The sequence below is a fragment of the Larus michahellis genome, chromosome 3, assembly GCF_964199755.1.
Source record: "Larus michahellis chromosome 3, bLarMic1.1, whole genome shotgun sequence".
NCBI lineage: Eukaryota > Metazoa > Chordata > Aves > Charadriiformes > Laridae > Larus > Larus michahellis.
Window position 1 is genome coordinate 132066412 of NC_133898.1, and position 278360 is coordinate 132344771.

Consider the following 278360-nt stretch of genomic DNA (forward strand, 5'->3'; position numbering starts at 1 on the left):
CTGTGTCTGCGTGTTGGCATCCCTGGCTGCCCGGGCAGTGTGCGGAGGGGCCCCGGGGCGGTTCCCAGGCCAGCCATGGGTGCTGCAGGGTGGAGACCCGCCTGGATCCTTGTGATGGGCACCCGCGCCAAAGCAGGAAAGAAAACTCTGCCAGGGAGAGGGTCTCGTGGCTTCTCCCAGTTGGAGCAGGCACAGCGGTGAGGCTGCCGGCAGCACCCCGGCCCCAAAGCTGCTGCCCTCCCTGGTGGCACTGGGATTATTGGCCCCCACGCAGCCCTGCGCTCCTGCCCAGTGTAGCACCTGGCTGGGGGCCAGGTTAGCCACCGGCCACCACCACAGCTGCAGTGCTCCATGCCCTGCATCGTCTTCCCTCCGCATCCCACAGGATACTGGCACAAGCTGCAGGGCGTCCATTTCTATGTGTGGATGAGGACAAGGTGGCGGTGACCAACCTGGCGCCTCCATGCACAGGGTCTTTGTGGCCTCCCACCGTGCCTGCAGGCAACCAGGCTGCCCCCGAGGAATGCCTGGGACAGGCTGCGGCACTGGGGTGGGGGCAACTCCTGCCCTCAAGCTTCGGGGTGCCACACAGGTGGAGGTTGTGGGTCCTGATCCCCACCAGGGATCCATCCGGCAGCTAGGCCAGTGTGGAGGGACCATGTGGAATGCCATTGGCTGTGGGTGGGCACCCTGGGCCAGGCGGGATCCTGCCTACAACCGGTCTGATGCCACTGCAGCATCCTTGGGAGAAGCAGCTGCTTCTGAACATTTCCCCAGCCGTGCATGGTCACACGACGCTCCTCGCGGTTGTAATTCACTGGCCCCAGCATATGATGGGGCGCCTGTCTCCCACCCAGCAGCCATCAGGTCCCCTCCCTGGTCCCAAAGCTGACACCTCCCGTCCCATCCAGCGCTGCCCTTAGAGACCCCTCATTCCCCCGCTCCCAGACCCCATCACCTGCTGCCCAGCTGGTGCGGCTGCTCTTTGCCAGTGCTCACACACGTGTGGCCATTGCTGGCACCGCAGACGCTCCCCTGGCCCCACACTCACATGGAGGAAAGTAGCTGAAGGTGGAGTTCAATCAGGTGTCAGGAGAGACTGTGGTGACCAGGCACAGGGCATGGCAACACTGGTGTAGTCCCTGCTTACATGCAATAGACCCTTTCGTTCCCTTAGCCCTCGATTTCCCACAGTCTTCCTCCCCAGATCTCCTAAATCCCTCCCTTTTCCCACCTTTGGTTCCTCCCCTAAACATCCCATAATAATTCCTGTGCTGTCCCCAGATGCTCTTTCCCTGCATCCTGCCCCCAGGCAGCCACCCTTGAGTGCTCGAAAGGTGATCTGGAGAGCTTCCGATGAGGCAGGTGATGGGTTTCACACCTGGACCTTGGCGATGACTGTTGCCCTGGGACAGCCCTGGGAGGAGCCGGGGGGAGGTCTGTGATTTGACACACACACACCCACACCCACACACACCCTTCCGGCTCTTGTACCTCTTTGTCTGTCTGGATTTTCGGGCATCGTCCTTTAAGGGGCTGGCGCTTCTCTTCTGATGGGCCTGCGAGCAGCTGGGTCAGGTTAATAATCAAATTACTGCTCCTGCTGTTGTTTCTTTGCGCCTCCTTTGTGTCTCCAGCTGAATGTCTCACCTCACCGACGGCCTGGGCTTCCTGGTGCCTTCAGAAACCATCTCTCAGATGTGTGGTGTCTCCAGGATCTGCCCCAGGCCCCACCACAACCTGGCTCCCAAACCTCTTCCCTGCTCACCAGCAAATCCAGCCCGACCTTCGCCTGCGAGTGCGCACCGAGGTACGTGTCCCTCCCCAGCCCACGCACGCGGGTCCCTCCCTTTGGTGGCACCCGCACCCCCCCCCGCCCAGAACTCCCCCCGTGCACGACAGAAAGAGCCCCCACACCCAGGAAAACAGCTAGAAAAAAAGATCACTTTGTGGTGATCCATTATTATTTCTGTTCACACGCAGCTGGCCCCTTTTATGCCCATTTCCCATGCTCATTCCTCCCCCCCGCAGTCCCTTCCGTCCCCACACAGCCCAGGGTCTCTCCTGCCCCATGTTTTCACCCCCTGGCACCCACAGCAAGTCCAAGCCCCGGAGGTGCCTCCCACTGACCCCCTGGACCTCGGCAGCCCTGGGTCTGACCATCCTCCTGGTGGCCAGGACCCCTCCCCGGCTCCTCTTCACGGCCAGGAGCTGCCCTGGCAGAACTGTCGGGGCAGCCTTGGCAAACCTCCCGATTCCGCCCCCTGCACAGCTTCACTCGCTTAACAGAAATAACTGTAGGTAGGAGGGCCTTTGATACGGCACGTGACACACCACAGAGCATTTTGATTAAAAATCGGCATGATAAAACATCAATAGTGTACATGGTAAATGGTCCAAACCCAGTCACCTCAACACAAATCACTAACGTGAGCCCACCGCTAACCAGAGTCATTTTAGGGGGCTCCACAGAGACTGGTTCTAAGTCCTATATCAAAAACTTTCTTTAATGACCAGGAAGAAAGTTTAAAACCAAACCCTCTTGAGATCGATGCCTCGCCGCAGGAACAAGACAGCACGCACTCGACAATTCAGTTTTTAACTCCACCGAGCAGAACTGCCTCCGCATTCAGCCTCCCAGGGCCCTGCAGCTCCGGGCGCTCCATCCAGGACTGGGTTTACCCTTCCACAGCATCACTACTGGCCCCGTTCCAAAAAGGACGTGTGAAAACTAGAGAGACTTCAGAAGTAACAAATGCTTTTAGGACTGTAGAAAATAATTCTGCTCATTCCTGTGACAGTTCAGTCTGTTTATTCACAGTTTGGAGGCAACTTGGGCAGGACATTCACTGCAGGGAGGAAGCAACAGGTGCCGAGTTGCCCCTTAGCCAGCGCAGGCCTGAGACAAACCCATCCAGCAGCAAATGAAAGATGCTGAGAAGCAGCCCACTTTTGCAAAGGAAAAATTCCTCTCCTTTCATGCTTTACTCGGGCAGCACCAATCCAGGGAATGCACCAGCTCATCCAGAAGGTCCCTGAGCGCAGAAATGGCCCAAGCAGCAATTCCAGCTGCAGCACTGGCCTGTTCGTGGTTCTGAACCCCCAGCCCGGAGCAGGGCCACGGGACCCCAGCCCAGCTGATCCGGGGACCAAACCTGTTCAGGTCTGGACGCGTCACTGCAGAGATGCTGGACGGAGGGGCTCAAGCTCAGGGCCACCGGGACAGGGGCTCAAAGATGACACGAGACGCACCATCCGGGCTGGTGGGGCCAACTGAACTGCAGGGGCTCAGACAAAGAGCCCAGGACCAGGAGGGTGGCGTTCATCCTGGAAGAGGGAAGACTTGCAGTGCCAAGGGCTCTCCCCTGAGACACAGGAACCCCAGGGCAGTTGGAGGAGGTTCATCAGGTGAGTGGCCGGCAAACCTCATCCCTGCTTCACCGTGCTCCCCACCGCGCCCAGCAGAAGGCAAAGGCAGGGACGTCCGACCTTTCCATAGCCCAGGGAGTTCCCTCCTGAGGGGGAGCTGCAGCGCTGACAGGTCGAACGAGCTTTACACCATCCAGCACAGCAGGCAGCAGCCGCCTCTTCTCACACCTTGAAGAGAGCACGCAGACAGATGGGGTGCAGCAGGCAAGTCATCTCAGGGGGGTGACCGGCACCCCTGGCCCTTCACAGACAAACTGTCCCCAGAGACGCGTCTCCTGCTCTGGGTGCAACAGCCCGTCCTCAGCCGAGCCACCCCGGGGGAACGGGGAGGCGGCAGGCGCCGGTGCCCTGCGACCACACGGCAGAATTCAGCTGCTTCTCGTGAGCGGCAGACGCATCCCCTGCAGCGCCCCAAGACACCAGGGACTGACATTCTCCTCCCCACCCCACCTTCCTCACCTCCCACCTCCGGCAAAGAACCAAGGACCAAAAGTACAGCTATGTTTTCTGGCCTTTTAGTTTGAAAAAAGTATTGATTGAAAGTGTACAACAGAACGAGGTGTGGCAGCAGCACCACAGCCAGATTGTTTCACAAATAAAAACAGAAAGGGCCTTAAATAATCGGGTGCAGATTAAAAAAACCTCAACAGTGAAAAAAGTTCTTCCCTCTGAACAGAAATTCACAGGCACAGAAATGGCAACAACCACATGGAGACGATGGGGGGACATCCTCCTTCTAACCAGGGGGCTCTGTGCTCGCAGGCTGCCGGCTGCGGTGGCTCTGCCCTCGGCTCCCTCTTTGGAATGGTTACAGATGAAGAGTGCGACATGCCCTCGCTAACCAGACCCGCCCCCCACCCCCCGACCAGGACACGGACAAACAAGGCCTCTGCTAAGGCTAAAAAAAGGACAAGACTTTGGAGTCTTGAGTTCAGCATGTTTAAGAAACGAGAGTCTGGTGAGCGCACAGCAAAGTCCCCGTGCGAGGCCCGCTATTCCAGCTTGGCCTTCTTGTTGTTGTCGCTGCCATTCTCTTCCGCTGGTGCTGCCGGCGCTGCCACGTCCTCCAGTTTCCGCTTCCCACTTTCGGCAGGTGGGTGTGTGTTACGGGGTTTGAAACTGATAATGATGCAGGTCATGTTGTCGCAGCCGGTGCCATCCCCTGAGGTGTCTGGAGCCAAGCACTGATCCAGCAGCTGAGGAGGGAGAGGAGAGGACCGTAGGGGTTAGCAGAGATCAGACAGCGCTTTGAACACCCTGGCACACGGGGCTCGCTCTAGCAGGGGATGGCGGCTGAGGGGCTGCCAGGCCAGGACAGCACGGGCTGGGCCCTAACGTTGTTCACAACCAGACAAGGGACACAGCCTCAGTCACCCTGGCCTTCTGAAAGCAGAAACTCCTTCGACTTGACAGCAACCTAGAGGTCAGAAACGCCGGTGAGGGTGCCAAAGGAACCGCGTCCCAACTCAGAGGTGTCTCTGCTCCTGTTGCAGCCAGCGTCTGCAGCTCAAGTGCTGCCAGATAACGCCAAGAGCTGAACAAACCGGTCTGATGGTGAGGGAGGGCAGTCAGGCACCGAGCTGGGATGCAGGAACTCTGCACACTGAAGGGATGAGGCAGCTCTGGACCTTACCTCTTCTACGATGGAGGAGAGCGGCCTCAGGACTCCATTCTCATCCTTCTGGGTGATCTTGGACTGGATGAAATCCACCACTTCCTGGCTGCTCATCACATTCCTGCGGAGAATGGAGCAGTCAGAAAGGCAAGCGAAGGGAGCAGTCATGCCACAGTGTCCCAAGAGAGCCACCCCGTGGCAGGGAGCTGATGGGAACAAAGTTGTGGGCAGCGAGGAACGGGAGGGTTCAGAGCTCAGCACACCTTCATGTCCCTCCCACCGAGAACAACTCCTCAGGGGCCCAACTTAAATCTCTGAGGACGTGGGGAAAGAAGGGCTGATTATCACACAGGGCTTTTGGGCTTCCTGAGGCCCATCTCCAGAGAAAGACCAGAGTAGTGAGGCCCAAGAGGCACAATGCTCCCTCACTACTCACCAGATTCCATCGCAGGCAATGACCATGAAGTCATGGTCATCATTTATTGTCAGCACTTTGATGTCAGGCAAGGCGGAGATCATCTGCTCTTCTGGAGGCAGATTCTTGTTCCGCTTGTAGAAGTGATCACCTGCCGCAGAGAGGAGGATCGGTTGTTGCTGTGGCAGGGCGATGCTGCCTACCCCCAAACAGTGAGAAACACTGCCCTGCCGAAGGGCAACGCCAGCAGAATCAGAGCCAGTGCTCCCACAACCGGAGCAGATCAGGCTGTGGGCACATCAGACAGGGAGATCTGCCACGTGTCCAAGGCATCAGCTTTGGCGAGCCCAACACGCTGTTACCAAACAATGAGAAAGAGGTGCCTTTGCCAGTTCAGCCTCTTTTCACCCCAAGCCCAGTGCCACTTTTGCCAGTCCTGGGGCCACACCAGGCCAACAGCACATGGCATCTGAGATCCTACAGGACTGTTCCTGAGATGAGCTATCCCATGTCTTGGAGCAGGATCTGCAGCTCACCCCAGCACCAGCTTGGCTTTGCTATGATAACACTAGATGCTCATTTTGCAGAAGCTCAGGCTGTCCAGGACCAGATATTTCAGTGCAATGTTCACATCACACCGCTGGGTTCAGGTCTTCCCAAACCCTCAGTAGCCAAAGCTCACTGGAGAAAACTGATCCTCTGCTCTGACTAGCCGGCTTATCCGGAATTACATCCTAGGAAGGGACTTCTAGGGCCACCGCAAAATAGGAGGTGGAAACGTCAGTGTCTCCCTAGATAAGCAGACTCCTAGATTCTGTCCTAAATGTGTTTCTCTCTTTACCCTAGGATAATAATTTGAATGGTTTTGGTCTTTCTGCACAAGTACTCTCTCTCCACTCACGTCCTTCACTGCTGACACTTCCTTCCCTTCTCTGTGTACTTCACAGTATGTTTGCAGTGTTATTCACTACCCTTTCCTTAATGCCTCCCAGCATCTCATCTGCTCAGACTGTGGCCATTGACTGGGCCAAGACCTCGTTTGGCTGCTAACAGACATGGCCACTCTCCTGAGCCATTAATTACTCCAATTAAGGGACCAAAAGAGGAGTACTATCAGCAGTCAGGTGCTGCCAAAAGCACTGCAGCAAGGGGGATGGAGTTCGTGCAATTAAAAGGCAAGGCTGGCTCAGGAACAAATGAGCTCAAACTGGTATAAAGTTAGGTCCCCAGGAAGCAACACGCCAAGGTCCTTCAACAGCCTCCTAACAGGAAAAAATCCTGTTCAAAAGTCATCCGTCTGGTTTTGAGACAGTTTATACGAGGTGGTTTCTGACAACCCAGCTGTTAGCACAACAGCCGCGGAGGCTTCACACACCGTCCTGCGCTGGAGCCTGATGGGTGCTAGGTGTTGCTTTCCACTGACGTCTGACAGTTTCATGGCTGTTTTCTCTAACTAGACCGTAATCTCACCACATGAAATATTGAATAGGTTCTACTCATCATGCAGTTAAAAACCATTCTTTAGGGTTAGAGGCTGGCAAGTGCTGGAAGCATGGGTGTCCTGAGCACAGCACCCTGCCGCCAGGCATGGCAGCATTCATCTGCGTCTTGCTCACCGATCGCCCTGGAGAGGTTGAGACCGCCGTTCACTCTCCCATCCATGGTGACCTTGCCACCAGCATTCTTTATCCTGGCCAGCTCCACCTCATCCTCTGGCTTGTGGTCATACGACATGTCAACAGCTTTGCCACCTTCCGACACCACGCAGCGAGAGTCTCCAGCATTAGCCACGATCAGCTGCTTGCCCCGGATCAGCGCCACGACAGCAGTTGTCCCACTGTCAGAGCCAGGCTGCAAGAGAGAAATGGTTTTGCTGAGACTCCTTTCTCTTGCTCCATATCAGGTCAATAAGGGAACGAGCACTAGCCACCAGCCGTGTCCCCAACCCCGAGGTGTGGCATCTCACCCCTTCTTCCCATAAGCACGCACAGAACAATGGAGAACAGCCCGACGGAAGCATGAAACAGCGGGAGTCTGTTCATTGGGAGGCAGGGTCAAGCAATACCTCCATTTCAGCTTCACAAAGCATCAGTGGTTCAGGGCTCTCCAGCATTCAACATGTCCTGCTACACCCTCAGCTCTAACGTGTTGCTTCCAGCTGCAGCCCAGCTCAAGCAGAAGCCCCACTGCAAGCCAGGACATCTCTCCAAAGCGAGAAGGTTGGCTCCTTGGAAGCTGTAATCCCCTTTTCCTGACATCCTGGGTCCTTGGCCCATCTGCCAGCACTGCCACGGGCTGAGGAGCCACAGCCTTGGCCTGGCAAAGAGCAATGCTCTGCCCAGGAGCAGCAGCGCCCACAGAGCAGTCCTGCTGCTGTCCCATACTCTCATTCCACACCAACCCCCACCGCTGTTTCTACGCCCAGCAAACCCAGCAGGTGGGTCAGCCTCTTCCGATCTCAAGCTGCTGCCCAGGCTCACGCCCTATCCCTCAGCCTTTTGCATAAAGTCAGACTGTCAGCAGCTGTGTTCAGCTTCAGGAGGAAAAAAAAAAAAGGATGTTTTACCCCAATCTAAATGGAAATAACTCCTTGCTGAGTCCCCCCCCGGGTGCCCTTGGCTCCACACTATGCTGCAGAACACAAGAACAGGGTGTGCACCTCCTCTTTCCCCTCCATGCCTGGTAACAACATTTCCTCCTCTTCATCCTCATCCTCCTCTGCTTCTTCAGTGTCATCTTCATCATCTTCATTCTCTGCCTCTTCACTACTGTAACCATCCTCATCTTCACTGCATTCCTACAAGAAATGAGAGATACCACCAGGAGTCAACACAGGCCACTCGCACTGCCCTCCCCAGACAGCTGGTCCCTCCGTTCTGGGGACAGATGATAAGTTGGCCCCAGCAGAGTGAGATGACCTGGTACATTTCCCCCACACCTGATGCCTACAATCAGAGCAGCTAGTTTCAGCTACCACAGTGAATGGAGGGATGGCGCATGCAGCAAGACTGAGGGCTATCCATTATGGCCGCTGCACAGATGAGGGTATGTTTCCTTCAGGGTTATCTAAACAATCCCCGACACTCCCATGAGATGGTCTCAAAGTATCAGCCTGAAAACCCTACTCCTAGGACACACCTAGGATGAGCCAGAGGCTCGTAGCTCAAGTACCACAGTAAGCAATGCATTCTGCCCAGCCAGAAGGCCACTCTGTCCCAGTGCTGTTTCCTACCTCACTGTCTTCCTCCTCTTCCTCAACCTCATCTGACTCATCCTCACTGTCCTCAAAAAATTTGGATTTGGTTGTGCGCTGGGGCTTTCCCGTAGAGGAGCAGGAGGGCCCGGCCTCCCCAGTAGAAGAGGTGACGGCCTCGTCACCTTTGCCTAGTTCAGGCTTCTGCAGAGCAGGACTGTTGCCTCCAGCGCTGGCTTTGTCTGAGGTGGAGGAAATACCCGTGATTTCTTCATCTGGCTTCCCATTCTTCCTCTCCTTGTGGTCGGTAAGCTCCCCTGGGTCAGCCTCTCCATTCATATTTGACTCCCCATCATGCTGCTTGCCTGTCCCCTCCGCAGCGTTCTCCCCAGCTGGAGCTAAAGACTTGTTTTTGAGGTTCTTGGTGCAGTTTTGTCCATAACGTGTGAGAAGCTCCTCGATGGTCATTGTAGCTTCTTCATGCAGAAGAGCAGCTTCCTCATTATCCACTGAAAACGGAAAGGGGAGGGGGGGATGAGGACAAAGAGGGTCAGAAAGCAGGACACATCACCGTAGCAGCAACTGGAGGTTGCTGTTGCAGACAGGTTTCAGCAGTGCTCAACAGGCTGGTCACCATCAGGCACAAACGCAACCAGACCTGCACCGTCCCGCAGCTCCCAGGCACTGCAGATGAACAATACACAAACGGCAGGAGAAAGGCTCCTAACCACAGCCGTTGCCTGCAGCCCGCCAGCTACCATGGTGCCTGTGGGCTCTGGTAGGCAGCACAGAGCGTGTACATTAGCTGTAAGGTTGGAGTGTAAAAAGCCTCATATTTCGTCACTGCAGGCTCATCTGAAGCCGTGTGGGAAGCAGATAGACCACTTCCATGTGCAGGTTTGTTCCTTAATACTGCAACCGGGAAGAAGAAGTTTTTGTTACAGCGGTTGCTCCGCGGGCCTTAAGCACTACGGGGATCCCAACCGGCTGTAGTCTGGACACTCACAAACAGAACAGCTTGAGGCAGTCAATGCAGTGTCTCCCAAGTGGGACAGAGGACAGAAAACAGGATGACTTTCCCTAAACTATGAGCCAATGACCACCGTTTCCCTACTGACATCCCCTTGGTTGCCATTTTCTTTGTTAATTAAACCCAAAAGGAAAAGAAACATCCATATCCCAAATACTCTTGAAAGTACAGGACAGAAAGAAGAAAAACCCACCCACCCACACACTTTGTCAGCTGGAGAATGAGGACCAACAAATTCATCATTTTCAGACCAACACACAGGGTTCATGGTGACAGTATTGCTTTACATTTGCTTCAAGGCTCGTCACAAGATATTCAGCCGAAAGCAGCACAGGATTCTACCCCGGGATTCACCTCCTAGCTGGCTTCATGGCCTGGCAACTACTTGCTGGTGGAAAAGCACACTTGCTTCTTTTGTGAGAAAAAGAATTGCTGAAGAGACCAGAATCTTCTTCAGTCTTATCTGCAGCTGGCATCTGCCACCAGCCTGGGAGAGCAAAGCAAGGGACATCACACTGTTTCACTTCACAACTTGTCCCACTTCCCAGCTCAGAGGTTTCTGACACATCCTATAACTCTGCACCCCATGGAGGAGGTCCTACGGAAAACTGTGACAGACTGGTTTGTTATTCATAGAATTAAGCTACCAAAAGAATTCTCCTAGCACCAGTCCAAAGCAATAAACAGTGCTGAGGGGTGGCAGTTTGACTCCAGCTGAAATTTAACGGAGAAATTTGGACAGAAAGCCTTCTGCTAAAGGAGACCTGGCCCAGCTGCTCTCAGTCCCTGTCCTGGAGTGTCAGTCTTGCCTATCCAGTGGTATCTGACTTACCATCATCTTCATCAGCAACTTTCTCCTTCTCATCTTCATCATCTTGGGGTCGCCCAGCCATCTGAGAGAGCTCTTTAATCACCTCTTCGGTGGTGAGCTTGGCATCTATGGCTAAGAAAGCATCTTCCAGGGCCTACGTATGAACACAGACATGAGAGTGTGCACAGTTTCATTTTCCTTACAGGATACTGCGTGTCATCCTGTGCAATCAAGTCTCTTCCAGAACCCACACCACGCAGAATTGCAGAATGGCTGAGGCTGGCAGGAACCTCTGGGGTGCATCTGATCCAACCCCATGCTCCAGCAGGGACACCCACAGCCAGTTGCCCAGGACCGTGTCCACACAACTTACGAATAGCTCCAAGGATGGAGACTCCATCACCTCCCTGGGCAACCTGTGCCAGTGCTCAGTCACCCTCACACTGGAAAAGTGTCTCCTGATGTTCAGAGGAAACCTCCTGTGGTCCATTTTATGCCTGTTGCCTCTGGTCCTGGCACTGGGCACCACTGGAAGTGCCTGGCTCCGTCCTCTTGGCATGGCCTCTCCAGGTATTTATACACATGGATTTAGTCCCTCTGAGCCTTCTCGGCTCCAGGCTGAGCAGCCCCAGCCCCCTCAGCCTTTCCTCATAGGAGGGATGCTCCAATAGCTTCAGCATCTTGGTGGCCCCTCGCTGGAGCACTGGACCCAGGACTCCAGGGTGGCCTCAGCAGTGCTGAGCAGAGGGGAAGGACTGTCACCTCCCTCGACTGGCAATGCTTTGCCTGAAGCAGCCCAGGATGCCCTTTGCCTCCTGTGCACAAGGGCCCATTGCTGGGTCATGGTCAGCCTGATGTCCACCAGGACCCCCGGGGCCTCTTCTGCTGAGCCGCTTTCCAACCGGGTGCCCCCCAGCAAGTACTGGTGCTGCAGGGCTGTTCCTCCCCAGGGCAGCGCTTTGCACTTTCCCTCACTGAACTTCACGGGGTCCCCATCACCCCATTTCTCCAGCCCATCCAGACCCCTCTGCAGGACAGAACAGCTCGACCCTCTGCGGTACGGCTGCTCCCCCCGGCCCGGTGTCACCCACAGACTCACTGAGGGTAGGCCCTGCCCTGTCCTCCAGATCGTTAATGAAGATGTTAAATGAGACTGGACCCAGTATTGAACCCTGGGGTACACTGGTTGTTACTGGATTCCAACTGGACGTTGTGGCACTGATCACCCCGCTCTGGGCCTGGCCACGCAGCCAGTTTTCCATGCACCTCACTGTGCTCACCCGGCCCACGCTTCCACAGCTTCTCCAGGAGGATCTATGGGACACCGAGTCACAAGCCTTGCTGGACCCCACAGGGGGCTGGGGACAGGAGAGCATTCAAAGCCACTGTGAGGAATGGCTCAGCACGCAGGCTCCTCTACTCAGCAGACAGGCTGATTGCAGCCAGCAAACACAGCCAGCATGGGATCAGCAAAGCACGATACTTGGGTGTTTCAGCCTAGAGCAAGAGCTAAAACCTGACTGAAGTTTGCTTTGCAGGCTCTCCTCAGCCTAGATGTAAATGGAAGCTCTGGAGGGGCTGCCTCCCCGCCGCCCACATGCTACAGACCCCAGCACGAACCCACGGGACACCCGGTGTCAGACCAGGCACTAGTACCGTGAGGGAGGATTACAGCAGAGGGATCACTTGGTGGAAGCAAGACACAAACTAACCTCCCACCTCCGACAAAAGCCACCCTCACCCCTCAAAAAACAACCCATCAAAATCACTCAAAGAACCAGCCCACAGCTTTGACTGGAATGAGTCTGAAAATTAAAAAAAAAAACAGGCAAAAAAAGAAAGCTGGAAAATATAATATTTATCTTTGAAAATACAATCAACACCTGGTGTACGCTCCTAGAAACAAGGAAGGGAAATTAAAATGGAAGACATGGCAGATAGACCTTGGAGGGATGGGGCCTGGCACGTAAGTGTTGGGTACCCAAAGCCCTAAACAAGGGCTTTCCTCTGCATCGGTGCTCACTTGTTCGAGGGCAGAGCTCGATTCTTACCTTTTGCAATTTGCCTTCCTTGTAGGCCTTCTGGTCTTTGATTATCTCAGGGAGATACTTGGCACAGTACAGGGCAACTTCTTCTCCTGAAAGTGAGCAGAAACCATTTAGAGACGCTGGTCCTCCAAGAAGCAAAACGCACTCCTGAGCAACTGAATTCCTGAGGCACAAACCAGAAGCACCCCAGACACGGAAAAGTCACACAGGAACAGACTGCCGGGGATCTCTCAAACCTCCTGGCAGGCTGCGTCTCCAGAACAGCAGGACTTGCTGGTGACCCCTGGCAAACCTCAGTGAGCTCTTACCCATCAGGTTTGGGCAACGCTATAAGCTTCCTGAAAGGGAGCTTAGGCCCATTTTGGCACTTAGGTCAACTGCTTAGGCCCATCCTACCTAGGAAGCTCTATTTTCATGTGTAAAGGCAGGTATAAACAACAAGCAGGGAAAAAGGGAAGCTTTTGGTCAATGTAAGCTCTTTCTCAGAGCGTTACCAACACATGATGAGCAGCACAAAAACCGTTATGTATTCTAGAGCGTGTTCTAGACCAACGAAAATACGATGCCACAGCCTTGAGCTAAGCCTTTCAGAAAGATGGGGGTCCTGATTGTCAGAGCAGTCATCTTGGTAAGGAAGGGGTGCGTGTGTGCACAGCACAAGCAAAGGGTGGCCAGAACACCTGGCTGCTGAGAGCAGAGAGGATGACTGGGACCGACAGTCAACAACACGCACGAAGCACCCACTCCCAGAGCAGCTGAACACTCCAGCAGCTCAGTAATTAATACAAGTATGCAACAGAGCACCAGAGACATTCTTTGTGATCATGAAGGTGCTATGAAGAGAGGAAGATTAAACAGTGAAGGACTGTGAACTTCTGTAGTTCATCCTGGCAAGGGGGACCAGAAAGAATAGCGTGACTTGCAAGAGATCAATCTAGTAATTTAGGGTTTTATGAGAGAGGCAAAGAACCTCATAGCAACCTGGCTCACAGGTCACGAGAAAGAAAAATTAGAGCTAGAAACTAAGAAACAAACTTGATTTCCCTGCTAGCACATCCCAGCTTCCCTCCCGTTCCTCAGCCGAGCAGAGGCCCTGCAGGACGAGCAGTAATGCACACGGGAGCAAAGCTCCATCAGGGAACGGGGAGCAGGGCAATCGAGGGGGAAGCGTGAGAAGGGTGGGAAGCAGGTAGCCGTCAGTTGAGCAAAGGGAGAGGCAGAGGAACACACTGGGAAGCGAAAAGGTGGTGAGATTTGAGAGAAAGAAAGAAACAGCAGACAAGGGATTTTTCAAATGTGCCTGCAGAGAAGGGATCAAGTGGCCATTGACAAAGAACAGAAACCTTGCAAAACATTTCTGTTAAAATAGCACTGCAAAAAGTTCAATACTGCGGCTCTAGACAACAAAGAGACTGAGCTCTGTTCTGACCGTGCTCTTAAAAATGCGGAGTGGGAGGAAGAGGGGAGAAAAAAAAAAAAAAAAAAAGGAAGATCACAGAAAAATAAGTGATCTAAGAGAGAAATAGGAGTGACCCTAGCATTTTAATAAGAACTTGAAAGGGAACATGGCATGGTCTCCCACAGCATCCTCATAGGGAAGCTTAGGAAAAGTGGGCTTGATGAATGGACAGTAAGGTGGCTAGACTGGTTGAAAGACAGAGCTCAGAGGGTGGTGATTAAGGGCACAGAGTCTCACTGGAGGTCAGTGACGAGTGGTGCTCCCCAGGGGTCAGTACTGGGTCCAGTCCTCTTCAATATATTCATCAATGACCTGGATGAGGGGACAGAGTGCACCCTCAGCGAGTTTGCCGATGACACAAAGCTGGGGGGGGTGGCTGACACACCAGGAGGCTGTGCCGCCATCCAGAGAGACTTGGACAGGTTGGAGAGTTGGGCAGAGAGGAACCTTATGAAATTCAACAAGGGTGAGTGTAGGGTGCTGCACCTGGGGAGGAATAACCCCCTGCACCAGGACAGGTTGGGGGCTGACCTGCTGGAGAGCAGCTCGGTGGAAAGAGACCTAGGAGTCCTGGGGGACAAGGGGATGCCCATAAGCCAGCAATGTGCCCTTGTGGCCAAGAAGGCCAATGGCATCCTAGGGGGCATCAAGAAGAGTGTGGCCAGCAGGTGGAGGGAGGTCATCCTCCCCCTCTACTCTGCCTTGGTGAGGCCACATCTGGAGCACTGTGTCCAGTTCTGGGCTCCCCGGTTCAAGAGGGACAGGGAACTGCTGGAGAGGGGACAGCAAAGGGCTACCAAGATGATGAGGGGACTGGAACATCTCTCTGATGAAGAAAGGCTGACAGATTTGGGTCTCTTCAGTCTGGAAAAAAGACAGCTGAGGGGGGACCTTATCAACACTTATAAATACTGAAAGGGTGGGTGTCAGGAGGATGGGGCCAGGCTCTTTTCAGTGGTGCCCGGAGACAGGACAAGAGGTAATGGGCACAAACTTGAGCATAGGACAAGGAGGAACTTCTTTCCTGTGAGGGTGGCAGAACCCTGGCACAGGCTGCCCAGAGAGGTGGGGGAGTCTCCGTCTCTGGAGACATTTCAACCCCGCCTGGACGCGTTCCTGTGCCACCTGCTCTGGGTGACCGTGCTCTGGCAGGGGGTTGGACGGGATGGTCTCCAGAGGTCCCTTCCAACCCTATGGTTCTATGATTCTATGAATACCAAGGTGAACTGACAATCACAGAAAACAGGCAGAAAAACAAAAGACTGGTTGGCCCTTGGAGAATCTCAAATGAAGAGGTCTGACAATTAATGTCTGTTGACATGGGCTTACGGAAGCAGATCTCGCCAATCCAACTCAACATCTGCTCCTAAAGATACTATGATTTTGCCTGATTAAATATGGTGATGTAACAGATTTAGGTAAGGTATATAAGTTGCATATTATATATAATTTACATATACATGTATGTATATGTCATCACTTTGCTTAAAAAGTTAAACTTTCAAGATGGCACTTGCTAAATAGATTAAAGAACTGCCAACTACCAGTCACGAGATGAAACTGAACAAAGAATCACAGGGGAAGATGTGTTTATATGCAGTCTTGAAGGACTGTCTCCAGATGGTATGGTAACGTTTTTATCGAAGAGCCAAAATAAAAAAAAATTTCTATGAGAAAATTATAGACAGAGTGAATAATGACAGTCTCCAGATCACTGGATGAGCTGGGGGGAGTGAGCAGGGGCTGCTCGGAGAAGTATGGTCATCAAGGAACATGTGTGCGGAGTCCTGGGCCATGTCAGAAAATGACCCAGGGGATCCAAACACTCTGTAAAGATGGTCCTGCAACAGAGTCCAGGAGCACACTATGTGCATCCTTTTATTTAGGCTGCTTTTACTTAGAGCGTTAACTTAGGAGGCCATAAAACAGCGGCCCTGAACTTGCAGAGAACACCAGCAGCTGTGATGTCCTCGCGTGTACGACACGGATGAAGTGGACCAGCCTGGCCCAAAGACACCGGGGCGGTTTGGTGCAGGGACACGGGGCTCCGCCATGGGCAGGGCTGTTCCCGGTGTCCAGACACAGGGCTCCACCACAGGCAGGGCTGTTCCCAGTGTTTGGATGCAGGGCTCCACCGCGGGCAGGGCTGTTCCCAGGATTCCAGGACTTGGCTGGCACCCTGGTCGAGACCCAGATGCCATGGCGACACACTCCCATGTAAAGGCTCGACCAGCAAGCAAGGTGGTGCACTGAGCATGCCTCAGCAGTCCAAGAAAAAGAAAGACTAGGAAAACTGCAGGAATATCTCATCCCAAATCAGGAACAGGCCCAGGAGGCTGCTGATATGACTGCTGGTCACCACAGGGGGCAGCTGCCATCTCCTCCAGCTTCTTTTCCAACCTGCAGTCATTCCTGCCAGCCCGATCTGGAGCAGCACAACGGCGCTGACACCTCTCCCTCCTCTCATTTTGAGTCTCCGTGGGGCACTGAGCTGCACCATCCGGAGCATACGGCAGGGACACGGGTGGGTGACCTGCACGCCAGCCATGCTGCACCTTGCAGCTCTTCAGAGGCTTCCCTGACGGTCTGGCACAAGCACGAAGCAGGAACGGGGCAGGTAGAAGCCCCCATCGCTCGTACCAGGCAGCTGTTGTGGCAGGAGAGACCCGGCCACAGCGGCCTGCTGGGACCAGGAGGGGAGAAGGGAGCAGCGGCAGGGCCCATCCCTGCCCGGTGGGGTCTGCAGAGGCGGCAGCCGCTCCGCGCTGCCTAGAAGCAGCTGACAGATCTAATAATACCAGCGTGGACACCCGATCACCCACCAGATGGAAAGGATGACCCAACGTTGGAATCTTTCTGCCACAGCTAGGGAACGAGGGATTTTCTTCACAGCAACAAGTAGCTTGATCACCTGGTCTAGCGGGAGGCGTCCCTGCCCGTGGCAGGGGGTTGGAACTAGATGGTCTTTAAGGTCCCTTCCCACCCAAACCATTCTGCGATTCTATGATCATATAAAGCCACTAACAGCTCTGCGGCACTCGTGCCTCCCTGGCGAGAGGCTGGACGTGGCGTTGGGGCACGGCCTGCAGGGAGATGTTGTCCACGGGTCTGGCAGCGCCGTGCGAAGCAGCGCCATAGGGAAGGATCTCGTTCTGTCACCGCAGGAGCGGGAAGCCAGCCCCAGTATGAAAAGCCTTGGCAGTTAAACAAGCCATTTCTTTGAAACAGGGACGCTGAGATTAAATAGTGACCCATGAATCTCCAACGTGCCTGACTGTTGCTACCCAAAGAGAAATTACTGTGAGAGAATTTGTAGGTGCCACAGAAGACAAGAGACCTTTGCTGCTTCGCACGTAGCTCCAGCACAGACCTCTCAACAGACGTTTGTGCCGCAGAGTGATGGAGTTTCACAGAGGACCCGTTGCAGACTCCCTGACTTCCCTCTTCCTCGGCTGCCGCTCAACCTCAAAGCAGGGCAGTGAGCGCAGCTGGCAGTGCCCGTGCCCTGTCTCCCTTGCTCAGAGGACACAAAGGTGCTCACTTAGGGTTATAACCAAAACATCTAGAAGAACAAGATTCTCCTTTGGAGCCCTCTGTCTGCGGAAGACAATCCATCAAAATGAGTCCTCGGATGTAACAGGCATGTGTCCCTCTGGTGCACAGGAGGCAGCTGTTGGCCCAGCTCAGGGACCTCAGGTCCAGCGGCTGGCACTGCAGTCCCAGTGACATCTAACAGGTTTTACAAGCTGAGGCAGTAACTACCTCAGAGCACATCGCTGCCACAACAGCCAGAGAAACTGAACTGGCTCAAGGAACTCATCTTTGACATGCAGACAGATGGGGGGCATTCATTATTACCATTCGTTATCACCAACAGAGCTGGTGAGGGGTCTGGAGCACAAGTCCTGTGAGGAGCGGCTGAGGGAGCTGGGGGGGTTCAGCCTGGAGAAGAGGAGGCTGAGGGGAGACCTTCTGGCTCTCTACAGCTCCCTGAAAGGAGGGGGTAGCCAGGGGGGGTCGGGCTCTTCTCCCAAGGAACAGGCCATGGGACAAGAGGAAATGGCCTCAAGTTGCGCCAGGGGAGGTTTAGGATGGATATTGGGAACAATTTCCTCCTGGAAAGGGTTGTGAAGCATTGGAAGAGGTTGCCCAGGGCAGTGGTGGAGTCGCCATCCCTGGAGGGATTGAAAAGACAGGCAGACGCGGTGCTGAGGGACACGGGGTAGTGGTAACTTGGCAGTGCTGGGTTAACAACTGGACTTGCTGAAGCAAGAGAAGGATGAGTGCATGAGCACAACACAGCACAGCACGGTAAGAGTGAAGAACTGCCCTGCAGGCTCTTCCCCTCACCAAGGTGGGCAAGACCACAGGACAATCTCCCAAAGGGGAGGAATGAAGTCTGTTGCTTTTACCTTCCAGACAAGGCTCTACACACTCCAAAATGCATTTTAAAGTGCAATGGGAGGTCTGGCACCAACAGTTTTAGGAGAGCAAGGGAAAAAGAAAACCTCACCAAATGCAACTGCCACTTCTTCACACTTCCCCGAGAAGCGGGACAGAGGAGAAGCAGAGGTATAAAAGCAGGCGCTGGTACCCATGGGTGGGAGTGCCTTCAGCTGCTGGGGACTCCAAAACCTTCAGGCAGTGAACACTCAGAGAATACAATTACTCAGCTACAACCACAACACACAAACAACAATGCATCCGGGATCACACCTTCCGTGTCTCCGGTGTGAAACCCACCATAAAACTCTCAGAGTCTCCATGAATCATTTTATTAATGTTTTCTAGAGGAGCGGCATCCAGCTAAGTAATGCCAGAGCCTCAGCTGCGTTTCCTGCATAACGCAACATAGATGCAGTAGCATGAAGGTCTTCAGGAGGCTAAAGTAAGATATTTAACACATAACACTGAATTCAGTGAAAAAGTAAATATCTGGAGGATTCTCTTTTTATAAAAAGAGACCGTTTTTGTTTGCAAAAGAGCATGTGGAGTTTTCCGATGTCTGAAAGACCCATGCAGAAAGGTGAAAGCGTACATGGGAAAGGTCAAGTCTCAGAGCATATTTCTAGATGCCACTGCCAAAAGCTACACCTGATTCAGTTTTAAAAGCAGGAGTCACATTCAGATGATCAATTTATTTCAATATTTCAGGCAAGGCTGGCTCCAGAGTACATGCAGTCTCACTGCCGTATGATCTCTCTATCTCCAGGAGCACAGGCTTGAATCCAACATGTGAAGACAAGAACGCGCAGCAGCCTCAGGGCAGAATCCGAGCCAAGGAAAAGGCCTCCAGAGACACAGGTTCCTAGATCAAATCTTTTCCAGTGCATGCACATACAGAACCCCATCCTATCTCACCTTCACAAGGCCGAAAGTAGATCCCACTCAAAGGTTTGATCTGTATTTAGACACATACACACCATTTTAATATAAAATAGAGAAAGCTTAGCATCAAATAACAAATAAACTAGATAACAACAGATACTACAGAATCCCTATGGACTGAGACACTGTGCCAAAACAGAAAAAGAAAAATTTTAAAAACAGAGTATTAACTCCCACGACAGGGAGGCAGAATGCTAAGGCAGAACAGAAGGCAAGGTGACCAAGAACAGGACAAGAGAGATCCATTACTCTGCGTACAAACTGGAAAAAAAATACAACAGGACTTGTTGTATGCAAATTAAACACCCTGGTAGGAGCAAAAAGAAAACCTCACTATGATAACATTGACCTCCGAGAAGGTGGAGTGTCAATGAGGACACATTAAACAGCTAAAAGGATAAAGCACAGGTAGACAGCAACAGAGGTTGATCAGAAACGCCATACTGGAGGCGCAGGGTACCCATATATCATTCTCCAAGATCTGGGGGCAAGGAGGCCAGGGCAAGTAAACAGGCAACTGGGGAAGGCTATTAGAATGTAAAAACCAGCAGCATCTTTCAAAAACTGGAAGTCTTGTCCACAGGGAGAAAAGGTAAAAGAAAAACTGGTAAGTGAAATAGAAAGCTAAATATGAAGAAAAAAAAAAAACCAAAACAAAACCACAACAACCACCACCCCCCTGTTTCAAGGAATACAATAATAAAAACTTCCCAACCTGCCTGGAGCAGGAAGCTTACTGGAGAGTTTAAACTTGATAGATGAGCAAGCTATAAAAGAAAAGCTAAATTAATTCTTTGCACTGGCAGCTAATAAAGCTTAGAGAGATTCCCCAGCCTAAAAACTTCTTTTACATGGGACAGGCCTGAGGAACTGTTTCAAAGTAAAGAACTAATGCATCAATACAATTATATAAAAGTAGGGATAGGCAGAAGTTGACCTTCAGAGCCAGGTTCAACTATATCCCTACCCTTCCTGAAAAGGTTTGTCTAGGAAGAGCTGTAGAGATTGAACCACTGGAAATCTAAGACACAAGTTAGAAAATCACACCAGTGCTTTGCCATTCTGATTAGTGCCTTTCCTTGATGTCTATTTTGCATCTTTCCTATTGTATTTTAAAGAAAACAAGACGCATTACTTCATGTCTTACACTAACGGGAATGTCGTAAAAGTGCCCAAAGTCTTTCTAAAACCCAATACATGAAATACACCTTCCTGTTAGCTGAGAAACTAACACGCTGATCTGAAAGAAGAATAGATTGGTTTGATATTCTTCATTCTTGGCCAGTTTTTGCTTGGTGCTACTTATCTTCTTATCTGCTAGATGCTTACAAACGGTTTCTGAATTTCTGCAAGAAATAATATTAAGTTGAATAGTTGCTAAACCCCTATATCCTTTTTCCTTTGTCCTTCTCTGCCTTTCAAAACCAACCCATCACCCCGATGTTCTCAAAGATAATCTTCAGGATATCAGCAATTGCTCCACTCAGGTCTCTGCACACTCCAAGATGAAGTTCATCAAAAGATTTAATCTAAATGCTTCAAATGAAGACTATATCTTTTTAAGAGCAGCTACTAATGAGCTACCTACCCAGGCTGACCTTTTTAATAAGGACTATTGCAAAAAAAGGTCTTAAACTCACATTTACTAATTGGTAGAATTCGATAACTCAGTTCTAAAGGAAAGCAAGAAATTATGAACTATAGTATGTAACCTTCCACTTGAATCTGCTCCACTATCAGAGAAACGAAAGGCATGCAGACGGTACCAAAAAATAAACTAAAAAGCCTCAGAGTGGTGGAAACTGGATTCACAACACTAGAGACCAGCATATCTGGTATGTGAACACAGCAAACTGTAGAGATTGTAATAAAGAGAATTAGCAGATACATGGATACATATGGTAGAATGGGCAGGGGTTAAATATACAGCAGAGAATGTCACAAACTGGTCAACGTTTTTTCAAAGAGTCAATGAGCAGGAGGAAATAGGCAGTGTAGTTGATATACTCCATATAGATTTTCAAAAAGCTTTCAAATAAATCATCAAATGCTTTATATATTAAGCTGCCGTGGGAAAAGAAGTAAGGTTTGATAGAAGCAGACAGTTTTAAAAATGGAGGATGGCCACTGGGAGAGCTCCTTGAAGACTTATGTTGTCCAATATTTACATAAATAATCTGAAAAATAGGTCAGTAAAGAAGTGATGGATCATTTGGGATGATCAAAACTAAAATAATCTGCAAAATTTAACACCAGGATCTTGCACTTTTACGTTACATTGGCAGACAAAATTCCTCACTGACAAAGACAAGAACATGAAAAACAGAAAAGACAACCAGCCTCCATATGCACATTGGATGGACTCAAACCCACCTAATACCACTTAGGAAAGATCTGGAAGAAATCGGGGACAGAGTTCTAAAAATGTCAGATAACAGTTTATTTGTACCAAAACAGTTAACATGTTAGGAATTGTTATGAAAGAAACTGAGAACAAAGCAGGAAACACATCACAATAAATTCATGTTATATCTGTAACTTGAAAGCTATAGGCAGCTCTAGTCAGTTTAACTAAAAGCATGCTGCAGAACTGGACCATGTCCAAAAAAAAGGACATATTTCAGAGTTGTGGTACAATATAATGTCTGGAATCCATGGATGCGTCCAACAGCAGTAGCTTAATGAGTTCCACAGCCCAGGCATTTCATCACCTACACTAAAAATTACTAGAATGATCCTCGGTGTGATTTTGGCATAAGCTAGTTAGCCTCCCATACATTCTGGACACAGTTCAGGATCTAGTAGGAAGCAGGGACCAACAGCCAGTTTGGATGCAAGCACACTGTGCTAAACGCTAAGAGCTTAACGGCATCAGTGTGGCCGGACTGCACCAACTGACCTCAGGGACAGAAAATGGGTCCTGCCCTAATTTAACAGTACACATTCGGCTGCATGACCAGAGACAAGTCTAGGACTCTTCTGACTGCAAGAAAGGACATAGAATCCAAAATTATGGAAGTGAAAAGTGCTAACGGAGTGATTATTCACTGATTTCTCATAAGTGTTGGGATACTGAGTGAAATTATCAGGCAGCACATTTAGATCGAAGTATTTTTTTCAAATAATAAATTAAGTTCTATATAAAACATCCTAAGCAAATAATCACCAAACATATAAACATGGTTTTAAAATGCAATTAAACAAATCCATGAAGGCGTCAAGAAGACTCGAGTGTGTCTATAAGATCGAATGGCCACAACCTGTAGCTCAAGGAGCCCTTAAGCGGGGAATGGCAACTGGGAAGGTGTCAGGGAATGGATCTGCCTGGTCTGTTTCCTCCACTCTTTCCTGGGGCAACCAGTACTGGCAACCACCAGAACATACTGACTAAAGTCAGACCTTCAGTCCAATCTCATGCAGTTTTTCTTACTGCCACTCTTCTGTGGCTATTTGTCCAGCTTGCCCACCAAAAAAAAAAAAAAAAGTCATTCTTAAAAGTTTTAGAAGATGGGATGCAAATCCCATTTCAATTTTGTATCAACCCAAGACCTTCCTTCTAGAAACCCTAAGAAAATTTCAATGATAGCTATCAAAGAAATTGCTTCCCAAGAAGTACGATTTCTAACGACAGATAGATGCTTGCCCCAGCAGCCCCTGAGCAGCCTGGAGGAGCCACACCGAAGGACTCGGGAGAGAACGGGATGCAGTTACCTCCGTGTCCATCGTAGACTGAGAACATGGCTGTTTCACTGTCCAGCTCGGGTATGCAGTTGTGCGCATCCTGAAAGAGAGAGAGCAGAAGTCTGCAATGATGTGGATAGCACTAGACCTTGCAGAGAAGTGGGAGAAAGGAGCAGGGAGGCCATGAGCACTGACACGGGGATTCTCCAATCTGGAGAGAGAGCAAGAACAGTAAGAAAGCCTCCTCTCATGCTTGAAAGCTTACCTGGTGCGCACCCTTCTTCAAAAACAGGGCACGGATCGTTAATGTTATGGTGCTCTGTGCTAGAGCAGTAACACATCCTTGTCACCATGAGGTCGTACTGGAAACCCCTTCAGATCCTCAGAACATATCCTCTAGATATGCCCAAGCTCAAGCCACAATCAAATCCCTCTGCTCACTTGTAATGCCTGCGTTACCGTAGCAGCTCACGGTCCTTAGCGAACACGAGGCAGCAAGCTGTGCTGCAGTGTACAAACTGCTGTAATGCTGCGGGCCGTCTAGCCGAGTGTAACTACAGAAATACAAGTTATACTGGTACACTGGCAACTTCCCCCACACAGACAAGCGCAACTAGCTGAGGGTCACCTATGGAGTCTGGCCATTCCCACAGATGCTCTCTTCCCCAGTTCTTGCCAAACAAGAGTCACGCAAACTGAAAAGCCACTGTGATGCTCTGATGATGAAGCCAAAAGGTCAAATATGGAGCCTCCTGACCTCATGCCTTCAACCATAAGGGTTTGCCTTTGCTTGTCCTGGTGAATATGGTTGCAGGCAACAGCAATTGTCTATCCCAACAGCCCGATGAAAGGCAGCCCTGCAGGACACAGGACTACCATATCCAGTGAGAACAACCAACCTTCTCTTGGGACAAAGGCTCCTTCCTGCTCTTCTTGCCACGTAGGATGCTCCATGAAGGCACTGCTTGCCTCAGGCATGGCTACCTGACAAGCAAGTCACAAAGGCTGGCCTCTCGAGGGTCTCTTAAGCAGTGAAGCAAAGGACAAGCAAGCAACTAGTCACCTAACAGTGCAAAAACCAAAGTACAAGCCCAGGTATCACTTCCTAAGGTAAGACATATGTCTTGGTTCTGTCAACTGTCCAGAAACTCTGAGAATCTCCAGGGACAAACTGGAGGGATGGTGTGTCCTGGGGCATTTTGGGCGGAAATATCAAACTGCCTCCAGCCTTTCCCTGTGCATGCTCCCAAACTACAAAGATCAACAACGTATAAGCTATATACACTGAGCAACCCTTCTCTCTGCAAGGTCTCACAGGAACAGCAGACTTTGAAGAAGGCACCACTGGATTTTACACCCAAACGCCTGGCCTCTATCAGCCTATGGGTAACCAAACCCAACTCAGCTATTCCAGTGCAAAGCCTAGAACCGATGGATGGACTGAATCTGCTCTTAAACCCTTCCCCTGCCCAACTAATGTAACTTTCCTTAAAGTTCAAGCCCTAACCTACCAAATTACAGCCTGACTACACCCCATGTGCTTTTGTTCAAGAGCAATCATGGGATATTCTAAAAAATGTGATCTAGTCTCTTTGCTGTGGTTCAAGTTCATCCCCTCAAAGTTAAATGTGCTACAGTTGCCCCAAAACCCTGTGCTTACTCCAAGATAGCTAGGTCCAAGATTTACATGTGTCCATATTGCCAGCCATAACCCAAAATTTCTATATACACACAGAGCTACATTTGCTGCTCAGCCAAGCAACTGTTGAGCTCCTTTACTTTTTTATTGTAGGACTCCTTGGATAAGAGCTTTTCACCCTCGGAAGTCCTACAATCTTATAAGAAGAGAACTACATTGCTGTGCAATTTCTATCAAAAACAGAAAAAGAGAGGTTCTGGGTTTATGCAGCACTTAGTCCAACAAAACTCCTGACACCGTGATGAAAACAATATCTGAACATACCAATTACAAACTTAGTTCAAAATGAAAAAAATGATTCTGAATTATAATGTTGGCAATTTAACCAAAGAGTTCACTGCAGATAGTAAATGAAAATAAGAATAAGCAAAAAGTCAACATTTTTATGCTCACTTTTCAGAGCATTTACAGAATTTAGCGAGACGGCAAAACCACAACAAAGTAACTGGGATAAGTCCCAGGTGACTAAAGAGCAGTTTAATTAGAGCAAGTAATGCAAATGCTGCTGGGGAGGAAACCCAATATTGGCAGCCAAAAGAGTCTCTTTTCTCCATTTGTAGACACCGACCGCAGCTCGTCCTCGCTGCAGTCAGGGAGGGCAGACGAACACAGCCAGCACACGTTGGCAGGAGAGGGCTCAGCTCCGTGCCACACACAGGGCTTGTCCTATGCTGCTCTGAGCTCGAGTGCTGGTGGTTCCACCAGCCGGGCTGCACACCAGTCCCTGGCATTTTCAACACTGAGAGCAGCCCAGAGAGCACCCAACTGACCACCAAGACCACCCTGTGCTGCCAGCAGAAGGGGCTGTCAGCTACAAGTAGAGCTGGTAAGCTGTCTGCAGCCATTGTCCTCCAAGTAACCAGGATCTCATCCTCTTCAGATCGAGCAAGAGCTCACGAAGCCTGGATGCCAGCAACCCCCTCCATACCAGCTTTCTGCTATCAAGGCTTCCCCTCAAGGGCGGCACGATTCTAGGACTCCCCCAGCTACCTCAGTGGTTGCTACAGCAGTACTGAAAATGAGTATGCTTGAAACATCAAACACCAAATTCAGTTGAAATTAGCAAACAAGTTAAAACTGAGAATTAATTTGACAAATATCCATACTTTGAACCCACCCAAACAAGGACTTTTTTCTGAGCCCAGGATGAAATGAAGCTGCACAGGGGTTGTTGGTGTCTCATCTTGGAGACGGAGTCAGAAGAGCACTAGAGCTCAGAGATACCAACCATCCACCTCCAAAATGCCTCCTGCACCTTTCACTGTATCCCAGAGCACTCCTCTCTGTACCATAAAGCCGTCTTCAGCTTTTTCTCTTTTCTTATTTGCTCGTAGTACCTAACACTATTTTTTGGTATCCGTATCCTTTGAGTCACTCATCTGCCCAAAACACTGCCATATACACAAAGCAACTCCTCTGGACTAAGAATGGATTTTTATTGTAGTATTTCTTAAGGCCCCTGCACACCTACCTCACTTGGGGGCTCCTAAAACGTAAGTTAAAGACAACAGACCGCTCTTTTACACAAATTTCTGCTACCCAAAAAAGCCTGTGTCCTACCACTTGCACACACTCTGACTGGCTTCACTAACATAATCCATAACTAAAGCCTAAACATTTGCTCAGAACTTTCTCCAAGCCTTGCAGAGGAGCAAAAGTATAACTAAACATGAAGAAAAGGTAAAAACACAAGACAAGACACAGAGAGGAACACGTAGCACTGGAATGCAAGAAAACAGATTCACAGAATTGTTTTGGTTGGAAAAGACTTTTAAGATCATCGAGCCCAACCACTAACCCAGCACTGTCAAGTTACCACTACCCCATGGCCCTCGGCACCACGTCTGCCCGGCTTTTCAATCCCTCCAGGGATGGCGACTCCAGCACTGCCCTGGGCAGCCTCTTCCAATGCTTCACAACCCTTTCCAGGAAGAAATTGTTCCCAATATCCATCCTAAACTCCCCTGGCGCAACTTGAGGCCATTTCCTCTTGTGCCATGGCCTGTTCCTTGGGAGAAGAGACTGACCCCCCCTCTCTCTACACCCTCCAGCAGATCAACACTCCTGCACCAACTTACTGAGGGTGCACTCAATCCCCTCGATTCCCTGACTTGATCCAGGCCGTTGATAAAGATATTAAACAGAACCGGCCCCAACACCGAGCCCTGGAGAACACCACTTCCCCATGCAAGTGGGGAATGCAGAAGAACTTCTGCTCAGCTGTATGTCAAACAATACATGTGTCGTGGTGATCTCTCTCCCATCACAGACTTAGAAAGAATTTCCAGCAGGTTCAACCTGTAACAGAAGCGCTCCTGCTGTCTTCTCATTTCTTGTGATAACACAGCTAAAACATGTCCACACCAACGGCCTCAGCATTGTTTCTGCCAACAGGGAGATAAGCTAGTGCAGAAAACACAGCTGCAAGCTCTGGGCCTCACCCAATGTCCATAAAGGTCAACAACAGCAAGAACAGACCTCAAATAAGTGAAATTATGAGCCAATGTCCCACCTGTGGGAGGAGTACTTTAGCCCATCAGCATTATAAATAGCGGCAGCTCTCTGCTTTCCCTCACCCAAGCCCACCTCTTTAAAATGCTTTCAGCCTCTGTGCACCAAGGATGCCAGAACACTACCTGCATTCAGCCTCTTACACACGAGCTAATCGCCTTGCAGAGATTATACTGCGCATCACCTCAACGTTCCAGCAATGTCTCTGTGCCACCATTTCACCCCTCCAGAGGTCACCAGGAGGGACAAGCTGAGACACCCTCAGTCACAGCCAGCTAAACACACAGATACTCTGAGTCTGTCTCAAGAGCACAAGCATCAGTTCTCCTGCCCCTTCTACCCTGCAGACCAGAGCCCATGGTTTCACAAAGTTCTGATGCACACAGAAAGGAGGAAACACCTGGTTGCAGTTTTATCACCATTGAGACTGCTGTAACCTTTCAGTAGCTGTAAAGTATCTGAGAGCGTGGCTTATGAAACTATATTTGCAAAAAATCAATCCCTGTCAGCCTGAATGGGACCCTCTCTCCAAACTACAAACAAGAAGGCTGTTTTACCGCGTTCAGAGAAGATGTACCCAGGGGGGGAACTGCAGGGACCAATATTAATATTTATCTAATTTAGCCTCTTTGCTGGCTGCCTGGAAGGGAAAATAAACCTGCACATTAATGGTGCTCACAGAGGGTGATAAATTCAAAGAAGGAGTGACTGCTGGCCAGGCAGAGCAGTCCCAGCAGCTCAACATCACCCTTACATAAGCAGCTTTACAAAGAAGTTCCAGCAAAGTTCCCCACCGGGAGAAGCGTGGGCAAACACCCGTGTCCTGCACCCAGATATTCATCTTGTGATAATTCATTTGCCACATAACAAGCCCAGCTAACAGGATGGTAAAGCCACGCCTGGCTACAGGAGACTGCAGGTATCACTGAGAATTCCTCCAATAAATTTGCCTAGAAAAAAAACAAGGACAGGGAGAGAGAGAATAGAAAGAGACTGATGCTTCGTTTCTGCCTGGAAAGAAAAGCAGGGATTTCAGCCGAGGATTTTCCATTTGCTTTCATGCACCCCAAGCACTACGCTGTCCTTACCGCCACTTTTTAACCTTAGTATCTCGTTCCCAGCCGCGGTTTCCCGGGCTGTGCATGCCCGGAGAGGCCCCGACGAGGCACCGCTGCCCCCTCGCCTCGGGGGGCGACTCACCGGCGGGTGAGCGGGCCAGCTGGGGCAAGCGGCGGCCCAGGGGACACCGGCCAGGCCACGGCAGCACCGGGGCAGGCAGCCCCTCCCGCTCCGGCGGCGGGGGCACCGCGGCCTCAGCGAGGACCGCCCGCACGCCCCGTCCCTCCGCTGGGCGCCGGCAGGGACAGCGGGAAAGGGCGGGGGGAGAAGGGAGCCGCCCCACCGTGCCCCGCTCACCTCCATGGAGACGCGCCAGCCCTGCATGGCGCTGAAGCCGAAGTGGAGCGGGCGCGGCCCGAGCCCGGCCCCGTCCCCCGAGCTCTTCACCGTGTTGGGCTGCGACAGGTAGGCGCCCATGGCGCCGCGGCGGCCTCCGCCGGCGGACCCGGCTCGCGGCGCGGCGGCGCTGGGCGGAGGGGCGGCGGCGGGAAGGGAGCGGAGCGGGCGGCGGCGCGAACGGCCCGGCGAGGCGGCAGAACCTCCCACCGAGGAGCCGCCGAGCGGAAGTCGCGCGGCCGGAAGCGCGGGCTAGAGCGTCGCCGCGGGGGGACGGCGCTCTGCCCGCGCGGCTGCCGCACATGGGCCGGAAGTGCCTACCATAGAGACGGGCGGCGGCTAGCGCGGCGCCAGGGGCCGGGAGCGCATTCCGACAGGCGGACCCGGGCCGGTGGGGATCGGCCGCTGCTCCCCCCATCCCCGTGTCAGCAGTGCTCGGACCCGGCCCGGCGCTGCCCACCTCTGGCTGCGAGCTGCCCTAGGTGGGCCAGCTGGCCCTGCCGGCCGGGGAAACGGAGGCGGCCCCAGGCAGCCACGCTTGGAGCGCGCCCATCGTGTGTTGGGGAAGAGGAACAGGGGACTCAGGACTGGCGGTACCCCCGCCTACCCGTGGCGGGGGGGCGGCCCCGCCACGCCGGGCCCCAGGGCTGGCGCCCGGAGCCGCGGGGCCAGAAAGCACGTACTAACCCCCACGCCTCAGACACTGCCGGGCTCTACGCGCGCCCCCCCACCCCCGCTTATATAAACGAAGCCCCGCCCACCGGCCAATCAGCAGAGGCTGATGGCAGCTTTCCGGGTTCTCATTGGCTGGCGCACACGGCCAAGTGTCCCCGCCCCCCGCCCCGCCGCACGGCCCCTCACACAGCGCGCGCGCGGGCGCCCTCTACGGTGCTGTGTACGGCGAAGCCCCGCCCACCGGCCACCACGGAGGCTGACGGCACGCTTCCGGGCTCTGATTGGCCGAGGCGCGGCAGGCCCCGCCCCGGACGGCGCGTTACGCAGCGCGGCGGTTGGCGGCGGCCCCTCGGTAGAGCAGCGTCGCGCTCGGGGACCGGGAGGCGCCGGGTGAGCCCGGTGAGTGCGCGACCCCCCCCACATTCCCCCCCTCCCTGTCCTGCCTGCTGCCTCGGACCGGAACCGGCGCGGCTGGGTGCTGCCAGCGGGCGCGGGCCGCAGCCCCCGCTGACAGGCCCGGGGCGCGGCCCGGTCCGGCCCGCCGGGCCTGGCCTGGCCTTACAGCCGCCGCACCGCGCCTCACGGCCCACGCCTCTGGCCCGCAGGTTGTGCGACCGCAGTATGTCGGAGGGCGAGTCCAAGCAGGTGCCGAGCGGCGGCTCCGACTCGAAGCCGGAGTCGGCATCGTCCGGGCCGGGGATGACCTCGGTGTCTGCGCCGGTGACTTCCGCGGCGCCCCCGGAGGAGGAGGAGGAGGAGGAGAGTGAGGACGAGTCCGAGATCCTGGAGGAGTCGCCGTGCGGGCGCTGGCAGAAGCGGCGGGAGGAGGTGAGCACCGGCTGCGCAGGGGAGCCTGGGTCGGGGGGGCCACGGCCGGGCCCTCGTCCTCCCCGCCGGCTGCCCGCCCCCCACCTGTCCCCGGGTCAGCTCGGGCCCGGTGCCGAGCGCCCGTCATGCTCCCGGGGCCGCAGGGAGATGGATGGCCCTTCGCCAGCTGCCGGGCAGTCCCTCCTCGGGCTGCGGAGTGCCGAGGCCGGAGCAGCGCCTGTCGCTCTCCCTGCGTGTCCATCGTGCTGCCGGCCCCTCTGTGCGGTGGTGTCAGGGCCAGGTGGTGTTGCTGTGCGGAGCAGGGAGTGCCTCTGGCACTCCTGTGTGCCTTGTGTTTCATGGGTCTTTTTCTCTGATAATAATGAAGAGCAATGACTAGATAGTCCTTGGTGTTTGTTAGAGAGTGTGAAGGGAATGGTACCCACTGCAGAGGCAGCTAGTTACCGAGTCTCATCTGCTTTTTGATTATGCCCTGGTTTTGGTTTGCTTTGAAGCCTTCAGTTGGGTAAAGAGTAGCCAGTTCATGCAGACTTGTTTCTTGGCTTGCCCAATTTGCATCCATTGCTCCGTGCATGTATCAGAATTTTGCTGTATGATGACAGAAGTAGATTAGATCTTGTTGTTTTGGACTTCTCCCTTTTTCTATCCTTTGCTGTGCTCTGTTTATCTTATTGGGGGCTGTCTCTGCAAACTGGTTTCTGCTTCGTGTTGGCTCAGTAAGACCTGCGCTGTCTGGGCAAGCTGCGTAAGCTGTGGTAGTTGCTGAAAGACAGCAAACGTCAACTCCAATGCTGCGGCACAAGTGCTGATGTAGCTTTTCTCAGCCAAGTCAGGGCTGAGCATAGAGGTTTGTCTGCTTTATCCATTATTGTAGACATGGGTAGTTCAGACTCTGGTGGTGGTGAGAGAATCACTTATTCTGATGTAAATTTGGAGGTCAAAGTAAGGTCAAGGATTCCCTGCAGTTCCTTACCTTTGCTTGCTTGAAAGCTCTCTTGGTTTTGTTAACATAAGCAAAATCCTAGCATGGTGTAGTAGGAATGTGCCTTTTCTGGTGAAGCTGTATGGTTTGGGTTGGAATGGGGAGGGTATCTGTATGAAGTGTTAATTCTAGCTTCCAGAATATGATCCTGACAATAACCTGAAGTGATTTTTCCTGTGACTTGTGCTGAATTGGCAAACGTTGGGGAACAAAGCCGATGTTCATTCGTGTAGTCTTTTCAATATGTTTTATTTAGTACCAATCATTTTGACATAGAAAGATAAATTTCCTTCCAGGCTTTTCTGTACTCTTCTACATAAATGTAGGGTTTGATAGGCTCTAGTGTTTTCTTTAGATTTCCTTTTCTCCATCTGCAGACAAATTAAGACCCAAACACAAGAAGTTCCTTAAAATTTCAGCATGGCTAAGTTACTGTCTTCTGGCTTGAGAACGAGAGTGGCTGGTTGGTGTGAAGGCAAAAGCTGCCTCTGTATGTTAAATGTAGGAGCTTTGTTCCACCTTGCAGATAGAGGAATGGCTGTTGAAGGCCACAAAATGAATCGTTGACTGTCCTGTGGTAAACTCGGGGCCTCTGGTTCTCAAGCCTTCGCCTGTCAAGGCTGCACCACTGCCCCACAGGGTGATACCCCATGTGTGGGCCCTGGGTCTTGTGTCTGTATGGAGAACACGGGCTTCTAGGGATCATGCAGTTAAATTCAGTTTTGCCTCTTAATCTTGTATCTAATTTTGTGGCTTGATGAGACCCTGGCGTGTGGAGTTGCATTCACACACTTTAACTGTATGACATCATACTCTTTTTGCTGCCTTCAGCTTTTGGGCAGATCTGTTCCTGGGAGTAAACTCTCCCACTGCAGATGTTCCAGCATGAAGTTTACTTAGAAATAACAGCTTTACTTTCTGAGCATCCTGGCACACCGGAGTGAAGTGTCTTGGCGCCAGCGCTGTCCCTGTGTGGGGCTGTCCCTGTGGTGCCCGGTCAGTGGTCCTGGGGCCGTGTGGCAGGTGGACGGGTCAGTGGTCCTGGGGTCCTGTGACGGGTGGATGGGCTCTTCCCGATGGCCCCTGGGCAGGGAGGAGGTGCTGCGGCGTGGGGAAGGGGCGTGGAGCAATCCGGGACCATTACCTCAGCAACACCTCGCTGGGCGCTGAATTGGGCGGCCACCTTGGACTTAATGCAGTATTCTGGGGAGAAAACAGCACGTGTGATCACAGTGAGATTGCGTGTCCGGCATTCCTGGGTGTTAACGCTCTTTACTACTTGCTTTGAGTTTGGATGTACGTTTGGAAATGTAATAACGTCACTTTTTTTTTTTTTCTGAATTACTTTTAATAGCTGTAGACTCTTTGTTATCACCTTCCACCGAGCAGTGGTGATGTCGCACGGGGGCTGTGCGGAGGGCGGGCTGTCCGCGTGAACGGGTGTAAACGCTCGGGATTTGCCGTAAATGAGCGCATTTCGGCAGAATGCACTGCCGGAGCACGCCCGCCCCGCGCAGCACCCGGGCGGCGGGTTTCGGGCACGGAGTGGCCGTGGGGCGGCAGAGGGTCCTGCGGTGGCCGCGCGGGTCCCGCTGCCTCCCCGAGGCGCCGAGACGCCCTTCCTCGCGGTGGGAGCGCTCCGGGGCCGGGGCGGGCGGGGGCCGCAGGGCGGCACCCCGAAGGACGGCTAAGACAGCCAATGGCAGGGTGCGATAAGCGTTACATCACCAGCGCCCGCTCCCATAGGCTGCTGGCCGCCCTGGCCACGCCCAGCGGCGCCCTCGCGTCGTCGGCGGCTCCGCCGCCGTCGGGGCCTGGCCCGGGGCTGGGAGCGGGACCGGGACCGGGACCGGGAGCGGGGGCGGGGGGGGGGGGACACGACTCCGGGGGCTGCCGGAGACCCGGCCCTTTGTCCCGCTGCAGCCACACGGCAGCTCGCAGCCCCGCCCGGTGCCCGCAGCGCCCCGGGTGGGGTGTGCCCGGAGTTACCGAGTCAGCAGGGGCTGTCGTGGAGGCGGGGGGGAGTCTCAGCGCAGCCGCGTGAGTGGGGTTGTGAGTTACTTGGTGGTATTTCAGCTGCAGCAGCCCAGCCTGAGCTATACTGACCGAGATACATATATATATATGTGGAGTACTGCGTGCAGCTCTGGGGTCCTCATCACAAGAACGACACGGAGCTGTTGGAGCGGGGCCAGAGGAGGCCCCGGAGATGCTGGGAGGGCTGGAGCCCCTCTGCTGGGAGGGCAGGCTGAGAGAGCTGGGGGGGTTCTTCGAACCTCGTCCAGTCCCTAAAGGGCTCCAGGAAAGCTGGGGAGGGACTCTGGAGCAGGGAGGGGAGCCATGGGACGAGGGGGTAATGGGCTTATGCTGAAAGAGAGGAGAATTAGATGAGATATTGTGAAGAAATTCTTTGGTGTGAGGGGGGTGAGCCCCTGGCCCAGGTTGCCCAGAGAAGCTGTGGCTGCCCCATCTCTGGAGGGGTTCAAGGCCAGGTTGGCCTGGGCTTGGAGCAACCTGGGCTGGTGGGAGGTGTCCCTGCCCAGGGCAGGGGGGTTAGAACTAGATGATCTTTAAGGTCCCTTCTAACCCAAACCCAACCATTCTATGATATAACTGAAAATGTGCTCGTTCACATGGGACAATAATGGCGGGCACTGGTACAGGCTGGAGAGAGTGGCTGGAGAGCAGGCGGACAGAGAGGGCCCGGGGTGCTGGTGGGCACATCTTAGCTGGAGCCAGCAGCTGCCCTGGCACTGAGCACAGACCGTGTCACACATGGCAGGACCAGCCAGTCCAGAGAGGGGTCCCCCCGATGTGTCCGGTGCTGGGGCGGCCCCACCGGGAGCTCTGTGCTGGTGCTGGGCCCCACCGATTGAGAGGGGTGTGAAGGGCCAGGATGTCCCCAGAGGGGGGCAGCCAAGATTGGCGAGGGGCTGGGAGGCCCGTCCTCTGGGGGCGGCCGAGGGCTCAGGGCTGGTCTCCTCTGGAGAGAAGGCGGCCGAGGGGCCACCTCATGGCTCCCTGCAGCCCACTGAGGAGGGACGTGGAGAGGGAGGTGCCGAGCTCTTCTCCTGGCACCCGGGGACAGGGCGCCTGGGAACGGCTCAAAGCTGCGCCCAGGGAGGCTCAGGCTGGCCACGACGAGGCATCTCTGTACCAAGAGGGTGGTCAGACCCTGGCACGGGCTTCTGGAGAGGTGGTCGATGCCCCGAGCGGGGCAGAGCTGGAGAGGCATTTGGGCGATGCCCTTAATGACGTGCGTTAGCATGGGGTCAGCCGTGAAGGGGTCGGGCGGTGGGACCAGATGGTTCCTGGAGGTCCCTTACAGCTCAACTATTCTGTATTCTATTCTAGTCCTACGTAAACTTCAAATGTAAAAGAGTTGTGTTGAGTTCACTGATTGCAATTTTTTCCTATACACAAGGAAGTTCTGTAGTGGTAATTGTGTAATTGCTGTGGAAGTTCAGAGTAGTCTTTTAAAATTAAACGCTGCTGTGAAGTTTTTAACTGAGCACCTATTTTAACTAGACAGAGAACGCTTACCTTCCCAACGTTTACCTTCCCCAAAGTTCACTTCTTTGTGGAATGTTTAATGAATCGTGCGTGTGGTCACCTGAAGGGTGAAGTTGCTGCAGGGGGGGATGGACGGGGGGGAGGGTGGAGGGTCACTGTGGCTTGTCCCATAAGATACTTATTTCCTGTTGGTTGAATGACTTACACAAGAGAAGACTTGGCATCGCTCTGCTCTTTCCTGCAGTGTATGACCAATGTGGGCATTTTCAGGCGTGTCTCTCCTGTCCTGAAGTGCTGCAGGGGCCATGACAATCTCCTTTCTCCTGCTGCTGCTGAGTGTACATCGAAGTGTGGGTCTCCTGGTGTGTTGCAGAGTGTGTTGCTGAATACCTGAGCTGAATCCCTCTCTGCAATGGGAACCACACCCCTGGTTGCTCTTGGAATGTATACAAAGGTGAGGCTTTAGCCTCTGCAAGGAACTGAAAATAAACTTTTAACAGGGGAATCTTGTCTCATAGCAGAGAGGCACAGAGAAAGGACCCGCAGCATGAGGTTAGGGGGGTCATAGGAGGGACAGCCCCAGGCTAACAGGCTCTCCAGGCTTGTGCATGCCTCGGTCCCTTTTGGCTTTTCTCCCTGACAAAAACCTCTTTTTCTGCTGTCCCCATGTGACACACTATTTTCTTCTTTCACTCAGCATGCATAATTTATTTTTCTTAGGTTGTCCAAGTATCTTCAGAATTATCTGCTATGCCTCCTAGGAATAGAAACTTCTTAAGAGATGGATTGCAGCGACACACTTGCAGTTCATTTTTAGACTCCTGCCACTGGCTGGTATTAGACCTGAAACTGAGACATTGGACTGAGAGCCTGCTGTCCCTGAGAGCTGCACAGATCAAACAGAAAAGTCACCCAAACAGAATTGTAGGAAAACTTGTGCTCTGCTGCAGCAGAATCTTTTTAGTTTTCATCCCGGTATTGCTGTGTCGGGCTTGTGAAGCTCATGTTAGTGGGAGAGACTTAACCACGCCCAGACTTAGGTGGTCCTGTAGTTTCTCATGTGTTGATAGCTATCTATTGACTGGATTTCTCTATACCTTTTTTGGGTAGGAAAACACTGTGTGATTGCATAAGCCAAGAGTTTATAATAAACACTTTGTTGACATCTTTGTAACATGCTTAGCAAATAACCCATTTAGAGCTATTGAGTGAATCTGTATCATTGTGGGTGTGGGAGCAAGCAGGTTCCCATTTCGGTATCTGTACGAGCACGTCTGTCATGGCTAAGGGAGAGAAAAGGACCAAGCAGACGCGGGTATGCTGGGCTTCCTCTCCTGCAGGCTCCTTGGGAGGTATCGCCAGTGGTGGTACAGCTCTTGCCAGTTGCTGCTTCGTTCCCTCATACAGAAGACTGCAAGGATGTGAAGCCTGGCACTTACAGGGGAAAAGAGAGATAATGGGAGAAAGGGTACGGGTCTCTGATTAAACACCTTTACCCTTTCCCTGAGGATATGTCAGGCCATTCAAGATTAGCAGGAGAACCTTGTACTGTTCTTGCAGTCCTGCTTTTTTTCAGTCCCTTGACTGGAAACTTGCCCGAGTGCTGACTAGCTCTGTCCTGTGTGGGTGGCAGACAGAGGGGTTGTACTTTTCTACAGATTCTGAAATTTTGGGGGTGATTTCTGAGGTGGCTGAAAGGTGCTGTCTGAGTTCTTGCTAGCCATCAGCAACTTCCCTTGAGAAAGAAATGACCTTGTTGTGTGATCGTTGTTCTGTGCTTGACATATTACTAACTTTTTTGCAAGCTCAGCTGCTACAGTGCTTTCCGCATTGTGCCCCCACTTAGTGGCTGCTGAGATCGAGAGGTTCGTTTTGGAGACAAATCTCTTGTATATAGTGTGTCTGTGCGTACAGTGGTTGATGTGTTGATTAATCCTTGTCTTCGTGTCTCTGGTATCTTCTGCTGTCAGGTAAACTAGATGAAAGGTGCAGTCCTTCATAGCTCCCTTTACACTGGTGTGCAGGCTAAGGTAGGATGATGGAGTTCCATTTGGACCTGGGTGTCAGGTCAGGTGCAGGACTTGAGAGAAGGGTTTGAAGCAGTATGTACTGTGCCTGTGGGTATATCTCAGTACGGCGTTCAGTCTTGCTGTTCTTCATCATATACTGTTGCTGGAAGTTCAGAAAATTAATACAGGCAACACCGCTGCCGTTAGTTCGCTTCTCTTTTTCTGTGAAAGACCTTGCTATCGTTTGGGCAGGTGGTTCCCAGCCACGCAGGGGGTCCTTGATGGCTAGCTGGCTGGACAACAGATGCTCTTGATCCACGCTACTGCTATCAAATGTTAAGGAAGGAGCTGTGGTTTATGAGGACCTGAACCCAGAAATAAATTAAATGAAATGCTGTGTCTACTGCATCTTTATTTTACCTAGTTGTTGTCTTTTTCACTCCTAGTGGGACTCTTAGTTTCTCGAATCATTTTTCATAGAATCATAGAATTGTTGAGGTTGGAAGGGACCTTTAAGATCATCGAGTCCAACCTTTAGCCTACCCTGACAAGAGTCACTTCTAAACCATGTCCCTAAGTGCCCCATCTACCCTTTTTTTAAACACCTCCAGGGATGGTGAATCCACCACCTCCCTGGGCAGCCTATTCCAATGTTTAATAACCCTTTCAGTGAAAAAATGTTTCCTAATATCTAATCTAAACCTCCCCTGACGTAACTTGAACCCGTTTCCTCTCGTCCTATCACTTGTCACCAGGGAGAAGAGGTCAGCCCCCATCTCTCTACAACCTCCTTTCAGGTAGTTGTAGAGGGTGATAAGGTCTCCCCTCAGCCTCCTCTTCTCCAAGCTAAACAACCCCAGCTCCCTCAGTCGTTCTTCATAAGGTTTGTCCTCCAGACCCCTCACCAGCTTTGTAGCCCTTCTCTGGACACGCTCCAACACCTCAATGTCCCTCTTGTAGCGAGGGGCCCAAAACTGAACGCAGTACTCGAGGTGGGGCCTCACCAGTGCCGAGTACAGGGGGATGATCACTTCCCTAGTCCGGCTCACCACACTATTCCTGATACAGGCTAGGATGCTGTTGGCCTTCTTGGCCACCTGGGCACACTGCTGGCTCATATTCAGCCGGCTGTCAACCAACACCCCCAGGTCCTTTTCTGTCGGGCTGCTTTCAAGCCATTCTGCCCCAATCCTGTAGCGCTGCATGGGGTTGTTGTGTCCCAAGTGCAGGACCCGGCACTTGGCCTTGTTGAACCTCATACCATTGGTCTCAGCCCATCGGTCCAGCCTGTCCAGATCCCTCTGCAGAGCCAACCTACCCTCAAGCAGATCAACACGCCCGCCCAGCTTAGTGTCATCTGCGAACTTACTGAGGGTGCATTCGATCCCTTCATCCAGATCATTGATAAAGATATTAAAGAGAACCGGCCCCAGCACCGAGCCCTGGGGGACACCAATTGTGACTGGACACCAACTGGATTTAACTCCATTTACCACCACTCTGTGGGCACGGCCATCCAGCCAGTTGGAGCCAGTTGGTGACTTCATCTGGAGCCAGTTGGTGACTTTCACACCTCTGGATTTACATTTCTTCAAGGAGACAGGGTGCAGGGTTCTTGGAGAGAAAATGCCAATAGACTAGGTTTTTGGATTCTCTGATGCTTAAGCCTGATTTCTTAGATGCTGTTGTAACTGAAAAGAAACTTGCTGGGGTAGTAAAAGATAAGCACCAGTCTGTCTTTTCTTATCACACATCTGAGTTTCTGTCTGTGGTGAAAGTGAGGCCTTGTTCCTTGGAAAGGTGGCATTTGAGATGCTCCGAGCTTTGGATTCTGCTGCTGGATGACGACAGACTGTGGAGATTCTCAAAGCAAACTAGTGCTAGGAGGCCTGCCAGCTTTTTGACAGGCTTTGGCAACAGATGTGTTTTTTTCCAGCTGGTGGAGAAAACCAATGACATGCTGTAGTTGATATGATTTTACTTGACCATTGGGAAGATGCTCAAAAGAGGGAGTATGTGAAGCCTTTTAACGTTTTCATTGGCTCATCTGGGAGCTTCCTGGAAGGAAAGAACTGTTGAGATGTGCTTGAATGAGACGAGGGGCACTGCAGGACGTAGAGGGAATTGAGCCTTTGTCTTGGGCTGGTTGTCAGAAGACCCATTACATTCCTGCTCGTGGACTGTAGCAGACGGCTGGCAGCTCGCTCGGTGCCAGCGTTGCTGCTCAGCCCTTCTGCAGCTGGAGCAGCTCCCTGCCACTCTCCTGGGTGGCTGGAGGTGCTGGTTACTCCAGACGCCTGCAATCGAGGGATAGTGTTTGCTCTGCGTTCTTCATAGAGCTGTTCTATAAATCATAGAACCATAGAATTGCCCAGGTTGGAAGGGACCTTTCAGACCATCGAGTCCAACCATTGACCTAGCACTGACGAAAACTGTCACTAAACCATATTGCTAAGTACTACATCTACCTGTCTTTTAAATACCTCCAGGGATGGTGCCTCAACCAATTCCCTGGGCACCCCCAGGTCCTTTTCCACCGGGCAGCTCTCCAGCCACTCTGTCCCCTAGCCTGTAGCATTCATGTGGTGCGCGTAGCTTACCAGCAGCACCAAAGCCTTCCCCTCGTCACAGCTCTGTCTCGTTAGACCTGCATTGGGAGGCCCAGGGAGAGTGATCATAGTGTGGTGGCTGCTGCTGCCCATTCGGTGGTGGTCAGCACTGGGGAAGGAGCTCACTGCCGGGCCAGCGGAAGGGAGAGGCTGACTGACATCTCCGGCTCCGGGTCCTGCCCATGGAGAGGCCACACGGCAAATCCTGATGGACAGGAACACTGTTAAAGTGTGGCCAGCCAGACACAGGTTAGCACAAACGGGAGCACAGTGCTTTTTCAAGCATCCCGTGTTAACACTGGTAACATGAATAGCCGTACCCTTGGTTCTAAGGGTCAGTGCTCAGGGAAAATCCCATTTCACAGCTGTCTCTAGTGCCTGTCTCTCAGTCCCTTTGTCTCTGCAAAATCTGGCCCCAAGACCTTTTGTCCTAGCAGACGTGTGTGCACATACACAGAGAGTAGGAGCATGGTTACACAGAAAATAGTTATAAATATAATTTAACAAAAAGGCAGTACAGGTGATGGTGATCAGGCACAGGACTTGGCTAGTGACTCTCCTTGATCCTTCTTTTTTCACACTTTGGGCCCTTCCCTCAAACATCCTATGAATATTGTACCTGAATTCTCCTGCTCAATCCCAAAATTGCCTATCTCTGACATCCTATTATAAGTCCTGTATTCCTTTACACAGCATCTCCACTTGGCTTGTGTAATATTGCTGAAGGGGTTTCTCCTGTTGAATTGCCTACGTGGGTTTTCCTAATTGGGACGGTGACTTAATTGCACACCTTTCTGGCCTTGGGAGCCCTCGGTACAGTGTCTCACCCATCGCGGATTAGGCTGTCTGGGTTCCCTGCCCTGTTGTGGTTCCTCTGATCACTGATGTGGTTCTTGCTTCTGCTTTCAATAGCCCCTGCCCAGATTCCTTTCCACAGGAGTTTGATGAAACTTTTCTGGCCTGTTAATTCAGGGAGACTTCTGTAGCTCTGCCTGGAGTTGAGTGAACAACTGTTACAACGCAGAAGGTGGAAAAATACAGCTTTTAAAATTGTAATTACAGCAGTAGCAAGAATGAAGAGAAAATGTATAATTATAATACTACCCGTTCTGGATAGAAAATGAGTATCTCGTGAGTATGTGGAATTCTGCTCTAACTTTTTCATGTTTAGGTGGCAGAGCCAGAGCTCCTGCTGTTAAACCACCAAATAAGAAAGGGAATAGGAGAGAATGGAAAAAACACTAAGATGTTTTGCTGTGACATGCTCTCACAGTAATCACGAGTTGAGGCAATTTGAGCCAGGTACTGATTTGGACTGTTGTATTTAGTAGTTACAAATGCACACATTTCCGATAGCTAGCTTAGTCTCAACTTGCAGCCATTTTTACTTCTGACACATATCCCGTGGTAGTCAGCTTTACAGTTTAATTTTTTTTTTATATATGTATATATACATATATATGTATATGTGTCAGGATCACATGCTTCCTCATAATTCGCTTTAAAATACAGTGTTTGATCACTTCATTGCCTGCTTTCTTGCTCTTGTATTATCAGAAACACGAAATAATTACTTTCTATTCGTATTCTGTGTGCCATGAGTGATTTTTGTAAGCCTATTTAAGATTTGTACTTACAGCAGCATACCAATTTTTATGACATTTTCTCTTCCTTTCCCTGTAATTCCTACTGTTGAGCTTTTAATGCCTCCTAAGACGAAGTGATGTTTTTCAGAGTTACCTGCAGTGATTTGAAGATTGCTTTACCAGGTGAAAAGTGTCACAGCATAACAGGATGGGCTAGTGCAGAGTGAAAGTAGCTAATTTGGAGTTTATCCTGCCTGGTGTTTCCCCTTGTTGTGGTGTTTTGCATTACTGGCGCTCATCTGAGCTTACTGCCCTTGGGTTCTGTGCTGAGAACTTCCAGAACCTCACGGTCAGTTTTATTTCCGGCTGTTCTCGGGGATATGAACTGTCTGTGGTATGTCCTTGCTGTTGTGTGTTTGATGAGGGTTTTAATAATGATACAGGGGTGATAATAGTACAGTAAATACAGAGGTACTGGAGAGTTACCGTAACTTTCCTGATGGACTTATATCTGAATGGTTTCTCCTTGTAGGATATTGGGTTTTCTCCCCTACTCCCTTATTTATTTTGCTGTGCTGTTTCTGTTTCTCTCTGGGAATTAGGGATGGGGAGTTCGTTGCCTCTTCCTACTTCCATAGTTCAGCTCAGTAATACTGAACTCTCTTTGGCTCCATTGGGTTGCTTGTTTGTTGTGAAGCACCAAATGAAACCAAGCATTTGTCCCTTTGTGCTCCCAGTAGACAACTTATGTATTCGTTTCCATTATCCATTAAATGGATGGGAATGATGCATGTCTCCCTGTGGGATATCAAGAGCAGTGCTTTTTCTGTTCAGAGCAACTTGACCTTTGTCATACTTTTGTGTGTGTGGTTTTTTTTTTTTTTTTAAAAAGTTGCCAATCCACTGACCGGAGAGTTACCAGACATGAATTTTTAGTGAAGCCTGTCCCTCAGTATGCTGTTTAGCCAGAACTGTCAAAATGCTTCTGGAGAGGCTGCATTGGCCACTGGGCTACAGTCTGGTGATGGTGGTGTGACTCAAATCTCACTGCTTTTGGCAGGATGGAGCTGGGCTCCGAGCCGTGCTCTGCCCTTTGTAGCCCACCCTGTGCGCCAGCACGGAGCAGGAGCCTCTGGGAGGTGGCAGGGACACTTGGTGTGTGTGCTTCAAGCCTGTCTGGTTTTGACGTGTTTCTCCAGATGGCATCTCCTGAGCTATTGTGTGCGAAATTACGAGTGAGGGCAAGTTCCAACTCATGGAAGACTTTTCACTCTCTATTTAAATGGTCAAGGTTTGTTTGGTTACATAGACAAGCTTATTACTAATGTAGAATCATAGAACAGGTTGGGTGGGAAAGGACCTTTAAAAGCCATCCAGTGCCACCCCCTGCCCTGGGCAGGGACACCTCCCACCAGCCCAGGTTGCTCCAAGCCCCGGCCAACCTGGCCTTGAACCCCTCCAGGGATGGGGTAGCCACAGCTTCTCTGGGCAACCTGGGCCAGGGGCTCACCCCCCTCACACCAAAGGATTTCTTCCCAATAGCTCATGCAAATCTCCCCTCTTTCCATGTAAAACCCTTCCCCCTCGTCCCGTGGCTCCCCTCCCTGCTCCAGAGTCCCTCCCCAGCTTTCCTGGAGCCCCTTGAGGGACTGGCAGGGGCTGGAAGGTCTCCGCGGAGCCTTCTCTTCTCCAGGCTGAACCCCCCCAGCTCTCTCAGCCTGTCCTCCCAGCAGAGGGGCTCCAGCCCTCCCAGCATCTCCGGGGCCTCCTCTGGCCCCGCTCCAACAGCTCCGTGTCTCTCCTGTGCCGAGGCCCCAGCGCTGGAGGCAGCACTGCAGGGGGGTCTCCCCCGAGCGCAGCAGAGGGGCAGAATCCCCCCCTCGCCCTGCTGCCCACGCTGCTGGGGATGCAGCCCAGGCTGCGGGGGGCGGGGGTGGGCAGTTCTGTGTTTTATCTTATTACTTGTTCCAGCACATAGCTGTCTGGAAGAATCAGGTGTTGCATTTCTTTTCCTTATACTTTGGTTGCTGTATGAATTGGATTGTATAGCCATGGTGATAATTGGTATCTTCCTTTCCTTGAGATTGTTATATTACACTAGTTATTTTCATTTTCTTTTTGAATTAACACCTAAGCATTTTACTACCACGAATATAATTGCAAAGGCCAGTGCTGTCAGTTTAATTCAGACATGAAGTAGGCTTGCTTCTTTATTTTGTTTGATTTTTTTTCCATTTCCCTTTGTGTTCTTTGACTTTGTTACACTCTAGATCAGCTTCAAATCTCTGAGACAGCTGCTTTTGTTTCCTCTTTCTCCTGGTAAATATGCTACTTTTTGTTTCACCACAGTTCAGCGCCAAGTGAAGGTCCTCTGCTCCGGCTGCTCTCCTCTGTAGGTGTATTGTCTCTGTTCTCAAGCCTTTGCCAAGCTGGTTGAACAGAGCTTTGATCTCTTTCTCTGGCCCGAACAAGTGGCCAGGGTAACTTTTTAACGTATTCATGCTACACTTAATCAGATATATGACTTTTTGTAAGTGCCTGGCCTAATGTGCTGCCATTCCTAACCTCTTTTCTTCAATGTGCAGCTTCATTCTGTACTGATATTCTAATTATTATGGGTTTTTTTCCAATTTTTATACTTTTTTTTTTAATTGTAAATCATCGCTGTCACTTTTGGCTTAGGCTGTATTTTTAAACTGACAGATCATGTGAACTACAGAACATCTCTCCAAAAGTCTGTGTGCTTTCAGTGATAGATATCCAGAAGTTTGAGAGCTTTGCAAAAAACATGCACTGGACAATTGGAATAACCTGCCTAAGGGAAATACATCTTCCAGACTTTTTTCCCTTAGAGCTAAGTTATGCCTTGAAGTAACAGCATTTAAATCTCTTGCCCCCACTCCCCTTTAATTACTTAAATTAACTTGAAATTCTTCTTGAGTTTCCTTACCTCTTGTGTATATGGACAAAGAGCTACATTAGTGTTTCTGCTATAGACTTTTTTGTGGTTGTGAAACTGCTTCCTTTGTCGTACGTCAGAGATTCACGCTAAACTGAGTTTAGTTAGCATCTTCCTTCATAGTTTAGCAGCTACCTTGTCTACGTGGGCTTTCTGGAAAAGAAACACTCCAGAGTAATACTTTATCTGTAGCAACACAGGGTATTTTATTTGAGACAGTCTTGTTTTGTCATTTCATCAGCATAGTTCATGGGCGGCTTGTTGTCTTTGGTCTGGGTCATAAAAGAGCACTGAAAATTAAACCAGTTTAAACAGTCAGTCTTAAATTACATGATAGAGGATGCAGGAAGCTGGGGCAAAGTGAGGAGAGGACCGTCGTCATCTCCATCCTGTGTGATGCCTGGGTCACCAGCGCTCTTTGGGGCAAGAACAGTATTTCTGCTGTCTCTTCAGGGCATGGCTGTACCAGGCTGCAGACCTTGCTGGTTGCTCTCCTTGTCCTTCAGGGGAGGAGGCATGGAGGGCAGCGTTTTCAACGGGCTGTTTCTGTTTCCTCCTGCTCAGTCAGGTTTTGCAGAAGGTGAAATTTATATTGCTGCAGCTACCTCTGATTTTGCTTCTGAACTGGGCTGTTAAGCTTGAAACCATCCATCGTTCACCAATAGCTGTCTGGGGGCAACAGCCAGCCGCAGCCTTCGGGAAGGCACAGGACAAGCGCCAGAGCATGCTGTCATGAGGGTCTGGGATTCCACTTTGCTGAGCGTGGAGAGGGATTTGGAACAGTGATTTGGCAAGCTGAACAAAGGATGAATTTGCTGCTACCCTTTCAGTTGTCTGTCTGCATTTTTCCCCTTTTACTCTTCTGCGCAAGCTGTTGAAACTCCCCTTGAACTGACAATTGCCATTGGTGATGTCAGATGGGTTTGGTGTTTGAGTCATATCTGTTGCGCTGGAATATTGCCTATGAGTCATGGAAATTATTTACGTTTGGTAAACTTCCCCAGAAATGGGAGAAGATATGATGAATCCACATCCACTGGCTGTAAGATTTTGAGTTATTGTCAGTATGTGAGGACTTAATTAATCCAGTAAAGCTAGAAGGTCTTTGAATAGGCAGCAAATACGCGGAAGGAATAGCATATGAGGGATGCATGGGCATTGGGTGTCGGTAGCCATGGCTTTTATCTTGTCCCCGCACTACTGGTGCGTACCTGCCTTTCTGTTGGCTGGGGGCTCGTTTAAACTTCTCTAAAGTCAAAGCCTTTTGGCATTCAGCTTTATTAATTGTACTAGGCGTTCTTATACTACTGTCATCCCTAAGCTATTTCTCATACTAAAATTTGAAGGAATAAATTTTATGTCTCCTTAATTATCTTCATTCTTTCAGCTTTCTTTAATGATGAAGCATGACAGGCCTGGCCTGCTACTTAGCTGTCAGTATCTCTGTGTGTGTGTATGTATATATCAAATCAAGTTCTTAGGATAGATATGATGAATGTCTCCTTAAATCAAATCTCAGGCCATTCACCCCTCAGTTCTGCAGGAGGTGAGAGGTGGGAAGGGAACAGGGTTGTTCATGCTAAGCTGCTTGTCTCTTGTGATTGTTTTCAACAGTTATTTTCTGTAACTCAGGCTGTCTTTGTGTAATTATGGCCTATATGCTTTATTGCTGCCTGTGTCACCCCATTGCATTTGGTTTTGTCACAGTAATTTACTGCTCAGCTTACAGAGCAATCTGTTTCACTAGTTATGCTCTTCTTGTTTATCGCTCCAGTGTGTCGTCTGCAATTTCAGAATATTGAATGTCACCGGGCCTGTTAGGATTCCCTTGAAAGATCATGAAAAAGAATCCCAGCTCTATTGATTGTCTGTCAGTTGAAGTGTCAGCCTGATGATGGAGTAGAGTAGAATAGTTGAGCTGTAAGGGACCTCCAGGAACCATCTGGTCCCACCGCCCGACCCCTTCACGGCTGACCCCATGCTAACGCACGTCATTAAGGGCATCGCCCAAATGCCTCTCCAGCTCTGCCCCGCTCGGGGCATCGACCACCTCTCCAGAAGCCCGTGCCAGGGTCTGACCACCCTCTTGGTACAGAGATGCCTCGTCGTGTCCAGCCTGAGCCTCCCTGGGCGCAGCTTTGAGCCGTTCCCAGGCGCCCTGTCCCCGGGTGCCAGGAGAAGAGCTCGGCACCTCCCTCTCCACGTCCCTCCTCAGTGGGCTGCAGGGAGCCATGAGGTGGCCCCTCGGCCGCCTTCTCTCCAGAGGAGACCAGCCCTGAGCCCTCGGCCGCCCCCAGAGGACGGGCCTCCCAGCCCCTTGCCACTAGTTGTTTCCTATAGTGTAGTGTTTCATTCATTTAAGTTTCATGGATGGCAGAACATTTGGGTCAGTTCTCATTAGCATAACACTGTAGCTGAGATTGAGTAAATTTGATCATGTTAAAAGTGGCTGCCCGGGGGAAGGGATTTTTGAGGAAGCCCTTATATATGGTGAGAAGCTTCCAGCAAACGGATGCTGATTTGGTCCCTGGTGAGGGAAGAGAAGATGAGACAATATGAGCAGGAAAAGCTGTGAAATGGGAATATAAATGGAAGATGAGTCTGGATTTGCTAGCCAAATGTCTGTGTTAACTTCTACTTCAAGAGGGGAATTGGATCAGCTGAAAGTGAAGTGACTCTGGGTATGTGGCCAGTTGATAGTGAATAGTAATGGTTGATGATTGACAATTAAAAGTTAAATTCTACCCTCTGTCTCCTCTAAGTACTTTGAGATAGGAACCCCTTTTTATCACTGTATATTGCCTGGTGCAGTAGGACTTTAACCATGACTGTAACGGTACAGGCCCGTGAAATAGCCTGTAAAAGGCATTACAGAACAGCAAAATGCTCAAGATGTTGGAGGAAGGAATCCAGGTACATCTTCGGATGCCACTACATATCTGAGGAAAAACAGGATTATGGTAAACTTGCTGCTGGGAGTGTTCATCTTGCATCTAAGCGAGTCTTGTAGCATTAGATACTTCCACAGCCCTAGCTATTCTCATGCCGGGCTTTAAACTCCGGCTTTGTCAGGTCCCCTCCCCTTCTAGCTTTCTTAGTGCTCACTGACGTCTTTAACACCTGGTGTGGATGTACTTGTGCTAGGTTAACTTCTGCATTTATTAACTAAAGAAATTATTGTGGCAGTTTCAATTGTGTAATCCATTCCTAAGTCTGTTCCCAAATTTCAGCTTTCACTTTGTTTCTCTCTGCTTGGATCAATTTCCCCTTGAGTTTTGTGTTTCATCACCTTCAGAAAATTCTTCCAGAAAGTTGTGTCTGAGTTCTTGAGACTCTTTGTGTCCCTTTCTTTGGGGTTGGAGTTGGTATTTTTTTGTGGTTAAACTAACTAATGATACCATAAAACATAAAAATCCCATGTATTGTTGCCAAAAGGCAGCTTTTACTACAAAACATCCTTTGTGCAAAAGTTTTCCCTCAAATATGCCCAGGCCTTGCTGCTTACGTGGCCTACAGTGTCTTCGCGTTGGGGTATGTCCCATTCCTGAAACAAATGTGCACAATCCTGTCCTGGAATGCTCATTTAATTAAAAGTTAACGAACAAAGTTCCTAATACTCAAATGAAGGATGCATGGTAGTAATCTGGTCTTGCTGTTCTAGAACTCACTTCTGTCTCCATCCTTCCTGTACAGGTGAATCAGCGCAATGTCCCAGGGATCGATAGTGCCTACCTGGCCATGGATACGGAGGAAGGTGTGGAAGTTGTTTGGAATGAGGTTCAGTTTTCCGAGCGGAAGAACTTCAAGCTTCAGGAAGTAAGTTGATGTGTTTCCCGACAAGATGCAGGAAACATACAATGCGCGAGGGTGGGATTATAGATACTGGTGACCTTTTGTGTGGATTATTGGCTGGATTTGGAGTGCTGCGCTGCTCAAATGTAGCAAATTCAGCTTAAACCTGGTCTGTGCAGAAAATGTGGTGGAGAGCTGCTGTTCTGCTATTTCCATGGTCTCTTGTGTTGATTTAGTCTTGGTGATCAGACCGTGCTCAGCTGAGGTGCAGTGTAGGATGAAATCAGATGCTGTTTGTTCTTCGCGTAGGAGCTTGAAGTGTACAGTGTTAAGGGGACCAAGACCCAAGAAGAAAGGAAGATGTGGGCTGATGTGGCCTTTGATGTAACATGTCTTTGTCTTTCTGATGTTAAGGAAAAAGTTAAAGCGGTGTTTGACAACTTAATTCAGCTGGAACATCTGAACATTGTGAAGTTTCACAAATACTGGGCCGATGTGAAGGAGAATAAGGCCAGGGTAAGTAAAGCTAAGTGTGGGGTTTTCTCACTGTATGTCCTGTAGGTACTTAGTGAAGCAGAGGGTAATGTCTTGTGCCTTGTGCTGCCCCTACAGGTGATCTTCATCACTGAATATATGTCTTCAGGGAGCTTGAAACAGTTCCTGAAGAAGACAAAGAAAAACCACAAAACTATGAATGAAAAGGTAACTCTTCTGTGTATGCCTGTTTCCACTTAGTGCCATCAGCCCCTGCAAGCTCCTTCAGCAGAGGATCCTGATGAGAAGGCAACCTGGTGATAACATGTGGCTGCAATTCCTTTTTATTACTGTAAAGTAGTTTAGTTGCAGGTTCTCTTGGACAGCAGTTTTGTGCTCTTTGCTTTGTTTCCAGCAGTTCTGCAGCTTCATAAGTATGGTGTGACAGGCACATCCCTGTCCATGTGTGCACACAGGAAAGAGGGAAGGCGTCTGTGTATGAGAAGAGTTAGGAGGGGAGGTGTGTTTCTTGACCCATGCAAATACATAGAAACTAAACTGAGTGGGGGAGTACTGATCCTCTAAATTCTTACCCAGTACAGGTGTGTAGGAAGTAAAAGCTAAGGTAACACAGAATGGAGCGTGTATTCCTTCATATGAATGGGCTATGAATTGCAGAACTATGGTTTAGTTCCTCTTCCTTGAATGATTTTTATCCTTTTTTCTCTCGTGTCTGTAGGCCTGGAAGCGATGGTGTACCCAGATCCTCTCTGCTCTCAGGTATGTGAGTTACTGATTTTGTGGTCTAGCCATCTGTTTAAGTGGAGCCTCTCTTGTGCTAGAATGTTAAGAGCTATAAACATACGTGCTGCCAAATGTTAGCAGACTTCATGGAATGGAGCCTAGAGAGCGCTTTCAGTCAACCAGCCTGATTTCTATCCCAGTCATGGTCAGCAGAGAGTCAACTGTGCTTCCTATAACAATCCGAGTCTTCAGTTAGACAGTATGGAAGCTTCTAGAATAGACGCACATGTGCAATGTAGGTTTTAGATCCCAACAGCTCCGACTGATGTGATAGTGAGTGTGGGAGTTGAGCATCAGAGAGCTCTCCAGAGCATCCAGCTTTATAACCTGGATCTAACCACGGCCAAGAGGCTGTTGCAAAGAAGTCTCAAAGAAATCAAATTCCACATGAGAGGAGTGAGGAAAATTGTCTTAGTCTTGGCAGGCTGTGGTCCTGTATCATGCAGTAGCTTCATGATTATTCTGGTGTGATATTGTTAGAAGTGTTTGTGGAGATGATGCAGGTCTTCTGAAGCCATCCGAGTATAACCCAGTTGAATAGAATGTGGGATTTTTTTGTTTTGATTTTAAAGACTCCTCTGCCTGAGCCAGAGTTGGTGTGTAGCTAGTAACAGCCTTGGAAAACAATAACCCAGATGTCAGAACAAGGCTCCTGCTCCATAATGAAAATTCTATTGCTGCTTGGCTAGATATAGCTGTTGATAAATAGTTGGGGTTCTAATAAGCTTTTGGGAGCTGACAGTCCTTATTTGTGCTGGCTGCTAACGTAAAACTAAGCAGAGTGAGGCACAAAACCAGGTAGCCTCAAATGTACCTGGGACCCTAGCACTGCCAAGCTTTATTTGTGCCAGCTGGAAAACTTGACCCGTCGTGTTTGTGCAGCACTGAGCGCCTTTTTGATGCCCTGTGAGCAGGGCCAGAATAAGGCTCTAATCTTTTTGGTATAAAATCAGAACCCTTTTAGCAGCAACCTAGCAGTATCGGGATTGATGAAATGGCTTCTTTACCCATGGTACCCTGGGTTTCCTGGGAACCGATCAGAGAAAGCTTTATTTTTATCTCATGTTCTGGAGGTTGTTTGTTAGAGACAATTGCTTAGTTTTCATGATTCTCTCCTAGCCTAGAGGTTGACGTACAGTCACTTAATTGTACCTCCCTGCTATTGTAAATCCCTGGCATGTGCCCATTGCCCTCCCGTTCTCTTCTGATGTTGGTTGGGACAGGGAAGGGATGAAGGGAGGGATTCCTGGCCTCAGCCTGACCAGTGCTCTATTCTGCATCTCTAGCTACCTCCACTCCTGTGATCCCCCCATCATCCACGGTAACCTGACCTGCGACACCATCTTCATTCAGCACAACGGACTGATCAAAATTGGGTCAGGTAAGACTTGTTGGAGGTGACCCTTGCCTATGAGACGAACTACTCCAACAGAAAAAGGCATCTAATCCTTTCAAAGTTATCTGGCATGATAATCATGTACGTACACATGTTCCTCCACATCAGTTGTGCCAGCAATTGCTAGTAGAATTCAATTCTGGGTGGACCACCTTCATGTGCAGGAAGGACTGATACTGCATACTGTTTCCCTTGTTACCCACTTCTCCAGTTTTTGATCTCAAAGGACTGACCCGAGAAATGGCACTGAAACTTCCTATGCACATTATCCTTGGATTCATCTTCTCTGCAGTCTTTTTCACATTAATACACAGAGTTCTCTTCCCAGTGTTGTGAGGCTTTGGGAGCTCTCCAAAGAGCTGTGTCCGCTGAGGCCACATGAGTGCTTCTTGTAGCAACCAACGCTTATAATCAAGGTTATAGACTCTGGCTGCAGCAAGCTGCTTGTCTTGGCATCCTCATCCAGCATCACTCACTTTGGCCTGGACTTCAGGGTGCTAGCTTGCCTTGGGCTTGTTTGGCAAAGACATGCCCCGTTCAGGCAGTCACCTGTGCTGAAATGTTTCATTTCGGAAGAAGGAAGTGATTTTTCTGGCAGTGCAGTGCATCCTTGCATACTCTGGGTTTTTCACCGTTGCTGTTCTTATGTCTCTAAAAATCTGTCTGCAGTCAGGGTGCATTATATTGTACTTTGACGTACCATTTCACGTGACAGCTTTGCTATCTGTCATCCAACTTCTGCAAGTATCCTCAAACCTGGAGTGTGCGCTTGCCACCCTGTAGGCTTTTGTCTGGGTGAATTCCTGGTTTGATGTTGACAGTGCACAGGAAAGAATGCTCTGCTTTGCCTGTCATCTAAAAATAGCCTCTCTTCAAACTGCAGACCTCTGTGGCTTTTCTTCCCATCAAAGAACTCTTGTGTTGTCTCTTTGTTCCAGAATTGGGGTCTCTGTTCTCTGTAACAAAGCCTGTACCCAGGAAGGTGGGGTCATGGCAGAAGGAACGCTCAGTTCTCTACCTGCGTGAAAACTTGGTGACGTCTTGCTCTTCATACAGGCTGATGGAGTTCACTTCGTCATCTTTCCCTGACTTAGCTCAAGCGGGAGGAATTTCCAAGAGTTGTGTACATCTGATACCTGTATGCTGGCAAGTGGAACTGGCTTCCTGGCATTCAGTTCAGGCCACTTACGGGAAGTCTATTGTAGGCTCGAGTACATAAGAGATCCCTCTCTTTCTAGTTTAGTCTGAAGGTATTATACAGGTGCAGTCTTTCTGATTGGTAGCCAGCACTTTGTTTGTAAAAACAAACCACTTGACATTGGTATCTAGAGACACGGCTTTTTACCAGAGGAGGCTCGGCTGATCAGCAGACGCGATGTTCTCAAGAGCGTTCAGAGGCTGTCCAGAAGAAGGGCGGCTCTTTGAGCGTGGGTCACAAACAGTTGCCTCAAGGATTTACAGCTTTGCCTGCTCCCTCCAGTTCCACAGAGCTTTGTCAGGCATGGCAGGAGGGACGGAGGCGGTGAGACTGAAGGGCTCCTTGGAAGAGTACCAGGTGTCTGCCTGCTGTAACAAATGTATCTTCAGTGAGAAGGGGATGCATGCTGGGAGCATGCTTAATTGCAGCTGCTCCCGAGCAAGCTTTCTTCTCCTCCACAGTTGTTACCCTTCTTTGCTCACCTTGTGTTCAGTAGCAAAATAATTTATCTGGGAGATTCTGGTCCTTTCTTAGATATAAAAGGAAGTGAGCACGAGAGGACTTGTGGTCAGAAGAGGAATCCTCCAGATGTGAACGCTGTGGCTCCAGCGCAGGCTGGAATTAAATTTGCCCATGTTGCAGAATACATTCGTATTCTTGTGTCCACCCCACTGGGAACATCAGAACTACACCATTGGAACTGCTGGCTGCAGCAGAGCTGGAGATTCTCTCGTACTGCTGACACTGCAGTAGCCAGACAGGCTGTTTTCACTTCCAGGCCCTCGAGCAGCAGTCACTTTGGGGTCACCGACAATGTTAGCCCCATGTTTATTGCTTCATGTCCTTGTTTCTTACAGCTGGCTGGTATCTGAAACTTCCCCGTGTTTACTTAAAAGAAGTGGGGCAGTAATTCTCATGTATCTAAGGTGAACAGTGATTCAGTGCACTATGATCTGCACTTTGATACTGTCTCTGTCCCCGGCACCATTCCAGGCTGCGCTCCTGAAAGCTCCTCTTCCCTCTGATTTAAGCAAAACAGAATTCTTGCTGAATGTGGGGCAAAAATGTGGGGAAAGGAAGCTCCTAGTGTATTCTGCAGAACATCCTTCTGTCTGCGAGGTGAGGAAGTGCTAGAAGAGTCGTGCCCGTGACTTGTCGCGCTGGAAATGGCCGGTACTTGTGTGTTCCCATAACACCCGTGTTTAGGTGTGAGAGCAGCCCTTTGCCTGTCGTTCCTCACTGCTGCTTCAGGCAGAAGCACAAGCGCTAGCAGGACTGAACACTGCTTTTCTTGTTCTACATGTAATTCTGGATCAGTCTCTCTTTTATTTTCTTTTTTTTCTAGAGCCACCTGTGCACTGCAGGAAGAAAATAAATTAATTTAGTAGCAGGGTATTGCTGTTACTATTGCACTGAGTTTTGGGAAGAGGGATGAAGTCTTTATATGCTGGGGGCTGTCTGCGGAAGAAAAAGGGTGTGGGAAAGAGGGAGGATTTCTCATGCTGCTTAAGTGCAAAAGCTGTCCATAATCCATTAATTTACTCACTTTATTTTTCAGTGCCATAAAGTGCAGGGCTAATAGATTTAAGGAGGAAGAGTGTCAAATGAGTGGGGAGCTCTGGAGAACTTGTGATCAGAACAGGAAAGACACCGATAGTTCTTAAACTTGCCAGTGGTGATCCCAGAGACTGGAATGTTCCAGCTGTTTTCTGGAGTTGTGGTCAGGTGAAAACGTTCCTTGTGAGAGGCCCAAGCTGTTTTCTGTGTACCCTTCCCCAGGATCCACGTGTGAATTTCTTGTCTAGCAAGTGGACCTGCGAAGGGAGCACGTTGCAGGGTGTTTTGCTGCGAGCGGTCGCAGGTACTCTGAGCACGAAGGAGAGCGGTGTGTTTAGACGGGATGGATGCTGCTGCCTCTTGAGCAGCATTGGGAGTTGTGTCTTGTAATTCTCATCGGGAGTGTAAGAACCAGTCACAGGTGGAAAGAGGTGATGGGTTTTGAATTAAAAATCCTTTTGGGCAGCTCTTGGAGTGCCCTAACAGAACTGAGGCCTCAAACTGTAGTGTCTTGTAATATCTTCTGGTGCCCCTGAGACATGGCCGCGTATCGGCATGTGCTGAGTGAGACTTCAGCAGAGCTAGGGGGAAGCTCAATGTTGTGCTAGCGCATTTCCAAACAGTGCCTCCAGGCACTCAGCTGATGCGTGTGTTTTCCTGTCTTCAATGTACTTGACCTCTAGGACTCGTTATGTATTTAATGGCAGTCTGTCCAGAGTCGTCTTCCAGTTCAAGGCCAAGGTGCCAGGAGACCGAGTCTTACTTGGTATTATCTCTGCTATTAAATTATGTGGCCGGGTGTGTAAGTGTGGGTTCTGCTGCCAAGATCCATGCCCAGGAGAAGCTGCTGGGACGTAGAGAAAGGTAGTTGTCTGCTGAAGGGGTGCTACGGGACTGTAGGGCGCTCGCAGACAGAAGAGAATTTCCAGCTGCGTAGCCTCAGCGTCAGCCGTGATTTTCTATTTGGTCAGAGGTGTCTTGTCTCCCTTGCCCAGCCTGGTTCTCAATTAGAAACGCTAATGTTCCTTATGTACATTTATTTTTAGAAGGTGACTGGAGGCAGGGCCAGATTCTCAGTCTTGTCCGTGTTTTGCCATGATTCTGACCTAGCTGTCTCTATCAGCGTTAAGTGCTTGCTATTTCATCAACTCATTGACTTCTATCTTGTTTTACTTCCCGCTTACGGGCTGCTCTGTTACCAACAGTCTTTCATAGGATATTTGCTAATGGTGAGCAAACTTCTCCGCTCCTGTGATGTGACTACCACTATATATGTAATGTACATTATTTGTGTGTGTATATATATATATTTATATATATATGTGTGTGTATATCTATATTTGTAACACACACAAACATACACACTCTAATTTATTTCTACCGTGTTCCCTTGCTATAAGGCTGGATGTAACACCGTTTGGCTCAGGTGCATCCTCCTGTGAGACCTTGTGTTCTGTGCTGGGATGCCGACTGTTCCCGGTGCTCTCAGCCTAAGCCTTACAGAGAGGGAGCACCGCCATTTGTGAAGTCTCCTGGTTGTTAGTTCTCCTCCTCTCCTTGTTCCTAGAGCGTGCTAGTCTGTGGACCCTTGTGCATGCCGGCTCCTGCATGTCAAGCCAAGCCGATGCGTTGTTCCGAGCTCTTCCCGGCTGAACTTTCCACATACATTAGGCTCTGTCCTGCTGCTGCTCCGCTAGACTTGGCTGGGCACCAAACCTGGACTAGCCCTTGCTTTGTGCTTGGCTATCCAATTGCTTGCTTGTAGTTTTAACTCCTTAGATGTTTTGTTTCTAAGATGAATGTTTCAGTGAATGTGTCTGGCTCCCGATGGCCAGAGAGACGTCCCGCCCAAATGAGTCCCTGATTGTGAAGTAAGGTTTGCTATTTCTGTTCCCCCGGACAAAGCTCTGATTTGGGGGAAACTTGTGCAGATGAGGAGGGAGTTGGGGTGCCGGGGGCTGGAGAAGAATTTGAGTGCTGCAATTTGTAACTCTATTAAATAGAATGCCATGTTTATGTTTAAAATAATTTTTTTTTTTTTTTTTTTTGCCATCAGGGTTGTTCTCGATGGTTAGAGATTGTTTCTGCTGTGTCAGGAACCTACCAACTGTCAGCTGGAGGTGGTGGGAAGGGGCTCCCTCTGTGTGCGGGAGGAGGACGTGGTGTGCTCTCCGCGTCGCCGGCGGAGCAGAGGCTCTCAAAAAGCTCAGTCTGGGATCTTGCGTAGCTGAGGGGGAAGCTAATGTCTTTGGGGCTTGCGGCGCTGGGAGGCCAGGTTTCCTTGGGGATGGCTGGTTTGCCGGAGCGCTGCGAGTCGGGCAGGCTGGGCTGCCTTTCGGGTGGCAGAGGTGAGGGGACATGCAGCAGGGTGGTGGTCCAGAACCAGCCCAGAGTGGGGACACGACTGAGTCTGGGCTCTGGCGGGGGCTCAGTCACGCTGACGGCAACAAGGCGGAAGACCAACAAGCCATTTTTCAGGAATCAAGTTGCCGCTGCGAGCAGAACAAAAGGCCTTTGTTCTGCCAAGGCAAGAAAAGGGCTGCAGACAGTGGTCTTCAGGCTGGAGAAGATGCTGCGGTACCTCTCTTGTGCTGAAACAGCATCAGTGGCCTTGAAATACTGAGCTTCCTTGGCTGGTTTCACAGAATCACAGACTGGCAGGGTTGGCAGGGACCCCTGGAGATCATCTAGTCCAACCCCTGCCAGAGCAGGGTCACCCATAGCAGTTTCCTGAGAACTTGTTTTAACAGTACTGTCATGTCACTATGTACTGTTCATATGAGAGCTGGGAATTGTTTAATCCTTAGATCTTGAACTGTGATTTGGGTTTGAAAACACTAAATGTAGGATATAAAGCTCCTGTTTTGCTTGAGCGTTGAGCTAATAAGGTTGTGAGTGACATGCTTTCGTAACTAATCTTATTTTAGTCATTACTTCACTCTCTTGGATTTTGTTACCTGATGCTTAAAGAGTTGTCATGCTGCTATTAACAGACACCTGAGGCACTTAATAGGTGATGTGGAAATAAAATAGGGGTTACTAGGATATTTTGGATCTGTTTTTTTTTTTTTTTAACTGAGGCAAGTGTGGTTTAGAGAAAAAATAATAGACAGTTGAAATCAGCGAACATGGACAAATCTATTATAAAAATGGAAAACTTTTTCACCCGTGTTGGCATTCGTTTAGGAAGATATAACATGAGTTGATGTAGTTTACCTTCTCGCCATACAGTTTTGTGTGCAGAGCCAAGCATGTCCCCTGCCAAGCCAAACACTTTCAGTTGCTTAGAAACTCGGCGAAACTGAGGCAGACTTTCACAAGCAGAGGAAGAAGCTTGTCTCTGACTACAGGTGCTGCTGGGAATGAGATGTGGCTTGAGAGGAACTTTTTTTGACCAGAATGCTTCAGAAAGTCCAAAGTGGTATGCAGGTTACTTTTTTTTTTTTTTGTCTCGCCTTGGTCTGTGTTCGAGTCCCTGAGACTCCCAGTAGTGTAAAAGCCTGTCATAAAGTGAAGATTCTTCGTATTTGGATTGTTCTTGAGAAACTGTTGAACAAACCGGATGGAATAGCATGAGGTTTATTTCTAGGTGTGATAAATTGACAAACATCTCATGATCTGGCTGCCACTAAAGTGGCAAAAATGGTTACCAGAGACCTGCCTTGATTTCGTATCTAAGCTCACCCCTCAAGGCAGGAGGAGCAGTCATAGGTAAGTGACAATCGGTGGGCTTCTAGTTGCTGGGGTTAGTTTCTGAAATTGCCACTAAGACCAGACTGAATGTGCGTGTGTGTGATGATGTGCTGTGTGCTTTTGTGGGGAGGGTGTTGGTTTGTTTTTAAACTCAGATTTAGTGGTAAGATTTGGTGTCTTTGGCTTTATTGCAAAGTCACTGAGTGGAATGTGTACTTAACAGATCTACCTCCTGCTGTGCCGTGATGGTAATGAACTCTCATTTTTATTTTGCAGAAGGTTTAAAAGCTGGCTCTTGCTTCATGTGCTTGCCTTACTTGCTCAGTATACCTTCTGTGTGCTGCTATGAGTTACCTCATTCGTGAAAACACCAGAAAACAATTATCTTCTAGACTGGTTGTCATTTTCAATTAAATAGGATCTTCTGAAAAGGTTTCAATTTCCCAGTTTAGTGCTGCAGGTTATAAGAACTTGCCTTTTCTGTCGTCAGATTTATTCTTTGTGTTGCATTGAAGGCACCTGCTGCTTCAGCTTTGCTGGATTGTGTTTTTTCTGTGCCTTTCTGTGGATTCCCAGGATAGGTTGGGGAATATCTTATAGTCATCCAGGTCTTCATCTACCCATTTTAGTATTAGTAAGGCAGTTACACGTGTCTGCTCCTTTTGGGGTCCTTTGGTTGAAGGCATGTGGAACATTAGCATTTTAGAAGGCTCCTTTGTGCCAGTTCTTGAAAAATCACTTGAATACAAACTTAGCAAGTATTTTACATCTACAGGATGAAATGCTCAGCATTCTCCCTAATTGCTGAACAGTTTTATTGGAATTTTATGTGAAATTTTTTTGTAGAAGCAGAGGCAGTTGATGCAGGAGGACTGTAGAGATGCTGTCCAGTCATGTGAGGTTAGGAAAGCCAAGCCCACCAGTTGGATCTGGCAAGGGATGTGAAGGGCAGCAAGCAAGGATTCTACAAGTAAACAGCAATAGGAAGGGTAAGGAAAATGGTGGCCCTCTGTTTATTAGGATAGGGGCCTTGGTGACAAAGGACACACAGGCCAAGGTGTTCACTGCCTTTTTTGCCTCAGTCTTTACTGCTAAGGCTGGCCTTCAGAAATCCCAGGCCCTTGAGGCCAGAGGGAAAGTCTAGAGCAATAAAGACTTACCCTCGGTGGAGGAGGATCAGTTCAGGAAACACTTTAAAAAAGACTGCACGTACCTAGTTCCATGGGGCTTGACGGGATGCACACACAAATGCTGAGGGAGCTGGCTCCTGCCATTGTAAGGCCACTGTCCGTTGTCTTTGAAAGGTCATGGAGAATTGGAGATGCTCCTGAAGACTGAAAGAGAGCAAATGTCATTCCTATCTTCAAGAAGGGCAAGAAGGAAGATCTGGGGAACCACAGGCTAGTCAGCCTCGGCTCTGTCCCTGGGAAGATGATGGAGCAACTAATCCTGGAAACTATTTACAAATACAAGACAGACAAAACTGTGGTTGGGAGTAGTCAGTGCGGATTTATGAAGGGGAAATTGTTCTTGACAAACCTGATAGCCTTCTGCAGTGAGGTGACTGGCCCGGTATACAGGGTAGAGGTATGGGTTAAATAAGTGAACAGTGCAGTGGGTTGAAAACCAGCTGAACATCTAGGCCCAGAGGGCTGCGATCAGCAGCACAAAGTCTAGTTGGAGGCATGTCACTAGTGGTGTACGCCAGGGGTAAATGCTGGGGCCAGTACTGATTAACATTTTCATTAATGACCTGGACAGTGGGACAGTGTGCACCCTCAGCAAGTTCACAGATGATACAAAGCTGGGAGGAGTGGTGGTACACCAGGTGGGTGTGCTGCCGTTCACGGGGACTCGGACAGGCTAGAGAATTAAGCAGAGGGGAGTCTCTTGGTTCATCAGTAGGAGGACTGTAAAGTCCTGCAGCTGGGCAGGAATAACCCTGTGTACCAGAACGTGCTCAGGGCTAACCTTCTGGAAGCCAGCTCTGCAGAGAGGGAACTTGGGGTCCTGGAGGGGAGGTCCTCCGGACCATGAGCCGGCAACGCACCCTGACAACAAAGGTGGCCAGCGGCATCTTGGGTTGTGTTGGGAAGAGCATTGCTGGCAGACTGGGGGAGGTGATCCTTCTTCTCTCTGATGCATCTGGAGTGCTGTGCCTACGTCTGAGCTGCACAGTACAAGAAAGAGATGGACTTAATGGAGTAAATCCTGCAGAGGGCCATGAAGGCAATTAAGGGACTGGAGCGTCTGTCCACAGGAGGAGAGGCTGAGAGAGATGAAACTGTTTGACCTGGGAGGAGAAGGCTCGGTGGGATCACTTCAGTGTATATAAATACCTGATGGGACAGAATGAAGAGGAGGGAGACGGTCACTTCTCTATAGTGCCCACGGGCAGGACAAGAGGCGATGGGCACAAATTGGTATACGTGAAGTTCCATCTAACACAAGAATAAACTTTTTTTACTTTGGGGGTATCAAACCCTGGAACAGGTTGCACAGAGAAATTGTGGAATCTTCCTCCCTGGTGATAATTCAAACCAGACACGGTCCTGGGTGACTTGTAGCTGCCCCTGCTTGAGCAGGGGGTGAGCTGTATTCTCAAGAGGTCCCTTCCAACCTAGACAATTTCATGATTTAGGCCTTGAGGCGTGTGGGACAAGTAGTGTTTTCCCTCTGGCTTCTGCTTTCAGGGGATGAGCTCTTCTAGTTATTAAGTCTTTCAAGGTCATTTGTGCAGCTTCACTGGCATGTTGTGAAACAACAGTAATCAGAGTCTGAAATTCAGGGAGGTTAAACTTGAAATACTCAAACTTGTGGACCCTAATTGCATTTTAATCAAATATGTATGTATGCAAGTTCAAAACTTCTGTTAAGCAGAGCCAATCAAAACATAAAATAATTTTCATAGTCTTGTTTCTGAGGACTTTGTTTTCCAGTGTGTGTCTTCTGGGAGTAAAAGATTCCCCAGAGTAGCTCAGTCCGTAGCATTTCAGTGAGTATCTTTTCTTGTTTTTCTGATTGCATGTAATTTTTGCACTGTGATGTGAGGCTACGGCAGTTAATCAGTGCCCTGCCACTTCAGTTATGAAAGAACTGAGCAAGAATGGCAGTCCTGCTGCCCCTTCATCTTTCTGATATAAATACTGCATTGCAGTTGGATGATGCAACCCAAGCAGGGGTTTCCCCGGTCCGTAGGACCTTCGTTCCTCTGGTCTAGAAATTAGAACTTGTTTTTAAGTGCAGATTTCAGATCTCCCTACACACTTTGTTCGGAATGAAGTTGTTCGTACCATGAACTCTTCCAGATAAAGTGCTAATAAGCTCCTGAGTCCCTGCTTAAGAGCCTGCATGCAGCCAGGATCGACAAGTACTTATCTTACAGGTCCTCTTTATCTCTCCTAGGTCTACGGTCTTGCATTTCCTGCTCTGCCTACTTCCGCTTTCTGCTTCCATGTAATGGATGTGGTCACACATGTTTTATTTAAACATGAAAACATCATCCACTGCTTCACAAGAAACCTGACACAGCATGATTGTTTTCCTTCCCATCATTCATTTGTATGCCTTCATATTGACATGAGCCAGCAATGTGCCCTTGCCACAAAGATGGCTAAAGATGTCCTGGACTGTGTTAGGCAAAATACTGCCAGCAGGTCGAGGGAGGGGATCCTTGCCCTCTGCTCAGCGCTGGAGAGGCCACCCCAGGAGCGCTGGGTCCAGTGTTGGGCTCCCCAGCACAAGAGGGACATGGGCAGGCTGGAGAGAGCCCAGCGAGGGGCCACCAGGATGCTGAGGGACTGCAGCATCTCTCTGGTGAGGAGAGGCTGAGGGGGCTGGGGCTGCTCAGCCTGGAGCCGAGAAGGCTCAGAGGGATTAAATCCATGTGTGTAAATACCTGGAGAGGCTGTGCCAAGAGGACGGAGCCAGGCTCTTCCAGTGGTGCCCAGTGCCAGGACCAGAGGCAACAGGCATAAAATGGACCACAGGAGGTTTCCTCTGAACATCAGGAGACACTTTTCCAGTGTGAGAGTGACTGAGCACTGGCACAGGTTGCCCAGGGAGGTGATGGAGTCTCCATCCTTGGAGCTATTCGTAAGTTGTGTGGCAACTGGGCAACTGGCTGTGGGTGTCCCTGCTGGAGCAGGGGGTTGGACAAGGTGACCTCCAGAGGTCCCTTCCAACCTGAACCATCCCATGATTTTATGATTCTATATTTATTTCTGTGGAGAGGGATACCTCTTTCAAGGTACATGAGTTCTTGTATGATGCCAGCTCTCTGTTGCGAGTACCACTGGTTCTGCTTCAGCAGTGTTTTCTCAGAAGTAAGACGTGGACAATGTTTTAAGAAGAGATTAGTTATACAATTCAATGGATGTGGCAAGAATGAACATGGATGTGAGCAGCCGGGGGATTGTTACCTGGCACTGGTAACTATGTAGTGACCGTCTTTGCCTCTTCATCTCATTAGATATTCAACTGTTAAAAAAAATAATAAAATCCTCTTTCTTCTGGTGCTCAATGTTGCAAGTAACTTTGCAGACACTGTTTACAATCCCTGACATAGATCTGCAGGGCTGTAGGATGCTTGTGTTCTGTGATCAACTTAAATCTGCCACTGCTTTTCGTGTTTGACTGGGTGGTTAATGGCTTGCTGCCTCTTTTTGTTTCCAGTAGCTTCCTAGTTGCTTATTTTCTAGGCTTTGCCCTCCCTAATAAAAATGCGTTTGTCATCTTAGTGTGCAAATGAAATGAACTGTGAAATGTCCTGGTTTTGTGCAGCCTTATGCTCTTCTGCAGTGGTGAAAATGCCTTGAGTGTATGAGTGCAGGGATAATAATGTGGCCTCATACCTATCCTGTGGCCATCCCTTTATAGTTGCACTCAGCTGGTTATTTTTGGGTCCCTGTGGTGCTGGTATGGTGCAGCACAGGTAACGTGTTAATTGTCCCTTGTTGCTGCGTTGCATAGCAAGCCTGGGACGAATCTGAAGGGTTAGTTGTCGATCCTGCTCGTTGTCATCTTGTTTTCCTCTGCTTTCTGGAGTGCAGAGTACTTGAGCACTTTGCTAGAAGAGCAGAGTCATATACTCTTGCTTTAGAGAACGCTTAGGCATTTCCAAGAGACAGAGTGGTTCAGTGGCGTCCTCGGGAGGAAAGGGAGGACTTGGGCAGACTCTTTCCTTCTTGCGAGGAGGAAGTGTTGAACGCGGAACAAAGGTGGGTGTGAATTGGACACAGGACAAGAGGACAACTTCTCCTGCAGCGTGTAGTGTTTGAAAGGGCAAGTTGCTATGCGGCTGGGCATCTCTGCTCAAACCTGCTGCTGGTGATAGCTGGGAAGCAAAACCACCCAGTGCGTTCTTGGCTGACACACCTATTGACTGATGGGTGCTCCGACAAGCCATTGACCCTGCTGAGCTCTCTGCTCTAGCTTGTCCTTGGGGGTTTGAGAAGCCTAGCAAGCTCTGCGTGTTCCTGTACTGATTGTTTCTCTTTGTGCTTTTATTGTCAGATTGAGTTCAGCTTGCCAAAGGCAAGTTGCTTGTCCTACCTTCTACTGTACATCACGTCTCTTCCTATCGTCTGCTCTGCATGGACACCATATTTGGCTGAATCCTTTCTAAAGTTCATCTTTGCTTTGCTAATTTCCTACCACGCTGGTCAGTCATGCGGTGCTACGTCTTGTAGTCTGTCTCCCTTGCTGTCATCTTCTCTGTGGCTGAGAAAGGCTTGTTTGTTGTTAATGTTGGTGATCTGGCTTTCCTTTTTGGCCTTCATTTTTTGTCTTGCTGACCGTAACTGTCCTTAGCCTTCATGCACCTGATCATTCACAGAATTAAGAGTCATCACCAGATATAGTAGTGGATGGCAGGTAGCAACCATGTGCAAATCGGTCAGAAGAGTTTGTGTCAGAGGTACCTTAAAGTGTGTATTCTTATCTTTTGCAGTTAACAGTTTGTTTTAAAATGCATGTTCAGGTGAAGCTCCTCTCAAGCTAAGTGGCTTGAACACTGATGTAATGGACTTGCAATGGTGACTAGACCAGACCAAACCCAAAGTTTCTTGCCCCAACATCTAAAATACTGTCACAAGGTGTAAGATCACTTTTGTCTGCCTTGTTTAACATGCCAGCAGTGGGTTTTCCCGAGCTGACTTCAATAGCGTGTTGTTGCTGTTGTGGTGATGAACGGAAGAGATGTGTGTCCGGCCAGGCCGTCTCTGCTCGGTGCGAAGGCACCCAGTGGAAGAACCTGGTACAGTCTTACGCTGTTGCTCTACTGTTGCATCGCTTCAGCTTTGCAATAGCAGAGCAAGGTTATGCATGTGACTTCCAGCCAAGTTGCACATGAGCTGTGATATAAAGTGCTAGGACAGGAAAAAAGCTTGCCATGCATGGCTAATCAAAGCCAGCCGCATAGCCAGTCTCTGCAACAGTGACGGAGAAATGCATTGGGGAGTTCCAGTGGGACTCTGCAAGTTTGGAGGCACAAGGACCAGAGTATCAGAGTGGAGAGGTCCCTGGATGACCTACAACAGCAAATTCCAAACCGCCTTTTGGTGTGTCTGAGTTGGAAGTTCCCACAGACAGTGCAAGCCCCGCTCCTCCCAGAAATGCTGATGCCACTGCAGAACATCCGTAGGACTTGGACACAGAGAAGCTTATTATCAAGTCCTTAGTGAGGCGCAGACAGCCACTACAGACAGAGGTTGGGCAAGGATTCCATCGTACTCGCCTTTCTGGTGTGGGAGTGCCTAAGTTGCATCACTGGCTGAGGTTTCTGTCGATCACACCTTTTTGTGATTGATCGATTGATGACTGCCTCTGCCCTGTTGTGAAACAGGAGCAAATGGCTGGGTAGTGAACTGACCCTTGCCATCCAGCACGCATAGTAACAGTATTTAAACACGTGTTGGAAAATGAAGCTAATCAAAGAAGGTGACTTTATACCTGGCTGATCCTGCTCCGTGTTTGATGGGATAGTGTTGTCCCGGGTGTTGCTGAATTTCCCCAAGGCTGTCGCTGTTGACACGTGCCCCTCTCTCGGGGCAGACCTTGATGTCTCTGCCCTTCTCCAGCGCCCTGGCTGGCAGCAGCTCCCGGTGGTGGTTCACAGACCTCTGGCTGCACAAAGCTGCAAAGCTGAGGTGGGGTTTGGGTTCCTGTTTGCTCTTACAGACCATTGTACCGATAAGAAAGGCAGAGTGAATAGAAGACTTATAAAATAAGTCTTATTTTTATATCCTCAGATGGTCTAGTTAGTTCTCGGCAGTCAGAGGCCATCATGCATGTGATGGGTGTTAGGATTGGCAGGGTTCACAAAAACACCTCTGTGATAGTTCACGTGTGCTGCATGCTGCACAAAGACATATAGTATTCCATTAAAAAAATAAAATTCAGACTTCGGAGCAGAAGGGTTTCTGAAGCCTTGAATGCCCTTTTCTACAAAAACTGTGACAAAGTAATAGTTCTTGTAGACAGAGAGCAAACAGGTTTGGGATCAGCGAGATCCTGTGATTGCGTTACAGCCTAGGCCTCGGGGGAATGCTAAAATCCTAATGGTATTGGTCACTCTGAGGAAAAACTTGTTTCTGATCAAAAACTTCGCAGTATTGATGTGTCTGTGCCTCTGCAGCGATATTGTGTTTCTGGATGCGATCAGCCTCTGGCCCCTCACAGGGGCTGTAGCCATCCGTATCTCCACCTCTCACGCCCTCCGGCCGCCACTACAGATTTAGGTGAAATTATTTTAAGCTCCTGCAAGTCTCCAGCAACAATTCTGAAAGTCATGAGTGGCTTTGTGTGTGGTGTGCATGTGTGTGGCGCTTTTTTTAAGAAGGCAAAACCTCACTTGACAGCATTAAATTTTTGGGGTTTACAGTGGTGGATTGTTCTTTTGAATAGAAAAGAATAACTTACTTAGAGTGGGGAGGGGTCAATACTGTTAAACCTTATCTTGATTCCTGGGCCAAAACATCTACAGAAAGAAACAGTAAAGAGCAGGAATAATGAGGAAATCCAGCTGCTGGAAAAGACCCGACGTAGCCTCTCCTCTCTTAGTAGCCACCTATAGACCAGACACACACGGTGGGCTCCTTAAGGCAGATACCGGCATAGACAAGAGCAGGTCTAACAGAACCTCTTCAGCAGGCCCGGTGGGAGAACGGGTTGTGCTGGGTGGTTTGCCCTTGTGCCGGTCAGGCGCTGGCTGGAGGCGGGGTGATGGGGTGCAAGTGGAAAAAGGGCTGCCCTGCCAGGGGGCTTGGGGTCCCTCAGGCACTGAGCTCATGAACGTTGGGGCCGTTAATAGAAACAGGGGAACGTGTGATGTTGAGGTAGGTCAGGTTATCCTCCAGAAGCACAGGACATCAGAGGACTGGACAAATTCCAGTTGTAACTTGGTAATGCAAAGCTGCACAAAAGTCTAGAGCTCATCATTCGGGAACTGAGGAGGATCTGGTGGCTACGAGCCATTCAAGGGAGGAACTTGACCCACTTGCCTAGTGTGCAGTGTTAAGGTCCGATGGGGCAGAGTCCCCAGTAGAGGGAGTTGGTGTGATTGTGCATGGCCCCAGCCAGAGCTCGTCTAAAGCGGTCAATGTCACTGGGAAAACGCAGAGCAGGTCTTCAGAAGAGGACAAAGAATTCTGCTTAGTGCTGTGAAGTAAACACGTAAGCACTAGGAATGAAGTAATCTCACTGGACTCGCAAGAGAAAAGCTAGCACAAGAACAAAAAGCAGTAAGCCGCTCATGGATGGTTGGTTGGGACAGTAGACACCGGCCATTGGAGCAAGCTCAGTTTCTGGTGCTTGAATAAGATAATATGATTTGGTATGTGCCGCACAGCAAAGTTGAGCTGAGTTACCAAGGAAGATCCTTCATGTCGGACTAGAGCCCAAAGAACATCTCTCCCCTGAGGCTGGTAAATAGTTCAGTCTCGTTCAACTGGGAATCCTCTTTGGTGTGTCCTGCCCTAATCCAGGAACACCTGAAAAAGTACAGGCGGTTTGGCATGTCCCTTGTAAGTCCATGTTGTAGCAGTACGGACACCAGGACCACTTGCGATTGTCCAGGAGGTTGACAAAGCGGGAGGTGGACCTCAGACTGGGACAGGCTGTGCTCAAGCGTGGAAGTGGAGCTTCAAATGGGGTGGTGACTCCGTGCTCCCTCCCTACCTCGGTGTTTCTCCCTGGTGGAGCAGTTGCTTAGCTTTGGAGAGTTGTTTGCGGTCTTTTCAGAGGTGGCTGTCCTGAAAGCTTATCTTTTATGGGGGGCCCATACTTGTGTTCTGCTCGTTGTCCTTGTGGCTGGGATCTGTTCCCTCCCTGTATCTCTGAGTGCGGTTGTTGCTGTGGAGGTGTTGGCTGCTGGGAGGCCTCTGTTGTCAGCGTGGTCATGTCTCCTCATTCAGCAGCTTTGCTCGACTTTTGTCTTGAGGCGCGTTGGCATGGGTGCCCTGCTGACATGTGAAAGAGTTGCCTTGTAGTTCTGTCCCTCTCCTAGAGCCCTGAGGCAGTGACTAATTACAGTGATCTTGGGCATCTCTGGCTGTTCCTGGGGCTCCTGTTGAGTTGCTTGTGACAAACGCTGTAGAGCTGATGTAAGTTAGGTGCTTTCAGGACTTGCACTTCAACAAGGAGTCCTTCCCAGCTTGTCTTCCCATTCGGGAGAAGCTGTGGTCTCCAGGTTTGCTCTTGGAGAGTAATGCTGAGCTGCCTTAATCCATCTGCAGCCAAGGACACAATGGAGAAGTGTATCAGGGCAGGTGACCTGAGATGAGGGGCTGATGAAGGGTCAACTTAACTCCACTGTGCTGCCCCTTTAGGCACCAGAAGGCCCTGGAGCTGCATGTGCTCCCTGGGATCTTGTTGGGGATGGGCTATGGTTTCCTGTACCCTAAGCATTCATTACTTTCTTCTAGTGGCACCGGACACAATTAACAACCACGTGAAGACCTGTCGCGAGGAGCAGAAGAACCTGCACTTCTTTGCCCCAGAATATGGAGGTACGGTGTGGCTACAGCTGCCAGCCTGGTTTTGTTGGCCTTACTAATGCTTCCAAGCTGTTCTGCGTCTTGTTTTCAACTACAGGCTCATGACAAATGTCACATTAATGATTTTGAGTTATTTGCCTGCTTAAATTTTTCAACTCTTCTGTCTTTTGATAGCGGGGCGGGGGAGGATACCTGATACAGAGGCGGTCCTGCTGGTACTGCTGCATGCAGGGATGGGCTGATAACAGCGTTATTTCTGTGTTACAGAAGTTGCCAATGTCACCACTGCTGTGGACATTTACTCCTTTGGGATGTGCGCGCTGGAGGTGAGTATGGAACACTTTGGCTGTGGGACAGAGAGAATGAATTTGAGGGAAGGAGATGGCTCTGTGGGGACGCCGTGGTTGTGGGTGGGTTAGCTTGGCAACAAGTGCGTTTTGTTCCCTGAGCCAACTGCACTTTGCCTTGGGGGGGATCCCTATCGAGGCTCCCCCAAATGCCTTACTGAGGAGTAAATAGCTCAGTAATGTGTAGTTCTTTCTGAAATTCCTAACATGTAATTCATTACTCTGTGGGTCTTGGCCAGTTCTGAAGTATGATGTGCTGGCTGGTGGGAGCAGTCACCGCTACAAACTGCGCTTAATGTACATGGAGAATGGAGCTCCCTGTCTGGGGAGGACCCGTTCTTCCTGTGGGGTCTGGAGGAGAGGACAGATGTAGTCCGTACCTTCTCTGGGACAGCCTGTCCCCACCTGATACAGGTGCTGGTTGCAGTCAGGCGTGAGTCTGAGGTACCTGACCTTAGCAGCTTAGTGGTTCTCTGTCCTTGCAATCTGCAGGCCCAAGTCTAGGAAACGGGAGTTGTTGGTAAGAGTATTTTCTGGGAAGAATTGTCAGAAAGAGCCAACACAAAGAATTCTGAACCGATGCTGCACATCCCCTAAGTGAAGCAGGAAGAGAACTGTGGGAACACAAAACTTGAGTTGCATCCTAAGGTGTTCTCTGGAATCTTCTTGCCAGCCTTTCCTAGCTGGGAATTAGTGCATATGTTGGAATATGTGTTGGCTGGAGCCAGTTCTGGATGGCATTGTTTGCTTGCTTTTCTGCCTGTATTACAGGGCTATTCATCCAGCCGGGGGTGTGCTGTTGGATTCTGGCAGTGATCCAGTTACTGCTTCATTAGAGGGTGGGAATTATCAAGCACAAGTACAGGCCAATGCATCATGAGGTTCAGAATGGAGATACTTACTGTCCGAGGTGATGCTGGCGTAGTTTTCAGGTCTCCTGGCAAGCCGTTGGGGTGCTGCAAACAAGCTATTGTAACGAGGCAGTCACTCTCTCTCTGCCTCCACACACTGTGACCTTAAATAGCACCAACCAACCTGGCTGTTGCCATCTCACGCTTGGCAGTGGTCTCCTCGAGCTCTGTCCAGTGCAGTCAGTAGTTCTCCATGAAGACTGACGCCCTGCTCTGTGTTTGCAGATGGCGGTGCTGGAAATACAGGGTAACGGAGAGTCGTCGTACGTGCCCCAGGAGGCCATTAACAGTGCCATCCAGCTGCTGGAGGACCCCCTGCAGAGGGTGAGCGAGGAGGGATCAGCATCCCTGCAGACATGTTGGCGTTGCATGTGGTCTCATGTGATTTTTGTCTTTCAGGAATTCATTCAGAAGTGTCTAGAACAGGACCCTGGCAAGCGTCCTACTGCCCGGGAGCTCCTTTTTCATCAGGCGTTGTTTGAGGTGCCATCGCTAAAGCTGCTCGCTGCTCACTGCATCGTTGGACATCAGCGTGAGTATGGAGCCCCAGGGTGCCACATCTTGCCTTCTGCAAAGCTTCCCTAAGTTGTCAGTGCTGCTGGCATCCTGGAAAACGGGACCTTCAGGCTGCTCTTAACAGGCAGGGACCAAGCCTGGTGAAACAGAGCTGCCGTCACTGCAGGGCCTGGGGGACGGTGGTGCCCTGCCTGCTCCGAGAGGCACAGGGGATTAACAGCCAGGAGCCTCTGGGGGTTTTATTGCTCTTCTTAGGTTGGAAAGGAATTGCAGTTGTTCGGTTTTGTTTTTTTTTTTTTTTTTTTAAATAGATATGATTCCTGAAAATGCTTTAGAAGAAATGACCAAAAACCTTGACATGAGTGCAGTGTTGGCAGAGATTAATCATGCGGACAGGGAAGGAGTCAAGATGATGTGAGTACCTGTGTTGTTGCCTGGAGGGGGCTGATGGGGTGCGTGTGGAATGGGTGCCAGGGCACCGGGGTGAGCACTGAAGGATCCCTTCAAGTTGGTGTTGGCATTTCACCACCCACTGGGAAACAAAAGGGAGCTGATGGTGCTGCTGGTGAGGAGCAGTCACGCTCTGGGCACAGAACATATTCTGTGGAGGGAATCTCCTGGGTGGAAGACGACTTTGCAGCCATGTTCTGTGAACAGATTCCGTGCAGCAGAGATGTGAATTGTTACCCAGATGGAGAGGTGGGAAGTTAACTTACTGTATTGGAACAGCCCTTAGCAAAGCCTGGCTGAACAGTCAGGGGAGGTGACTCGGACCAGCCACAGGCTTGTCAAATGGAATCCAATACGCTGGAGAAACGGTTCCTCAGCGTCTTCTTAACGGAGCAGCTTACTCTGCGATATGCAAAGGGAAAGGCTGTTTTGGGCAGCTGTCAGTAACACGCTGCAGCTGCCTAAACTATGGAGGTGGCTTCCTAAGTGAGGGAGCATAGTATGTATGGGGCAAGTAGGGTGCTGAGAATTGATGGTAGATTCTGGATAATGAAACCTCAGCTGGTTGAGGGTTTAGCTGAAAAGACTAAGATGTGGATACTGTATTTCCAGAGAAGACCAGGGTGTTTCCAGGGTAGCCCAGCACTCTGGGATGCTCAGGCTACTGAACAAAAGTGATCAAGACAACAAGGAAAATAAAAAAAGCTCTTTGGCCCATATAGACCTTTCTAAGGACTGACATTCCGGTCTTCACAGCGCTAGTAAATAATAGCATTGAATTCCCTTTGGAATGTTTTTTGTTAATTAAAGGTTGAAAATGGAGGATAAAGAGTGAATAGCCAAAGCTGTGCAAGAGAAATTCTTTGCATATATTGGGCGTCAGTCTGCAGAGCATTGGCTAGCTGGCACACACCAGGCTGGCGTGCTGGAAAAAGAAAAAGAAAGTGCAGGAATGACTTGAAATGTCAGAGAGCGTCCTTTCCAGATGGCTATTGGAGTGCCATGCAAACTGAGCTGCTAGAAAAAATTGTAAATTTTTGCTGAAAACTCCTGATATAGTAGAGGATGGGAAAGTGACAGTTGTGTGTGTTGAAGAGGGCTGTGGAGCTGTCTGGGGAACCGAGGCAGACGTGCAGCCCCTGCCAGATCTGATGGAACCGCAAAGCCCCTGGAGGGCACCGTGACAGCATTCGACCCATTTGCAGCCTCTGGCTAATCTCTGAAATTCTTAAAACAAGCGGTACGGGGAATGCTGGCTGTTCAGAAGTTTTGTTTAACGAGTCTAAAAGAAGCTGTGGGCAAGTGGGCACTGAAAAGCTGAATTGACTAAGGTGATGAGGAAAGTGATTTACTGGGGAATTAGTAAAGTAGGAGAACCTGTGTCTCCTTGTTAGTCAAAACCAGAAAGAAGTGAGGTACTCGCTGTGGACAGTGCTGGTGTTGCTAACTCCCTGTGCCGCGCAAGGGACAATAATAGCTGCTTTTCTGTCTGAGAAGGCTTTGAAGTAACAGCACAGGAAAACGCCATTTCCAGCTTGTTGGAAATGCTCTTCTGTGCAGCCGCAAACGAGAGCAAATGTGGTCTCAGGGTGCCCGATCGTGGGAGAGAAGGTTACGGTGGTTGGGTGAAGTGTCTGAAGACGTTATCAGTGCGATGTGCGGGTACAAAATGGCAACCTTTGTGAGCAGTCCTGGAGCAGATCAGAGGCTGGGGAATTAAAAAAGAACTGGTGGGAAGACTTTCCTCCAAGGCACTTCATTAAGCAGCCACCAAGATGAATGAGCAATCTAGGAAAGAAACTGCAGAGGGAACAAAAGTATCCTGGACTCCAGTGAGAAGTATTTGGGCAGGACGTTAAATCCTGAGGTGTAGTTTCTGGTCTGGAGTGATACGGCCAGTCATGCTGTGCCACCAGCTGCTGAGGGGCTCTTGCCTTTACAGTGCCGAGTGTCCTCGCTCTGCTGGAGATGGGATGCCGGCTTTGTGGGTCTGTTGTGACGGATGTCTTTGAAAAACCTCGCTAGAACGTGGTGTTATTGGGCCAGATTCCACGTAATCGTTCACATCAGACAGCTCTCTACAGGGAGGCGGTACCTGTTCTGCCATAATTAAAATGTTGCCTCATCCTTAGCTCCTGTGAATGGTTCCTTCCTGTGCAGGAAGACTGGAGTCCGTCTCACCTTTGGCTGGCTGTACCCATCCTGCCCAGTGACACGGCTGCAGGCTAGGACATGGGGATTTGAAACTGCATCTGAAGAGGCTTGAGTGATGGTTCTGTTAAATGACTTCTCATCTCAGTACACTTTTTTTTTTTCCCACCCCAGCTTCTCACAGTCTCCAGCACTGGAGCTGGACAAGTTCCTGGAGGATGTAAGGTAAGAGGGTTTGTTTGTGTTTTGTTTTTTTTTTTCTTTTTTATAAAGGGTGATTTTAACTGTGTGTGAGACTGGAAAAATTTTGGAGAGGCATAACCTTGGACACGGCTCCTTTCTTGTAGGAATGGGATCTACCCACTCACAGCCTTTGGGATGCCACGACCCCAGCAGCCCCAGCAGGTAGTGGTGAAATCTCCCATTGCTCCTCCATCAGTGAAGACACCAACTCCGGAGCCTGCTGAGGTGGAGACCCGCAAGGTGAGCAATGGGAGCTCCATTCCCCCTCCCCGGCCAAGCTCCGCAGCTGCAGCCGGTCACGGGGCATCTCTGCTTCTGTTTCAGGTGGTGCTGATGCAGTGCAACATCGAGTCCGTGGAGGAGGGAGTGAAGCATCACGTACGTTCCCAGCTCCTGGTTGAGCATGTGTCGGGGTGTACCAGGGCAGCTGAGAGAAATGGCTCCAGCGCACTGCTGGCTGGGTTTGGAGCGGAACTGGCTGTGGTGGTTCTGTTAGACCCCTGTGGGACTCTGGAGGGGAGTGGTTCATACCCCAGTGGGGAGTTCTGGGGATGCTCCTGGCTGTCTGTGGCCACGGTGTCGTCCCTCATGAGAACTTCTCTACCCTGCAGTTAACGCTGCTGCTGAAACTGGAAGACAAGTTGAATCGACACTTGAGCTGTGACCTGCAGCCCAGTAAGTACCTTTCCTCCTGTGCTCTGGGGCCAGCAGCACGCTCAGAGCCAGGACTTACAGCCGTCCCTGTGTTGCAGATGACAACATCCAGGAGCTGGCAGCTGAACTGGTCCAGCTTGGATTCATTAGCGAGGTAAGCAGTCCTGGGGTTCAGGTAGGGATAACAGGTCTGCGTTCCCTTCTCAAATGGTTTATGCCAGATCACTCCTTTTCTAGCTGGGAAGGTGGGAGAAATGAGACGTGTCCCTGCACTGGTGCCCTGCCAGGCTTCGGCCAAGCTCTCTGCTTTGCACGGGCCTGCCCCTCACTGCAGCTTGTTCTTCCCAGGCTGACCAGAGCAGACTTACCTGTTTACTTGAAGAGGCGTTCAGCAAGTTCTACTACACCCGGAACGGAGCCCTGACGGCAGTGACTGTGTCATCTTAGCAGCCCTGGCTCACGGGCGGCCAGTGCGGCTTTGTTGCCTGTGACCCCTTCTGTGTCTGTCCATCACTGTAGGGCATCAGCGAGACCCCAGCTGCAGCGCTTGGAAGCTCATCCTGCATGTGCCGTGGCTGGGCTGCGACAATCCTCCCTCCTGCCCGCCTATTAAAGGGGACTTTGAGCATCAGTATTATTTCCAGCCCTGTTTTTGTTGGGATTTTGCCAGGTGGTGCCGGGGAGCCGGGTCCTGGCTTGGGGTGTTCTGTAGCCCCATTCATGTGCATGGAGTTTGTTCTGTTTGAATTGTACAAAGTGTCTTTTGCACAGCACAGAAATTTTTTTTTCTCTCTTTTTTTTTTTTTTTTTTTTAATTTAAAGGTAAGCGGGGGGGGGGAGCCCCCCAGCCCCGCCCCCTCTCTGCACCCCCCTCTGCCGCTGCCTCTGGCACCGCCCACCCCCTCCCCTTCCCCCCGCTCCGGACGGGGGGTGCCTGGGCGCCCCTTGTTCCCCGCCGACCCCCCGCCCCGGGCCGCACTTTGTTTACTGGTTTTGCACGGCCGCCCGCCCGCCCTGCGGCTGCGGCGGGTGCGGACACGGGGCTGCCCCCTGGGGCCCCCCCCGCCGCCTCCGCCCCGCTCCCGGCGGAGCGCTGGGACACCCCCCCCGTCCCGTCCCGTCCCGGGGTGCGGGGCTGGGCCCAGTGCTGCTCCTGCATCTCATTTCTATCATTTCCTATTTTTAATAAACTGTTTTGTAAATATGCGAGTGCTGCCTCTTTCCGGGGCGGGCGGGGGCGGGACGGGGCTGCCCGGCCCCGGGGCGGTGCCGTGGGGCGGCGGCGGCGGCGGCAGCCATGGCGGGCGGGCGCGGGGGGCGGTGGGCGCCGGGGGCGCTGGCGGAGCCGCGGCGGCTGATGCGGGGCGGGCTGGGGCTGATCGTGCTGGGCCACGGCAGCCTGGTGCTGGGCGCCATCGTCCATGGCTCGGTCCTGCGGCACGTGGCCGGCGCCAGCCGCGCCGTCACCCCCGAGTACGCGGCGGCCAACGTGGTGTCGGTGGGCTCCGGGCTGCTGGTGAGAGCTGGGCCGCGCCGGGGGCCGGGCAGCGGGAGGGGGGCGCCGGCCCGGCCCCGGGCGCGGGCTGAGCGCGGGTCTCTCCCCGCAGAGCATCGCCGCGGGCATCGTGGCCATCCTGGTGTCGCACAACCTGTCCCGGGCAGCGCTGGTGAGTGCGGGGCCGGGGGGACAGCAGCGGAGCGGGACGGGGGCCTCGCCGCTGCCCAGCCCCCGCCCGCCGCCGCTCCCCTGGACCTTGTCCCCGGAGGCTCCTTCCGCCTGGGCCTCGCGCGGGCTGCGGGTGTCGCCTCTCGCCCCGGATAAGCCCCGCTGGGAAGGAGGGAGGGCGGGTGGGCAGCAGCCTGGGCACCGGGCACCGTGCCCGTGGGTGAAGCTGCGTCCGGGGTCAGGCATCTCCCTGTGGTCGCACAGGGTGGGCCTGCTTCAGGCAGAGCTGCTGGTGGGGCCTCGGCTCTCGGCAGAGCTGGGCCCGGGCTGGGGCTTCCCGGGTGCAGGAGCCGGTGGGATGGCGGTCTCCGGTGGCTCTGGGCTCATGGGGGGGGCAAGGGATGCGAAGGGTGCAAAAGCCCCATCCAAGTGCGGGGCTGAGCCGTGCTGGAAGGGGCAGGAGACCGCATGTGCTCACTTGGTGCCAGTGTCTGCGGGGTTACCCTGCGGAGCTGGCGTGCGGCAGTGCGGTGTGCCTGGCCCCCTGCAGTGCCAGCCCCTGGTGTTTCCCCCAGCTCTCACGCGTTCTTGCTGCCCGCAGCATTGGACCCTGCTGAGCATGTCCCTGTTGAACTGCCTCCTGTCCACAGCGTGCACTGTGGGCCTGGCGCTGGCCATCGCCCTCACCGTTCACAGCCGGGGCATGCACCTTGTCAGGGGCTGTGACAGCCCCGCGCTGCCTGATGATGCCCGTGCAGCCATAGCGACGAACGACTGTCCTTTCAACACCACACGCATCTATGTGAGTCTGCAGGGCCCCTCCCGCTCTTCCTCTTTTTGTCTCTGCTTCCTCTCTTTTTCCTTTTTCTCACTCTCTCTCGCCCACCCTCTCTCTGCCCCTCTCCCTCTCCCCCTGTTCCCTTCGTTCTCTCCTTCCCCTGCTGCTTGCGCAGCCCCTGCTCAGCCGCCTGCAGGCAGGCTGGGTGCCATGGACCAGGCTCCCTGAGGGACCTGCAACCCTCTGCCCTGCAGGACACGGCCCTGGCGCTCTGGTTCCCTGCCATGCTGCTGGCAGCCGCAGAAGCTGTGCTGTCTGGCAGGTGCTGTTTGGTGGCCCTGATATTCCGGGGCATTGGGCCCTGCGCACGCGGCTACAGCAAAGAGCAGGTATGTCCCATTGGCCCGGACTGGGCTCCCTGCCTCTGCCCCACCATTGCTGCCTTTTTGCTGCCTTTTGAAGGTGCTGGGTGCTGCAGGGTCCTCCTTCCCGTACAAGCAGGCTGTGCAGCAAGGGGAGGGGGGGAATGTGTGCAAGGGGAAGGTGATGGCGGGGGGGGGGAATGACAAGTTTGAACATCTTCTGTCTAGCCTTGGTGACAGACTGGCACCCCTTCACCTTGGGGAGTTGCAGAGGGATCCTCCTCTTCATCCCACTGATAGCCAAGCTGGTCTGTCCTGGCTGTCCTGAGCGAGTGCCACCCCCACCCCCCCCACCTGGCCCAGCCCTTCATACATCACTGGGACCCTCCACCTCCATTTTTCTCTCTGTAGCTGGCCGGGCCGAGTACAGTGAAGGAGGGTCCACCGCGTGAGATGCAGCAACTCCTGGCTGAGACTCGTGCCTAGAGCTGGAGAGGTGAGTGCTGTGCGTGGGCTGTGCCTGGCGGTGGGCGAGCGGGGGCAGGCTCTGCTGGCAAGAGCGCCCCTGCCCACACCAGCTCCCTGAAACGCCTCTTTCCAAACGCAAGTACTGGACATGGGTGTTGGCGTGTGCCTGGCCCTGCAGCGCGGTCCTGCTCTCACGAGTCCTCTTTCACTCCAGGTGGTGCTGCAGGAGGGCTGCCATCAGCCAGGTGACGTTTCAGCTGCACTGTGCTCCTGCCCCAGAGGCAGGCGTGGGGAGGGTGGGCTGCAGGGGGAAGGGGTGCATCTTCCTCCCCCCCAGACCCACCACCCCTCCTGGGACAAACCCCGCAGATTCCAGACACGAGCTGCCAGGGGTCACCAGGCAGCCTTAGCCCAGCAGGCGCCATGGGCCCCAGACACCCTCCCGTCCTCCCCCAAGGCCCTTGCTGGGACACCGAAGGCTCCATTGGTGTTTTACATGTGGTGATGGGAGCAGGCGGAGGTGCTGGGGCCTGGCAACAGCCAGGGCTGTCCTGGTGCTGGTGGGCCTGCTGCAGGGCCAGCTGGCCAAAGAGGGGAAGGCAAACGACCCCTTTGTTGGGAGCCTGTGTTGTTTCTCTGGGTAAATAAACTTTTAATTTTCACACTGGCTGCTGTAAGTGGCTCCCCCGGGTGGATGCCAGCTGGGAGATGGGCCCAGTGATGGAACGATGGCGCAGCTGGTGTGTAAGCCCATCTCCATGCTCGCCCCACCAGGAACAGGGATGTAGACAAACGCATGGTTGCAGTGTGACAGTCACCCAGCAGGGCCAGCAGACACGTGTGCAGGGTTATCACCCTGTGCACTGGGAGCTACACGTGTTCCTGGACTCGCATCCCTTGACAAAGAGGAGCACAGCAGGGTTGAGAAACATGTTTACTGGGGGTGAAAGTGGAGGGTGTTGCAGGACAGGCCCGAGAGCTGCCATGGTCCAGCTCACTGGAAAGAGAAGCTAGTGCTCGGGAGTCCCCCACACCACTGGCTGAGGAACTTGAGCACATCCTGGCACGCAGGGCTGTGGGACGTCTGCAGAACGAAAGAGGCCTTGGCAGTGGCCAGGGGTAGTGCCATCTCTCCCTGCCAAGGATATCCCTGGGGCAGACAGAGCTGCACAGCCAGGGCTGGGCCTGCCCCGGCTCCACGAGCGAGGGTAACCCCTGCCCAGGTTCCCCTAAAACCGCCCCAGTTCCCCGTCTCTACCCCACAGGACAATGTTTTATTGTCAGCGTGAGGGGTTGCACACCCCTCCCAGCCCATCTCCCTGCCCCACGGGGTGCCTGGCTCACCTTGACAGCCATCAGGAACTTGTTCCATGTGTCCTTGTTGGTTTCTCGGCCTGGCCGCTTGAACTCTATCTTGTTCCTCAGCACAGGGTACCCTGGTCACACAGTGACACCCTCAGAAACAAGCCAAGACCCACAGCAGACCCCTGGCTTCTAGAGACAGATTGAGGAAGGGCGTGTCTGCAGTGGTAGGATCAAAGGAAAATGGAGGCCTGTGTCTCTGGCAAGGGCACCCAGCCACGTGAAATGCGCGCATCCTGCCCCTGATCTTTGGAGACGGAGCCCTGCTGCTGGTGGCCTATGCCAGCTCCCCCTTCTCCAACCCACTCTTTGAGTCCTGCAGCGCAATCCCCTGCTGTCTGAAACCTGGGGGGGGGGGGGGGGGGGCGCGGTTAGCACTTGCCAGAACAGATTTTGTAAAGCGGGGCAAAGCAGGGCCAGGCACTTCAAGTGCACATGTCAGTGCTGCCCAGGCAGTCTGTTAATCATAGTCACAGAATGGTAGAAACAGTATGGTGGAGGTTAGAAGGGACCTCTGGGGTCTATATGGTCCAGTCCACCCCCCAACCCTGCCCCAGCTCAAGCAGGGCCACAGCCAGTTGCCCAGGACTGTGTCCAGACAGCTTTCGGCTGTTTCCAAGTACAGAGATGCCCCAACTTCTGTGCAACTTGTTCCAGTGCTCAGTCACCCTCACAGTAGAAAATGGACCCTTCTATCTCCTCCAGCAGAACTGGTCCCGCAGCCTGCCAGTCTCCCTGCTCCTCTTTCAGCAGAGCCTGAATTCCCTCCCAGATCCCCCTTTGCAATGTATTCCCACTCCCCATCTGGCACCATGTGTGAGCTGCCTGGAGCGTACCTGTGAGCACGCAGGGCAGGGAGCGCACCCCGGTATTTGCTGCCACCAGTGAGGCTTCGTATGTGTCCCGCTCGTCCTGTGGCAACACCTGCTCCAGCCGCTGGTCCATGGACATGGTGAGCACCCAGTCCCTGACCTCCTCCCGCTTCTCCTCCTGCAGGGCAGAGGACAGGGCACCTCCTGACACGGCACCTGTGATCCTGCCCAGCTGCTGCTCCACAGTGCGAGGGCGTACACGGAGGGGGCAGGACATGCGTGTGCACACAGGATGTGCACACACGTGCGTGTGCACGTATCTGGGGGTGGGGGATTGTTTGCACGTGTGCAGAAACACACGTGTATATTGGGAGGAGAACATGAGAAAGAAGGTGTGTATGTGCCTGTGTGTGCTGGGGCTGTGTGCAGGGGGCAATGCTGTGCACATTTCCATCTCCTCTAGCACTGCTGTCCCACCCTTGCCCCAGTCCTTGGTCAGAGAGGGCCCTGAAGCAGCATCACTGGTCATGGGAGCTGGAGACGGCAGATGACACTCACAGGGACGTGCTGTTGGGCTGGAAGTGGCACTTCAAAGGGAATGTCTGTGTTCTGGAAATCAGAGTGGTCCAGAGAATCCAGGTTCCCTTCTTCAATGGCCTGAGGAAGGAAAAGTGGTGGAGCACTAGGCAACCCCTCCTTGGAGTTGAGAGCATAATCTACATTGTGAGGATGCCATTACTGATGCCCTTCTTTAATAGCGCTGGGGTGACTGGGCCCTCCTGGGACGTGGCATTTATGGTCATCCTCTGCAGTGTCAGAGGATGTGTGCCCCTGAAACACTGAATTAAAACTTGTCAGGTGGCCTCAGAGAAGGGAAAAATGAAATGGGGAGCTTTTTTCCCCAGCAGCTGGTGACAGCACTTGGAAGACTAGTGCAGAAATGTCTGTCAGCTTCCTGGGCTTTGGTGTTGTCTGGTGACCAACCTGGTAGTCAAGGAATGCGATGACTGGCAGGGGGGTGTGCCCGAGTCTTGTATCACAGTGGCTAAAGCACTGGGCCATGCCCTCCACCCCTCAGGAAATTTTCCTTCCCTTGGAACAACTCAGATCATCATGAAAACTGTAATGGCACTTGCAGCCATGAAGACCACAGGCCTGACCTGTTAGGCCAACTTGCTCTTTGCTGCAGCCTGCATGCGTGGTGGCATTGGCACACGCATGGTGGCACACGCATGGTGACACAGCCAGAGCTGCTCAGGTGCTCTGTGTGGCAAGTGCCTCCACAGCTAGTGTTACACACAGGTACACCCAGCAGTGTCCTCCATCAGCACGAGCTCAACTGCGTGCTGCCACGTTCAGACCTCAGGAGTCCTGTGGCCAGGCTGAGGCCTGTTTTGGCCCTACAGCCCCTTGTCATTTTCAGTACAATAGCCCTCCCTCCATCAGACTATACGCACATCTGAGAGGTCCAGGAAGCGGTTCAGGAAGATGAATGCCATGTTCTCCCAGCTGACTGCCTAGTAGAGAGAGAAACCCCAGGTAAGACCAGACAGCTTATCTGCACAGACACAACTGTCCTGCCTGAGCGATGGCTAGAAAGCACGTGGTTCTGTTTGTGCCACTACATCTTGCTTGCAGCATGGGTAATGCAGAAGGAGAGTGCACATCCCAGCTCACCATCCCGGAGACTGCTTCACAGGTGACCACTGGGATAACCAGCCCACTGGCCACAGGCTGTCCTACAGGACTGAGTTGGGCATTATTGTACAGGCAGCATCAGACAGTGAGAACATGCTGCTCTGCCTTCCATGTGGCATTGCTATGGGCTGGCAGAGCCTATAGCCTCAGGAGTAAGGTAACACGTAGGTGACCCAGAGCAAGGCAGATCAGTTAGGAGTCCTGAATCTACACTAACAGAGCCATGAAATACAATGTGGCCCCCGGTCTACCCCTGGGTCTGCGGTTCATGTCCCCCTTGCTAGTTCAGGTCTGCCCTCCCACACCTACTGCCATTCCATGACAAAGTACAGAGGCTAGCAAGCTGTTTGAGGAAAGGCCTCCAATGCCAGTGTCTGGCTACTGGTCTACCAGTGCAGCTAGGGGACGATAGGGGAAGATAAAGTTGAGAATCCCTGAGCCCAGGGTCCTCCACTTCCTTAGCTGCTCTGGTGGCAGATAGCTCTTACCTTGGCAGCTATCCCAGCTTCATAGAAAGCCTTGTCTGCAGGCAGGACCTCAGTGTGGCGCAGTAAGGAAATGGACAACTTGGCAGCCACAGTGTCCTGCAGCCACAGGGGACAGTAAAGCCACAACAATCAGTTCAGAAAAATCAGGTCTGAAGGGGTCTCATGAGATCATCCTGCCCCGCACTGATGGCAGGGACACTGCACCCACATATTTCTGACGTGCAACAAAGGTTAAAAACTTCAGTCCTGACTGTAAGTACCCTCATTATGTGAACACACAGGAAGACTGTCACCAGAAGATGAAGTTCTTCTGCTTTATAAACCTTGCGGTTTGTTTTTTTTTTAACTAGAAGCCACACCCAAAATCCCACCATTTGAGTCACCAAACAGTTGAGCTTGGAAGGGAGCTCTGGTGATTGCCTAGTCCATCCTCCCCCACCCCATTCAAAGCAGAGTAAGCTACAGCAGGTTGTTCATGAACGTGTCTGGTCAGGTTTTGAGTATCTCAAGGGACGGAAACTCTCCACCCTCTCCAAGAAACCTGTTCCGGTGCTCAGCCAAAGTCACAGTAAGTTTTTTCTTGTATTCAGTCATGTAAGAATTTTAGAGCAGGGGTGAAGAATTGAAGGGAGATTTCAGTTTTCTGCTTGCCAGATAGGGTCTCTTCACACCAGAACTGGGAAGACCACCCCCCCTTCATGGCCCCAGACAGACTACCCAACACCTCAACATTTCAAAACTGTGTGGGTCTGTACAGGTTTCCAAGACATCAGACTTGGCTCTTTCTGACATGTCTGTGGGCCCCCAGTATCTACACGTGCAGCCATGGGGAAACCCCATAGAAGGCCCAACACACAGGTCCAGTATCTGCCAAAGCCCTGTGTGATGGCAAGCACCAAGGCCCATGAGCTCCCAAAGCCCTGTGCAATGCCAATCTGCTCTCCAGACCATGCGTGAAGCCCAGCAGCTCTCATGGCCCAGGACAGCTTAAGAGGAAGCAATGCCTCTCCTGGGAAGACCAGATTTTTCTGTGATCCCTACATTTCTGCTGGTGCCTCTGCTCTCACAAGTCATGCCAAGCATATGGATCAGCTTCCCACTGCTTTACATCTCAGTCCCAGTGGCTGGGGGCAGGTCCCACTATAAGGAGCCAGAGAAGACTATCTCCAGTTCCACCTGATAGTGGTGGGCTCACAGATCACTATAGTCCCATTCTCATGCATCCATGATGTGCAAGTGATCCATGAAGTGGAATAGTGAACTATGGATAGCCCTGAACCTGCACGTCCCCACAGGGCTCTGCACTCAGGGTGGTGACCTGGCAAAGGAACTTCAAAAACCTTACCAGTTGCTTCACGCCCTGAGCAGCGGAGCGGGTGGCATAGTAGTGAGAGATCAGCAGCATCGTTTCAAACTCTTCATGTGCTGGAGTGTTTGCCTCGCTTGACTTTACTAAGTTTTCACACTGAAGAAAAGGAGAGTAAATGAGAACTTGAGAGCACTGGGCACTCTTCATCCACTTGAGTTCAGGGAAAAGCTGTGGGAGAGAAGGATCTGAAATATCTAGGCACCTCTGGGGACTGAAGACGGGCTGGGCCTTGGGTGCTCTGGTTCTACAGATGTGGAGATGGGGAGGACTCTCATTTCCTAGGGTCCATAGTTCTGTGCTTGCCCACCCAGGCTGCTGAATATAGGTGTAGGATGAAAAGCAGCATGTTGTGCGAGGCTCCCATGTAGCAAGGACACAGTGAGCTCTGCAAGTACCAGTGTCCAGACCCACTTCTATGATTTGGCCTCGAGTGCAGGGTCATCTTCCCTGACTTCTCTTGCCCGTCCACTTCACAGGATCCTGTTGTTCTACTGTCCACATTGTGGACATTTCCTCATTTCCCCTCCGCTTGTGTTCTACAAATACTTCCCATGTCACCTGGCTAGAGTCTGGTTCTTCTTTCTCCCCTGCTAGGAGCCAGCAGGGTGTTGGAGTCTGACAGGCAGTTGGTAGCCATGGTCCACACTCACCAGATGGAAAAGAACCTCGCGCAGGTCAGCCCAGCTGGAGTAGGCCTCGGCACAATTCATGCCGGGCGCATTCACCATCTCCACAAAGAGACGCTTGTAAATGTTGAAATTCTGCAACAAAAAGGAGAGGAATCTGCAGGGAGACAGATAGGGAGCCAGCAGAAGTCTGGAGCTTTCCTGCTGTCAAGCACAGTCCAAGGGAATGGCTGCTCTGCACGAAGGCTCCTGGAGCAGACCTGCTGCTCGTGGCAAGGGCTGCTGCAGGACACGGCAGGGAAATGAGGAAGAACGCCTCCTGCAGCCAGTGCTCTCAGAGAGACAAACATGGTTCTGGTGGTTAAGGTGTTCAAAACAAACACGAATACTCAGCTTCCCCCTGCTCCTTCCCTGTGGAAGGAGGTTGCCTTTAGTCCTCTAGCTGAGGAGCCTCTGGAAGAATGCACAGTAGGGCTGAAGGGCCTTGGACGTGCTGAACCCCTGGCAGTCCCAGTTCTGGACTGGAAGCCTGACTCATGTAGGTCATAGCACACTCTGGCAATTCCCACTGGGATGTCACGCTGTCTTCATTACCTGTGGGTTGGCAGGTGCTCCATGGTGGACATACAGGCTCAGGGCTTTGTCCCAGCTTCCTTCCCGGATGAGGTGGGTTGCATACAGAGCTACGTACTTGTGTAAGACTTTATAGTTCTGGAGAAGGCACACAGAAAGCAGCAGCATGAGATTCATGACCTGAACATTTGTCACTCAGTAGGGACAGTTTCAGATGCATGGACACACACCCATACACCTGAGTCCCAAAGGGCGAGACCAGCTAATCCGAGACAGACTGCATCTGGACCTCACTGGACACCTCTAGTCCTGGCTAGCTGGTACTGTGCTGATCCTTCACACATGCAAATAAAGCTGTTTTTCAAAGGAATTTTGCCAAATTGCAGAACTTGCCAAAGGAATACTGCCAAATACCTAAAGGATGCAGTATCTCCACAATGTGGCACCTCAGGTACCAATTGTAAACTGGCCCTTTGTCTAATGAAAGAATGGATCAAAACACTTTGTGGACTGAAGATATTTGTAATTTGCAAGGCTGCTCTAGTCCGTTACTCAAATGCTGTCAGGTCTCTGGGACTGGAGGCCTCCTTGGAGTGTTGGCTTACACACATGCTGATCCCATAAACACTTTGCTAAGGACTGAGTGTCGTAGGCCTTACAGAAATTCAACTAAGCAAAGACCCACTTCACCCAGGCTTAAATCCACTAATGAGATGAAGAATATGGTGCAAAATGTGCAATCCTGTCAAAACTGAGCAATGGAAACAAGTTTATTAAGCACAAGAGAGACCAGCGCCTCAGTGATATGCCTACAATTTGAACACCCAGATGTGGATGCTGGTGAAACACGAGGGGCAGGACAGTTTGGGATAAAGACTTAGTCTGGTACATGACCTCTTTTGATAAATGTAACTTTTTTCCTGTACAATCAACGTAGAACAGGTGAGTCAAAAGTCATGAAATTCTGCACTGGTCAGTGCAAAGTTGTGCACAACCTGGAGCAAGGTTGTGCTAACGCTCTTTTAGAGGCATAAACAGACTAACATCTTCTTGGACTGAATGCGGTAGCACTGTGTGCTCACAATAAAACTGATTAAGCCCTTACCATTAAATTGAGCATGAAGTTATTCTTTATGGAAGAAGATCAACACTGGTATCCCCTGATAATTAGAACATCAGCAGAGAAGTCTCCAAGATAACAGCTACTACAGCAAAGACCATTTGTATCACCAGAGAAGCCCGAGTCAAAAATAAATCAAGTTTACTGTAGTAGAGCCCAAACTCAGGTTACTGGTTACTGCATTAGAAACCTAGTTATAAAAATACAGCACAACACAAAACCAGTGCTTGTCCGAGTTACCAGTGTTTGCCCAAGTGACTGTCTGTGATGACTCCACTAACTGCAGACTCCATTGCCAGGGGCTGCCCTGTTACTTAATCTGAAGTAACACCTCACTTCAAAGAATCAGCACCCGCTCTTAGTTTAGCTCCTTTATCAATAACTATTGAATCAATAACCAATAACCAATCAATAACCATCGAATACAAACAGATGCTTGAAGTGGATCCTGGTAATCTAGAGTTTTCTCCTCCTGTTACTGCATTGGAATAGCACTGTAAAAGTCTCATTTTGCTTTTCTCCATTTTTATTACTCTGCTGAGGTAGTTTTGTTAGTTTTTGGTCAATAAAAACTAAAATATGTAAAATTTGCTTTCATAGAATCATAGAATCACCTAGGTTGGAAGGGACCTTTCAGATCGTTGAGTCCAATCATCAACCTAACACAGACAAAAACCATCACTAAACCGTATCTCTAAGCACTACATCTACCCATCTTTTAAATACCTCCAGGGATGGTGCCTCAACCACGTCCCTGGGCAGCCTGTTGCAATGCTTAATAACCCTTTTAGCATAAAAATTTTTCCTAATATCCAGTCTAAACCTCCCCTGGTGCAACTTGAGGCCGTCTCCTCTTGTCCAATTGCCTGTTCCTCGGGAGAAGAGACCAAGGATGTCTAATTTCTACCAACACCAGGCCTCTAAAGAACATGTAGAAAGGCAGCTTTCTTTTACAAATCTCTTTGCTTCCAGGGTACCAATTACTTCCAGCCCAAACAACTCACTTAGCTTTTCCCAATGCTCCATTAATCACAAAATTTAAACCCAATATGCTTCTGGGTTCTAATGCTAGGCCTACTAGGCCTGATTGGGCAACATGGGGACAGTGAGGAGGTGTTTTTTGAGCTGCTGCAGTGACCCCCGCACTCCCCCCAGGAACGACTGCTTTGTCCTTCCCACTCGTTCCTGCTGATCCTGCTTCAGCCAGCCAGGACCCATGTCTGTCTCCTGGGGGCTCACACAGGCACTCACCTGCTTAGCCGCAACCTCTAGGCACTTCTCCCATTGCTCCTGCTCTGCGTACATATCCAAAGCGGCCATGACATCTATTCCCACCAGCTGGGGATGGAAACAACCATAAATTCACTGTGCAGGCAAGGTTTCCTACCAGCATCAAGGCAGGCCATCAGCCCACCCAGGTCTTGCATACACACAGTCCCTCCCCCTCGACGGCATGGAAGCACAGAGCCAGTGAGACCCATCTGGTGTGCAGAAACCATGACTCACAGGCACATACAGACTCCTCGCCTGTGGGCATACTCAGGCAAAAGCCCCATGAGAAAGGCCCCAAGGATGGACACAGATCCTGACATCACTCCCTAGCCTGTGAGACACCCCAAATACGTACCGAATCTACCTTTCCTTGGTTCTTTAAATACTCCTTGTAACGCTGGTCCACATGCTCCTCTGACCTGCTGGGCAGAAAGAATCTTAATAGGCAGCAAGACTAATAGTGTCTTGCGTCAGTGCAGAGACTGGATTCAACTTTGTGTACTTTGGGAAAAAGAGGACCTACAGCTGTGCCATGTCCTTCTCGTGCCAGCTGGGAGCATAGGTGGAAGGGGAAAGAAAGGGTCTAGACATCTAGACTTTGCAATGTAATGTGTGAGGAGCGTATGGCATCACAGGACTTTCAGAAGGAAGTGCATGTACAGGATTATGACAAGGGAAGGGGAAATAGGGATGGGGTAAAAGGGGATAACAATTTCCATGGGATGTGTGGCAACAGAAAGGTGTCAGGACGGAAAATGGCTTGGGAAGGGCAGCTGGAGAATGTGCCCTATTGAGCCTGGGAAGGCCACTGTGGGGAGAATCCAGGGAACCTGGGGGCACCAGGACAGGACAAGGAATCACCTGGGGGTGGGAGAGGGAGCAGAAAGAGTAGAATTTGAGACGTTCAGGGCATACCTGGGGTCCAACTCCTTAGCGACGCGCTTGGCTTTGCTCCATTCCTCCCCTTCAATGAAGGCATCGATAGCTTCTTGGATGAGGTCCAAGTTGAGGTAGAGTTCAGCTGCCTGCAGGGCCAGAGACAGTTCCATGGGAGATGAAAACCCAAAGGCACCCTGCAGCCCAGGCTGCAGTTGATGCTGTGGGAAATGACCAGCACATAGCAATGACAGAAAGTCTCTTCCCAAAAGATAACTCCCCTTCTCTGCTTCCTGCCTCCTCCCAAGGCCTGGCTCTCTCACTCTATTCCAGGATCTTATCCCTTCCCCTCCTTCCGCCTCCTTGAGGACTCTGTGCTGCCTAACTCTGGATAGGGCCACCCACCCATCACCTCAGGATGTGACTTGGCCTCCTTCCCTTGGATAGAGCTCTCCCTTCCTATGTCACCGCTTCTTCAGTAGTCTGGGGGCAGAAGCCAGCCCTTACCGCACTGTATTTCTTCATGGCCACCAGCTGAGGAGCCACAGTCCGCGTCACCTCCATGCTCTGTGACTGACCCAAGAATTTAATGGCCAACTCAGCAGCCTGTGAAGAGAAATTATCAGCAGCACAAGTGATGAGTTCTTTGAGAGAGGGATGAAGCTAGGAAGAGCTCAGTCCTAGCTAAAAGACTGAGAGTCATGAGCATTTGAACTATAGGTAAGAGAAGAAATGACAGCACACTTGAGCAATTCAGAGAAGCAAAGCCCAGCTACTTTCACACATGGGAGAAGATCAGACAAGGACATAATTGTTGCTGAAACTGGTACAAGGGCACAGGTACAAGTGAAAAGCATGAACAAGAACACAACCCAAAGGCTGGTGGACATGGACCACAAGAAGAAGAAAGGGTGCTCATCTAGGCAAGGTCTAACTCATACAGTCCAGCTCTTCCATGCACGGAGGTATGGGCACAAAGACACTGTCATGCTCCTGGAAGTGGTGTCACAGCAAGGATGTCAGTGCAATGCAGGATAAGCACACAGCCCATCATGGCTCAAGAGAATGGCCATGAAGGCTTTCAGACCCTGTGGTCACTGGAGTCTGCAGATTCTCTCTTGCCCTGCAGTGATTGAGGTTATCTCTGGGATGCTCTGCAGGTTGTGGGAGAGCTCCTAGACCACAGAACAGATGAAGGGAATCATAGCCTCCTGACTGTACCTTCAGCAAACACTTCTCCATCAGGACGCTGTTGCTGGGATCCCGCACCTTCAGATAGCAGTCCACTGCTCTGGCATATTCCCCAGCCTGCTCCCACTCCCGTGCCTGCTCCAGCAGCCCTTCTGTTCCTCTGCAGGGAGGAATGCAGGCTGTGAGCAAGACTGGGATGCTGCCACAGAGATCCTGTAGACAGTGTGTAGGGCATGGGCAGGGAGGTGCACAGCAGAGGTAAGTTGGGACCTCAAAGGGGGCTGTGCGTGTAACAGGGAATGCACACAGCCAGTGCTGAGGGGAGAGCTGATAAAGGACCCTGGGGAGATGCACTGGTGGTACAGGAGACCTGGGAGATCTGTAAGTGGCGAGAAGACATCTGGGAGACCTTGTATGGCAAGAAGCAGCCTGGAGTCTCCCAGAGCAGGGAGGAAGGATGTTAGGAAATCTATGTAGGAAGAAGTCCAGGGTCAGGCTATCTCTGTAAGGCATCAGTCAGCACAATGCTCTAGGGGAAGAGCTACCCGTCTGTTCCCTGCAGCCTGACCACAGCATTCCTTACCTGGTGCCCTTCTTGGCAGCCTCCCTGCCACACTCCTCCTGTAACTCTTCTAGCCGACTAGGCACGTATTCCTTGCAGATCCGCAGGGCATCACTCCACATCCCAGCCTCCTGCACAAGCCCAAAAGGGAGGAGAAATTTTCACCAGTTGACCAGGATCCCCCACGCTCCTGGCATCACACAACACATCTAGCCTCTCATGGCATCTTGCCTCTCATGTCATCACAGGACCCACTGGAAGACACAACCACAGCAGCACCATCCAATTCTTTCCTCCCCCAAAATAGCACCTATGTCTATCCGTTCATCCAGGCTACCTGGGCGGAAAGTGTTTATCCATTCTAGCTACCTCTGTGGAATGGACACTTACAGTCTCCAAATGCGTCCACTCCTGCTACCCCTGAGGACCGCTCATAGCCTTCTGGCACGATACTTCTCCCAGAGCTGTAAGAGAGCTCAGCTATGCTGTGAAATCTCTACTGGTTCAATCTTCTAATAGCAGTTCTACTAGGAACCACCTGAGTAAATGGTTTCTCTTCAGCTGCTGACAGGGAGGGCTGGGAGATGGATTTCACTCCTCCTCCATCCAAACTGGGTTCTTGTCCAGTGAGGAAGACAATGATATTGTTGCAGACTACACTCACCTTGTAGTACTTTATCGCCAGCTCAGGTCTCTGTGCTCGCAGGAGGAAGGCCTCTGCTTTCTGGAACTCTCTCTGCTCAAAGGCAAAACGTGCCTGTCCCACAAGCACATCAGCCACGCTGTCTGGGTCATGAGCCTCAGCCACCCGCTGTGCAGCATCCCAGTTCTGATTATGCACGAACCTAGGGGAATCAACATACGATGTAATAAGAAGGACAGCAAGGAGCAGACCAGTGCTGGGGAAGCAACCAGGCTGGCATCAGGTAGGGAGAGGAGATGCAGCAGGCCAGGACAGGGAAGGATACATACATCAGCACTGCCTCCTTGGGTTTCCCAGCTTTAATAAATTCTGCTTCAGCCTCTTCAAATTTGCCCTAGGAGAGAGGAAGGAATTTGCTTGCATGCCTTCCTGCCCTGATACCATTGCATGACCTCCTCTACTGACTATGAGGCAGAGAGATTTATGAAACAAAGATTTGTGTGGAAGCTGGAGGCGGTAATCATGGAGCTTTGTGGGTGAACAGTGACCACAGCCATTAAAGGCCCTGCTGCAGCAACCCTTAAGGACAACTGTTCAATGACCTGAGCAACCAGGGAACTCTCACCTATTCCAGGGGGTAAAATTACCTCATCTTCTAGGAACATGGCATACTTTAAGTGGATCTCTGGCATCTTCTGCTTCATGGAGAGGCGAGCCAGTTCAAAAGCAAATTCAAAGACCCTGCAACAAAAGAGAAAACGGGGTGAGAGCAGGACTATGTTCTGTGAGGTCATGCCTTCATCAAGCGCATGACATCAGTTACAGCACGAGACACTGTGAGAGGAGAGAGGGGAACACAGAGGGTGCCAAGTGAATGGGCACTGCCCACTCGTGCTCCTGACCAGAGAACAGGAACTTTCAGAGTCCCCACTAAGGAAATTCAACTCCTTCACACTCGTCGTTAGTGCCAGAGGCCCTTAGTTCAACCCTAAGGGGACATCACAAGACTCCCCCGAGCCTGGCGATGTGGGAGAGCTGGGGGAGAGCAGCAGGGAATGGCAGTGCAGTCGGATGGCTGGCCAGGTGCAGAGTGGGGCCAAAACTCTTCTGGCAGGCAGTTACTTATGGTGACATGAGGAATACCTCCTCCCGTGTTCAGAGGCTCTCACAAGGCCCCCCTGCTGAGGCTAAAGGGCAAACTCCTTTTGCCTGCCCAGCTCTGACTTGACATTAGAGAGGCCAACAGGTGGACATGATGTGTCAAGGAAGAGCAACGCCTGTGTGAAGAAGTACAGGTGGGGTGGGAAGACATGCCATATCCTGCACCTGCAGCTATCATCTGCATACGGTTATCTTGAGTCACCCCTTTTTTCTTAGGTCAGGCAGATGGGAGAGAAGTGCTGGGCTGATGGACCTCCTTACCCGCTGTCTGCTGCATGGTCAATGGCCATCTCCAGAAGTCCAAATTTACTGAGGAGTTTCACAGCTGCCTCTCCACCCAGGCTCTTTGCCCACATATAAGCCACGTGCTTATAGGAGTTTGCTCCTCCGTGTGCCTTGGCCACCTATTCAGAGCAAAGAAAGGGGAAGAGCCCGATTCATCCATTTCGTCTTCCGCAGGCTGAGCCAGGACTCCCTCTCACATGATCCCTGTTGTCATGAGGGAGCAACAAAACCAACTGTTCTCTCCTGAGGAACCCTTCTGTAGCCACCACTGGACCGGGGAGAATGAGACAAAGGTTTATACAGCAAAGCAAAGAAGAGGCTGCTGCTTCCTCAGCTTGGTTCACACTGATGTTAGGTCAGCAGAAGTGACCCCTGGCAGTCTGTGTCCCCACTGGAGGGGAGCAGTGCTGGGGGGGGCTGTGACAGGGTGGCTGTGGGCAGAGCAACACCTCTGCGGTACAATGCGGTACAGTGGTTAGGAGCAGACCAGTGCCTGCAGGAAGGCAGTGCTGCACAGTGGCCAGGGGCCAAGCCCTGCTTTTGGGGTGCGATGCTGCAGAGCAGAAGGCGCAAGGGCCTCCAGTGCTGTGCCACATGCTGAAGCTAGGTAGTGTATGCCAAGTCTTCAAATTTTGCAGTGAAGAGACAGAGCAGTTCCTACCAGGATCCTGCAGTCAAAGCCTGACCCCTGCACAGTGGGATAGCTGTGAAGTGATTAATACCCTGTAAGCTTCCTCCCACATGTCATTCACTCTGTACATGTTTACTGTGGCCTTCCAGTCCTTAGCTTCCAGGTAGTGGTACTCGGCCTCCTGTAATCGCCCCTCTGCCTCCAGCTCCTGCAATTAGAGGCCATGAGTTAGTGACACTCTTGTCTCTGCTTGGCCCAGTTGATCCCCTGCCATGAGATGCACTCACCTTGCCCAGGTGCAGGTGGGTATCGCTGAGTAAGTCCTTGTGATACTTGGCCACTAGGCAAACCATCTCATCATACATCTTACACTTCTTGTACATGGTGATGGCCAAATCAGGTTCATTCACAGTGATATACAGCCTGGGAACACGAGCACATTCAAACGGCTCAGCCAAGGACACGAGCAGTCCCTGCAGCCTCTCTGCATCCTGCCCTCCTGGAGCCAGGTCCTGGGCACACTGTCAAAAGGCATGACTGGTGGTGTGGCATGCAAGGCTGAACACTGCTTAGATAGAGCCCTTCTGTTATGCCACCATCAGCTGCAGTAGGGCAAAGTTATTCCCTCCATCCTCAATTGTCAACCTAAGCTGTGACTTAGAGGGAGCCTCTGGGCTTCTGTGACCTGTTCTCATCTTGGCCTCCAACCTGAGGCTGTCTGTCCTGTTGGGATGGTAACATGACAATGTCAGCTCAACTTACTCATACAGGCCAGCAGAAAGATTAAACCAAATGTGACCTCACCAGCTGTAATGCCCCCTTTCACGTACCGGGCATCCTTGAGATCAAGCACCATGGCATCAGATACACAGCTGTGTTTGTTCATGTACCCACTAACGCTATTGTGTTGTTATTAATCTAGAACTGACATTAGTAACCTGGATGGGAAACACTCCACTTTCCATATCTTATCCTCAGCTGACCATGACAGATCAGATGTAGTGCTCTGCAGTGGGGAAAAGCCTTGACATATTTCCTCTGCTCCATGAGACACTTGCACCCAACCTGGACCTCCTTTCTGTTCTGGTGGACAAAGATACATTAATAGTCAGTGACTTCTCTTCCTATGAACTCTGAAATATCAGCTCTAAGTCTCCACGTGTGGACAGTGTACCTCTGACCTTCCCAAACCCTAGTCTCAAACTCTACTCACCCACCCGGAAAGGGCTCCTCCTCACTACAGCCCTGTTTTCAGAACTCAGTCTTGGACTAGTACCAAGGAAGATGCTCACCTCTCTGCTTCTTTGTACTTGCCCTGCTTCTCCATCTCTTGGGCCTGGGTCACATAGAGCACCGACACATCTTCCTGACTCATACACTTGACTGCCAGCTGCCAAAAGGAACACACGTGGGAGAAACTACAGCACGCTGCACAGCAATTTCTTGATACGTGGTAGTGAAAGAAAAGGGGGAACCCAACCTCCTTCCCATTACGACCAGGTGTATATGCCATATGATCTGCAGAGAATGGGTAGCCATTTGTCACTGTGGTCAAAGCACACAGGACCAACCCCCTTGGAGAGTGCTCTTTGTGTCACAGGCGCACCCACACAGGGCTGTGCACAGACAGCATATGAATACCAGGGACTACTTCTGGATGCCCCCACGTGCATCCTTTGGGAAGAGTGCTTGTTGATCAGGTGTTGCTGCACAAGGCACTGCCACCTTCTGATGAAAGACATTTCACCAAGCAGGGTGAGGTCCCCAGAAGCTTTGGCTCCCGACTGTACCTTGTGAGCCTGTTCCCAGAGCCCAGCCTGTGTGTACATGTCAATGGCATCCTTGGTCCGGTCTCCTTTGATGTACAGCTCCTCTGCAACCTGCAGGGAAATGACCATACTCAGCAGTTACAAGGGACACAAAGAGCAGCAATGATGGTCCTCTGTGGCCTCACCTGATACTCCTGTAAAGCTGCATAGTGCTGGGCAATCTTGAGATAATATTTGGCTGCTGTCTGTTTGTCCTGCAAGTCCAAAATGTAGATGGCCTTCTTCCATTGCCGGGCTCCCAAGGCTGCCTCAATGGCCTTAATTGAGCACCTAGCATCAAAAACATAACTCTTTATAGCCAGCCAGCCAGCAGCCATCTCCTCCAGCTGAGCTAAGGCAGGGAGAGCAAAGTGGTCTGCTGCTTGATACTTCTTCCTGGGTTAGAGCAGAAAAAGGGATCTGAATACCTGGCAAAGCTAAGGGGAAAGAACGAAAAGCTAGGACAGCAGGGAAGAGTAGTCAGGGCTGGAAGACCTTGGGAGAGATGCAGGAAGGCATCCACAGTTGGGGCCAGCAGAGACTGCACATAAGCACCAGTGGCACTGGCAAAGTGGGGTCAAAGGGGCTTACTCAGGCAAACCCCCTGCTGATTTAAGCAAACCATAACAACTTCAGAGCTTGCCCAGTTATACTGCTGCAGGTTATATAGCCATCACCTGCCTCTACCTGGCTTCAATATAGTGGTTAATAGCAGCATCCAGCTGTTTCTGCTGTACCAGATGGTCTCCCCAGGCCTCCTCCAGCTTCACAACTTCTGCAGGAAACGCCAGGCGAGCCAGTTCCACTGCTGTAAGGGGACATGATAGCTGTTACAGAGAATCCAGCAAGGAGCCAGAACTGCGAGGAGAACAAGGGCCTTGGATGGGGCACAGAGGGAGGGGAATGGTGACTGTCTGATCCATTCCAGCTCCCATGGGCTACCCAACAATCTAGACCCCTGGAGAGCTGGACCAAATCCATGCTGGTGCAACCAGCATGATCAAGGCCTTGGGAACAGGATGCTGTTCTAGGACTATGTGTGCAGGTACAACTATGTGAAAATACATACGTTGAATGAGATGATACATGGAAGCTTCAGAGCATCTAGGCATCTCTGGGCTCCAGGGCAATAGCTCGTGTTGCCATTGCCACCAGGCCAGAGCACCCAGGCTCCTTCTGGGCATGGATGGGGGGAGGAACATATTTAGCACAATACCTTTCAGGAAGGCATTGCCCTTGCAATAGCACTCCAGAGCCTTCCGTGGGTTCCCAACTTTCTCAAACAGGTCTCCAGCCTAATGACAAATAAAAGCTGCCAGTTTCCAGAGCCACTACTTCCCCACACCATCATGTACCCTACCAGCCCCATGTACAGAGCTTGTCAGTCCTACCACACAGACTTCTCCATCAGCTATGCCTTCCCCACTAACCAAGAGCATGGGGATAAAGGTAACTTCTACGAAAGACTGCATATGCCGAGACCATTGTCCTCTCTGCCGATCCACATATCCCAAGTGTTTTTCTGGGGCATCATCTTCTAACAGGATGAGTTTTTGAGACAACCTCTCTTCTTCGCACAGTGTCTGGTGCAGCAACAGCCTTTTCTACGACTACAGCCCCTAGGAGCTCTGCTATGCAGATGCTCATACAGGAGCTCTGGGCATGAGTAGCAAAGGGGGAATCTCAGCCTCTTGCATCAGAAAGTTCTTTCCCTGTAGGAAAGGGTGGCAGCCAACAGGGTGGGATGAGGCTCAAAGCTTGTAGAATTTAGAACATAATAGAAGAAAGGCCATCCCAGCAGACCAAAGATTCATTCCCTTCTGTATCTGAATGGTGACGAAAGCACAAGTCTGGAGAAAGACTGCAAGAACAGACCAAGCATACACCGGCCTTTCCTCTGTTATATCTATCCATCTCTGACCATCTGCATTGTAGAAGCTTCCCGAGTTTGTGTCATGATGCCCTTATATCATCATACTTAAAGGCTTCTGACAGACTCTACCTCCATGATTTCTCTAATCACTTTCGTACTTTATACTTTTTGGTAACAAAGCATCTGGCAGCAATAAGTTCCACAGTTACCCTTTCAACTGAAGGCTTAAGAAAAGGTGACAAGTTTGGAAAAATCACAACTCTCTTGGGTCAAAATGAAATGGTCAGGAAATGCTGAAGGTAAAATGAGACCGGAGAAATGTACCTTAAGCAGGGCACATAAAGTAGGCCATCAAAAAGACGTGGAGTTTTTTCACACACATAACTGAATGGGACAACTCATAGCCAATATTGTATATCAAAAAGTACAGATGGTTCAAACAGCAATTTGACAAGCTCACGGAAGTAAAATCTATCAGGAGCTCTTAAACATAAAAATAAAACTGTTCAGGTACGCTATAGTCTGCAAACTGCTGTAAAACACGAATATCCACTAGGGGAAGTATCACCCTGTATTTGCCTGCCCTGTTCTTTATATTCCTTTCTTAAACATCTGCAAGAGGCCACTGTTGGCCAGGATACCAAGTTGTACACTGGTCAGACTCAGCACATGATTATGTGCTATGTAAAAAACATCTTTTTGTTTTAAAACCTAATAATAATTAGTTACCAATTTTTTGTGTTATTAGACACAGAGAATAATCACTTCCTTTCTCTATGATATTAACGGTTCCACAGATTGTCTTCATAACCTCCTTTGTTTTTCTTCCTTAGATTTTCCATTTAGACTATCCTTATATGAAAGCTGTACCATCATTTTTTATTCTACTATGAGGAAGCACTGTACATTTTCACAGCGATATCAAGCTTTCTGTTTGATTCACAACTCCTTTCCTGTTGGTTGCTATCTTTCCAAGGGCCTCCTTGACTGTTACTGAACTCAGCTGATGTTTCAGAGACATGTTGCCAATCTTTTTCCTGACTAATAACAGCAATTCTAGACCCCACTTATGTATAATGGATGCAGTTATGATTTCCTCCCAAACGTTAACTGCAAATTTATCGATACAGAATTACATCTGCTGCTTTCCAGCTCAGTCCCCCTGCATTTCACAGATGCAGAGGACAGGGTAAGAGCTTTGGTGCCACTAAGAAGAAATTCCAGGGGGCTGGTCCACTCACCTGTTCATACAGTTCCCCTCTGATCAGTGCTGTGGAGACCCTATTGATGACATCCCCGTTGGTCAGGAGCTCATCCCTGCCCATGGCCAGCCGTGCTGCTTTGGCTGGCAGCCCTGCCCGCAGGTATAAGCTGATGGCTGCCAGGTAGTCGCCCTGTCCTTCTTGGACCTCCCCAGCCTTCTCTTCCTGCTGGGTATCCAGCAGCCACTGGTAGTAACCCCGACGCAACTTATCTAGCATCGGGTGTCCCTGTTGAGAAATGCAGCATTGGTTGACGTGGCAAGGCAAGATGTTGTCCTACTCATCCTGCAGGCTCTGAACAACTAGCTCATGGCACCATGCTCCTTGCTGCCCAGTTAAACTAAGCAACGGCAGTTAGCAGAAACCACAATGCCAGTCTTGTGTACCACGCATCATCTATTCTTTTCCGAAGCCCTAGACACTCCTAAACCAATTTCAGTAGCTTTTCTCCCCCACTATTCACCCAGGTCCATACTTACATCACTGCAACCTTCCCTTCTCCTTGGAGCCCCTCCAAGCAGAAGTGATGTTCTGATAGAGCAGGTGAAAAGAACCCACACCTTGAATGTACTCCCAACCAGACAACTTACCAAGCAAGCCCAGCCCACCACCCAGTGCAGCTATATTCTGTACCTTGGCCTCAGCAACCACAATGCATTCATCCCACATGTGCAGCTCCTGGTACATGTCCATGGCCTCCTCTGTGGCATTCTGTGTCAGAGAGCAAAGTGTCAACCTGAAGGCTCAGTTTAGCAGACATGCTGCCATTAAGGTCTCACAGTGGACAGGGTTAGATGTGCAGAAAACACTTGAAAAAGTGTACCGTCCCCTTTACACAGATATACATCCTCCCTTACCCTCTTCATGCACCTCAGGGCAATCCTACACCTTGGAACAAGAAATATCTCCTATTTCATGGCAAAAACTCTATTCCCAGGAATAAGCAACCTCTTCCTTTTCTCTTTCACACCAGGACAGAAAACGCCCTGCTCAGAAATAAGTGAGACCTTTTCTGCTCCTGGCTCCTTTACTCACTTGTTCCAGGAAGATCATCTCTGCCAGCTTGTAGTTCTTGTCTAGCATGGCCAAGCGGGCACGCACCAGATAATGGTCTGTACCATCCCCACCCTGCAGACAACATCAGTTAGCTCGATCACTTTGTTGAGTGAAAGAACAGGCTCTGGAGTGGTACAAGGGAGGTGACTGCAGGTGGGCTCTGTGTCATTACAGAAACTGAAGACAGATGAGAAACACAGAAGTGACAAGACAGGAGCAATGTGAAATGGCTAGCCAGAAGAGGGACCTGGCAAGCGTGGATGAAGGATTTTGTCAGCAGTTTCTACATGACCAGGTCCTGGTCTCTAGCAGGATAATGGTGAGCATGGGCACAGAAGACAATGTCTATGCAAGTGTTTACAGAAAAGCAGCTGCCCTGCACAGTAGAAAAAGTTTGACTCACGTGCTCTTGAGCTGCCTGGTCAGCAATGGTATTGGTTTCATGCAGAAATCGAGCCTTGGCCATGTTGCCCAGAGCTGCAAAGCACCTGGAAAGAGCAAAACAGTTAGTCAATAACTGGGTTTTGTTGCCCACTTTTGGTCCATGAAAAGAAAATCAGAACCTGGGCAGCAGACCGAGCTCTGCAAGCTGGAGAGGGGGGCTAGCCCTACTTCAAGAGAAGAATTTTGCCAAGACACGCCCTCTAGCCCTACTCCATGGGAGAAGCCATGGACATGACCAGTGCTCACAGAATCATAGAATCACAGAATGTTTTGGGTTGGAAGGAACCTTAAAGATCCTCCAGTTCCAAACCCCCTCCTACGGGCAGGGACACCTCCCGCTAGACCACGTTGCTCCAAGCCCCATCCAACCTGGCCTTGACATCTCCAGGGATGGGGCATTCACAACTTCTCTGGGCAGCCTGGGCCAGTGCCTCATCACCCTCAGAGTAAAGAATTTCTTCATAATATCTAACCTAAACCTGCCCTCTTTCAGTTTAAAACTATTATCCCTCCTTCTATCGCTGCCGTCCCTGATCAAACATCCCTCCCCAGCTTTCCTGGAGCCCCTTTAGGGACTGGGAAGGGGCCCTAAGGTCTCCCCAGAGCCTTTTCTTCTCCAGGCTCAAAGCCCTGTCCAACCTGGCCTTGAACACTTCAAGGGATGGGGCATCCACAGCTTCTCAGGGCAACCTCATGCTTCATTTCCCCATACTTCAGAGATGCACTGAGCTTGTCCATGTCTGTCAGCTCCCCGAAGCCTTGCTATACACTGCTTTGGGTTGTCATCAGCAAAAATTTGTGCTACAGAGTGATGTCTTCCTGTCCCCAGTTCTAGCATTACTGTCTAGGATGAAAGGGCAAAGTCATTGTCTGGAATAGAGAACACTTAATTCTCCAATGCAGTGAATATTCTAGGCCACACAAAAAATCACATCTTTAGTGAGACCGTAAAAAGGGTTTCTGTGAGGGATTCAGCAGAGGGAGTGTTTAAGACAGAAATATGTTATAGCTTCTTCCTCTACCTCTCTGCAATGTGCAGCTGTCTAGCTTCCAAAGCCAGTCTGCTTAGGGTCTTCCACATGGCTTCCGTCTCTGTGGACATTTCCAGTGTCTCCAAAAATGCAGTAGCCCTTAAGACAGAGAGATTTGCAGACTTTCAATAACAGAACAGAAGAGCTCTCTGAGAAAAGTCCTAGGCTGAGGCAGGAGCTTCCTAACAAGAGTTGCACTGAAAACAAAGCAAGCTGTGTGTGACCAGTTCTGAAGAGGACTGTATATAATGTAAGGCTTAACGCATCAGGGAAAAAAATCAGTGATCAAAGTGATCCCTATCTGGGCTAAGGTACTTAGAGGCGTATGGTCACCAGAAGGCTGTAGCAGCGTGGGAAAAGTCCAAAGCGTGTCTGAAGTAACTCCCTGCTGCAAAGAAGTCTTTCAAGTGGTATCAGTGCTATGAACATGTGAAATTTTCTTCCCTGGTCGATTTTAAAGCCCTATAACCATGTCAGTCATATTCAGGTGGCTACCATGACTGCTTCAGTCAGTCAGTTTTCACCCTGCACAGCTCCTGAATGTTTCCATGACACTGTCACCATCCCTGGAGGGTTAGCAGCAAAAGCGCTTGAGTACCACCACTTCACACCCGGTTACTACAGAAGACACACTTAGTCACTACATTTAAGTGAAAACTGCCTTCAGTGAACTCCTGTCCGTGTCAATGGGACCAGACTGGCCAGTCTTTTGTGCCACAGAGTTGAAACCACAAAGCTGTGAGGATGAAAAAGCTGAATATTCACTCTTGAAGGACTCTGCTGCGCATTATAGCCAGACCTGGCATCAACTTCATGCTCTGAGACTAAACTTCAACTCTGTGTGGAAAGCTGTGCTGCTGTAGTTCATGGATTGATGACTCTCAGATGTCTGCTACGTGAAGTGGGCTACCTGCCATCACCATGTGGGGTACCTGGCACTTACCTGTGATAATCACCATCATCAATGGCAGTTCCAAACTCTATGAGGCCTTCGTCCAGGGTGTAGGACACAGTGTTCACCCCTTCAGACACTATCACTTCAGTCTTTCCATCATTCCGTTCCAAGTCTACAATATCCCCCTGGAAAGAGTACCAGCTGTCAACACTCCCATGTTTTCCAAAAGCATGTGGGGTAGCAGGGATGTGAGGAGAGCACTGCGACGGCTCTGCTGATTTAGTTCTGCTGAATGAGCTGACACCGAGCAGACATCATCCTTATCTTACCAGAGGGAAGGAAAAAGCCACTGAGCAGCTCCTTCCTGTATTAACTGCCTCCATGTTCTGCCAGAAATCCCTGCTACAAAGTTGACAAGATGAGCTCACATTTTGTCCAAGAGAAACTAGCAATTCCCTTCTGTCTTCCTTTTGCAATACTAGCCTGACTAGTTCCAAACATGTGAGCAAGTAACAGAAACCGCTGGAGGTGGTCAAAGTCTCGAGAGGTTTACCTTCAGAGGAAACATGGTGACTCGCTCTGGAGCATCAATGTTATACCAAATGCAGAGGCTGTTTCTGTTCTGAGCCACCACCACATCACTGCCTGGGACCCATTGCACATAGGAGCAATAGTTCAAAATGGTAGTCTTGGTGCTGCTTTCAATGTCATAGAGCTGCAACTAGAGGGGGGAAGAGGAGAAAAAGGCTCAGCTGGGCTCATGGCTGGGCTGTTAGCTCACATGAACATGGTAGGAACATCTGAGCAAGCATCTTGTGAACAGGTATTACCAACCAGGAATCAAACTTTTTCCAAAATACATAGCCCAAACCTCCACACTGTTATTTATATGCCTTACTATCCAAGACTTAAGACCTTTTTAACCCCTGCAGTATTTTAAGCAGCATGCTCAGATCCTGCCTCCTTGATAAGTACATAAACCAGAATACACCCTGAGAGGGTACTTCAATTCCCTCTCAGTTATAGAGCTGGAACAGGAGAATGGTCTCTTAATGCAAACAAACTGGGGGACCAAGAACGGCCTTCCTCTGCAGTTCTGGCTGAATTGTCCATCTTAGGCAACATACTATTGCAAGAACTGTTGCCAATAAGGTGAGAGGGTGCTTGTTTGTAAAATACACTGCCCTGAAACAAACCTGACAATTTGGAAGGTGTAACCTGACACAAAGGTGTATGATGCCTTGTAACTTAAAAGTTCTAGGCTGTCTCTGCGCCTCGTCATAATTGTCCTCACCTAGCAAAGATGAGACAGAGACAAGGGAATTGTGCTAATCTCATGACATACTAATCAAAAGAGAACAAAAAAGTCCCTGTTTCAGTCTGTACCGAACTGTCTGGAGAAATATGTACAGACATAGCTTAGGAGAATTGTGGTACTGCCTGATTGAGGCTGGTGGCAGTGCCTAATGAAGGGGCTGGCTATGTAGCCTCTTGAGTTGTCTGAAAAGGAGCCAGAAGAGGCAGCAGCGATCTTGATGATGCCACTGCCTCTTGCTGAGACAGTGAATTACAGGACCCAAATATAAACTGAACAAGACTGCTGAAATAAATATAAAAAGATATGTTGCTGTGAAAGTTCTCTCTTCTCACATGATGGGACATATACGGCCTTGTGGAAATGGACAAGTCACAAATAGAAGCCTGTTTCACTTGCTGCAGGCTGCAATGACTGTTAGTACCTTTCTGAAGAGTGTCAGTGCAGCAAAACCCAAACAGAAGCCCTCGCTACTGGCAGTGATTCAGTCTCCTTTCTAGCAAAGGTTTTTCTTGATTCTTTTATGATACGTGAAAGTAGTGTCCTAAAGAGCTGTAGACATGGAACAATCCTCCTTCTGAGAGTTAAGAGGGTCTTGATTAGAGAGGCACTCTGATGCAGATGCAGGCATTACATTTTTTGCAAATCCACATTGGGCTGCTCCTTGAGGAGAGACTGAGGGAGCTGGACATGTTTAGCTTGGAGAAGAGGAGGCTGAGGGGAGACCTCATTGCCCTCTACAACTCCCTGAAAGGAGGGTGGAGAGAGGTGGGGGTTGGCCTCTTCTCCCAGGTGAATAATGACGGGACCAGAGGAAATGGTCTGAAGCTGCGGCAGGGGAGGTTTAGATTAGATATGAGGAAGAATTACTTTACTGAAAGAGTGGTCAGGCACTGGAACAGCCTGCCCAGGGAGGGGGTTGAGTCACCATCCCTGGAGGTATTTAGGAAACGTCTAGATGTGGCACTTCAGGGCATGCTCTAGTGGCAGAGATTGTAGGTTGGTTGTTTGTGGTGGTTTGTGGGTTTTTTGGGTTTGGTTTTTTTTTTTTTTTGGTTGGTTGGTTTTTGGGGGTTTTTTTTTGGTGCGTGTATGGTTGGACTTGATGATCTCGAAGGTCCTTTCCAACCATGAAGATTCTATGATTCTGTTTCTCTGGAATCACAAGGTACCTGTAGGATTCCTGGTTCTGTGATGGCCCAGAACCAGAACTACAGTCTTCGTGCAAGAAAGCCCATCTCCAGCACACTCTTGTGAGTGGTCTGTGGTAAAGAGTTTGTGAGGTAGCAGACGTGTGCACTGCAATCTTTGACTGCAAAGTTGAGCACTCTAGTTGCTAGCTGATCAGCGTGGCAGCAATGAATCAGCAGACAGGTAATTAATTGGAGATCTGTGATTCCCAAGCAAGAAGATATCTTTGCAACCCCTACAATCTATGATGCAACCTTAGGGGTCAAGCTGCAAAAATGACGGTGAGGAAGCCTGGGGTTCCTGTGTGAAATGTGAGGGGTGAATTCAGAGCTTCTTCTGAGATGAGGCTGAGAAAGTTCTCAGGGCTTTCAAGACATATGCATGTATTAACTTAACACTTCACCCATCCCTGGACTAAGGAGAGAGGTACAGCCAACATGGAAATATTCTTCCACAGACTGACAACCCCCAACGCGATCTGAACTCTGGAGCAATTAAAACCATCCTGTGATGAGCTGCAGTGCTATAGCTAGGGTCTGCCACTCTGAACTGAGTGGAACTGTAATGCAATTGATAAATACACCTTCTGGCCTGCTGCAGTGAGCTTCTTCAGCTCTATCTGTACGGTTAAACTAAACAAGGCTAGTACATGAGGTGAGTACCTGCACTTCATAATCTGTAGTGTGAAACCATTACCATGATTTTGGGCATAATTCTGTCCTGGGCTTACTAGTGCTCTCCCAGACAATATTCAGTCATGGTCTAGGAATCAGCACAAGCCAAGGTCCATACCGAAAAAGCTATTTGGTTATGACTACCTATGTTTTAAAGAATTAGAGAGTTCACCTTACAGACGTAAGCCAAGCTGTTGCAGAGAACACCTTTTTTCAATTTACATGTTTAGATGCAACATTAGGGTCCTCATCCTGAGATTAACCCACTTGTCTCCATCTCACAGCAGAAGAGTCTATGATCTTGATTTTCAGGGGTGATGAGATGAAGCAAGATGTTTAGTAACTAACTTCAGAATTAGCTGGGACTCAAGACCAAACATGCAATGCTGCCAGCTCATGCAATCTGAACGTGGTCTATCTTCCCCAAAGCAGTAGTCAAAAAATCAGAAGCACTTCAGATGTGCTTCTCACCTCCCTCCCTCCATTTGGGCCTATCTGTCTTTACCTCTCCCCAGGCATGCCATCTTGCCACACTCCCACAGATGTGCCCGCCTCACCCTCATCTTCTTGTCCCTGAAGAGTAGTTTGTGGCCTGTTTCATTCAGCTCCAGCCAATCAATCTTGCTGTCATGGCTGATAGTGCCAGCATTGTAGCTACCAACAAGGTCCACTTGGGAAGGAAACAAAGGAAACAGTGTAAGTACCTAACGTGCCCCAAAATGCTGAACATTCAATTCTTTCCCACGGAGACCAGGTGCCTGGGACATAATTAGGGCAGGACCCCCTGGCAAACACACTGTGACATGAAAAGCAGACTGCAGTGACATTTTATCTTGATGCCTTATCAACAGCAGTGACTCTCCCCACCCTTTTGTGCGCATGCACAGATTACAGGCACTGCAGGCAGCGATATCATCTGCTAAACTGCACAGAATCTCAGGCCCAGGACAGTCACAGCCACCCCACAGCTGTGTCCGCACCAGGCAGCCAACCTGCCAAAAGCAGGGTAGCCTGGTCTCTAGTGGTCTGCTGCCAGGCAGAGTGAATGCGACAGGGGCCTTCCGGGACACGCTGCTGGGCACAGAAAATACAAAGGTATTAGTAAGGTTGGCAAAATACAGGGGACAGAGGTTAACATTTACCTGTTGCTATAGTCTTGATGTCTATCAGATAAGCCAGTCTCTTGTTCTCTTCCACGCCTCTCTGCCTTCTCTCATTGATACGGACACTATTAGTAGAAGGAAATGATGACAGTTACCTTTACTACGTTCTAAATTCACAGGACTGAATCACATAGTCCACCCCAGACTTAACTGCAGTTTCCCCAAGCACATCGATCCTCTTGCAGTTCTCTGACCTGTGACTCTTGCACAGTACCTACAGCTGCCTCAAATGAGAGCAAACCTTTCTGATTCATGGCTTCACTTTGGAAGCTGCCCCTCTGAAACCAGGGTCCCCAACAGCAAATTAGTTACAGTTCAGCTTCCACCTCTGAGCAGCCCACGATCCTTCCTTCTCTTCAATCAGAAAATGGAGTATGGTATTTCAGAGCCACAAAGGAGGACACACTGGCATAGAGTCCATGCTAATGCTGTGGTAGGACCAGCTAGATGCAGAAGAGCCTGAGTACATGCACAGGAGGTCCCTCTTCAGCAATACTCAAGTCAGGATTCAATAACCATGTACCAGAGGAAAATGGGCTCTTGTGCTTCTAAAACTTTACAACCATTAAGTGTAATCGAGCAATTAAATCCCACCATTAAGGCACATGGAAAATAAGGAGGTGACTGATGACAGCCAACATGGCTTCACTAAGGGCAAGTTGTGCCTGACAAATTTGGTGGCCTTCTGTGATGGTGTTACAGCATCGGTGGATAAGGGAAGAGCAACTGGTGTCATCTACCTGGACTCGTGCAAAGCATTTGATGCCATCCCGCACAACATCCTTGTCTCTAAATTGGAAAGACATGGATTTGAGGGATGGACCACTCAGTGGATAAGGAATTGGCTGGATGGCCGCACTCAAAGGGTTGCAGTCAATGGCTTGATGTCCAAGTGGCAACCAGTGATGAGTGGCGTTCCTCAGGGTTCGGTACTGGGACCAGTGCTGTCTAACGTTTTTGTTGGTGGCACGGACAGTGGGACTGAGTGCACCCTCAGCAAGTTTGACAACACCACCAAGTTTGCCGACAACACTAAGCTGTATGGAGCAGTTGACACACTTGAGGGAAGGGAAGCCAGCCAGAGGGACCTGGACAGGCTTGAGAGGTGGGCCCAAACCTCACGAAGTTGAAAAAGGCCAAGTGCAAGGTCCCTTCCCCTGGGTCGGGGCAATCCCAAGCACAAATACAGGCTGGGTGGAGAATGGATGGAGAGCAGCCCTGAGGAGAAGGACTTGGCGGTGCTGGTGGACGAGCAGCTCAACATGAGCCAGCAATGTGCGCTTGCAGCCCAGAAAGCCAACCGCATCCTGGGCTGCATCCCCAGCAGCGTGGCCAGCAGGGCGAGGCGGGGAAATCTCCCCCTCTGCTCTGCACTGGTAAGACCCCACCTGGAGTACTGCATCCAGCTCTGGAGTCCTCACCACAAGAAGGACACGGACCTGTTGGAGCAAGTCCAGAAGAGGCCATAGAGATGCTGAGAGGGCTGGAGCCCCTCTGCTGTGAGGACGTGATGAGAGAGTTGGGGTTGTTCAGCCTGGAGAAGAGAAGGCTCCGGGGAGACCTTCGAGCCCCTTCCAGTCCCTAAAGGGGCTCCAGGAAAGCTGGGGAGGGACTCTGGACCAGGGAGTGTAATGATAGGACGAGGGGTAACAGTTTTAAACTGAAAGAGGGGAGATTTAGATTGGACATTATGAAGAAACTCTTTACAGTGAGGGTGGTGAGACAGTGGAACAGGTTGCCCAGAGAAACTGTGGCTGCCCCATTCCTCGAAGTGTTCAAGGCCAGGTTGGACGGGACTTTGAGCAACCGGGTCTGGTGGGAGGTGTCTCTGCCCGTGGCAGGAGGGTTGGAACTAGATAGTCTTTAAGGTCCCTTCCACTTCTAACCATTCTATGATCCTATGACCATTGTTCACTGTCAAAAGCAGATTACTCAGGTCCTGGTGTCTGGGTGCTGCATTCTACACAGTGGTACACTTCCAAGTGTCTATATCTGAGGTCACTCTCTCAAAATACAGTACTAGCCACACAGGCAGGTTTGACACTCACCTGACAAGATGAGGGTTCATGAACTCTGTGCGGACAGACCCTAGGATGTCATTGCTTCCATATTCCACCAGTGTCAGCTCTCCAGCATTAAAGATCATGCAGACCTGAAGGTGAGAGGGGAATACACTCTTACAGAAAACCCAGGTAAGCACACATACCTACCAGTGAAGTGTGCAGAAGACAACTCTGCTGCACACAAGTCTAAATTCAGACCCTCTGGGATGAGTGGGGAATTGTCCTTGGCTTCCTGTTGTGACTGACAGCTTTTCCTCAGAGTTGGGGATTTTAGTTCTGGGCCTATCAGTAACCTGCAGGAGGAGCCAAACTGTCACCCTGGCAGCTGTATTCTGTACCTCTAACATCCTCTCCGGCAGTTGCTCTTTTATTGCTCCTCCACACACTGAGTGTGTTCTGTACTTGGCATATGGAAAGGGCAAGTATGGGGAGAATGCAGATCAGGATCTGCATGGAAAGGGTAAGTCCAGGAAACTGCTGGGAAACAGGATTTTCCAGAAGTGCAGCTGACACTTTTTCTGCCGGTGCACACACAGCTTTACTCACCATTCATGGGTATCATCCTGTCCCATCCAACTTACGTTCTCATTGTCAAAGAAGAACTTCTCATTCCCTCCAGATCCTTGCCAGGCTACCTACAATACAATGGCATGGAGTGAGCTCCTGCAGGGGACCAGGTTGCAGACATTGTGCTCTATTGTCCAGCTGTCAACTCCCACAACAGACAGCAAGGATTACACCCCACAAGGGATCATGTTCCAACACTTCAGCTGCCAACGGTGTCGTTCAGCCATTCCCAGCTTCCAAGTTCCTCACTTCCCTCTCCTTTTTTTAAAGTCTCCCTCTGCTTCAGACTCCTATTCTCTTTGTGTGGTATCTTACTGCCTTCTGGACAAGAGGCCTTTACGTGACCAATGTACTCCCTCTATCCTGTTCTCTCACAGGCACTTCTCCACCTTCCCCTAGACTAACTTTATTATAAAAAGCATCCCCAGCAGCCCCTTTGCCTCAGTAAATCTTTTCCTCAGAACCTTCACACCATATGTAGCTGAAACAGAGATTCCAAAAAGACTTAAAAAAAAAAAAAAAAAAAAAAAAAAAAGCTTTCCCCCATGAGGACAGTAAAGGATTGGAACAGGGGACCAGAGAAACTGTGGGATCTCCATCCTTGAAGGTTTTCAAGACCAACCGGGATAAAGCCCTGAGCAATGACATCTGAATTTAATGTTGACCTTCCTTTGGGTAGGAAGTTTGATAAAAGACCTCCCAAGGTCCCTTGCAACCAAAATTATTCTATGAATCTTTGAAAATAAATGTATTGTTCCCACGCAGAAAACATATCCTTTGAGTTACAAAGTTTGACACTCAGGAAATGCTACAGACTTTCCAGTACCTCACTGAGCTTGTTGGAGCTGATGTCACCCAGCAGTAACGTGTCTGAGGTATGGGCCACCAGATACCTGTCTTTCCCTAAGATCTTCACCTCATCAATCTCGTAACCATACTGGGATTTCAACACAACTCGAGTTCCTGTTGAGAGGTTCTTCACAATGACCTAGAGAAAGTAGGAAAAACCAATATAAGGCCCTGTTTCCACATACAGAGGAAGAACGCAGACTTCTTGCCCTATGGAATCATACAATGGTTCGGGCTGGAAGAGACCTTAAAGACCATCTAGTTCCAACCCCCCTGCCATGGGCAGGGACACCTCCCACCAGCCCAGGCTGCTCAAAGCCCCATCCAGCCTGGCCTTGAACCCCTCCAGGGATGGGGCAGCCACAGCTTCTCTGGGCAACCTGTTCCACTGTCTCACCACCCTCACCATAAAGAGTTTCTTCATAATGTCCAATCTAAATCTAACCTCCTTCAGTTTGAAACCATTACCCCTCGTCCTATCATTACACTCCGTGATAAAGAGTCCCTCCCTATCTTTCCTGTAAGCCCCCTTTAGGGACTGGAAGGGGCTCGAAGGTCTCCCCGGAGCCTTCTCTTCTCCAGGCTGAACAACCCCAATTCTCTCAGCCTGTCCTCACAGCAGAGGGGCTCCAGGCTTCGCAGCATCTTTGTGGCCCTCCGCTGCACCCATTCCAACAGGTCCATGTCCTTCTTGTGGTGAGGACTCCAGAGCTGGATGCAGTACTCCAGGTGGGGTCTCACCAGAGTGGAGCAGATGGGCAGAATCACCTCCCTCGCCCTGCTGGCCATACTTCTTTTGATGCAGCCCAGGATGCGGTTGGCTTTCTGGGCTGCAAGCACACATTGCTGGCTCATGTTGAGCTTCTCGTCCAGCACCATCCCCAAGTCCTCCTCCTCAGGGCTGCCCTCCATCGATTCTCCACCCAGCCTGTATTTGTGCCTGGGACTGCCATGACCCAGGGGAAGGGACCTTGCACTTGGCCTGGTTGAACTTCGTGAGGTTCTTATGTAACAGACAAAATTCGGATATTTAGATGTCCCCTCACATCATTTCACTCTGCTTTTTAAAGAAACCTTATCATTCCTTTTGTATGGGATGACAACTGTAATAAAGTGTGGAATTCTCACTTCTGCCATTTAGAAGCTTCTAGCCTAACTGGAGGACTACTCAGGCCCTTGAGGATGAGTCACCCTCTGAGAGTCCTACAGTCTCTCCACTGACTACAGCAGGGTGTCTAGACTGTCAGATCACCCTTACTACCTGCTTTTGAAACAGGTAAAGTTGGCTGAATTTAAACCAATTAAGGAGCCTGCATTTGGCATGGAGGTACCCCACACAAATTCACAAGTGAGGGAATAAACTGCATTGTCTTTGCTCCTAGCCAATTTCCACACAACTTTGATGCTGTCCCTGGAATATTCCCTATGCCTTTCCCGACAAGTTGCTATGAACAGTGTAACTGCTTTAAAGGGAGGAGGGAATGAGGTAAATGAACTCAGAGAAATCACCATCACTCCTAATTCTTTCAAGTATAGTTTTAATGGGGCTGAAGCTAACTACAGAATTTACAGAGTTCCCTCAGCTGATTACAAGGAATCTGCTCCTCAGGGGTCCGTATTGGGACCTGTACTGTTTAATGTCTCCATCAATGACACAGACAGTGGGATCAAGTGTCACCTCAGCAAGCTTGCAGATGACACCAAGCTGAGTGGTGCGGTGACACACTTGAGGGATGAGGTGCCATCCAGAGGGACCTGGACAAGCTCAAGAAGTGGGCTTGTGTGAACCTCATGAGGTCCAACAAGGCCGAGTGCAGAGTCCTGCACCTGGGTGGGGGCAGCCCCTGGTCCCAGGCCAGGCTGGGGATGGAAGGATGGAGAGCAGCCCTGAGAGAAGGGCTTGAGGGCTTGGGGGTGCTGGGGCAGGGAAAAGCTGGCCATGAGCCGGCACCGTGTGCTGGCAGCCCAGAAACCCCCCGCAGCCTGGGCTGCATCCCCAGCAGTGTGGGCAGCATCCCCAGCAGTGTGGGCAGCAGGGCGAGGGGGGGATTCTGCCCCTCTGCTGCGCTCAGGGGAGACCCCCCTGCAGCGCTGCCTCCAGCGCTGGGGCCTCGGCACAGGAGAGACACGGAGGTGTTGGAGCGGGGCCAGAGGAGGCCCTGGAGATGCTGGGAGGGCTGGAGCCCCTCTGCTGGGAGGACAGGCTGAGAGAGCTGGGGGGGTTCAGCCTGGAGAAGAGAAGGCTCCGGAGAGACCTTACTGCAGCCTTTTACTACTTAAGGGGGAGTTTATAAGAAAGATGGGGACAAACTTTTTATCAGGGCCTGCTGTGATAGGACAAGGGGTAATAGTTTTAAACTAAAGGAGGGTAGATTCAAATTCGGTATAAGGAAGAAATGTTTTACAACGAGGGTAATGAGACACTGGCTGAGGTTGCCCAGAGAGGCAGTAGATGCCCCATCTCTCTAAGTGTTCAAGGCTAGGTTGGATGGGGATCTGAGCAATCTGATCTAGTTGAAGACATCCCTGCTCATTGCAGTGGGTTTGGACTAGATCACCTTTAAAAGTCCCTTCCAACCCAAACCATCCTGTGATTCTATGAAAGATTGGGCCAAGGACCAGAGGCAGATGATGGACAGGAAAGAAGCTGACGGCACCAAGAACTCCAAACATGTCTAGTTTTAGTAAGTAACCCTTTTCATCAACAGACATTACCTCACTGGATATTCTCTTACCTGGCTTGGTCCCACATATGTAATTTCAAATTTATTTTTATAAATGCTTCTGCGAAGGCAGCAGTCAAATTGTTCAACTCCTCCACAGAGAGTGCCCTGGGGAAACAAACACATTGCACACAGTCAGTGAATTCTGTTATGAAGAGGTATTCCAGACCATATTTCATGAAGAGGATCAAAAGTGAGACAGAAATCCACAGGTCCTGGATGCTCTGAGGAACACGGCTCAAGCCCCAGATGCATGAGGACCAGCCCTATCTTGACTTTTTTGAGAGAACAGAAATATTGAGAAATTCTCAGAGAAACAGAGCTTAGCAAATACTGCCACGTACATGGCAGAGGAAGAGGAGAGGTTAATACACAAAGATTTGCAGAAAGATTAATTTAAAGAGCTTTAAGGAATTAAACTTGATAGAGAAAGGCAGACCAAGGCCCAATGGCTGAAAGTAGAAGAAAGACAACTCTGAAGTGAAAACATAGCACATAAACACAGGGTATAAGATCAGTTTTTATACTGCTTCTCACAGGTGCTCAGAGGAAAGAATGCTCACGAGACTGCTCTAGAGAAGCTATCCTGACCTTATTACGCTTCTATGAAAAAAGGAGGACTGCTGCTGCCAATGAGCCATTACACAATCCTCCATTATATTTTCCAGCTTCATACTCTGCATGCTGCACATCTGACTGCAGCAGAGTCCTTTGCACGAGGTCTCAGCCCAGGCACCTGCATCGCACACCTTGGTGATGGTGTGACCACTCTTATAAGCTCTCCTTGTATCACGTCACTTTGTTCTCAGGAGCATGTGTAAGACTGTTCCTGGCGTGTGACTCATGGGCTCAAGGTTGCTGGCTGATGATACAAACCGCACAGATCCGTGAACCATCCCTCTTCCACGCTAAAGCTGTGATGGTGTAGAGGTGAGCTATTTCTTTGGGTTTGCCTTCCTCCCAGGCGCTGCGGCGTGGGCTCCAGTTCAAAACCCGTAACCTGTGAGAACAGATGAGCCAGCAGAGATATGAAGAACTGCGTATGGTTGAAGAAGAAAGCAGCATAAAGGGGAGACTTTATCAAGCACCATACCTATCATAGCTGCCAATGACCACAGACTGGCCACCAGGACTGGCAGCCGCTGTGGTGAATTCCTTCTCCGAGAGGTCCCGGCTATAGTCAAAGGTTTGAATCACATTGCCCTCCTTCCCATAAGCTACAATCTTCTTATCGCAGCCTGCAGCCACAATGCTGTTGGAAGCCCAGGCGAGGGCATAAGGAGGACAGGGATGCATCACCAACTTACCCTACATTAGACAAGAAAGAACATCCTGAAAACGTGAATGGCTCTAGCCCCCAGCTGGCCTCTGTATTCAGCTATCACAACGAGACCAGTCTGAGGCCCTTCTGTAAAGTCCAGTTCGTGAAGGTTGCTTTGTCTGCCTGCCCGTCTGTAGGAAGGTAGACAGAAACCAGAACTGAGAAATGTTTTGACTATTCCATGCGTTTAACTGGGAGAGAAGATTCCTGGTGCCAGAAAAAGACCAGTACCATTAACTAGACTGGGATACACTCTTAACACATCAGAGGATATAGGGGCATTCAGCGTGTCATTCTAGAGAGCAGACATACTCAAACTGCTTCAGCTGAAGAGAAAAGATCTGAGTGACAATAGCATTCCCTTCACCACAGTTTGAAGCACAGAGACTACTTCTTTTGGGGAGCAGCAGAAGGCTCAGGAGAAATGCTGGGTGCCTAGAGTATCCCATCCACAGGCAGAGTCTGAACCTGGGATTCGGAGTTAACTGAGATAACTATACATTGCTTACTGAGAAGACGACAGTTGCTATTCCCTGGAACCCAACCTATTCAAGCATCATTCTCCTGGACACTCTAACATCAGATCTTTCTAGACACCTGAAAAGTCTTATGTCTCATACACAAAAACGTAATTTCTGCTCTTACCACTGCATTCAGTGTACTTCAAAGCATCTAGTCACTGTTCTGTCTTCATCAATGCTCCATAAAACCTACGCTAGCAAGCACAAACTGCAGCTCTTCTCCAGACTCGCACTCCCTCCATGGCCTGATCCCTTTCCAGAGCTCTTGACCTGGGGAGTAGGCTGTGCAAACAGGAATTTTGCTCACTGAAGAAGAATTGTTGATACCTGTGATTCACCTGAGCCCTCATCATCAAAGAAGAAGCGTACTATGGTTCCATCTGCATGGCCAGACAGGATTCCCTTCCCCGACACACTGCAAAGAAACACAGACAGGATGATGCAATACTGCCGTAAGACTTGCACCTTTATTTTCATATCCCATATCCCTGCCCACAGGAGCCAGTCATAGGGTCATCACTGATGTTCTTCATTAAAGGAACTTTTACCAAAGACAAGCTGGGTGATGAACACAAGAATATCTGGTACCTGTATCGGTGTCTGTAAAAACAAAGCAGATAAAAGTACGGAGAGTGGAAAGGAGAGCAGCCAGTTAAGTAACTTCATCATGTAAAATCACAATAACCAACTTTTGGTATTACTAAAACACAGAGAGACTAAGTTACCTTAAGTGGAATAATAACTATGCACACAATTTCTTATAACAAGATACATGAAACAACTCTTGCATTGGAACTGTTCCAGAAACGAGGCTGGATATTGTGATGCCAGGAATCTCTAAAAGCAACACAATTTAGAGAAAAAAACATCTGGATAAACACTCCAGGCCTAAGTCCATTATTTGTAGCACTAACGTCTTGTGTAATTCTTGACACGAGCAAGGAGAAGAGGGCACGGAAGAGGAGAGAAGCCTAACATAACGTACTAGAAAGATACTTTTTAACGATGATTCAAGTATAGAATACAAATTCTATGAACACTTTAACAATCCAGGAATCATACATCTGTCTTCTGTTGATTGCAATCCCAGATTTGCCATTCATACCATAGCAATAATAGCATAAGCTGTGTTTAGAAATAAAAGAAGAGGGGGAGAGAGCGTGGGGAAAGACTGAGGGAGAGGGGGGCAAACAGGGAAGAGATGTGGGTGAGGGAGTAGGGGTGAAGAGCGAGGAAACAGAAACCCTCTGGACAAAGGCAGACAGACTCTGGAGAGATTTCTCAGCAGTAGGAAGTCAGAGTCTGAGACTAGCTTTAGGTTTTTTAAATTTGTTTAGCACTCAAAACCCAGAATGTCACCATTTAGTGAAAATCTCACTGCTAGGACCACAACATATCTTAATTTTTTTAGGAAAAGGACACTGAAGTAGTTAAAATTAAATCTTAATGAATTTAAAATTGCACCTTATGGTTATATTTCTAATCATAACCTTGTCACAATTTATCTGGCAGAATATTTTCACTTTTTCTAGCCCTTAAACTCGACTAATGTAGTAATTAGCTAGACGGAGTTGACAAATTTAATCTTTATAAAGTCCTGGATTCAAATAAATCAATATATATAAGTAATCTCATGGGGACTGGCATCCTGATATGTGTTTGAGGGACAACCAAAATGCATGGGCCAGAGTGGCATCGCCAGGTGTCAGATTTTAAGAAGGAATTCCTTCTGGAAAGCACAGTCCTTCATTATCTCGACAAGGAACTGACAGCAGAAACACACTCTGGCAACCTCCCATAGTGCCACCAGTTATGCCAGGGCCAATAGTGGGGTAGGAGACTGAGCCAAAGCAGCATAGGCTAAAGCAATGCCATACTCACTTGGAAGTTAGCGAGACCACATAGGAATCTGTCCCATAAATGGTGGAAGACTTGTTGTTCTTTGTATTTGCTAAACGAACCTGAGAAAGAGAATCTGATCAATGTTGCTTCTGTCTGCAGAATGTGGATTTCCCCCAGCGTAACATCCCTAGAGGTTTCCCTGTCCATGAAATAACAGGAAGCTCATTGCTTTCCAGCAGGTTGGAGAAGAAGTGGAAGAGTTGGAGTCGCACTTCCACATTTCTAGAAAGGCTCAGGAAAAGGACCAAATGGTCCAGTAGAACCTCCAAGGACTAGAACTTGGTTCCTTCCAAGGGAACCAGAAAATTAAAGTCAGTGGTGTAATCCCTTTGTTACTATTTGGTGCCCAGAGCCACACAGTAACGGCTCCTACCCTGCAGCCCAGGTGCTGGTAGCCCCTGCATGGAAGAGGAAATCAGGCAAATAACAAGCTTCTCTACCTTTCCTTCAGCAAGACCAAAGACAATGATATTCTCCGCTGGCCACGACAAGCAGGTCACAGAACTCTGCCAAGGAGGAGGTAAAAAGAGAGATAAGAGCTCCACCCTACTTAGAAAGCTTCTTGCCCCATTGCTACATAACACAGCTCACAAACACAAAGACCACTCAGACCAAGAAAGAGAAGAGATGGGGGCATTTGGACAGACCTTAAAGTAGGATTGAGGCCTCCCATGCTGAAGCTTGAACTAGATAATAGTGAGCTGGGGTAAAGTAGCAGGCTCAGAAGGGCTAAAGCAGGGCATCAGAGTTATACTAGCATGGATGCTCTTCTGAGAGGATTACTTATTGATCAGACGTGTGGTTTTCCACATGCTATTTTGAATGTATAAAATCACGGCTATTTTAAGATTCTTTTGCAACAAGTATAAAACATAAAAATAATTTGACTCTGCTAGCTTCTGTAATAAATACAAGAATATTTGTACATTGGATCTTCATTTGATTAATCAGAGGTAGTCTTTATTTATACTTTTTGTTTACAAGCAAGACGGTTATCACATACTACAAAGTAGGTCAAGTAGAAATGGGTTCATTAAACCCAAACCAAAGGTATTCTCAAAAACTGAGGTGGGGGAGCCCAAAACCAAACTACAAGAGAGGGCCAAGAGAGTTAATGAAACTGCTTCACATTTAAACGGAAGAATTTATAACGCCTTTGTCTTTTCCAGATACTGACATCAACCTCGGACAATCCTTGCCAGAGACCTCCTGAGTAGAGTACGCTCTGACCACACAGGCAGAGCTAGGGGAGCAGAACATGAAGGCGGCCAAGGACAAAACCAGACTTACAAACCTGAGATCTTTGAACATGCAGAAACTGTGCAGTTTGACTGCATTCTGCACACTTTACATTTGGGTTAATAAGGAATCTTGGGGCTTAGAGTTGCCAACCTGTGAAAAACAGCTGGGCTCAGAGTCTCTCCTGTTTTTCCCTTTCAATTCCCTTAAAACATTCTGTCCTCTGACGCCTGAAGTAGCCCCAAAGTTTTGTAATTGGCTGCATTGTTCATTCAACAATTAATTACTGTGTTGTACCCAGGCATTATGAGGCCTCTGAAGCTTGATGAGGAATACAAGCCTCAAAATGTAGAGATTACCTTACGATCTTCCTGCACCTTTTGAAGACCAAGTACCACTGGCAGTTTGGCCAAGTACACCTCTGAGTATCAGCAGAGAGACATTTAATTGTCTTTATCCTACATATGCTGGAGAAAATGGAGTTAAACAGGAGTCTGGGTCTCACCGTTTGGATGAACTTGTTGCATATCACCTTCTTGTCACCCCTGCAGAAAAAGGCAGACAAAAACGACTGTCAGCGAAGCTAGTAATACTGCCCATTCTGGTTACCCTGCTGTTTGTATTCAGTCTGTTTTAGTATTGCCAAACACAGGCCCTTTAAGTTTTGCACACTGGCTATCTATCACAAGGCAACTTTAGGCAGAAAATTAACAAAAAAACAACTCCAGAGCTTACAAAACTCTGGTGACCTGCCTTTCTGAGCAGCTTTAGCACAACACACACCAGCAAACGAGGCTGAAGTGAGGCAGGTTACACAGTTCCACATCTATGAAACAGGGGAGAGCAGCACGGGCGTTACAGCTCCAGCTCCACAGAAGCTCAGCTGGTGCGTGGTCACAGGGGTTCAAGGAAATCTTATCTGCTGCTCACCACAGAAACGTCTGAGTGCTTCACTGCAGGTCAGACGATGCACAGCACGTACTGGGTGTAGGAGCAGGCCAGGACACAGATGCAGGCAGCATCAACGCCTGGCGAGCATGCTGTACGGCAGGAAGGAGGGTGCCATCCCCTCCTCACAGCCGCTGGACCCTCCACACCAGACTCACCACTCCTCTCCAATCCTGTAGACGTAGACAATGTTGTCCGTTTGGCCGATGGCGATTTTGGTGGAGTCCGGGGAGAAGGCCATGCCTTTGACCACGTAGCTTTTCCTGCCGTACTGCAGAGAGAGCGGCAGTGTGAGCCGCAGGGGAAGGCTGCTCTGCCCCCGGCACCCGGCCCCTGGCCGCAGCTCTGCTCCGGAGCAGCCCCGGCGCCAGCAGGCCGGGCCCCGGCCCCGGGCCCTCAGGCCCTCACCTTGGCGTCGGCGGGCTTGGTGGAGAACTTGTCGCGCCGCTCGCCCTGCTCATCGTACAGCAGCACCACCCGGTCGGCGGTGCAGACGGCGAACCGTGCGCTGCTGGCGGACCAGGCCATGCAGGTCACCCGCGCCGTCCCGTCCTGCGGGGCACACACAGCCTCAGCACCGCCACCGCCCTCCCCGGGCCGGCCCGGCCCGGCCCGACCCCCCCGGGCCGACCCACCGTACCTGCGGGGCCAGCAGAGTCCGCACGTGCCGCAGCTGCATCGCGCCGGGACGGGACCGGGACCGGGACCGGGACCGGGGGGACCGTGCCGCCGACACCGTCGGGCCCACCTAGCCTGGCCCCGCCCGCCGTTGCCCCGGCAACCCCAGCGCCTCCGCCGCTGCTGACGTCAGCGCGCCGAGCTCGGCGGCGGACGCTCCCCCGCCCCGCCCGCGCCTCGCGCTGCGCCTGTACCGGCGGCGATCGGGCTCGGCTCGGCCATGGAGGCGCTTCGGGCGGCGGGGCGCGCCGTGCTGCGGAGCCCGCGCCTCGCCCGTCACGGCCTGGCGCTCCGCCGGCGGCGCAGTGAGTGCGGGCCGTGGCTGACGAGGGGCGGGCGGGGGGTCGCTCCTGGGCTGCCCTTCCTGGGCTGCCCCGGGGCCGGTGTGGCGAGGATGGGGCGGGGAGCCCGCATCTCGGGCTGGCCGGGCTCGGGAGGCGGCCGCTGCCCGCTGTGGGGAGCGGTGCGGGGCTCGGGGGACGGGCGGTGCCGCGGGTCAGGGGGGACTGGTGATGCTGCGGGGGGCAGCGGGGGCCGTCGGCCGGGGACGGGCCGTGGCCGTGCCGCGGGCCGGGGTGGCCTGGGAGCAGCGGTAGGCAGTGGGGGGCTGTGAGGCGGGCAGTGGGGTGTAGGCTGCGGCGGGCAGCAGCGCTAGGAGCCGCTTGCCCGGGCGCCCCCACCTGCTGCCCTGGCTGCCAGCCTCCTGCCCCACTTTCCAATTGGGGCCACCTGCCCAGCGCGGCTGAAAGGCCTCGGGTGGCTGCGGCGGGCAGCGCCGTGGGCTGGCGCTGGAGCAGGCTGTACCCCATCTGTCCGCAGACATCCTCCCGGCCTTGGCCTCCCCAATGGCTGCGCCCAGTCCTCCGCAGGCATGGACGTGCGTGCAGCCAGTGTGGTGGGCATGGATGTCGCTGGCTGCTCTGCCGTCTGCAGCACAGCCAGGTCTGAGACTGACCCCACAGCCGGGCTGTGCCTGGGCTTTGCCAGTTGTCGCTGCTCAGAGGCTCTATCGGAGCAGCAGAGCTTGCTCTCAAAGCTCGGAGTGAGACGGTGCTCCTCTGCCCTGGGGAGAGATCCCTGATGTCCGCACAGCACCAGGCGGGTTCCCTGGTAGTTGTAGTTTGTGCAGGAGGACGCTGTGCAAATAAGGTCTCCTGATTTCCCTGTGGGTTCAGGTTATTCCAATTATGAGTCAGAGCCTTCTGCAAGTGTGCCAGTAATGCTCAGGGAGCTAATCCCAGGAAAGAGATGAAAAATAACCCTGAAAAGTATTAGCTTAGTGTGAATAGTAGATACCTAGGCAATTCCCAGGGAAGTGTACAAACCTGGTGTTTGCAGCAGAGTGTGTAACTTCTGTGTTCCTGTTCCTTTCCTCCTGTGTGGGATGAATCCCCAAGAAGGAGAGAGAGACTGTGACTCCCTGTGTCTTAGCCCTTCCGCATATCTCCTCTCTCACCATCCTTGTGCTCTTTGGTATTACAGGAAAGTAAATGTGTGCTAACATCTGCTTCAGCTGTCCTTCAAAATTATCACCAGGAAGTACTTGGCACAAGAGAAGTGTTCCTTTGCGTGTGGCACACTAGTCTGATAACTAAAGTGTTTGCCTTCAATGAGAGTGAACTCCCTGTTGAAGCCAACAGCATTGTCTTGTGGGAGCAGAGGTTGAATGGATGCTTCTACGGTGCTTGCTTTGTGTGTTCTCTGCACACGGTAGTGGTGTTGGGACCGACTGTGTGGCAGAACGTGCTGGTGAAGGGGACTGGGTTCTGGAGGAAGCTAGAGATGCTGAGGATTGTCCCTAGGGGAATCTTCCTTGAGTGAACAGACACTCTGCCCACTGTTTTTTTTTTATTATTATTATTTTTCTTGACTGCAGCAATGGGGTTTGAAAAGAGAGGACACAGGAAACAGAAGCCAGTGCCCCTTTAAATCTGTGACCTGCAAAGTAATGCACATGGGAGCCCTCATAGAATCACAGAATCATTTAGGTTGGAAAAGACCTTTAAGGTCATCTAGTCCAACTGATGATCTTCCTCCCTCTATGTGTTGGAGTTCATCCATAAAATGTGTTTTCCTGGAAGCTAGTTTGTGTCCTTGAAATACTAGTCCAAGCTCTTCCTTAACACAGAATCTTGCCAGTCGCTCAGCTTGCACCGTGAGTGCTGGACAAGCTACCCTTTCCCTGGCAGCCTGCTGCTGCAACAGAGGGTCCGGCTTTGGTTACATTGGGACAGCTTGGGGATTTTGATCTGACCGAGTGTGGCAGCAAATGGTGCTATTCCTGAGGTGTGCCAGCAGCTTAGGTGGGTGAGATGAATGCAGTACAGAGCACAACCTGCTTGTAATGAAATAGATGAGACCCAGGAATGGAAGGTTTTTGCAGGTAGCACTGAACACTGCAGCATCTGAGGCTCTGTGCAGATACGGAGGAGCTTACTGTTTGTGCTGACAGTCTGAATCTCCAGGGATGGAGGACTAAAAGCTTTGAGAGTGAGCTGTCCTCTCATTCTGTTCCTCTTTCAAGACTGTCACAGAGCCAGGAGAGTGCCCTGCTGCGTGCAGGTAGCGGCACTGCTGCTGGGAGCGGTGAAGCTGCAGCAAGGTGCCCCAGCTCTGCTAGGGGCAGCCGTGGGGCTGCTGGCACGTGGCTTACGCTGCTGAGGGATTTTGTCTCTGCAGAGCTTCCCGAGAGCTGGGCTGATATGCAGGAGCCGCTGCTTGAGGGGATGTGCTTCACGCTCAAGTATCTCGGCATGACACTGGTAGAAAAACCCAAAGGAGAAGACATGGCTGCTGCTGCCATCCACCGGATCGTGGCCACGGTGAGAGCTGGCCCTGGTGCCCTCCCGTGCTGGGGCGGAGAAGAGCCAATTCGGAGCCCCTGGACTCTGGGAAGTGTCCGTGTCCCAGCCCTGAAGCCCAGCTAGGGACCATGCTGTTCCCAGGGGGAGGGGGGCATGCAAGAGGCTGGCTGGCCTCTGCCTGTGTGCTGTGGGGAAAGCTGCTGCCGCTGCCTGCTCCTGCAGCGGGAGCATGGCTCGGAGCAGAGCTGTGCCTCTCACAGCATGGAGAGGAGGGTGACGTACCGGGGATGGTGGGGTCTGTCCTTTCCCACGTGCACAGCAGTAGTGTGAACGGTTTCCAGGGTTGTTCTATGTAGGGCATACCTGATGTCCAGGCGCTGCTTTCCTATCCCTACTACAGAAGCCTTTGCAGCAAGGGTCCAAGTGGGTGGCACTTCATACAGAGTCTGGGGGACTCCTGCCAGTGAGGCCGGGGTGAAGACCAGATTCTTGTCAGATTTGCAAAGGCGTCTGGTGTCTCCCTTCTGCCAGGCACGGGTGGGAGCTCGCAAGTTCCAGAAGGTGATTCTGACAGTGTCTCCGAGGGGCATCTCGCTGCAGGATGCAGACACAAAGGAGATGGTCGAGAACATCTCTATCTACAGGTGGGCATGGCATGTGGGAGAGCCTGGGTGTTCCCCAGCAGCGAGCTGGAGACTGGTGGGGTCTTGAGCAGCCAGGGAGGGTGGGCCTTCTGTTTGTGGTACCTTCAAGCTTAGGTCTTCCCTTGGCTCCCTGAGGCCCGTGCCCTCTCCCTGCTGTGCCCCACTGCACTGCTTGGAGCTTAACGTGGGCAGGGTCCTGCATGGCCTTGAGTTCTGGGTCAGTCCATCTGTCTTTTCCCTGGGCCCTGCTTGTTCTCTTCTGGCATTCAAGCAGGATGTGGAGGCTGATGGCTGGTCCAAGCCCCCACAGCTAGGGCAGGACTGCATGTCTGGCCCTCTCCACTGACACAGGACCGCCCTTCTGGCTGCAATGGAATGAGGGTGCCGTGGACTGTAGCTTACTCGGGCTGGCTAAAGGCAGTTGCTGGGAGAACTGATGTGGGCTTTTTTACTGCTGCCAGCTGTGCTTTGGCTGGGTTGCGTGTCTGTGGGTGATGGGTGCAAAGGGAGCATGGCTGCAGGGTGGTGGCCAGATGGGAAGCAGAGACAGGACATCTCTGTGGTGCGAAATTTGTGTCTCAGCACCAGAGCTGAGGTACCAAGGCCTCAAATCTACTACTACTGCCTGGCCTCAAATCGTGTCCTTGGAGGTAGTCACTCACCCTTCTGTGCTCCTTCTGTCTCAGTACTTGGGTTGAACTGGGCACCAGAGGACTGAGGAGCGCACTGGGGCAGCATGGAGGGAATGCCTGTGGATGCAGTGACCTCTTACTAGCTGTAGGTGCCAGGCAGCCTCTGTCCTTTGTTGGGGGTTTGGGCTGCCTGATCATTTGGGCAGATGAAAGCAAAGCCTGAGGCTGTCAGCACTGTTTGTTGGTGTACTGAGAGCACAGCAGAAGACCTGTGCTGGGGTCCCCTATTGCCCTGAGCAGCTCCTCTCTGCCTGCAGGATCTCCTACTGCACAACAGACAAGCTGCAGAACAAAGTCTTTGCTTACGTTGCGCAGAGCCAGGAGAGCGGGGCACTGGAGTGCCATGCCTTCCTCTCACCCAAGAAGAAGATTGTAAGCACTGCCCTTATCACTTTTGGCTCTGTAAGGTAAGGGTGGGAGCAAGGCCCTTCCTCTCCCCTGTCAGAGAGAGGGGGCCCTTTCCTCTGTGCATCTCAGCTGGGAATGGAGCGATGGGAGCACATGTGCGCTCACACACTGCAGAGGCAGGTGGTGAGTGGAAGGAGATTCTTCTGTCCCAGCTCCTCTGGGATCTGCTGTTGGGGATGGCTGTCCGACATGGGTGTACAGACACAGCATTGAACTGTAGCCTTCCACGTGCATGCTCTGCAGGCAAAGGCAGTGAGGGAGGCCTGGGGGCTCTCAGATCTCGTGGTACTGGTGTTGTCCTGGCTTGAGGGCCCAGATGGAAGCAGACGTTCCCCCTTTTTCTTGTACACAGGCCCAGGCTGTGACTCTGACTGTGGCCCAGGCCTTCCAGATGGCACTGGATCTCTGGGAAGCAGCACATGCAGGTAGGAGGAATTTCTCAAACATGTCCCTCTGCCTAGCCCTGGGATCGGGGAGTCCAGTGTGGGACCCCGTCTTGGGCTGTATGGAGGAGAGATGGGGTTTACACTCGCTGCCTGGCTGGTGTAAAACGCCAAACATGGAGAATTTTTTCCCTGCTGTTGTGTTCTCTGCCACTGCCCCACCTGGGGAGCCTGCCCTGTCTCTGGCTGGGGTGGGATGGGGGTGTCCACGCTGTCCATGCTGAATTCTTCTGCTTTGCTGAGCTGTAGCACAGCTCAGGGCTCTATGCTACCTGCCCTGAGCAGTGGTTCCCCACCACCACCTTGTTTGTACCCTCCCCGAGCACTGCAGGGGTATCTGTCCCTTGCCCACAGTCCTGCCTGTACATCCCCTGCTGGGCCTTCTCCAGGTTGCAAGCACTAACTCTGCTGCTTTTGCCCTGTCCCAGGCTCTAGGCAGGAACAGCCCCTTCACCCTTCATGTGTCTTGGAGAGCAGTGAGCCCGGCAGACCAAGTGAGACAGCCCCCCCGGGGAGCCCTCCCTTCAGACACCAGTTTGGGGTACAGTATGTGCAAGTCTAGCCCATACCCAGGTCTGTCTCACATGAGAGCAGGAAGAGAGTAACCCTTATGCAGCTCCCTCCTCCTGGCTTCCAGGACCCTGGCGGTATCTGCGCAGCCTCCCTCACACATGGTGGCCTGACATGAAGAGGGGCACTCTGTGCTCTGGCTCACAAGGCAGCGTGGTTCCTCAGGTGGTCTTTGCTCCAGGAGCTCTCCTGTCAGCCCCAGCATTGCAACAGCTCCCAGCTCTGCTCTGCTGGCACTGTCAGACAGGGAGCTGGGACCTGCTCTGCACGCTTGGTGCTGTGCCTAGGGGTGAGACGTTGTCTCTGAAGGAGAGGAGCCTTTGTCTAGTCATCATCTTGCCAGCCTGGGCTAAGGCTCAGCCCTGCCCATCTGCACTACACCTACTGCATGTCCAGGGCCGATGAGAGCATTGCCGGTCTCACTGTGTCCCTGCCCAGGAGCCTCTGGACACTTGGTCCTTGGCCTCATGCTGCCAGTGCTGGCCCAGCCTGGCAGTGCTTGGGGTCATCCTTGCTTACAGCCCGCTCCCAGTCTCCTCCGCCTGGCCATCCAGCTGCAAGGTGTGCTCACCCCACTCCTGTCTCTGGGCAAAGCTGCGCTGAGGGCGGCAGCTTCTCAGCTTGGTGGCTTGTTCTGCGCTCACAGCCCGTGTTTGGTGCTCTGCTGGCTGGAGGAGATGCGAGAAGAGCCGTGGTCTGTCTCTCCACTTGTGTGGCTGTGTGTCTGAGCCCTGAGGTTTTCAGCAGGTGCCATCTTTCTCCCTACTGCCTGTAGGCACCCTTTGTCTGTGCCATGCCTGGGGGGTGATTGTGTCTTGTGAAGGCACTGGGGACTGCCCTGCTGCTCCAGAACAGGGTCTGGGCAGCCCCAGCTCACTCCTGACAGAGAGCTGCACAGGCAGCGAGGTGTCATAGTGGGTTTTTTGTTTGTTTTGGTTTGTTTGTTTGTTTGCCAGGAGGAGGAAGAGGAGGAGGAAGATGATAATGTCGGTGACACCTTACCTGGGTAGGTGGTGAACTGCTGCTTGCATTCAGGGATCTCTCTGGTGAACTCTGTCTTGTTTCCTTCTCTGCACCCCACGCAAGGGGAGCTGCTGGGGCCACAGTCATGGTGGGAGCATGGAGGAGATCTGCATGGGAGCAAGGGGGAGCTGCTTTCTCTGCCTCTGCCAGCTGAGAGGTCGAGTGAACAGGTAGCTGAGCTATGGAGGGGCACGTCTTGCAGCTCAGCTTTTGCAGTGGAGCTGTGGGGGACAGATGGTGACCCTGAGCATATACCCAGAGATGTTACTTGTTCTGTTTCTGCCACTCTGCTGAGGCCAGCCTACCCAGACGTGCTTAGAATCAGAATCATGAGTCCAGCCATTGACCCAGCACTGCCAACTCCACCACTGAACCATGTCCCTCAGCATGTCTACACATCTTTTAAATACCTCCAGGGATGGCAACTCCACCACTGCCCTGGGCAGCCTCTTGCAATGCTTGGGGACTGCCAAGCATTGGGGAGGGGAAGAAATTGTTCCTACTCTCCATCCTAAACCTCCCCTGGTGCAGCTTGAGGCCGTTTCCTCTTGTCCCATGGCCTGTTCCTTGGGAGAACAGCCTGACCCCCCCTGGCTACCCCCTCCTTTCAGGGAGCTGTAGAGAGCGAGAAGGTCTCCCCTCAGCCTCCTCTTCTCCAGGCTGAACACCCCCAGCTCCATCAGCCGCTCCTCACAGGACTTGTGCTCCAGACACCTCACCAGCTCTGTTGCCCTTCTCTGGACACGCTCCAGACCCTCAAGGTCTTTCTTGGCGTGAGGGCTTTCTCAGGTGGGACTCAGAGCTGTCCCTCTCCTCCCACTGATTTCTCTTGGGCTTGGGCCAGGATGGAGGCCTGGTCATAGTGACTTTTGCATGGACTAGGGCCTGGGGCTGAGCTTGCTGGCGTGTGTCCTGTGTTTGGGAGGAGTTGATGGTACCAGACCAGCAATGGAGGATTAACCCGTAGGTCTTTGCAGAGGTGCCTGCGGTGGTGGGTGCGAGAGGCCGGTTCCATTGTGGCTGTTCTCCATGTGCCTGTCAGCCAGCACCTGGCTGGGGTCTGCCAGTGCCGCAGGGCTGAGCCTGGGCTGAGCTGGTGTCAGCTGGGAACAAGTGCGTGCACAGACTGGAGATATGCATGTGGCCCTATGATGTGGCAGCCCTTTGTACGTGGGGCCTTCTGGTGGGAAGGAGATATGGCTTTACAGTCTCAGGACAGGCTGGCCTGGGAAGGGGTTTGGAAGGGGGCCTGGGCCTTCTGCACTGAGTGCCTGGTACTGCTGCACCATGCCTGCATTGTTGGGGTCACGAGCGTGCTGCGTCTCTCGGCAGGCCTTGCTTGGGGTATGATGGGTGCTCTGTTCTCTTCCAAAGCAGCATGGAGGAGCTGGGAAGGGGAGCCCACAGCCCAGCAGGTAAGTTCTCTCCTTCAGTGCTGCTTTGCCACATGCCCCAGCGTGTCCTCTGCAGGGGGAGGGGGCTGGTGGCTCGCCTGGGAAGGTTTGCTTTCCCTCCCAGGCTGTGCTGGGTTCCCAAACACCTGCCTCATGGACCGGGTCTTCCTCCCTCTTGCATTTCAGAGTCAGCACCTCTTGTGCCCAGAGCGAGCTCTCCTACTACGCGGCTACTGTGCTACCGCCTGGGGCAACCCCCAGACAGCTGGAAGGGGCTGGCAGGGGTTGGAGACTTCCCCACGCCCGGCCCCAGGACTGCTGGCCCCAAGCCTCCCCTGGGCTAAGCCAAATCTCCGCAGCAATGGACCAGCCACTCAGGACTCACCCTGTGCCTGCACCCGGGCCAGGCAGTGCCTGCCCTGCCCCGGCACTGCCCACCAGGCGCAGGGTCTGCTGGCACCGCTGCCGTGCAGCGCGCCAACAACGACACCCGCTCCTTGTCCTGCTCTCCGCCTGCATGAACCGCCTCAAGCTGCAGCTGCTCCCAGCTTGGGTGGGTGGACCCGTGCTTCTCACTCTGCCCGCTCCCAGGGCACGCAGAGCCACCTCACCAGCTCCCAGCCTGCAGGGTGCAGCCAGCGTGCCTGGGGCAGCACTGCCTCTGACCTGCCTTGCTTGTTAGTCCTGCCTTGCTCCTCATGGTGGCCGCTGGGGACCAGCTGATGCTGAGCAGCCCCTGGAGATGGTGGGCATGTGTCCCCCTCGGGGAGCTCTTGGCCTGGAGGAGTGAGTGAGGAAGCCCTTGCCCCTGCAGTTCAGCCCCGCACCCTCTCATGAGTGAAATGAGCTGGTTTTTAAGGGAAAGCTCTGCCTTTATAGGGAAATAAACTTACATTTTTTACTGTTGTCATTGGGGTTTGAGTGCTGGATGGGATGCCAAGCACAAGTGTGCAAGGTACTGTGTCTCTGCTGCGTGTGCCCTGAGCTCATGGAGCCCTGGAGCTCCCATATCTTCCTTGTCTGCTGGCCCTGATGGAGCCATTCCCCTGTGCTGAGGGCTGCCTGGGCCCAGGGTGGGCATTGTTATCTGGGGGCAGCTGGTCTGGGCTGTGCTGGGATGGTGCATGTCACCTGCACTGGCGGGAGCTGGCCATGCTGAGGCCATGGAGCACACCAGCCCGCTGTGTGCCAGCAGGTCTCAACCTCTCCCCCCATGTGCCCACTCTGCTCTGGGGTGTCTTTGCCCTACTGCACGCCTGGCTGTGGTCTGCAGACATGGGCAAGCCACACACTTGGTTTCCTTCCCCAGAGAGAGCAGGGGAGGCTGCAGCCAGCAGGATGTCTGGTTTCTCCAGCAAGTGAGTTTGCAGCTGCTTTCTGGCTGAGCACCTTGCTGCCGCGTTCCTGTCACATTGCAGCCCATCTCCCTGTCTAAGGCTGGTGACACTGACAGCCCCAGCCGGGCAGTACTCACTGCATTCAGCATCTCCTAGCCCATGCTGAAGGTGGGTGCTGTGGGGAAGGCTGGCGCTCTGGGGAGGTTTGGGTCCCTAAAGGTCAGTCAAGAGCCGCACACTCTTTTCCTCATTTGAGGTTTTTGTATGTTCAGGCCTGGTCTTGTGCCTTTCCTCCCACAGCTGAGAGCACAGAGCAACCTGTAGAAGTTACTGCGGTTGTGCAAGACGAGGTGTGCAGGATGACGTTAGTGGACCTGCACAGCATGCAAGAGCAGGTCTTCCTTTGAGGGCCAAACACACAAGTTCCAGAAGTGCTGGTACACATCCACATGCGCGCACACACAGAGACCTGCAACTCTGCAGGGCCAACGCTGCCTTTGAGCCAGGATGCTTTTATTGAAAAGACTCTGCCACAGGGAGCTGCTTATCCTGTCCCTTCCCCGCCTAGTCCTGCAGCAGGAGCTAAGCAGCACCTGGAATGAAGAGTCCTGAAAGTGCTTTACTGGAGGTTTATTCCTGGAAGACGCTGGATCCTGTGATGCTGGAGTCCAGGGCTGCACAGCCAGCAGCCCAGCTCAGTGACAGGCTGCAGAGCAGAGCATGGAGGAAGAGCAGGAGCCAGGGCACCAGTGGTGCTGCAGAGAGCCTCTCTGCAGCAGAGAGTCTCCTCCTGTCCCTGTTCCCTCCTACCACTGGCAAGGGGGCATGCCCGGGCCTGGCCTCAGCCACAGGGCAGTGTGGATACCCAGTGACAGACTTCAGCCTGCAGGCTCTGGGGAGCAACAAGCACAGAGCAGACATCACCTCTTCACAGCCCCACGGTGGTCAATGGCTCACATTGTCCTTGCAGGAGCAGGCAGACTGGGCAGGTAACAGCGAGCCAACAGTCCACCAGCTCCAGGCATTCAGGGCCAGCCCTTTCCAATGGGTCTGTGCCACATCAGCAACCCTGGTGCAGGCTGTGGGACCAGCTCCAGGAGCGGGAGCATCATCAGCGACCATACCCCCACAAGACAGAAGGAGCCAGGAGCGGGATGCGATGTTTTTGAAGCTAATTATCCCCAGAGCAGTGATGAGCTCTGCAGCCGCATCCTGCTGAGCCCCTCTGAGCCCCTGCTGGGCCTCACCACATTTTCTCCTCCGGGCAGCACAGGCATCGCTCTGCTCACAGGGTGCCCAGCAGCTCCCCGCAAACAGCGTGACTGTGCCCTACCAGGGAAACAGCAAAGCCACAGCCATGCCCTGGCACTGCCGGCTCCCACGGCTCTGTGAGGCTCATGCCACCCCACAGAACGGCTCCTACCAGCCCTCCCTGCCTGGCTGCACACTCTGCAGGCCATGGCAGCACTAGCTCCTTGTGCTCATTTGTGTTCTTGTCCCCTGCAGCAGGGAGAGGCCTTGAAGCCCCTGCACAGCAACGATGGGGTGCAGCAGAGCCCTGTTCTCCAGCAGGGATCCCCTCTTCAGCTGTGCTCGCTGGGCCCAGCCCTGCAGACAAACCCTCCTGCCACCTGGCCACAACCTCCCTGGCAGCGCTCGGGCGAATGCCCCCACTGCCCATCCTCTCAGTCTTGGGGCCACAAGGGGAGCAGCCCCTGCCCTCCGAGCCCCGACACAGCAGCTGAGAGCAAGGTCTGCTCCTGGCTGCCTGCAGGCAGGCGGCTGGTGCCACATGGTTGCACCCCAGCCTTTGGCCAAGCCATCACGCAGGGACGTTGCCTCCCCCCAGGCCAGCACACCAGCCCCTCTGCCCCCCTGGGCTGGTGGCGTGTCCCCTGGCCTGTTCTCAGCTCCGCGCTCTGCAGCGGCAGGAGAGCAGGGCCAGTCATGCGGGATGAGCAGGGCCGTGCACTGCATGCACGGCTGGGAGCTAGCTCCATGCACACCCCCGCACAGGCGCCCTCGGGAAAGCGTAAGTTCTGATACATGGATCTTCGCATGCAGAGTTCCAGGCTGGGCACCTGGTGCTGCCTCTTCTTCCAAGGCCTGCTTTGGCTCTGGCAGGATGCCCAGGACCCCAGATGCAGAGGTGGTGCTGCACTTACACCTCGATTATATTGACCGAGGGAGACTTCTTCTATGAGAGAAAAATCTGTGTTAAGGCCCTGTTTTGCTAAGCCCCTGGGATGCAGACCCCACAGCAGAGCCCCCAGGCTCCCACGGCAGGCACTGAGGCCAGCAGATCTCCTCTGCAAAAGGGCTGCCGGCTGCAGCTGAGCCCTCTGCCCTGAGCTGAGGTGTGGGTGAGCTGCAGCCGAGCCCAGGCTTCAGCATCTCCCTCAGGGCACCAAGGGAGCCAGCACTGGAACCCCGGCCTTTTGCAGAATGGTTCAGGTGGCTCAGCTGCACCCCTGGTGCCTCCCTTCAGGCAAGTCCCTTCAACCACACACACTTGCCTCCCCAGGAAGCCTTTCTGACCACTGCTGTGCCCCAGTACTCCTGGGTGAACAAAGTCCCCCTGTGCCCTACACTCTTCAACCTCCAGGGCTTGCAATGTCTGGTGACTTCTGCCTGGTCCCTAGTGGTAGCCATGCTACACCTGATGCCCTTGGACAGGAGGTAGCTGCAGGGTAAGAGCAGAAAATGTGCGGGATTAGGAGACCATCTGCCATGGGGCAGAGAATCCACAAAGCATGGGATGACTGGCAGCGGAGGGACAGATGAGGCTGCTGAGTGGCAGGCACGTCTCACTGCCATGTCCCTCATGACAGCGCTGGCATGTACCAAGGGAACTAAAGGCTGCAGGTGGTGAGGCAGATTTTCTCAAAAACTGTTACAAGCACGAGCAGGCACTTTCCTTTATGCTAAAAGGAATGTACTTATTGAAGAGCACAGTGGATACATGAATTCAGAGAAGGTGTTGGGAAGGGAAGGGGTTCTGGTTGCTGCACCTGTGCTTTGTAGCTCAGCCTTTTCACGCTGAAGCAGGGTGCAGGAGGTGTGTCCCCATGCCCACACTTTATAACAGGGCTCAGATCAAGAGCTGCACCATTGCCTGCTACTTTACAGCAGCTTGGCCCCAAAGCCAGGAGGGGAAGTGAATGCAGAGCTTTTTCTTTCCTATACCTTGCTCCCAGCTTTGTAATTAAGGTCTGCAAGAATAAACTTGCAGTGTTGTCACCTGCAAGGATGCCAAGAGTGTGGCATAAAGACAAACTGAGGTGCATCAGCACTGTACAGGTGAACTTTGCAAGCAGTAGGAACAGGCCTTTGCACCTGCCTTTGCAGCCCTATATGAGCAGGGTCAGTTTGGAAAAGGGATCCAAGAGGAGGGACCTTTTTGGCAAGGAGTAATCAGGAAACTAGAAAAATCTGGAGGAGGAGAACTGGGGCCTTGGAGTTCAAACCAGGAAGGGAGAAGTGTCAGGTGCTGAGGGAGCAGCCAGATGAAAGTACTGCTGCCTCCCCATCCATAGCCCACCACAGTACCTCCATTAGGATGGGGAAGAGGCTCTGGGGTCCTTCCTATGAACAACTTGTGTGGTGATGGCCTGGAGCTGGCCTCAGTGAAGGCAGAAAACGAGCAGCGATAGACCAGTGCAGGAACCATAGGAACAGCTGCCCAGCTTGTCTGCCTCAACAGGAGCTAGACCTGCCTATGGGATGCAGAAGAGGTGCAGCCTTGGAGGGGCACAGTGAAGGGGCTGTTACAGTGAGAGGACAGGTACCACTCTGCAATGTGGGAGCTGATATCTCGTCCAACGTCTCTCCTGAAATCACCCCATGGGGCACACACACTGCCCCAGAGAGACCAGGGCTCACTGCACCCCAAAAACCTTCCGTTTTTAGGGTAAGAGCATGAGCCGGGGTGTTTCTGTGTTTGGAGAGAGACAGAACCTGTCTGGGCAGCAAGCCACAGCAGACGTCATACACCATCCCTCCTGGTAGCCCTCCCCACTCACCTTGCTCCGCAGCAGCCCTCCGCTCGGTCGCTCTGGTGTGCTGTGCTCTGAGGAGGGCTTTGTCTTTTCCTTGTTGTTGTTGGAGTCATTGTCCTTGATGATGTCATACTGTCTGCAGAAGAGGGCAATCACCGCTGCCGAAAGACAGAGGATGAAGGACTCCCTCACACCGGCTGCCCGCAGCCTCCCCTCCCCACAGCATCCCAGCTGGACAGCCCAGGGCACCCTGGTGTCTGCTCACCCGCACCCTCCACCTGTGCCAGCCCGGGCCACCGCAGGCACCTCTGCACGTGTGGCCAGGCCAGTCTCCTCAGACAGACAAGGCTAAAGCCATCAGGGCACACGTGAGGTGCTCGGTGCCTATGGCGTAGGGCTCTGAGGCCAAAGGTGGGTGGTGAGGCACTCAGAGAGGGACAGCCCTTGAGGTCAGTGAGCAGCGGAGTGAGTTTCTGAGCGCCTCCAGCAAAGCACTGAAGTTACTGGTCCAGTGCTTGCGACTCACAAAAGCCAGCCCTTGGCTTTGTCCTGTCTTGCAAACTGGCTGTGGGGTCGGTCACTCTGTCATGGTTTTACAGCACCCATCTCACGCAGCACATGTCCCACACCGTGGGAGCCTGGCGGCAGGATTCTGGAGCAATGCTTTGAACTATAATCATTAGATGTGTTGAACCCATTCAAACCACAGGGCGTTATCACAGCCACCCGCAGACTGGACCTAATTTCTCCCTGTTGGCACTCTGACAGACCAACCTGTGCGAGGTGTAAGCTAGCAGCAGCCATCTTGTATTTTCTTCCAGTGCACTAGAAAAGTGTTCAAGACCAGGACAAGGAGAGATTCCTGCAAGATGCCACTAGAAAATCCACATTTACTGGGAAGGGAGTAGGGGACAAATGATTTCCCACTCACAGCAGCTGCACGTGACCAGTCAGGAGCTGACTGTTATCTCCTAGACTTCCCTGCTCCCGTACAACCTGCTGTTTGCTGGAGCACTGGCTTTAATCACATGCTGTAGAGGAGCAAACCACCCATCCTACAGCATCAGCAGATTGAGGCACAGCCACTACCAGCCAGTGAGGCAATGTTATCTGATGTCAGACAAGCTAGCTAAGGCCCAAGTTACATGACAGTTAATGTCAGCTGGGATGCTCCCACCCTGTAATTCTGTTTTACTTGTGTCCCACATTGCCTCCTGCTCTTCCAGCCCAGCAGTCAGGCCAGCCAGCCCACGTGTTCCAGGCCATCGCTGCTGAGCAGTGGCTGTGGTTGCTCCTTTTACCCCACTGGCTCGAGCTCTACAGAGACTCAACGGACTTACTGTAGAGGATGCCAGACCCATACCAACGTGCCTCTGAACTCTCGAGACCCATCCTCTTTGTGGACCCTGGACTGCACCTCTGCCCCATCCTGCTGGAATGCTGCTTGTGGCACTCACCTGCCCACATGAGCAGCACAGCCACGATGATGATAATCTCGCCTGTCTGCAGCTGCCTGTCTTTGTCCAGCCCTTCCATGGTGATGTCACCTGCAGAGAAGAGAGCCCAGGCAGGGCTGGCAGCAGATGCCCTCCCACCAGAACCTACTTCAGGACCAGCAACGCTCAAGGATCTGAGAAGGAGCTCCAGAGCAGAGGGGCCCACCTCCCCCAGACAAGGACAGGTGTGGGATGACATCTTGGCTGGGGAGAGGACATGCAGCCTGTGGCTTTTCTGTCTCACATAAACCATCCTCGCTACCAAAGGTGGTCAGGGATTCTAACAGCTTGTTTGGGTTCTACTAGGGATTGCAAAATACATCTCAGTGATTAGTCCCTACATAGAGACCAGGGCAGGTTAGAAGGCCCTGAGTTGAACACAAAAATTCTGAGGAAAGTAAGCCATCTGCTTGTCCTGTTATACTCTTCTCAAGTCCCTCTCTTATGGCTAGTGCTGGAGACCAATTCCCATGCCCAGTGGATGCCCTCTGGGCATTGTGTCTTTTAGAGTCTTAGATCATATCTCATGGACCAGCATGTAGACAACGTCAAGGCCAGGAGGCACAACATGGATATGAGTAGGAAAGGAGGATGAGGGGCTCTGTCATTTGTGCTTCGGTAGCTTGCAGGCTGGGAGATCTGAGAGCCCGTTCAATATTTGCTTCCTACAGGCAGCAGCTGAGCAGGCCATAGCAGTTGTCCTGGCCACAGCCTGCTTAGGTGAATGGGGTGCAAAGACCTGGGATAGGAGGGCTGTAAACCAGGGCTTGGGGACATGGCCATAGTGGACGCAACATCAGCCTGTACAACCCTGCTACCGGTTATGACCCTGTGTGTCCCAAGCAGCCTGTGGCTCAGGGCAGCACCTTCCTCGCTGGCTGTGGAGACCTACAGGTGTGGCCCCACCAGTGGCACCTGGGCGAGCTGGAAGGAGCTGCCTCACCTTGGTTGGAGCTGTTGGAAGGGAGGCGGTCAGTCTCCTTCAGGGTTCGGAAGTGGACGCGCTTACTGGCCTGGCTTTCCCCGTAGAGGCCGATGCTCTGCACCTGGATGATGTAATCAGCATCCTCTGCCAAGTCCCACAGCACGCAGGCCCGGTTGGTGGTGTTCACCTCCCGGATGAACCGCTGCATCTGTCCATCTTGCCGCTGCCGGAGTGAAGAGCTGTCATCCCCAGGAGGCTGTTCCCAGAGGCACTAGACACAGGCCCCTGTCTGCAGGGCTGTGCTGGGCACACTGCCCTTACTCCTCCCTTCCTGGGCAACCATCCACCCCTGGGGTGTGCCACGCTGGCCAGCACTTGGCTATGCAGCACCCCTGTGTGGCCAGAGCCAGGTGCCTCCCTGGAGAAGCCACCATTGTCTGGGGCTGTGGAGGCAGAGCAAGGCAAGCAAAGAAGAGTTATGTCATGGCTGAAGCACCATACTTATCCAGAGAAATCACAGGGAAGCCACTGGAGGGACAGCTGCCCCCAGCACAGCCCACGGTCTGCTGCCTCCCACCAGGATGGATGGCTCAGACAGGGTGCCCTGGCAGGGGCTGCTCAACAGCAGAAGTGTCCTCAGGCAGATGCCAGAGGAGCTCCAAACTGCGGCAAAAGGGCTGACATAGGAGCATGCTGGTAATCAGTGAGAGGGGTCCCCAACCCCCAGGGACAGAGCATGGATACCTGCTGTAAGATGGCATAGCCGATGACCACGTCTCCTTCTGGGACGTCCCAGGAGACTGTGGCAGAGTTTGCCTTCAGCTGTGTCACAGTCACGTTGACGGGGGATGGTGGCCTGTCTGGGTGAGCCGGGGATGGACAAAGGCAAGGCACAGGAAAGAGGCAAAAGAAGATGTCTCAGAAAAGGCACTTGCCCCTGCACACCACCATGCGTGGCCTCTCCAACACCTGCCCTTGGCAGCACAGTGGCCAGGGCGACAGGGAGCAGCTTCTCTGGTGAACCTGTCCCCAGGAGAGGAGTGGCACAGTTGGTGCACAAGGCTGAGCCCCTCACAGCAGCAGCACACGCACGGCATGGTGCTTACTGGCCTCGTGGTAGCTGCCCACTGTGACAGGAAGGTGCGCAGGCACAGAGCAGCTCCCTGCCTGTGCAGCTGCCCCTCTGTGACGCCTGCTGGCTTTAGCAGCTCTCAGTTGCTGGCCAGGACTCCTCCCTGCCTGGCTGTTGGTGAGAAATGTGCTCACTGCCACCTTACCCTCTGCAATGTCTTACAGCAGCAAAGGAGGACAAGCTCGCATGGCATCTGCCTGGCTCTTCTCTAAAGGGCTTGCTTGTGGTGGCAGACATAGCCCATTGCTCATAATACATGTTCCACCTAAAAGGGATTAGCAGTGCTGACCATGTGCCCAGGCTGCAAGACCCAGCTAAAGACACAAAGGGCCGCCAGTGGTCTCCTTCCACCTTGCAGACACTGAAATAGGAAACGCATGAAGGCCTGTCCTGAACAAAAAAGAATTACAGAGTTTAAGAGACTGTCATGATAATTTAACCAATCCGTGCAGCTCAAAATCACATTAAACATCCCTGCAGCCTGTCTCAGAGCACTGCAGAGACCCTGCTATCAGACAGGAGGATGACATTCACATCAGCTCTTCATGAAGGCATCTGCTTGCAGATCTCAGGTACCCTCACTGCTGCACAGATGTTAATCTGTTGGAAAGTGTACTTCATTCAGCTCCAGCACCAGCAGAAGCAGGGCTGCCTGGCATGACATGCTCCTGCTCAGCCTGGGAACAGAGTATATTCTTGGCAGGGAAGTCCTGTAGGGTCCAGAAAGTCCAAACAAATCCTACATTAATGCAATTCTTCAACCAAGACTGTGATGGTAAAATCAGAATCCTCTAAGCTCTGTGGCTGTCCCACGGATGTGCACATCATGAATGCCTGGCACGCCACCCAGAACTGCGTAGGAAGCAGCCCAGACACAGTATTTATATATCAACTGTGACAGAAAAATGGGGCAGCTTGGAATAAAAACACTATGCAACTCAATCTGGCGATTTCATCTGCCTGGCATTACTCCCTGCTCTAGAGTGGGGAGGAAAGCCCAATGCAGAAGGCAGAGCTGACTTTCCCAGCAGCGCAATGCCATCGGCTGCAAAGCTGGCAGCAACACTCAGCTGCCGCTATCCTTTGGAAAGCTGTCCTGATTGACCCATGGTCTGCACTACCGTCATTTTGAGATTTCACAGCACTAGGAGCATGGCAGGATCCTACACAGGTACACATACAAAGCCAAATTTTGTCTGGAAATTAGACACAGGAGCGCCTGAATAAAGACACTGAGGCTGCTGTTTGAGCATCATTTCTCCCTGTATACAAGGCAGTGTCCTTCTACAAGCTGCTTGTGTAGCACAAGTTCAATGCTGTGATTTATACAGATAGAAAAAGAGTGCCAGAGGATACCTAAGAACAGGAAAAAAGACAACCGTAGACACCAACAACAACCACAGTCATTTCTGCAAGTCAGCTATTTAAATGCATTCATTCACATTTGAATACACCCAGCCCCATGACAGATCTAATAGGAAAAGGCTGCGATTCGCACTCTGAGAAATGCGGGCTTGTGGTTGGCCTCAGGCGACTGAGACAGCCAGGAGGGTTACCCACAGAGTCCAGAAAACACGTTCTCAGAGAGACAGCGGGGCTGAGTGCATCACCAACAGAAGCCTACTGCATCACCAGGAGATAGTCATTGGAGACAACACAAACAAGGACATCACAGGATGCTGCGCCCTCTCTTCCAGAACAGGAGGCTGGAAACTAGAAAGGATTCAAAGACACTTGAATATCCTTTATCCCATGAAGAGTGTGTCTCCTTAGAGTTTTACCAGTGGGACTCTGTTTCATCACTCTAACCTGTGATAGAGAGTCTCTGAGCCACGTCCTTATCTGCACACCCTGGTCTCCCACAAGCCAACAGCAAAACAGGCTGAATAAAGCTGTGCTCCCCAGAACTGGCCACTGACTGGGGCACGTGTGTTCTGTGCGCACAGGAGTTGAGCTCCCCACACATATGCTCTGGTTTTCTACTCCAGCCACGGACAGCGTGCAAGTTCGCTGCACAACTAAGAGCTGAGCTGTAGACAGCACCCTGTCCGCTATCAAATAACCACTCCCTTGCACTGCCCCACGCAGAAGCATTTCAGTGTGTGTGTGTGTCGGGTGCTGCAATGTTTCTGCTAACCTTCAGGCGTAAGAACAGTTGTGCAAGGCTACCACTACGCTAGCAAATGTAATGAGGTCAGGAACAGCCCAGGAATCCAGTGGTGGAGACCGGTCCCGGCAACTACTTCGGTCTGAACCAGCAGCATGTGCCCAAACCACTCCTGGGCACGGGTCAGGAGCTAGCACAAGCCAGGAACTATTCCTAGTAGGTATCATCGATGTGCTCCCCTATTTGGAACTTGTCAGCTTAGTGCTACAGACGTGACCAGATCCTGCCAGCTGGCCTCAGGACAAGAAGAGGACCTGGTGCTTCACAGGATACATCTACAGTAATAAATTGGGCAGCTTTTAACAAAATAAGAAGAGGTCTGAACATGCCCAAACTGGGCAGTTGGACTTCCCAACCTTTAAGTGTATGTGAGGAAATTAAAGGCAGAGTCTGACATTTCTGCAACGTAGAAGTCTGTGGATGAAGTTTGCAGCAGGCTCTCAGCTCTGCACAAGAATTTTCTAGGATTACGCAGGGAGCCCAACCTGGCCCAGCCCAGGTTTTCAAGCTGGGGATGCTGAGACATGGCCCTGGGGCTGAGTCACTCTACAATTTGAGAACAAGCGCACTGCACTGATCCATGAGCCATGCTGCTGGGTCCACACAGGGCTGACAGTATTGCTTGAACCGTACTTAGCCAGAGCTTGCACAGGCCCTGTGTAGGGACCTTCACTCGCTGGCAGCAGAAGGGCATCCCAGGGGGAATACCACCCTGGTATCAAACTGCAGAGACAGCACACTCAAAGACAGCATGATCTGCTATTCCACTCAGAGTCAATCTCCAAATGTCCCAAATAGAAAGAGGGCAAGAGCACATGAGGGGCACTGCGGAGCCACAGCACACATGACTGATCAGTGCTTCAGCCCTCATGCATCATAAACACACAGTGTGCAGGCTCCAGGCAAGCAGACCCGAACCTGTGTGACAGCGACACCTGAGGGTGTCCAGCCCGCAGCTCTTCGTTGGAAAAATGAGTGTCCCATGGTCAGTTTGCAGTTCAGAAAACTGCAGAAAAGATATTTCTGAGCACATGGGATTTGCAGGCCTAGCAGGAAGAGATAGAACGAGAAGTTTCAGAAGTCAAAACTAGAGAAGTTCACCCTAGAAACATGGGGCAATGTTTAATCATGAGGATATGCAAGATGAGACCTCCATAGGACAAAAGGAAACGGCCTCAAGTTGTGCCGGGGGGGTTTAGGATGGATATTAGGAATAATTTATTCACAGAAAGAGTTATCAAGCATTGGAACAGGCTGCCCAGCGAAGTGGTTGAATCACCATCCCTGGAGGTATTTAAAAGATGGGTAGACGTGGTGCTGACAGACATGGTTTAGCGGTGGTTTTGGCAATGTTAGGTTAATGGTTGGACTCAATGATCTTAAAGGTCTCTTCCAACCCAGGCAGTTCTATGGTTCTATGACAGCCCACACCATAGAAAGCTTTGCATATGATCCCCACATCAAGCCTAATGTTCTCCAGCCTGCTCTGCGGCTGAGGTCAGAGCATTTTCATGCTAGAGGTGTTGCCATAAAGATCAGCGAGCGCAAGGGCTCCAAAAAATGTAGTCTCTGAAGCCAACTGTTAAAAACATTCCTGTAATGCCAAGATGCTCCAACACTCTGCTGGGCTCTCTGGCAAAAGCATGCCACAGTTAAGCCCTGCCCAATGCATTAATCGCTAATGATTCTGCATCATTTATAAGTTGCCCAGCTTCACTTTTGATTAAAGCCATATTAAGAAACGGGCACTACCACAAAAAGAGCAATCACTTAAGGCCTGGTGCACCCTTTTGTCCTGGCACTACAGCAGTGCATTCCTCTCAGGCCTGCTGAAGAGGAAGAGTTGGTCCTGCGTGCTGGCACCACAGCACACCAGCCTGAGGCTGGGCAGCATGGAGGGTGCCCTGTGTGCAGCTGAGCACTGGGCTAGATCTGCCACGCAACCTGGCTTCATGGGTCAGAGAAGGGGCCAGACAGATGCCCCTCAAGAACGATGTTGGCAGAGGGATGTGGCACAGCCCCACCGGCGCCTTCCCCATCCCGCTGTGACTCAGGAGAGGGGGCCTCACCTGCCCCTCAGCCCGTGCCCTTGGGACTGCTGCTCAAGGGCACCTAGATGTTTGCCCAACTTACCCCTGCAAAAGGGAGGTAAGCATCAGACTGCACATCTAAAAATAAGTGGCCCCTTTTTAACAACCCTGACTGCATTTCTTCCTGAATCCGTCAGGCTCTGGAGTATGTATTTTGCAAGGAGACTGAAAACATGGCAGAACATACCAGACCATGTCTGATTCCCGCAATTCAGTTTAATACATCAGTAACCTGACAAGGGGCAAACAGACGGCAGAAAGCTGCCGCTGACAGAGAGGCATTCAGATGAGCCAGGGGAAGAAGGTACCCTGGGCGCTTACAAGACCCCGTGCTTCAGCGAACACCAGCCCAGAGAAAGCAATGCTGGAAGGCACGCAGGGACGGCAGTTAGCACCGCATCATCCCTGCCCGGGGGGTCCAACGCCCGCAGGACTCCGCTGAGGGGCAAGGACGGGACACGGGGAGCCCTCTCCGCGGGGGCACCAGGAGAGCCCGCGTTTCCCCACCGCCCGGCCCAGAACCGGGAGGCTCCAGGAGCCAAAGCCGCAGGGGGCGACTCCAGGTGCCCCGGAGGAGCCTGGTGGCCCTCCCCGGAGGGCAGCCCGGCCACACGATCGCACCCGCCCCGCGGGGAAGGGAGGCGACACGGCCGAAGGCACGGCTGGCCTGGAGGCCGCGGCGCCCCGGGGCCGGCCGCAGCCCCAGCAGGGTTCGGGGGGCTGGGGGGGGCCGGGCCAGGCCCCGCAGGGTCGCGGCTGAAGCCGTGCCGGGGGCGGGGGGAGGCCGGCGGGAGGGTCACGCAGCGGGGCCGGGGCACGGCGAGGGACGGGGACCCCCCGCCCGGCGCCCGGCCCAGTCCCCCGCCCGGGGAACGCCGGCTCCACGCCTGGCCTGGCCCGGCCCCGCCGCGGGCGCCCGAGAAGCGGGACGGGCGACCGGGCCCCGCGGCAGAGAGCGAGGCGACGCGCGGCGTCCCGTCCCCGTCCCGGCGTCCCAGCAGCACTTACTGGCTCGCACGAGGCAGAGGTCGCAGCTGAAGAGCACCAGGACGGGGTTGAGGAAGGCGGAGAAGCGGGCCATGGCGGCGGGCCGGCGCAGGGGAGGCCCGGACTGCGGCCCCGGCCCGGGCGACGGCCACGGCCACGGCCACGGCCCGGCTCCCTGCGCCGCGGGACGGTGCGGGGCCGAGCCCCGACCGCAGCGCGGGGGGGGCGGAACGGCCGCCCGGTCCTCCCCCGGCCCGCTCCGCCCAGCACCGCCCCCCGAGCGGCGCCGCAGCGGCTCCGGCACCGCCCCCCGCCCCCGCCGGTGCCTCCCCCGAGACCCCGGGCCGTGGCCCCGGCCACCAGTGCCGCCCCCGGGAGGTACCCGCCAAAGAGCCAGTGCTGCCCCCCGCCCCGGGCCGTGTCCCGGTAACCACCAGTGCTGACGCCTGTGCAGTTCCCCAGTAACCACCAGTCCCTCCGCGTGCTGAACCCCCAGTAACTACCACTCCCCCCGCATGCTAAACCCCCAGTAACCACCAGTGCCAACTCTCCCCAGGAAGTTTTCCCTCCTGCGGCATGTTCATGGTCCCGTGTTGCACAAAGACCCTCCCTGCTCCACTGTCCCACTGTGGCACGTCCATGCACCCACACGCTCCTCCACAGCCTGTGGCTCCTGCCCCACGGGTTTGTGCTGAGGCTGCACGTCCCATGGCAGCACAACAATTCCCCAGTGTCGTGCCGGGCCTGGCTGCACTCTCTGTCCTGCTATGGGAGCATCGGTATGTGGAAAGTGGCCATCGTGCAAAAGGATGGCGTCTGTCTCTGCGGAGGGCTCTCCCCCGGTCCCTCTGGAGGCTCCTGCATGGGGCGGCCTCAGGCTGGGCCAGCACTGGCCGTCCGCTTGCCGTGCCCACAGCCAGTCACTTCACTGGGGCACGGGGCCGCCCCACGCAGCCCTGCCCGTGCTGCTGCAGACAGCGGTGACAGATGGCGGGGGCCTCAGTCACCTTCTTGTCCTACAGAGGGTTCTCCTGCATCTCCGGGCTGTGCTGCAGAAGGTTCCTGGGAGGCATGGGGAGAAACCTGTCCCATCCTTCTGGGGTTTCATTGCAACACTGAGCTGTTTGGCACAGGTGTAGGTGGTGCTGGCCAAAGCCTCGACCCTTGGAGCTGCAGATGCAGAGTGATCGCCCACCACCCTAATCCATTCAGTGCAGCTCAGACGGTCCTCTCACATCTGTGTGGTCATCAATTAACGAGTTTATCCTTGCAAAATTCCCCTGACCTTGAGCACCCCAAGGGGCTGTCTGGGCGTTTGACAAGAGCTGGCCCCAGCAGAGCTCTGATTGCTCCTAGAGGCTGTGCCTGGGGCAGGGTTCTTGCCAGGCACACGTGGAAGAGAGCTGCAGTTGGAGATGCTCCTGCATCATGGCACCTGAATGCTCAGTAATGGGGGCAGCCACTGCAGAACAGCTTCCCTTTTGCCCCATTGAGCTGCAGACCTACGTCCAGCCATGGTCTCTTGCTCACCTGCTAGAGAAGTCTGAATGGAGGCAGTGACACTTTGAAGTACTGCTGAGAGCAATCTTTAGTCATTTGTGGGATGCTGGCTGTCCTGGACGTAACTCATCCTTGTTGTAGTCCAGGCTGTTGCCCCTCAGACTCAGGTGCAGTGCTTTCTGCAGGGCCAGCTGTGCTGCAGACTGTCCACAGGCAGTGATTAACCATAAACGCCCATGTTCAGGTGCCTCTTCTTGCCTTCAGTCTGACCAAACAGGTGTTGTGTGGAGCTGTTGGATGCTGGGCATAATGGGTTTTACTTGTAGGACCTTCCCTGCCCTTTGGCACTTTGCTGCTGGGGACAAACTGGAGAAGCAGACACGTGTGCAGAGCCACGGGGGCACCATGACCAAGACTGGCCAAGGCTCAGTACAGCATGTCTTGATGCACACAGCAGGGCACAGCACAGCGTGGCACAGCCAGGCACAGCAGGGCAAGGGAGGGCAGGGCATGGCAGGGCATGGCCGGGCATAGCAGAGCACAGAGAGCTCAGCATGGCACAGCATGGCAGGGGTGATATGGCATGGCATGGCACAGCAGGGCACAGCATGGTGGGACATGGTGTAGCAGGGAGCAGCGTGGTGGTGCGGAGCACGGCACGACACAGCACAGCATGGCCAGGCGTATCACAGTGCAGCGGGGCAGAGTATGGCAGGGCGTGGGGTGGTGTGGCAGGGCACAGCACAGCACCGCGAGGAATGGCGTGGTGCAGCATGGCAGAGCACAGCACAGCGTGGAAGGGCAGGCTGCCAGAGAAGCAGAAGCTGCAGCAGAAGGCAGAAGCAAGAGACAGGTAGGGGCTGCTGGAAGATTCGAGGAAAGCCTGGGGCTGGTGAAGTTGCAGGAACTTCAGTACTAGAGTGATGGTGCTTTCTGCTGCAGCACCAGGCAAGGAATGGGACAGCCCTGAGGAGACAATCCAGGAGGCGGGAGACCTCTCAGAGGTGTCGTATGTGAGGTGAGGCCTGGAAGAGGAGCAAGCATGGCTTCTCCAGTTTATGGGGGAACACGACCCGTCCTCACCTCTGTGTGTTGAGGAGGCGATGGCACAGCCTCTAAGTGGGCTGGAGGGCTTGTCCCTGAGCATACGGATGATGTGAGAGGACTGCATCCAAGCAGGGACCCATCAGCACTGGGGGCTCCACGTGCAGGCAAGCGTCCTGGGCAGTGGGGCCATGGTCATGCCCAGTGACAGTGAACACCATTGGCTCACTGGTGCCATGACTGCTGGGGCACTGAGAGATGCAGACACTCAGGCTGGTGCCCCCAGCACAGTCCCATCAGCTCCTGGGCAGCTGGGAATGCTCTGGCCTCTCCAGGGTGCTGCTCCATGTCAGCATGAAGGCACAGGCATGAGTTGTGTCCCATCTGCAAGAAAGGCAGCACTGGGCTAGTGAAGTGGTAGGAAAACAAGGAAATGAACCCAAGCCATCCTCTATTGCCCTACAGGCAGTAAAACACTGTTTTCTGTTGGCAAGGGAGACTGAAAGGAGGAGTCAAGCCAAGTGGGAATCTGTGAGCTCCTTTGGTTCCAAGGGGCTGCTAAGGTGGCTCAGACTAGCTGCGACTTTGGGCAGACCTGGGGACTCCTGAGGCTCCTCCCTGCCCAGCTGATGTCATTTGCTGCAGCCTGTGTTGTCCTGGCTGTGCAGCACAGCTGGAGCTAAACAGCAGACAGACCAAGCCCTGGATGTGGTCAGCCTGCGGCAAAGGTACATTAATGAGCATTGAGCATGCACATGCATAAGTCAATGCACTAGCACCCCCAAAACTCTTTCCCGGTCACTTCAGAAGGTCTTTCCTAGTTATAGTCTGTGCTTTGGAGAGAGCTGTGGAAGACCAGGGTAGTGCTGTTGCCATGGGAAGGATTTAATCTGCAATGTCAGTGTGTAAGGGACAAGTTCCAGCCAAGTGAAAACAGAAGTCTGGCAGAATCTGGGTTAGCTTTCCAGCTGTATGGCAGGTTGGGTGGCCTTTTGGCCTTGTCTGGGTTGTTCAATCGCGTTTCTTGGGTGCTCTTGGTGGATCAGCAGATTACCTCTCTCCCATACTGAGCTTCCTTGCTGCTGACTGCTCTGTAGCATAGGTTCCTCTGTTCAGGCAGACCACTAAGCAGCAGCACAAATGTGGGTACAGATGTCAAAAGCTTCTGGTCATACTGCAGCTCTAACCCAAACAACCTAAGTCAGGTCCTTCCTCCCAAACACTGGCTTAACTTCAAGCCATGCTTTTTTCTGTGGCAGATTGACTTCTGTCATTTGTTATGCTTACGTTTTAGTGGATTGGTTATTTTACCAATAATATGTTTACCAAGTAACATGCTAAGCTGTTACTTCAGCTCCAATAGTTATCAGTACCATGACTTTGCTTCCTGCTATACATATGTTTGCATGCTTTTCTGGGCATTTCTCAGTATGCTCTTGCTACGCATAAGTAGCGTCTCTCAGAGCCCTTGGAGTACAATCTTGAACACTGACATGTTGTCTAGTTGCTTATCAGTTGCATGGTTTGGGTCCCTTCAGTTCAGATTGCATAGCTGCAGCAGTTGCTCATTTGCTCCCTGGCTTGCCCGGCATTACAGTAGCCTGCACTGGTGTGGTCAGATGACGGCGACATGGCAACTTTTAAGACATTTTTGGAGAGCTCAGCACTGTAGGTGTAGGTATTGGTGGGTAATGCGGTTCTTTGATAGCAGAAATGGGTGTCCATTAGCACTGTGGGACAGTTTATTCTGCATCCCCACAAAGCCACTTTCAGGGGATGAGGTTTCTGTGTCCTTTCCCTACGCTCCAGGCTGCACCCCTATTGCTCACACAGGGGGAGTATCATGCTGTGGAAGTTTACATCTGACCACCCTTGGCCACCACTGTTGGCTGAGTGGCATCCCCAGGCTTCATACACCCGCCAGACTGGTTGTCCTGGACGTGGGGAAGGGAAACCCTGTGCCTCTCTGGGCAATCCTGGGAGTTTAGCAGCCGTCTCTCTCCAGTGCCACACCATCCCCTTGTGCACTGCACTGGGGGAGAAGCCTGTGACTGTGCACGGAGAAGCACGATGTGCTTTGGGAGCAGAGGATAGCATTTATATCTGTGGGTTCAGTCTATAAACAATAAATACTTAGAGTGCAAACTTTCCACACATATTTTATTAACATTTGAGTGTTTGGGTTTTTGGCCAGGCGAAATTCAATTTGCAGTCGCAAATCAGGAACTAATACATCTAAATTGTATTATGTGCCTTGCAGCGCCTTATACTTGGAATTCAGTGTGGAAATCCAGCAGCAGGCTCAAGATCCCATCCTCACCCGTGCAGCCTGGGCTGCGGGCCCCACAGCCCCAGCCTGCTTCGGTTCCCTTCCATTCCTCTCCCTGCCAGCCAGACCTGCACTGCTGTCCCGCCGGGCCAGAGCCTCATCCCTGGCCATGCCCCCCATCCCTGGCCATCCCCCTAGGGTGCTCTGCCCATCAGCCATCCCTCCTGCTGGCCTGCATCCGGGGTGCGCTGCACCCCTCTTCGCTCACACAAGCTGCCCATGGGCAAATGCTGTGTGCAGGCGAGGAGCACGTGCCCCCTCAGCTGTGTGGCTGCAGCGTGTGGCACCGGCTGTGCGACGGCGGATGGGTGCAGATGCTCCGCTGCCTCTGTGCTTGCTCCCTCCTGTGTCCCACACACCTGGCCTTGCGCACACATGTGCCGTAGGAGGCTCACTCAGCAAAGAGAGAACTTCATGGACTCCCTGGTTCTGGAAGCCTTTAAATACACTCATCATCAGTCTTTCATTTTGGCAGTCTCTGAGGCAAATGCGAGGCTCTGGGAGAGCTGCTGGCAGCAAGGGAATGCCCTGACTGTGGCGCAGGAGCCTCCTGTGCCTGCATCATGTCACCCTGCTGTCATCTGTCTCTGCCCAACACTGAATACACCGGCACAGGTTCCCAGAGCATTGGGCATTTATCTCTGTGTCTGTATCTGTGGCCCTTGGAAGCTGGGAAAGTTTTAGGTTTATGATGTGCCTGTGCAGAAACTGCCCATACTTTGTATCATACAAATGTTATTGATTAAATGAAACCCACAATGGATGCATGGATTTTGTGTCCCTAATCTAAGCCTTAGGCAGCTTTTAACCAGCATTCACAAATTTACTAAAGAAATTAACATGACGTGACCTGCAGTAACTGGGTCCTGACCCGGCGGTCCTGGACCTCCGACTGTTCCCTTCCTGGGACGCCACACTCCTGCAATTATTTCCCCAAGAAACACCAAGTTTATGAATGTCTGTGCAAGTCTCCATCCTCTCCCTGACACAGCAGGTCTGTGTGGGCCCTGTTCTGCCTGTATCTGCCTCCAGAGAGTGGCAGAACAGTGCTGGCCCAGCTTGAAAACCTGGCTGTCCCAGCTCCCCAGGGCAGAGCCTCCCATGGGCTGCTGTGACATGAGCGGGGCTCACTTTGGCAGGATTATGCCTATGGAAATAGCCAGCAGCTGCTGTTGTGACTCAGGGTGGCCTTTTCCAGGTGAGCATCATCCTTCAATCAGCTGCCATCTGTCCTAGAGGAGGGCTGGAGAGGGTGCAAACACCAGATCTGCACCCCCAGACCTTGTATCCCAACTGGCCCCACGGTGACCCACCACACACTCTCGCCAAAGCTTCTATGGCTGCTCTTCTGCACTGACTGTTCTGGAAGACAATGTCCAAGGTACTTTGTGAGGGTTCATTCACATCAACTCAGCCATGTCTGTGTGCTGCTGTTTTTCATTTCCTTCCCATGGAGGTGGCATTAACTCATTGATCCCTTGTGATAATAATAACAACGGAGGGCAAAGGTACAGCAAACCACAGATGTTTTCTATAAAGCTGCTACAGGAAACTCCCTCATTGTCTTCAGCCAAAGAACGGTCTCAGATCTGTCGCCAGGTTGTGGATATCAGCCCTTTGAGGCTTTATGAACTGTATGAAATGTGGAAAGCCCCTCTGCTAATCATTAATAATTCCCAGTACTCCTTTTTGGTTCATTTGGTGGTGGCGTTTTTTTACCGTATGCTGCATAACTGGTTTTGGGGAATTCAGTGCTGCCCAAAACCAGACATTTATACTTTTGATTTTCACAGGGTATTGTGAAGTCAAGAGTTCTGCTATGTAATTGTGTGCAATGCAAAAAGTAATTTATTCTGTTGAGTTTAGACCAGCCACTCAATTATTTCTTCTGGCACTTCGTAGTTTCTATTGTAAGAAACAGTTAATAATTGTTTGCTATGTATATACACTGCACCATTTATGACACCATAGATCCTTATCATCTTTCCCAGCTGATAATCTTTTTTCTACCCTTTTAAGGTGGGACACCTAGACAGCATGTGGTGTTTGAGATGTGAGTGTCCTATGTTATCAATACATTGATAATAATGTTGCCACTCAGCCTTTTCCCAGATAATTTATACCACATGAAGGTATCGAAGCCAAGAGCCTAGTAAAGCTAAAAAGGGACCTGAGAGGTGTGTTGACAGCAAAAGTATCCAGTGTTAACATGGTCATTGACCCCATGAATGATGGAGTTACTGAGCTGCTTTGCCTCTATCAAAGCCCACAGTGGCACCCCTGGGAAAGCAATTTATCTGTTATTGCTCATTGTACAAAGGAGGATGCAGATGAGCAGAGAAATGTACAAAGCACTGAACCTGGAGCAGGAAAGCTAACCCCAGTGAGAAAAAAGATGAGGGGCACTGGACAAATGCTGCATCCCAAGCTGAACGCTGCTCTGTAGTGACCAGCTGCCATGCAAAAGGAGGTGTCATGCACCTGTGTAAATGGGCCCATAGCCTGCAAGAAGCCTGATCGGGCTCAGATGCCTCATCATTCTTTCCAATGAGGGTGGTGAGACACTGGAACAGGTTGCCCAGAGAGGGGGTGGAGGCCCCATCCCTGGACACATTCAAGGCCAGGCTGGATGAGGCTCTGAGCAACCTGATCTAGAATCATAGACTCATAGAATCATAGAATTGCTGAGGTTGGAAGGGACCTTTAAGATCATCGAGTCCAACCTTTAGCCTACCCTGACAAGAGTCACTTCTAAACCATGTCCCTAAGTGCCCCATCTACCCTTTTTTTAAACACCTCCAGGGATGGTGAATCCACCACCTCCCTGGGCAGCCTATTCCAATGTTTAATAACCCTTTCAGTGAAAAAATGTTTCCTAATATCTAATCTAAACCTCCCCTGACGTAACTTGAACCCGTTTCCTCTCGTCCTATCACTTGTCACCAGGGAGAAGAGGTCAGCCCCCATCTCTCTACAACCTCCTTTCAGGTAGTTGTAGAGGGTGATAAGGTCTCCCCTCAGCCTCCTCTTCTCCAAGCTAAACAACCCCAGCTCCCTCAGTCGTTCTTCATAAGGTTTGTCCTCCAGACCCCTCACCAGCTTTGTAGCCCTTCTCTGGACATGCTCCAACACCTCAATGTCCCTCTTGTAGCGAGGGGCCCAAAACTGAATGCAGTACTCGAGGTGGGGCCTCACCAGTGCCGAGTACAGGGGGACGATCACTTCCCTAGTCCGGCTCACCACACTGTTCCTGATACAGGCTAGGATGCTGTTGGCCTTCTTGGCCACCTGGGCACACTGCTGGCTCATATTCAGCCGGCTGTCAACCAACACCCCCAGGTCCTTTTCTGTCGGGCTGCTTTCGAGTCACTCTGCCCCAATCCTGTAGCACTGCATGGGGTTGTTGTGACCCAAGTGCAGGACCCGGCACTTGGCCTTGTTGAACCTCATACCACTGGTCTCAGCCCATCGGTCCAGCCTGTCCAGATCCCTCTGCAGAGCCAACCTACCCTCAAGCAGATCAACACGCCCGCCCAGCTTAGTGTCATCTGCGAACTTACTGAGGGTGCATTCGATCCCTTCATCCAGATCATTGATAAAGATATTAAAGAGAACCGGCCCCAGCACCGAGCCCTGGGGGACACCACTTTGTGACCGGACTCCAACTGGATTTAACTCCATTTACCACCACTCTCTGGGCACGGCCATCCAGCCAGTTTTTTACCCAGCGAAGAGTACACCTGTCCAGGCCATGAGCAGCCAGTTTCTCCAGGAGAATGCTGTGGGAAACAGTGTCAAAAGCTTTGCAAAAATCCAAGTAGATAACATCCACAGCTTTTCCCTCATCCACTAAGTGGGTCACCTTATCATAGAAGGATATTAGGTTTGATAGGCATGACCTGCCCTTCACAAACCCATGCTGACTGGGCCTGATCACCCTGTTCTCCTGCACGTGCCGTGTAATGGCACTGAGGAGGATCTGTTCCATGACCTTCCCAGGCACCGAAGTCAGACTGACTGGCCTGTAATTCCCCGGATCCTCCTTCCGGCCCTTCTTGAGGATGGGTGTCACATTTGCTAACCTCCAGTCAGCTGGGACCTCCCCGGTTGTCCAGGACTGCTCATAAATGATGCAAAGTGGCCTGGCAAGCACTTCCGCCAGCTCTTTCAATACCCTTGGGTGGATCCCATCCGGTCCCATAGATTTGTGCACCTCCAGGTGCTGAAGCAGGTCCCTCACCGTTTCCCTTTGGATTACAGGGGCTTCATTCTGCTCCCCATCCCTGTCTTCTAGCTCAGGGGTCTGGGTACTCAGGGAACAACTGGTCCTACTGCTGAAGACTGAGGCAAAGACTTCATTAAGTACCTCAGCCTTTTCCTCATCCTTGGTCACTATGTTGCCGGCCCCATCTACTAGAGGCCAGAGATAATCCTTAGTCCTCTTCTTATTGCTAATATATTTATAGAAACTTTTTTTGTTGTCCTTGACAACAGAAGCCAGGTTTAGTTCCAGCTGGGCTTTGGCCCTCCTGACTTTTTCCCTACATAGCTTCACTACCTCTTTGTAGTCCTCTTGAGTGGCCTGCCCTTCCTTCCAGAGGCCATAGATCCTCTTTTTTTCCCTAAGTTGCAACACTAGCTCCCTGTTTAGCCAGGCCGGTCTTCTTCCCCAACGGCTTGTCTTCTGGCACATGGGGACAGCCTGCTCCTGCGCCTTTAAGACTTCCTTCTTGAAAATCATCTAGTTGAAGATGTCCCTGCTCACTGCAGGGGGGTTGGACTAGATGGCCTTTAGAGGTCCCTTCCAACCCAACACGTTCTATGATTCTATGATCTTCTGCCTGGTAGCGCTGGTACCTCTTCTGGGGCTTGGTGTCCAGACAGGTGCTTGGGCTTGAAGAAGAGAGAAAACTCACCTAAGAATCCTTAAGAGGAAGGTTTGGGAAAAACAGGTCATGGTGAAAGCCCAAATTAGCTTGGGTTGTTTAGCCTAGAAACTATGAAACTGAGGGGGATGTGCTGACAGCTTCTCTTTATATGCCTGACAGCTGCCAAGTATATACAAGGCTGCTGCAGAGACTGAAATGGTCTGTTCTGTGTCTGGGGGTAGAACTGGAGCCCACATTGGCCTGGCCTGCATGGAGACCAGGGCTGGCCACTCCTCTCAGTGTGACACTGGGGGATGCTGATCTGGTTTCCAGTCCCTCCCTCCTCCAAGGGCTGTCTTGCTGCCTTTCCTCTGAGCTCTCCTCCCTGCTGTTGCTTCTGACAGGGACACAATAGTTTGCCATCTGCATCACTAACACTGGCACCTGCTCATTGTTTGCTTGTGGTGATTGTGGGATTGTCCCCCTTATCTGTGAGTAGAGCTGAAGCTCCCGACTGAAGCAGAGAGGTTGTGCCTGCCAGCCTGCCTGGCTCCTCCAGATGCCTCTTCAGCGCGGGTAGTGTGTCAACCTGCACCACTGGTGTGGTGCTCTGCAAGGTCAGGGAAGAGCCAGGGTGGCATGGGAAGGAGGGAAAACATGTGCAAAGCCTGCATGTCACCAGCTATGGGCAGGCAACTGTCAGGGACATGGGACAGCAAGACAACGCTGCCCCATGGGCGCCCCGTGCAAGGGAGACCCCTCTGTGATTGGGGTATTACATGTGCCAGGCATGGCAGTGGTGTGGTGGCATGGAACCTCCCTCTCCAGCACAGGGACTGACGGGGGGGTAGCCTTTGCATGGAAGCGGTCAGGGACCAGGCGTGTCCAGGGACGTCGGAAACCAGACTATCTTGTTACACAGTGGGGACCCAGCCACCCTGCCTGGAGGGAGCAGGATTTATGAGACCACACAGATTGGCCTCGGAACCTTGTGCCTGCCACTGCTGACAGTGACATGGCCTGTCCCTGCAGCAGGTCATGGGGCTCCCACGTAGTGCCTGGAGCCTGTAGGCTGTAAGTGTCCTCCCTGCTTTGCCCCTACTCTGCACAGCTGCATTTCTGAGGTTAGGGCCACGGCCGTGCCTGTCCTCACCCTCTCCTGTGCTGGCCCAACCGCTCTCAGACTGACAGGGAGCACTCCTGTAGGCTGAGATGAAGGCATGGGGATCCCTGCACACAGCCCCCTCTGTCCACTGACTGCATCATCTGATACCCTCTGTAGATCATTACTTCCTACCCTCAAGCCTCCATGTGCTTATACACAGTTTTGGTGGGCGGGAAAGGTCTGATTTCGTGGATGGGTCATTCTCTCTCTCCTCCTGCTGTGTCCCATCCCCTTTCAGACTTTGCTACCCTGAGATGTGGTCCCTGGCCAGCAGCCACGTCTGACCCTGCTCATCCCAGTGCCTGCTCCTGCTGCTGTCTGTCTGCCCTGTGCAATGTCTTGGCAAGGAGGACCCAGTCTCTGTCAAGCCCCTCTGCACTGTTAGAGCAAGATCTGGGAAATGCTGCCAAATGCAGGGCCATGCCAGCGACTCTCCTCTCCATCACCCCACAGCCATGCAGAGCAGCGCAGGTCATGCAGGAAGGGCTCATCATGGCACGGGCTGCTCAGAGCCGTGCATTTCTAGACAGACCACAACTGAGGACTGGGACAGCTGCACAGGAAGCTGTGTCTGCAGGAAGACACAGAGAAGGCAGAGTTACTGAATGCCTTCTTTTCTTCGGTCTTCACTGATAAAGCCGTCCCTCACACATCCCATACCCTGGAGGCAAGGGGGAAGGTCTGGAGAGAGGAAGATTTTCCCTTAGTTGAGGAGGACCGGGTCAGAGACCACTTGGCCAAGCTGGACATTCATAAATCCATGGGCCCTGACGGGATGCACCCGCGAGTGCTGAGAGAGCTGGCAGATGTTATCGCTAGACCACTCTCCATCGTCTTTGAAAAGTCATGGGGAACAGGAGAGGTGCCTGAGGACTGGAGGAAGGCTGACATCACTCCAATCTTCAAAAAAGGCAAGAAGGAGGACCCAGGGAACTACAGGCCGGTTAGTCTCACCTCTGTCCCTGGGAAGGTAATGGAGCGACTCATTCTGGATGTCATCTCCAAACACGTTGAGGAACAGGAAGTCATTGGAAGTGGTCAGCATGGATTTACCAAGGGCAAATCATGCCTGACCAATCTGATAGCTTTCTATGATAACGGGTTGGCTGGATGAGGGGAGAGCCGTAGATGTCATCTACCTTGACCTTAGCAAGGCTTTTGACACTGTCTCCCATAACATCCTCATTAGGAAGCTGAGGAAGTATGGGCTAGACGAGGTGACAGTGAGGTGGATCGAGAGCTGGCTGAGTGACAGAACTCAGAGGGTTGTGATCAGTGGCACAGAGTCCAGTTGGAGGCCTGTAACGAGTGGTGTCCCTCAGGGGTCAATACTTGGTCCAATTTTGTTCAATATATTCATTAATGACCTAGATGAGGGGACAGAGTGTATCCTCAGCAAGTTTGCTGATGATACCAAGCTGGGAGGGGTGGCCGACACTCCAGAGGGCCGTGCTGCCATCCAGCGTGACCTGGACAGGCTGGAGAGCTGGGCAGAGAAGAACCTAATGAGGTTCAACAAAAGCAAGTGTAGGGTCCTGCACCTGGGAAGGAAGAATGCCAAACACCAGTATAGGTTAGGGGCGGACATGCTGGGAAGCAGCTCTGAGGAGAAGGACCTGGGGGTCCTGGTAGACAGCAAATTATCCATGAGCCAGCAGTGTGCCCTTGTTGCCAAGAAGGCCAATGGCATCCTGGGCTGCATAGGGAAGACTGTGGCCAGTAGGTCGAGGGAGGTCATTCTCCCCCTCTACTCTGCACTGGTGAGGCCACAACTGGAGTACTGTGTCCAGTTTTGGGCTCCCCAGTTCAAGAGGGACAGGGAACTACTGGAGAGAGTCCAGCGTAGGGCAACCAAGATGATTATGGGACTGGAGCACCTCCCTTATGAGGAAAGGCTGAAAGAGCTGGGACTCTTTAGCCTGGAGAAGAGAAGGTTGAGGGGGGACCTGATTAATGTTTACAAGTATCTAAAGGGTGGGTTTAAGGAGGACGGAGCCAGGCTCTTTTCAATGGTTCCCAGCGAAAGGACAAGGGGCAATGGGCACAAGCTAGAACATAGGAAGTTCCGTTCAAATACACGGAAAAACTTCTTTACAGTGAGGGTGACGGAGCACTGGAACAGGCTGCCCAGGGAGGTTGTGGAGTCCCCTTCTCTGGAGATTTTCAAGACCCGCCTGGATGCAGCCCTGAGGGATGTGGTTTAGGCAATCCTGCTCTAGCAGGTGAGTTGGACTAGATGATCTCTAGAGGTCCCTTCCAACTCTGAAGATTCCGTGATTCCGTGATCCCTAAACTCTTGTCCAGTATCCCTATATTATTCCTAGGATGTGTGTCCCTGCTTCCACTGCCTACGCATTTCCCCCTTGTGTTTCAGTTTGACCTGGTCCTTACTCAGCCGTGCTGGTCTCCTGCCTTCCTTTCCTGATTCCTTGCACATGGGAATTCACAATTCTTATGCTCTAATAAAAATGTCTTCAAAGAGTTGTCAGCAATCTTGTGCTCCTTTACTCCTGAGGGCAGTTTCTGAGGGGGTCCCATCCACCACTGCCTTAAACAACTGAAAGTTCACTTTCCTAAGGTTTATGGTCATGGCTATATTTTTGCCTGGCATATACCCTTCGAGACCATGAATTTCACAAGGGCACGATCACCGCGTCCCAGGCTACCACCAGTCTTGACCTCTCCAATAAGTTCTACTGCGTTGGTGAGCAATAGGTCCAGTATATAGATATAAGTTTTTACATATATATATGTTTGTATACATGCACAAACACACACTTTCAAAGAAAATACCGTTCTCTGTCATAAATTAAAAGAAGGGAGAGCTGAAGTGAAATGAACACTTGGTCATTTGATGCTTAACCCCCAGTTCCACGCAAACAAATGGGCTGCAATAAACCTCATGTGGAAGGTTGCTGAGGCCTATAATTTTACATCTGGAGAGGAAGCATATGTGCAAAAAGAATATCCAGTGTTAAATAACTAAGGGTGGTTGGAGTCTAACCTGAAAGATAGTATTTGATGTAGCCATGGCAAGACATTTTGAAGAGGAAAGAGCATCAATATACAGCTCGCTTTAGCAGTAAATTGTGAAGTATTCCTACAGGCTGTCACGTTATCCCCATTTTAAATGCAGCAATCTTTTCAGCAGGTGAAATTCAAACCATCTTTGAAGGAATCTGAGGGCTGCAAGGGCATGTACAGAGGTTACTGTAATGTCATAATACTCAATTTCATCTGCTCTTCCATCTCCCAACCACTTAGTATTCTAAAATGCTTCAGCATTTCTTTGTGGTTACCTTTCAGTTTTTACTGCTCTATGTAATCCTCAAACCTGGTCTTAGTCCCTGTCCACTCACTTCCTAGATTGTGGGGAAAATTTTGAACAGAACAGTGTTACTGTGGATCCCTACGGGATTCCCCCAGTGGCCTCACTCCACTGAAAATGCCAAATGTCTCCTCCAAATGCTTCCCCAAACATCCAACAAGACAACCATCCTGTTTAATGCATGGCAGTGTCACTTTTTAAAGTACTTTGAGGGTGGCAGAGCCCTGGCACAGGCTGCCCAGAGAGGTGGTGGAGTCTCCGTCTCTGGAGACATTCGAACCCCGCCTGGACACGTTCCTGTGCCACCTGCTCTGGGTGACCCTGCTCTGGCCGGGGGTTGGACGGGATGATCTCCAGAGGTCCCCTCCAGCCCCTGCCAGTCTGGGATTCTGTGAGGGCAGGCCTCTCTGTCCACCACAGCTTAGGTAAGGGCCAGCATCTGCTGCAGGGGTCAAGAGCCCGCCATGGTCACGAGGAGCTGGAGAGAAACCTGACAACGTTGGCCATGGTTTTCCTATCCTTTTATCTGGTTCTGTCTCACCCAGCAATCACTAGGATTGTTTCTGTTTATGTTTAGTCTATGTTTAAAAAAAGGCTTTATTTGAATAACTGTCTTTTGTTACCTGCTTCTGAAGAAAGGCGGGAGGCTTGCTTCTGAAGCTCTTGCTTCTTGCACTTTTTAAAAACAAATGCCTCTGATATTTAGAAGACCTTTGCGCATAACTCAGCTGGATTTTGGACCTGATACAACATGCATAAAAAGGGACACTGCACTAATTAATGTCTCAGTGGAGCTGTGTAGCTGCCCAATATAACTGCCACCACCCCCCCAATCTCAATGTTAACCCTGCTGTATTTTAATTATGAAAATGACCTACTTAATTTTGAAGACAGCTGGCCTTCAGAGTCAAGCAACACTCTGGGAAATAATGCCACGCTTAGTGTTGGTTTCACGATGAGCATCAGAGTCGTGAAGTGTCCCAAGGTGATGCCAGCGCTCCAGCCGTATGCTCATCATGCAGGTCACTGGGCAAGTACTCCGGACCAGGTTGCCCCAAAAGCTGGCCCCAGGCCCTGGCCCCGCTCCTGAACATACTGCAGCTGCACAGTGAAACATCCCAGTTACAGATAACATTACTGCAGGGAAAATGACGCAGTGGAAGAGCCTGCCTGGCGAAGGCATGGTGTCCTCACCAATGGAGGTTTGAAAAAAGAAGCTGGATGTATTCCATACCAATATAGCTATATAGCTATGTGCGTGATGTGCTGCAGTGCCTTCGCTCCCATCGGGCTGTTTCAAGCCGAAAGGAATGACAAATTGCTGCTGTTGTCTCTGCATAAGGTGCGTCCCCTGTTTCACGCTTCCTCAAACCTTGACAGAACAGCTCCATTTTTTTTGACATTCTGGCACCATTAAAACAGCTTAAACATCTCTAAAACTACAGCACCGGATAACTTGCAGTGAAGGATGCTAAGTAATCTGAAAAGCTCTCTGAATTATTATTATTATTGGCTTTCAGCAATTCATGGACAATGGGGAAATCATTGAGGATTAAGAACATAAAAAAACACCAAAACAACCCTCCAAACAACAAGATATTCACTCTCCTCTGCCATGAAAAAAAAAAAGGAAACAAAACTCTAATGTTGTGCCAGTATTTAAAGAATTAAAAGCTGCGTGGTCAGTGTAAGTACAGGTTATCAGTCTGAAATCTCCCAGGCAAACCAACAGAACAGTTGACATTAAAGGATATCATAAGTAAAACCAACCAATGTGGCTTCACAAAGAACAGTTTCCTGTAAACATTATTTTTTTAATTAATTACAAGTCCGGGTTGGTAAAAGTAGCTACTGACATTGTAAACGCATTGCTCTTGGCCCCACATGCTATACAAATATTGGTGGAGCACATAAAATGCTAGTTAGTAAATGACTGTAGATAAGGATTTGTCCTAGAGAATCCCAGAGTCTGCAGCTATTCGGCTTTTTTATCAAGAACGTTCATGAATTTATAAAACAATCGCAAAGAAAATCCACAGATTAAAAAAGCTGATGACAAATGAAAGCAATGAAGACTGACTATACAACAAAGTTTTCTGGAAAAGTTTCTCAACAAAAAATACAATTATTAAGGTCTCTGCTAGAGTAACTCTGTGAAATATTGCATAATTTTTTAGAAAGGACAGATGAGCTCATCATGTGCTGTCTCCCTTAAACCCTGTTAACTTGAATTCCTAGAAACAAAATAAATGGGCCCTCAGATGCATTTTCAGAACAACTAAAAAATGTGCTTTGGAGGGTAACTCACAAAATGAATGTAAACAGTATAATGAAGCAGTGGGTGAGGGAAAAAAGAGGTAGCTAAGAGCAGAGTAACCTTATCATTGTATTCTACGAAAACCAGACTATTACAGAATACCGCAGTTGGTTCCTGGTTCCTCCCTCTGGACTTAAAAAGCCAAAAATACACCGAGATCAACATATATCAGCAAAGAACAAGAACAACAACAAAAAAAGAAAATAAAAGAAAAACCTATTTTGACTGAGACTAGCAAGTGTCTTTAGCTCATACAGCAAATTATGTATGGAGTTAATTATGACTACAAATATGCAGGAAGAAATTTCTGATACCATAAAGCTATTTAAGTTACCAGGACTAAGCAATATGAGATGCAGAATCTGAAATTAAAAAAAGTTCAAATGAGAAGACACGTCATTTTTAGTGTAATTAAGCACAGGAACAAGTATCGAGTTCTAGTTGGTCTCTTTTATCACTCCCCCCCCAAAAAACCCCTGGATCTCTTGCTAAATACGTACTCGCTCAAATACAATTTATAAGAGAAAGGCCAAATTTGCTGGGGCAATGAGTGGAGTCTGTCAAGGATGTGAGTTGGCACCAGTATCTTCATCAATGATGCAGACAGGGGGGCTGCATGCAGGTATGCAGATGACACCAAACTGTGTGGTGCACCTCATTACCTGCAGGGAAGGGATAACATCCAGAGGGACCTTGACAGGCTTGAGGAACAGGCACATGCGAATGTCATGGAGTTCAAGAAAGCCAAGTGCAAGGTCCTGCACGTGGGTCAGAGCAATCCTCAACATCAATGCAGCCTGGGGGATGAGTGAATTGAGGGCAACCCTTCGGAGAAGGACTTGGGCATACCAAAGAATTGGACACGAGGCATCAATGTGCGCTTGCAGCCCAGAAAGGCAATCATATCCTGGACAGCATCAAAGGAAGCACAGCCAGCTGGTGAAGGGAGGTGATTCTCCCCCTCTACTCTGCTCTCATGCTGCCCTGTCTGGAGGGGGCACTGTGTCCAGCTCCGGGGGCACAAGACAGACATGGACCTGTCGGAGCGGGTCCAGAGGAGGCCACGAAAACAATCAGAGGGCTGGAACACCTCTGCTGTGAAGAAAGGCTGAGAGAGTTGGGGGTGTTCAGCCTGGAGAAGGGAAAGCTCCAAGGAGACCTTACTGCGGCCTTTCAGTATTTAAAGGGGGCTTATAAGAAAGACGGAGAGAGACGTTTTACCAGGGCCTGCAGTGACAGGACAAGGGACGATGGTTTTAAACTGAAAGAGGGGAGGTTTAGATTGGACATAAGGAAGAATTTTTTTACAATGAGGGTGGTGTAATTTGCCCAGAGAAACTGTGGATGCCCCATCATTGGAAGTGTTCAAGGTCAGGTTGGACAGGGCTTCAACTGAAAGATGCCCCTGCCTGTGGCAAAGGGAGTAGACTAGATGGTCTTTGAAGGTCCCTTCCAACCCAAACCACTATGATTCTGTAGGGCAGAATTTTGACCTGAATTTGCAAAATGTTAGGCTAACTGAAGCCTTAACAATGGATTGAACAGTAGACTCATGGGTGCTTGAACCTTAAATCTTAGCACAGTAAGCTGTAATACAATTAGCTGGTTTTATATATTATTTATAGACCCGGATACACATGATGTTATGAATTCCCCAACTAAAATATCTTTTTTGAGACTAACTTTCCCCACGCCTTCAGAGCAGCAGAGCGTTGCTGCAGTCATACTGGGTAGCCAGCCTTAGTCCATCTACAGTAGGATGCAGGTGCTCCTGAACACATCACGCTCCTCAAAAGCAGTGGACTGCACTGGTGGAGCAGTGCCACCACCTTTTACCACCTTGATCCAATCCAGCAAACGATCTGCTGTAATGCTGATGGAGCACGAACATGTTGGATAATGACTTTTTCCACATGCTGCGTTATGTGGGGATGTATGTTGTAGATGTAACTCTAAATAGGACTCTAGACTGAAATCCACTAAGAAAAACCTCTAATTTGTGGGTTTATCATGTTGCCCATAAGGGACATGGTTTAGTGGTAACTTGGCAGTGCTAGGTTAATGGGCAGACTTGATGATCTTAAAGGTCTCTTCCAACTAAACTGATTCTACGATTCCATCTATTGGGCTGGAACACAGTAAACGCGTGTGGTCAAAGTACAGCTGTGTAGAGTAGAGTGCTGAGGAGAAACGGTGCAGACAACTGAACTGCATGTCCAGAGCATGCAGGACAACGAAGTGGGCAGACTGGGGTGTCTTGCGCAAGTTGGGATGGTACCAGGAACACTACACACCAAACAGACAAGAAACCACATTCGCGCACTGGTGACATTTTATTTTGTTGTCTTCTGATCTTGCCCCTCTTACCGCAAACCTTAATACACCCTGCACAGAAGTCCACGTATTTATACCTTCAGCGCAGCACTGCATCCAGTGACAGCTGGTTCCAAAAGGCAGCGTGACTACTGCACGTAGATCACCATGGAGTACTGCACGTTGCCTCACTACCACGCAGGTGTTAACCCCCATGACAGACAGACCATGCTCAGCTGGGGTGTGCTTTGCTTATTACATGAGACAGACAGTTCTGGAGAACACCCTGGCCACCCAACGCTTCCCACTGCCCGGGCCAACGTGATTATTCTGGTAATAACACCTATGTATAAACTCACCTGTTCACCAGGCACTGCAACGGCTTCCCTGTGAATTTCAGCACCGGCGACTTTGCTAGATAGTGAGAATTCACAGGGAGGTAACGTGGAGCCAGCTGCCTATTTTCTTGCCTGCAAAACTGCAATTTTGCAACTTCCTCATACAGTGGGTCTTTGGATAAGAAATTCTGGAGAACCCATCCTCTGAAAGACAGAGTAGGACTGCCTGTGCTGCGGCTTCGTACTAGCTTCTATGATATTTGCTGCATTTATGGAACACAAGAAGATACTCCCTATAATCCAGAGTTCATGCCAACACGTGACTTAAAATAATGAACCCTCTTCTTTTAACCTTTTCCACACATGGAAGTCACTGCCAATATACGTCATTCACAGAAACGAAGCAGTATTGAAAAGAAACAGGTGAAAGAAGACAACAAAGGTGGCGTCTACAGTGCAGAAAAAAGGACACTATGGGAGCGTGGGCATGACAAAGAACAACACACCAGCAAGGCAGGCCAATGGAACCTGGGTTTCAGCAATAGCAAGACTGCTTTTGTAGGTATGCGCTGTCTTGCAGCAAGTTTGTTTCCCAAGCGAGTCTGAAACAAACGGTCTTCAGAGAGCCCACAAACGCCATCTTATTACATTAGCTACTGGGGGGGTCTCTGAGAGGCCAGTGAATCTCCAAAAGGCTGGAGAGCATTTATTCCTCACTGGGCTGGAAGACCCTCTACATACATTCAATGCCCAGTGCTACAGAATACAGATGTTGGGGGTATACTGGGGTCCTGACACGGGCAACAATGATGTCCCATCACTTCCAAGCAGACCAGAGCTCAGGTGCTACTGTCTGGTGCTGAGCCTAAACATCAGTGTATGAAGTAGACAGTGCCTTGTGCAAGAGACTGGAGCACATGCTAGGAAGGTATTTGCTCTTCTGTGGCAGCCTTGCTGACAACAGACAGGACAGTTACAGGGCAAGCTAAAGCCTTTGTATTCTGCACAGTGCTGTTTAGTTTGTGTGCGTACTGTGCAAGAAAGGATTCCCCCCTTAAAGAGACTTAAACACTGGGCTAATCAGTCCCTTATAGGGAGAACTGCTAAAAAAGAACCCTGATCTCACCCATCAGAGGAAGATGACAAAACAGACAGCTGCTGTACTGGAAACCACTAAACAAGGAACTAATGTGACCCAAACTGAGACTGTAACCAGAACAAGAACTACACTGGGTACACCACTAGTGCCACTGTCCAAGGGAACTACACCAGGAGGGGCAGCCTGTGTACCACAGCTTTGGTTTGAAGTCTCTCACAATGGACCAGAGGCAAGTTTCAAAATCAAGGTCACCAAGTCGAATGGAGTCACAGTCCAAAAGACATTCAGTTGCTTGTATTAGTGCTGTGGGTTATGAGCCAGACAGAAGTGGGGCTTGTAACTGAAAAGCTTTAGGATTACTCCTCCTCTTCTTGTAGGGTTTTTACTTCCGGCCTCGCTTGCGGCTGTTTTTTGGAAATTCGTCTCTCTGTGCAACTTGGGGCTCCCTCTCCTCACTACTCACACTCTCATTGTCCACCCGTCGTGGACGACCTCTCTTACTTCTCCTCATTTTTTCAACTCCTGCAGTGGGGACCTTCTTGGTAGCCAGCATCCCAGTTCTCTTCTTTTTGCCCCGGGTCAAAGGACGTTTCTTCCGTTGCTTCCTCTGCTCTTCTCTTTGCCGGATTTTCATTAGCTTCTCAAAGCTTTTGGTGGTAGTCGTATTCACATCAAACCAATCCTGGAGGGTTTAGAAGGCAACAGGTTGGTACCGATGGTGGAAATACCATATAAAGCCTATCAGTGCTTATAATAAAGCTGCCTTGTGGGACAAGGGTTTCCTGAAACGTGCGATCTGGAAAGGCAGCTGCCTAACAAAGCTCTGTTCTTCGATGTTCCTCCTCAAGTGTCACTCTGCCTCAGAGGATTCAGATTTGATTTGGCAATTGCCTGGCTAAAGGCACGGGAAATGCTGAAGAGCCAAACTGAGCAGCAGCAGCTTGGGACAAGACATGTGACATGACACAACACTTGCTCCCCAGACCAACACATAGGACCAGCTATGCTTAAGCAAATCGAAGGCCACTCGAGTTCAGGATCCCATTCCCAGCAGTGAGCAAGGCAAAAATAAAACAGGGCAAGCATGCATCATTTCCTTCCCAAGACACCCTCCCCACCTCCATCAATCTGGGGTTCGAGGACTTCCATTCTGCCTGCCTTACCTCAGCATGCATGGAGTTGATGTGATACTTGACCCCACTCTCTGACATGAACTCCTTCTCACACAGGAGACACTTGTATTTACCAGCAACAAAGTCACCCTGGCACCAAAACAAAAAAATCCATCACCAATTGCTACCTAGAAGGCTGATACACCTATATATTATATTTTAATTTTGCTCAGACATAACCCAGCAGTAAGAAGCAGAAACTCTTACTCATACCAGACAATGCTTTAGCTACAGGAACACTGACATTATTGACCAGTTACGCCCACAAAGCACAGGACTGCTCTGCGCGATGTTACAGTGTCTCCAGCACTGTACCTGGAAAAAATGCTCTTGTAGCTGTGAATCTAAAGGTAGGACTGCAATTTCATTAAAATGCGTGCCATTAAGATGGTTCCTCTCCTTGCCTCAAGCAGTGTTTGCAATGGCAGCCCCATTAGCACATAAGGAAGCACTCAAACTGTGAGGAACGCGGATTAGCAGATGTCAGGACAAAAGCTTGAATAAGAAGATATCTGACGGACAGCGACAGTCAGGCTATTAGTATAAAAGATAATGAGTACAGAAGGCTACGAACCAAAGTACACGTGCCAAGGTGAGATTTGAGTCCTGAGACACTGCCATATACAGATTCACAACCCTGAAACAGTAAAAAAACGTGCATGTCAGCAAAACACCAGTAAGAAATCACTTCTTCCTACACAAGAAAGTCTTACTGTCTGGAAGACAATTCCAAAAGGGATAAGAGGGGTCTGCCCTGCTCGTGCATCTGGTGGCACAGAGCAGAAGTACCGCATCTGACATCAACGGTCTCAGTCAGAGGCCACTTTACAGGCCCACCCCATGTGGAGCTTTAGGCATCCGTCTCGGGATACTACATCATGCTCAGCCAACAGCCCAGACCCGAAACAGGAGGTAGGTGCAACACATGCTTCTGGGTTACTGGTCAGTGAAATAGGACAGTTGCTTTCTGGGGACAGTTCCATATACAACGTTATGTTGCAATTCTTATACTCGGAAATGACGCAAGTCTGAAAACTGCGGAGAGAGTGCTGGGGGTGATGTAGGGCAGGGGGAAGGCATTGTCTCTACACCAAACCCAGATGGAAGCCACCACTGACCCTCGGCTATCCAGCAGTGTGCATCACGTGCATCACACTTACCATAGTTTCCACCAATGAGGCCATTTCTTCTCACTGGATCTGACTGGTGACTGCTATGTGGGATTGTAAGAAATTAAGTGCACGTGCATAAGCATCCCTAGACCAGGATGACTGTGCCATGCATGTCTTCTGTAGCCCATTTCCAGCTTTCAAAAAAAAAACCTCAAGCGCTGTGCCAGACAAAGTCCCTCTACTCTTACATTTCCATCTCTACTCCTCCATTCTTCTATAATTACATTCAGTACACTGCTGGACAAGCAGGGGCCTGTCATTTTTCCACTGCTCAAACTTTCAAATGGACTAGCTCCCAGCTGGATGTGAAAGTTGTACCAGTCTGACACCAAGTTACTGGCTCTGAAGTGGACAAACACATCCCCAGCGGGATCGTCCCTAAAGCAACAGTCCAAGCAGGGTCTTGGTTACACTAACCAACCATACTGAGATGGAGCAGAATTTGTCTCCCTCAGAGAGACAAACTGCAGTTTCAAGGCTGTGGAAAGCTGTTGGCTCGTACAGACGAAAACTGTCCCCCTTGAGGCTTCAGAAACACTTAAGGATTACCTGATTTGGGCAGTGGACTCTTCGGTACATCTTTATCTCCGTTTTCCATTTGCACAGCACATCTTGACTAAACGTGGGCAGTCCAGGACGAGTATATTTCAGCTGAGATAAAGAGATGGAATTGAAAGCTGGAAACAATGTTGGCTACGCATAGTGCCAAGTATGTCCCTTCCTCTCCCAGGCTGAGACACAGAAGTGGTATTTCTTCTCCTATTTTAACGGACAAACTCTTAATAACCAATCTTTTCCCATCTCACTGACTCTCTACATAACTGAATCTGGAAAACTCCCACAATACCAGAATCCAAAACTTCCCATAACTTTGACTAGAACAATTCCTCTAGATGTACTTGTCCCATTAGAAGCATAAATCATCCTTTTCTCTTGGGTTTCCCTTACAGCCTAAAAGATGCTCTTGGAAACTCTGAAGCCTGAAAAAATACGAAATATCACTGCATGGTAGCAGTGATGTGCAGCCTATGACCTGTGAGCAACATACTGCCTATAACTGCCTTCGTTACTTGTGCCCACTGAAAATTACAGCAATAGGACCTGAAAGTCATTATAGCCTGCCTGGATAAAATACTTACACCACAGCAATTGCTACTGTAGCAATACTGTAATCTAAGACCAGAGGAGCAAAACCTGACCCCTCCCACAAGATATTACTTCTTCAATATTGCTTTCCACAGGCCACTAAACACTGGCAACACTGGGTGGATGCCAGTGCAAGACTCGTCTGATGTGAAGAAAAGACTCAAACCCTGTACAGCGTTTTTAAGGCCTCGTACCTTCCGGTCATCTGGAATCAAGTCCTGCAGAACTTTTCTCTTGGGCCACTCTTTGGCCAGCTCTTCTCCAGCTAGCTCATGGAGATAGTAGATGGCCACCTTTGCAGATCTCCTCTGAACTCTGCCTGCATTATTTGGCTCCCGTTTTATTTTCTTCAGGCTCTCTGTTCTCCTCTCCTCATGGAGGAAAGTGACCTGCAATGAAGGCCAAAAAAGGTGTGCCTCCTTCACCAGCTCCTACTTCAGTTACACTAAATACTGTGAATAAATGCCTCACAAAAATGCTGCTGCAGCTGCATTTCACTGTCACATACATAGGACAGAAGTGCATCCCACCAGCGAGACAGACCCCCAGATGTACCCAGGGGGGTCACAGCAGTAAGGGTCAAGCAGAGAGTGTCATGCAGCCACTGGTCTTGAAAGGATATCACATCATTTGCCAGAAAACGATCATGGACAACAAGCATAGTACTGTCTGTTCTGCTCCATGTTGACTCTTTTAAGAGCAAAGAAAAGCATCTGAAGTTATACATGTTAGCATCATTCTTCCATGCAGCAAAAGTCAGGCTGGGGAAAGTTTACTGCTGCAATGGTGACTTATTGAAAACTTCATCCCAGTCACAGAACAGCAACAGCTGTTGTTAGAGGCAAAGTATCAAGGACAGAATACTCCAGAGAGACAGAAAAACGCAAAGATTTGCTATCCCTAATTACCCACCCAAGCAGCAGACAAAAACCTACACGTGCCTCAAGTCCGAATGGCTGAAGTACCACCACACTATCCTGATAACTATGGCAATTTGCACTTACCGGCCCATGCTTAGATCGGAGATGGTAGACAAGTCCTGCCTTTGATCTGTATGCTTTTCCACAGTGATGGCACTTCATAGCCATTTTCTCCAGCTCAGAAGCAGCCTTCCCACATTTTTTAACATGATATAGGTATCCCATTATGCTAGTGAAGCTGCCTGTGCAGCCCTGTCAATGCAGAAGAAAAATGCATGGAAGAAAAACACTCCCCAAGCGATCACAAAACCACTGTGTACAAAATCCATAGTTTTCCGACCAAAGCAATACGACTTTTCCTGCCAGATCAGAGACAATCACATAGTAAACTTTAATGTTAGTCTATTCAGACAGAGAAAATCTGGGACAAAGAATTGGCTGCAACTGGGAGAAGCTGTTTCTTAGAACTTCTTTGCAGGCAGTGGGCAACAGAAAATTTCAATATATGAAATGAAGAAGCAAGATGTTATATAAGGATGCACAAAATGGAAAGATTTTTCAGATAGAAAAGGAGGAGCTGGGCAGAAAGAGAGGAAGGTTTTATACTTGGTTGGCTGGTCAAAATCTCTAGAATGCAGAGATATTAGGGTGATGGTAAATAAAACTTTCAGCTATTCCTAGGACGCTGCAGCAGAGGACAACAAAAACCACTATGGTTCCTGAGGATGTCACTTACTAGAATGTCTCCTCATCCTGAATTCAGTGATCAACTTGATACTGAGCAGGAAACAGGCCAAATCAAACATGGCCTGTTTGATCAGGCCATGTTTTGCATCAGCAAGTTTTTAACGTTCTTATATGTATCCATCTGCTCTCCATCCCCTTCTCTAGCTGTGGCCAATCTCAAGATTTTCAAAAACCACAGACAAACTCACACAATTAATTACACATAAAAACATCTTCCCAGCTATCACAAACAACTAAGGAAAAAGCAGAAGTACACATTAATAAAATACTTCTGGTGCACACAAGAAACAATCCAGTGTCCTCTCAATCCCCCTTGAAGACACCAACAGATGAAATACTCAAAGAGCTCTAGCTGACCCTGCTTGAGCGCTGGGGTTGAACTAGATGACCTCAGAAGTTCCCTTCCAGCCTTACCAATTGTGTAATTCTGTGAACAGTTTATAATACTGTTGCAAAGTAAAACGGTTATCCTTTAACTTCTTCCTCCCTGACATCTTCCACTGAATGCATTATAAAGTCACGCCTTTACTGAATCTACCTTTACACATTTAGTTTAAAGAAGCCATTTAAAAAAAACTGTAATCAAAAATAAAAACTCCACTTTAATCACCCTAGTTATCCTCTCTAAAAGAGTTCAAATGAGGATCAGACAGTAACTGAAAGCAGGAGAATGTCACCTGATGAGTTATGTGTGAAGCCCTAAAAACTTCTAGTTGAGCTAGTTTATGTTCACCAGACTCCTACTTCGTTTAGTCATGAGGTTCTAAACAAGCATCTGTCATTCCAAAATTAATTCTCCATGCTTAGTGCTTCACAAGTGTTTAGAGGAAATTCTCCAGGCATCCTGATGCTTTCTTGGTAAGACAGCATCCCACCAAAGTCCCTCAAGAGACTACTACACTTGAAAGGGGAAGGCGGTAACATCAGGCTCACCCGTGACAAGCCATGGGACGACATGCCAACGTTTGAGGGACGGAGTGCTATCAAGGGCCCCCAGCCTGTTGCTCGGAGACATGCTGGGTACACTGGAGCACATTTGAAGTCGTATAAAGACGAGGCAGGGGCTCCTGAGGTAACAGGAGACAACAGGAAACACCAGTGTCCTGGTTTGAGGTAAAACAGAATCAATTTTCTGATTTGTAATTTTACTTTTTAGCTGGGCCTCTTCTAACTGACTAAAGTCTGAAATTAACAGCACATTGTTCAGAAACTGTTCACTCTCAGAGTGATAAGACCTGATTATACCAAGGAACGGTATGCACAGAGGCTCTTGCTTCTACTTATTGCTATAACAACCAAGGTCAGCTAACTTCGCTGTTTGCCCCATTAAAGGGTCGGAAGCGGAGAAGCGTAGAGGGGTCCCACCTGCAGGGAGGAGTAGATGGGACAGGGGACCCCAAACTGACCAACAGGGTATTCCATCCCATCTGCACCACGCTCAGTGTAAAAGCTGAGGGATCAAAGGGGCAAGGCGGCTCTGGCTTACTTTGTTCTTCAATGGCTGATGTCTAAGGAGGACCCTGTCTGTTCATCTGCCTTTGATCCTGATCTGAGCATTCCTGACTCTAGTTCCGGAATTCAGCTCCTGTCTGTCCCTGACTCCAGTCTGTGACTTTCCCTGTATCTGCTGGTGACGCGATCGTCATCCTGGGAGCTGGATACGGTTTTGTAGATATTGTATACTTTTTTCCTTTAATTTTTATTATTCTATTATTATTTACTATTTTCTTATTTATTATTATTTTCATTAAAGTAGTTTAGTTCTTTTTCTAAACTCTTAAATCTCCTTATCTCTTCCTCTCCTCTCTGAGTGGGGGGCAGGGCCATCTATCGTTCTGACAATCCAGACAAAACCACGACAACCAGTAATATTGTGTGTTCCTCTAAAAAGGTGACACAGCCAACAACCCAGCTGAAGTGTCTCTACACTAATGCACACAGCATGGGTAACAAACCGGAGAAGTTGGAAGCCACTGTGCTGCTACAAAGTTATGACGTAGTTGCCATTGCTGAAACTTGGTGGGATGAATCTCATGACTCGAGCACTGCTATTGATGGCTACAGGCTGTTCAGAAGGGACAGGCAAGGAAGGAGGGGCAGAGGCATTGCCCTCTACATCAAGAAATGGAATAGAGTGTGAAGAACTGTCTCTGAAGAATAGCCACAAGCAGGTTGAAAGCTTATGGGTAAGAATTAAAGACTGAGGCAATAAAGGGAACCTTGTGGTTGGAGTTTACTGCAGGCCACACAATCAAGAGGAACCTATTAACGAAGCCTTCTTACTCCAGCTGCAGAAGGCATCACATTTGCAGGCTCGCAGTTCTGCTGGGGAACTTCAGCCACCCCAACACCTGCTAGAAAAGTAGTACGGTGAGCTGTAGGCAATCCAGGAGACTCCTGGAGTGCATCAGGGATAACTTCTTCAGCCAGGTAACAGACAGCTCTACCAGAAGGGAGGTGTTACTGGACCTGTTGGTCAGCAAAGCAAGTAAGCTAATTGGTGATGTCCAGATTGGAGGCAGCCTGGGCTGCACCGATCATGCACTGGTGGAGTTTGCAGTCCTGAGGGATATGGGTCAGGCAAAGAATAAAGTCAGGACCCAGAATTTTAGGAAAGCTAATTTGCAGCTGTTCAAGGATTTAGTCAATAGGACCCCCTGGAAAACTGCCCTCAGGGACAAGGGAGAAGAACAGAGCTGGCAGGTATTCAAATATGCTTTCCACAGAGCACAAGAGGTCTCAATCCTCATGTGTAAGAAATCAGGAAAGGAAGGCAAGAGACCAGCATGGCTGAGTTGAGATCTACTGAGTTGACCATGGCTGGTCAAACTAAAAAGCAAGAAGGAAATACACAGGCAGTGGAAGCAGGGACAGGTATCCTGGGAAGAGTGTAGGGACGCTGCCTGGCTATGTAGGGATGGGGTCAGAAAGGCCAAGGCACAGCTGGAGCTGAACTTGGCAAGGGACATGAAGAATAATAATAAGGGCTACTATAGGTATGTCAGCCAGAAAAGGAAGGTCAAGGAAAGTGCACCCTCCCCAATGAACACGACTGGCAAACTGGTAACAACAGATCAGACCTCAAGGCAAGGACTGGGGGAGCAAAGTCCTTCACACTGTCAGTGAAGATCAGGCTTGAGACCACCTGAGGAACCTGAACATACAGAAGTCAGTGGGACCTGATGAGATGCATCCCAGAGTCCTGAGGGAATTGGCTGATGTAGTTGCCAAGCCACTCTCTGTGGTATTAGAAAAATCATGGCAGTCAGGTAATGTTCCTAATGACTGGAAAAAGGGAAACATTGCACCCATTTTTAAAAAGGGTAGAAAGGAGGACCCTGGGAACTACTGACCTGGCGGCCTCACCTCTGTGCCTGTGAAGACCATGGAACAGATCCTCCTAGAAGCTATGTTAAGGCACATGGAGGATAGGGAGGTGATTTGAGACAGACAGCGTGGCTTCACAAAGGGCAGGTCCTGCCTGACCCAACCTCGTGGCCTTGTTTGATGGAGTGACTATGTTAGTGGACAAGGGAAGAGGTACGGATGTTATCTATCTGGACTTCTGTAAGGCTTTTGACACGGTCCCCCACAACATCCTTCTCTCTAAAATAGAGAGATATGGATTTGATGGATAGACGACGTGGTGGATAAGGAATTGGCTGAATGGTTGCATCCAGAGAGCAGTGGTCAATGGCTCAATGTCTGGAAGATCAGTGATGAGTGGTGTCCCTCAGAGGTCTGTATCAGGACCAGCATTGTTTAATATCTCCATCAATGATATAAGGCAGTGGGACCGAGTGTACCCTCAGCAAATTTGCAGATGACACCAAGCTGAGTGGTGTGGTTGACACGCCTGAGGGACAGGATGCCATTCAGAGGGACCTGGACAAGCTTGAGAAGTGGGCCCCATGGGGCCCTCCTGAGGTTCTCTCAGGAGGAGAGAGGTTCTCTCCTCTCCTGAGGACCTCTCCTGAGGTTCAACAAGGTCAAGTGCAAGGTCCTGTATATGGGTCGGGGCAACCCCCAGTATCAACACAGGCTGCAGGATGAAGGGATCGAGAGCAGCCCTGCCGAGAAGGACTTGGGAGGTACTGGTGGATGGGATGAAAAACTGAACACGAGCTGGCAATGTGCACTTGCAGCCCAGAAAGCCAACAGTATCCTGGGCTGCATCAAAAGAAGTGTGGCCAGCAGGTCGAGGGAGGGGATTCTGCCTCTCTGCTCCGCTCTGGTGCAGCCCCACCTGCAGTGCTGCGTCCAGCTCTTGAGTCCTCAGTACAGGAGAGACATGGACCTGTTGGAGTGGGTCCAGAGGAGGGCCACAAAAAAGATCAGAGAGATGGAACACCCCTCCTATGAGGAAAGGCTGAGAAACTTGGGGGTGTTCAGCATGAAGAAGAGAACGCTTCAGGGAGACCTTATTGTGGCCTTTCAGTACTTAAAGGGGTCTTACAAGAAGGAAGAGAACAAACTTTTTAATAGGGCCTGTTGCAACAGGACAATGGGTGGTTTTAAACCATGCCTGGGATAGGACAAGGACAATAGTTTTAAAGTAAAAGAGGGCAGACTCAGGCTAGATATACGGAAGAAATGTTTTACAATGAGGGTTTTGAAACACTGGCTCAGGTTGCCCAGAGAGGTCCAGATGCCCCATCCCTGGAAACATTCCAGGTCAGGTTGGAGGGGGCTCTGAGCAACTTGGTCTGGTTGAAGATGTCCTTGCTTACTGCAGAAGGGTTGGACTAGATGACCTTTGGAGGTCCCTTCCAATCCAAACCATTCTGTGGTTCTATGATACCATCTTAAAAGCATAGCTAGGATCTTGAAACAAATCCAGCCTTGGCTAGCACCAAAGCATGCCCAGCAGAACCCTCATAATATTTTACGTTCATGCATCTGCTGCTGTTTAGTTCAGGATACTTAGCACAATGCAGCTTACCTCCCTCGTACACTTTAGTTTTCCCATAAACTTCAAAACCTTCCGAAGGCGGTCTCGCTCAAGCTGCTCATCCACTTCTCCTCCCTCCTTCACAACTGGCTAAAGCACAGTAGAAAGGTGAAAGAAAAACACAGGATGCTCAGCATTTACAGTTCTTCTCATACGGAATTCACTACTCAACACACTACTGAAGGAAAGCTTCTAAAATAATTAAATCACTGCAACTTACAATTTTATAGAAGTGTATCTAATACGATGATCACTGTCTGTATCCCAGAACAACTGAATTATCTTTAAAAGGAGTAAACTGCCTGAAAACCACTTTGAACAGAAGAGTTTTAACATTGAGATGGCTATCTATGAACAAAACCTTGGTAAGAAATGGTCCCAAACTACAGCTGCTGGGAAGGACAAGGGTATGTATTTCCATAATTACTTTTCTCCCCCTCTGCCTGTGGAAGGTGCTTACTCATCTCTGTCATGCATCTTTTAACGTTTACTGGTCCTACCATTTCCACTTAGCCTAACTAAAGCTAAGCAGACTAACTGCCTGTAATGGTTATTCATCTATACTAAACTACAGTTCAAGTTCTTCTCTATTCTCCCTCCAGTGGTTGTTATATATTATTTCCTACACTACCTTACAATAACATTATACCTAGACTGAATAAAAAGTTAGAACTAAGTGACAGACCCATTCCTCAGGGCCAGAAGATGATTCCTGGCCTGTTTAATTTACTAGTTTGGCTGTCTGTTCAGAAGTCACAGTACTGGGAGCTATGTAAGAAGTAACAGCCACGAATTATCTAAACCTTACACAAACTTCCGAATGACCTTTCCAAAAGTTCTAATTCTTCACAACTACAACAGGAGTACACAACTTTAAAGTAATAGCAAGAAGAAAAGTCGATTGCAGCATTAGTATCTTTACAGTAAATAGAGACAAGAACTAAACTGTTGCTTCTGCTTTTTTACCTCTGGACTTGTAAAGAACTGAAATCTAGTCTGCTCTGGATGTAGAAAAACTACTTTCTAGCACAGGACTGAAAATTGCAGCCTAAAGAGCAATTACAGTTGCAGTGATGCAATTTTTTTTCTCATCAAGAATGCCTTTTATGTGTGACCAGCCTAAACAGGAATTCACCCCTTCTTTCTAGCATGTAGCGTGCCTACCATCTCAGGTAACATTCTACTGTTTTTTCAGATGTCAAATCTCACAAGAAAAAGAATAGGTAGGCAACATTTAAACAACTGCAACATTTGAAAAGACATACCATGTTCTGTTTCTGTGTACGTCAGGGAAGGAACAAAAGACTGTCTTGCCTGTAGGATTTTTAAATGCACAGTAGTTGTGTTACCTGATTGTTATGGTCTGCCATGACATGGTATTTCATCCCTCCTAAAGACTTCAGCTGCTTCCCACAGTGATGACACGTGAACATTTTCTAGAAATAAACAAGGACATTGTGCTTGTAACTACAACTTAACCAAAGCAGCGGGAAACTCTTTGGGGGAAAGGAGTAGGGGAGCAGAACATTTTATTTGGGCTTGGTAACTTGCCCATTAAGAACAGAAGAGATTTTATGGCAGCTAAAACTTAGGGGAACAGTGAAATAGCTACATCTTTGTTCACTACCCCAAATCTTCAGCAAAAGGCTAAGCAAGAAGCACCAAGTGCAGCCTCTTACAGATGTATAAAGGACTCTTGCTTAGAGACATGATGATGAGATGAAACTGGTTTTAAATGCAACGCAAAACAGTGTGCAGGCATTTCTACCAGTAAGTTGAATGGCTCATCTCTCATGTTCTTACCTGCCTGCAATTTACCATATGTTTCTTCAGTCCTTCTACAGTCTTTCTCACCACAGCCCGGCATGTTGGACAGGTAACTCGGCCCTTGTCCTGAATTTCCAAAGACCATCGCTCTTCCATACTACCTGTCAAAACAAAAGGTATGGAGCAGAACTGCAAACATGATCTCTTTTTTCCCCCACTTTGATGTGCACAATGAATTCTAGAAGGAAAGAGATCACATGCTACCAAACTCATGTCCAGCTACACTTTAACAGGTTTAGCTCATTCGCAGCTTTAATGTGTAATGTGAAAAGGCACATACCACTCCTTTTGGGAGATCATTTTATAAAAACTCTTTAATCCTACCATCCCCTCGTGAGGAGTGTTCTTCCACTTGTTCAGCAGAGATTTTTCATTCATTCATTTTAATTACACAGTTACTTTAGCATGCAGAGCAAACTTTTCTTTCAGCAAAAGGGTTTCCACAGTAAAAGTAGTCACAGATGTGACTGAACAGTTTCAGACAAAGCCCATGGTTCGTTTCTACTAAACAAATCTTTAGAACTCCACTTGTACTAGCCAGCACTTTTGGCACTGAAAGTGAGCAAAGCTGCACCACCAGGCCAAGTCACTCGACAGCCAGGGAAAAGTACTCTGTGTGACACGGTTTCCAGTTCCTGGCCTCTTTTTGAAACGCCAAGCAAAACCTTGGCATAATCCACAAGGATTATAAATTATTGAAATGGGTTATGGGAAGAAAGTGGCTTAGCAGCCATCTGCTTGAATTCTTATAAAGAGACCTAAAGGCTTTCCTCTTTGCCCGGTAATAACAGGCAAGGGTTGTCCCTCCCCAGGTGACCGGGGGAAAAGGTTGTGAATGAAACAGCACTTGACGGAAAACTGGGGTATTTGATGAGTGCTGTGAGCTACACATACCAAGTCATTCCACCTGTTGAGTTAAGGCTAATGTTATTTTTCTAAGATGGACAGCTTGGGTCTCTGGCTACCAGAAGAGGTGATTTGGCAGCAACAGCTACAGAGTTTTTCCTGCAAACATATTCTGCTGAGTAAAAAGGTATAAATATTTTTATAAGTTTTATAGTGCAACTATTTTAACAGGCTTTTCCTCGGTTCAAAAAGTGATTCCCCCTTCACTGTTCCACTATGCAGTGGTAAAACCACACAGAACTACACTATTAGGCAGTATACAGTCCCTCCAGTCTTGCTCTGCAGTACTGACACAATGCCAAAGGACAGCAGCCAGTTCTTCCTTGTCAACAGTAAAGTGTACAACAAAATGGAAACACCAGAAACACAGCTGTTGCTGAGACTCAAATCCTAGAATCACATTTATCTTTTAGCCATGTTGTGGTTTAACCCCAGCTGGCAACTAAGCACCACGCAACCACTCGCTCACCCCATCCCCCTCCCCCTCCCTGGTGGGATGGCGGAGAGAATCGGAAGAGTAAAAGTGAGAAAACTCAATGAGTGAGATAAAGACAGCTTAAAAGCTAAACCAAAAGCCACGCATGCAAGCAAAGCAACGCAAGGAATTAATTCAATACTTCCCATTGGCAGGCAGGGTTTCAGCCATCTCAAGGAAAGCTGGGCTCCATCACACGTAACGGTTACTTGGGACGACAAACACCATAACTCCAAACATTTCCCCCCTTCCTTCTTCTTCCCCCAGCTTTATACGCTGAGCATGGTGTGATATGGTATGGAATATCCCTTTGATCAGTTGGGGTCAGCTGCCCTGGCTGGTCCCCTCCCAGCTCTTTGTGCACGCCCAGCCTGCTCACTGGCAGGGAGGTGTGAGAATCCGAAAAGACCTTGACTCTGTTTAAGCACTGCTCAGCAGTGACTGAAACATCCCTGCACTATCAACGCTGTTTCCAGCACAAATCCAAAACATAGCCCCATACTAGCTACTATGAAGAAAATTAACTATATTCCAGCCCAAACTGCTTTATAAACAATTCTGAGCAACTGCTTCTTACCTGCGCCATAGGTTTCCAGTTCTTTCTGAACACAGTGGCCTTTTGTTTTGGAGTTTTGTTGTGTTCCAGTTTGCTGTTTTTTCCCTGTTATAACACAAACAGGAAAGACCAGAAGACTTAATTCTGCAAGCCTTGTTACAAAAAGAGCAGAGATTTTTTGCTAGAAGGCTGCTATTTAGTCTGCTGTCTCAAAGCTACTCATTCAGAAATTTTAGATGTTTTGGGGGTTTTTTAAAGTAATTTCGAGATTATGTTCCCTACGCCTCTTCAAAATCCATAGCTATTTACAGTTGCTGGCTTTAGTCCCATCCAGATCTTTGTAATCTGTATGGTTGTTCACACCCAAAGTTTCAGGGGATGGGAACTCTTCACACTGAAACATCCTCTGTTCACAGTATGGCTGAGCCAACCTAACGACTTATTGACAACCAAATGGACAGTCCCATTCCTGTTTTCTTCAGACTAAACAACTCTTATTGTTTCAGTATTTTCTCATTGGTTATGGTTTTTGCTCGCTTCTCATGCCTGTTCTCTTCAGTTGGTCCACGCGTTTGCTGAACTGCAGTGCTCACTGCTGGGAACAGCACTCCAAGTGTGACCCTGCATTAGAGCAAAAGAATTACTTTGCATGTCTGATAGCCTACACTCCTGCTTAAACACCTCAGTATAACATCTGCCTTTTTAAAAACAAGTGTGACACTGTTGGTCCCTATTCAGCTTTTGATCTGTTATAAAACTCAAATCCTCTTCTGAAGAATTGACACCTAGAAGGTTGTTATTTGTCTTTCAGCTGTGCTAATATTTCTTTCTAATTACAGTTGCTAATATTTCTTTCTAATTACAGTATCTTTAATTTTACACACTATATTCCATTCTGTTTTTTAAACTGTTTCTCTAACATCAAGAACACTTTCAATTTTAGCCTCTTCTCCAAGACACTTGCCGTCTCTCTCAGTTTTGTGCTGTCTACATACTTAGAAGTTTTTGGTGACAAAAACAATAGTTAGAATTGAACCTAGGACAGATTGTGAACCATCATTCTATACTTTTTTCTATTTCACAGAAATCACAGAAACATTTAGGTTGGAAGGGACCTTCTCAGATCACATAGTCCAACCCCTGGGGTTCAAGCAGGGTCAGCTAGAGTAGGCTGACGAAAAATATGTCCAATCAAGTTTTAAGTATCTCCACAGATGGAGACTTCACATCTTTGGGCAACTTGTGCCAGGGTTTGACCACCCTCACAGTAAAAATGCGTATTCTTCTTTAGATAGAATTTCACGTGTTTTAATTTGTACCCATTGCCTCTTGTCCTGTCAGTCAGCACTATAGAGAAGAGTCTGGCTTCCTTTTGTTCATTCCCTCCCACCAAGTATTTATATACACTGGGAAGATTCCCCCTAAGCCTTCTCTTCTCCAGACTGAAAAGTTGCAGGTCTCTCAGCCTGTCCTCACAGGAAAGATATTCCAGTCCCTAAATCGTCTTTGCAGCCCTGTATTGGGGAGCCCAGAACTGGGCATGGTACTCCATATGTGGCCTCACCAGTGCTGAGCAGAAAGGGAGGATCAGCTCCCTCGTCCTACTGGCAATGCTCTCCCTAATGTTGCCCAGAATGCTGTTGGCTGCCTTTGCCACCCGAGTGCATTGCTGGCTCATGGTCAGCTTGCTGTCCCCTCCAGGACCCCAAGTTCCCTCTCTGCAGAGCTGGCTTCCAGAAGGTTAGCCCTGAGCACGTTCTGGTACACAGGGTTATTCCTGCCCAGCTGCAGGACTTTACAGTCCTCCTACTGATGAACCAAGAGACTCCCCTCTGCTTAATTCTCTAGCCTGTCCGAGTCCCCGTGAACGGCAGCACACCCACCTGGTGTACCACCACTCCTCCCAGCTTTGTATCATCTGTGAACTTGCTGAGGGTGCACACTGTCCCACTGTCCAGGTCATTAATGAAAATGTTAATCAGTACTGGCCCCAGCATTTACCCCTGGCGTACACCACTAGTGACATGCCTCCAACTAGACTTTGTGCTGCTGATCGCAGCCCTCTGGGCTGGTTTTCAATCCACTAATCTATCGTTTATCTAACCTGTACTTCGGCAGCTCGTCTATGAGGGTGCTGTGGGAAACAGCACCAAAAGCCTTACTAAAGTTGTGGTAAACAATGTCTACTGCTCTCCTCTCGTCCACCAAGCTAGTGACCTCATTGTAGAAGGCTATCAGATTGCTTAAGCATGATTTGCTGATCCCAATCACCATCTTGTCCTTCATGTGTTTGAAAATGCTTTCCAGGAGGATTCTCTCCATCACCTTCCCAGGGACTGAGGTGAGGCTGACCGGCCTGTAGTTCCCCAGATCTTCCTTCTTTCTGTCCTTGAAGATAGGAGTGATATTTGCTCTCTTCCAGGCTTCAGGAACCTCTCACAGTCACCATGACCTTTCAAAGATAATCAAGAGTGGCCTCACAATGAAATCAGCCAGCTCTCTCAGCGCTCGGTGCAGCCTGTCAGGCCCCAGGGTACTTGGGTATGTCCAGTATGTTTAAATGGTCTAACCTCGTCCTCCTTCACTGAGTGTAAAGTTCAGTGACTTGCTCCAGAGTTTCCCTCCAGCCTCAGGCACCTGGGATTCCTTAAGGATTCCTTTAACGGATAAAGACTGAGGCACAGGAAGTACTGAATACCTCAGCCTTTTCCATGTCATTTGTCACCAGCTCCCCTGCCCCATTCAGCAGTGCGCTCATGCTTTCCCTAGTCTTCCCTTTGCTGTTCATGTACTTCCTTTCTTGCTGCCTTTCACATCCATTCCCAGATTCAACTCCAGCTTGGCCTTGGCTTTCCTACCTCATCCTTGCAAGATTAGACAGCAAATGTATGCCTCTCCTGTATCACCTGCTCCTACTTGTCACCACTTGTACACTTCCTTTTGCACCTAACCACTGATTAACAACCCTTTGAAGGCATGAAAGACCTATGATATTAAGTATTTCCCTCCCCACCCCCGTCTCTGTGGTAAAAGAAAATTTAAGTGGTTTGATTTGATTTCTCTGTAACAAACCCATATTGCTGTTATCATCTATTCATTAATCTCCAGACGTTTACAAGTAATTTGTCTGATTATTTAGTCCAGAATCTTTTGGGAAAATGAAAAGAAGCAGACTAGCCTACACTTTCCCTACTTCCTTTCCTCCCTCTCTTCATCAGACTTTTAAGAGACTGAAATCAGTACAATCACCTCCCACTGTAAAACAGAACTAGTCAACAGTCTGCTGTAACAAAATACCCAGGATCAGAAATAGAGGTGGAAGACAGCAGAGGATGGCATTTGGGCAGAGAGAAAGTCTGAAGTACCTGGAAGCTCGTAACTAGGAATTACAAGTTATTTGTATTACCCGAAATCTTCTGCTTCTTCTTGGGAGAGTCTTTAAGATCTTCACCTTCCCCTTGCTCAGATTTCCTCTTGCATTTCAATAGTACTTCTCCTGCTAATGAGTAAGAACAGAAACGCTTCAGCCTCATTATTCAGTCCGGGTAACAACTTTGAGGCTGCTGCTGCCTCAGCTTATCCTCGTATTCAATACTTAAAAAAAAAAAAAAAAAGTAGTTTCTGTAAAGCACATGGACACCAGTGGGATATATATACACACACACATATATCCATATATATATATATATATCTATATATATATATCTATATATCCATATATATATATATATGGAAGAAACAGTGCCATAGCATGGTTTGGGAAAATAATACTCAGGAAGAGAGCCGGAAGGCGCTAGGCTGTGTCATAAAAAGCTCATCTGCACTCACACAAAAAGGAGCAGCGAGAAACAATGGCAGGTGGGGAAACTCAAATAATATCCTGCCAGGCCTATCAAAGGCTTATCTCCATGACCACTGAGAAGTACAGAAGCACAACGGGGAACAGAAATTATGGACTCAGAAACAGACACCTTCCTCCCAGGTCTGTCCCAGGAGACCCACCAGGACGAGTCAATGGGAGCCACTCTCTGGACCACCCTTTGGAAGGGGAAAGAGGGGGAGTGGTGAAAAGGGAGAGTATAGTGTTAATGCCTAGGGTTATGTGACACATAGGACACTAGCAAAGAACAATTCAGAATTACACAAAACTGCGATGTTTAAGAATGGTATCAAAGGCAGGGCGAGGGAGAGAATCAGCTAATTTGGGGACGATCAAGTGTGGGAAAATAGAGGTGCAAGAGGATAAAAAGGGCCACTTGCTTGTAAACAGGTGGTTGGTCACTATACAAGTCTGGTCATGCCTGACACCAAATCAGTGGGACTAGGGGAGCACAGTATCTGTGAGCGTGAGCCTGTCTGTAAGGAGGTCTACACCAGCAACTGGTGTGGCTCTGCATGCCTTGGGGGCTAATATGTCCATGTGCCAGCAACTAAGGAGACCGACACCCAAAGGCCAGATACAGAGTAGACTGAGTGTTTAAGTCAAGCTACAGGAGCGATCCAGATAGCATATACGTGTGCACACACAAACGTATCTATACACGCACTTCTTTGTATATACACTTTTTATATATGCTTCTTTTCTGTCACTAACACCCTGATCAGCCACAGAGGGAGGCAGGATGGAGGCCATTGGTGCTGTTTGTGGGAGTGCTGAGCGTGCCTCTTCGTGTTGATCTGTGTGGCTGGCTGTGTATACATGTGTTTATATCCACAGGAATACACACTTGGTCTCGCTACTGGTTGGACCTGGGGGTGTGGAGCTGCAGCAACCTCGCTTCTATCAAGCTACCAGATTTGGCTCTCCTTACAACAGGATGGAATACAGATTCTAACTTAGAGATAAGAAGAAAGTGCATTCAAGAAAAGCAAAGTTTTGGCTCTCTGTCAGACGAGAAGTTTGGAAAACAGCTCCTAGGCCAGGAAATCTGAATGTTCATAGTAAGACGCAAACCACTGCAAATCAGAAAACAGTAAGTGACAGAAGTGAGAAAATAAGAGAAATAAAAACATCCTTAAAAAAAAAATTAAAAAAAAAAATAATCTATCAACCACAAAAGCCATGTCTAATCCAGAATACTGCTGAACGGTCCCCTTTTCCACATCTCTAGTATTGTTTGTTCTATTTTTAAAGCTCTCAAAGCATATTCCTGATATGATTGGCAGAATCTTCACACATATCTCTTCTACAGATAAAACAGTCCAGTCACAGAATCACTAATTTTAATAGACATGTCGCTCAAAAGGAACTGCGTAACATCAGAGAATTTTACCTATGTTTCTGCAGCGGGGGAAGGTTTTTTTTCTCCTAATACATGAGCAGCATTACCAAGCTTGTAATTTGTGAGTGAACTGCAGCACGTCTTTCAGTAGTCATCTAATTTCTCATAAAAGAACCAGAGAGAAAAACAGTTTTGCATCTAGCCAAGAGTGACGAGTACCTTTTTTTTCTGAAGATTTGTTAATGCTGTTTTTTATTCCTCTCATTTCCAGCCAGTAAGCAGGCCTGCGAATGCTCCGCTTGCTTCTGGACTCTGCACTTTCATTCACTCGACTCTTCGGTGAGGCAGAAGAAACGTTGCTGACTGTCTCATCATAGTTACCGTTCAGTCCTAGAGCAGTAGTTTCCACCTCCTCAAATTGCTTAGACCTGGAAAACATCAACTTGAAATTATATGTATATGTACATATACATATATAGACATATGTACATGCATACATACACACAGAGCCACAATAACTTGACAGACAACATCCCTTTCATCTTCCCAAGTACTCTAAAAATTTATCTCACAGTTCATTGAATCTCCTGAGTTTTGTGAGCTGAAAAATGCCAGCAAGATAAAACATCATAAATGTTATTTTTCAGTAGATCTTTTAGAGAATGAAATTAGAAAGCTACTCAAGAGGATCGGAAAAGAAATATTCATCCTACCTCAAACCTTCAACTTAAGAAGCAGGCACAAGTTAATCTCAATTTAAAAAAATACCCATTTGTCCTTAAGCAACCAATGTCAACTATAAGAATTCTTCTACAGTCCACCATTACAAATTAGACCTTTTCCATCTGTGGGAAAATAACGAAAGATTTGCGAGGAGGATTATAAACATGCTCAAGTGACCTGCAGCTGAGGTGTAGAAAAACACACATACCATACTAACTGTTGTTTAGTCTAATGTGTGGCACAAGTAGAGCATCTGTGTTTCCATAACATAAGCCTGTGATAGAGGCACCTGTGCTTGAGATTCCTGCCCTGCTGTGGGAAAGATCAAAGCACAGTGGTAAACTCTGTCCATGTGAATCGCTGATATACAGGTGAAAAGAGCAGTTTCGGTGATCCTTGAGCATAGATTGAGCTTCGCGGTGCCTGAGCTCCCGCTTGTGTGCCTCTGCCAGGGTGCTGCTTCAAGGATCCCCCAGGTATGGCGAGGTAACGACAATAAATTTACTCTTTGCATTTCATCTGTAGTTTTGTGGTTGTTTCTGTGCCCTGCCTGTGCCAGCTCACACGCTGTCCCACAAAGGACTGTCTCCTTCAGTACATATTCCCAGAGTCAGAGCTGATACTACACAATTAAGACTTAACTCTAGTAAGAATTTTAACCAGCAAGGCTTTCAGCAATGAAAACGGACTTATAGTATATCACATTACATTAAGACTAATTTAGACTAGTCAGCAGCACTGATTTTTGTTCCTAGAGATCAGAGGGAACTTTGCTACACTATTCTCAAGTATTTCTCACAGCCCTGAAATGCCTGGACGCTATGCCAGCAAAATTATTAGGCGTGAAGGAAACGTAGATTATCTATTCTCTGGGCAAATACCGTTAATGTAACAGGAAAGAACAGAAAACACAAACACTTTTCAACACATCACATTGCTACCACAATTCACAAACTGAAATAAGTAGATCGCTTAAATGATGACTGTGATGGCCACCCCACTAATACCCTCCCACTACCTGAGCTGTGGAGTTCACATGTTTTAACACATCGATCCAGAAATTAGTAAGTGGGGGACACTGGTGCCAGGTCAGATCAGTATATACTATGTTTAAGAAGGTACTGCAGAAGGACGGGGAGAAGAATTCTCAAATTAAAGCCTTTCAGTTGCAATCACACTCAAAATACATAGATTTTGGAACACCATTTAGTCTTGAACATGAAATGTTTCTCTTCCCAATACTAAAATCCTTTTAAAAACAATAAATGAAAGCAAATACCCCTTGAAGGGTCAGAAAAGCACTTTTCCTACAAACAAATGAGCAAAGTCAGCTGAGACTCTCATCACACAAACCAAAATCATTGCAGCTCTTAAAATTCAAAATATTTTGTAAAGACCAGATATGGTTTTCCAATAGGAATCTCTCAGCTTTTTTCTTGCCCTCAGTCAAACTAGACAAGAAACATTCACATACTTTTTGTTTCCCAGAGACCTCTTGACCTTCTGTTGTCTGTGATGTCCAGGCCTGGTGTCCTAACAAAGCAGAACAATTCACATTAGCAGCATAATTTTTCTTCTTTTTTATTCTTTTTGCATGTTTCACTGTTCAGTTAAACACAATCACCTGCCCTTTGAAGATGTGTGTACCATCCTTTGAAAAGGTAACCACTGTTTTCTGCAACAAGGAAGTGTTTAACCTTTTCAACTCCAGATGAATTAGAACTGGAATCAAAATAGGAATGAGCCCCTCTACATCGCCCATGTGAAAGCCAATTATTCCCCTTGCATTGGGGCACGATGGAGTGCTCTTTGTCTCCAATTCATTCAGTGGTACCTGCTTTCTGCCTAGACTTTATCACACAATGACAAATATTTTAGATCCTCGCTTACTATCTTTTACATAGTACTTATTTTTTTCCTTAATGAAATAATTCTTGCATTTACCATACCAAGAACATTGTCTCTAGTCTCTTTTATGACCTGTTTTCATTTTTTATCTCAATTATTTTGTCACACTGCATCAGCTGCCCAGATGTTCACTTTATCCACATCACAGAATCCTCCTCCTTACTTAACAAAGACTTTTTGTCACTTATTACTTGTTGATTCTTATGCTCCTATTAAGACATGCTATTTAACAGATACCACTGACATTCCCAAGTCAGTACAAACAACTCATTTGCTGTACATTCTTCCTGGCGTGTGGACAATCGTTTATCACTTTCTTCCAAATAATAATAATGACTTGACGTCATTCTTAATTGGGAAACCCAGGACAAAAATCTTGGTTATACAGACTAGAAACAAAAATCATCGCTCAGTAGAAGTACATGAAATACCAGAACTGTAACCTAGAAACAGAGATAGTATTTTGCCATGTACAGGAATTGGCTAAGAAACTGGGGGCAGGGGGAAGAGAAAAGAAAGAATATGGATAAATTAACTATCTTCTTTACAGAAAAATGAAATGCATATTATCAACAGGATCACACTATGAAGTGTTTTAGTTATTAGAAATAAATGCTACACGTTATCTGGGGATAACAGTGAAAAGGGATATGACAGAATTTGAAGAAGTCATTAAAATGTGATAACTTGTCAAGAGGAGATGCTGAGAAACTTCAGGTGCTGTATCAAAACTATGGAATAGGCAGCTTCAAGGCAAATGAAATTCACCACTGAAAAAAAACGCACTGGAAAAAATTTAACTTCAATCCATCTTTTATGCTCTTGTCTTCCAATTTATGCATAGGAACAAGCAGCAATTCACTCTTCCCAGGACCACAGTCAGCGACACACCCTAACCACCAGGTAAGAAATTCAGTAGCAGACGCTGACATAACTAGATGTGTTCTTAAACTGTGACTACAGAGTGTCAGACTCTCCTTCGGCCCCCAACACCAGCATCTCCTCTCATGGAAAGGTTAGGGAAGCAGCAAAAGAAAAAAATTCACAACTGCTTGATCAATGACTCCACAATCAAATATCGTCTTCTTTGGAGGAAAAGTAAATTGGATGTTTGTGTTTGTATTACTTTGATATGGTTTACATGCACCTAGTCGTGCAAACAGCTGTGTTTGGGGAAACCCCTAATCAGAAAGGTGGAGAAACCTCACTGAGGAGCAGCTAGAAAAAAAATCGGGCTTGTGAAGTTATAACAATAAAAATGAACAAACAGGAAGGCACAGTCTGCTGCAATCAGATGGCCTAATCTACCATTAGAAGAACCTAGATGACTGGCAAACATGGCACATGTTTTAAGATATTATTTTTTTAGAATTAAAAAATTTTGCATAAAAGTGAAGATTACTATGAAGAATTTAGGTCACAGTTAAGAATCTGCAATAAAAAAAGAGAGTACAGGTGATCTGTCTAGCCTTCCTTTCTGAAAAGTTGATCGCAGTAATTATGAAGGAAATATCTAGAGAAACTGCTGTTTAAGTTTTTGATGTTTTTTATTTATATGGTGTACTTTCTCTTAGAAAACAGAGACCTAAAGTATGTAGGAATGCCCACGGGCTGGACAGACAGAAAACGAAAAAAGCCAACTTCCTTGCACAGGTTAGGAAAAGGGAAACAGAGACCTACAGCCCGAAAAGATGAAGAAATTTCAATAGCAAGCGGGCCATTTCTGCCTCCCTATAGCCTGTGGGACATTTCTGTGACCTAGAACACTGCCTGCTGCTGGAGAAAGGCTGCTCCATCTTACTCCAGATGCTTAAACGCATCTGGAAAGATGGTGTTTAAGCATAGCACAGGAACTCTCACAGAGGTCAGGAGACTGATGTATTAACTGCTAATGACTCCATCCTACAGCTACAGAGGAGAGGTGTCAGTGGAAGCACTGAGTGTCCTGCACTGACATAGAATCATAGAATGGTTTGAGCTGGAAGGGACTCTTAAAAGCCATCTATTCCAACCCCTTGCCATGGGCAGGGGCATCTTCAACCAGATCAGGTTGCTCAGAGCCCCGTCCAACCTGACCTGGAATGTTTCCAGGGATGGGGCATCCACCACCTCTCTGGGCAACCTGGGCCAGGGTTTCACCACCCTCACTGTAAAACATTTCTTCCTTATACCAAGTCTGAATCTGCCTTCCTTTTAGTTTCAAATTATCCCTTCTCCTATTGCAACAGGCCCTGCTAAGAAGTTTGTCCCCATCTTTCTTATAAACCCCCTTTAAGTACTGAAAAGGCCACAATAAAGCCACCCCAGAGCCTTTTCTTCTCCAGGTTGAGCCCCCCCAGCTCTCTCAGCCTGTCCTCCCAGCAGAGGGGCTCCAGCCCTCCCAGCATCTCCGGGGCCTCCTCTGGCCCCGCTCCAACACCTCCGTGTCTCTCCTGTGCTGAGGCCCCAGAGCTGGAGGCAGCACTGCAGGGGGGTCTCCCCCGAGCGCAGCAGAGGGGCAGAATCCCCTTCCTATCCCCGAGGGAAAACCCCCACGACCTGGTGGCTCAACACCCTTTGGGGAACTCCCTGTTTCAGTCACAGAATCATCAAATCACAGAAAACCAGGTTGGAACGGACCTAAAGGATCACCTGGCCCAACCTTTCTTAGCAAGAGCACGTCCCACGTTTCCATGTCTGCCTGCACGCTTCACGGTCACCGCCTCCTGCACCAACCGCCTTTCGGACAAACCTCCCGAGCGACGCTGAGAGCCAGCAGCGCCCTGCTCCGGATCGCCCCCGGCCCTCAGCCGAGCAGAGCCGAGCCCGCCGCGCCCCAGGATCGACGCCAGGGGCGGCCAGGCCTTCACACGGTCAGCAGAGGCGCTTCCGCCGTCGCCGGCGGCTCTCCGGGCAGCCCGCAGCGGGTCCCGCTCGCCCACCCGCACGGGGGCAAACAGATCGGGGCCGCACACCGAGCACACCGCCCGCACAAGCCAGCGCCGGCCTGCCCAGGCCTCCTCTCTCTCCGGTCGCAGGCCCAACAAGACCCCTAGGCGAAGCATAAGTCCCACCGCGGCTGTTCCGGCGACGGCGCCGACCCGCTCCCACCAGCCCGACGGTGGAGCCCATCTGGTAGCGGCCTCCGGCTCTATGCGCGTGCGCCCCCGCCCCCCCACGCCGCAGACCAGCTACAGCCGCGCATCCCCCGGGCAGCAACCGGCAGCACCGGCGGCGAGTTCCCCCTGCACTCACCGAGCCGCCGCCCCGCATGCTGCTGCCGCCGCCGCCGCCGCTGCCGCCACGTCAGCGCGCGCCCCGCCCGCCCGCTTCCGGCCGGCCGCCCGCTTCCGGCCGCCCCCCGACGGCGGCGGCCGGCCCCGAGGCCCGCGCCCTGCCTGAGGGTTCTGCCCGCCTCCCCCGGGCCCGACCGGGCCGTCCAGCGCGAGGCGGCCGCGCGAGCCTCCGGTGCATACCCGCCCAGCGGCGCCGGGACCGCAGCCGTGTCCTGCGCGCGTCATGGCGGCGTGCAGTGGGGCTGCCCTGCTACCGACCTGCCGCGCCCCGGAAGGACAAGAGGGTGCTGGGAAGATGGCGGCGGCAGCGAGCGAGGTGGCGGCGCCTCCGGTGTGCGTGCTGGTGCTGGGCATGGCCGGCTCCGGGAAAACCACCTTCGTGCAGGTGAGGGGCGGCTGGGGGGAGCTGCTGGTTTACCTGAGCGCTACCCCCGTGTCCGGCGGGGACTGACGCCTCCTCGTGTCCCCTTAGCGACTGGCGGCCCACCTGCACGGGCAGCGCTGCCCCCCGTACGTGATCAACCTGGACCCCGCCGTACACGACCTGCCCTTCCCCGCCAACATCGGTGAGTCCCCGGCCTGGGCTTGGGCCCTGGCGGGTGGTGGCGGTGTGAGGGAGGGGGTGGCCCCGGGCCAGAGGTGTGGCGTGTCTGTGGAGTCTGCCAGAACAAAGGGAGTATGTTTTACCGTAAGTAAATAAAACCACTTTTGGTATAGTGTTTTTCATGAGTTCCGCGGAAGTGGGGGAAGAGGGGCGTGTGAAATATTTGGCTAGGTTGCGCATATTCTCTTTCATTAAAGAGATTCCAAGTCCTAATGCACGAAGGGCTTTAATTTATTATTTTTGTATTTATTTATTTATTGTTTAGTTCCTTTGTCTTATCAATCTTTAACATGACAGTTTTTAGCATCAAAGGCATTCTTCCATTGCATTTGTACGTTTTTTACATTATCTGGTGTGATTTAGTGTGTTTGGATTCTTTTTTTTTTTCTTTGTCAGCAATGAACATATTAGCAGATTTGATCTGCTTCCTTACATCCAGAGCAGTGGTAGCCATATGTGCTACCAAATAACTTATTTAAAGCACTTAAAAATACATGAATTTTAGAGAAAATACCTTTATTTAACAATAAAACAGACCTTATGTTTAGCTATTCCAAAGGGCTTGCCAGTCATTAGGTTTGTGAGGGTCCTGTCTGTTAAACTTTCTGTTGTCAGCCTGCCTCTGCAGAGGCTAAGAAAGGCAGTGTGGATACCAAAGTTGTTTTACTGATGTCAGATGAATAATTAGAGTATCTGTTCCAGTGCTGGATCTCTAGTAATACAGTTAGATATGTGTGCTTTGTTAACTGATGTTGATCATCTGAGAATAAAATTCAACTGAAGAGGTTACTGATAAATACCTAAATTGGTGGTGTTTCACATGAATTACGTTGGGTTTCATATGTATGTTGAGAGCATAGCAAATCTGTTACGTTTTATTTATTCTGTTTGGGAAATTTTTTCTGTTGGGGCTAAATCTATTACTTGAGGCAAAAGGAGACTTGCTAGAAAAAGAAGGGCTTTCCTCTATCAGTGAATTGATGAAGAAGGATATTTTGAAAGTAATGTCTAAAAACTCTTTATACATCTTCCTCCTCTAGATATCAGGGACACTGTGAAGTACAAAGAAGTCATGAAACAGTATCCTTTTTTGGTCTAAACAATGATACTTGAAATATCAGATTTTGTGAAAACAGTCTGTCACTTCTGCACACTACAATAAAGGGGGCAGGAGGTGTTGGGGATTGCAGCAATGCAGAATGTTACATGAAGATCAGAAGTAAATTTTAGCAGAATTTAAATGATAATGGGAAAGAATGTTGTAAAGATACTCAAAGCGTCAGCTTAGAGATTAAGATTTCAAAATCCTTTTTCATGTGTACAGATCTGTATACTAATTATGTTCAAAGAAACAAAGTACAGTACATGCTGTCTTCTAGGGTCACTACTCTCAATACCCAAACACAAGGCCAGGCACCCTCCTTAAGCACTATTTAATGATACGTTTAAACTCCAGTAATAGCTAACAGACACAGTAAAGCAAATAATGCACCTACATACCAAACTGAAATGTGTACTCAGATGTGGTGGGAGATCGTATTCTTGATTTTGTCTGTTATGTGTTACCAGCAAAACATCCGATATTAATTAATAAAATTAGGTGAATTCAGGGTATTGTTAAATTCTGAGTTACTGGCTGTGTTGTAAATCTTTTAGGAAAGACAAAGATGGCTTTGATGTATACACATACATATATTTTCTCTTTGTCTGGAATGGTAATGCTTGAATAATGGCAAGGGGAAGCCACGGCATAGCCCCATTTCCTTTTGTTGATCACATGTGTTTGAGCAAGAGAGAGACCACTTTCTATTTGTTATGCTACTGCATCACTTAGAAGACTTAATTGTCTATTAGGGGTGTTGTCTTTTGGTGCAAGGTATCCAGTGTTCATTGTACGTGGCCAACTACTATCATAATTGAAAAAGAAGCCCTCTGAGGTCTGAATAATCATCTGCTTTCCTAAATGAAGCATCTAGATATGGGCTGGGCCCAAACGGTGGAATAGTGACCTCTCTCAATCTCTTTGCTACAAGATTTGACCAGGTATGAGGTTGTTCCTATGTGACACTGTGCTACAAATGCTGTGCTGGGAGACTGTGGGGTATTTTGTGTATTTGGAGTCTCAGAGAGCACTGTGTTTGGTTAGCCTCTTTGGAATTAGAGCATTCTCCATACAGAACCATGTATTTTGCAGAGCAAGCAAAGTTCATTAGCTTTCTTCTGAGAGATTTCAGTTTTCTGGCTTTTTTAAAAGTAAAATTGAGAAGACACACATACAGAACATTCTTCAGTCTTTGTACATAACTGTTCTGTTGCACTGTGTTCACTGGAAAATCTTTCATGTGAATGCTTTGATTTTGAAGTAAGGAAGCTCGCTTCTGGAGATGGGTTAAGTTTTCCTAGGGTTATTTGGTAATTGACTGCGCTCTTAAATCATAATGCTTAATCAGCACTGGGGTGGGAACTGAGAGAGTGCACAGTCTCTTAGTATAAAAAGCTAGGGAACAACTGCATTTGTTATACCATTTCTTTAGCCAGGTACTAGAACACAGACAAAATCAAGCTTGTCTTTGACCTGTGCAATGTCTGAGCATTTTCCACCCTTCCTGAGTAGGGCATTTTCACACATTGAAAAGCTTAGAGACTAACCTTCTTTTAATACATACATGCAGCTGTGCAAGTTAATGTAGTTTCTGTTATGAAATGGTTATGAAAGTTTCCTATTGTGAGCCTAAATACAAAGTATACTCCTTCTTTTTAAATCAGGTGATGAAGTTTATTGAAAAAAGACAAAATGCTTCCAAGTGAGTACATTCTACCAAGTTCTACTTTTCTGTGGTCGGTGTGGGGAAAAATGTGAAATCCTTAAAAATTTCTCTGAATGTTTTGTAGTTGTTTTTCAGCCTTGATGTAAATTTTATAGGGAAAGAACATAGAATTAGAACAGATAAACTAGACTTTCTTCAGGTACATTGAAGAAATGTCTGCTAATTCCAGTTATGCTTTTCTTGTCTTCCATTAGACTGTCATTTTTTTTTTCTCATGCACTGTTCAAATAGGCAACAATTAACTCTTCTGAAGAGTTTGCAGTACCAAGTGTCTATCGTATCGATGTCTTCAACTTCTATAGACTCTGAGGAGAGTACGTGCTTCTTAGTTACAAAATTCATACAGGAAATTTTCAGGCATGCCCGTAAATCTTGTCACTGTTTGGGAGAAGCTTTTCTGATCTGTAACAGAATAATCATGTGATTTGCCATTACGTGCTTGCGGTAATCTAGTCAGAACAGAATCTTGTGCTTAACTAATTTTCCCTTATTGTTTGTCGGGGGTGACTTCTTAACAGGTATGTTATTATTGACACACCAGGGCAAATTGAGGTCTTCACCTGGTCAGCATCAGGAACCATCATAACTGAGGCCTTGGTAAGTGTTTTCTACATGACTTGACAGCGAGGCTGTGTGAAAGAAGTGGCTGTTGAACAGCATGTACTTCTCATTTAAATAACTTATTTTTTGTTTCTAGGCTTCCTCTTTTCCTTCAGTTGTTGTTTATGTGATGGACACCTCTCGCAGTACTAACCCTATCACCTTTATGTCCAACATGCTCTATGCCTGCAGGTAAGAAAAGCTGAAAATGCAGTCATAGAATCATAGAATCATAGGGTGGAAGGGACCTCTGGAGATCATCTAGTCCAACCCTCCTGCCAGAGCAGGGTCACCCAGAGCAGGTTGCACAGGAACACATCCAGGTGGGTTTTGAGTGTCTCCAGAGCTGGAGACTCCGCCACCTCTCTGGGCAGCCTGTTTCAGTGCTCTGCCACCCTCACAGGAAAGAATTTCCTTCCCATGTTTAGGTGGAACTTCCTATGCTCAAGTTTGTGCCCATTACCTCTTGTCCTGTCACTGGGCACCACTGAAAAGAGCCTGGCCCCATCCTCCTGACACCCACCCTTGAAGTATTTATAAGTGTTGATGAGATCCCCCCTCAGCTGTCTTTTTTCCAGACTGAAGGGACCCAAATCTGTCAGTCTTTCTTCATCAGAGAGATGTTCCAGTCCCCTCATCATCTTGGTAGCCCTTTGCTGCCCCCTCTCCGGCAGTTCCCCGTCCTTCTTGAACCGGGGAGCCCAGAACTGGCCCCAGTGCTCCAGATGTGGCCTCACCAAGGCAGAGCAGAGGGGGAGGATGACCTCCCTCCACCTGCTGGCCACGCTCTTCTTGATACACCCCAGATGCCATTGGTCTTCTTGGCCACAAGGGCACATTGCTGGCTCATGGTCATCCCGTTGTCCACCAGGACTCCCAGGTCTCTTTCCACCGAGCTGCTCTCCAGCAGGTCAGCCCCCAACCTGTCCTGGTGCAGGGGGTTATTCCTCCCCAGGTGCAGCACCCTACACTCGCCCTTGTTGAATTTCATAAGGTTCCTCTCTGCCCAACTCTCCAACCTGTCCAGGGCTCCCTGGATGGCGGCACAGCCTCCTGGTGTGTCAGCCACCCCCCCCAGCTTTGTGTCATCGGCAAACTCGCTGAGGGTGCACTCTATCCCCTCATCCAGGTCACTGATGAATATATTGAAGAGGACTGGACCCAGTACTGACCCCTGGGGAACATCACTCGTCACTGACCTCCAATGAGACTCTGTGCCCTTAATCACCACCCTCTGAGCTCTGTCTTTCAACCAGTCTATCCACCTTACTGTCCATTCATCAAGCTCACTTTTCCTAAGCTTCCCTATGAGGATGCCGTGGGAGACTGTATCAAACGCCTTGCTTAAGTCAAGGTAGACCACATCTACCGCCCTCCCCTCATCTATCCATCCAGTCATGCCGTCATAGAAGGCTATCAGATTAGTCAGACATGATTTCCCCTTCGTGAATCCATGTTGAGTACTTCTGATAGCTTTCTTTTCCTCGACATGCCTTGAGATGACACCCAGAACGAGCTGTTCCATCATCTTTCCAGGGATGGAGGTGAGGCTGACCGGCCTGTAGTTCCCCGGCTCCTCCTTTTTGCCTTTTTTGAAGGCTGGAGTGACATTGGCTTTCCTCCAATCCTCAGGCACCTCGCCTGTTCTCCAGGACCTTTCAAAGATGATGGAGAGCGGCCCAGCAATGACTTCCACCAGCTCCCTCAGCACTCTCGAGTGCATCCCATCGGTGCCCATGGACTTGTGAATATCTAATTGATCCCTCACTCAATCCTCCTCAACCCAAGGGAAGTCGTCTTCTTTCCCCATTAATTCCCCTAATGCCTGGGACTCCTGAGGGCTGGGCTGAGCAGTAAAGACCGAAGCAAAGAACGCATTCAGTAACTCCGCCTTCTCCGCATCCTCCGTCACCATGGCTCCTGTTTCATTCAACAGTGGGCCCACAACTTCTCTGGTCTTCCTTTTGCTTCCAATATACTTGTAGAAGCCCTTCCTGTTGAGCTTGACATCCCTGGCCAGGATTAATTCCAAGGCGGCCTTGGCTTTCCTTGTTTCATCCCTGCACGCTCTGGCAGCATTCTTGTAGTCCTCCCAAGGGGTCAGTCCCTTCTTCCACTTATTGTAAACTTCCTTCTTCCACTTGAGCTTTTTCTGAAGCTCCCTGCTCAACCATGCAGGTCTCCTGTGTCTCTTGGCCGATTTCTTGCTCTTCGGGATGCACCGATCCTGAGCTTGGAGGAAGTGGTCTTTGAATATCAACCAGCTTTCTTGAGCCCCTTTGCCTTCCAGAGCCCTAGTCCACGGGATCTCTCCAAGCAGTTTCTTGAAGAGGTTGAAGTTAGCCCTCCTGAAATCCAGGGTTGTAATTTTACTTCTTGATGTTTTGTGCATAGTACCCATGATCCTGAACTCTATCATTTCATGATCACTGCAACCTAGGGTGCCCCCAACCTTAATGTCCTCCACTAGTCCCTCTGTGTTTGTCAGTACCAGGTCCAGGAGTGCTCCTCGCCTTGTTGGCTCCTGTACCACCTGTGTCAAAAAGTTATCATCAATGCACTGGAGGAGGCTCCTGGACTGTGCATGCCTGGCTGTGTGGTCTTCCCAGCAGATATCGGGGTGATTGAAGTCCCCCATGAGAACCAGGGCCTGCGAGTGCGAGGCTACCTTCAGCTGTCTGTAGAAAGGCTCATCAGCTTCCCCATCCTGATCAGGTGGCCTGTAATAAACACCCACAACAGCGTCCCTCATATTTGCCTGTCCCTTAATCCTTACCCATAAGCTCTCGACCCTCTCTTCATCTGTCCCTAGTGAGAGCTCAATGCATTCCAAATGCTCTCTCACATAGAGTGCAATTCCACCACTACGCCTCGCTGGTCTACCTTTCCTGAAAAGGACGTAGCCATCCATGACAGCATTCCAGTCATGCGAGCTGTCCCACCACGTCTCAGTAATTGCCATGAGATCGTTGCCCTGCAACCGCACACAGACCTCCAGCTCTTCCTGCTTATTCCCCATGCTGCGTGCATTGGTGTATAAGCATTTCGTAGAGGGAGTTGTGTGTGTAGTTTTGACCCTTGAGGTGTGATATGCCTTCTGGCTTTCAGAAGTACTCACACTCTGGCCCACGAGCACTGAGCAACTACGCCCTGGCACCTCACCAGCAAGCCCAGTACCGTCCCCACCCCCCTTCAAATCTAGTTTAAAGCCCTCTTCATCTGCTTGATTGCTGTGTCTCTCTGATACTTATTTTGGAGGGGAATCATAGAATAGTTTGGGTTGGAAGGGACCTTCAAAGATCATCGTGTCCGCCCCCACTTCCATGAACAGGTACGTTTTTCAGTACATCAGGTTGCTCGAAGCCCCGTCCAGCCTGACCAGCTTCTCTGGGCAAATTGCTCCAATGCCTCACCACTGTGATAAAAAATTTTCTTCCTTATGTCCAATCTGAACCTCCCCTCTTTCAGTTTAAAACCATCGTCCCTTGTCCTGTCACTGCAGGCCCTGGTAAAACATCTCTCTCCGTCTTTCTTATAAGCCCCCTTTAAATACTGAATGGCCGCAGTAAGGTCTCCTTGGAGCTTTCCCTTCTCCAGGCTGAACACCCCCAACTCTCTCAGCCTTTCTTCACAGCAGAGGTGTTCCAGCCCTCTGATTGTTTTCGTGGCTTCCTCTGGACCCGCTCCGACAGGTCCATGTCTGTCTTCTGCCCCCGGAGCTGGACACAGTGCCCCCTCCAGACAGGGCAGCATGAGAGCAGAGTAGAGGGGGAGAATCACCTCCCTCCACCAGCTGGCTGTGCTTCCTTTGATGCTGTCCAGGATACGATTGCCTTTCTGGGCTGCAAGTGCACATTGACGCCTCATATCCACTTAATTTGCTGTTTTGTTTATTCTCTGTCTTTGTGGTTTTCCCATTGGATAAGCAAAATAATTTAGGTGCCAATGGACATCTGGGTCGGGTTGTCATTGGGTCAAAACTCCCACTGACAGCATTAAATAATCCATGAGGCCTTAGTGTGTTGAAGGCCAGTTACATCAGATATAACACATTGCCGGTTGCTTATAAAGTCATTTATCTAAGATGTGTCAAGATAGCCTAATTTAAGCTCATTCTTGTAAACACACAATATTTTTTTTTCTATTTTTTTAAATATGATTGATGCTTCCAGTGATTCTTGAAGATTTGTTTGGAGCTCAGCATAGCATGGAGTTCTTGATTTATTGTCTTCCTCCTCGTACATGGATTTATCTGTTTTCTTTCATGTTAAACCAGGGACTAAATACCTATGTAAAGATGAATGTATCTAGAGCTGTCATAATTCCTGGTAAATGTTATTAAAAGTTTTTCAAAAAACCTATCAATCCTAGGTCAAAAGCTTTATATATCACTGTGATAGGAGTATGCAAAACGTGTCTTATCACATGCTGCATTTTCTGACATTAGTGTTGAGCAAAAGATGCTAGAATATATACAATGAAATGAATGTGTAAGCTCATGTTTCAAGCTAGTGTCACTTTATAGATGTTTTGAGTTATTTAAATTCATTGCTTAGTTCACAAATAATATCACAGAACCTAAGGTTTGAGTCAAAATAATTAGAAAATGCAAAGAGAGTTAGAAATTGGGACCTGAAAGTCATAGAAATAGTAATCAAATCAACTGGGTATGTAGAAGGACATTTTATATCTTACAGGTGTGCACTTACATCTTGGGGGAAGGGGGGGCATATTTTGTTCAACTATGGTAAGCAGGGTCTGGGTGAAAATTACATTTTGATTGATGCGGAGGAAAATAATGATCTTTTGAGGTCAAATGTATTCAGTTTTGCACAAGTCTTGTCTGCCTTATGCTTAAGTTGTTTTCTATTCTAGTGAGATTTAAATTAATTTTTAATTTTTGTGTGTGTGTGTGTCCCCAGTATCCTGTACAAGACGAAACTACCTTTCATTGTTGTCATGAACAAAGTAAGTTAAAGCTATGGTTTCTATGTCCTAGCAGAACGTTGTTCTGTTTAGCTTGCTTTGCTGTATTGTCTTTGTCTCATGACAAGAACAGATTTTCTAGAAAAGAGAGGCTGAGAGGGAACTGCAGGCTGAAAACTGAATCTAAAAGAGTCTTTAATCTGGTATACAAAGGCACAATAAGAACTGGAAACATTCAAGTTAGAGAAGATAGTAACCTTTTGCGCCTTAACCCTAGGCTATAAGGAAACTTAACTTTGTAACATAAGGGTAAGTTCATTACTGAATCTGCTCTTACAGTCCCCTGCTTACTCTGAACCGTTGTCTTAATCGTTAATTATTTCTATTCAGCAGAGGGCTGATGACTCAAAGTGGGAATTGTGTAATACCTACCTGTTTTGAGGAAGGAGTCCCACGTATTGTAGGAGGCAAAGCTTCACAAAAGATGTTTAGTCCCGATCAGTGACACTAGAAAAATGCCAGTATTTGCCAGAAAGCAGATACTTACTAGCCTAAGGATGCACCTCCACTGTTGTGTAAGGTACTTGTAGCGTTAAAGGAATGCTTTTGAACTTAACAGCTAGCCTCTTTAAACATAACAATTTCACGTATTAAAAGAATCCCATTAGATTTTCGATGTGAATACTCTTCCTTTTCCCCACAGACATCCTTTGTGTTCAAGGAATTGCTCTCCAACATAGCAAGCTTTGTGGGTGTGCGCACATATATATATATATATCCCATACACTTCCTCTAGAAAACTCATGCTTTGAATGTGAAATTTTACCTCACACTAACCGAGTAGGATTAGTGTCTGATGTACTCCAATTACACATGTCTTCCCAGTCACCCAAAACATGCATGTCTTTGGTATTTGCTTTCTTACTTAGTAAGTTTTTATACACTGGTTTCTTTCTGACTCTAGACAGTAATTTTAGAATAAGCTGTTAAGCTTTTTCTGTAGAAGAAGGCATGAGCTAGGAAAATGATTCTCTCTTAAGAAACAACCTGTTTTGAAAGACTGAAAGAAATGGGACTTCATCAGTATATTTAAGGAAAGATAGGCCCAAGGCTTAGGATTCATAACTGTAAACTTCATTTTGATTGGTTGTTTAGCCTTTGGTAAAAAGTAAAGCCAACAGCACTTGAAGTTTTGACTAGCATTTTAAAATTGACTCTTGATAAGAATGGAAGAATCTGAATGAACTGATATACGTGCAGTGACAAACACATAGATTTAAGAAATGTTAAGATTTGCAGAGGGGGGGAAAAAGTAATTTCTAGAGTTGATTTAATTTCATTTATAGAATTTAATCAAGCTAACTTTAAATAGTCAGGCTTTGACCCTAGATGGATTCAGTTCTGTCTCAAATCTCTTGAGTAATGCTAGGCAATACTTTCTTTATCTATCTTCCTCCTTCCTATTGGTGCTGGGAAATGAAGTATATCAGAGTTTTAGACACCTCTATGTTGTCACAATAGTGGATATACGTGTGGTAAGATATGTTCATAAAACTCTTTAATAGACTGTTTACGTAGTAATCTATATAAAATTATGGCACCATCTCACCTGTTAGTGTCCATTGATCTCCAAGACAATCAGGAAAGGATAGGATCTTCAATTAGGACTGTTCTTGTCTGGCCTCAGTCATGCTATCTCATTACAACTTAACTTTCTTGTATGGTATGCAATTTTTGGATACCCCTTTCCAATAAACCATAGAATAGAAGCCTTTAGACTTGCAATTGTTTCCTTAAACACACCTTCTTAAAACTGGGATAGTGGTTGTTTGTCTTCTCTTCCTGTATTCAAGTAGTTGGTTTGATTAAAAACAGAGCTTGGAAAACTTCAGGGTTAAATATTTTGAAAAGATTAGCATTTTGGAAGTAAATTTAAAGTGGAAAGTTTTTATTTGTCCACTTAACAGCCTAAGGCTAAGAATTCATCATTACTTATGAAAATTTTCTCTGCTTCCAGACTGATATAATTGACCACAGTTTTGCAGTGGAATGGATGCAGGACTTCGAGACTTTTCAGGATGCCCTGAATCAGGAGACATCCTATGTCAGTAATCTGACTCGTTCTATGAGTTTAGTGTTGGATGAATTTTACAGTTCGCTGAAGGTAAGAAGCTTCCTTTTTTTTACTACTTTTCATAAAAGCCTGGAGAAGAGAAAGCTCAAGGAGGATGTTATTGATGTGTATAAATACCTGATGGGAGAAAGTAAGACAGACAGAGGCATACTCTTTTCAGCGATGCCCAGTGAAAAGAGAAGAGGCAACCGACACGAAGCGAAATGCAGGAAGCTGTGTTTAAACAGAAGAGGAAAAAAAAGAATCACTGTAATTTTATTGATTGAGCACTGGAACAGATGGCCCAAAGAAATTGTGGAATCTCCATCCTTGGAGATCCTTAAAACACGCTCAGACAAGACCTTGAGCAACCTGTTCTAATTAATCCTGCTTTTTGAGGTGGAGAGGTTGGACTAGATGAACTCCAGAGGTATCTTCCAACCACAGCTATTCTGTCCTTCTGTAAAAGGTCTTTGCACTGCCCTTTTGAACTAGAATCTGTTGATGAGCCTTGCATTGGGGGTGAGGATTTGCTGGTTTAAACATAAAGTAACTTAAGTTCCTTCTCACACTGAGTGGCAGCCTGAATCATTTAATACTGAATTATGATTAATTGTCAGAAGAAAGCTAAGATAGGCTGGTAAGAAGTAATGTTCTGTATTCCAGTGTCTCCCATCTGAGAGAATTTTCCTTGTTCTGAAAGTGTCGAGTATAGTTGGGCAATTTACTATGGAGGAAGAAGGGAAGGAATCTCAAAACCAAACAAAAACCCCTATATATTTGCTGACACAAGAAAAAGTAGGGTTTTTTCCACTTACCAGGTTTTGAGAGGACAGGTCCATTCATTTTCTCTGAAAATACTATACATTGGAGGATATTAATGATCCCATAGCCTGTGCTGAAAGGGTTTGGCTAATTGTGGTTTTTCATCAGCTTTTACTTAAGAAAAAGCAAGCAAATGGCTTTATGGATATTACAAGAAAAGCAATGAAAATAAGTGATTCCATTCAGATAAATAATGCTAATTTAGCCAGAACAAAAATATTATATGTGCCCTATGTGGAACAATATACGGTATTTCAAAATGGATTGTAGTGGTGCCATATACAGGACTAAAGTACTTCCTAGTTTTGCTAATCAACTGTTTTGCTAATCAACTATTTGTATGCGTGTCATATCTATTAGAATAATAGACTGGAAAGCAGGATATATGCAGAGGATTATAGAGTAGAAGGCAGCTTATACTTCAGTGCAGTGAAAGTATAAATATTAATATATATTAGCACAGTGCCTAGACTAATTCTTAAGATCCTTTGGAATACTTGATTGTCTGCATACTTACTGTACTATTGAAAAATGCAAGACTTGTAAAAATCTTAGCTTTGAAAGTGACTAGTTAAGACTGTCTTGCTAATGAAAAAGAGGGAGAATTTTCATTAGAGGATATAAGATTCTAAAGGGTCACCAAGTACTAGCTGGTAAGTCTTAAAGGTATTTTTATATAATTGATTTAATAAAAGCAGAACAAATGGCCAGAAGTGTAATGACAGACAAGTTCAAATTACAAAGCAGGTGTGCATTTTGAGTGTATTGCCATAGTAACTGATTAAATTCTCCATCTCTTGCTGTTCTGGGGATTGGATTAGATACCTTTTAAAATGTGCTTCAGCTAAATACAAAGTATTAAACAGAACTTCAGAGGCAAAAGATCAGTTCTTCTGGTCTATTTTGCTCTTTAAATCTAGTAGATTGATATTGCTGCAATCATACTAACCACTTAAAATACTAGGTCCAGAATGAGAACTTGGATTATTAACAATAACCAAGTAACCAGAAGAAAGACTTGATATTTCTTTTCAATTGCCCTATCTTGTTCATTATGTTTAGGCATTGTATTGTCTTAACTATGTGTTTTGTAGGGTATTGAGATTGAAGGTACAAGGATGGGTGCAGAGTCAGATTTTCCTTTTTTTTTTTTTTTTTTAGCTGCTGTTTACTTCCCCTTGTAGTAAAATTTGTAGAACAGACAGGGAAACCCAGGTTCCAGAGTTAAATAAAAGAGAGAAAGAAAACAAACAAAAACCACCTAAAACTGGAGGTAGCAAACATTAACAGCAGGTGGAGAAAGAGGTTGAAAGTAGGAATGACAGAAGCAGAAGTATTACTGCATACTCTTATGCTACTGAGATGACTAAATGGATATTATTAGATTCCCCCCCCCTTTTTTTTTTCTAGTTTAGTGGTGGTTTTGGGTTCGTTCTTTAAAGGTACTGCTTAGTCTTCCCAGCTTTGATCATCCATCAATTTCCTAAAAACTTGGTTCAGTTACTCTTCAATTCTGGTATATGATTTTGTTTTATAGGTGGTCGGTGTTTCTGCTATGCTCGGCACAGGCCTGGATGATTTTTTTGTTCAGCTTTCTAAAGCTGTAGATGAATATGAGAGGTAAGGTGATAACCTTTGGTCCCTGACCCAGTAAGTACTTGATGAAGTTACTGATTCATGAGCCCACTCCTTTGATTTGAAGGACAGTTCACTTTTCACAGCCAAGGTAGTCTAGGGTTTCTAATAAACTCAGCATTAAAATGCTGACTCAATCAGCATTAAAAGCAGCAGTCAAAAGGAACTATTCAGTGATGAATTTTTGTGCTAGGTGTTCAGTGAAAAAGTAAAAGCTGTCTGACAGCAAATCTGTGAAGTCACTTTTTTCCTCTGATTCCATACGATGATCAAGGTTTGAATTGTCCTCAGGAAGTTGGCAGATCAGTTTGACAGACTGAATAGATATTGAAATATCTATTGATATTTCAATTACTGAATTGAAATTCAGTAATTCTTTGAGAAATTGCTCCTTGCTGGATTCCTCCCCATGAAATACTGCCAGGCTGCTCTATAACATTAGAAGACAAATCCAGCAACTTGGATTACTTGGAAGTACCTAAACCAGACCACAGATTATTGTTAGAGAAAAATATATCATGCTGGATTGGATAGACAGAGAGAAGCCTCTACAGCTTCATGCTCCCAGATCTGATTAGTCTGGCCTGGGCATGCCTCCAGCTCTGCTACTGCCTAGTCTGCCTACATGCAAATAGACCCTTTCCTTCCCTTAGCCCTCTATTTCCCACACGTCTTCCTCCCCAGATCTCCTAAATCCCTCCTTTTTCCCACCTTGGTTCCTCCCCTAAACATCCCATAATAATTCCTGTGCTGTTCCCAAATGTGTTTTCCCTGCATCCCATCATATGTCCCACACACCTAGGCAGCCATCTCTCTGTGCTCCAGATCTTCTACGATCCAGAGAGCTCGCAGTGAGGCGGGTGATGGGTTTCATGCCTGGACCATGGGGCTGATGGTTCCCCTGGGACAGCCCTGGGAGGAGTCGGGATAGGGTATCCCTTCTTCAAGTCCTGATTTTGGATTTCCTGCCTGCCACTGTGCCTCTGTGCTTCTCTAGGCTTGTTGAGATGGGTCTTTGATGGTTCTCCTGTGATGCACCTGGGAGTATCTGGGCAAGGTATTATTTGTGCTTCCCCTCCCCGGCAAGTGTCTCTCTGCGCTCTTTGGAGGTGCTGAGGAGATTCACCACAAAACCTAACAATTATTCTGGGATACATTGCCTACATAATGAAACCCTAGTTAAGGGTTTCATATAAGCCACCAATGTGCACTTGCAGCCCAGAAAGGCAATCGTATCCTGGACAGCATCAAAGGAAGCACAGCCAGCTGGTGGAGGGAGGTGATTCTCCCCCTCTACTCTGCTCTCATGCTGCCCTGTCTGGAGGGGGCACTGTGTCCAGCTCCGGGGGCACAAGACAGACATGGACCTGTCGGAGCGGGTCCAGAGGAGGCCACGAAAACAATCAGAGGGCTGGAACACCTCTGCTGTGAAGAAAGGCTGAGAGAGTTGGGGGTGTTCAGCCTGGAGAAGGGAAAGCTCCAAGGAGACCTTACTGCGGCCTTTCAGTATTTAAAGGGGGCTTATAAGAAAGACGGAGAGAGATGTTTTACCAGGGCCTGCAGTGACAGGACAAGGGACGATGGTTTTAAACTGAAAGAGGGTAGATTTAGATTGGACATAGGGAAGACATTTTTTATGATGAGGGTGGTACAATTTGCCCAGAGAAACTGTGGATGCCCCATCATTGGAAGTGTTCAAGGTCAGGTTGGACGGGGCTTCGAGCAACCTGATGTACTGAAAAATGTCCCTGACTATGGCAAGGCAGATTACAGCAGATGATCTTTGAAGGTCCCTTCCAACCCAAACCTTTCATGATTCCATGAAGAGGGTATTCATGTCCACTTTATCCTTACTTCATTAAAGAAGTATTTCAAAGGTCCTGTAGTGGTACTATAGTTTGGAAGTCCACGAACAGTCTTTCTGCATTAGATCCCGTTGAACTGTCTTAGGAGGCAAAGTACTGGCAGAGTAAGTCATGACTGTGATTAGAGGAGAGTAATAAATTTGCTGATTAGGTATAGCAGTGAAATGACTACCTCAGTCGAGCTGGTTTTCTTATCCAACAAAACAGTGTGAGAAAGGTTTGCTTATTTTGCATCCATTGGTTTCAGAATCCAAACATGGGTAAGAAGTACTGTTGTCTCAGTGTGTCTCAAGCATGAAAGCCTAGTGAAAACTTTTGTTGGGGTAGAAACAAGCCTCCAAGATGATCCTTACTTAATATAAATCATGTATCAGTTCTGACTGAATGCACTCTCTTTATTTATCTTTTCAGAGAATATCGCCCAGAATATGAGCGCCTGAGAAAAACACTGGTAAGTGTTTTTAACTATTGTATACCTGGGCAGTGTATCTTGGGGTCACTTTTATGCACACAGTTGCCTCTGTGTTGGGAGGGTCTAACATTTCATTTACTAATTATACTCACTGTGGAAAAACTCCTGTCCAGAAGCTCACCCTCTGTCTTTTTTCCATAGATTTGGTGGAGCATGTCTTCACAAAAATAAAGATATTTTGTAAAACAAATGTGGATCAGTGTTTTAGTGCTAATAATTTATTTGGGCAAATTGTGAGAAAATGATGAGAGAACATTTTTATACCTTCCACTCAGAAGGATAGAGAATTTTTAATAAATAACTTTCCAAAGTGATATGTTGAGAATATCACTATCTTTCCACACAAGTGAAGTGAAGTGTACTGTTTTGACTTAGACAATTAATAACGAAGACTGAATTGCAGTACCAAAATCAGTAGCTCTGCTCACCTTGAGTTCTGGCTGTCCAGGCACAACTTCACTGAGTTTAGTTCCCTGATGCTACTGAAAATGTTCTTGAAGTGCATCATGCTGCAGCGTGAGGTTGCTTTGCATGTTTATCCAGAAGTTCTGTGTAACCTTAGTTGTAATGTAAGATCTGCTTATTGACTTCTGCTTTCTGGCTGGGGGACAGACTGCAGTATTGGGTGAGATTACTCTCCTACTGGTGTTTTAAATGTATTCAGAATTCACATGTAACTTTGTACATGCAGGAGAAAGCTCAAAATAAACAAAAGAGAGAGCAGCTGGAACACTTGTGGAAGGACATGGGCAGCGTGTGCATGCAGGGCAACACACTTGTAGGTACGTTACTAGGGAAGAGTCTGCCTTGAGAAGTCGTATAGTGCTTTTCTGTCTTCACAGCAAAAGCGTGAAAGCAGCTTCATGTTAGTAAAGAGGAGTGGGGCTTTAGTTCCTGTGGGATGGGTCAGACTTAGCTCTTTTATGTGTCAGTCACAGACATGAGAAGAAGAAACCCTGCTTTGTAGATAAAACAATGCACGTACTAGAAGTAATGAAATACTTTAGAAAAGGTGAAACGGTCAAAATAGAATATAGGAAGGCTCTGTGGTTGGTTGAACTGTTGCTTTATATGAGGTTGAGTATGGTGGTGATGCAGTCTCTCCTGTATCTTTGTAGTCCATATTTTTGGTATTAATTGCTGCGTTTATGTGCAAATAGAAATTGTGAGGACACAAGCTAACTTCTTTGTTAGCATGCTGTTTTGTGTATAGCCATTTTTGTTCCCTTCAAGGTTCTGATGATGCTTCTGCAATGGGTCCCTCTGAGCTGATCCTAACACGAGGAACTCTTGATGAGGAAGAAGAAGAGAGGGAGAGCGATACTGATGACATTGACCATGAAGGTGAGGGAACAAGGGATCTGATCTGGTCTAAAAGCTGCCTGTCTAGTCAGGGAGTACCCTCTGTATTTCATTAACTGGATTGACTGTAATGGGACTCTAGAAAACAAGCAAACATTCAGTCACCTAAATATACATGTCTGGATGTGTAGCAGAAGCCCAGCTGCAATGCTTAGTCCAGTGATGTCACTCTCTAACCTTTGTGAAAGTTCAATTGTAAATTTTCTATTAATTTAATTATTTTTAATAGGTGTATAACTTGCATAAACCAAACAACTTATGCTTGGAGCATGCAGTGACCTCTGAACCTGATTAACACACACATTGTTTCATCATTTTTTTTTTTTGGCCTTACAGTTTCTGCCCCTGTCTCTCTACCCTTTTTTCGTGACTTCTGGTCTTGGAGCAATCTTCTAAGTTCTTACGGTGTATGATTTTTCTCTTATATGACTTGCAGACTTAATCTTCATTCTTTCCCTGTCCCATTTATTCTTAGGATCACTTATTTCTTTTTGCCTTGAAATAAAGTAATGGAGTTGAAGATTAAATAGACTTTATGTGTTACTCTGGCTAGCCTGACTCTAGTTTTCTTCAGTAGCACAAGTAGATTAAATGCTGAAATAGTGATGAACTGTGGATTTTTTTCCCCCAGTTACTGAGGAGAGTCATGAAGAACCAGCCTTCAGAAACTTTATGGAAGAGACGCGGATGAAATATAAGAGAAGCAGCAACCCGAATGAACAAGACCTTCAGAAATAGAGGGTTTGGAATCCCTTGTAATGGAGCTAGAAGTAAAGGAACTGCGTGAAGAAACTTGTGAGGAACCATGTATGAAGTCTTCTATCTGTGAACAGCTTCCTCTGATATGTTTGTATCTTTCTTCCTGCAGTAACTGTTGGGCATATGAGTTAAAGGTCTTGTATCCAACTGACTGCTCATTTGGCCATCTGCCACAGTGATTTCCTGAAGCTGAAGGAACCAGTTAGCACTTTCTTTTGCACCAAATTCTTTAGATGTGCCTGTTGAGAGCTTAGAATTTGAGCACTGACAGCATTATCATCTAGAGTACTTGCTGGTCTCCAAAAGTGCTTTCTGTTCACCTTGTGCAGACAGCTGCCTGCTGCAGCCAGGACACAAGTGAAACCTCTGCTGAGTGAAACGTCATCGATCTAGTGTTTGATATTTTGTGTTTAATTAAATATATTTTATGTACTAACAAATGTGTGACAGTTAATAGCAGGAGATTTCATTTCACTGGTTCATTTCACCGTGAGACTTTTTTTCTATGCTTACAGCCCACCTGTATGGATGCACAGCAAATGCATCTTAATTACATTACATAGACAGAATACAGATTCCTCCTACGAAAATCCTGAGTAAAGAAAGTTCCCAAGAGGGAAAATAATTAAAAGAATCTGGCTTGATTTGGCTGAGAACCAGAGCATGCATGGCTTTGTACTGGCTGCATACATCTGTAGGTAACATAAAACAAAGGCATTTCTGTGGACGAGTGCTTAACGCCAAATGTAGACAAGGACTTGGAGACTAGCTAATACTGATTTCCCTGGTAGGCACCACAGGCGCAGATGTTCACTTGCTGTTGACTGTTCTAAACTCTGGAATCTTTGTTTTCTTTCCCTCCACACAATACTGTGGCCTCACTGGAGAGATTTCTCGGCGGGAATCTGGCAGCAGTGTCTGCTAGCACAAGTTCTGTAGGTTTGTGGAAAACCAGTTTGTGTGAATTTTAAAAGTATAGCTAGCAGGGAAGGGAAATTAACAGCCCTGCCAGCTGTGATATGCTTACTGCTTTATTAATGTAGAGTGTTGAGAGATATTAGTTGTTTAGCTTAAATAAGTAAGTTTTAATGAGAATGAATTACTTAGGGTTATACCATGATGTGATTTATGCTGTTTGCTTAGCTTTAGTTAGCATGAGTAGCTAGATTTGATGAAGCCTTTAGGCTGCAATAGAGTTAATTTTCTTAGTAATTTTCCCTGCAAATGGTATGGTGCTGTGTTTAGTCTTTTAGTATAAGAAAAATGATGATAACACACTGATGTTTTGGCAGTGTTTTCCCTAAGTCCGGGACTTTTCAGTTCCCCAAGTTCTGCCAGTGAGTGCAGGTGCACAAGAAGTATAAAGCAGAAGATAAGGACGTGAAAACTGTCAGCAGAGATTGTGAACCACCAAGATAAGAGCAGTCAACTGCCGGCCTGGGCCCAGAAAAGGAATCCAATACGGTCGTAGAAGAACCCAGACCAAAAATCGCCATTGGACTAAAAGACGTGTGAACAGTGCATTAGAAGCAGGTGTAGAGATCGCAAGGGTATAATTGCCTGGGGATTTCTTTGTTCCAGGTCCCTCCCTTTTTGGAGGCACCCATCCTGGGCTGACCTTGCTGCTGTACCTTTCAATTAAATTAGTTATTTTTATAAAATCTGATGCTTGAGACTCTACTGCAGGAAAGCTGGAGTCGAGCCTGAAGAAGGAGGGAGTGCACCCGAGAGTAAGTGTGTGTGAGTCATCAAAAGGGGCACCCGTCAGCCCGCTGGGGTCCCCCGCTGCGAAGGGACCCTGGTCCTGGCAGTTACAGACTCTGGTCACGTGTGTGAAACTCCCTGAACGTGATGCCCGTCCACAAGAAGGGCCGCACAGAGGGTCTGGGGAATTACAGGCCTGTCAGTCTGACCTTGGTGCCATGGAAGGTTATGGAGCAGATCATCCTGAGTCCCATCACGCAGCACGTAGAGGACAACCAGGCCATCAGGCCCCGTCAGCGTGGGTTTACAAAAGGCAGGTCCTGCCTGACTGACCTGATCTCCTTCTGCGGCAAAGTGACCCGCTTGGTGGATGAGGGACAGGCTGTGGATGTTGTCTACCTAGACTTCAGTAAAGCCTTTGGCACAGTTTCCCACAGCATTCTCCTGGAGAAACTGGCTGCCCATGGCTTGGATGGGCGTACCCTTCGCTGGGTGAAAAGCTGTCTGGCCGGCCCGGCCCAGAGAGCGGTGGTGAATGGAGTTCAGTCCAGTTGGTGGCCGGTCACAGCGGTGTTCCCCAGGGCTCGGTGTCGGGGCCAGTTCTGTTTAATGTCTTTATCGATGACCTGGAGGAGGGGATCGGGTGCACCCTCAGTCAGTTTGCAGAGGACACCAAGTTGGGCGGGAGTGTCGATCTGCTGGAGGGTAGGAAGCCTCTACGGAGGGATCTGGACAGGCTGGATGGATGGCCCAGGGGCAATGGTGTGAGGTTCAACAAGGCCAAGTGCTATGGGGATGTACAGGGCAGGGCTTGGAGGGTGCTGTGAGGGGGGGGTTATGGGGCAGGGCTGGGGGTGAAGCCCAGAGGAGATCTATAGGGTCTGTGGGGGTTGATCTGAGGGGCCTGCGGCAGGTGGCGGTAGCTGCTGGTGGGGAGGTGCTGCTGGGGCAGGAGGAGGATGGAGGTGCTCAGTGGGGGCCGACGAAGGCAGAGGTGACCCAAAGCTGACCACGGGGGTATTGCATCCCATGGGCATCGTGCTCAGTATAAAAGCTGAGGGACCAACGGGTCAGCCTCTTCCTTCCATGGCCAGCGTCTGAGGAGGACTCTGATACTGGTTTTGCATATATTGTATTTTTTCATATTTCTTCTTATTTATATGATCATCTTTTATTTTTAATATTTCATTAGTTTAGTTTCTTTTCGACCTATAAGCCTCTGTCTTTCTTATTCTGTCTCCCTTCTCTTTTGGGAGGGGAGAGGGGTTAAAGAGAGCATCTGTCGTTCGTTTAGTGCCCAGCCACAGCAGGTTTTTGCCGCTCTGTCCCGCTCCCCACTGCGGTGTTAATTACGGGCGGGGCCGGGCTGGGCCGAGCCGCTCCGGGGCCGGTGTCGGAGTTTCGTTCCGCTGCGGCCGCGGCAGCCGCGCTGGGGCGCGTTGTGGGATCCCCCGTCCGGAGCCTCGGCGGGCGGGTGCGGGCTCTGCCCTCCCAGGGCCGGCGGGGGCGGCAGCAGCCCTGGGCCGAGCGCTGCCCCGGGGTCGCTGGGGGGTGTCGGGGCCGGGGCCGAGCCCGGGCGGGGGGAGCAGGGGCGGCCCCGCTCGGCTCAGCTGCTCCTGGCTGGGGCCGGGTGGCCCCAAAATGTCTGAAAATTCGGGGGTGGGGGTGTAGTGGTTAAAAAATGCTAAAACCTGTAACTCTGGGTGTGAGGCACTGAAATAGAGAACAGTCATTTTTATATCTTCTGAAAAATAATATTTATGTATATAAAAGGAGTTAAAAATAAAAACCTGCTTCTCTAACGATGCTATGATTCTATATGATATAAAGGGGTTTAGACGATGAAAAGATTTTTAAAAGATTTACTTATAAAGAGCTATTCAAGTGTCAAAATATATGTCTAAACAGGCAGCAAGTCTAATTAGATGTTCTATATAATAAGTGTTAACACAGAAGTCTAAATAGATCTAACTTGTAACAGATATTCTATAGAAGTGCAAATAGACAATTTGTATTCTCTGAGGATATATGTGTGTAAATAGATACAGAAGTGTAAATGTCTATGCTCTATGAGGATTCTAAACTGCAACGAAAGCCTGTTTATAGAACGGATTTAGAAACTCGCCCTCCCCTCTAGTCTCTCTTGAAGACGTCAAAGTGCTTTCCAAAGCTGCGCCTTCCCCCTTCTCCTTTTCCCCCTTTTTCCTTCCCAATTTGGGGCCCGTTCCCCCAGAGCAGGGACTTTCCCCTACAGGGTCACGCACCCAGAGCGGCAGCTGCTGCCATGGCACAAAAATACCCCAAGCCCCCTGATTCTGGGTCTGCACTGGGGGAACTCCCCCTAATTTTGTGGGAAGAATATCCCAATTTGTGGCTCCCGGGAAAGTTAAATCCACTTAGATTTGTGCAGCTGGAAAGGAGAAAAAAAAAAACATTTTCATGCAGGAGAGCAAAAATCACCAATTTTTATGTGGTGGATAAGGCATTACCCCCACCTCCGTCCCTGGTCCCTGTGGGACTCACTGCTGCCACAGCCCCCAGCCCTGGTGCCCTGCGCGGTGCAATACAGCGTCCCTGGGGCTCATTCTGGGGGTAAACCCCCTGTTCCGCAGGTTTTTGGTGCAGCGAGGCTGGCTGTCGCTGCCTGGGCTGCGAGTGCGGGCAGGGCCGAGAGCTGGGAGCCCCGCACCCGGGTAAGTGGCTCCTGTTCCCGTCTGCACGCCGCTCATCACCCTAATGAGCGCTGAGGGCGGGTTAACTAAGGGGGTGCTGCCGCCCGGCGGCCGAAGGCGGGTCCTGCAGGTGGGGAGGGGCGCGTGCGCCGTGGCCCCGCCTCCTGCTTCTGTCGGCCACGCCCCCGGCCCTCCCCGGCCGTGCACCCCCGCGTTCTGCAGCGCCGGCCCTGGCGAGGGAAGGCCAAAAGGCCCAATTTCGGGTTCTGGGTAAAGCCAAATCCACCTCGATTTGTGCAGCCAGAAAGGAAAGTATCGCGCGTTCTCCTGCCCGAATGCACAGGCCGACAACTTTTATGTTGTGGAAAAGCACTGAGAAACCCCCAAATATAATAACATGGGAAAGCGAAAAAAACCCACATTGGGGCAAACAGGGCCTCCCGCGTCCCCGCCTTCCGCGCCGGGATGCAGTACCGGCTTCTGCTCGCCAGGCGGCAGAAGCGAGGGCTGCTACATGCGCTGTACTGCGCCTGCGCGGCTCCTATTGGACGGGTCTCCTCGCCGGGGGTGGGGCGCAGTGGGGATTGACGGCTGCAACGGGCCAATGGAGCGGGGTTGCTTCAAATGAGGGGGGGGCGGGCGGCGGCCAATGGGAGTGCGCCGTGGGCGGGCCGTACCGGGGAGCCCCGGAAGCGGAGGGAGCCGGGGGAAAATGGCGGCCGGCTTGAAATCGGAGCGGGGCGGCGCGGGCGGAAAGCGGGGCTGTGGGGGCCCCGAGGAGTAGTGGAGGGACATGGGGGCCCTGAGGTGGAACGGGGGCGCTGAGGGGCGGCTAAGGGGGCTCTGAGGGAAGCTGAAGGGGAGACGGGGGGGCTGAGGAGGGGGATGGGGGTCCTGAGGGTAATGGGGAGGCCTTGAGAGGGGCTGGGTGTCCTGAGGGGACCCCGAGGGGGACTGAGGGGTGGTGGGGAAGGCTGAAGGGACTCTCGGAGCGGGGAAACTTTGGGGGGGAACGAGGGAGCTGAGGAGGATTGGGGGGGCCGAGGGGGCCCTAAGGGGTGAGAGCAGGCCTCGAGGGGGGCTGGGGGAACGGAGGGCCGAGGAGGCCTGGACAGTGGGGAGCGGGGTCCTGAGAGTGTGATGGGGGCAAACGGGGGGCTCTGAGGGGGTGGCACTGAAGGGGGCTGGGTAGGGGACATGGGGGGCTGAAGGAAGCCCTGGGGGGCCGTGGTGGTGGTGGGGTGTGAGGGGAGCCCTGAGTTTGGCGGGGGGGGGGAGGGCTGTGGCCTGAAGTGGGCCCTGAGTTGAGGGAGGCTGGGAGGGGATGCGCATGGGCTGAGGGGGGATGGGGGGATGCAGGGGGGCTGGGGGTGGGAGGGGAGGGTCGAGGCATCCCTTGGCGTTTGGGGATCCCCATGACTGCTCCCCCCGCTGTGCCCTCTCCCGCAGGACACGGAGCCCTACAGCAACCTGTTCCCGATGGTCTGCAAGGGGCGCAGTGACTCCTCCAAGGTCATTGTCTTTGGCTTCAAGGGAGTGTCCCCCTGTCACTGCCACGTTTTCCCCCCCAGTGTGGGCTGTGTCCTCCACACTGGCTCTTCCCTGGGAGCCTGTGCCGTTGCCGTCCATGTCACAGGTATGGGGACACTGGGACCCCCCCCCCAGAGCCCTCTGGGACAGTCTGGGACACCCCACATTTCTCTTGGACCCCCCAGAACCCTCTGATACCCCCTGGGATCCCCAAACCCCTCAGGATCCTCTTGGGACCCCCTAGAATCTTCTGGGGACCCCCACCATCCCTGAAAGCTCTGCAGGACGCGCTGCGACCCTTCATGTTCTCCCAGGACCCCTCTGGGATCATCCGGGATCCTTCATGTTCCCCCATGATTCCCTGGAGCCTTCTGGGACCCCCCACGTGCCCCCCAGGGCCCTCCCAAACCCCCTCCAGGACCCCACAGATCCTCCTGGAGCTCCCCAGAAAACCCCAGAGCCCTCAGGGATCCCCTGGAGCTCCTCCCCAGTATCCCCCACATCCCCTGGGACTGTCCTGGGACCACCGCCTTATCCCCTGAGAGCACCCCAGAGGCCTCCAGGACCCCTGGAACCCCCTGGAGCCCCCTGGGACCCTGCCACACACCCTTCAGGACCTCCCTGAGCCCTCCCGGACACCCCAGAGCCTTCTGGGAGCTCCCCCCAGTACGCCCCATATCTCTGTGGGACCCTTCTGGGACCCTCCACACCCCCTGAGAGCCCCCCAGGACCTCCTGGGACCCCTCATGTTTCCCCCAGGACTCCCAGGAGACTTCTGGGACCCCTCCAAGCCCTCCAGGACGCCCTGGGACCCTCTGGATTGCTCTAACACCTGCTTTAGGATCCGCTAGAGTGCCCTAGAGCCCTCTGGGATCCACTGGAGCCCGCCCCTGGTATCCCCCACATCCCCTTGGGACCCTTCTGTGACCTCCCCCCCAATCCCGTGAGAGCCCCTCAGATCCCTCTAGGATCCCCTGGGACCCTTTGTCTTCCCCCAGGGTTCTATGTGACCCTCATGGGATTCCCCCAGGACTCCCTGTAGCCCCCTGGGACCCTCCCACACCCTCTCCAGCACCCCACAGATCCTCCCAAAGCCCCCCAGGACACCCCAGAGACCTCTGGGACCCCCTGGAGTGCCTCCCGCTACCCCCCACATCCTGTTGGGTCCCACCACACCTCCTGAGAATGCCTCCAGTGCCTTCTAGGATACCCTGGGACCCCCTGGAGCCCCCTTGGACTCTCTTACACCCCTCTGGGGCCCTCCAGGACCCCATGGACCCCTCATATTTCCCCAGAACTCTCTGGGGTCTTCTGGGACCCCCCACATTCACCCCAGGACTCCCTGGAGCACCCTGAGACCCTCCCACCTTCCCCCTGGGACCCATCCACACACCCCCAGGACACCCCAGAGCCCCCTAGGACGCTCCTGGGAACCCCCAGGCCCCACTGGGACCCCCTGGACCCCTCCATGGTATGCCCCATATACCCCTAGGAGCCCCCACACCCCCGGAGAGCCCCCTTAGAGCTGTCTAGGATGCCCTGGGACCCTCTGGAGCCCCCTGGGACCCTCCCACACACCCCCAGGATCTTCCAGAGTCCTCTGGAGCCCCTCAGGACACCCCAGAGCCCTCTGGCATTCCCTGGAGCCCCTGCCGTTACCTGCCATATCCTGCTGGGACACTCCCCACACACCCTGAGAGCCCCCTCAGGGCCCTCCAGGACCGCGCCCCCCGGGACCTGTCATGTTCCCACAGGACTCCCTGGAGCCTTCTGGGACCCCCCACATTCCCCCTGGGACCCTCCCGCACCCCCTCGAGGACACTCCAGAGCCATCTGGGATCCCTTGGAGTCCCCCCTGGTACCCCCCACATCCCACTGGGACCCCCATTACACCCGCTTCCCCCTCCCAGGGGACACCAGCTACTGGCAAATTCTCGGCGAGTGCTGGAGCCTGACAGAGCATCTTGGCAAAGGAGAGATGTGTGAGTGAGAGAGGATCCGAGCAGGGACTCCCTGGATGCAGAGAGGAGGATAAAGGAGCTGCAGAGCAGAGACTGACGGGGGCTCGGATGGGATGAGAGAGAGGGAAAGGGAGATGAAGTGCCACAAGGTTCCTCAGAGATGGAGGAAGGTATTTGCTCTAAAGCTTTAAAAAGAGGCAACGGAATGTAACGGTTTTTTTTCCCCTGATATTTAGACAGTGTGCTCTGAAGTACTTTATTTCTCTCTGGCTTTCAGTGGCGCATTTCCCCAGCAGCCCAGTGGCATCTCTGTCAGGCAGTGCCCCGGCCAGATGTCCCTCCTCCTTGCGTAACACCCAAAAAAACCTTGTAGTCCAATTATAACTATGTATTTTGGAGAGAGAGAGTGTTATGGTATCAATTCACAGCTGTGCAAGTGAAATTAGTGCCAGAGGAAAGTCAAATAGTTTTATAGTGTAAGTATTTTTATTTTGTATATATAAACCTAATGCACACCTTTTCACCAAAAGGGAAGGGACAAGGCACTTCCCAACACCAGTGAGAAGGTTTACTGTTATGCTAAGAACGTGTTCAAAATGGTAGCAATTAGACTTAATCCTGACTTTAAGAGTTGAGCTGGCACTGGCTTTTGAAGGCTGTGCTGTATCTGGAGCTGAGCTGTTTCCCCAGAATCCTCCTGTAGCTCAGCTACTGTCCCATCCCTCCGTCTGAGGGAATTCCTCTGCTCTCTTCCAGGCTATTTTTTAGGATGCTGAGCTATAATCAGGGATTTTTGTTTTCCAGGTGCCTTCTTGTAGGCATCTCATGCTGCTCGAAAGATGCCCCAGCCCAGGTTTGCAGCTGGTGGCGGAGCCCCCCTGAGGGGAAGGGGCCAGCCCTGGGTCTAGGCATTTTGGGCCTTTTTGGCAGGGGGATAGAAGGGTGTCTGTGTGCGTGTCTCAGGGGGTGATGGTGTCATTTTGGGGTACCCCGATGTCACTGGGGCAGCGATGATGCAGCGGAGGAGCAGGTGAGTGGTGGATGTGGGGTTACGTGAAGGTCTCCCAAAACAGGTCGTTCACAGCCCCAAAATGTCTGAAAATTCTTGGGATGCATTAAAAAATGTGAAAACCTGTAACTATGGGCATGAGGCATTGAAATAGAGAACAATCATTTACATATAAGAAATATATATATTGAGAAATAATATTAATTTATGTATGTAAAATAACTTCAAAATAAAAACCTCTGTCTCTAAGGATTCTATGATTCTGTGCTTCTGTGTTATATAAAAGATCCTAGAATATAAAAATACTTAAAAAAATGTATTTATAAAAAGATATTAGTGTCAAAATAGATGTGTAAGCAGACAGTCTAAATATATATTCGGTATCATAAGTGTTAATGTATAAATCTAAGCAGATTTTCTATATAAGTGTAAACAGACAATATAAATTCCCTGAATATATATAACTAATGGAGGGGGTGCTGCCGCCCGGCGGCTGCAGGCCGGTCCTGCAGGGGGGGAGCCACGCGTGCGCTGTGGCCCCGCCTCCCGCCCTCCCTGGCCCCGCCCCCGGCCCGCCTTCGCCCCCGCCCCCGGCGGCGCTGTGCGTTGGTTCTGCAGCTCGTGCGCATGCGCGGGTTCACGGAGACCGGTCCGCCGACGGTGTCGAGAGAGCGGCGGCCGGAGGGCGAACCAGGACCGCCGGCACTCCGGCGAGCTCCGCGCCACCTGGAGCGGGATCGGTGCCGCCCGCCCGGCCTCGAGAGCGGCCGTCGGCGCTCCAGTATCAGCTCTTACGCGTTACCGCGCCCCTATCAGTGCCCTGCAGTTGTCCGGGTGCCCATCTCCATGGCAACGCGGTCCTCCAGGACCTAGGAAGTGCCCCCTCAGTCCTCCGACGCGCGTCTCTATGGCACTTTAGTCCTCTGGTATCCCGGAAGTGTCCCCTCAGTCCTCCGACGCGCATCTCCATGGCACTTTAGTCCTCCGGAATCCCGGAAGTGCCCTCTCAGTCCTCCGACGCGCGTCTCTATGGCACTTTAGTCCTCCAAGATCCCGGAAGTGCCCCCTCAGTCCTCCGACGCTCGTCTCTATGGCACTTTAGTCCTCCAGGACCCGGAAGTGTCCTCTCAGTCCTCCGACGTGCGTCTCCATGGCACTTTAGTCCTCCGGAATCCCGGAAGTGCCCCCTCAGTCCTCCGACGCGCGTCTCCATGGCACTTTAGTCCTCCAGGATCCCGGAAGTGCCCCCTCAGTCATCCGTCGCCTGTCTCCATGGCACTTTAGTCCTCCGGAATCCCGGAAGTGCCCTCTCAGTCCTCCGACGCGCATCTCCATGGCACTTTAGTCCTCCGGAATCCCGGAAGTGTCCCCTCAGTCATCCGACGCGCGTCTCTATAGCACTTTAGTCCTCCAGAAGCCCCCTCAGTCCTCCCATACGCATCTCTATGGCGCTTTAGTCCTCCAGGACCCCAAGATGCTCATCAGTCTTCTGGAAATCATATGCTTCTAGCACTCTTCTGAAACCATAAAACACAAGTAACAGTTAACCACAAAAATATCTGAAGATCACAAAAAATAAAACGACCCCTGCAGAACTCTCTTCTCCACAGCAACAACTGGACAGAAATCAAACAAAAGCAGTAAGAGAATCACCAGAGGCAAGTCACAACTGGAAATAAAATGGAGTGCTGCTTTGCCTGCTGAGAACTTACAGCAGGAGAATAGAAGCTGTTGCTCCTGTGCCAGCCTTTATGTCTTCTGGGCAGGGTTGGCCCCGCCCTTTTCCCAGGGGATTGTGGGAAGGGTGGTGGGGTGGGCGGGGCCCAAGGGCAGTAGGTGGGGCCCGGGGTATATGAGCCACAGCCTCCACTCAGGAGCTTATTCTGTTGCTGGGCTCCTCTGGAGTCAGTGCTGTGCTGGTCCTTCACTTGGCTGTAACTTTGGGGCAGGCTCAGCTGTTTGGGCAGGTCTGTTTTGGTGTTGAGGCAGAGGTAAGAAGGCTGATCTAAGACCCTCAGGACCAGTAAATATCCAGCTGACTGTACAGTAGAAAGTTGGCTTGTATGCTGCTTTTTTGTTACCTTTTTTTTCAGGTCCATAACTTTGTAATGAGTGTTTAGGGGGTGCCCAGGTGGTTTAATAGTATGCTTTTCTTTATTCTAGGAGTGCTGTATTCTTCTGGAACTCCTGGCTTTATTGAAGATGGAACTGTGTTTTTTTCCACCAGTTTTGCAGTATGCTATGTAAGTTGCTGATGCTGTTTCTCTTAATTGGGTTGATGATGAGACTATTTTGTAGGAGTTAGGGTGAGCATTTTGTATGCATCTGCATATGGCATTTTAGCTGTTCTCAACAAAGCAGCAGTGACGTAAGGCATAGTGTCATTCAGGGTATGGCATGGCTCATCACCTTTTCCCATCACCCAAAGAGTGCTATGGTGTCCCTAGAGTTTTTGCAGCTTGCAGCAGGCCCCTTGTAGATTGTGTCAGGGCATTGCTTATTTTGTGTGTCTGTTGCAGAGCCCAGAGTCTGTGGGAAGACAGAAGATAGAAGGTGCCTGCTGAATGCAGAGCATGGCTCAGAAGAGCAGCTCCTGAGGAGTGGCTGACGTAGGGGGTTCAGGGTTGCAAATACAGGGTGGGAGCTGTCAGGAAGAAGTGGCGTTCCTTCCCTGACAGTTGAGGAGTGGAGAAGTGTTGCCTGGGGTAGGCGTGGCGACCAATCAACAGGCCACTCGGTCCATCGACTCGCAGACACCAATGTGGTGGACGGCAAATGGCGTTTATTAGCACGTGGCACAGCCTTATATAGCTCGAGTTTACAACGTCACTTCCGTCTGCTTACATCATCAACTAACCGCCATTGGGGGAGGGGCTCTATCTTTCCGTACAGCGCGATATCTTCCGGCCGCCAGACCCTAACTACCTACATTTCCCCCCTCCCTATGGATAACCAAACTAGCTAAAATAGAAAAATAGAAAACTCGAATAAAAAACATAAGGCACAGTGAACAGGTGGAACTTAGGGGGTAACTGGTAATAACAGGGCGTAACTTGAGGTAGCGGGGGATAATTGGGAGTAACACAATGTAAACACATTCTTAAAGCAGTTGTCGGCGTTCTACTAACAGAATGTTAACCTTCTCTAGCCGGCTTTTGACAAACGACACAAGCCTATTTAGTATACAGGGTCCAAAGATCAGTGCTATTATGATCATTGCGATCGGCCCTATCAAGGTAGATATCAGGGTGGTTAACCATGGTGAATGGTTAAACCATGATTCGAACCAGTTTTGTTGTGCCTCTCGTTCCTTTTTCCGTTTTTCTAATCCTTCTCGCAATTTGGCCATAGTGTCTCTTGCTATTCTGGTGTGGTCTGCATACACACAGCACTCTTCTTTCAGCGCAGCGCACCCCCCCCCCCTTGTTGTAAAAACATCAGGTCTAATCCTCTTCGATTTTGTAACACAACTTCAGATAATGATCTAATTGATTGTTCTAATGCAGTTATTGATTCTTCAATTCTAGCCAAGTCCTCGTCTACTGCCACCCTCAAGGCATTAAATTCTTTACTCTGTTGCACCAAGGATGCTGCTCCTGTACCTAGTCCCGCACCTCCTATGAGCATTAGAGTAGCTACCGTTATTGCTGTAAAGGGCTCCCGTTTTGACAGATGATGTTCTGGGGTGATGTGCGAGTCGTAGACAAAGTTGTTGGAATGGTAAAAGATCTTAGGGACTATAGATACCTGGACACAATACTCTGAGGATTCATTAAACTTTTCCAGCGACAGACAAGGTGTAACTCCAATAGTAGAACAAACCCACTTGGCATTTTGGGCCGGTATTAACCACTTTGCTGGGGTCTTAAGTTGTGTCTTATTAATACATAGGTGTTCTTTGTGCTTTGGGACTTTGCCTACACACACGCCACTTCCCACCACCTGTGTCAATGTAATGCCTTGCTTTTCTGTGTCCCATATGCACTGGGCCGGATTTGTACCATTTACCTGTATAGGTATGTCCCTTACCCCTACAGCCTCGTAAAAAGGTGGCTTTAGTCCGTAACACAACCAGCAATGTTCCGTAAGGTTAGGGTTAGTTTTGTTCAATACTCGGTAGCTAGCTTGCATCATTTTCCAGAGGGGCGCTACCGGTGTGGTAGTATATTTTCCTGTTGATGTTTCCTGGTTGTTGGTCTTTTTAGTCATGTAATCTTGACTGGGGGTGGTCAGAACTACTTCATTAACAAATGCTTGGCTGGGGCCTACCGGCAGTGGATCGTTCGGGACAACCTCCTTTTTTATGAGGATTAAGCCACCCTCGTCTGTTCCTGGTTCTGCGTACCTTATTCCCCAAATTCTCCCAAGTAACCAACTATCCTCTTGGGGCTCAGTAACATTTAAGAAGAGGTATCGGCAATTTCCATGTCCTTGCCATGCCTGTGGTGGAATGCACCCATATGGACCCCACTGGACTTTTAGGTATCTGTCTCTACCGCTACCCGGTATCCAAGCAGGGGCTATGGTCTCACATCCCCAACGGCTACAATAGTATTGATTAGGGTAGTTACAATACCCCTTCCCAGGATTCGAGCTAGGACACATATAAAATCCTAGGTATTCCCAACATCGGTCTCTCGGGACAAGCTGGCACAGAGAGGCATTAAAACTGGGCGCACCTGATGTTATTTGGGTTGCGATAACTTGGTGGTCCTCTAGTCGAAGGAAGGACCATTTAAATGGCTGGTGGTGAAGGTGACCTGATTTTACCTGTCCTATGGTGACAAGGTCTAAAATCAAAATCACACAAAGGCATCGCAGTCGTCGCTTGGTTTCTGCCAATGCGGGGCTCCCAGGCTTGGATAGGGCGCCTGCTGGCTTGTCAACTTCTTTTGCCACTGGGGTATACGGGTTACGGGGGTGTCTGATGATCCGGTCCTGTAAACAGAAACTCACAGTTTTCATTAATTACGTTAGTCTTATTCTGAAGGTCCGGTTTAATAGACTTAAGCGGACACCATTTAATTCTGCTGTCTTTTCTGACCGCAGCATACCCTCGGCCTGTCAGGACTAATTTCCACCCTTGTTCCCAGTCTCCCAGCTCATTTCTAACTATGACCGACGGGCCTTCTTCTAGTGCTCGAGTGGCCCAATGTTTCTGGGCGGGACTGTTCATCTCCTCTCCTCTGGGAAACTGGTTTAGTGCCAATAACGCAGTCGCTAGCAAGCGCGCCTGGTCTCCTGAGGGAACAGTGTTGGTAAAACCTTCTGTTTTTGCTAGTACCTCCAATTTAGATTTCAGAGTTTGGTTCGCTCGTTCTACTATGGCTTGTCCTGTGCTATTATACGGGATGCCACGTAATAGAGTAATACCCCATTTCAGAGCGAATGCTTGGACTGACTTAGATACAAAGTTCGGACCATTGTCTGTTTTGATTTGATTAGGGACACCGAGCCACGCCATGGCTGTCAGCCAATGTTGGATAGTTGCTTTGGAGTCGGTCTTAAGGTGTTGTGTAGCTACGATCACCCCGCTATATGTGTCTACGGTTACCGCTAGCCACGCTCGAGGTTTCAGCAACTGACAGAGTGTAAAATCCATCTGCCACACCTCGGAGGCTTTGAGACCTCTGGGGTTAACTCCACTGGACCACAGTGGTACTTTTTGGCAGTGGGGACACGTAGCTACTATGTGTTTCGCGTCAGTGGCTGAAATCCCACATCTCTTTGCTAGCGCTTTAGCTCCAATGTGGAGAGATTTGTGTAGTTGCCGGGCATCTCTTAGTGTCCATAATCCTTTAGCAGCGGCATCGGCTTTGTCGTTACCGGTTTGGAAAAACCCTTTAACTGGGGTGTGGCTGTTGATATGGATGACCGATATGGTACCTTTTTGGGAAAAAAGCGCTTCTTCTAGCATTAGAGCTACTGTAGATGTTGACACACCGGGCCCTGACATGGCTAAGCAAAGCTTGGCCACGAACATTGAATCAGTTACTATATTGAGATGTTCCGTTGGAAACAGTCCGCACGCTAGTACTACGGCCGCCGCTTCCAGCTCTTGGACTGAAAGCGCACAATCGGTCATTTTAATGCAGTGCCATTCTCCTCCCGATTGCCATACTGCTGCCGCGGTTGAGGTCGCTGAGGATGCGTCTGTGAAGACCGTTGGTCCCGACTGGGGCCGGTCCATGATCTTCTGTGGAAGGTCGATATCGACAATTGCCAGCAATTGAGTCCAAGGGGGCCTTGTGGCATACTGGACTTCCCCACCAAATCCGATGAGGGCTATAGCTAGATACTCTGACATTGCCACTGATTGCGTTGGGAGCCGTTTGCGGAAGGGTAGGTATATTCTGGCAGGTTCAATGCCTAGATGTCTTAGGGCGAGTTTTCTGCCTTTCATGATGAGGTTACCAAGGCACTCGACTCCTGGGGAGAATGCACGTGACGGTTTTCCCAGGACTACCCATTGTATCGGTTGAGCTTTTTCAGGGGGGCCCTGGGCCAGTGCCCCTACTCCCCCCCCTTCCGTGAAATGCACATACAGATCGAGTGGTACAGCCGGGTTCCATCTGGCGAGTGAGCTTGACGATACCTGACGCTCGATAAAGTCAAGAGAAGTCAGTGCTTCCGGCGTTAGAGTTTTTGGTTCCCACGGGTGCTGTCCTTTTAAAAGATCGTATAGGGGGGCCATGGTTTCTGGAGGGATCAGGACGATATTGTGGAGCCATTGCAAGGACCCTACTAGCTGTTGTATGTCATGAAGCGTTTTGATGTTTCGACGGATTTTCATTTGGGGGGGGGGGTCACGTAGGAGCTTGTGATCCCCACTCCCAAAAAGCTAACACATGGTCCTTTTTTAATTTTTGCGCTCGCGATCTCAAACCCGCTTGTTTTGAGAGTCTCTGAAACCGTTAGCACCAGCTGGTCCACCTGGCTCCCTGATGGCGCGGCGATCAAAATATCATCCATATATTGAATGATAGTCGCAGTTGGGTCGCTGCGTCGGACTGGTGCCAACGCCTGATCCACTGTGATTTGACAGATAGTAGGTGAGTTAATCATTCCTTGTGGCAGCACTTTCCACTGGAAGCGTAGATTGGGGCGTTGGCTATTTGGAAACACGACGGAAAAGGCAAACCGTTCCTTATCCTCCTCATGCAGAGGTATTGAAAAGAAACAGTCTTTAATATCGAGGACAGCGCAAGGTTGCCCTTCCGGTATCATAGAGTTCATGGGCAACAGCGTTTGGACAGGACCCATTGGTTGGATTCTTTTGTTTACTTCACGTAGGTCATGGAGGAGGCGAAGCCCCTCACCGTTCCGCTTGGGTATTACAAAAACTGGGGTGTTCCATGGGCTAGTGGAAGGCTCTATGTGACCTCGTTGTAGCTCGCGATTGACTAGCTCGAGAAGAGCATCCATTCGAGGCTTCGACAGGGGCCACTGCTCGACCCACACTGGATCGGACGATTTCCACGTCAGTCTGATTGGTGGAAATGGGTGTACGGCAGTGGCCCTTAAGGTAAATTTGTCACCCTGGCATTTAATAGGGCTAGAGCGTCCCTTCCCAATAGTGGTGGGACTCCTGGCATGACATATGGGAAAAGGTTGATGGTTTTCTCCGGTCCCTTTTCAGTGTGAAGCGTAATTGCTATTAATTGGGCGCTCTTCCGAGCTTGGGTTAATCCCCCAACTCCGCCCACCATGGGGGCGTCTTCCAATTTCCAACCTGGGGGCCAGCTCGACTTGGGAAGAACTGTAACATCTGCTCCGGTGTCAATCAAAAAGGGGACCTTAATGGTGGTGCCATTGGGGATATTATAGAGAGAACAGATCCCCCACACCACCGGTGGGTTGTCACACTTTATTGCCAGGGCCACCCCAAGGTCTCGCCCCCAAGGGGTGGTCCTTGCTGTCCCTGAGATAAGGGCTGACTCAGTTGGACTATCGGTTGGGCCATAAAGCTGGTCGCTTCTCGAGGGGGCAACGGGTTCGAAAGCGCCTCGCCCCACCCAAGGTTGGTATGACTGGGCCGCGGGAGCTGTGTGGGAGAAGGCTGTGTGCAGCCCAGATGCCCTCTCCCCATCCCGTTTCCCTGAATTTTAGTTCTGCATTCCTTAGCGAAATGTCCTTTCTTTCTACAAGACCAACACGGCCCTCTAGATCGATTCTGGTGTGGGGGGAGCGCTGTTGGCGGGTCCCCCAACCGAGGGCAGTTTGCCACAACGTGGCCCGCTTGGCCACATTTAAAACATGCCATCAGATTAGTTATTGCGGTGCGAACAGCCACTTGAATCGGGGCTAAATGCTCTTCATTCACGACATGCTTAATCATGTCTGCGATAGTTGACCCCGGTGGTAGAGATCGTAAAATGTCTTTGGTTTTCGAATTACACTGCTGACGTAAGCAGTCTGCAACGACCGGGCCTTTCACTTCCGCGGGCAGGGTTGAGGAGTCGACCGCTGCCTGAAGGCGGTCTACGAATTGCGTAAAGCTCTCGCTTTCATTTTGTTTTATTGTGGACCATGGCGATGGCTTGGCGACAATTCTAGAGGCTACATGAATAGCTTCTCTGGCCGCACGAGTGGTTGTCATAACTTCATGGGCCCGCATGCCTTGAGCTTGCGCCTGGGGGGTAACCATTGTAGGGTCTGTACCCATTAGCCGCTGCAGGCTGGAGCCGTGTAGTGGGTGGTCCGCTCCGGTTATTTGGGCTAGTTGCTTTGTACAGTTGTCCTCCCATTCTTGTTTAAAAACAATCATCCCTGCTCCGTCAAAGATCAATCTACAAGCTTGTTTTATATCGAACGGGAGCATGTCGTCCCCCCTGAAAACTCCGTCTATGAGGGTGGAAACCATGGCAGAATTAAGCCCTTTGTCTGCGATTGCTTTAACAATCGCTTGTATATCCTTAGGATTTATTGGCGAGTGGACCCTTTGTCCCCCGTCCGCCACCCGGACCGGGAACGCTAGCGTGGCCGATGGGGCCCAATCGGCGCATGCGATCTTTATTTTTCTCCAATCCGTGAGGGGAATTTTTCCCCTTCGCGTTTTCTCTTCATTGTGAATTGGGATATTGTGGCTTTTGACTCTGTCTACCCCTATTTCCTCCTCCTCTGAACTTGAATCGATTGCGCGCCACTCGTTCCAGGTAGTGTCTGACCCGGAGTCGGAACTCAACTGACTGCTCACTTCCGGGTTCCAGTGCTTTTTAGTTGGGCTCTGGCCCCGCCCATTTACCTTGCGGGCGGACCATTCCCTCCCCCTTAGTTCACCTCGCCTTCTGCCCGGGGGGGGTGTTTGCTCTGTGAGGGCATTTGTGCAGATGACCTCTCTGATTGGCTTTCCGCCCCCCGCTCGCGCTCCCCTCCTCCCCCCGATCGCCCCCACCGCTTGCCTCTTTCTCATTCTCCCCCTTCCTTTGTCTGTGAGCACCTGTAGGTTTTAGCGCTTCCTCCCTGTTCCCGCTGGGGGCATCTTCGCCCTGCCTTTCCCTTCTTTGGCCGGGGCCGTCTTGGGGCGCATAGGGGGGTGGTCTCGCCCAGGGGTCCTCAGACTCTGATTTCCCTGCGGCACCCCTGGCCTCCTCGGCTAATTTGCCCCAGAAGGGCTTTGTTTGATTTTGTCCCTCCGCGAGCGGGACGGGGTTTGGGGATTGGGGGGGCGTACCGCCCTCCCGCGAGTCCGTGGGCTCAGCAGGATTACCGTCGTCCTGGGGGCACGGAGTCTGTGTGGCTGCCCCGACTCCCAATTTCGGGGTAACCAACAAACAGTCCCTTGCTGCCCTCCAGGTATCCTGCTCCTGTATGGCCTTCTGAAAAGCCTGTATGACTTTTCCCCATGACTTAAGATTTTTCCCACAACCCGAAGACATCGTCTCCTCAGCTAACGCTTTAGTACATTTATCCCACACTTCTGGGTGGAGAATATCCACCGGCTGGTCAATGACCCCAATCTGTAAAAGCCTCGCAACTGCAAGGGTAAAATCTTTGGGCTTACAATCAATCCCCCACTGTTTATATACTTGGGATACGACCTTCACAAGGGCTTCCATCCTCCTTGTTGGTCCTGGTCTGGGAGCGTCCTCCCCTGACCTCCCCCACCGGGCTGGTCCAGCCGCTTCGGCCGCCGTTCACCCGAATCCAGGTGACGATTCCCGGGTTTCGGCACCACTTGTTGCCTGGGGTAGGTGTGGCGACCTGGTTCAGGAATGGCACGGCGACCAATCACAGGCCGCTCGGTCCATCGACTCGCAGACACCAATGTGGTGGACGGCAAATGGCGTTTATTAGCACGTGGCACAGCCTTATATAGCTCGAGTTTACAACGTCACTTCCGTCTGCTTACATCATCAACTAACCGCCATTGGGGGAGGGGCTCTATCTTTCCGTACAGCGCGATATCTTCCGGCCGCCAGACCCTAACTACCTACAGAGAAGGGTTTCTAAAGTTTTGGTGCTGGGGGTTGGCTAGGAAAGGTAGGCAGGTTCGTCAGCCTTTGTCATATGGGTTTTGCATTTGGCTTTGGGTGTCGACAGGGTCTGGTCTGTTCTAGTCTCTTGCATTTGAGGTGAGCTGAATAGTATTGAGGAGGAGCACTGGACTGGTGATTTTGCAGAAATGCAATGGTAATTTTGTGTTTGTTGGTATCTTAGGTGTCATAAATAATTGTTGCTGCAGCCTCTGATGCTGGAATTGGCATGAAGCAGGTGAGCGGATTGCCGTGGCACCTCTGAGGATGAAGGTGTTGTAGAAGAGGTTGGCATCTAGTGTCATGGCAGTCACTGCTGGAGCTGTGGTTTCTTTTTGTTTTGCAGATGAAGAGGAACCTGGTGACTGCAGGAACACATCAGTTAGCTGTTTGTTGTGGGTTTTTTTTGTCAAGGATGAATTCAGACCCCCTGGCCCTCTGAAAGCTAAGTGGAGGGACAGGTGCTGGAGGGGGGCCAAGGCTGACAGTTTCAGGGAGGAGTTTTCAAGTCAGGGTAGAGCAGAGGGCTATGCGGGAGCAGTCTCCTCTGAGTAGGTAATGGGAGCGGGTTCCTCTTCAGCACAAAGCTAGTGTGTGCTGGGCAGGGCAGTTCTGGCCTGTGTCTGCTGTTGTGTAGTTTGTGTGCTCTGTCTTCTGTGTTTTGGACTATCCTTAGGTTTTTGATATCCTTGCTGCTCTTTGCACTCAAGGGGAACGGCATGTGCCTCGGGCAGCCCCTGTAGGGTCTCAAATACCTGTGCTAACTGGCATAGCGCCCAATGGGCACTTCTTTTCTTGCATAACAATTTTAAAGTGCAGATTGGACTTGCCTCTCAGAAGTTTCTGTATGGTCCTCTTCTGCAGCGTCATTCATGGCTGCATGAGCAGCTCTGTTCTCTGAGCTCTAGCCATCTATTTTTATGGACTGGGATTTCTTCCCTGCATCCTTACGTTCTCAGGTCTTGAAGCCAGGCTTCCTGCACATATGTCATCTCAGTTCTGACAGGAACTTCTTGTAATGGGCCATTACATTTGACACTTTTATGGCTTTGCCATAGAGCCTCCTCACGTCGGCCCTATCGGTCTTCTTGACCGACAGTGTCTCTTGTCTGAAAGTCATTCTTGTGGAGAGGTTTCTCTCATCTTGGAGTCATGTTGTCTGTAGTGCTGTGTGGTGTTGGGCTGCACGTGGGTGTGTTTGGCATGGAGCTGCCCTGCCTGGGGGTGTAGAGTCAGGGGTAGGTGGAACAGCAATAAGAGTCTATGGGTAATATGTTGATCTGCCAAGACCATTTAGCCAAAGGTTGTACGGTCATCTGGGGTCAAGCAGCCATTGGCAGGGACAGACATTTCCATAGTGTTTTATGGAGATGATTGGAGCCTTCTGGGAGGGCCTGTTTGGCAGTAGTGAAGCAGATTGAAGGTGTTAAGGCTTGTATGTGTGGAGATTAATGTTGGGTCCAATTTTTTTTCATGATGGGCTGTAGTTGGAGCCTAGATTGTATTCCTAAATGGAAACAAGACCCCTGGAACTGTTAAGTGACTGATCAGCATCTGGGTGACTTGTTTACTAATTTTTTCAGATGCAGAGGGACAAGATGTGCACCAAAGAGTCATGGAGAAGGCAAGCGGGACCCTGTAAGAAGGTGGGTCAGTGCATGGTGCTGGAGGGAAGATGTGACTGGTGGCTATGTGATTATATTATGGCTTGGTGGGGGTGTAGTTTTTTTTTAATTTTGAAGGTGCGAAGTGATGAGTAAAGCAGGATACTGGCACCGGACATGACTCGGGCAAGGTGGTCAATGACTAGTGGACTGAAGCAGCAATTCTTCTCAGATGTTATATTGTGGGTGAAGTTTTTAGTGTCCTCTGGATCTGTTTTACAGGTGGTTTGTAAGCCTCAAAGCGGCAGCCCAAAACCATGGAGGGCAGGTGGGCGAGAGGCCAGGGTAAAGGAGTAGGAGACAGGAATGGCTTTAGGCAGGCTGAGGTTTTGGGCAGTATCTCAGCATATACCTTTTAGTTGGCTTTTTTTTTCGGGTGCAGGACGCAGGCTCAGAGGTGCTAAGCCACATGGTGACGAGTGGGCTGAGAAGGTGAGGCGGTTGTGGGCCCTATTGGTGTCTTAATAGTGAAGCATTATATGGCAACTTGGTTAAGTCTTCTGGTTTTGCAGGTGCCCTGTGAGCCATCATTGGAAGCGGACAAGCATCAGAGGTGAGCCGAGGCAGTAGTGAGGAGGAGCTTGTGGCTGGTGACTTCTCACATGTGCAACAGTAATTTTGTTTCTTGGTATCTCAAGCAATGATGGCTGCAGCATCTGACTCTGGAAGGAGCAGGTGAGTGGAATCCCATTGTGCTTTTGAGGAAGGGGAAATTGTGTAAGAGGTTGGCGGTGGCCTCTCTGGAACTTCTTGCTGTCACTGTTTGGTTTTCTTTAATTGTAGATGATGGGGAGGAACCTGGTGACTACAGGAATGTCCCAGATAGTTGATGTGCTGTTTTTTGTTTGTGGCTTTTTTTTGTCGACATGGGATTTAAGACCTCCAGCCCTCTGAAAGCTAAGTTGAGTGGCCAGGGCTGGGGAGGGGGGCTGGGAGGGGAGGAGTTTGTGATTTGCAGGGAGGTGTCTTAAAGTTAGAGAAGGGCAGAGGGCTGTCCTGGAGCTGTCCCCTTTGGGCAGGTAAAGGGAGCAGGTTAGTCTTCAGCACAATGCCAGCATAAGCCGGGCAGGGCGGTTCCAGCCTGCATCTGTTGTGTTGTTTGTGTGGTTTGTCTTCTGGGTCTTGAAACTTCCTTGGGTCTCGATGTCCTCTTTGCACTTGAGGAGCACAGCCTGTACTTCAGGCACCATCCCAAGAGTCTTGAATGCCAGTACTCATCAGCACTGCCCCAGTCAGGCCCCACTTTTCTTGCATTGTAAGCTTAAACGGTGGATCAGTCTTGCATCTTGGAAGTTTCTGGGTGGTCCTCGTTTGCAGCATTGTTTCTTGTTGAGGAATGGCTATATGAGAACGGGCACGGCGCCACGCAGGATTGTCAGAAGTAAACTATGCCTGCCTGCATGGAGAATTCCGAGTCACGCTGATAAGAAAGATGCTGAAGGCCGTGCTGACCTTCCTTAAGTCAGATAAACAACTTTGAGAAAGTAGACTGTGAGAGAACAGGAACAAACCTGGACCCAAGAAACCGCATGTAGGAGGAGTATGAATAATGTAATCTTTAGCGCACAGCCAATAGTTGTAAGACAAATAGGCATATCTAAGTATAAGAGTATAAAAGTCTGATGAAGCTGCAATAAAGCTGAAGCTTGCTTTATCACTCATACTGAGTCGACTGCTCGTTTCCCTCGCTTGTCGCAAGTGGCGCCCGAACAGGGACCCCCATTCCTTGTTCTCCACCGGACAGCGAGCTCGGAGAAGCACTGGTAGCAGTGACCAGGGAGCAGAAGATCAGCGACAAGACGTGTCTGATCCGTGCTTGGACCCAGGATAATAAAGAAGGGGTTCGCCGTCCGAGTGAAGGCTACCAAAGGGAAAGGCTGCAACTGACCGGATAATTAAAGTCTACACAAAAGGGAAAGGCTGTAAGTGACCGGATAATTAAGAAGGTCTACACAACGCGCGATGAACAGAGAGGTAGCTTTCGAAATTTTAAAATGCTTTTTAGAAAAGCGGGGAGTAAGCCCTTTAGGCGCAGCTATGGTCTAAGAGAGGGATTGAAACACCAGCGAAACTGTTGCTCAAACTGATTAAATTGGGCAGGAGATGGGGCAACAAGTAACAAAAGAAGAAGGGGCTATATTAAGACTTCTCCTGCATATCCCCTTTAAGAGAGGGGTGAAATACGATGAGTGTATGCTCTGAAGGTTGTTAACCTGGTGCAGAGAGAACAGATTCGCACCAGAGCCCCAGACAGCTTCTAAATCAGAAATATGGGAGGCTGTTGCGAAAAAAACTGTGGGAAATGATAAGTAAAGGAGACAAAGAGGCATCACCGTTAGCGACGACATGGTGGTTGGTGTTATCGACCTTACAAGATATGAACGCGGAGCGAGCCACAGCAGCCGGGGCTTTTGCAGCATTACAACCCACGGGAGGGGGATCGAACAGGCCAGGTCCGAAGGTCTGGGACGATCCCCTGCTGAGCCCCTCTGGTCCACCTGAGGCTGATGGAGGAGGCAGAATGTCAGCAGAGACGGACAGAGCCGGAGCTGTTTGCTCCTGCCATTGCCCACCCCCACGCCCCCTCCCCTCCCCAGTCATCTCCCTGAGATAAAAGTGCTGTTTTTGTATGTCTGCTGTGTAAGTGTGTGTGGGCGCCAGCTTACACCTGCCGATCGGCATGTGTGCTACTGTTTGCTTTTTGTTGTGTGCAGTGTCGTTAGGTGACTCCACTTGAGCAGGTGTTCTGCCCGGTGTGGTACTGTTCTCTATGCAACTAGGGCTGACACTCCGTCAAGTGAAGAAGTTTGTGTATACACAGTGTTTAGACGTAAGGCGAGCGCGCCCCAGGCAGATACACCAGGATGGGCTGTAGAACCGATGGAAGTCCTGAAATATTGGGGGAGTTTTCATGAGCCGACATATTTACACTCTCAGAAACGGCTCGCCCGTGCAGGGCATATCGCTGGTTGTTTGTTGTTTGTCTATAAGATCATGGTTGATTGGGAAAAGGAGTTGAGCCAAAATCTATAGGATGCTCTGTAGGAAAATGAGAAACTTAAGGAAAAATGAGAAACTGAGCTCTTGTTGCAAAGGCAGACTTTTATGTCAGTCGTAAGTGATGGGAAAAAAAAAAGAAAAAAAGAGAAAGAAAAAAAAGAAAAAAAATGAAGAAGAGGAAAAAAAAAAGAAAAAAAAAAAAAGAAACCAAACAGGAACAATTAGATGGGAAATGTGCCACGTTAGCACAAAAGTATGCCATAAGCATTACGGGAAAGCATCAGAAAAAGAGAAATAGGACACCTGATTCAAAGCAGTACCATAGAGATATGTTTTTGGTTTTTTCCTATATGTGTATATGTTATTGCATGCCTTAGTAGATTGCTCTGTGTTATACCCTGCGAGACTAAAATGAACCCCAGCAGAAGCGGTCTCTTGAGCAAGGGGGTGGAATATGGGAAAGCAACGGAAGATCGGCGAGGAGGACTGTAAATACACTCGAGGGACTCGCACCTGGGTGCTGGAAAACACATATATCACACCAATTGTTATTCAGTCTCGGGTGCTTGCAAGAAAAACATTTGGATGACATAAGCCTGTAATGGACTCACAGATACCTTATCTAGCTGCTTGAGAATCTTGGCCTGTTGTGGAAGAAGATCAAAGCACAGTACCAGCAAGAACAGGGAGTCCACATGCGCTCTTGCTAACAAGGACTCTTTTGCTGCCAAGGATTCGTGATAACAAGGACTCTCTTGCTGCCAAGGGTAAGTTTAACAATGCTACTAGTACAGCTATTTCTGAGTTGTTGCTGGATGTAGATAGTATTCGATATGCGATGTTGCAAAACAGAACTGCTACTGATTTTTTGCTTTCAGCTCACAGACATGATTGTCAAGATTTTAAAGGACTGTATTGTATGAATCTAAGTGACCACTCCAAATCCATCCGTGCCCAGCTGCAGGAACTGCACCGACCGAACCAGCAACTTGTGGAGACCACTGGGTGAAATCTCTTTGCTGGATGGACTTGGGGGTGGGGTTGGTTGAAGCAAATTATACTCATCGCCTGTGTGGAAGGAATTTGTCTGTTATGTTTAGTATGCTGTTTGCCGTGTTTAATAACCATTATACGATTAGTTGTAAATGCCGCTTTGCATCGTACCCTTGTACGAGTTGTAGAATATGTTGCTCTAAAAACTATGTGTGTATCCATGAGAACCTGACCTTCACAGAAGAAGATAACAAGAAGGGATTACAACAATGTAGTCATGTATCAGACAGCTGCTGTTAGCAAAGCTGGATCATGAATTTGGTGAGACTCGCTGCATACACTGGCCACGTGTGCAGCGACTCTGGCCTGTACTTTTCTACTCGATCCAGTGCAGGAGAGTCTGGTGGGACTCACTGCATACACTGGCCATGCATGCAGCGACTCTAGCCTGTACTTCTCCACTCAATCCAGTGCAGGATATAAGGAGGCTGTCTCGGGTCAGAGAGGGAGAGAGAGACATGAGCACACTTTGAAGGTACAGAGGCTTTAATTAAAGAAGTATTGCGCTGGCTTGGCATTTTGATAGCGATTATTGTAGTGAAAATTGCATATCACTGTATTTTACGCAACCTACTACATGTTAACAATACTGTGGTGATTGTACAATAAGTAAAAAGAAAAAGGGGGAATTGTTGAGGAATGGCTATATGAGAACAGGCACGGCGCCACGCAGGATTGTCAGAAGTAAGCTATGCCTGCCTGCATGGAGAATTCCGAGTCACGCTGATAAGAAAGATGCTGAAGGCCGTGCTGACCTTCCTTAAGTCAGATAAACAACTTTGAGAAAGTAGACTGTGAGAGAACAGGAACAAACCTGGACCCAAGAAACCGCATGTAGGAGGAGTATGAATAATGTAATCTTTAGCGCACAGCCAATAGTTGTAAGACAAATAGGCATATCTAAGTATAAGAGTATAAAAGTCTGATGAAGCTGCAATAAAGCTGAAGCTTGCTTTATCACTCATATTGAGTCGACTGCTTGTTTCCCTCGCTCGTCGCAGTTACTGGCTGTGTGAGCAGCTCTCTTCTCTAGCCATCTGTTTTCAGTGACTGGGACTTCTTCCCTGCATCCTTAAGTTCTCAGGTCTTGAACTTGGGCTTCCTGCACGTACATCTCAGTTTTAGAGTCACTTGTTGTCCCAAACCATTACATTGTACTCATTTCCTGGGGTTTCCCTAGAGCTTTCTCATGTCACCATTGTGGTCTTGCAGATCTTCTTGCCCGACAGTCACTTATGTTGGTGTCATCCTTCTTGCTGAGAGTTTTCCCTCATCTGTGAGGTGCATTGTTTGTAGTGTTCTGTGTAATGTTGGTCTGTGCTTGTGTGTGTTTGGCTTGGAGCTGCTCTGCCTGGTCAAGTAGAGTCAGGGGTAGGTGGAACATCAATAGGAGTCTATGGTTAGTTTGTTGATCTACCTAGACTGCTGAGGCAAAGGTACAGTCAACTCCCATCAAGTAGCCATCAGAAGGTTGTGTGGGCAGTTTTTTAATTAATGGGGTTGTTTTGGGATGAGCAGAGCTATGTGGGAGGGGCTGTTCAGCAGTAGTGAAGCAGACTGCATCTTGAAGATGTTAAGGCTGCTTTGTATGGGGTGTAATGTTTGTATGTTTTTTTTTTTTTAATGTCAGGCTGTAATTGTACTCCAGATGGTATTTCTAAGGCAAAACAAGACCTTTTTGAGGATATATGTGTGTCACATGGGGTTCCCCCTAAAAGAGGAAGTTCACAGACCAAAAATGCCTGAAAATTCATGTGGGGAATGTGTGTTTAAAAATAATAAAACCTGTATATATTGGTATGAGGCATTGAAATAAAGAACAATTTCTCACTTTTATACATATTGAAAAATGAGTGTATGTATATAAAGAGTTCAAAATAAAAACCTGTATCTACTATATTATATAAAGGATGTTATCATATTAAAAGATCTGTCCCATAGGCAATTTTTGCCTTCATGGTTCTCTCTCTGTCTCGCTCCGTGTTGCTTCCTCCTGTCTGATCTGTAGCCCATAGCTGTTTTCTTTCCCCTGTGGCTCCCTTTCCCTGTTCCCCCCCGCTTCTCTGCCCTGTAGTAGATTGCTGTTGTATTGGATTTAAGTGACAAGGTTTCGTTGGCTGAGTTGTGGGGGCAGGGGTGGGTTCTGTGAGAAGACACCAGAAGCTCCCCCCATGTTGGGCACAGCCAGCTCAGAGAGGGACGTGCTGCTGGTCAAAGCCGAGTCCATCAGCAACACTGGCCAGGAGCAGAGCAGAGAGTCCCTGCAAGACGTGGCGGCCCCGCTGTTGGAGCAGAAAAAGAGTGCGAGGAGGAAGGAGCAGCAGAGACAATGCAAGATGAACTGACCACAACCCCAACTCCCTGTCACCCTGCATTGTCTGGGGGGTACGATGTAGAGAAGTCGTGAGTGAAGATGATCCCAGAAAAAGAGAGGGGTGGTGGGAAGGTGTTTTTTAAAATTAGTTCTTATTTCTTGTTATTTGATTGACAATAAATTAAATGAATTTCCCCAAGTCGAGTCTGTTGCTCTTGTGACTATGAGCAATCTCTTTGTCCTTGTCTCAACCTACAAGCTTTTTCATTTTAATTTCTCCCCTTGTCTTGTTGAGGAAAGGCAGCGATAGAGAGGCTGGGTGGGTACCCAGGGGCCAGCCAAGGTCAATCCATCACAGATTACTTCTATTAAGCTTTGTGTCCTTGTCTTTTAATGCTTGACTATGTTTCTTTTACCCAATCTCTTTTGAAACTTTATTTCTCCCTTTCTTTTAAATCCTTGCTTAGGTTTGTTGAACCCAGTTCGTTTTAAAATTTTCTTGCTACTTTTCCCTCTCTCTGTCTCCCCAAATTAATTTTAATTTCTTTCTCATGTTCTTGTACCCTGTCGCTTTTCATACTTGTCTTTGTCAATCTCTTTCTATGCAGCTCTGCATACCCATCTCTTAAGTCTTGGGTATGATTCTCATATCCTATGCCTCTCAAAATTTTGTGTCTATATCTCCTCCTAGCCATCTCCCTGCCTATAATTCCCAATTCTTCCCTCTCTTTTCTGCACGCTGTCACTTTTTTCATTTTTTTTTCTACATCTGCCTGTTATTTTTTGCTTATGTTTCTTGTACCCTGTCACATTTCAAAACTTTCTTTCAATGTGTACTTTTGCCTGGGTCCTGTTTCTATTTTTTATTTCTTGATCATGTTTCTTCTCCCCGGCTCCTGTGTGTTGTCTCATCTTATCCTGCTGGTTACTTCCACCTCTCTCCCCTGCTCCCTGTCTCTCTCATTTATTCCTCTATCTCTTGGTTTTTTTGCACAGTCTTGCCTTTTTTCTCATGGCTATCCTGCTTCCCCCCTGCCTCTTGTTTGCAGCGGGGGGGGACAAGCCTCCTGTTTTCTGGCTTCCTGTCCCACACCTCTTCTCTATGTCCCTCTGTCCTTTCTCCTGCTTTTTTCTTCCCTTTTGTCCCTCTGTCCTGCTGCCTTTGGGCACTGAGCCTCGTAGCCAACTCGCTGCTGGGATTTCCTGCCTCCTCTGTGCCCCTGGATCCGCTTGCTGCCCCCAAGGGTGCAGAGCTCATTGCTGGGGACAGGCTCAGGGGAGGGGGTGATGTGCTGTGGGGCTTTGACAATGGCTCCTGTTCCCAATGGGCTCCAGCTGGGGCTGAGGCAGCCCAAGTGAGACCCATGAGGTGAGGATGGGCTGGGCCAGGCTCAGGTTCAGCCAGTGAGGCTGAGGATGCAGCTGGCTCTGCTGTGCTGAGGGGCCTGCCTGGGCATGGATGCCTGCTGGAGCTGGCTGAAGAGTGACAAAAAGGGGGTTCCACAGGCATGTGCCTCCAGCAAGGAACAGACGGTCCCCATGGCGAGGAAGGATCCCTCCCAACCATCCCTGACAGAGTGCACCACCAGCGCAGAATGCCAGGAGCTCGCTGCCTCTGTCGTCTGCACGTGTGAGCCACCGTACCTCTGGGAAGCATAGTGGGGGAGGAGTTGAATAGGAGGCTTTTTTGGCAATGGCTCCTGTTCCCAATGGGCTCCAGCTGGGGCTAAGGCAGCCCCGATGAGACCCATGAGGTGAGGATGGGCTGGTTAAAGGGTTTAAAAAGGCTGCAGGTGGGCCTGCTGTGCTGAGGGTCTTTAGCTAGGGAGGGGGCTGCCTGAGGAGTGAAACAAAGGGGGTTCCACAGGCATGTGCCTCCAGCAAGGAACAGACGGTCCCCACGGCAAGGAAGGATCCCTCCTCGCTATCCTTGACAGAGCGCACCACCAGCACAGAACACCAGGAGCTTGCTGCCCCTGTCATCTGCACATGTGAGCCACCGTGCCTCTGGGATGCCTCATGGGAGAAGAGCATCGAGGCACCCACTGCCCACTCATAGGCAGGCAAGGGTCAGGCTGCCAGCACCACTGAGGCAGAAGTGGCAGAGAGAGAAGCCTCTGGGCCATGAAGGTGTCCCACCTGCACCAGGAGCTGCGGTGAGTCACCTGCCCTCTTGTGTGTGTCCAGGCCCTTCCCTGCCACACTTCTGATCTCTGCCTGCATCCTTGCCTGTCCCAGGCTCTGGCTCCCCAAAAGTTTTTGCTCCTCTGCCAATGTCACCCTGTACTCTGTCCCCTTCTCCATTTCCTTTCTGCGCCTCTGCCTTCCCAGCTCCCCATCTGCTATTATTTCATTCCTCCCACGCTGCCTTCTTCACTATTGCTTGTGAAAATTGCATTTGTAGGTCTCCCTCTACCCAGTGAGCCGTGTCTATTTCCATTGACTCCCTCTGCTCCACCCCCCATCCCTCTTCCATTGTCCTCTGCCTGTGGCTATTGGTCTGACTCCATCTCCTGCTATTTAACTTCCTACCTACCTGTATGGCCAGTACCCCGTTGCTTCCCAAACTTTCTTTTTGTGTCTCCATTTACCCAGATGCCTGTCTGTGTTTTTTAATTCTTCTTGCCTGTCCTCTACTTTGTTACTTTTAAAATTTTGTTTCATTGTCTTTATTCAGTTTGCTGACCCTACTTTTTTCTTCCTCTTTTCTTAATCCATTTTGGTTTTTAAATTTTCTTACTATGTCAACTTTTATCCAGTTTGCCATCCTCGCCTTTTAATTTTTCCTGTCTTTCTCTTACCCCGTCACTTTAAAAATTCTCTGTCTACTTTATGAAGCTGCCAATACTGATTTTTGTTTGCATGTCCCTGTGTTTTTATTTTTTTTCCTTTCTTTCCATAACCACTCTTGCTTTTAAAAGGTTCTTTCTGTCCACTTATCTTGTTTGCTGGGTACGTTTTTAATTTTTTCTCTTATTTCATTAATGCAGAGCCTTTTTAGAATTTTCTTTCTACATCTCCATTGCACTTTGATGTCCATATTTCCTAATTATTTCCTTTTGTTTCCCCAATCCCCATCACTTCTTAAATTTCTTACTTTTATCCTGTTTGTCTTTATTGCTTATCTTTTAATTATTTCTTGTCTTTCCTTATTGCCATTGCATTTAAAATTGTCTTTCTATATCTGTTTTTGTTCGCCATCCCTATTTTGTAATATTTCTCTTTATTTACCCTACCAGCTAGCACTTTTTAAGTGTTCTTGCTGTGCCTACTTTTGTTCCCTTTGCTGTCATTTTAAAATTATTTATTGTCTTTCCTTAGTGATGGTGCTTTTTAATTTTTCCTTCTACGTCTCCAATTTAGTTTGCCATTGTTATTTTGTAATTTGTTTCCTCGCTTCTTTAATCATGGATGGTCTTAAGATTTTCTGCCTATGTTTATCGTTTATCTCCTTTGCCATCTTTATTTTTAATTATTTCTCATCTTTCCTTAGTGCCTTCTGTTTTTTGATTTTCTTTCTACGTGTTTTGAGTTCACTGTTTCTATTTTTTAATTTTTTCCTTATTTTCTTAATCCCTGTTACTTATAAAATTTTATGTTTGAGCTCTTTCCCTCAGAAACCTGTCCTCGGGTTTGTTTGTGCCTCAGAGCCCTCTTATCATCCTCTGCACCATCTAGGATGCTTCCATTTGGTCTCTGGCGTCCTGAGGATATCTGTACTCCATTGCAATCGTCCCCAGACTTCCTCCTCATGTCCCCGTGCCTTCTTCGGTCTCTCTGGCCCATTCAGGACCCCTCTCGTGGTGTCACCACAGCTATAGATGCCTTCAAGGTTGCCCTTAGCACATCTTCAGCTTTGTCGTGGACCTCGCACACCCCTCTCCTTCCCTCAGAAGGCTTCCCGACTCCATATCTGTGACCCGGTGTCAGACACTGAAGTTTTGCTTAGCGTAAGTACCTAGACCAGCGAAGCCTTAGGCTGCAAGATGTAACCTAGCAACACAGCAAACTTTGGCTGAACTCCTCCTTAGTCCAAGTAGGATGGATAGTAGTTTTGTTTTACTTTCATACATTGTAACTTAACTAACATAATGAAATTGTATAAGTAACACTAATGAAGATTATATACTTAACATTATGAATTTCAGTGACTGTTATGACCAAAGGAAAGGGAACTCTAATTCTTGGAAATGCAGAAAGGGACCATTCTATCCCGAGTCAGCAGAAGGATAGGTGCAGATGGGACAAAGCAGTCACAAAACCAGGTCAGAAGGTAAAAGCATTTGCACCAAAACTCCAGTCATCGAAGAGGACACATAATGACTGAACAATTTTATCACAGATGAGACACACGCTTGTTGTGTGAACAGGGGCATGAATAGCTTATGTCATCGATTGTGAGGCTTTACAAAGCACAGGAAAAGTATTGAGGGGGTCCCTTTTCCGAGGTACCCAGCTCAAGCCGTATTAAACCAACTCTGTGACAGAACCTGGGTCTGAATTGTCCTTTACAGTCGGAGGCTAAGACTGGATCCAGCTGCACCTGGACTCTTCTCTGAGAAGGAGTTTAGAAAGCAAGGGGGTCCAGTCTGAACCTCGCTGCTCGTCAGGAAGGTCTTCCCGGGCTCTTCTTCAACACCCAGCCCCATTCTTGTCTTCTCCTCCTTCTAGCCCTGTCTCTATTAGTTCCCTGGCCTCCAAGGCAACATTTACTCAGTTCAGATTGCCCCTGGATTTAATCATCACGCTTCCTATCATTTTTCTGTCTGTCCGGCTCCATCGGGACTTTTCTTCTCCTGGTCACGATGTCCCCCAGGAGTTTCCTGGCCCTCCACATCCATCTCGTAGCATTTTAGGTGGGTCCATCTTTGATTTGTAGAGCTCTCATTTGTTCCTCTATGCTACCTAGGATTCCTGTGTTCAGTCCCCAGCCACACAGGAACATCCATACTCCCCTCATGATCATCCGAGTTCCTCCTTGTCCTCCCCAGCCTTCTTTTGTGTACCCGCCCCGCTCGACGCCACTCCACCCTCACGAAGCTTCCCAAGACCTTCCTCAAACTCCACAGCCTCTCCTAGCATTTTACCTCCCTATGTCTTTTGTTCCATCAGAGCCTCTCGTCTTTCTTTGCTACATGGCGCCCCGTCATGTTTCTCTCTGCCATCGAGGGCATCTCTGTTCAGTTCCTCTCTCATTCATTCATGTAGTTTGCCCAGACCCTCTCCCAAGACTCCTAAGCCCTCGCTGCGTCTCTGAGCCTTCTTCTCCTACCCTGCCCCCTCATAATGCCCCTGCTTTCTAAAGCTGTGTCCTCCGAGTCCTTTCTCATACCCCACAGCCCTGTCTGCACTTCAGCTCCCTCTTGATTTTGGTTTTTTTTTTTTTTGCACTCTTCAGAGTGCCCTTAACTTCCTCTTTGCTGTTTAGGATGCCTTCATTCTGTCCCCGGCCCCCTAACATCATCTGTACTTTGTCAAAATCCCCTTCAGAGTTCTGCCTTGTTATCTCTGAGGCTTACTGGTACTCTCCCGCTCCCATCGCCAAGCTCTCACGAGACATCCCCTATGCCCCAGAGCCCTGTTTTAGTCCCAGAGGACACTTTGAACCCCTCTTTTCCCCTCAGAACCTTTCCAGAGTCCACAACCATTAACCCCATCAGTCTTTTGGTCCTCTCATCTTGTTGGTGCACTTGCAGTCTGTCCCCTGAGGGCAACCATATTTTGCTCGATTCCCTTTTGAGCTCATCATATCCCAAGACATCTTCGGTTTCTCTGGCCCCTTCGGGACCTCTCTAATCTCTCTGACAAGGCCTCTCATTCTGCCAGAGCCTTTTCCAAAATCATCTCTGTGCTCTAGAGCAGTCTGTTTGGTTTCTGCATTATATTATGTTTCTATTTTGTATCTGGTACCCTAACGATGTCTATTGTAGGCTTGGATCTTTTCTCAGCCTTTATCTACTTTTATCAATATATCTGCCATGATTGTTTTTGTTGCCTTTTACAACTTATTTTTGTTCTAGCTACTTAGATGTTAATTAATGTACTTTATGCAGTTTCAGATACATTACTTATGTTTCCATGCTTTTTTGTTGCTTTCTATCTTTTGTGACTGAAGTAGCACTGTTGAGTAAATAAGTCAAAAAGAGATCATCAATATGACTCAGAATTGCTGCTAATTTAGAGTAAATAACTTACTTTGCAGAGGAAGATATTGTTGATAATGTTTTCTCATAGATTCTGATTCTGTTTTGTCATTCAATCCCATCCAGAATACAGTTCTGGCAGAAGCTCAGTAACACACATGGTCTTACTAGACACAAAGAATAAGCCCATAGTAGTATGTTAGGATTTTTTTTTTTAATGATACTCCAGTACATAAATTGTGGTGTTTTTTTTTTCTATGTTCCACAAAAAAACCAATCTAATTGCCTACCTGGTCGTGTTGTTAATGCAATAGATAGAGTTGTAGCAAAACAGCAGGTATCTCTTCTTCTAGTAAAGGTCACTCTCCTTCTTTGCCACCTCACACACTGTAAACTTAAGGCAAATAACAAAACACACTGCTCCTCTGGGCACTTTTATGCTTCTGGGGGGTTGGCCCCGCCCTTTACCCAGAGGATTGTGGGAAGGGCAGTGGGCGGGGCCCGGGGTATATGAGCCACAGCCTGGGGTCGGGAGGTTGTTGTGCTGCTGGGTTTTTCCAGGGTGAGAGCTCTATGGTTTGTTAATTAAAGTGTAGCTTTGGAGCTTTTTCAGCTGTTTGGGTAGCTCTCTTTAAATATTGAGACTAGTATAGGTAAGAAATTAGAGGTAAGACTTTTCAACTAATGTAAGCCTTAATGCCATATATATTGTAGAAAATGGACTTGTATGTTACCTTTCTTGTGTGGTTTTTTTTTTTTTCAGACCAGTGGTTTTGCAATGAGTGTTTAGTGTGGCTAGGTGGTTTAATAGTGTGTCTCTTTTCTTTTGTTATTCTGGGTGCTGTGTGTCTTACTGTAATTCCTTGCTTTATTGAAGATAGAATTCTGTTTTTTTCTAGTTTTGTACAACACTCTTTTAGTAATTATTTTTATTAGCCTTAATTGGGCCAGTTATAAGATTATTGAGTAGGAGTGAAGATGAATATCTTGTATGTGTATATACACTGGATTTTAGCGCTTTGAGGAAGCGGCAGGGATGTAAGGCATGTTGTCTTTCAGGGTATGGGACAGCTCATTGTCTTCCCCGGCGGTATGCAGAGTATCATGGTGGCCCTAAAGCTGTTGTGGCTTGCGGCAGGCCCCTGGTAGATCATATCAGGGCTTCACTGATTTCATGGATTTGTAGCAGAGCCTGAAGTCTGTAGTAATACACAAGATAGGAGGTTACTGCTGAACACAGGGCAGGGCTTGGAAGAGCAGCTCCCAAGGAGGGACTGATGCAGGGGCTCAAGCCAGCCAACGGGGGGCAGGAGCTGTCAGGAAGAAGTGGGGTTCTTTCTTTGATGGCTCAGGAGAAGAGAAGGGGTTTCTAAAGTTTTGACGCTGGGGGATGGCTGGGAAAGGGAGGCGGGTTCATGATTCTGTCTTAGACAGGTTTTGCAGTTGGGTCTGGGTGTTGATGGGGTCTGGTCTGTTCTAGTCTCTTGCATTTGAGGTGAGCCTGATAGTAGTGAGGAGAAGCACAGAACTGGTGATTTCACATAAGCGCATTGTTAATGTTGAGTTTCTTGGTATCCTAGCTGGCATAAATAATTGTCACTGCAGCTTTGGCCTCTAGAATCAGTGTGGAGCAGGTGAGTGGAGTGCCACGGCGTTTGGGAGGATGTGGGTGTTGTGGAAGAGATTGGCATCTCTTCTCAAGATGCTTATTGCTAGTGCTGTGGTTGCTTTGGGGATTCAGGGGTTTTTTCCTTTTGCAGAGGAAGAGGAGGAAGCTGGTGACTGCAGGAAGATATCGGATGGCTGTTTTTTGTGGATTGCATCAAGGATGCTTTCCGACCCCTGGCCATCCACAAGCTAAGTTGAGAGACTGGTGCCTGAGAGGGGCCAAGGGGATGAGGTTGACAGTTGCTGAAAGGGGTCTTTGAAGTTAGCGTAGTGGCGAGGGCTGTCCTGGGGCACAGTCCCCTTTGGGCAGGTAAAGGATGTGGCTTACTGTTCAGCATGATGCTAGCACATCCCGGGCAGGGCAGTTCCAGCCTGTGTCTGTTGTTGTGTCATTTGTGTGGTCAGTGTTCTGTGTCTTAGACCTTTTTCAGATCTTGAGGTCATTTTTAAGCTCCAGGAGCACAACATAGTGCCTCAGGTGCCATCCCTACAGTCTTGAATGCCTGCACCTGTGGGCGTAGCACCAATCATCTGCTGCTCTTCTTGTGTTGCATGCTTAAAGTGTAGATCGGTCTTGCAGGGAAGAAGTCCTAGTTGTATAAGTCGGTCATTTAGAAACTTCTGAGATGCATCATTATGTTCTTAGGTCTTGAAGCCAGGCTTCCTGTGCATATGTCCACTCAGTTTTGAAAGTCACTTCTTGTCTTGGGCCATGTCATTCTACCCATTTCCTGGGGCTTCTCTAGAGCCTCCTCACATCACCATCAGGGGCATGCAGGCCTTCTTCCCCAAGGGTGACTTCCATTTAGGTGCGTTCTTCTTGATGAGATTTTTCTTTCATAAGTGTCACTTTTCCTGCTGAGAGTTTTCCCTCATTTTGGAGGCACATTGCTTGTAGTGTTCTGTGTAGTGTTAGTTTGTGCATATATGTGTGTTTGGCTTGGGGCTGCCCTGCCTGGGTGTGTAGTGTCAGGAGTAGGAGGTGCAGCAATTAAGAGTCTGTGGTTAATATGTTGATCTGCTTAGGCTGAGGTAAAGGTTTTTGTAGTCATCAGCAGGCTGTGCGGACAGGTTCTTCATTAATCTTTTACGGGAAGAGCAGAGCTATGTGGGAGGGGTCGTTCAATAGTGAAGGAGATGACATCTCAAAGATGTCAAGGCTGTTTTGTGTGGGGCTTAAAGTTAATGGGATTTTTAATGTTAGGCTGTAGTTACAGCCAAGGTGGTATTTCTAAATAGGAAGAAGAATTTCAGTGTTATGAAGGTATTGATCTGCATCCAGCTGACTGGTTTGATATAGTTATATCAGATGCATGAGGGACAAGCTCTGCAGAACAACATAGGAGAGCCGAGGGGAGCATTGTAACAAAGGGGTTCAGTGGGTGGTGTTAAAGTGAAGATGGGATGTATGGATCTATGACTGCAGTATGGTAATGTATTTTTTCAGTTTGGAGCTTGAAGCGATATTGGATTTGGCAGCCAGGGCTGACTAGGGCAAGGTAAGTGATGGGCTGAAGTTGCAGTTTTTTTTCAGGTGTTGTATTGTGGGTCAAGTTTTAAGCAACCTGTTTGATGTGGATTTTACAGGTGGCATGCAAGCCTTCAGGCAGCAACCCAAACTGATGGAGGATGGTCCGGCAAGCTGTCAAGGTAAAGGGGTGGGAGAAGGGAATCGGTGCACGCAGGCTATGGATTTGGGCAGTATCTCAGCATGTACTGTCTTGCTTGGGTTTTTGCAGGTGCCCCACCCAGGCTCAGAGGGGTGATGCCACAGGCTGATAAGGGACTCAAACAGGTCAGGTGGTTTTAGTATGATCGGTGTCCGGCAGCTCAGTGGAGTGCTTGTCTTTGGTTTTCAGGTATGTGTGGGCAGCCTATGGAACTGGATGAGTGTTTGAGGTGAGCAGGGTAGTAGAGAGCAGGTGCATGGGGCTGGTGATTACTTTAAGTGCAATGATTATTTTCTCTGTCTTGGTCTCTTAAATGGCACAACCAAAGATAGCCTGTCGGGGGCAGTGAAAAGGGAATGTTGGTGAGCACGATTCTAAACATGCTCAAGTCACTTAGAGGTCACTCTAAGGGTGGGGTGTAGAAAAAGATTTGTATCTTAAGTGGTATTCAGTCTTCTGTGCTTAACAAGTAGAACACCTGTTGACTTATAAGAGGCCTGTTGTAGGCTCAGAAGCACCCTAAGGAACACGCTTGAGACCCCTGCTCTGCTGTGGGAAAGACTGAAGCACAGTGGTTAAACTCTACCTGCGTCAATCCCTGACAGACCAGTGAAAACAGGGTGCTTGGCAATCAGCTAGCATCAGCTGAGCTCTGCGGTGCCTGCAGTGTTGCTTGTGGGCCTTTGCCCAGGTGCTGCTTTTGGCATTCCTTTGTTGCCAATGTAACAAAAACATGTTTATTCTTTGCAGTTTTTCTGTTGTTTTGTGGTTGTTAACGTGTCCTGCATCTGCCAGCTCAGACACAGCTGCAGCATCTGACTTTGGAGTTTGCACAGTGCAAGCGAGCAGAAGGCCAGAGCCTTCAGAGGAGCGGGTTGTTGGAGGAAGGGTCTGTGTTGGCTGATGCGTTGTTGACTGACCGCCCTGTTGTGTGTGGACTCTTTTGTAGATGATGAAGAACCTGATGACTGAAGGGTTCATCCTGTTGGCTGATTGTGGTTTTCTTTGTTGAGGATGGAGTCAGACTCCCCGCTCCCCAAAAGGTAAGTTGAGGGACCAGCACTGGAGCAGGGTCAGGGGAGGGAGGGGACAAGGATGGCAATTGCAGGGAGGGGTTTTAAAGTCAGCATAGAGCAGAGGCGTTTCCAGGGGTGGTCCCCTCAGGGCAGGTAAAGGGAGCGGGTTAGTCTTCGTCATGATGCTAGGTTGCACCGGGCAGGGCAGTTCCAGCCTGTGTCTGTTGTTGTGTAGTTGGTGTGGTCTGTCTTCTGTGTTTTAGACCTTCCTGGATTCTCCATGTCCTCGTTGCCCTTTGTGCTGAAGGGCAACAGCATGCACCTCGGTCGCAGCGCAGCCCCTAGGGTCTCAAATGTCGGTACATATTGGCAGAGCATCAATCGGGCAAAGCTTTTTTCGTTGCATTACAAGCTTAAATGATGGATCGCTCTCGAGTCTGGGAAGTTTCCAGTCGGTCCTCTTTTGCAGAGTTGTTCCCGGTTGCATGAGCAGGTCTCTCTAGGCGGTCCATTTTCAGGGACTTCTGGGATTTCCGCTGTGCGTCGTTATGTTCTTAGGTCTCGAAGCCAGGCTTCCTGTGCACACATCTTCTCCTTTTAGAGAGTCTCTTATCACAGACCCTGACATTCTACACTTGGTTTCAGGGAGTTCCGTAGAGCCTCTTCACATCACCATCAGGGACCCGTGGGTCTTCGTGCCTGACGGTGACTTCCGTCCTGGTGTCATTCTTCTTGCAGAGAGCTTTCTCTCATCTCTGCGGCACACTTCTTATAGTATTCTGTGTAGTGTTGGTCTGTGCTTGTGTGTGTTTGGTTCAGAGCCGGCCTGCCCAGGGAGGTAGAGTAAGGGGTAGGCTGAACAGTGGTAAGAGTCTATGGCTAGTATGTGGATCTGCCTATACTGAGGCCAGGGCGGTACAGTCGCCTCAGCTAGAGCAGACATCAGCATGTTGTATGGACATGACTTAGAGTAATGTCTTATGGGGAAGAGCAGAGATATGTGGGAGGGGCTGTTCAGCGGTACTGAGGGAGACCGCATTTCAAAGATGTCAAGAGTGCTTTGTGTGGCCCTTAAATTCAGTGGGGTTTTTAATGGTAGGCTGCAGTTGGAGCTGAGATAGTATTTCTAAATTGGAACAAGACGTTTTGTATTATGAAGGTATTGCTCTGCATTCAGGTTATTAGTTTGATATTATCAGAAGCACGAGGGACAAGCTGTATTGGGCAACGTAGGAGAGCCGTGCGGTAAGAAGGTGGGTCGGCATGTGGTCTGAGAGGGGCGATGTGCCTGGTGGTTCTATGACTACACTGTGGTATCCTATTTTTTTGATTTGAAGCAATGGGCAATATTCGATATGGGCACAGGGGCTGAGCGGGGCAAGGTGAGTAGCAGTGGGTAGGGCTGAAGTCACAGTTCTCTTTCAGGTGTTGTATTGTGGGGAAAGTTCTAAAAGTCCTTTGGTTCTGTCTTACAGGGGGTGCGCAAGCCTCAAGGTGGCAGCCCCACAGTATAGAGGCCAGGTGGACTAGCAGGCAAGGTAAAGGAGTGGGGTATAAGAATTATTGCACTCAGGCTGAGGTTTTTGGCAGTATCTCAGCTTGTGCCTTCTGTTTGGGTGTGGGTTTTTTTTGTCAGGTGCGGCACGCAGGCTCAGAGGGGCACAGCCACATGGGGATGAGCGGGCCAAGCAGGTGAGGCAGGTGTGAGCCATGTCAGTGTCTCATAGTGAAGTAGTATATGGTGACTCGGTTAAGAATTTAACGTTTGGTTTTGTAGGGGCTCTGCAAGCCATCTTTTGGAATTAGAGAAGCATTTGAGGTGAGACGGGGCAGTAGCGAGGAGGATCACGGGGCCAGTCATTACTCACAACTGCAATGCTAATTTTGGTATCTAATGTTAATTTCTTGGTATCTCAGGTGCTAGGAGCTGAGATGGCCACAGCATCAGACTCTGCAATGTGCTGGTGAGCAGAATGCCATTACGCTTTTGAGGAAGGGGGAGTCGTGGAAGAGGTCAGCGTTGACTTCTGTGATACTTCTTGCCAGCACTGTTTAGTGTGGTTGCTTTTTTTATTATTTCAGATGATGAAGAGGAACCTGGTGCCTGCAAGAAAGTCCCAGATAGCTGATGCATCATTCTTTCATTGACAGCGGCTTTGGACCCCCGGCCCTCTGAAAGCTAAGTGGAGGGGCCAGGGCTAGGGAAGGACCTGGAGGAAGCGGACGAGGTTGACAATTGCAGGGAGGGGTTTTAAAGTTAGCGTAGGGCAGAGGGATGTCCGGGAACGGTCCCCTTTGGACAGATAAAGGGAGCGGGTTAGTCTTCGGCACGATGCTACGTTGCGCCGGGCAGGGTGGTTCTAGCCTGTGTCTGTGTAGTTTGTGTTGCCTCTTCTGTGTCTTAAACCTTTCAGTCTTGATGTCCTCTTAACACTCAAGGAGCAAGGCACGCACCTCGGGCACCATCCGTAGACTCTCAAATGCCTGTATTCAGGCGCTGATTTTCTCGAGTTACAAGCTTAAAGCGTGGATCGGTCTTCTGCGATGGAAAACTCTGAACGGTTCTCACTTGCGGTTTTGTTCCCAGATGCATGAGCAGTTCTGCCTTCTAGCAGTCCATTTTCAGGGACTGGGTTTTTAGCCCTGCATCCTTAATTTCTTAGGTCTTGAAGGCCGGCTTCCCAGGCCTACATCTTCTCAGTTTTGATAGTTGTTTCTTGTCACAGGCTATGATCTACACATTTTCTGGGGCTTCTGCAGAGCCTCCTCAAGTCACATTTACAGTCCTGCAGGTCATCTTGCCTGATAATGACTTCCATTCAGGTGTCATCCTTCTTGCTGAGAGTTTTCTCTCATCTTTGAGATGTGTTCCATGTACTGTCAGTTTGTGCGTGTGTGTGTGTTCTGGCTCTGAGCCACCCTGCCCGGGGGTGTAGCGTCAGGGGTAGCTGCGGTAGCGATGAGAATCTACTGTTAATATGTGGATCTGCCTAGACTGTTGAAGCAAAGGTGGTATGGTCATTCCAGCTGGAGTAGCCATCAGCAGGTTGTGCGGGAAGCTGTTTCATTAGTGTTTTTTGGGAAAAGCAGAGCTGTGTAGGCAGGGCTATTCAGCAGTAGTGGAGGAGTAGGGATCTCAAAGTTATTAAGGCTGCTTTGTGTGGGTCGTAATGTTTGTGGTGTTTTTTTTTTAACTGGCATGCTGTCTTTGCACTCTAGATGGTATTCTTAAGTAGAAACAAGACCTTTGGAACTGTCAAGCTATTGATGTGTGTCTGGGTAATGTGTTTCTTATTGTTGTTTTTCAGATGCAGAGGCACAAGCTGTGTAGGAGGAGAGCGGAGTAGCAAAAGAAGGTGGGTCGGTGTGTGGTATTAGAGAGAAGATGCAACCACTGTTTATGTGACACTAGGGTGTTTTTAAGTTTGAGGTTGCAAAGCCATGTGCAAATGTCCTGGTTTGAGGTTAATCTGAATGAAAATTTGCTAGTTATACTTGATAGCTCAGCTTCTAATTGCATTCCTTGAGATTCACAGCTTATTTTTTAGATGGTATATGCTTCTAGCAGATAAGGTTGGACTTTTACAGTGAATACCAAGGAATGGTTTGCAGAGAGGCTCACCACTCTTCCAGCGGACTCCATGCCTTGCAGCGGTCGACCTGCCCCCTTTCCCCGGTGGTTGTGGGAAGAGCGGTGGGGGGTGCCTGGGGTACATAAACCATGGCCTCTGCTGGGGCAGCTCATTCTTCTGCTGGGCTTCTCCAGGGTCAGAGCTCTGCTGGTCCTTCCATCGATTGCAGCTTTGGAGATGGCTCAGGTCCACATTTGAGGCGAGCCAGATAGTATCAAGGAGGAGCATGGGACTGGTGATTTGGCAGAAACACAGTGGTAATGTTGTGTTTCTTGGTATCTTAGGTGCCTTTAATTGTTGCTGCAGCCTCGGACTCTGGAATTGGTGCAGAGCAGGCAAACAAAATGCCACGATGTTTGGGAGGATGAGGATGTTGTGGAAGAGGTTGGCATTTCCTCAAGATGCTTATTGCTGGTGCTGTGGTTGCTTTTGGATTTTTGTTTTTTCTTTTGCAGAGGAAGAGGAGACACCTGGTGACCACAGGAATATATCAGCTGTTTTCTGTGGATTGCGTGAAGGATGGATTCGGACCCCTGACCCTCCGAAAGATAAGTTGAGAGACCAGTGCTGGAGAGGGGCCAAGGGGATGAAGTTGACAGTTGCAAAAAGGGGTCTTTGAAGTTAGGGTAGCAGAGAGGGCTGTCCTGGAGCACAGTCTCATTTGGGCAGGTAAAGGATGCAGGTTACTGTTCAGCATGACGCTAGCACATCCCGGGCAGGGCAGTTCCAGCCTCTGTCTGTTGTGTTGTTCATGTGTTCTGTGTCTTAGCTTTCTTGGGTCTCGAGGTCATCTTTAAGCTCAAGGAGCATGGCGTGGCGCCTCAGGCGCCATTCCTAGGGTCTTGAACACCTGCTCCTGTGGTCATAGCACCAGTCGGGTGCTGCTCTTCTTGTGTTGCACGCTTAAAGCGTAGATCGGTCTCTTGTCTCAGAAGCTTCTGGATGGCCCACTTCCACAACTGGGACTTCTTCCCTATGTCATTATGTTCTTAGGTCTTGAAGCCAGGCTTCCTTCACATATATCTTCTCAGTCTTGACAGTCCCTTCTTATCACAGACATTGACGTTCTGCACTTTGTTTCAGGGGGTTTCATAGACCCTCTTCACATCATCGTCATGGTCCCCTAGGTCGTCTTGCCCGACGGTGACCTCAGTCTGGATGTCATCCTTTTTGCTGAGAGTTTTCTCTCATCTTTGCAGTGTGTTGTTTCTAGCATTCTGTGTAGCGTCGGTCTGAGACTGTGTGTGTTTGGCCTGGAGCCTCGCTGCTTGGGTGTGTAGAGTCCAGGGCGGGCAGAATAGTGATGAGAGTCTATAGTACATATGCAGATCTGTCAAGAAGAAGTGGGGCTCCTTCCCTGATGGCTCAGGGGGAAGAGAAGGGGTTTCTAAAGTTTTGGTACTGGGGGATGGCTAGGAAAGGGGTGTGGGTTCACGAGTCTTTCTCGGACAGGTTTTGCAGTTGGGTTTGGGTGTTGATGGGGTCTGGTCTGTTCTAGCCTCTTGCATTTGAGGTGAGTCAGATAGTAGCGAGGAGGAGCACAGAACTGGTGATTTCACAGAAATGCAATGGTAACGTTGTGTTTCTTGGTATCTTAGGTGCTGTGAATCATTGTTGCTGCAGCTTTGGCCTCCGGAATTGGTGTGGAGCAGGGGAGTGGAATGCCATGGTGTTTGGGAGGATGCGGGTGTTGTGGAAGAGGCTGGTATTTCCTCTCAAGATGCTTATTGCTGGTGCTGTGGTTGCTTTTGAGATTTTCTTTTTTTTCTCCTTTTGCAGAGGAAGAGGAGGAACTTGGTGACTGCAGGAAGATATCAATAGCTGTTTTTTGTAGATTGCATCAAGGATGGATTCTGACGCCCAGCCATCTGAAAGATAAGTTGAGAGACCGGCGCCCGAGAGGGGCCAAGGGGATGAGGTTGACAGTTGCAAAAAGGAGTCTTTGAAGTTAGTGTAGTGGTGAGGGCTGTCCCTGGGCACAGGCTCATTTGGGCAGGTAAAGGATGTGGGTTACTGTTCAGCATGACGCTAGCATGTCCCAGGCAGGGTGGTTCCAGGTTGTGTCTGTTGTTGTGTCTTTCGTGTGGTCTGTGTTGTAGACCTTTATTGGGTCTTGAGGTCACCTTTAAGCTCAAGGAGCATGGCGTGGCACCTCGGGTGCCCTCCCTAGGGTCTTGAACACCTGCACCTGTGGCCATAGCTCCAATCATCTGCTGCTCTTCTTGCATTAGAAGCTTAAGGTGTAGATCAGTCTTGCGTCTCGGAAGCTTCTGGATGGCCCACTTCTGCGACTGGGGCTTCTTCCCTACATCATTACGTTCTTAGGTCTTGAAGCCAGCCTTCCTGAGCATACATTTTATCAGTCTTGACAGTCCCTTCTTATCACAGACGATGACGTTCTACACTGTTTCAGGGGCTTCCATAGAGCCTCTTCACATTACCACCATGGTCTCCAGGTCTTCTTGCTCGACGATGACTTCAGCCCGGGTGTCATCCTCCTTGCTGAGAGTTTTCTCTCATCTTTGAGGCGCATTGTTTTTAGCATTCTGTATAGTGGTCTGTGATTGTGTGTGTGTGTGTCTGGCTTGGAGCCCCCCCTGCCCAGGTGTGCAGAGCTCAGGGTAGGCAGAATAGTGATGAGAGTCTATAGTTAACATGCAGATCTGTCGAGACTGAGGCAAAGGTTGGGTAGTCATCTTGAACTGATTAGCTCTCAGTAGGTTGTGTGGATGGGTGTTTCATTAGTGGGTGTTGGCGTAAGCAGAGCAAAGTTTGGAGAGGCTGTTTATAGTTAGTGAAGGAGATACTATCTCAAAGGTGGTAAGGCTGCTTTGTGTGGGGTGTAATGTTTATGGTCTGGCTTTTTTTTTTTTGATGGCAGGCTGTAGTTGGACCTAGTTGAACAGGGTTTCTAAGTAGAAACAAGACCTTTGGAATTAAGCTACTGCTCTGCATCAGGGTAACGTTTGATTATTGTGCCTTTTTTTTTTTTTAGATGCAGAAAGATGAGATGGGCAGAGCGACGCAGGGGAACCGAGAGGAGTGCAGTACGAAGGTAGCTCAGCACGAGGTATTAAAGGGAAGATCTGACTGGTGGCTCCACGAATACAATTGGGCACTACTTCTTATTTTTCATGTGAATGTGAGGGTGCGTAGCCATGTGCTAATGTGCTGGACTGAGGTACAACAGAACCAGTTTTCCTTTCAGTAATTCTACTTTTCAGGTAAGTCTCTTCCAACTAACTGAACTGTCTCTAAAATAACAACATATTTTTCAGGTAGTATCCACTTCCAGAGTGCAAAGACCTTATATTTACACATAATGCGAAGGGATGCCATGCAGAGAGGCTCTTGCTTATACTTATTGCTATAACAGCGCAGCTCACTAACTTTTATATATGCCCTGTTGGAGGGTTGGAAGCAGAAAAGTGTAGAGGGGTCGCAGCCACAGTGGAGAGAAGACAGGAACGGTGACCCGAATCTGGCTGATGGGTTATTGCATCCCATCCTCACCATGCTCAGTATAAAAGCGGAGACATTGAAGGGGTTGGTACTTTTCCTTCAGCAGGTGGCGTCCGAGGACTCCTCTGTCTGTTAGGCATCCTTTGATCCCAATCTGTGCACTTCTGCAATCAGATCCAGAATCCGGTTCCAATCCATCGCCAAGTCTGGTCTCAGACTTTGCCTGTGCCTGCTGGTGAAGTGATGGTCATCCTGGCAGCTCGATACCGGCTTGTGTATATATTCTACCTATTTTATTGTTTTCCGGTTATTGTTGTCTCTCCTCGGTATTACTTTTCTGTTTATATTTCATTATGAAAGAGCTCGGTTTCATTTTCAGTTCCTAAGTCTTCCTCACATTCTTTCCTTCCTCAGGAGAGAAGTTAAAAGGTAGCATATGTCACTTGGTTTAATGCCCAGCCTAAGCTGCAACAGCAATGACGGATAGGGCAGTGGAGGAGACTTGGCTGAGGAGAGCGGCAGCCTAGAGCATTGGTTCTTTCTCAGCTGCTGTATTACAGGCGGCACACAAGCCTCTGCTTGCACTCTGTCCATTGGTCCTATCCAGAACATAGTTCTGGCAGAAGTCGGGTAATATGCGGGGTCTCAGAAGTGACGTGTGACCCCCGCTAGCATTGTGGGTTTTCTTTTAGAAGGAAACTAAAGGACACTGTATCTTGATAAAAACATGGTTATTTGGCTTAATGATCTATGTGCCTATGGAAGTTAGGATGATGTCCTTCTCTTTCTGTCTATGCTCTGCAAAAGTTTAAGTTTACATACCTACCGGGCCCTGTTGCTGACACAATTGGTGCAGTTGTAATAAAAGAGCACATATTGTCATTTCCTCTAAGGGTCGCTTTCTCTGTTTTGGTGTTTTGCATGCTGTAATTTTCAGGCCTGTGAGGAAAGGAGCAGCCGCTCCTCTGGCAGGCTCTATGCCTTGTTGCCGCAGCCCCTTTTCCAGGTGCTGGTGGGAAGGGCTGTGGGCAGGGCCCAGACTATATAAACCACAGCCTCTGCTGGGGCAGCTCATTCTGCTGCTAGGCTTCTCCAGGGTCAGAGCTCTGCCTGTCTTTCTGTCGCTTGCAGCTTTGGAGGCGGCTCAGCTACTTGGGCGGAGATGTTATCCCATTTAGAGAATCGGAGGCAAGAAGCTGGAGGTGGTAAGACCATCAGGACCAGGTGAGGTTTGGCAGCATGTATAGTAGAGAGTGGCCTCGTGTGCTGCTTCTCTTCCTTGTGGTTTTTCAGGTCAGTCACATTGTAATGAGCATTCGGGGGCGGTGAGATGGTTTAAGGGCATGGTTTTCTCTTTTCCAGGCATGGCGCATTTTCCTGGAATCCCTGACTGTATTGAAGATGGAACTTTCTTGTTTGTTTATTTTGTTTTCCCCACTGGTTTTGCTGTATCCCAGGTAAGACGCCAATAGAATTTTTTCTCAATCGGGCAGATGATGAGATTACTTTGCAGGGACTGGGTGAGCATCTTGTCTGCAGCCGTAGATGGAGTTTTCGCATTTCTCAGGAAAGCAGCAGGGAAGTAAGGCATAACGTATTTCAGGATGTGAGGTGCCTCGTCGCCTTCCCGCACGGTGCGCAGGGTTTTGCCATGTCCCTGGAGCCACTGCTGCTTGCGGCAGGCCCCTGGTGTAGGTCGGGTCAGGGCTTCACTGACTCTGTGGGTCTGTAGCAGAGCCTGGAGTCTGTGGGAAGACAGAAGATAGGAGGTGGTGGCAGAACGCAGGGAGAGGCTGGGAAGAGTGGCTCCCGAGAAGTGTCCAATGCTGGGTGTTTGGGCTGGCAAATAAAGGGTGGAAGCTGTGGGGAAGAAGTGGGGCTCCTTCCCTGGCAGCTCAGGGAGAAGAGAAGGGGTTTCTAAGGTTTTGGCAAAGGGGGAGGGCTAGAAAATGGAGCTGGGTTTGTGAGTCCTTCTCAGACAGGTTTTGCAGATGGGTTCAGGTGTCATCGGAGCCTGGTGTGTTCTAGGCTCTCGCATTTGAGGCAAGCTGGATAGTATTGAGGAGGAGCACGGGACCGGTGGTTTGGCAGTAGTGCCATGGTAATGTTGTGTTTCTTTGTATCTTAGGTGCCATGAATCACTGTTGCTGCAGTATCAGACTCTGGAATTGGCGCTGAGCAGAATGCCTTGGCGTTCATGAGGCTGAGGGTGTTGTGGAAGAGGTTGGCTTCTCCTCTCAGGATGATTATTGCTGGTGCTGTGGCTGCTTTTGGGATAGATTTTTTTTTTCCTTTTGCGGATGAAGAGGAGGAACCTGGTGACCACAGGAATGTGTTGGATGGCTGTTTTCTGTGGACTGCCTCAAGGATGGATTTGGACCCCTGGCCCTCCACAAGCTAAGTTGAGAGACTGGCGCCCGAGAGGGGGACAAGGTTGAGAATTGCAAAAAGGTGTCTTTGAAGTTGGCATAGGGGAGAGGTTTGTCCTGGAGCGCAGTCTCCTTTAGGCATGTAGGGGATGCAGCTTACTGTTTGGCATTGTAGTGTGTCCTGGGCAGGGTGGTTCCAGCCTGTGTCTGTTGTCGTGTCTTTTGTGTGGTCTGTGTTCTGTCTTAGACCTTTCTCGGGTCTTGAGGTCGTCTTTAAGCTCCAGGAGCATGGTATGGCGCCTCAGGCGCCATCCCTAGGGTCTCGAATACCTGCACCCATGGGCATAGCACCATTCGGCTGCTGGTTTTCTTGCGTTAGAAGCTTAAAGCTTGCATCATTCTTGCGTCTTGGAAGTTTCCGGACGGCCCACTTCTGCGACTGGGACTTCTTCCCTATGTCATTATGTTCTTAGGTCTTGAAGCCAGTCTTCCTGTGCATACATCTTAGCAGTCTTGACAGTCCCTTCTTACCACAGACGATGACATTGTAAACTTTGTTTCAGGGGCTTCCATAGAGCCTCTTCACATCACCACCACAGTCTCCAGGTCGTCTTGCCTGATGGTGACTTCGATCCAGGTGTCATCCTTCTCGCTGGGAGTTTTCTCTCATCCTTGAGGCGTGTTATTTTTAGCGTTCTGTGTAGTCTTGGTCTGTGATTGTGTGTGTGTCTGGCTTGGAACCCCCCTGCCCATGTGTGCAGAGCTCAGGGCAGGCAGAATAGTGACGAGAGTCTATAGTTAATATGTGGATCTGTTGAGACTGAGGCAAAGGTTGGGTAGTCATCTGGAATCGATTTGCTCTCAGTAGGTTGGGTGCATGGGTGTTTCATTAGTGGGTGTTGGCATAAGCAGAGCCAAGTCGGAGAGGCTGTGTATGGATAGCGAAGGAGATAATCTCTCAAAGATGTTTAGGCTGCTTTGTGTGGGGTGTAATGTTTGTGGGCTTTTTTTTTTTTTGTTTGATGGCAGGCTGTAGTTGGATCTAATTGAACAGTGTTCCGAAGTAGAAACAAGACCTTTAAAATTAAGCTATTGCTCTGCATCAGGTAATGTTTTTATTTTTTTTCCTCTTTTTAGGTGTGGAGAGACGAGATGTGCAGGGTGATGCAGGGGAGCCGAGAGGAGCGCTGTACAGAGGTGGCTCGTCCCGTCTCGGACTTTGCCCGTGCCTGCCGGTGAAGCGATGGTCATCCTGGGAGCCTGATACCGGGTTGCATGTATATTTTATTTATTTTATTTTTTTCCTGTTATTGTTGTCTCTCCTCGGTATAACTTTTCTGTTTATACTTCATTACGAAAGAGTTCAGTTTCTCTTTCAGTTCCTAAGGCTCCCTCACATTCTTTTCTTCCTCAGGAGAGAAGTTAAAAGAGAGCATCTGTCACTTGGTTTAATGCCCAGCCTGAGCTGCAACAGCAACGATGGTTAGGGCACCGGAGCGTACTCCGCCAAGGAGAGCGGCAGCCTAGAGCATTGGTTCTTTCTCACCTGCTGTATTACAGGCAGCACACAAGCCTTTGCTTGCACTCTGTCCGTCAGGCCTATCCAGAACATAGTTCTGGCAGAAGTCGGGTAATATGTGGAGTCTTGCTAGAAGTGACATGTGACCCCGCTAACATTGTGGGTTTTCTTTTACAAGGAATTGGAAGACATGGTGTTTTCTTTTAAAAACGTGTTTTATCGGGCTTAATGATCTACTTGCCTATGGAGGTTAGGCTGATGTCTTTCTCTTTCTTTCTATGTCCTGAAAAAGTTTAAGTTTACATACCTACCGGGCCCTGTTGCTGACTCAATCGACGTAGTGGCAATAAAAGAGCACGTGTTGTCACTTCCTTTAAGGGTCGCTTTCTCTGTTTTGGTGTTTTGCATGCTGTACTCTTCAGGCCTGTGAGAAAAGGCTGCTCTTCTGGCAGGCTCTATTCCTTGTGGAGGTCAGCCAGGCCCCTTTCCCAGGTGCTGGTGGGAAGGGTGCTGGGCGGGGTCCTGGGTATATATCCCACAGCTTCTGCTGGGGCAGCACATTCTGCTGCCGGGCTTCTCCAGGGTCACAGTTCTGCCAGTCCTTCCATCGCTCCCATCTTTGGAGGCGGCTCAGCTCCTGGGCAGAGATGTTATCCCATTTAGAGAATCGCAGGTAAGAAATTGGAGGTGGTACTACCTTAAGGACCAGGTGAGGTTTGGTAGCATGTATAGTAGAGAGGGGTGTTGTATGCTGCTTCTCTTCCTTGTATTTTTTGAGGTCAGCCCTGTTGTAATGAGTGTTTCAGGGGCAGCGAGATGGTTTAAGGGTATAATTTTCTCTTTTCCAGGCACGGCATATTTTCCTGGAATCCCTGAGTGTATTGAAGATGGACCTTTCTTGGGGAGGTTTTTTTTTTTTCCACTGGCTTTGCTGTGTCCCAGGTAAGACACCGATAGAATTTTTCTAAATTGGGTAGATGAGATTACTACGCAGGGACCAGGTGAGCATCTTGTCTGCAGCTGTAGATGGCGTTTTCACATTTCACAGGAAAGCAGCAGGGCCGTAAGGTATAACCTCTTCCAGGCTGTGGGGCGCCTGTTCACTTTCCCCCACAGTACACAGGGTACTGCCGTGTCCCTGGAGCCTTTGTGGCTTACAGCAGGCCCCTGGTGTAGGTCGGGTCAGGGCTTTGCTGACTCTGTGGGTCTGCAGCAGAGCCCGGAGTCTGTGGTAAGACAGAAGATAGGAGTTGATGGTGTGGCGGTTTGGCAGAAGCGAAGTGGTAATGTTGTGTTTCTTGGTCTCTTAGGTGCTGTGAATAACTATCACCGCAGCCTCGGACTCCGGAATAGGCACAGAGCGGGCAAGCAGAATGCCACGGCGTTCGTGAGGCTGAGGGTGTCGTGGAAGAGGTTGGCATCTCCTCTCAGGATGCTTATTGCTCGTGCTGTGGCTGCCTCTGGGATTATTTTTTCTTTTCCTTTTGCAGACTGCGGAAATGTATTGGGTGGCTGGTTTTTGCGGACCGCATCGAAGAAGGATTCAGATGCCTGGCCCTCCAAAAGCTAAGTTGACAGTCAGGTGCCAGAGGGGGGCGGAGGTGGACAATTGCAAAATGGGGTCTTTGATGTTAGCGTAGTGGCAAGTGCTGTCCCGGGGCACAGTCATATTTGGGAAGGTAAAGGATGTTGCTTACTGTTCAGTGTGACGCTAGCGTGTCCCGGGCAAGGCAGTTCTAGCCTGTGCATGTTGTCATGTTGTTCATGTGGTCTGTGTTGTGTATCTTAGCCCTTTCTTGGGTCTCGAGGTCATCTTTGAGCTCCAGGAGCATGATGTGGGGCCCCAGGCATCATCCTTAGGGTCTCGAATGCTCAGGCCCTTGGGCATAGCACCATTCGGCTGCCGCTCTTCTTGTGTTGGCATCTTAAAGCGTGCATCGGTCTTGGAAGTTTCCAGATGGCCCACTTCCACGACTGGGACTTCTTCCCTGCATCATTACGTTCTTAGGTCTTGAAGGCAGGCTTCCTGCACGTCCATTTTAGTGGGCTCAACAGTCCATTCTTATTACGTACCATCACGTTCTACAATTTGTTTCAGGGGGTTCCGTAGAGCGTCTTCATGTTGACATCATCACAATCCCACAGATTTTCTTGCACGATGGTGACTTTGGTCCCTGTGTCATCTTTCTTGCTGAGAGTTTTCTCTCATCTTTGAGGCGCGTCGTTCATAGCGTTCTATGTAGTGTCTGTCTGTAACAGTGAGTGTTTGGCTCGGGGCCGCCCTGCCCGGGTGCATAGTGTCCAGGGTGGGTGGAGTCACGTGGAGAGTCTATATGTAGTACATGAATCTATGTAGATCGGGGCAAAGGTGTTAGAGTTATCTCAGGGTAGCCATCGGGAGGCTGTGTAGATACCTCTCCTGTTTTGTTTGGAGAGAGCAGAGGCATGTTGGAAAGGCAATACAGCAGTAGTGAAGAAGAGTTCATGTGGAAGAGGGTATGGCTGGTTTTGGTGCGGATTTTTTTTTGTAATTTTCTTTGTGTATGGTTCCATTTGGACCTTAAATGGTATTTGTAAAAAAGGTGCAAGACTTTTTGTTGTTATGACTCTACTGCTCTGCCTCAGGGTGATTTCTCTAATGTTGTTCTTGCAGATGCAACAGGACAAGCTTGACGGGGCAGTGTAGAAGAGGAGAGCAATGTGAGAAGGTGAGTCAGCATGTGGTATTAGAGAGAAGATGTGGCTTTGAGTACTGTATGTATTGGTTCTTTTCAATTTGAAGTTTTGAAGCAATGAATGACATGGGATGTGGGGATGGGGATGAGTCAGTCCAGGTCAGCTGCGGTGGGTGGGCTGAAGTATCACATCTTCCTCAGAGGGAGCAACTTTCAAGTTTTAAGCAACCCACTTCAGTTGGGTTTTACAGGCGGTTTGCAAGCCTTCAGGTTGCACGCCTCGGGAGGATGGGCAGGCAAGGTGAGGGAGCGGGAGATGGGAATTTGTAGGGTTTTGAGCGGTATCTCAGCACGTGTTTCTGTGGTTGGTGTGACACGCAGGGTCAGAGGGGTGATGCTGCACGCCCACTGAGTAGTCCCAGCAAGTGAGGTGGTTGCGGACATGTTGGTGTCTAATAGCCCAGTACTACATTGCAGCTCAGTGGAGTGTTTGTCTTTGGTTTTGCAGGTGCCACAGGCATCCGGAGCCAGATGAGCGTTGGAGGTCAGCGGGGTAGTAGAGAGGTAGTGCATGGGGGTGGTGGTTTCCCGTAAGCTCAACAGTAATATTGTGTGTCTTAGGTGTTTTAGGTGCCAGAACCAGAGAGCGCCACAAAGTCCGAATCCGGAATCCATGAGGAGCAGGTGAGCAGAAAGGTACGGCGCATATGATGCGGGGGATATTGCAGTACAACTTAGTGTTGACGGATGCGATGGTGCCTGATGGCACCATTTTGTGCAAATCAGGGTTCCATTGTTTGTTTTTACAGATGATGAAGAGGAAACCCAGTGACTCCAGGATGAATTGATTTGATATATGGTAACTCTTTTTCTTTTTTTTTTTTGTTGTTCAGCAGGGCTCCAGAGTCCCGGACCTCGGCGAAGTTGAGGTACCGGCAGTGGAGCTTCCTTGGGGAGGGGACGGGACAGGGTTGGAAATAGCAGCAAGGCATTTAAAAGTTAGCGTAGTGCCCCAGGCTTTCCAGGAGCGGTGCCCTTTGGGCACGTGAGCGGAGCCGTAATTGTCCTGACCGTATGTGACACTATCTTGCGTTGCACTGCCTTGTATTGTGTTTAGCCTGGAATTGTATTGCTCTGTAGTGTTCTCATCTGCAGTCTCAGACGGTCTAGCATGGTAACGCCTGTATTCCGTTACGTCTTGTGCTGTATTGCTCGGTCATCGTTTTGACAGCCATCTGAGACTGTCATGTTGTACCGTTTGCCACGTTGTTACTTTGATGGATTGTTCTGCATCTGACTGTATTGTGTTGCCGGGCTCTGTGTTGGTTTTGAGTTGCGTTACTCTGTAACTGTCTTAACTGCTGTCTGAGACTGTCTTGCATTGTATGCTTATGTATTTTTTGTTTTGTGTTGTATTGTGTATTTGAAATAGTATTGCATTGCCTGGCTCTGTATCGGTCTTGCATTGTAGCACCCCATAATTGTCTTGACCGGCACGTCAGACTGTGTTGCATCGTATAGTTCTGTATTTTGCGTGGCTTTCCATCAGTCTGTACTTTAAATTGTATCACTTTGGCTGCCTGTATCTCGGTTTCGTGTCGTATCGCTTAGTCACTGCCTTGACTGCCATCTGAGAGGATCAGGCACGGTAGCCTTCCATATTTTGTTTTGAATCGCACGGTTGTGTATTTGAACCTCTATTGCGTCGCCTGGCCGTGTTTTGGTTTTGCAGCATATGGCTTTGTCATTGTCTTGACAGCTGTCTGATATATTCTGTCGTCATTCTGCATGGTACTAAGGTTTCTTTTTATTCGGTTGTTCTTCCTTTGACCACGTATTGCATTGTTCTGCCCTGTATCACGGTACGTCTCAAACCGTTTTGGTCTGTCACTGTTTTGACTGTCATGTGAGACACTCTGGCATTGTATCCTTAAGTATTTTGTTGTGTATTTGAAGGCTGTGTATTTGAAATTGTATTACATTGTTTGGTGCTATTTCAGTTTTGCATCACATCACTCTGTATTTTCCGTAATCGCCATCTGAAACCATCTCGCACGGTATTATTCCGTATGTTGTTTCTTTAACGGATTGTTTTGTATGTGACCATATATTGCGTTGTCGGGCAGGGCATTGTTTTTGCATTATATCGCTCTGTAATTTCCCCGATGGCCGTCTGGGATGGTTTTGCAGGGTACTGCCCCATATCACGTTTCGTCTTGTGTTGTATTGCCCTGTAATCGTCTCGACTGCCATCTCGGGCCATCTGCCATTGTAATCGCTGTATTGCAGGTTTTTTGATTCATCGTTCTTAAGTTACCCTATGTATTTTATCGTATTGCCCTGTATTGTGTTACGTCTTGCACGGTATTGCTCTGCATATATCTTGACTGCCATCTGAGACTGTGGAGTTGTACTGTTCGATATGTTGTTTCTGGAATGGATTGTTTTGTATCTGACCACATATTACATTGCTGGGCAGCGTGTCGTTTTTGCATTACGTTGCTCAGTAATTTCCTCCACTGCCATTTGGGATGGTCTTGCATCGTACGCTTAAGAATTCAGTTCCGTATTATATTCTTGTATATTCGAAATAGTATTGCTCCGCCTGGCTCGGTATCGGTTTTGCATCGTGTTGCCTCGTCACACTCTTGACTGCTGTGTGATCTATTCTGGCATTGTACCGCACCGCATTGCGTGTTTTTTTAATCGGTTGTTCTTTGACTGTGTAATGCCTTGTACTGCCCTCTATTGTGTTACGTCTTGCATTATATTGCCCTGTCATAGCCTTGACTGCCTTCTGATCTGTTTGGGCCTCGTACCACATCGTATTGCGGGTTTTTTAATGGGTTGTGCTTCATTTGGCTTTCTAACGCCTCGTACCTCCCTGTGTTGTGTAACATCTCGCATTATATTGCCCCATTTTAGTCTCGACTGCATTCTGATCTACTCTGGCATCGCACCACACTGTATTGTGTGTTTTTTTTTTTTTTAATCGGTTCTTCTTTATTTGACTGTGTAATGCCTTGTACTGCCCTGTATTGTGTTACTTCTCGCATTATAGTGCTGTCATTGTCTTGACTGCCTTATGATCTCTTCTGGTATTATAGTTGAACGTATGCTGGGTTTTTTAATCGGTTGTTCTTCATTTGGCTGCATGGTGCCTTGTTACCACCTGGTATGGTGCTGTATCTTGCATCGTATTGCCCTGTCATTGTCTCGATGGTCACTTTACATGTTCTGTCCTAGGACTGCGCTGTATTGTGAATTCTTTCATGGGTTGTTGTTTCTTTGACTGCATCGCCTGGTAGGGCCCCGTATCGCGTTACGTCTTGCCTTGTATTGCTCTGTCATTGTGGTGACTGACATCTGATATATTCTACCATTGTATGGCACTGTACCGTCAATTCTTTCATTGTCTGTTCTACATTTGATTGTATGTTGCCTTGTACTGCCCTGTGTAAGGTTTGATCTTGCATTGTATTGCCCTGTCATTGTCTTGCAAGTTATTTTAGACTGTCTGGCACTGTATTGTGCAGTTTTTAACCGGTTGTTCTGTATTTGACTGCTGTTGCGATGTCATCCCCTTTTTTCGCCCAGGCTGCTGCTTAAGCTAAAATGACCAGCAGGAGTCGCTACGAGTGGCATTTGAACTTTTGGGGATGGCTGGCAACAGAGTCAAAACACTGTAAGTCAGTTAGCTTACTGTATAACTAGCGAACAGACCAAGAGCCCTTTGAGCTTTCTTGCAAGGCAGCAGCCTGTTTGCCATCATTTCCTGGGGACAATCAAGGTTCTGCTCTTCGAGGCTGAGAGATGCCTTGCCACAACAGGTTCTGGGTAAGTGACTAGCATGCCAGACTTAGCAATCTTAGCTGAGCGATATAAAGGGTTTGATCACGCAGATATGATCCTTTAAGAGGTAAACCGTTGCCCAAGTCCGGGGCAAAGATCGGATCCAGCCGCACCTAGACTCCTTTCTGAGAAGGAGTTTAGAAAGCAAGGGGGTCCTTTCCAAGCCTTGTGACTCAACAGGGAGGGTCTCCCTGATGGCTCGTCTGACCCTGGCCCCTAGGCAGGAAATAATCTGGGGTATGTGGCCATGGAATCTGGTAAAGTGCCATCATATGCGCTGCTACCTTTGTTGAATCACTGCTGTTACGTTTGTAAATGTTTCTCTACCTCTCTCTCAGGAGTGAATTTTATCACCGCGCCCGCCACAACTGCATATTGCCGGTGTTATGTGTTGCATTGTATTGCCCTGTCGTCTTGACGGTCACGTTAGAGAATCTGTCCTAGGACTGGACTGTATTGTGATGTCTTTCATGGATTCTTATGTGGCTGTGTATTGCCTCATACTACCCCGTGTGGTGTTACGTCTTCCATTGTATCGCTCTGTTGTTGTCTTGATTGTCATCTGATGTATTCTGCCATTGTACGCCACCATATTGTCACTTCCTTCATCAGCTGTTTTTTATTTGACTGTGTATTGCATTGTACTGCCATGTACGCTGTTACGTCTTGCATTGTATTGTCCTGTCACTGTCGTGTTTGATTTTAGACGTTGCGTTAAAAATTTCAGTCCACTGCAGTCCTACAAGTGGCTGTTTTTTATTTGACTGTGTATTCGTTAAAAAGTTCACAACCCCGTGCAGTCCTATAACTGTTTGCTGTTTATTTGACCAGGTATTGGGTTGTACTGACGCGTACAATGTTATGTCTTGCGTTGCATCGCCCTGTCATTGTTTCGTTTGTGATTTTAGACGTTGCGTTAAAAAATTCGCAATACAGTGCCGTGCTATAATTTGCTGGTCTTTGACTGCATATTGCCTGGTTTTGCCCACTATACTGTTATGTCTTGCATTCTATTGACATGTTGTAGTCTGGATTGTCATTTTGCAGATTGTGTTAAAAGATTCACAATGCGGTGCAGTCCTATAATTGGTTGTTGTTTATATGGCCGCATATTAGATTGTACTGTCTGGTGTGGTGCTACGTCTCGCATTGTATAGCCCTGTCACTGTATTTATTGTCAGTTTAGAGACTGTGTTAAAAAAATTCTCAGTACCGTGCAGTCCTACAATCAGTTGCTTTTATTTCACTGTATCAGATTGTACCGCCCGGTATATTGTTAGGTCTTGCATTGTATTGCTCTGGAACCGTCTTGATTGATATCTGAAATATTCTGTCATCATAATGAACTGTACTGTCAGTTTCATAATCGGTTGTTCTCTATGTGATTGCCTATTGCATTATACTGCCCCCTATAATGTTAAGTCTTGGATTCTATCGCTCAGTTTTATCAACCGCCATCTGCGACCGGGATTGCAGCGCACTCGTCCGTGGGTTTTTGATCGGCGGTTCATTATTTGACTACATCTTGTGTCGTCTTGCCCGGTATCGTGTGGTGTCTTGAATTGTATTGCCCTGTAATCGCCCTGACTATCTGATCTGTTCTGGTATGTACTGCTCCATATTCCGTGTTTTTGTTCCTGGTTTGGCTGTGTATTGCCTTGTAGTGCCCTGTATCATGCTGCATCTTGCATTGCGTTGCCCCGTCGTTCTCTTCACTGTCATTGTAGACGCTCTTGGACAGCCATCTGTATCGTGGGGGTTTTACCGGGTGCTCTTTCTTTGACCACCGTGTATTGCCGTGCTACCGCCTTTGTGTTGGGTCTCGAATTGTATTGCCGCATCATTGTTTTGACTGCCATCTGATGCATCTTAGCATTATACTGTCCTCTATTGTCTTACGTTGTGCGCTGTATTGCTCTGTCTTTATCTTGCCTGCTGTCTCATATCCGTTGGCGTTGTAATGCACAGTATTGTGGGTCCCTTCGTGGGTTGTTTATTTGACTGACTATTGCACTGTACTGCGCTGTGTAATGTTACGTCTCGGATTCTGTTGTCCTGTAACTGTCTCGACTGCCACCTGATGCTCCGTGGGATAGTACTGCCCTGTATGTAGGGGTTTTGTCAGGTTGTTCTTTCTTTCATTCTGTTTTGCATTGTGCTGCCCTGTGTTGTGTTACATTTGGCATTGTATTGCCATATAATAGTCCTGAGTGATATATTCTGGCATGGTACTGCACTGTGTTGTGGGTTTTTTTTAAGGGGTGGTTGTTTACATGCCTGTGTTTTTTCCTTGTACTGCCCCATATTGTGTTTCGTCTTGCATTGTATTGCCCTGTCATTGTTTCAACAGTCATTTTATATGTTCTGTCACAGGACTGCACTGTATTGTGACTTCTTTAATAGGCGGTTGTTTCTTTGACCGTGCAGTGTCTTGTAGTGCCTTGTATCGTGTTATGCCTTGCGTCGTATTGCTCTGTTGTTGTCTCAACTGACATCTGATAGATAGTCTGCCATTGTATGGCACTGTACCGTGAATTCTTTCATTGTTGGTTCTTTATTTGTGTATGGCGCTGTACTGCCCTGGATAACTTTGTCTTGCATTGTATTGCCCTGACGATGTTGTCTTGCTTGTTATTTTAGCTTGTCTGGGATTGTACTGCACTGTATTGTGAGTTTGTGAATTAGTTCTTCGGTTGTGTGTTCTATCGTACTGTCCTGTACTGCGTTATGCATTGCATTGCCCTGTCATTGTTTTGACGGTCACTTTAAACATTCTGTCATAGGACTGCACTGTATTGTGGGTGTGTTGATCGGTTGTTCTTAATTTGGCTGTGTATTGCCTTGCGCTGCCGTGTGTTGTGTTATGTCTTGCATTGTATTGGTCTGTCATTGTTTTGCCTGTTGTTTTAGACTGTCTGGGATTGTACTGCACTGTATTGTGAATTATTGAATTGGTTGTTCTTTGTTTGACCGTTGTAGCGGTGTGGTCCCCTCCCCCTCTCCCCCCGTCTCCCCTCCTCACAGGCGACAGAGTCAACGTGCCATCTGGAGTGGGGACCTAGATATTTTTTTCCTAGGCTGATATGACTAAAAGTCAATTAGCTGCCTCTACAAATAGTCAACAGGACAAGAGCCCTTGGAGCTCTCTTGCAAGGCAGCGGCCCGTTCACCAGCACCTCCCATTGAGCGGGGATGCTCATGTAAGGTTCTGTTCCTTAAGGCTGAGAGATGCCTTGCCGCAACACATTCTCAGTAAGTGACTAATAACATGCTAAACTTAGCAGTCTTAGCTGAGTGGTATAATGGGTTGATGGTGCAGATAGAATCCTTTAGAGGTAAACCGTTGACCAAGTCCAAGGCAAGGATGGGATCCAGCCGCAGCGAGACTCCTCTCGGAGAAGGAGTTTAGAAAGCAAGGGGGTCCTTTCCTAGCCTTGTGACTCAACGGGAGGGCCTCCCAGACAGCTTGTCTGACCCTGGCCCCTAGGCAGTAGATAATCCGGGGTGCGTGGCCATGGAATCTGGTAAAATGCCATCACGTGCACTGCTACCTTTGTTGAATCACTGTGTTATGTTACTATATGTTACACTACTTCTCTCTTAGGAGTGAAGTTAGTAGCTCTGACAGCCAGAACTGCGTATTTCCTTGTCCGTCCCTCTGTGTCACGTTTTGCATTGTATTGCCCCGTCACTGTTTTGATTGCCATTTGATCCATTCTGTCGTAGCGCACCGTATTGTGAATTTTTTAACTGCCCGTTATTAATTTGACTTTGAATTGCCTTGTGCTGGCCTGTATAATGTAATGTATTGCTTTGTCTTGCTCTGTCGTTGTCTCGATCGACATCTGAGACTATCTGGCTTTTTAGTGCACCGTATTCTGGGTACCGTAACTGGCTGTTGTTTGACTGCACTATGGATTGTATTGCCCTGTAGACTGTAATGTCTTGCATTGTATTGCGCTGTCACTGTCTTGATTGTCATTTTAGAGATTGCGTTAAAAAAATCACCATACAGTGTAGTCCTGTAATGGGCTGTTTATTTGACTGTGAATTAACAGTATATGGAGTGGTACAAGGTATGTCCTGTGCTGCGTTGCCGTGTCATTGCCTTGACTGTCGTTTAAGATACTGTGTTAAAAAATACACAATGCAGTGCAGTCCTGTAATGGGCTGTCCTTTATTTGACTGCTGTGGTGTTGTCATCTCCTGTTTCCTGCGACACCACCCCCCGCCCCCGACTCCCTTGTTTTCCCCTGGGCTGTGGCTCAAGCCGTAACCATCAGTGGGAGTTCTTATGAGGGACACATACTTTGGGGGATGGCTGGCAACAGAGTCAATACGCAGTCTGGAGTGGGGACCTAGATATTTTTTTTCCCAGGCTGTTATGGCTAAAAATCAATTAGCTGCCTCTATAAATCGTGGACAGCCAAAGAGCCTTTTACGCTTTCCCACACAGAAGCAGCCTGTTCGCCAGCATCTCCCCTTGAGCGGGGAAGCTCACTTAAGGTTCTAGTCTTCGAGGTTGAGAGGTGCCTTGCTGCAACAGAGTCTCGGTAAGCGACTAATAGCACGCTAAACCTTGTAGTCTTAGCTCAGTGGTATAAAGGGTTGATGGCGCAGATAGGATCCTTTAGAGGTAAACCATTGCCCAAGTCCGGGGCTAGGAGTCGGATCCAGCCGCACCTAGACTCCTCTCTGAGAAAGAGCTTAGAAAGCAAGGGGGTCCTTTCCGAGCCCCGTGACTCAACGGGAGGGCCTCTCTGTCAGCTTCTCTGACCCTGGCCCCTAGGCAGTAAATAATCCGGGGTATGTGGCCATGGAATCTGGTAAAACGCCATCACGTGCACTGCTACCTTTGGAGAATCACTGTGTGTGTGTGTTTCTAAATGTTTCTCGACTTCTCTCTCAGGAGTGAAGTTAATCGCTCTGCCCGCAACAACTGCATATTGCCTTGTCTGTCCCCATATGGTGTTGCGTCTTGCCTTGTATTGCCCTGTCATCATCTTGATTGCCATCTGATCCATTGTGTCAAGTAGTGCACTGCATTGTGAATTTCTTAACTGTCTGTTCTTTATTTGGCTACATATTGCCTTGCGCTGGACTGTATTGTGTCACATATTGCACTGTATTGCCCTGTAATTGTCTTGACTGCCATCTGAGACTTTTTGAGATTGTACGGCAGCATAGTGTGGGTTTTCTGACTGGCTGTTCTTTATTTGACTGGGTATTGCCTTGGACTGCCCTGCACGGTGTTCCGTTTTGCATTGACATTGTCCTGACTGACACGTGGGATTTGCCATTGTACCGCAGTGTGTTTTGGGTATTGTAATTTACTGGTCTTTACTTGACTGTGTATTGCCTTGTACTGACCCGCATAATGTTATGTCTTGCACTGTATTGCCCTGTCATTGTCTTGACCGACATCTGAGACTGTCTGGCATTGTAGTGTACTGTATTGTGGGTCTTGTAATTGGCTGTCGCTTACTTGTCTGCGTATTGGGTTGTACTGCCCTGTATACTGTAACATGTGGCATTGTATCGCCCTGTCATTGTCGTAACGGTCGCTTTGGAGATCGTCATAAGACTGCACTCTGTTGTGAATTTTATCAGTTGTTCTTTGTTTAGCTGCATATTGCCTTGTACTGCCCAGTATTGTGCTAGCCTTCTGTTGTGTCGCTCTGTCACTGTCTTGAATGACATCTGATGTTTTCTAACATTTGATGGCAATGTATTTTCAATTTTTCCATTGGCTGTTCTTTATTTGAGTGTGTAGTGCCGTGCACCTCTCTGTATAACGTTATTTTTTTGCACTGTATTGCCCTGTCGTTGTCCTGATTTACTTTAGAGTGTCTGGGATTGTATTGTACTGAATTGTGAGTTTCTTAATTTTTGTTTCTAAATTGGAGCGCTGTGGTGGTGTGATCCCTCCTTTTTTTTTCTCTCCCCAGCCCCCTTTTTTTTTCCTCTCCTTCCCTGCCGCTGCCCCCTTTTTTTTTTCCCCTCTCTTCCCTGCCGCTGCCCTCCGTGTTTTTCTCCTCTGCCCTTCTGCCCCCCTCTTATTTTCCTTTTTCTTCCCACAGCTGCCCCCTTTTTTCCTCGCCTTCTGCCCCGCGTCGCCCCCTTTTTTCCTCGCCTTCTGCCCCGCGTCGCCCCCTTTTTTCCTCGCCTTCTGCCCCGCGTCGCCCCCTTTTTTCCTCGCCTTCTGCCCCGCGTCGCCCCCTTTTTTCCTCGCCTTCTGCCCCGCGTCGCCCCCTTTTTTCCTCGCCTTCTGCCCCGCGTCGCCCCCTTTTTTCCTCGCCTTCTGCCCCGCGTCGCCCCCTTTTTTACCTCTCTTCCCACAGGTGCCCCCTTTTTTCCTCCTCTTCTGCCCCGTGTCGCCCCCTTTTTTACCTCTCTTCCCACAGCTGCCCCCTTTTTTCCTCCTCTTCTGCCCCGTGTCGCCCCCTTTCTTCCTCCTCTTCTGCCCCGTGTCGCCCCCTTTTTTACCTCTCTTCCTACAGCTGCCCCCTTTTTTCCTCCTCTTCTGCCCCGTGTCGCCCCCTTTTTTTCCTCCTCTTCTGCCCCGTGTCGCCCCCTTTTTTTCCTCCTCTTCTGCCCCGTGTCGCCCCCTTTTTTTCCTCCTCTTCTGCCCCGTGTCGCCCCCTTTTTTTCCTCGTCTTCCCACAGCTGCCCTTTTTTCCTCTTCTGCCCCGTGTCGCCCCCTTTTTTACTCCTCTTCCCACAGCTGCCCTTTTTTCCTCTTCTGCCCCTTGTCGCCCCCTTTTTTCCTCTTCTGCCCCGTGTCGCCCCCTTTTTTACTCCTCTTCCCACAGATGCCCTTTTTTCCTCTTCTGCCCCGTGTCGCCCCCTTTTTTACTTCTCTTCCCACAGCTGCCCTTTTTTCCACCTCTTCTGCCCCGTGTCGCCCCCTTTTTTGCTCCTCTTCCCACAGGTGCCCCCTTTTTTGCTCCTCTTCCCACAGGTGCCCCCTTTTTTGCTCCTCTTCCCACAGGTGCCCCCTTTTTTCCTCCTCTTCTGCCCCGTGTCGCCCCCTTTTTTCCTCCTCTTCTGCCCCGTGTCGCCCCCTTTTTTCCTCCTCTTCTGCCCCGTGTCGCCCCTTTTTTTCTCCTCTTCCCACAGCTGCCCCCTTTTTTTCTCCTCTTCCCACAGCTGCCCCCTTTTTTCCTCCTCTTCCCACAGCTGCCCCCTTTTTTCCTCCTCTTCCCACAGCTGCCCCCTTTTTTCCTCCTCTTCCCACAGCTGCCCCCTTTTTTCCTCCTCTTCCCACAGCTGCCCCCTTTTTTCCTCCTCTTCCCACAGCTGCCCCCTTTTTTCCTCTTCTGCCCCGTGTCGCCCCCTTTTTTCCTCTTCTGCCCCGTGTCGCCCCCTTTTTTCCTCTTCTGCCCCGTGTCGCCCCCTTTTTTCCTCTTCTGCCCCGTGTCGCCCCCTTTTTTCCTCTTCTGCCCCGTGTCGCCCCCTTTTTTCCTCTTCTGCCCCGTGTCGCCCCCTTTTTTCCTCTTCTGCCCCGTGTCGCCCCCTTTTTTCCTCTTCTGCCCCGTGTCGCCCCCTTTTTTACTTCTCTTCCCACAGGTGCCCTTTTTTCCTCTTCTGCCCCGTGTCGCCCCCTTTTTTACTTCTAATCCCACAGGTGCCCCCTTTTTTACTCCTCTTCCCACAGGTGCCCCCTTTTTTACTCCTCTGCCCCGTGTCGCCCCCTTTTTTACTCCTCTTCCCACAGGTGCCCCCTTTTTTACTCCTCTTCCCACAGGTGCCCCCTTTTTTACTCCTCTTCCCACAGGTGCCCCCTTTTTTACTCCTCTTCCCACAGGTGCCCCCTTTTTTACTCCTCTGCCCCGTGTCGCCCCCTTTTTTACTCCTCTTCCCACAGGTGCCCCCTTTTTTACTCCTCTTCCCACAGGTGCCCCCTTTTTTACTCCTCTTCCCACAGGTGCCCCCTTTTTTACTCCTCTTCTGCCCCGTGTCGCCCCCTTTTTTCCTCCTCGTCTGCCCCGTGTCGCCCCCTTTTTTCCTCCTCTTCCCACAGCTGCCCCCTTTTTTCCTCTTCTGCCCCGTGTCGCCCTCTTTTTTCCTCTTCTGCCCCGTGTCGCCCTCTTTTTTCCTCTTCTGCCCCGTGTCGCCCTCTTTTTTCCTCTTCTGCCCCGTGTCGCCCTCTTTTTTCCTCTTCTGCCCCGTGTCGCCCTCTTTTTTCCTCTTCTGCCCCGTGTCGCCCTCTTTTTTCCTCTTCTGCCCCGTGTCGCCCTCTTTTTTCCTCCTCTTCCCACAGCTGCCCCCTTTTTTCCTCCTCTTCCCACAGCTGCCCTCTTTTTTCCTCCTCTTCCCACAGCTGCCCTCTTTTTTCCTCCTCTTCCCACAGCTGCCCTCTTTTTTCCTCGTCTGCCCCGTGTCGCCCCCTTTTTTCCTCCTCGTCTGCCCCGTGTCGCCCCCTTTTTTCCTCCTCGTCTGCCCCGTGTCGCCCCCTTTTTTCCTCCTCGTCTGCCCCGTGTCGCCCCCTTTTTTCCTCCTCGTCTGCCCCGTGTCGCCCCCTTTTTTCCTCCTCGTCTGCCCCGTGTCGCCCCCTTTTTTCCTCCTCGTCTGCCCCGTGTCGCCCCCTTTTTTCCTCCTCGTCTGCCCCGTGTCGCCCCCTTTTTTACTTCTCTTCCCACAGCTGCCCCTTTTTTCCTCCTCGTCTGCCCCGTGTCGCCCCCTTTTTTCCTCCTCTTCCCACAGCTGCCCCCTTTTTTCCTCCTCGTCTGCCCCGTGTCGCCCCCTTTTTTCCTCCTCTTCCCACAGCTGCCCCCTTTTTTCCTCCTCGTCTGCCCCGTGTCGCCCCCTTTTTTCCTCGTCTGCCCCGTGTCGCCCCCTTTTTTCCTCCTCGTCTGCCCCGTGTCGCCCCCTTTTTTCCTCCTCGTCTGCCCCGTGTCGCCCCCTTTTTTCCTCCTCGTCTGCCCCGTGTCGCCCCCTTTTTTCCTCCTCGTCTGCCCCGTGTCGCCCCCTTTTTTCCTCCTCGTCTGCCCCGTGTCGCCCCCTTTTTTCCTCCTCGTCTGCCCCGTGTCGCCCCCTTTTTTCCTCCTCGTCTGCCCCGTGTCGCCCCCTTTTTTCCTCCTCGTCTGCCCCGTGTCGCCCTCTTTTTTCCTCCTCTTCCCACAGCTGCCCTCTTTTTTCCTCCTCTTCCCACAGCTGCCCTCTTTTTTCCTCCTCTTCCCACAGCTGCCCTCTTTTTTCCTCCTCTTCCCACAGCTGCCCTCTTTTTTCCTCCTCTTCCCACAGCTGCCCCCTTTTTTCCTCCTCGTCTGCCCCGTGTCGCCCCCTTTTTTCCTCCTCGTCTGCCCCGTGTCGCCCCCTTTTTTCCTCCTCGTCTGCCCCGTGTCGCCCCCTTTTTTCCTCCTCGTCTGCCCCGTGTCGCCCCCTTTTTTCCTCCTCGTCTGCCCCGTGTCGCCCCCTTTTTTCCTCCTCGTCTGCCCCGTGTCGCCCCCTTTTTTACTTCTCTTCCCACAGCTGCCCCTTTTTTCCTCCTCGTCTGCCCCGTGTCGCCCCCTTTTTTCCTCCTCTTCCCACAGCTGCCCCCTTTTTTCCTCCTCGTCTGCCCCGTGTCGCCCCCTTTTTTCCTCCTCTTCCCACAGCTGCCCCCTTTTTTCCTCCTCGTCTGCCCCGTGTCGCCCCCTTTTTTCCTCGTCTGCCCCGTGTCGCCCCCTTTTTTCCTCGTCTGCCCCGTGTCGCCCCCTTTTTTCCTCCTCGTCTGCCCCGTGTCGCCCCCTTTTTTCCTCCTCGTCTGCCCCGTGTCGCCCCCTTTTTTCCTCCTCGTCTGCCCCGTGTCGCCCCCTTTTTTCCTCCTCGTCTGCCCCGTGTCGCCCCCTTTTTTCCTCCTCGTCTGCCCCGTGTCGCCCCCTTTTTTCCTCCTCGTCTGCCCCGTGTCGCCCCCTTTTTTCCTCCTCTTCCCACAGCTGCCCTCTTTTTTCCTCTTCTGCCCCGTGTCGCCCCCTTTTTTCCTCCTCTTCCCACAGCTGCCCTCTTTTTTCCTCTTCTGCCCCGTGTCGCCCTCTTTTTTCCTCTTCTGCCCCGTGTCGACCCCTTTTTTCCTCCTCTTCTGCCCCGTGTCGACCCCTTTTTTCCTCCTCTTCTGCCCCGTGTCGCCCCCTTTTTTTCCTCTTCTGCCCCGTGTCGCCCCCTTTTTTTCCTCTTCTGCCCCGTGTCGCCCCCTTTTTTTCCTCTTCTGCCCCGTGTCGCCCCCTTTTTTTCCTCTTCTGCCCCGTGTCGCCCCCTTTTTTACTTCTCTTCCCACAGCTGCCCCTTTTTTTCCTCTTCTGCCCCGTGTCGCCCCTTTTTTTCCTCTTCTGCCCCGTGTCGCCCCCTTTTTTCCTCCTCTTCCCACAGCTGCCCCCTTTTTTCCTCCTCTTCTGCCCCGTGTCGCCCCCTTTTTTTCCTCTTCTGCCCCCTGTCGCCCCCTTTTTTTCCTCTTCTGCCCCGTGTCGCCCCCTTTTTTACTTCTCTTCCCACAGCTGCCCCTTTTTTCCTCCTCTTCTGCCCCGTGTCGCCCCTTTTTTTCCTCCTCTTCCCACAGGTGCCCCTTTTTTTCCTCTTCTGCCCCGTGTCGCCCCCTTTTTTACTCCTCTTCCCACAGCTGCCCCCTTTTTTCCTCGTCTTCTGCCCCGTGTCGCCCCCTTTTTTCCTCGTCTTCTGCCCCGTGTCGCCCCCTTTTTTCCTCGTCTTCTGCCCCGTGTCGCCCCCTTTTTTCCTCGTCTTCTGCCCCGTGTCGCCCCCTTTTTTCCTCGTCTTCCCACAGCTGCCCCCTTTTTTCCTCGTCTTCCCACAGCTGCCCCCTTTTTTCCTCCTCTTCCCACAGCTGCCCCCTTTTTTCCTCCTCTTCTGCCCCGTGTCGCCCCCTTTTTTCCTCCTCTTCCCACAGCTGCCCTCTTTTTTCCTCTTCTGCCCCGTGTCGCCCTCTTTTTTCCTCTTCTGCCCCGTGTCGCCCTCTTTTTTCCTCTTCTGCCCCGTGTCGCCCTCTTTTTTCCTCTTCTGCCCCGTGTCGACCCCTTTTTTTCCTCCTCTTCCCACAGCTGCCCCCTTTTTTCCTCCTCTTCTGCCCCGTGTCGCCCCCTTTTTTCCTCCTCTTCTGCCCCGTGTCGCCCCCTTTTTTTCCTCTTCTGCCCCGTGTCGCCCCCTTTTTTTCCTCTTCTGCCCCGTGTCGCCCCCTTTTTTACTTCTCTTCCCACAGCTGCCCCTTTTTTCCTCCTCTTCTGCCCCGTGTCGCCCCTTTTTTTCCTCCTCTTCCCACAGGTGCCCCTTTTTTTCCTCTTCTGCCCCGTGTCGCCCCCTTTTTTACTCCTCTTCCCACAGCTGCCCCCTTTTTTCCTCCTCTTCTGCCCCGTGTCGCCCCCTTTTTTCCTCGTCTGCCCCGTGTCGCCCCCTTTTTTCCTCGTCTGCCCCGTGTCGCCCCCTTTTTTCCTCGTCTGCCCCGTGTCGCCCCCTTTTTTCCTCGTCTTCCCACAGCTGCCCCTTTTTTTGCTCCTCTTCCCACAGGTGCCCCCTTTTTTCCTCCTCTTCTGCCCCGTGTCGCCCCCTTTTTTCCTCCTCTTCCCACAGCTGCCCTCTTTTTTCCTCCTCTTCTGCCCCGTGTCGCCCCCTTTTTTCCTCCTCTTCTGCCCCGTGTCGCCCCCTTTTTTTCCTCTTCTGCCCCGTGTCGCCCCCTTTTTTTCCTCTTCTGCCCCGTGTCGCCCCCTTTTTTTCCTCTTCTGCCCCGTGTCGCCCCCTTTTTTTCCTCTTCTGCCCCGTGTCGCCCCCTTTTTTCCTCTTCTGCCCCGTGTCGCCCCCTTTTTTCCTCTTCTGCCCCGTGTCGCCCCCTTTTTTACTTCTCTTCCCACAGCTGCCCCTTTTTTTCCTCTTCTGCCCCGTGTCGCCCCTTTTTTTCCTCTTCTGCCCCGTGTCGCCCCCTTTTTTACTTCTCTTCCCACAGCTGCCCCCTTTTTTCCTCCTCTTCTGCCCCGTGTCGCCCCCTTTTTTTCCTCTTCTGCCCCCTGTCGCCCCCTTTTTTTCCTCTTCTGCCCCGTGTCGCCCCCTTTTTTACTTCTCTTCCCACAGCTGCCCCTTTTTTCCTCCTCTTCTGCCCCGTGTCGCCCCTTTTTTTCCTCCTCTTCCCACAGGTGCCCCTTTTTTTCCTCTTCTGCCCCGTGTCGCCCCCTTTTTTACTCCTCTTCCCACAGCTGCCCCCTTTTTTCCTCGTCTTCTGCCCCGTGTCGCCCCCTTTTTTCCTCGTCTTCTGCCCCGTGTCGCCCCCTTTTTTCCTCGTCTTCTGCCCCGTGTCGCCCCCTTTTTTCCTCCTCTTCCCACAGCTGCCCCTTTTTTCCTCCTCTTCCCACAGCTGCCCCCTTTTTTCCTCCTCTTCCCACAGCTGCCCCCTTTTTTCCTCCTCTTCTGCCCCGTGTCGCCCCCTTTTTTCCTCCTCTTCCCACAGCTGCCCTCTTTTTTCCTCTTCTGCCCCGTGTCGCCCTCTTTTTTCCTCTTCTGCCCCGTGTCGCCCTCTTTTTTCCTCTTCTGCCCCGTGTCGCCCTCTTTTTTCCTCTTCTGCCCCGTGTCGCCCTCTTTTTTCCTCTTCTGCCCCGTGTCGCCCTCTTTTTTCCTCTTCTGCCCCGTGTCGCCCTCTTTTTTCCTCTTCTGCCCCGTGTCGACCCCTTTTTTCCTCTTCTGCCCCGTGTCGACCCCTTTTTTCCTCTTCTGCCCCGTGTCGACCCCTTTTTTCCTCTTCTGCCCCGTGTCGACCCCTTTTTTCCTCCTCTTCCCACAGCTGCCCCCTTTTTTCCTCCTCTTCTGCCCCGTGTCGCCCCCTTTTTTTCCTCTTCTGCCCCGTGTCGCCCCCTTTTTTACTTCTCTTCCCACAGCTGCCCCTTTTTTCCTCCTCTTCTGCCCCGTGTCGCCCCTTTTTTTCCTCCTCTTCCCACAGGTGCCCCCTTTTTTCCTCCTCTTCTGCCCCGTGTCGCCCCCTTTTTTCCTCGTCTTCTGCCCCGTGTCGCCCCCGTTTTTCCTCGTCTTCCCACAGCTGCCCCCTTTTTTCCTCGTCTTCTGCCCCGTGTCGCCCCTTTTTTCCTCCTCTTCCCACAGCTGCCCCTTTTTTCCTCCTCTTCCCACAGCTGCCCCTTTTTTCCTCCTCTTCCCACAGCTGCCCCCTTTTTTCCTCCTCTTCCCACAGCTGCCCCCTTTTTTCCTCCTCTTCCCACAGCTGCCCCCTTTTTTCCTCCTCTTCCCACAGCTGCCCCCTTTTTTTCCTCTTCTGCCCCGTGTCGCCCCCTTTTTACTTCTCTTCCCACAGCTGCCCCTTTTTTCCTCCTCTTCCGCCCCGTGTCGCCCCCTTTTTCTTCTCTTCCGCCCCGTGTCGCCCCCTTTTTCTTCTCTTCCCACTGCCGCCCCCTTTTTTCCTCCTCTTCCGCCCTGTCGCCCCCTTTTTCTTCTCTTACCCCCTCTACCCCCCTCTTTTTTCCTCTTCTGCCCCTCTGTCCCCCTTTTGTTTCTTCTTCCTTCCCACAGCAGCCCTCTTTTTTCTCTTCCCTTTCCATAGCCGCCCGTCTTTTTTTCCTCCTCTTCCTCCCCAACCCCCTTTTTTTCTCTTACCTTCCCCACAGCCGCCTGTCCCTTTTTCTACTCTTCCCACAGCCGCCCCCTTCTTTTTGTCTTCCGCCCCACAGCCGCCCCTTCTTTCATCTCTTCACACCGCCCCCGTTTTTTCCTTCTTTTCACCCCCTGCTCCCCTTGTTTCTTTTCTTCCCCCGCCACCCCCTTTTTTCCTCTTCTGCACAGCCACCCCCTTTTTTCCTCTTCTGCACAGCCACCCCCTTTTTTCCTCTTCTGCACAGCCACCCCTTTCACCCCCTTTTTTTTCTTTTTTTGCCCCTCTGCCCCCCCTTTTTTCTTCTCTCCCCACAGCCGCCCCCCTTTTTTCTTCTCTCCCCACAGCCGCCCCCCTTTTTTCTTCTCTCCCCACAGCCGCCCCCCTTTTTTCTTCTCTCCCCACAGCCGCCCCCCTTTTTTCCTCTTCCGCTCCTCTGCCCCTTTCTTTCTTCTCTTCCCACCGCCCCCATTTTTTCCTTCTTTTGGCCGCCCTGCTCCCCTTTTTTCCTCTCCTCTTCTGCACAGCCGCCCCCTTTTCCTCTCCTCTTCTGCACAGCCGCCCCCTTTTCCTCTCCTCTTCTGCACAGCCGCCCCCTTTTCCTCTCTTACCCCCTCTACCCCACACTATTTTCCTCTTCCACCTTTCTGTCCCCCATTTGTTTCTTCTTCCTTCCCACAGCCCCCCCTCTTTTCTACTATTCCTACAGCTGCCTGTCATTTTTTTCCTCCTCTTCCTCCCCAGCCCCCTTTTTTCTACTCTTCCCACTGCTGCCCCCTTCTTTTCCCATTCTGCCCCTTTTCCCCTCCCTTTTTTCCATCTTCCGCCCCTTCCCCCCATTCTTTCCTCTTCCACCCCTTTTTCCCCCCTTTTTTCTTCTTTTTCCACAGCCACTCCCTTTTTTCCTCTTCCGCCCCCTGCCCCCTTTTTTTTCCTCTTCCGCCCCCTGCCCCCTTTTTTTTCCTCTTCCGCCCCCCTGACCCGTTTTTTCCCTTTCCGCCCCCCTGACCCGTTTTTTCCCTTTCCGCCCCCCTGACCCGTTTTTTCCCTTTCCGCCCCCCTGACCCGTTTTTTCCCTTTCCGCCCCCCTGACCCGTTTTTTCCCTTTCCGCCCCCCTGACCCGTTTTTTCCCTTTCCGCCCCCCTGACCCGTTTTTTCCCTTTCCGCCCCCCTGACCCGTTTTTTCCCTTTCCGCCCCCCTGACCCGTTTTTTCCCTTTCCGCCCCCCTGACCCGTTTTTTCCCTTTCCGCCCCCCTGACCCGTTTTTTCCCTTTCCGCCCCCCTGACCCGTTTTTTCCCTTTCCGCCCCCCTGACCCGTTTTTTTTCCTCTCTCCCCACAGCGGCCCCCTTTTTTTTCCTCTCTCCCCACAGCGGCCCCCTTTTTTTTCCTCTCTCCCCACAGCGGCCCCCTTTTTTTTCCTCATCCGCCCCTCTGTCACCCATTTGTTTCTTCTACTCTTCCCACAGCCCCCCATTGTTTTTTTCTTCCTCTTCCTCCTCAGCCCCCTTTTTTCTTCTCTTCCCACTGCTGTCCCCTTTTTTCCTCTTCCACCCCTTCCCCCGCTTTTTTTCCTCTCTCCCCACAGCCGCCCGCTTTTTTTCCTCTCTCCCCACAGCCGCCCGCTTTTTTTCCTCTCTCCCCACAGCCGCCCGCTTTTTTTCCTCTCTCCCCACAGCCGCCCGCTTTTTTTCCTCTCTCCCCACAGCCGCCCGCTTTTTTTCCTCTCTCCCCACAGCCGCCCGCTTTTTTTCCTCTCTCCCCACAGCCGCCCGCTTTTTTTCCTCTCTCCCCACAGCCGCCCGCTTTTTTTCCTCTCTCCCCACAGCCGCCCGCTTTTTTTCCTCTCTCCCCACAGCCGCCCGCTTTTTTTCCTCTCTCCCCACAGCCGCCCGCTTTTTTTCCTCTTCCGCCCCTTTTCCCCCGCTTTTTTTCCTCTTCCGCCCCTTTTCCCCCGCTTTTTTTCCTCTTCCGCCCCTTTTCCCCCGCTTTTTTTCCTCTTCCGCCCCTTTTCCCCCGCTTTTTTTCCTCTTCCGCCCCTTTTCCCCCGCTTTTTTTCCTCTTCCGCCCCTTTTCCCCCGCTTTTTTTCTCCTCTTCCTTCCCAGCCCCTTTTTCTTCTCTTACCCCCTCTACTCCACTTTACTTTCTTCTTCCGCCCTTCTGTCCCCCTGTTGTTTCTTCTTCCTTCCCTCAGCCGCCCCCTTTTTTCCCTCCCCTTCCCTCAGCTGCCCCCCTTTTTCTTTTCTTCCCGTCCAGTTCTCTTTTCTTCTTCTCTTCCAAACGGCCGCCCCTATTTTTCCCTCTTCCTTCCCAGCCCCGGTTTTTTTCTCTTCCTACTGCTGCCCCCCTTTTTTCCTCTTACGCCCTCTACCCCCCTTTTTGTTTCTTCCTCATTCCCACAGCCCCCCCATTTTTTCTCTCCCCTTCCTACAGCCGCCTCCCTCTTTTCTACCCTTCCTACAGCCGCCCCCTGTTTTGTACTCTTCCCACCGCCGCCCATCATTTTTTTCCTTCTCTTCCTCCCCAGCCCCCTTTTTTCCTCCTCTTCTGCCCCGTTTCCCCCCCTTTTTTCTTCCCTCCCCAAGGCTGCCCCCTTTCTTAACTCTTCCGCCCCTCTGCCCGCCTTTTTTTTCTTCTCTCCCCACAGCCGCCCCCTTTTTTCCTCTTCTGCCCCTTTCCCCCTTTTTTTTTTTCTACTCTTCCCACAGCCGCCCCATTTTTTTTCTACTCTTCCTCCCTAGTCCCCTTTTTTCCCTCTACCGGCCCTTTCCCCCCCTTTTTCTTCTCACCCTAAGGCTGCCCCTTTTTTTCTTCCTTGCCGCCCCCCTGCCCGCTTTTATCTTCCTTTCCCCACATCCGCCCCCTTTTTTTTCTTCCCTTCCCCACAGCTGCCCCCTTTTTTCCTCTTCTGCCCCTTCCCCCCTTCTTTGTTCTCTCCACCCTCTGTCCCCCTTTTTTTTCTCTTCCCTTCCCCACGGCCGCACCCCTGCTCCCCTTTTTTTTCCCCACATTCGCCCCTATTTTTTTCCTCTCTTCCGAACGGCCCCCCCTATTTTTTCCCCTTCTTTCCCAGCCCCCTTTTTTCTTCTCATTGCTGCCCCCCTTTTTTCTCTTACTCCCTCTACCCCACTTTATTTTCCTCTTCCGCTTCTCTGTCCCCCTTTTTTTTTCTTCTTCCTTCCCAGCCACCCCCTTTTTTCTCTTCTCTTCCTCACGGCTGCGCCCCTTTTTTACTCTTACCCCCTCTAGCCTACTTTTTTCCTCTTCTGCCCTTCTGCCCCCCTTTTTTTCTCTTCCCTTCCCCAAAGCTGCCCCCCTTTTTTTCCCCTTCCCCAAAGCTGCCCCCCTTTTTTTCCTCTTTCCCCGGCAACCCCCTTTTTTCCTTATTTTCACCCCCATGCCCCCTGTTTTATTCTTCCCGTCCAGCTTCCGTTTTTTTCTTTTCTTCCCGTCCAGCTTCCGTTTTTTTCTTTTCTTCCCGTCCAGCTTCCGTTTTTTTCTTTTCTTCCCGTCCAGCCCCCTCTTTTTTCTTTTATTCCCCCACCACCCCCTTTCTTCTTCTCTTCCTCACAGCCGCCCCCTTTTTTCTTCCCTTCCCCACAGCTGACCCCGTTTCCCCCCCCCTTATCCCTCTTCCGCCCCGTTTTCCCCCCCCTTATCCCTCTTCCGCCCCGTTTTCCCCCCCCCTTATCCCTCTTCCGCCCCGTTTTCCCCCCCCCTTATCCCTCTTCCGCCCCGTTTCCCCCCCCCCCTCTTATCCCTCTTCCGCCCCGTTTCCCCCCCCCTCTTATCCCTCTTCCGCCCCGTTTCCCCCCCCTTTTTTCTTCTCTCCCCACAGCTGCCCCCTTTTTTTTTTCTTCTGCCCCTTCCCCCCCTTTTTTTCTTCTCTTCCCACAGCCGCCTGTTATTTTTTTCCTCCTCTTCTGACCCTTTTCAGCCCTCTCTTTTCTTCTCTTCCCACAGCCGCCTGTTATTTTTTTCCTCCTCTTCTGCCCCTTTTCAGCCCTCTTTTTTCTTCTCTTCCGCCCCTTTCCCCCCCTTTTTTCCCTATTCGGCCCCTTTTCAGCCCCCTTTCCTTCTCTCCCCAAGGCCGCCCCCTTTTTTTCCTCTTCCACCCCCCTGCCCCTTTTTTCTTCCTTTCCCCACATCCACCCCCTTTTTTTTCTTCTCTCCCCACAGCCGCCCCCTTTTTTCCTCTTCTGCCCCTTTTCCCCCCTTTTCTGTCCTCTCTGTCCCCCCTTTTTTCCTCTCCGCCCCTCTCCCCCCTTTTTTCTCTTCCCCTGCTGCTCCCCTTTTTTCCTTCTTTTTGCCCCCCTGCTCCCCTTCTTCTTTTCTTCCCATCCAGCCCCCTTTTTTTTTTTCTTTTCTTACCCTGCTGCCCCCTTTTCTTCTTCTCTTCCGAACGGCCGCCCCTATTTTTTTCCCCTTCCTTCTCAGCCCCCTTTTTTCTTTTCTTGTCATTACTGCCCCCCTTTTTTTCTCTTACCTCCTCTACCCCACTTTATTTTCCTCTTCTGCCCCTCTGTCCCCCTTTTTCTTTCTTCTTCCTTCCCAGCCACCCTCTTTTTTTCTCTTCTCTTCCTCAAGGCCATGCCCCTTTTTTTCCTCTTACCCCCTCTAGCCCACTTTTTTCCTCTTCTGCCCTTCTGTCTTCCTTTTTTTTCTCTTCCCTGCCCCAAAGCTGCCCCCCTTTTTTTCTCTTCCCTGCCCCAAAGCTGCCCCCCTTTTTTTCTCTTCCCTGCCCCAAAGTCGCCCCCCTTTTTTTCTCTTCCCCCGCTGCCCCCTCTTTTCCTTGTTTTTGCCTCCCTGCTCCCCTCTTTTTTCTTTTCTTCCCGTCCAGCCCCCTCTTTTTTCTTTTCTTCCCGTCCAGCCCCCTCTTTTTTCTTTTCTTCCCGTCCAGCCCCCTCTTTTTTCTTTTCTTCCCGTCCAGCCCCCTCTTTTTTCTTTTCTTCCCGTCCAGCCCCCTCTTTTTTCTTTTCTTCCCGTCCAGCCCCCTCTTTTTTCTTTTCTTCCCTTCCCCACAGCCGACCCCCTTTTACTTTTTTTCCCATCCAGCCCCCTTTTTTCTTCCCTTCCTCACAGCTGCCCCTATATTTTTCCTCTTCCTTCGCAGCCCCTTTTCTTCTCTTCCCACTGCCCCCCCTTTTTTCCTCTTCTGCCCTTCTGTCCCCCTTTTGTTTTTTCCTCTTTCCCACAGCCCCCCTGTTTTTCCTCTTCTGCCCTTCTGTCCCCCTTTTGTTTTTTCCTCTTTCCCACAGCCCCCCTGTTTTTCCTCCTCCCTCCCCACAGCCGCCCCCTTTTTTCTACTCTTCCTACAGCTGCCTGTCATTTTTTCCTCCTCTCCCGCCCCTTTTCCCCCCTTTTTTTCCTCCTCTCCCGCCCCTTTTCCCCCCTTTTTTTCCTCCTCTCCCGCCCCTTTTCCCCCCTTTTTTTCCTCCTCTCCCGCCCCTTTTCCCCCCTTTTTTTCCTCCTCTCCCGCCCCTTTTCCCCCCTTTTTTTCCTCCTCTCCCGCCCCTTTTCCCCCCTTTTTTTCCTCCTCTCCCGCCCCTTTTCCCCCCTTTTTCTTTTCTTCCCACGGCCGCCCCCCTTTTGTTTCTCTCCCCTTCCCCTCAGCCGCCCCCTTATTTTCCTACTCTTCCTTCCCAGCCTTCTTTCCCTCTTCCGCCCCGTCCCCCCGCCTTTTTCTTCTCTCCCCAAGGTCGCCCCCTTTTTTTCCCTCTTCCGCCCCCCTGCCCCTTTTTTCTTCCTTTCTGTCCCGCTGCCCCCCTGTTTCTTCCTGTCCCCACAGCCGCCCCCTTTTTTTATTCTCTCCCCACAGCCCCCACCTTTTTTCTATTCTTCCCATAGCAGCCCATCGTATTTTTTCCTCCTCTTCTGCCCCTCTTCGCCCCCTTTTTTCTACTCTTCCCACAGGTGCCCGTTGGTTTTTTCCTCCTCTTCCTCCCCAGCCCCCCGTTGTTTTTTTCCGCCCCTTCCCCCCCCTTTTCCCTCTTCCGCCCCTTCCCCCCCTTTTTCTTCTCTCCCCAAGGCCGCCCCCTTTTTTCCCCTCTTCTGCCCCCTGCCCCCCTTTTTCTTCCTGTCCCCACAGCCGCCCCCTTTTTTTTCTTCTCTCCCCACAGCCGCCCCCTTTTTTCCTCTTCTACCCTTTTCCCGCCGTTTTTGTCCTCTCCGCCCTCTGTCCCTCTTTTTTATCCTCTTCCGTCCCTTTCCCCCCCTTTTTTCTCCTCTTCCCACAGCTGCCCGTTATTTTTTTTTTCCTCCTCTTCTGCCCCCAGCCCCCTTTTTTCTTCTCTCCCCAGGGCCGACCCCTTTTTCTCCTCTTCCACCCCGCTGCCCCCCTTTTTTTCATCTCTCCCCACAGCCGCCCCCTTTTTCCTCTTCCGCCCCTTTTCCCCTCTTTTTTCTCTGTCCCTCTGCCCCCCTTTTTTTCTTTCCACCGCCCCCCTTTTTTCCTTCTTTTTGCTCCCCTGCTCCCCTTTTTTTTCTTTTCTACTCATCCAGCCCCCTTTTTTTCTCCTCTTCCTCACGACTGCCCCCTTTTTTCTCCTCTTCCTCACGGCTGCCCCCTTTTTTTCTCCTCTTTCTTCCCAGCCCCTTTTTTCTTCTCTTCCCACTGCCACCCCCCTTATTTCTCTTACCCCCTCTACCCCCCTATTTTTTCCTCTTCTGCCCTTCTGTCCCCCTTGTGTTTCTTCTTCCTTCCCAGATGCCCCCTTTTTTTCTTTACTCTTCCCGCAGCCGCCCATCTTTTTTCTACTCTTCCCGCAGCTGCCCGTGGTTTTTTTGCTCCTCTTCCTCCCCAACCCACTTTTTTCTCTTCCTTTCCCCACAGCCGCCCATCTTTTTTCTACTCTTCCTCCACAACCCACTCTTTTTTCTCTTCCCTTCCCCACAGCTGCCCGTCTTTTTTTTCCTCCTCTTCCTCCCCAATCCCCCTTTTTTCCTCTTTCGCCCCTCTGCCCCCCTTTTTTCCTCTTTCGCCCCTCTGCCCCCCTTTTTTTCTTCTCTCCCCACAGCCGCCCCCTTTTTTCCTATTCCGCCCCTTTGCCCCCCTTTTTTTCCTCTTCTGCCCGTTCCCCCCCTCTTTTCTTCTCTCCCCAAGGCTGCCCCCTTTTTTTTCCTTGCCGCCCCCCTGCCCCCCTTTTTTTTCCTTGCCGCCCCCCTGCCCCCCTTTTTTTTCCTTGCCGCCCCCTTTTTTTCCTTCTCTCCCCACAGCCGCCCCCTTTTTTCCCTTCTCTCCCCACAGCCGCCCCCTTTTTTTCCCTTCTCTCCCCACAGCCGCCCCCTTTTTTTTCCTTCTCTCCCCACAGCCGCCCCCTTTTTTTTCCTTCTCTCCCCACAGCCGCCCCCTTTTTTTTCCTTCTCTCCCCACAGCCGCCCCCTTTTTTTTCCTTCTCTCCCCACAGCCGCCCCCTTTTTTTTCCTTCTCTCCCCACAGCCGCCCCCTTTTTCTCTTCTGCCCCTCTGCCCACCCCTTTTTTCTCCTCTTCCCACAGCCCACCCCTTTTTTCTCCTCTTCCGCCCCTTCCCCCCCTTTTTTCCCTCTTCCGCCCCTTCCTCCCCTTTTTTCTACTCTTCCTACAGCCCCCCTTTTTTCTACTCTTCCCACAGCTGCCCGTTGTTTTTTTCCTTCTCTTACTCCCCAGCCCCCTTTTTTTTCTCTTCCCACTGCTGCCCCTCCTTTTTCCTCCTCCGCCCCTTCCCCCTCTCCTTTTTCCTCCTCCGCCCCTTCCCCCTCTCCTTTTTCCTCCTCCGCCCCTTCCCCCTCTCCTTTTTCCTCCTCCGCCCCTTCCCCCTCTCCTTTCTCCTCCTCCGCCGCCCCCCTTTTTTTTCCTGTTCTTACCGCGCCGACCCCGTTTTTGCTTCCCTCCCCCCCTTTCTTTTTCTCTTCCGCCCCTCCCCCCTTTCTTTTTCTCTTCTGCCCCTCCCCCCCCTTTCCTTCTTCTCGCCCCCCTGCTCCCCTTTCTCTTTCTTCCTGTCCAGCCCCCCCTTTTTTCTTCCCTTCCCCATGGCTGACCCCGTTTTTTCCCCTTCTGCCCCTTTCCCCCCCCGTTTTTTCCCCTTCTGCCCCTTTCCCCCCCGTTTTTTCCCCTTCTGCCTCTTTTTTCTCTTCCCCCGCCGCCCCCTTCTTTCCTTCTTTTTGCCCCTGCTCCCCTTTTTTTCTGTTCTTACCGCACCGACCCCTTTTTTCGCTTCCCTTCCCCACAGCCGACCCCTTTTTTCGCTTCCCTTCCCCCCTGTTTTTTTTCTCTTCCGCCCCTCTTCCTCCTTTCTTTTTCTCTTCCGCCCCTCTCCCTTCTTTCCTTCTTTTCGCCCCCCTGCTCCCCTTTTATTTTTCTTCCCGTCCAGCCCTCTCTTTTTTCTTCCCTTCCCCACAGTCGACCCCTTTTTTCCTCTTCCACCCCTTTCTCCCCTCCCTTTTCTTCTCTTCCTCACAGCCGCCCCCTTTTTTCTT

The 278360-nt window shown here is 50.0% G+C and overlaps 8 protein-coding genes across 28 annotated transcripts; 4 read left to right on the forward strand and 4 right to left on the reverse strand.

Annotated features, from left to right (window-relative positions):
- Positions 1 to 3922: 3922 nt before the first annotated feature.
- PPM1G (protein phosphatase, Mg2+/Mn2+ dependent 1G) lies at positions 3923 to 29455 on the reverse strand. Of its 2 annotated transcripts, XR_012586384.1 has the most exons (11): positions 28696 to 29455; positions 23100 to 23169; positions 12545 to 12630; positions 10515 to 10647; positions 8692 to 9161; positions 8119 to 8256; positions 7076 to 7310; positions 5481 to 5610; positions 5063 to 5165; positions 4288 to 4625; positions 3923 to 4165 (listed from the first exon to the last, which is right to left on the reverse strand). XR_012586384.1 is itself a non-coding variant. In XM_074582365.1 (10 exons), exons 1-10 carry the CDS (start codon positions 28813 to 28815, stop codon positions 4422 to 4424), a joined length of 1689 nt encoding a protein of 562 aa, XP_074438466.1. In that variant the 5' UTR covers positions 28816 to 29455; the 3' UTR covers positions 3923 to 4421. The 2 variants fall into 2 exon arrangements, 1 of the variants encoding a protein (XP_074438466.1); XM_074582365.1 differs by having other exon boundaries at positions 3923 to 4625.
- A 217-nt stretch (positions 29456 to 29672) lies between these two features.
- On the forward strand, positions 29673 to 73282 carry NRBP1 (nuclear receptor binding protein 1). Of its 2 annotated transcripts, XM_074582366.1 has the most exons (19): positions 29673 to 29808; positions 30015 to 30237; positions 47589 to 47711; positions 48102 to 48203; positions 48300 to 48389; positions 48901 to 48941; positions 50252 to 50346; positions 54322 to 54345; positions 66733 to 66816; positions 67072 to 67130; positions 68288 to 68386; positions 68462 to 68594; positions 68890 to 68992; positions 71354 to 71404; positions 71527 to 71662; positions 71747 to 71800; positions 72034 to 72097; positions 72175 to 72230; positions 72425 to 73282. In XM_074582366.1, the coding sequence occupies exons 2-19, from the start codon at positions 30031 to 30033 to the stop codon at positions 72521 to 72523; spliced, it is 1620 nt and encodes a 539-aa protein (XP_074438467.1). In that variant the 5' UTR covers positions 29673 to 29808; positions 30015 to 30030; the 3' UTR covers positions 72524 to 73282. The 2 variants fall into 2 exon arrangements, with proteins under 2 accessions (XP_074438467.1, XP_074438468.1); XM_074582367.1 differs by lacking the exon at positions 54322 to 54345.
- Positions 73283 to 73343: 61 nt separating this feature from the next.
- KRTCAP3 (keratinocyte associated protein 3) lies at positions 73344 to 76012 on the forward strand. Of its 2 annotated transcripts, none has more exons than XM_074582368.1 (6): positions 73344 to 73592; positions 73684 to 73743; positions 74344 to 74544; positions 74696 to 74909; positions 75294 to 75378; positions 75565 to 76012. In XM_074582368.1, the coding sequence occupies exons 1-5, from the start codon at positions 73374 to 73376 to the stop codon at positions 75332 to 75334; spliced, it is 735 nt and encodes a 244-aa protein (XP_074438469.1). In that variant the 5' UTR covers positions 73344 to 73373; the 3' UTR covers positions 75335 to 75378; positions 75565 to 76012. The 2 variants fall into 2 exon arrangements, with proteins under 2 accessions (XP_074438469.1, XP_074438470.1); XM_074582369.1 differs by having other exon boundaries at positions 73353 to 73592; positions 74775 to 74909.
- Positions 76013 to 76271: 259 nt separating this feature from the next.
- IFT172 (intraflagellar transport 172) lies at positions 76272 to 115673 on the reverse strand. 3 transcript variants are annotated; one of them, XR_012586386.1, is made up of 48 exons: positions 115505 to 115673; positions 115273 to 115416; positions 115023 to 115135; positions 114422 to 114461; positions 113118 to 113183; positions 112657 to 112736; positions 111103 to 111190; positions 110027 to 110241; positions 109810 to 109933; positions 108946 to 109041; positions 106188 to 106349; positions 105376 to 105429; positions 104780 to 104883; positions 102711 to 102796; positions 102126 to 102238; positions 98942 to 99109; positions 98437 to 98573; positions 97485 to 97592; positions 96422 to 96506; positions 95998 to 96090; positions 95596 to 95673; positions 94942 to 95190; positions 93044 to 93122; positions 92515 to 92635; positions 91974 to 92118; positions 91810 to 91899; positions 91312 to 91409; positions 90307 to 90442; positions 90111 to 90227; positions 89365 to 89507; positions 88590 to 88683; positions 88272 to 88336; positions 87964 to 88144; positions 87321 to 87430; positions 86768 to 86897; positions 86054 to 86152; positions 85586 to 85695; positions 85026 to 85089; positions 84650 to 84736; positions 82300 to 82416; positions 81282 to 81840; positions 81056 to 81175; positions 79711 to 79806; positions 78982 to 79041; positions 78083 to 78181; positions 77549 to 77702; positions 76695 to 76786; positions 76272 to 76434 (listed from the first exon to the last, which is right to left on the reverse strand). XR_012586386.1 is itself a non-coding variant. In XM_074582370.1 (48 exons), the coding sequence occupies exons 1-48, from the start codon at positions 115541 to 115543 to the stop codon at positions 76345 to 76347; spliced, it is 5250 nt and encodes a 1749-aa protein (XP_074438471.1). In that variant the 5' UTR covers positions 115544 to 115673; the 3' UTR covers positions 76272 to 76344. The 3 variants fall into 3 exon arrangements, 2 of the variants coding, with proteins under 2 accessions (XP_074438471.1, XP_074438472.1); XM_074582370.1 differs by having other exon boundaries at positions 81730 to 81840; XM_074582371.1 differs by lacking the exons at positions 112657 to 112736; positions 113118 to 113183 and having other exon boundaries at positions 81730 to 81840; positions 115505 to 115640.
- LOC141741507 (low density lipoprotein receptor adapter protein 1-like) lies at positions 115659 to 124430 on the forward strand. 3 transcript variants are annotated; one of them, XM_074582374.1, is made up of 9 exons: positions 115659 to 115847; positions 118222 to 118364; positions 118878 to 118990; positions 119940 to 120054; positions 120443 to 120515; positions 120962 to 121074; positions 122060 to 122109; positions 123504 to 123541; positions 123707 to 124430. In XM_074582374.1, the coding sequence occupies exons 1-9, from the start codon at positions 115763 to 115765 to the stop codon at positions 123862 to 123864; spliced, it is 888 nt and encodes a 295-aa protein (XP_074438475.1). In that variant the 5' UTR covers positions 115659 to 115762; the 3' UTR covers positions 123865 to 124430. The 3 variants fall into 3 exon arrangements, with proteins under 3 accessions (XP_074438475.1, XP_074438473.1, XP_074438474.1); XM_074582372.1 differs by having other exon boundaries at positions 115674 to 115847; positions 123459 to 123541; XM_074582373.1 differs by having other exon boundaries at positions 115674 to 115847; positions 123501 to 123541.
- Positions 124431 to 125349: 919 nt separating this feature from the next.
- On the reverse strand, positions 125350 to 137911 carry FNDC4 (fibronectin type III domain containing 4). 12 transcript variants are annotated; one of them, XR_012586389.1, is made up of 7 exons: positions 132571 to 132805; positions 132021 to 132132; positions 131295 to 131499; positions 130313 to 130402; positions 129630 to 129680; positions 128880 to 129013; positions 125350 to 127051 (listed from the first exon to the last, which is right to left on the reverse strand). XR_012586389.1 is itself a non-coding variant. In XM_074582385.1 (6 exons), exons 3-6 carry the CDS (start codon positions 131482 to 131484, stop codon positions 127019 to 127021), a joined length of 450 nt encoding a protein of 149 aa, XP_074438486.1. In that variant the 5' UTR covers positions 131485 to 131499; positions 132021 to 132132; positions 137674 to 137911; the 3' UTR covers positions 125350 to 127018. The 12 variants fall into 12 exon arrangements, 10 of the variants coding, with proteins under 10 accessions (XP_074438486.1, XP_074438478.1, XP_074438484.1 ...); XR_012586388.1 differs by having other exon boundaries at positions 125350 to 127054; XM_074582385.1 differs by lacking the exons at positions 129630 to 129680; positions 132571 to 132805 and adding an exon at positions 137674 to 137911 and having other exon boundaries at positions 125350 to 127054.
- An 18602-nt stretch (positions 137912 to 156513) lies between these two features.
- On the reverse strand, positions 156514 to 182985 carry ZNF512 (zinc finger protein 512). Of its 3 annotated transcripts, none has more exons than XM_074582387.1 (14): positions 182913 to 182985; positions 179245 to 179303; positions 177267 to 177475; positions 175232 to 175324; positions 171847 to 171930; positions 169865 to 169989; positions 169411 to 169497; positions 168053 to 168151; positions 162448 to 162615; positions 161638 to 161832; positions 160847 to 160948; positions 159700 to 159762; positions 159117 to 159215; positions 156514 to 158635 (listed from the first exon to the last, which is right to left on the reverse strand). In XM_074582387.1, the coding sequence occupies exons 1-14, from the start codon at positions 182928 to 182930 to the stop codon at positions 158336 to 158338; spliced, it is 1701 nt and encodes a 566-aa protein (XP_074438488.1). In that variant the 5' UTR covers positions 182931 to 182985; the 3' UTR covers positions 156514 to 158335. The 3 variants fall into 3 exon arrangements, with proteins under 3 accessions (XP_074438488.1, XP_074438487.1, XP_074438489.1); XM_074582386.1 differs by lacking the exon at positions 182913 to 182985 and adding an exon at positions 182320 to 182367; XM_074582388.1 differs by lacking the exon at positions 179245 to 179303 and having other exon boundaries at positions 182913 to 182966.
- On the forward strand, positions 182836 to 202219 carry GPN1 (GPN-loop GTPase 1). The gene is made up of 14 exons (XM_074582389.1): positions 182836 to 183338; positions 183426 to 183519; positions 184598 to 184637; positions 185534 to 185600; positions 186324 to 186361; positions 186904 to 186982; positions 187083 to 187177; positions 191908 to 191953; positions 193929 to 194075; positions 196387 to 196469; positions 198761 to 198800; positions 199513 to 199603; positions 200055 to 200165; positions 200815 to 202219. The coding sequence occupies exons 1-14, from the start codon at positions 183177 to 183179 to the stop codon at positions 200919 to 200921; spliced, it is 1200 nt and encodes a 399-aa protein (XP_074438490.1). The 5' UTR covers positions 182836 to 183176; the 3' UTR covers positions 200922 to 202219.
- The last annotated feature ends 76141 nt before the right edge of the window (positions 202220 to 278360 follow it).

Excerpts from the sequence above, each read along its gene's own strand:
- KRTCAP3 (XM_074582368.1), top strand. The coding sequence starts at position 73,374 with ATGGCGGGCGGGCGCGGGGGGCGGTGGGCGCCGGGGGCGCTGGCGGAG. Across the intron at positions 73,593-73,683 it reads CGGTGGGCTCCGGGCTGCTG|AGCATCGCCGCGGGCATCGT; the intron begins GTGAGAGCTGGG and ends CTCTCCCCGCAG. Across the intron at positions 74,910-75,293 it reads GCGGCTACAGCAAAGAGCAG|CTGGCCGGGCCGAGTACAGT; the intron begins GTATGTCCCATT and ends TTCTCTCTGTAG.
- FNDC4 (XM_074582375.1), bottom strand. The coding sequence starts at position 132,659 with ATGAGCAATGGGCTATGTCTGCCACCACAAGCAAGCCCTTTAGAGAAG. Across the intron at positions 131,500-132,020 it reads GCTATGCCATCTTACAGCAG|CGGCAAGATGGACAGATGCA; the intron begins GTATCCATGCTC and ends TCACTCCGGCAG. Across the intron at positions 127,055-128,879 it reads GAGGGCTGCTGCGGAGCAAG|AAGAAGTCTCCCTCGGTCAA; the intron begins GTGAGTGGGGAG and ends TTTCTCTCATAG.
- PPM1G (XM_074582365.1), bottom strand. The coding sequence starts at position 28,815 with ATGGGCGCCTACCTGTCGCAGCCCAACACGGTGAAGAGCTCGGGGGAC. Across the intron at positions 12,631-23,099 it reads AGTCTACGATGGACACGGAG|GAGAAGAAGTTGCCCTGTAC; the intron begins GTAACTGCATCC and ends GCTCACTTTCAG. Across the intron at positions 8,257-8,691 it reads AAGAGGAGGAAGACAGTGAG|GAATGCAGTGAAGATGAGGA; the intron begins GTAGGAAACAGC and ends CATTTCTTGTAG.
- GPN1 (XM_074582389.1), top strand. The coding sequence starts at position 183,177 with ATGGCGGCGTGCAGTGGGGCTGCCCTGCTACCGACCTGCCGCGCCCCG. Across the intron at positions 186,983-187,082 it reads CCATCATAACTGAGGCCTTG|GCTTCCTCTTTTCCTTCAGT; the intron begins GTAAGTGTTTTC and ends TTTTGTTTCTAG. Across the intron at positions 198,801-199,512 it reads AGCGCCTGAGAAAAACACTG|GAGAAAGCTCAAAATAAACA; the intron begins GTAAGTGTTTTT and ends TTGTACATGCAG.
- LOC141741507 (XM_074582372.1), top strand. The coding sequence starts at position 115,763 with ATGGAGGCGCTTCGGGCGGCGGGGCGCGCCGTGCTGCGGAGCCCGCGC. Across the intron at positions 118,365-118,877 it reads TCCACCGGATCGTGGCCACG|GCACGGGTGGGAGCTCGCAA; the intron begins GTGAGAGCTGGC and ends CCCTTCTGCCAG. Across the intron at positions 118,991-119,939 it reads GAGAACATCTCTATCTACAG|GATCTCCTACTGCACAACAG; the intron begins GTGGGCATGGCA and ends CTCTGCCTGCAG.
- ZNF512 (XM_074582386.1), bottom strand. The coding sequence starts at position 182,352 with ATGGAAACGTGGGACGTGCTCTTGCTAAGAAAG. Across the intron at positions 177,476-179,244 it reads AGGTCTCTGGGAAACAAAAA|GTCTAAGCAATTTGAGGAGG; the intron begins GTATGTGAATGT and ends GATGTTTTCCAG. Across the intron at positions 161,833-162,447 it reads TCCGATCTAAGCATGGGCCG|GTCACTTTCCTCCATGAGGA; the intron begins GTAAGTGCAAAT and ends CCTTCATTGCAG.
- IFT172 (XM_074582370.1), bottom strand. The coding sequence starts at position 115,543 with ATGCAGCTGCGGCACGTGCGGACTCTGCTGGCCCCGCAG. Across the intron at positions 95,191-95,595 it reads TTGTGGTTGCTGAGGCCAAG|GGACACCCGATGCTAGATAA; the intron begins GTACAGAATATA and ends ATTTCTCAACAG. Across the intron at positions 79,807-81,055 it reads CTCAGGGCGTGAAGCAACTG|GACACTGTGGCTGCCAAGTT; the intron begins GTAAGGTTTTTG and ends CTGTGGCTGCAG.
- NRBP1 (XM_074582366.1), top strand. The coding sequence starts at position 30,031 with ATGTCGGAGGGCGAGTCCAAGCAGGTGCCGAGCGGCGGCTCCGACTCG. Across the intron at positions 68,595-68,889 it reads CTGCATCGTTGGACATCAGC|ATATGATTCCTGAAAATGCT; the intron begins GTGAGTATGGAG and ends TTTTTTAAATAG. Across the intron at positions 71,405-71,526 it reads AAGTTCCTGGAGGATGTAAG|GAATGGGATCTACCCACTCA; the intron begins GTAAGAGGGTTT and ends CCTTTCTTGTAG.